This window comes from Taudactylus pleione, unplaced genomic scaffold, assembly GCF_031769625.1.
Source record: "Taudactylus pleione unplaced genomic scaffold, aTauple2 ptg000305l, whole genome shotgun sequence".
NCBI lineage: Eukaryota > Metazoa > Chordata > Amphibia > Anura > Myobatrachidae > Taudactylus > Taudactylus pleione.
Window position 1 is genome coordinate 10,329,390 of NW_028284706.1, and position 288,358 is coordinate 10,617,747.

General features: G+C 44.1%; 1 protein-coding gene and 2 pseudogenes across 1 annotated transcript; 1 reads left to right on the forward strand and 2 right to left on the reverse strand.

The window, feature by feature from the left end:
- Positions 1-98,111: 98,111 nt before the first annotated feature.
- Positions 98,112-218,376, reverse strand: NECTIN3 (nectin cell adhesion molecule 3). Its single transcript, XM_088442156.1, has 6 exons — positions 218,053-218,376; positions 133,917-134,258; positions 131,070-131,366; positions 119,490-119,607; positions 115,628-115,779; positions 98,112-99,442 (listed from the first exon to the last, which is right to left on the reverse strand). Exons 1-6 carry the CDS (start codon positions 218,156-218,158, stop codon positions 98,862-98,864), a joined length of 1,596 nt encoding a protein of 531 aa, XP_088298282.1. The 5' UTR covers positions 218,159-218,376; the 3' UTR covers positions 98,112-98,861.
- LOC148511573 (uncharacterized) lies at positions 153,727-157,942 on the forward strand (annotated as a pseudogene).
- LOC148511574 (uncharacterized) lies at positions 158,170-158,781 on the reverse strand (annotated as a pseudogene).
- Positions 218,377-288,358: the final 69,982 nt, after the last annotated feature.

Genomic DNA, 288,358 nt, shown 5'->3' on the forward strand with positions numbered 1-288,358 from the left:
TCTTAACTTAGTGAGTGCCTCCTAAAACTAAGTCTTACCTTTAGGTGAAACGCAAGTCTCTCTATCTCCTATATAGTTTTTGCTTTATTACTGTGGTAATACTGGCACTGTAGATTGCTACCTTAAGGGCGAGTTTCCTTTCATAAACTCTCTCTCTCCATGGGCCCCATTTATTAATGATGGCAATTGCAATGCGATCTGGGCATGACATTCCCGCCCATAATCGCATTTCAATATGTGATCCTATCGCTGGAATGCATCATCCGGCACACGCAGGGACAGGGGCGATGTACCCGGAGATCTGCCGGGGCTACTGCGCATGTCCACTCCCACTGACTGCACATTCACGGCTGCCATTGCTGGCTAGAGTTCTGGAGGAACCCTCTCCTGGCTAATAATGTCAGTATAGCCCATAGGCTACAGCGGCTAATGCCATTTTCAGATGTCACATTCCGGATATTGGTAAATTTGGCAGCATCGCATCCCCCATAGAAAGCTATGGGGGAAGCGGCTGCCTGCGGGAATGGAGGGATAGCAGCAGGTATCGGAGATATCTGCTGGGGTCCCTCCTTCATACATCTGGGGAAAACGTAATATTTGTGGTTAACCCCGTTTTCAGGGATATAGCCGCATATATACAATGATAAATGGGCCCCTATGTCACTTATTGTGTGTTCATTAACAGTCATCTAGGGCTAAGCCTGAATACTACCTAGGTGGGGTGCCGGAATTGCCTTATTTGCCAGGAGCGTTATAATCTGTACTGTCTCTGGGGTTACTGGCAAACATTCAGGGTTTGGTCATTTTGGCAGCATTTTTTGTATAAGAAATAGTTATGTTTCCAACCAGAAATTGAACTTTATAGTTGAATTGTCAGAATACTGTATCCTAGAACCTTGATGTGTTGAGTGATGATTACTGTAGCTCAAATGTTACCATTTCTGTTTTGCCTACAGCTTGGCACATCATGATTTTGGGGGTATTCCAATTGGAAAAGATATGCAGAAATCAGTCCATACGAATGCCTCCCCTCCTGCAATGTCAGAGATCGTAATATTTGTGTTTCCAAATGATGTTAAAATTCAGTTTTGTGTGAAATATTATAAGCAAGACCCTGTCCCAAAAATGATTTACCTCGAGTCAATAATTCATTTGAACCTACATACCATCTTGCATGTGCTCATGTTGGTGGTCAACACACTGCCTGTCTGAAAAAAGACCAGGTCAGCAGGAACAACGAAAGTCTTGCAATGTCTGCTACACTCCCCTGGCTCCGACATAGTCATTTTTTCAGACAGCATTTTGGCCAATAAAAACTTGCTGCCAGTAGAAGTGAGCAGGAGTATCAGTCACTGGTAAACCTTTCTTGCCCATTACAAAATATCTCTGTGCCTTTGTAGAAAATAAAACCTAATGCACAAAGTTACCATAGCACAGGTAAGAAATATTGTGAGACAGACTTTTGCCTATAATAAGTACTAATTCAAAAGGTTGTTGGGTAGTTGTATTTCTTTATGGACCTTGGCTCATTCAGAATGTTCTGTATTCACATGTTTATGTGATCTTAGTTTAAAGATGGTGAAATTTGGGCCTCATTTATCAACAAGTGATATTCTTTCTATCACTCGTTTCTAACCTTAAACGGTGCTCCAACCAATCAGCTCCAAACTGTCATGTGTTTGAAAAATGACAGGAGCTGATTGGTTGGAGCACCATTTAAGATTAGTAACGAGTGATAACAAGAATATCACTCATTGATAAATGAGGCCCAAATTTCTCCAGAATCAATGTTATGAGCGGTGTTAGATGTCTTGTGTAATTTCAGAAGATTCACCGTTCAGTAGACTGTGCTACGTTATGTCTATTTTGTTCCAATAAACGGTATTAGGTTAAAGTCTAACAGTCACTATAAATGTATTATTGTCTAACAGTCACTATAAATGTATCATTATATGGTTTTTGAAGAAAAAATAGGATTATTATTTATAAATGTTTCCATAGTAAACAAACAGTACTATTCTATGTGCATATTTAATATATTTTATTTATCTTTGTACACGTATTTATGATGTTAATAAATACATTTTATTTATCTTATTGTGTTTACTTATTTGTACACACAATGGCTGTAATAGACAAAGATTTTACCAAGTAATATTTCTTTGGGAAAGTTTTTTTCAGTAAACCTCTGCAGCTATGATATAAATATATAATTATTATTATAATTTCTATTTGCTTTTCTGTATAAACTAGCATTGGAGTATACTTTCATTGTTTTTTTTTACAAATGTATGCAGTTGTCTTCTAGTGGCAGGACTGTTGTAGATAATAGCATACGTTATTACACCATAGGAAAACAAGCCAAATGTGCTTAAACTTTCTCAATCAGCTCCGATAGAATAGGTCGCACAAGTGGGAAATGTTGCAGCTGTTGAGGATTCTAATTTTCCTGAAAATGATTGGTAAACAGCTTTTAAGTTTGAAGTCAGTTTAGTGAGTCAGTTAGCAGAAGGCCAAACTTGAAAAGTTCCTCTGCATTTAACTTATATTGCATGCTGACCTCTGACAATACATACATAGCTTATTGGAAATGTCCAATATAAGGAAACTATAATATAGTCATTTCAGTGTAGTCTCTTATTAAAATATAGGGGCATATTTATTATCATATTTTAGACCTGATTTTTAATTTCTTTTTGCTGCTTATCGCAGCAAATAGAAATAAAGTATTGCCTGCGTTTATGAAGACTTACAGGTTAATGTGATTACTATACTTTCTTCTTTGGGGCCCCGGCACATTACTGCACATGCATAGTCATCAGACCACGTATGTGCGAGCAGCCACCATTAAAGTCATAGGTGTATTTATATTGGGTGCAGGGTATCTGGTGAACATGGTCTTCTGCGTCCAGGGGGGCCCCACACTGCACTCCCTGCTCCCTGAGTATACCTACCTGGTGCCAGCAGTACCATCTCCCAAGTGACATCTTCGGAAAGATGGCATCAGCAAAGCCTTTGCTATCTTGTTTGCATGTGCCATCTTCCCAAATATCACTGGAAACATGGTGCCACATAGGAGGGGTTGTTGGTACCAGATAGGATGAGGAGGAGTATGGGGGCCTGCTGCACATGGACCCCCTCTGGAGTTAATATGCCCCTGATTCAAACCACTGAATTTGTAAAGACTTTACAACCTGATATGTATCTGATGAAGTGGCTAAAAACAATTGTAGTGACCTTTAAAAAATGAATTGAGATCTGGTCAGCATAGACTACTTCTGCAGCTGGAAAGCTATTTAAAGGGTTGTTGGGCGATCACATTCAAGAATTATTATTATTTTTGTCTATTTATATGGTGCTGTACAGAGAATATTTCACATCAGTCCCTGTCCCTTGAATTTTACAGTCTACATGAGGATTGTCTTGAATATGTGATTTTATAAAATGCAACTTATTTAAGTGTTTTTAAGACTAAACCTATGCTATCTCATGTAAAGAAAACTGTTTTTATACACCTGAGAACAAGATTTAGAACTTTTAAGATATAAACAAATGCACTTCAACTGTACTTAATTCATTGAAGCAGGGTTGGACTGGTGAGGCATGGCTCCGGGGAATTTCCCAGTGGGCCACCTGGCTTGTGGCTCTGCTCTCCATCACAGGGGGCGGGGCCATGCACTCCATCTGCAACCTGGCTGGGAAGTACTAACTTTAAACACTAACAGCAGGAGGCTGCCGGCCAGTGACCTCTGCATGATGGTGCCTGGACCCAGAGTGACCTGGTGACTGGCCTGAGTGATGTGTTTAATGACGCGGCATTTGCATCAACAGGGGGCAATGTGACTGACCACACAGGGGAACAGCATGGCAAGGAGGAGGGACGTGACCGACCCAGCCCTGCCTAGCATTACATTAAGCAGCCAGTCACCAGAACACAGATGGCTTGGTAAAATCTTAAGGTAAGTAATAGTAAATAAAGTTTGACAAAAGAAATGTAAGAAACCAGTCCAGCACTGGTTTAAAGTATTATACAAGTTGGCTACAAAAGTGCTTTATATCATATATAAGTGTGTTAAGCTGCATACACACTAGACGATTACTATGAACGATATGGACGATAACGATATTGTTCAACGATATATCGTTCAGTGTGTATGCAGTGAACAATCAACGATGCGCGCTCCCGTGGGTCATTAACGATGTCTTTTGTTATCCGTACATGCAGGCCAATCTGACGATATAATCAAGAATTGCCTGTTCAGAGATATGAAAGATATCTTTCACTGTGTACATCCAAGATCATTTGTCCTGCACTACAGAAAGTTTAAGGGATATCTTTCACCAATATCGTTCATACAGCACATCGTCCCGTGTGTATGAACATTTAGATATATGTAAAAGATATACCACTCTTGGGTGTGCAGTCGCGCTCTGATATATATAGACATCTTGCTGTGCATCTAATCACCCAAGGCTTGCATATATCAGAGCACGACCACACACCCAAAAGTGGTATATCAATCTTATAAAATGGTCCCTGCTATAGTTTTATGTGGAGAATGAGAGAATGATGTAGGGTCAAACAGATACAGAATTGGAGATATAAATAGTTTGGAATAGGCTGTTTAATTTGAATTATTGTTAATGAATAAACATTTACTGGATAACAGTGTAAGTGAATAAAACAGATGAACATTCAGAATAGGCTGTTTAAACAGCTAAACATTAATGACAAATGTAATTTTGGAAAGAAAACTTGTTGAGTAGTGCATTGTACTGCCAGGAATTGCTTATTGCTTCTTCAGGGTCAAGGCTGGCATGTCTACTCACTGTTTGCTGTGCTGGATTCTAAAGTGGCTACTCAGGTAATTCCTTGTTCAAGTACTAGTCAATCTTTGGTGAGGACTGTAGCAGTCGGTGACATTTTTGTCATTTTTTTGTCAGAAATGTGTTAGGAAGAGATGTGCTGCTTTTCTGTGAGCAGTGTCTCTGTGAGATAAGTTATTGTTTACACTCGTGTAGTGATACAGCTTTGGCTTTGTGATGAGGTTTTGATAACAGTTGAAAGTAGACCAGGCCTGAGGTGTGCAGTAATTGAGAAATATATATATATATACTGTATACACACACACACACACATATATATATACACACACATACATATGTATATATATATTATGGCTGAATAAAAAATAAAACAGAATTCTCCCATAGAAAACTCCTGAGGGGGAAGCATGGTGTTTAAGGGGCTACACTTCAAAAACTCTTGGAGGTACCGAGCTGAAATTTGGCATGGGGGGGGGGGGGGAGTAGAACTGTCGCTTGGTGCTGCATGCCAAATTTCAGGGCAAAAACATAAAAAAATTGGGTTTTGGGAGTAATCTAAAGTTCCAACTGTCAGTTTTTTCTGACACACTCAATTAGGACCACTTTTCTGCTGCCTCTGTGGGGGATTTTGGGAAGGCATAAGTCAGGGTACAGGGTGAATTTAGACTTGGGGTTTCTTTTATTAGGTAGCTCTTGTTCCAGGGTAGGTGCTTTTGGGATTCAGGTAAATTAGAAAGTTACCGTTTTTAAACTATTACCTCACTAATGCCCCATTATACAGATAGGAAGCTTCAACTGTTTGCGCAGCCTCAGTTGGTGCCTTCAGCAGGTGTACTCACTGTTGCTTCACATGGGTGCACCAAGATGGCTGGCCAGTGCAGGCGGTGGGACTTGGGGGAAGGAAACGGGCGTTAGCTGCAGCCGGGAGCCGGGGAAGAGGTGGTAGCGGGCGTTAGCTGTGACCGGGACCCGGGAAAGGTAGCGGGCGTTAGCGCGGGTGGCGGTAGCAGCACACAGATGCAGGCTCAGATCAGGAAGATCCGTGATGCCTATATCTGTCTATATATAAAAAAACACAGAAGCACGGACAGGATCAGTGAGATCCATCTGTGCTTCTGTGTTTAAAAAAAATTTAAACTTGTGAAATTAAAAAAAACGGCATGCCCCCCCCCCCAAACAACAACCAGCACTAGGCTTTGGACCCCAGTACTGGTTGTGCTAAATACAGGGGACAAACAACATAGGGGTCCCCTGTATTAAGCACAACAAGCACTGGGCTGTAAGCTGGTCCTATTTCTGGAAATACAGGGGAAAAAGTGCATAGGGTTCCCCTGTATTTATTTACCAGAACCAGCACCGGACCCTTTCTAGCAGAGGAGTAATGCCACAGCCAGGGGAGCCCTTTCACTGGTTTCCCCAGCTGAAGCATCACCCCTGACCGCTGGTCAGCCCAGGCCGGGGATCGATGGGGACCCCCCAATTAAGGGGTCCACCTCTCCAGGGCACCCCAGGCTCATAGCCCAGGGTTATCCCCGGCACCACTGGCCCTCCAGGTGAAGTCGCCGTGAAAGTCCTAGAGGAGGCGGCAGCCATGTAAAATAGTTAAAGGCTGCCGCCACCCAAGTGAAGGTGCAGGACAATAAAATATTAAAACAAATGGTATTCTGTTTTTATTTTAATATTTCTTTTACAGGGTTACTATAGGTACCAGCGGGCCCTTATACCTCACTTCCTGGTACTTGTGGTTGTCCAAGTACCAGCATGTGGGGGAGGCTTGCTGGGAAATGTAGTCCTACTGCAAAATACAATATTAGCCTAGGCCTGGAGTGCCCTGGAGGGGGGGGGACACCTTTATTGGGGGGGTCCCCAGCTCCCCAGGGATCCCCGGCCTGGGCTGACTAGCGGTCAGGGTTGATGCTTTGGCCAGGAGATCCGGTGAAAGGGCTCCCACAGCAGTGGCATTAGCCCCCCCCCCGCTAGAAAAAGTCTGGTGCTGTTTCTGGATAATAACAAAAGATTACCCAATGAAGGGAATTCAGGCGCTATTGGGTGTTGTTCTTAAGCAGCTACTAAAGAAACTGAAGTAGTCACCTCCAGTAAACAACATATAAAATGACTAACCAAAAATTAGCAGCGCTATGTTACAATTGATAGTACATCAATCTAAGTGCAAACAGATATAAATTGATTCAAACAGAATTTTATTATGAAAAATAAATAATAATTAATACCAATAACATAAAAGTAATATACATACAGTCTAGACTGTTGGCAATTAAAATGGTATGCACTATACACTTTCAGAACCCTAGAAGGAAGAGCAGTTGTGAAATGGATTGAAAGGTTGCGTATGCTTGTTCCAAATTGTAACACTGGACTTGGAAAGCAAGATAAATGAGTGTCTATGACTCCTTTTATCGTGGGGGCATAATCCAATTGAGCTGAGGCACCGCTGGAGGAAATTGTACCATAGATAAATGAAGACTGGAGATACTTCAAGTAAAAATGAAAAGTCCTCACCAGTATTACCGTGTGCCTGTGGTAAAACCTCCTCCACTTGTTCCGGAGATCAGTTCCAATGTATGGGAAAAGTTCGAATCAGGTAATGCTGAAAGCGGGTCCAGTGCTGGCTCAAGCAGTTCCATGTATAAAAAAAGGGTTCTTTGGGGTGGATAGGGGTGAGTTTCTGATGCGTTTCGCTGCTGTACACGGCTTTATCAAAGCTGGTTCTGGATACTTAAGGGAAATCCTAGGCATTTTTCCCCCTGTATTTCCAGAACCAGGACTGGCTTAGAGCCCTACATCATTGTCCCCCATATTTTGGCAACCAGGACTGGTTCTGAAAAGCCCGGTGCTCGTTGTGTTTCATACAGGGCATCCCTACGTCATTTGTCTCCTGTATTTAGCACAACCAGGACTGGGTATCCAAAGCGCAGTGCTGGTTTTTCATGGGGGGGGGCACGCCATTTTTTTTTTTTAATTGTAACGCTTTTAGAATTTTTTTTTAACAGATTCACGGACGGTTCTCACTGATCTGTCCCTGCATCTGTGTTTATTTTATTAAAGACAGATGCATGTATCACGGATCTCCCTGATCCGTGCGTGCATCTGTCTTTATTTTTTTACAGACAGAAGCATGTGTGGCTTCTATATCGTTGATCATTCAACTCGTACACACCAAACAATACCGTCAACGACATTGGGCTGCAGGTACGGACGACAAAAGATATCGTCAACGACCCGCCGGCGCATGCGTCTTTGGTCGTTCACCGCATACACACTGGACGATATCGGCCGTGATGAACGATAACGATATTATTGTTCATATCAGCTGACAAATGGTCTAGTGTGTATGCGGCTTAAGTTCGTTGGCTCGTGTACAACGTTTGTTTTTTTTGCCAAGACCAGGCATGCCTACTTTGGACCGAAGAGGACACGATCCACGCATAGGAGAAAGTGAGTTTGAATATTTTTTTTACATGTACACCTGGATTCTATTGGAGAAGAAGACCGATGGGCTACAGGGATACATAGGTGAGTATGTGAGATAGCGTGTGTGCATGTGTGCCTGCTTTTATGTGTTAATAAAGTTTTACTTTCTACTGTGTTCTGTAGATTTTTAATATTGCTGTGGAACTACAGGTACCAAATGGCCCATAATGCCCTGCATGCCAAGTACCAGCATGCGGGGGAGGCTTGCTGGGATCATTAGTTCCACAGCAAAATACATTATTTCTAACTCTGTACTTGCACCACACCTTACATAATCAACCTGGCACCCACCGCTCCCGGGGTGCCGGGGATATCCCCAGGCTATCAGCCTAGGCCTGAGGTGCCCTGAAGAGAGGGAACCCTTTATTGGGGGGGGTGCCCAGCTCCACAGGGATCCAGGGGTCAGGCTTAATGTTTCGGCCGGGGAGCCCAGTGAAAAAAAAGGCTCCCCAGGCTGTGGCATCACACCCCCGCTAGAAAAAAATTTGGGCTGGTTCTGGATAATACTGGGGAACCCTAAATTTTTTCCCCCTGTATTTCCAGGACCAGCTCAGAGCCCAGTGCTTGATGCGCTAAATACAGAGGACCCCTACGTCATTCGTCACCTGTTTTTTGGCAACCAGGCCTGGTTCTGAAAAGCCTGGTGCTGGCTGTGCTTAATATGGGGGCCCCCTACATCGTATGTCCCTTGTATTTTGTTCAACCAGCACTGGGGCTCAAAAGCCTGGTGCTGGTTGCTATTTTTTGGGGGGGGCACCCCATTTTTCTTTTTACGTTTTCATTTTTTTTAAACACAGCAGCACAGATGGATCTCACTGATCCATCTGTGCATCTGTGTTTATTATTAGAACACATAGATGCAGGCATCACAGATATTCCTGATCCGAGCCTGCATGATGTAATGGGCTATGGGGATACATAGAAACATAGAATTTGACGGCAGATAAGAACCACTTGGCCCATCTTGTCTGCCCCATTTTTAAACATATTGTTACCTCAACCCTTATTGATCCTTACTTCTTCTGAAGGATATCCTTATGTCTATCCCATGCATGTTTAAATTGCTCTACTGTCTTAGCCTCTACCACCTCTGATGGGAGGCTACTCCACTTGTCCACAACACTTTCTGTGACATAATTTTTTCTCAAATTTCCCCTGAACCTACCTCCCTCCAGTTTCAGAACATGTCCTCTTGTTCTAATACTTCTCTTTCTTTGAAGAATGTCTCCTTCCTTTACCTTGTTAAAACCCTTTATATATTTGAATGTTTCTTTCATGTCCCCTTTTTTGTGTGTTGTTGTTCTTTCATGTCCCCCCTTTCCCTTCTCTGCTCCAAACTATACATATTAAGATATTTTAGTCTTTCCTGGTACGTTTTGTGGTGTAGACCTTGCACCATTTTAGTTGCCGTTCTTTGTACAGTTTCTTATGTATTAATATCCTTCTGGAGATATGGCCTCCAGAACTGAACACAGTATTCGAGATGAGGACGTAGCAATGACCTATACAGTGGTATTATCACTTCTTTCTTTCTACTACTGATTCATCTCCCTATGCAACCAAGCATCTGACTTGCCTTCCTCATTGCTTTGTTACACTGTTTGCTTGCCTTTAAGTCACCTGAAATAGTGACTCCTAGATCCCTTTCCTCTTCAGTAGTTTCCAGTATAGTGCCATTAATACTATATTTAGCCTTTGGATTTTTGAGACCCAAGTGCATGATCTTGCATTTTTTTGGCAATAAACTGTAGTTGCCACATTCCTGACCATTCCTCTAATCTACCTGGATCATCAATCATTTGTTTTACCCCTCCTGGTGTGTCTACCCTGTTGCATACCTTTGTGTAATCTGCAAAAAGGCATAGTTTCCCTTCAATACCATTTGCAATGTCACAAATAAAGATATTAGAAAGTACTGGTCCAAGTACAGATCCCTGAGGGACTCCACTGGTAACATTTGCCTCTTGAGACTGCACTCCGTTTACTACAACTCTCTGTTTCCTATCCTGCAGCCATGATCTTATCCATTCAACTATCTTTGTATCCAATCCCATACTTTCCAGTTTATTTAACAGTCTGCGATGTGGAGCAGTGTCAAAAGCCTTACTAAAGTCTAGATAAGCTATATTTATGGCCCCCCTTTATCTATTTCTTTAGTCACCCAGTCAAAAAAGTCAATAAGATTTGTTTGACATGATCTCCTCCCAGTAAATCCATGCTGTTTGGGATCCTGCAAATTGAGATAATCTACGACTCTTTTAAGAGTGTTTCCATCAATTTCCCTACTACTGATGTAAGACTTACTGGTCAGTAGTTGCTTGCCTCTTCCTTGCTTCCACTTTTGTGCAGTGGGACAACGTATGCTTTTTTCCAGTCCTCTGGAATTACTCCAGTAGCTAGTGACTGGTTGAATAATTCTGATAATGGTGTTACCAGCACCCCTTTAAGCTCATTTAGTATCCTTGGATGTTTCCTATCTGGCCCCATTAATTTATAAACTTTCAGTTTTGAGAGTTCTGTTAGTATCTTCTCCTTTGTAAATGTGCTTGTTCCTACCTCATTTTTCTGATCACACCTGCAACTTAACTGTGGCCCCTTGCCCTCTCTCTCAGTAGTGAATACTGAACAAAAATAAATATTAAGATGATCAGCTATTACATTGTCTCCCTCAACAAGACTCCCTCTTTCTGTCTTTAGTCTTTTTATTCCACCTTTTTTTTTTCTCCTTTCGCTTATATACTTAAAAAAAGTTTTGCCACCTTTACCCACTGACTGTGCCATTTTCTCCTCAGCTTTTGCCTTTGCACAACTGATTACTTTCTTAGCCTCCTTCTGTTTTACAAGATACACTTCTTTGTCTTCATTATCTTGCGTCTGCTTGTATTTCCTAAAGGCCATCTTTTTTGCATTCACAATACTTGCTACCTCTTTCCCAAACCACACTGGCCTCCTTTTCCTTGTGGTTTTCCTAACCCTTTTGATACAAAGGTCTGTTGCCTTTAATATTGCACTTTTTACATTTTCCCAATTCTCCTGCACTCCTTTCAAGTTACTCCACTCTGCCAGAGATTCACTTCCCTGCAAAATCAGCCTTCCTCAAATGTAACACCTTTGTTTTTGTATGGGGTGAGTCAGTATCTGTCTTTATTCTGAACCATACTGCTTGATGATCTGGTTTTCACCCACTTTTACATCGGATACTCTGTCTCTATTTGTAAGTATCAAGTCTAATATTGCGTTTTTCCGAGTGGGCTCCCTCACCAATTGCTGGAGGGAGTCTCCCTGCAATGAATTCAGGATGTCCCTACTTCTAGTGGAACTTGCCACAGACACCTCCCAGTTTATATAGGGTAGATTAAAATCTCCCATGATTATAACCTCTCATTTTAATGCCATTTTAGTGATGTCCTGCAACAGTTTATTGTCCAGTTCCTCTTCCTGACTTGGTGGTCTATAGATCACCCCAATACGAAAAATAACTTTCTCCCCTGTTTCTATAGTCACCCAAAGGGACTCGTTTTTTTTCTTCAATACTATGTATTAACATAGAATGTATGCTTTCCTTGACATACATTGCTACTTCTCCTCCTATTCTTCCCATTCTGTCCATCCTAAATAAAGCATGTCCCGGTATAGCTATGTCCCAGTTTATTGTCCAGTTCCTCTTCCTGACTTGGTGGTCTATAGATCACCCCAATATGAAAAATAACTTTCTCCCCTGTTTCTATAGTCACCCAAAGGGACTCGGTTTTTTTCTTCAATACTATGTATTAACATAGAATGTATGCTTTCCTTGACATACATTGCTACTTCTCCTCCTATTCTTCCCATTCTGTCCTTCCTAAATAAAGTATGTCCCGGTATAGCTATGTCCCAGTCATGATTTTCATTTCACCATGACTCTGTAATAACCACAATATAGGTGAGTATGTGTGAGTGTGCATGTATGTTTCAATAAACTTTTAATGTCACGGTGTGTGTGTTTTGTGGTTTTATAAATATTTATTTTGCTGTGGAACTACAGATAACAGCAAACCCGTAATGCCCCGCATGCTGGTACTTTGTTTCTCCAAGTACCAGCATGTGGGGGAGGCTTACAGAGACCTGTTGTTCCACAGCAAAACACAATAGTTTTACTACTTTTTACTACTATCAATTGCACCACACTACTTAATTTTCCTGGCACCCACTTCTCCAGGGGTGCCGGGGATAGCCCCTGGTTATCAGCCTAGGCCTGGGGTGCCCTGGAGAGGGGGGCCCCTTTATTAGGGGACTCCACCTCCCCAGGGATCCCTGGCCTGGGCTAACTAGCGGACAGAGGTAATGCTTTGGCCGGGGACCCGGTGAAAGGGCTCCCCTGGCTGTGGCATGACTCCTGAAATTACAGGGGAACCGTATTCAATTTTTTCCCCTGTATTTCCAGAACCAGGACCGGCTCAGAGCCCAGTGCTGGTTGTGCTAAATACAAAGAACCCCTATGTCGTTTGTCCCCTGTATTTTCACAAACAGGACCGGCTGTGAAAATCCCAGGGCTGGTTGTGCTTTAGGGAGAAGGGACACACCATTATTTCTTTTAAAAAATTCACTTTTTTTTTTTAACACAGATGCATGGACGGATCTCACCGACTCATCCATGTATCTGTGTCTTATTGATTTTTTTATTTCAAATGTATGCCACGTGGATTGCACTGATCCGTGTGTTCATCTCTGAATAATTTTTTTTACAAAGATGATCTCACTGATCCGTGCATGCAATCAGCTATCCTTAGATCTTGTATGATAGTTCGTATGTCAAAATGTACTGTTTAAGCACCATATCGTGTCGTGGATTGCCAAGGAGAGTTCAAGGGAAATTGTTCATGATATCGATATTGCATCGTGAGCACATCGTTCAATGTGTAGGGGCCTTAAGAAGAAGCTCAGGGCTGGGACCATTAGCGCCAGGGAGCCCCGCTGCTGCCCCTGTGCACTGCTCCACACCTCCGCTGCTACCCCTGTGCACTGCCCCACTACTGCCACTGCCCTGCACACCTGCAGCTCGTCCCCTCAGTTGTTTCTCCCTCTGCATCCCCGAAACACCTCCTGTGTGCCGTCTCCACCACCATCAGCTTTAGTTGACCATTTTGTTGCCCTTCTACCCTACAGGTGGCCCGGTTTGCTGCTCCCGTCCCTGATGGTTAATAAAAATGAAAAAGAAATGAAATTCCATAGACAAAAAACCTTACGGTGTCACATGTCCCATTAAAGCTTCTTAGACATGATCTGAAATTTCACAAAACCTACTGAATGTCTGCTACCCAAACTAAAAAAGCAATGAAATTATGATCATTAATGCTGACGCCTTAATGGATGTGTTCTTTGTGCAATACAGATATGGTATGCCATCACACCCTGTGGTTAACTGCAGAGTGATATTGCTGTCACTCACAAAATGGTGGAGCTGCTAATTCACAGAATTGTGTGCTCATTGGAATACACACATGCAGTCTATGCAACTGAGGTCTGAGCAGAAAATAGAGCCACGCAGATGAGATTAGAGTGGTGTGGATGGGAGGAGAAGACAGAGCAGTGTGAATGGGGGAGACAAGACAGAAAGGCGTGGAGGAAGATTAAGCAGCACAGATGGGGGGAGCCAAAGTGATGTAGATGGGTGGTTGTGCTGATGGGGGGGAAGACAGCAGCGTGGATGAAGGGGAGACAGAATGACAGTTTGGGGGGACAGAGCAACATGGACGGGGGTACAGAGTGGCATGGACGTGGGAAGACAGAGCAGCGCAGATGGGTAAAGACAGATTTGTGCGTATAAGGGAATACAGACTATCACAAATGGAAGAACACACAACAGTAGGGATTGGTGACGGATGGGGGAAGACAAAGTGGTTTGACTGAATGGCTGAGGGAGACAAAGTGGTGCAGATGGAGGAAGAAAGAGTGGCACAGATGGGAAGAAGACAGAGCGGTGTGGCTGGGGATGGCAGTGGTGCAGATGGAAAGAAACAGTGGCACGGATGCTGGAAAAAGGGAGGTGCAGGTGGGGAAAGACAGAATGGTGTGGATGAGGGAATAAAGAAATAGCACAGTTGGGAGACCACACAGCAGTAGGGATTGGGGAAAATAGAGCATCATGGAGACACTGATAGTGTACAGTTAACCACAGGGTGTGATGGCATACCATATCTGTATTGCACAAGGAACATGTCCATTAAGGTCTCAGCCTTAATAATAGGAATTTCATTGTTTTTTAAGTTTGATTGGCAGAAATTCTATAGGTTTTGTGAAATTTCAGTTCATGTCTAAGAAGCCTTAATGGGACATGTGAAACCGTAAGGTTTTTTGACTATGGAAATTCATTGCTTTTTTAACATTTATTAACTATCAGGGTTTGGAGGAGCAAACCGGACAACCTGCATGGGAGAAGGGAAACAAAATAATACATTAGCGCAGGTGTAGGAAGGCCGGCACACAGGAGTTGTTTTGGGGATGCACAGAGAGAGATGGCTGTAGGGGCGGGCTGCAGGAGTGCGGGGCAGCGGCAGCAATGGGGTGCTGACCAGTGGCAGCAGTGTAGCAGTGTACAGGGACATCAGCGGGTGACAGAGGTGCTCACTGGCCATGGCATGCATCTGAGAGAATAAGACACAGATGCATGGATGAGATCCATCTATGCATCTGTGTTCAAATTTTAGTTTGTTTAAAAAAAGGAACATCCTCCCCACCCAAGCACAACCAGCCCTGGGCTTTTCACCACCAGTCTTAGTTGTGAAAATATGGAGGACAAAAGACATAGGGGTCCCCCGTATTAAGCACAACCAGCACTGGGCTAATCAGAACCAGCCCTGGTTGCCAAAATACAGGGGACAAATGACATAGGGGTCCCCCATAGTCAGCGCAACCAGCACTGGGCTCTGAGTTGGTTCTGGAAATACAGGAGGGAAAATGCGTAGGGTCCCTCTGTATTGTCCAGAACCAGCACCGGACTTTTTCCAGCCCATGGAGCCCTTTCACAGGGCCCCCCCAGCCAAAGCATTAACTCTGGCCACTAGTCAGCCCAGCCCGGGGATCCCTGGGGACCCCCCCAATAAAGGGGAGGGTCCCCTCTCCAGGGTACATGAGGCTGATAGCCCAGGGCTATCCCCGGCACCCCTGGGCGGTGGGTGCCTAGTTGATTGTGTAATGTGGTGCATTTTAACAATATTGTCTTTTGCAGGTAAACTATAGGTCCCAGCAAGCCTCCCCCACATGCTGGTACTTGCAAGACCACAAGTACCAGCAAGTGGGGCATTTAGGGCCCACTGGTACCTGTAGTACACTTGTAAAAGAAATATTAAAATGAACAGACTACACCGAAATGTTTAAAACAACATTTATTTTGTCTGCACCTTCACCTGGGGGGTGTTGGCCTTTAAGCTCTTTTTCATGGCCTCTTCCACCCCAGGACTTTGTCGTCTTTGCCTGGCGGGCACCAACCCAGGCGACAACCTGCCAGGGCTTCGGCATCTTTGCCTGGTGGGCGCAAACCCAACAGGGCTTTGGCATCTTCACCTATTGGACGGCAGCCAGTGTCAGCTCTTTTTCATGGCCGCCGCCCACTAGGACTTTCGGCATCTTTGCCTGGTGGGCGCAAACCCAACAGGGCTTTGGCATCTTCACCTATTGGACGGCAGCCAGTGTCAGCTCTTTTTCATGGCCGCCGCCCACTAGGACTTTCGGCATCTTCGCCTGGTGGGCGGCAACCCGGCAGGGCTTTGGCATCTTCGCCTGGCGGGCGCCAACCCAGGCTTCAGCGTCTATGCCTCATGGACGGCAGCTTGTGTCAGCTCTTTTGCAAGACCGCTGCCTACTAGGACTTCTGGCATCATTGCCTGGCGGGCCCCAACCCGCCAGGGCATTGGCATCTTTGCCTGGCAGATGCCAACCCGCCAGGGCTCGGGCGTCTTCGCCTGGCGGTGCCAACCCACCAGGGCTTATGGTGTCTTTGCCTGGGGGTGGCAGCCAATTAGCTCTTTTGCATGGCTGCCACCTCCCCAGGGCTTCTGTTGTCCTCTTCACCAAGTGAACGGCAGCTTGTGTCAGCTCTTTTGCATGGCCACCGCCAACTAGGACTTCTGGCATCTTCCTTATTCAGGAGCTCTTCTTTGCTCCCTCCCGGCCATCGGACTGCCATGCCACCTCCTCGCGCTGGCTTATATAAGCCAGCCAAGGGGGCTGGGTGATTGGCTCGCAGAGGCCATCTTGCATTTCAAAAATGGCGCTCAAGCTCCATTTTTGAAATGGGCTCCGCTGCCGAACTCTGCAGAATGTCAGACAAGGACTGGATCCTCTTGGATCCAAGCCCGCTGCCAATGCACACACTGCCACCACTGGGTCCTGCTGATACCCGCATCGCTGCCGCTCTTACCCGCACCACCTCCGCGCTGACACCAGTGCCACTGCTGATGTCCACACTGCCACCGCCGGGTTCCCTGCTGCTGCTACTCCCCGCTGCCATTGCCGGGTCGCTCCACCACTAACGCCCGCTAAAGGCAGCCATCTTGGTGCACCCAGGTGAAGCCTGGAGGCTCCTACTGAAGCTGCACAAGAAATTAAATTTTCCTATCTCTATAATGGCGCAATTGTGAGGTAATAGTTTCAAAACTGTAACTTTCTCAATTACCTGAACCCCAAAAGGCACTACCCTGGAACAATAGCTACCTAATAAAACAAACCCGAAGTCTAAATTCTCCCCCTACCCTGAGTTATGCCTTCCCAAAAATCACCCATCGAGAACAGCAGATAAGTGGTCCTAACTGAGTGTCAGAAAAACTGCCAGTTGGAACTGTAGATTACTCCCAAATCCTCATTTTTTTTATTATTTTGCCCTGAAATTTGACATGCAGCACCAAGACACAGTTCTACCCATTCATGCCAATTTCAGCTCAGTACTTCATACAGCTTTTGAGGTGTAGCCCCTTAAACACCATGCCCCCCCCACCTCCAGAATTCTCTATGGAGATTTCCATTTTTTTTTTCAATTCAGCCTTAATATAAGGGCACGACTGTGCCCTTATAATATATATACATAGTCCATGGAGGATTGGCACTCCCACTCCTGTTCACAGCAGCTGCCTGGAGTGCAGACCTCAGTGCATTCGACAAATCGAACCACATATGTAAAATTAATGGAATAAAGAGTGCACTCCCCAGGGACTTTTCAATCAAGAATACTGTATCAAATATGTCACATAATAAAATGCAACGTTTCATCCATATACTGGCCTAGTTCAAGACTGGACCACCACCACAAAGAGAGATGAACTGCATACTGTAAACCACAGTGCACCAGGGAAAAGCTTTATATCGGAGTATGATCACATTATGTCCCAGCATGCTTTGCGTGCTGGGTCCAAACAAAAAATGGCCACAACCAGCTGAGATATCATCCCACACCACCCAATAACTGTGAGGCAGCAGATAACCATTGGGGGAGCAGAACCACCAAATATAGTACAAATTACAACTGAAAAAAAAGTAAACCAGTAAAAACACTCAAACTTTGCCCCACTTCCGGTCAGTGGCAGCATGACACATCCAAAACAAATCAAAAAATTGTTCCCACTGATCATGGGACAACGGGACCACAGGGGTAACGAAAAACACAATAAGACAGACCTTCAGATCCACAAAATAAAAAGAAACAAATTAAACGAAAAACACATCCTGCCACACTTCCGGTCCATGGCGGAAGTGGCGCAACGTTACACACCACCAGCAGTACTACCGCTGAACCTCACCGCACATGGCACAAGTCAACAGCACTGCATCACTTCAGGTCCGCAACACCTGTGGACGAGGGTGACATGCTATAAAACACATAATGACAAAGATAAAACTCCTAGAATGCAATTATTGTTATTACATGTCCCAATGTTAATAGCTACCTGTCCGTGTGCAACGGGTGCCGGGAATAGCCCTAGGCTATCAGCCCAGGCCTAGGGTGCCCTGGAGAGAGGTAGCCCCTTTATTGGGGGGCTCCCCATCTCCCCAGGGATCACTGGCCTGGGTTGACTAGCACAGGTTGATAATACTTTGACCGGGGAACCCGGTGATGCTCTTCCTACAGGTGTGGCATTACACCCCCGCTAGAAAAAGTTGTTCGGTGCTGGTTGTGGATAATACGGGGACTGCTACTCATTTTGTCCCACGTATTTCACAACCTGGGCTGGCTCTGTTAAGCCGGGTGCTGATTGTGCTGTTAGGAGGGAGGACCCCACATTGCTTTTAAAAAATATATATTTTAACAGTTTTATAGCTTTTTTTAACAGAAACATGCATGAATCTGTGGATCTGGATGATCTGTGCATGCCTCTTTGTAACTAGCACCTTGTAATGAATGTTGCATTACAAAGGAGCAAGTTTACCCTTAGTTTTAACTCGCATGCGCTAGTCAAAGTGGGACCCTAAAACTCGCACTCTATTACATTTGCGAGTTGTTGGACAAACTCGCACGAAAAACTCAGACCTTATTACATTTAGCCCCAAATATTTATATTTTATATGTAGGTTTTTCTCTTTCATTCAGACATGTACAAAGTTGTTTGTACCCTTCCACAAAAAAATAAGAACTTATATGTTTCTCTTAAAATGACAAACAGAATTGACCTACATCATTGTTTATTCCATATTTTGAATTTGCTTTTGCATATGATTTTTAATTCAACAGAGTTTGCATTTGATTTTTAATTCACCAGAATATTTTAAATAATAAAATAAATGAAAATGGCATGGTCAAAAATGTTTAATTTAAAATTAAAAAAGGCTTAATTTAATATTTTGTTGCACAACTTCAACAGGCAATCACTGCAATCAAGAAATATCTGTAGCTCTCAATAGGACTTCTGCACCTGTCAACAGGTAGTTTGATGGTTCCCTTCTCCAGCCTGCATGTTTTAGCTCTTTCCTAAGATGTTTGATAGGACTCAGATCAGGGCTCTTAGAAGGACACTTCAGAATAGTCGAATGTTTCATTTTTTCCTGTTCATGCACAGATTGAAAGTGCCCTGTGCCAGACGCAGTAAAGCAGCCCCAAAACATAACTGAGCCTCCTCTATGTACCACAGTGGGTATAGTGTTCTTTTCTTTGAAGCTTTATTTTGTAATTTGTGAACAGGGGTGGATTGGGATGGAAAACCAGCCCGGGAAATTTCTGGAAACAGCCCTTGAGGGGGTGGGTCTGTTGTGGGGACGGGGTCTGTGGCGGGGGGGAGGCAGGAAACTCCCTCCTCCTAGGGCCTGGAGGGGCTTTTGCAAGCCACTGAGGGGAGCAGGGTTGGCAACAGAAATATTGGTGAATGATACTCTCTTATTGGGGACCCCCATCCCTCTGGACTAGGTACAGGCCAGTCAGTTTGGAAGTGTTTTTGCTTACCTATATGGCAGTTTCTCTGCAACAGGGATCCACTGAAGAATATGAGCCTCACTGGGCAGTGTCTTCAGCCGGTATTCACTATTCATGTAGAGCACACAGTCTGGAAGATGCCCGTTTACGTAGAACTATAACCAATGTCATCATCATAACCAGATAATGTAGAGTAACAGAAGTTTTGTGCAGGGAAAAATGTGAATTTCCCTGGTCAAACAAATTCTGTGTCTCTCCAAGCCCCTGTGCTACTCCAGACCTTCTTACGTCTCTCCATCCCCAGGCCCCTTGTAGTTCTCCAGGCTCCCTGTGTCTCTATCTCCAGGCCTCCATGTCCCAGTCCAGGACCCCCTCCGTCTCTCCATACCCAGGCCAACCTGTAGCTCTGAGCCCCATTCCACCTGCCCCAGTGTGTCTCTCAGACCCATTTCCCCCAGCCCCAGTGTGTGTTTCAACCCCAGTCCCCAGCCCCAGTGTGTGTCTCAACCCCAGTGTGCATCTGCTTCATTTCCCCCAGCCCCAGTGTGTGTCTCAAACCCATTCATCCCAGCCCCAGTGTGTGTCAGGCTCATTCCCCCAGCCACAGTGTGTGTCTGAATCCCATTCCCCAGCCCCAGTGTGTATCTGAATCCCATTCCTCAGCCCCAGTGTGTCAGCCTTATTCCCTCCAGCCCCGTGTGTTTTTCTCAGTCCCAGTGTGTGTCAGCCTCATTTCCCCTAGCCCTAGTACGTGTCTCAGCCCCAGTGTATGTCAGCCTCATTTCCCCTAGCCCTAGTACGTGTATCAGCCTCAGTGTATGTCAGCCTCATTCCCCCCAACCCCAGTGTGTGTCTCAGTCCCAGTGTGTGTCAGCCTCATTTCCCCCAACCCCAGTGTGTGTCTCAACCCCATTCCTAAGCCCATGTGTGCCTCAGCCCCATTCCCCCCAGCCCCTGTGTGTCTCAGCAGCCCCTGTGTGCCCTTGCCCCAATGTGTGTCAGCCTCATTCCCCCTAGCCCCTAGGTGTCTCAGCCGAGCTCCAATGTGTGAGTGTCAGCCTCATTCCCCCCTAGACACCTAGAGACTGGGGGGAATGAGGCTGACACTTACATATTGGGGCTGGGGCATATGGGCTGAGACACCTAGAGACTGGGGGGAATGAGGCTGACACTTACATATTGGGGCTGGGGCATATGGGCTGAGACACCTAGGGGCTGGGGGAATGAGGCTGACACTTATATATTGGGGCTGGGGCATATGGGCTGAGACACCTAGGGGCTGGGGGGAATGAGGCTGACACTTACATATTGGGGCTGGGGCATATGGGCTGAGACACCTAGGGGCTGGGGGAAATTAGGCTGACACTTACACATTGGGGCTGGGGCATATGGGCTGAGACACCTAGGGGCTGGGGGAAATGAGGCTGACACTTACACATTGAGTAAAGAAAGAGAGAAAAAAGAGCAAACTCTTATAGGCCTATTCAACTTACACATTGGGGGCTGAGGCACATGGGCTGAGACTCTCAGCCCATGTGCCCCAGCCCCAATGTGTGTCAGCCTCATTCCCACCAGCCCCTGTGTTTGTCTCAACCTTGCCCCCCCATCCCCCCCATGCAACCGCCGCCACCACTTACTTGCAGATCCTCATTTTGTCTACCCGCTGCTTGTCTATCAAGGCCGCTGCGTCGCTGTGCAGGCTGGCTTCTGTCCTGGAGGTGGGGAGTCGGGCTGGGCTGCCGAGGGGCTGGACAGAGGCGGAGCTGTCAGTGGTGACTGACTGGCTCCGCAAAGGCTTGAGGGAGAGCTGCTCCCCTGTCAGCCTTTTTTTTTATATTAGTAGCGTTTGCGCATGCGCATCTGAAGTTGTACAGTTACCTGATCAGTACTGAGCTCCGATCGCGGCAGCGAGGCTGGGAAAGTGCTGGGCGGCCGCCGGCCACTGAGGGGACCAGCCCAGCGGGAAACGGCCCGGTGTCCCAGCGGCCCAATCCGCCCCTGTTTGTGAACATAGGGGGTGATTCAGCTGTGGACACAGGAGCTATTGCAGCTGGTAACATGTTAGTAGCTGCAAAAGCTGTAGTATGGCAATGTAGCTCCCCTCCTGCATGCATTACTGATCCAAGCTTTTTTTTCTACCACTTTCAGTATCGTCCTGTTTAATCTGGGACCCATTTTCCTCATGCGGCCTCGTCCAGGTAGGATGGCTACAGTCCCATGGACTTTAAACTTCTTAACAATATTTGCAATTTTAGTCAGAGGAACATCAAGCTGCATGGAGATGGTCTTCTAGCCTTTACCATTTAACATGCTTGCTATAATTTTCATTCTGATCTCCTCAGACAACTCTCTCCATTGCAGGTTCAGTGTGGTCCAATCAGCAGAGTGACTATTTTTCTTCTTTTAAATAGGCTGAATGACTGATTTGAAAAATCAGTTATGGTAGACCTATCTAGATAACTCCTTTTCTTCGAGGTCCATAGTGTCTACAGGATACCATGGGGATATTGTGGTTGGAGAGATCTAGGCATCAAACAGTTAAAGCTTCAGCTTCCAGGATGCCTCGGGTCCTCCTCCATAACAAGCCTCAAGGCAGGAGAAGGAAAGAGGAGAAGGAAAAGCAATCGTACACCAGAAACACTCTTACACAAGATGAGGGAATCTGTGACCGAAAGAAAAAAATTACCCATGCAGCCAGGTGCATCAGGGTGGGTGCCTTGTGGACCTCGAAGAAAAGTTATATAGGTAAGTCTACCATAACTGTAATTTTCTTCTTCAGGGTCCATAGGTATGCACAGGGATACCATGGGGATGTCCTAAAGCAGCTCCCCTAGGGTGGGGGACACTCCTGGGCAGAAAGGAGAACTTGTCGCCCAAAGGAAGCATCCTGAGAGGCAAAAAGCACAAAGGCATAGAACCTTAGAAAAGTGTGGACAGAAGACCACGTGACTGCCTTACACTACTGTTCAGAAGAGGCACCACGACTAAATGCCCATGATGGCCCTACAGACAGAGTAGAAAGTGCCGTCTTCGCGCTTGGGACAGGGAGATCAGCCTGTGTGTACCTGAGAGATAGTCATGCGTAGCCAGGGCCGGACTGGCCATCTGGCAATTCTGGCAATTGCCAGAGGGGCCGATGGCAGATGGGCTGGTCTGGATGTCCGCAGGCCGGCCTGGCAGCACTGCCTCCTGGGTGGCACTGCACTATGCTGCTCAGTCAGATGGCAGCATCATTGAAAAATTATGTAATTACGCAGCCACGTCGTGAAGTAATTCCACTGCAGCTGGGCATGAAAAGTGCGATGGTTGGGGGGGAAGGCCGGAGTCCAGGCACCTCCTGTGACCCAGCAGCACTGAACTCAGCACCGCTGGTCCAGACGCAAGCCTTCCTATAAGCACTGCCTCCCATGCCTTCAGAGCAATGGTAAATCGGCCCATGTACAAGCACGACGTGACGTCATGATGAGGCATGTGGTTGGCGTGACAGGGGGCTGGAGGGGACACAGAATGTTGCTAAAGTGACAGAGGAGGCTGGAGGAGACACAGGGCATGTAACTGGAGGGAACACACAGGGCATGTGGCTGTATTGGAGTGACAAGTGGGCTGGAGGGGGCACGGAGCATGTGCCTAAAGTGACAGAGTGTGCTGGAAGGGAGACACAGGGCATGTGGCTAGAGTGACAGAGGGGGCTGGTGCGGAGACATGGGGCATGTGGCTAAAGTGACAGAGGGGGCTGGAGGGGACAAGCGGGGCATGTGGCTGGAGTGACAAAGGTCGCTTGATGGGGCACGGGGCATGTGGCTAGAGTGACAGTGGGGGCTGGAGGGGAGACATGAGGCAAGTGTCTGCACTGCAGTGACAGATGGGGCTGGATGGGACACCTAGGGCAGGTGGCTGGAATTAAACAGCTGGAGAGGACACAAGGCATGTGGCTGGAGTGACAAAGGGGGCTGTAGAGGACACATGGGGCATGTGGCTTGGGTGACAGAGGGGGCTAGAGGGGACACTTGTGGGCTATGGCATGTGGCTAGAGTGAAAGAGGGGGGCTGGAGGGGGACATGGGACATGTGGCTGGAGTGATGTAGGGGGCTGGAGGGGACACGTGACTGGAAAGACATATGGAGCTGGAGTGACACAGTAAGGAAGGAGGCTCTGTTGTATGATGATGAGAGTGGTTACACAAACACAAACAGTCTGAACTCGCAGAACTCCCTGAAAAAAAACATTTCTAATATCTGGTAATGAGACAATCTTCCTCTGGAACTAGACTGACAGTGCAGATATCTGCACTTTCAAAGTGGCCAGGCGGAGACCACGGTTTAAACCCACCGGGAGAAAAGCCAGTACTCTGGGAATCCTAAACACCTTAGGATCATACTTTCTGTGGGCACACCACTGACCAAAAGAATGCCAAATCCTGTAATAGATGCGGCCAGAGGTAGACTTTCGTGCCCTAAGCATCGTCTGAATTACAGAACTGGAAAATCCTTTTGCTCTTAAGATGGAAGATGCATTAGCAGATCCTGCCATAGAGGAAGTGGATACGGACTGTCTATGGATAGATTCTGTATGTCGTTGGACCAGTGAGATCTGGGCCAAGCCGGAGCCACCAGTATTACTGTTCCGCCTTCCTGCTTGAAATTCCTGAGAGCTCTCGGGAGGAGGGAAATCAGAGGAAAGAGATATACGCCAGCTTGAAGTCCCACCTTACTGCTGGTGCGTCCACAAAGGCTGCTGATGGGTCTCTGGACCTGGACCCGTACCTGGGGACCTTGTGGTTGTGACATGATGCCATGAGATCTACTTCTGGTAGACCCCATTTGCTTACCAGAAGCTGAAACACTCCCGAATGGAGAGAACACTCTCCGGCGTGTATGTCCTGGCGACTTAGGAAGTTTGCTTCCCAATTGAGTATTCCTGGTATGAATATTGACGAGATGGGCGGAAGATGATGTTCTGTCCAAATCAGAATCCTAGTCACTTCCTTCTTGGCTGCATATCTTCTCATGCCTCCCTGATGATTGAGGTAGGCCACAGTAGTCATGTTGTCGGACTGTATCTGGACCGGCCTGTCCTGGAGAAGGTCCTGTGCCCTAACAAGTGCTTTGTATACTGCTCGCAGTTCCAGAATGTTTGTGGGCAGATGACTTTCTTGATTTATCCACCTTCCCTGAAAGGTGTGATGATCTGTCTCTGCCCCCCATCCGCAAAGACTGGTGTCTGTGGTGAGAAACACCCAATTTGAAATCCAGAATGGACGCCATTTGTTCAGATGATCCTTTCTTAGCCACCACAGGAGGGAGTGACGAACCTCTGGAGTGAGAATAATCCTCTAGGACCTTATTAGATGACACTGTACTTTCCACCTGGAGAGAATCAATTTTTGCAGAGGCCTGGAATGGAACTGAGCATACCCCACCATGTCGAAGGTGGATACCATTGATCCCAGAACATGCATCGCTAACAGAATACTTGTGTAGCAGCTTGGGTATTTGCAATTATAGAAAAGCAATCTTGTTCTCTGGCAGAAACACCCTTTGTGCCCGAGAATCCAGAAGAGCTACCAGATGTACCATCTACTGCGTTGGAGAAAGCAATGATTTCTTCCATTTGATGATCCAGCCGTGCTTTTGTAGGCAGGCTATGGTCAGTTGAAGATGATTTTGTAAAACCACCGAAGTCTGTGCCAATATCAGAAGGTCTTCCAGATATGGTAATAAACTGACTCCCTGACGCCTGAGATAGGCCATCATGACCGCCATTATTTTGGTAAATACCCTGGGGACTGTAGATAAACCAAATGGTAGAGCCTGTAATTGGTAATGTTGATGAAGGACAGCAAACCGTAAGAATTGTTGGTGGGATGGCATAATAGGTACATGCAGATATGCATCCTGAATGTCCAGGGAAAATATATAATCTCCAGGTTCCATTGCCAAAATAACTGACCGGAGAGTTTCCATACGAAACCTGGGTACATGGATAAACCTGTTGAGGGTTTTTAGATTCAGAATAGGGCAATGAGCCCCATTCTGTTTCTGAACCAAGAATAGATTGGAATAATAACCCCTTCCTGAAGGGCCACAGCTTTGACTGCATCTGATGGAGGATCTGTGCAAAAAAACTTCTGGGGAGGATGCCTCCTGAAAGTGAGGGCACACCCCTGAGAGACCACTTCTTGGACCCAGGCATCTGTTGTTGTCTGATGACAGTACTCCACAAACTATTCATAATCATCAATGGTTTATGGCCAATGTCGAATGCTTTTACTATAGATGGGGGAGAACCAGATGTTCCCCTCCATTAATGGTAAGGCATAACCAAATGTTTTTGTTATTTTTTGCAAGATGCCAGGACACAGAATATAGCTCTGCCCCCGACACCCATGAAGACCCGCCCCCAGGTTCTGATTAGCCCATGGGCCAGTCAGTTAAAGAACAGGAATGACCATCGGTTGGTGAAACCATCGATTGGTCATCCACTATATAGTTGATCACCATGGATGGCCACTTGTTAAATAGCCACTGATGGAAACCATCGATGGTAAGACCACCAATGGCCATTCCGACCGACAACCATACGATGCCGGGCTTCCGATGTCATCCCTAATACAAATCACTGTTTATAGATTTCTGTATGTCAACTACATAGGAAAAGAGTGCAAACACTGCATTAAATACAAACAAGCGGCATTGTGGGTATAATAATTTATATATAAGCAAATTATGTTACGTATAATGCATTGTGACTGTTGCCATTTTCTGCACACTCCACCACATGACACACAGTCACCTCCCATTCACCCAAAAATTAGAAAGTGCCTAGCTTACACCTGGGGAACAGATTTTTCTACTAACCCCAAAAAAAGGAAGTTTTCTTACAGAAAGCATCCCATATCAGTCTTAACCTAAAGTCATCCCCTTTTAAATTTTTACCCTGAAAAAGAGATTTTTAACACTACCCATGTGGTGGGTATTGTGAATGGAGATATATTACAAAAAATAAAATAGAAATAATATCAACCCCCTAATTTTAATGATTATGATATAAAGTGACATATAAGAAGACTAATATTCACTAAAACAATACTGGAGGAGAGCAGACTGATAGAGCAATACAGGCAGTGAAGTAGATCCATGATACCGGTCATGATAGGAGTGACAGTGCAGATTACAGTTGATAGCTGGTTGCTAGCTGTCACGACCAGAGTTTCTTGGCATAAGGGATGACGGGTATTACCTGTAAGGGTGCTGTGGCGTGATCCTTCTGCCAGAGGGGGTGGTGTCTGGTGGAGGGTGTTGGCTATGCGAGGTGTTCCACAAGCACTGTGTCATTCTTGCTGGGGTATGCCTGGTGGTGTTTCCATTCCGCTCTGGTATGGGCACTGCCATCTTGCCTCTAGTCATGTGACTTAGTTGCTCCAGTCCTGGTGTGTCACATGCTCTCACTGACCTATCACGATTCTGCACTGGGTACTTAAGGGAGTATGCTGTGAGAGAGTTCCTGTGCTCCTGTAAACCTGCCTGTTTGAGTGCTCGCCTGTGCTCCTGTTGGATTCCAGCTTCCAAGCTCTGCCTGCACCGCTCTGCCTGCTCCCAGTCTCCTGCTGGAACCATCCTGCACCTTCTACTTACCCTTTCCGTGCCAAAGGACCTGTGTGTACAATTAGCCCTGAACCTACACTGCCTCCATTTACCTAGCTCTCTGTTTCTACTCTGAGCCATCTCAGTACAACTCTCTACTTAATTCATCAGCTGCTGTTATTCTAATTACTCCATTACCTCTCCGGATTTCACCTCATCAGTTTCAATCAGTAGTGTTATCCTGTCTGCAGCCTTGCAGAGACCGTTTGGATTACAAAGACTTTTATTAGTTCTGTACATGTCTGCAAATTCACCCATTAAAAAACCCACTTTTCAATTTAAATCTGTTCATGTGTCTGCTCCTATTTCCACCCCGGGTCCACAACAAACTCAGGCCCTGATTCAGAGCCAGACGCTCTGACAGAGTGCTCGCTCTGAATCAGGGCCGTCCCTCCTACTTTTTGGAGCGGCCTCCTGGCCGCCCGCATACCTGTGGGCGGCCAAAATGATGGTCGCGATGGTCAAGACCATCAATCACCACCGACAGCACGCCCCCTTTGGTGCGAGACCCATAACGACGGCTTGGCCGGAGCCGCCTCCGTCGTGCGCATGTGCACTTGGGTAACATCGACCTGCTTGTGAGCGCTCAGTGCTCGCGTGCGGGTCTGAATCAGGCCCTCAGATCCTAACACTAGCAGAGCGGGAAAGGTGCCTCTCCAGCACTGCATAGTACATACCTTGCTTACTGCATCTCGAGCCCCCAAGGGGGGTGTTGCAACGCCACTGGTGCTGCCTATGGTTTTTGTCTCTTTAGCTTTATATTAAATACACAGCTCTGCAATAACAATTATTGAAAAGCCTATGGAAGAATTAACCGGTGTAAATGTAAATATGTCAATCTGACTCATGCTACCAATTAATAGTAATTAGCAAAGACGTCTACACTATGATGTTCTATGAAAGAATGTTATGTCAAAATATTTTGACAGCTTGTCACATATAAGCATTAACCATTAAAAGAATGTCAGCGGTGAGTAAATGTCTGCACATGAATTAATTGTATATAAGCTGATGATTAGACGTATTGCAAGTAGAATCATGACTAGTTCTAACAAAGACTGCATTCTTCATTTGCGCAGCTGAAATCAATATTAATACTGATTGTATCACTTATATTGAATATGGATTTTACATAGTGAGCATGGTTGAAAAGAAAGTCATCAGGCTCAACCTGTTCTTACATGGACTAGAGGTGCTGATCTGGCAGCAAAAGAAATCTCCAGTTAGATAGACAACAATTTAGCCTCAATTATGGGAAAATAAATCATACCTAAACACCCTCATTGGCAACCAAAATAATGCTTTGGCTTAACCAGCCCAATAATGCATTCAAATAATAACTGAAGATAAAATTAATTAGTTGCTTTTCTTAAAATAAATGGTTAAGTTCATGTAATGACTTTGCCATCACTACTGCCTTAGTCAAAGAGTTCAGAGATCAAACTACTCTTAGGGGCATATTTAATTGGTGTGGGGGTTTTCTTATTCAATTGCCTGCGAGAAAAACAGTAATTGTTATAGAAATGAACGTAGCTTTTTTCTTGTAGCTTCAGAGGCAAGTTAAATGTTTTCTAAAATAACTCTTTTAATGAAAAATTGTTTTGGATTTGCTTCAGAACCCCTTGGACGGGATACGTTCGGCATCCCGGCAGTCAGGATGCCGACGGTTACATTACCAGCACCAGAATCCCGACGCCGGCATCCCGATCGCCAAGATACTGAAGGTAAGTAGCGGGGTTGGGGGAGGGTTAGGCATTAGGGGGAGGGTTAGGGTGCGGGGAGGGGGAGGTTAGGTTTAGGCACTGGGGGGGTTAGGGTCAGGCACCTCAGAGGGAGGGTTAGGGTAGGGAGAGGGGGACGGTTAGCATACCGACCAACAGGATAGATAGAGATAGATAGATAGATAGATAGATAGATAGATAGATAGATAGATAGATAGATAGATAGATACTGTACATACTCTGGTGCAATATTGCGCCTGACTGCTTGATTAAATGGCTTCAACCTGTATCAGATACTGTTCTGGGTCAAAGTGCTAGCAACCTGATTAGCGATGGGGAGGTCCAAGTTCAGTTCCCCATGCAGCTTTCTTTTTAGTACCTTCAATGTTGTTTCAGAGGAATTGATTAAACTGACCATAGTCAACTGGGTTGTTAGCAGGCAAGATGGCTCAGTGTACTGGTATCCAAACTATCTGTATATGGTGGTGGAGGAGTCTCAGGTTTGATTCTCCAAACAGGTTTCTTTTTATTATTTTGGTTGCTGTACTAGACTGAATAATGTAATTAAGAAAATTAGTTTAGGTATGCTAGAGAGTTAGCTAGCTCAGTGTACAAGTTATGTCGTTCAGCGCTTACACATACTGGGGCCTATTTACTAAGCAGTATTAGGAGACAGAGTGAAAAGAGATAAGGTACCAGCCAATCAGCTCCCAACTGTCATTTTTCAAACACAGCCTGTGACATGGCAGTTGGGAGCTGATTGGCTGGTACCTTATCTCATTTCACTCTGTCTCCTAACACTGCTTAGTAAATAGACCCCATTAATACATAATTCAACACTTACACAGTAGGTCCCTGTTCAAATTCCCAAGTGGCAGTAATTTTACATCTTTGGATTCTATACCAGGCTTGCTATTGATATTGAGGATTGTCTCACAGCTTGTTGCTAGGTATCTGTTGCCTCAGTGGACTAGTAGCTATGCCTTCCACTGCTAGTTCATGGTGGAGGTCCTAGTTCAGTTCCCCATGCCGACTCTTTGAGTACCTTGTCTGCATGCTGACTTATGACATTGAGAAACATCATCCCAAATGCTTAGGAGCCAAACTAGCTTAGTACCCTAATACTAGAGACCCATACGAGTTTCGGGGATCCGAGACACAGCTCAGATTTCCCTGCCTGTCCTGGATCCCTTATCAAGGCAAAACCTTGCGATCCCGCTGTTGGATCGCGCGGTTTTGCCTCGAGCGGGCTCAACGCTTATTGGCTGAGAGAGCCGTCTGTCATGGCTCTCAGCCAATCAGCGTTAATCCCATTGAATATGGGCACAGGAGGAAGTTAGGAAGATGCTGCCCACCCATCCCCCGCTGCCTGACACCGCCGGCAATCCTCATAACCAACACCGCTGGCACCCCCTGCTGCCGACCCCAATGGGTAGCATCCTACGCTGCAGACACCACCAGCACCCATGCACTGTCCACACCATCAGGACCCCTACACTGAGGACACCGCCGGCACCCTGCACTGAGGACACTGCCAGCACCCCTGCACTGCTGCCCCATGTACTGAGGACACCGTCAGCGACCCGACACTGCCGGCAATCCCACGTACTGAGGACACCACCAGCACCCCTGCACTGCCGACACTGTCAGCACACGTGCAGTGACACCGCTGGCGCCTACTGCCCCACATATTAAGGATGCAGTCAGAGACCCCGCACTGCCACTATTCCCACACTGAGGGCATCCCCGCACAGCCGACATGGTCAGCACTCCTGCACTGAGGACACAGCTGGCAACCCCGCTCTGCCGACACTGCCGGCACTATGCACTCAGGACACTGCCAGGTCCCCAACTCTGCCAACACCGCCAGCACTTCCGCATTGAGGACACTGCTGGCACCCCGCACTACCTGTCACAGTAAGTGCACTATTGGTGTATCCACCCCACACTGTATAACACACTGTATCCGTGGTGGAAGCTGAACTGCCACATGTTAGTGCCACCCACTGCTGTCGCTTAGCTTAGTCAGCCAGCTAGCTGGATGCAACCTTTTGGCCCTAAACTAGATGAAAAAATCAATATTGTGAGGTGGTAACATTTTTTGGAAATGACTGGAAATAAATGTTAATAATACTGTAGGAACAAAAACAGGCCCAATTTATGTGATTTTAGATTTTTTTAAAAAATATAGATCCAAAACCAAAAAACAAAACACGCATGGGCGGTTTTGGCAAAACCAATCCAGATCCAAAACACAAGGAGATACCAATCCAAAACACAGCGGTAGGCGCATATCTCTACCTAATACCCATGAGCATTATCCCCTGCAATTGAGGAGTCTGGGGTTTGCATCCCCAAACAGACTTATTGGTTATTACTGTTACATTAGACTAAATGATGACATTGAGAAAAATAGCTGAGTTGAGCAAAAGTAGTTTTATTCTGTGATGATGGAGGTAATGATCCAAATCCCCAAACAGCCATAATTCTAGTATTTTGGTACTCACCTCTCACGCCCACCGATAAAACTTAGACCATGCCGCTAACCACCTTTGCAGTTTTTTTTTAAACACCTGCTTTGTATCTCCTCCATTCATCAAATCTTTGCTGCAAACCAATTTCTTTATTAAAGTTTTCCCTTCCTCCCACCTCTGCCACTGACACAAGAACATCGCTGCCATCCCAGTCTACGCTCTGAACCACACTCCTCTAGTCTTAGCGTTTCCCTTTTCCCACTATAAGATCTCTCTTGAACAGGTCCCTCTCTACACTTAGTTTTATGCCTGACTACATTGTATGGCCCTGTTTATGTACTGTTTGTTCTCTATCTTTTCCCCACTATCTGGTGGTGCAGAGTTCTGCTGAACTTTACAAACCAGCAAGAGTTCTAATGATATTTATACTACTTGATTCCATTTTAACCACCAGCGCTATCCACGGGCAGTGAAAGTGGGCGTTTCAGGGCTTGCAACAGTCTGGCAAATGCTAGTACGGCCATGGCCAAAAGTTTTGAGAATGACACAAGTATTGGTTTTCAAAGTGATAACTAAGTATACCTGATACAATTATAATCAAATCTAGTTTCAAATCTCATTTTTAGAAATGACTGCTACTGGCATCAAGTATACAAAGTTCTTCATATTAAAGCGTGATGCAATTCCAAAGCAGGTACAAAGTTGCTATAATTCCTTTTCTACATTCAATTGCACATAACTGAATAAATGCCTTATGAACAGTCAGACAAGTAATTAAAATAACATTATAGTACTTTGATCATATAATTAACCTAGCCGGTTTCATCGCAGCAAACACTATGACCATGCCTAAGTGAATGCTGCTAATCCATATTTAAGGGTTGTTTGCAAGATTATTGGTTACCTAACCTGTTTTACCACATTCTGCAGCTTCTTTAAACTTATATCACACAACAGTTAAATAAAAACATATCCTCCCACAGTAAATATTTCACAAGCAGGCACGAAATCACTTACATTCCAGCTATGTGGGCTGGAAAAAAGGATTGCAGTTTACTTCTAGTTAAAACAGCAAAAGCATTAATAAAAAAACAACCCACTACATTTTTTATATAAATCACAGTGGCAGACTATAACAAAATAAATTAATTTTATTCTTGGATTGTTTCTTCAAGCTGCTATTAGTTATGCACATTCATACACAGTGTCATGTCACTACAATAGACACCACAGTCACATGAGCATATTATGACGTAGTGAGCAGAGAGGCTTTGGAATGCCTGTCTGAGCTCTGTCTGTAACATCCTCTCCCAACTACTCTTACCTCTGCCTACACATGCCATGTTGAGAGCTGTATTAGTGTGTGTGTGTGTGTTTTTTGTGTGTTTTGGTTTTCCTTTAAGTTTTTGAACAGGAAAAATATTGTATTAACACTGCTAAGATTAAAGGACTATCAAATGCATGCTTACAATATGCGTAGCTTGCTATTCAAATAAAACATACACTTTGTGTGTGAGATTTCTGCTTGATATTGCTTAAAAATGTGTATGGATAACATATGTAGAAATTACAGCAGGAGAAGAAGGACCTCTTTGCAATTATAATATATTTTTTTAACAGTGAAAATCTATGGTGACAGGAGCATAGCTGCCATGCAAGGCACGAATGTGCCACTGGAGGGTGTATTGGACACTGCTCACCTCTATAACACATTAGACTGAAGTGCCAAACGTCATGGGATAGACGCAGTGGCGGTTCCAGGGGCAGGCTAGCAGGACCCTAGAGGGCGCCACTGAGTCCCCAGAAGGAATAAAAAAACCCACAAGAAAAAAAAAAAAACAGCGCTGGTTCAACCCCCCCCCACCCCCTTGATAGCCGCCGCAGGGAGGCTCCATTTGCCGGGCGCCCACTGAGATTTGTTAACAGCGGGCACTTTGCTCCCTCCTTGCAGCAGCAGTCGAAAGCCGGAGCTCACTCCTGAGCTCTGGCTTCCGACTCCCACAGAGAGCACTATGGGAGGGATGTCATGACGTCTCTCCCATAGCTCCGAGGAGCAGGAGCTCATGCCTGAGCTCTGCCTCCCGCAGACAGCACTATGGGAGTGGTGTCATGACGTCTTTCCCATAGATCCGTGGAGCCGCGGTCAGAACGGACGGCAGCGGACGCAGGAGCAGGGCTTAAGGTATTGTGTTTGTATTTTAAGTAATAACAGCACTGGGGACACGACTATAGGGGGCATTACTACTGGGGGGATTACTATAGGGGGGGCATTACTATGGGAGCACGACTATAGGTGGGGCATTACAACTGGGGGCACTACTAATGGTAGTATTACAACTGTGGGCACTACTAATGGGGGCACTACTTTAGGGGGCATCACTATTATAGGGGGCACTACTAATGGGGGAATTACAACTGTGGGCATTACTATAGGGTGCATTACTACTGGGGGATTACTATAGGGGGCATTACTGGGGGCACGACTATAGGGGGGCATTACTACTGGGGGGACTACTTATGGGGGCATCACACTGTGGGCACTACTAATGGGGCATTGCTAATGGGGGCACTACTATAGAGGGAATTACTACTGGACGCACTACTATAGGGGGCATTACTACTGTGGGCACTGCTATAGGGGGCATTACTACTGTGGGCACTACTAAAGGGGGCATTCCAATGGGGGCACTACTATAGGGGGCATTACTACTGTGGGCATTACCAATGGGGGCATTACCACTGCGGGCACTACTAATGAGGACACTGCATGGGGGGTACCACTACCGGGGCCATTGTGTAAGGGGCACCACTGCTGTGGGCATTGTATAAGGGGTCCTACTACTGTGGGCCTTGTGTAAAAGGGGCACCACTATGTGTCATAACATGAATTAGGGACTACTGTGTGGCGTAATTTGAATTGGGGATAATGTATTATACAGGCCATTACATGTGGCGTAATGTGTCATACAGGTTATTACTGCGTATAGCATAATGTGTTATACAGGGCATTAATGCATGTGTCATAACGTGTTATAAAGGCCATTACTGTGTGTCGCACTATGTGTTATAAAGGGCAATACTGCGTATGGCATAATGTGTTATAAGGGGCATTACTGCATGTGGCATAATGTGTTATAAAGACATTACTGCATGTGGCATAATGTTAAACAGGGCATACTGAATATGGCATAATGTGTTATAAAGGGCATTAATGTGTGTCGCATAATGTGTTATAAAGGGCATTACTGCATGTGGCATAATGTGTTAAAAAGGGCATTACTGCATGTGGCATAATGTGTTATAAAGGGCATTACTGCGTGTGGCATAATGTGTTATACAGGTTATTACTGCGTATGGCATAATGTGCTATACAGGGCATTACTGCATGTGGCATAATGTGTTATAAAGGGCATTACTGTGTAAGACATACTGTGTAAGGTGCATTACTGCACATGGCAATTATTCGCCATGAGGGGAGAGCTTGGGGGAAGTCCAGCACCTTCGTAAGTGCTGGGCACGCCCCACAGTGTGATGAATTGGGGGTGTTTCGCAAGGGCACGCCCCCTTTCCGGAAGCACGCGCGCAGAGGAACGCCATCTAAGAAAAGTTATTTCTTTTTTTTTTTTTGGGGGGGGGGGGGGCGCAACTGGGAACATTCGCCCTGAGCTCCACAATGTCTAGAGCCAGCCCTGGATAGAGGCCTAGCATCGTGTAGGACCTCTTCTAGCCCTGGCAAAATGCAGCAATTTGACGTGGCATGGATTCCACATGTGGTCGGAAGAACTCTGGAGAAATGTTGATTCATGCCATCTGCATAGCTTTCTCCACAACTCTCTGATATTTGTAGGTGCAGGATCTTGGGTGCAAATGTACTTTTCCACCATAAATGCTCATTTGGGTTCATGTTGGGTGAACGTGGTAGCCCACCATTCGTAAGAAATCTCCAGAATGCTTCTGAAACCAATTCTGGACAACTTGGGACCAATGACACTGTGCATTATCCTGCTGGAATATTCCATCATTGTGGGGGTTGATGAATTCCATGAAGGGCTGCATAAAGTCATCAAGCAATGCAAAGTAGCAGTTACCAGTCAATGACCTGTTCAGGTGCAGCAGCGGACCCAACCCATGCTACGTGAACACACCCCACACCATTATGAAACCACCCCAAGCCTGCACGGTGCCTTGTTGTCAACTGGGGCCGATGGCCTCATAGAGTCTGCACAACATCTGAACCCTACCATCAGCCTGAAACAACTGGAACTGTGACTCATCTGACCATGCTACATGTTGCCAGTCCTCCAGGGTCCAATTAGTGACATCACAAGCACAATTTTGGCCAGATGCCGCTGGTCATGATCATTAAGCAACCGTGGTCGGCCACTGTGCTGTCTATGGTGGGTGGTAATGCCTTCCATGAGGTATTCCCAGTACACACGTGACACCATAGATCAAGGAATGTTGAGATGGCATGTTCCATCCGTTGGACACCCATGGTCATGCCTTGTTCGAACTCCGATAATTCACTTCTCCTTTCCATGAGCAGCCTAGCCGGTGTTCAAACTGACTCAGGAAATGCCCAGACCTACATCTGTTGTAATCTGACATATCCTACCATTACATTTACATACTGCTATCTCATGACTTTTGCTACTTCAGTGTATATCCCCCACTACTGCCAAGTAACACATCTTTACCTCTGTAATAATTTCTTCCACTACCCCTCACATTTCACATACCTGCCATCAGCCCTTCCCTGCAGCACATTTCCCCCTGAGGTTTGCATTATTATTATCACTCTGTTTACTTGTCCCAAGGTGAGTACTAGGTGGCTCCTACTCACTGCCAGTAAAACTTAAGCCAGGTACACACTAGACGATGTGTGTACCCAGCCGACGGCAGATGCAACGGATGGCATATTGTGTGGTCCGCACACACCACACAATTTGGTGAACGACCGAACGATATGTTGTTCCCCCGCCACATCCAAATGCATGAGATCGTCAGTCACAACTTCAGATTGAGCAGAATGTACGGCAAATATGAAGATGTGATGGACGACGCAGCGGGAGTGCGCATAGTGTGTACATGCTAGACAATTTCAATGATTTGACGTTCCGATCCATTAAAAACTTGTCTAGTGTGTACCCAGCTTTAGTCTCACAAACCAAGACTTTGATCAGGTCTCACTCTGTTTCACTGCCTATTCCAGTGGTTTTTACAAACTTTGTATCACGGCGCCCTAGAGTATCAGCATTGTTTTCAAGGCACCCCTAGGCCAAAAGTGTCTTATTGAGAGTTTCAGCAAAGATTATTAAATGAAGTAAATTGTGCTTACCTGTAATGCAGTTTGATGGTGGTGGACAGGCATGTTGCACTTCTATTTGTCCACATATTTTATGATACGTAAAAGTAGTGCTGTTGGCTGCCAATCAAATTGACCATACATTTGATTTGGTCCTGGACCACCAACCCGAACCACCCAACCCGAACCACCCCTGACAAGTTATTAACAGCAGTTAAAGATTGCGATCTCTTAGAACCGGGTCCATAACAGGCAGGGCTGCCATCAGAAATTGCGGGGCCCGGGACTGACAAAACAGGCGGTCCCCACTCCCCTGCTAACTTATTCATACCCCCATCACTCCTCAAGGTTGGCTAGGAAATCCAGTCTACACCCAGCTTTTTATTTTAACACCTCACTCCCCCCACATCCTGTTAAATCCAGTCTCTGCCGAGTCTTATTTTGTTTTTACCACCTCACTGACCCCCCCCACCTCCGGTCCGGTTAACTGGACAGCTTTTTTTTTTTAACACCTCACTCCCGACCAGCCCTCTTCCACCGTTTATAAAGTCCGGTCTCTGCCCAGGCTTTTTTTTTACCAGCTCACTCCCCCCCCCACCTCCGTTTTTTTCCCCACTTACCTTATTTTCGTGAGGAACGAAGGATCAGGCTTCTTCTGCCAGCACTGCAGACGCTGCTCCTCTTGTTCCGCGGCTCCTCCGACATTGACGATCTCTCCCTCCAGCGGCGCGTCATGACGTCACGCGCGCGCCGACTGTCAGGTAAACTAATGGAGGAGCAGCCCGAGCTGCTTCCTCCTCCAGCTCCATCCATGGGGACCGGGTCAACAGGCGATAGCAGCGGCGCCGGCGGTCAGGCCCCCTTCTTCTTTTCAAGGGGGTAGTTCGGGCTGCAGGCTCTGCAGTGGCAGCAGAAATGGCCGGGCCCCCGACCGTTCAGCCAGGGCCCGGGCCCGGGACTCCAGTCCCGGCAGTCCCCCCCTGATGGCGGCCCTGATAACAGGATAAAAGGATAAAATTGCACCCAGATATCGTGTACTCCTCTAAGTTATTTGGAGTCTCCTACTACATTAATCAGGAGGGACTTCAGTCAGGAAAACACAGTTGAACACTTCACATCTCATTAAGTTGAAATCCTGCAAGAAGTGTAAGTAAAGATATGTTTTATATAGTTAAAAAAATTTTTTTTAAACTGTATATACCTATTTTTTTTCCAGAAAATGTCCCCAAACTTTTAGATTTTTTTAAATGATCAAAATAAGTAAATAACTATTTAACCCTTATTCAGTATATTTTATTAGCAAATCTGCATATTTGTAAATAGAATTAAACTGAATAGGGTTTAAATAACTATTATTTACATAACTTAACAGAAAATATATCTAAAAGGTCCACCTTTTTCATAGAGCGGCCAATCTGCCTACACCTCAATTGTATTATGGAATAGTCTAATGCCGCAAAACTTTAAAAGCTAAGGGTTAGCATCACATACATCTGAGTAATGTCTATAGATTGCATGTGTTGTATGTTATGTGATGCTGGTGTACATAGAGACCCTGAGGGTTTGCCCTCTGTATTACATGCCAAACATGCAAATAAGAAGTATTATATAATCATTTAGTGTTAAAAATAGAATCATTATTGTGTAATGTAAAATTGGGGCACTCATATACCTCATAGGTACACATTTTACACCTTTGGCATGAGGGAAATTTATTGGAACCAATTTCAGAATTTATTCCTGGAGAGGAAGGGGCAAGTTTACGTTTAAATTTAGGAGCTCATCTATTTCAGATATTCAAAGTAAGACCCCCGACCACTAGGAATCCATGAACATTCCTCCTGGGGCATGCTATTGAATGTCTGGGCAAACAGACAGATAAATTGTGACCAAAATGATCAACACTGCTAGTTGGCATGTGACTTCACACAGGAAGAAACCTAACTCTCTCTACTTGCAAACTGGTCAACAACAACATGTGTAACATAGTGAATTGTATCTGAATAATAAACTCAGAAATTCTCCCAGTCATCTAGCAGAGGCTCTCAAATCAGTCCTCAGGACTCCAAACAGTTCATGTTGTCCAGGCCACCTGTGGATCTTTAAAACGTGACAGAATCATTTTTGCCAATTTATTATGACCGTTGTGTAATGTGTTACCAAATAAGTTACACTTGTAATACTTTTATGATAAAAATATACAGCTGTGTTTGTTTTTAATTATTGCTATACTTAGGCTTGTACAATATGCTAAAACAATTCGTGATACAAGAGAAGACATCTTTTCTTAATGTATAAGTGGACAACTATTTGTGACATTATTTTGCATGTAGAAAACATGCACTGTGGAATTAGACAGTCATTCAGAATCAGTTCAGAGAAAAAAATTATGAACAAGAAAGGCTTAAATTAAATCTTAAAAATTGCAACTTATTTAATACAAATTTGCTTATCACTTCTGAATGAGTGCAGGATGTGTTTTTATCAAAACTATTTTTATTGAAAAATAATTGGTACATAATCATAAAAAGTAGGCAATGAAGAAGAAAGGTGAGAGAAGGGGTAGGAATGTGAGAGGGAGGGAAGGTAGAGGAGGTTAGAGAATGGAAAAATAGCATCACAATTATCTCTAGGAGACTGGGCACATTAATCCAAGTTTGACCTCTATTTGGCGTGGTAAGGGAACTAAGGAGGAGGTGGGGCAGGGGTTGCTATTAAACTCAAATGAGTTGAGTACATGGAGGATTCTTTAAATTCCAACCATGGAAACCAGGTGGTGGTAAAATCCGTAAGCTTGCCCACTGAAAAGGAGATTATATATTCCATGTCCATGTAAAGTCAATCTTCCTGTACCAATCTCTAATGGAGTGAGTGGAAGTTGATTTCCAACAGACCCGTATTACAGCCTTAGCCGCGTTATTAAGATGCCTTAATAGAGATTTTTTTATAGGTAGCCAAAGAGGCTGACGTGATATTTAAAAGAAGAAAAAGAAAGAGAAAGATACTCTCTTTTTGTGGGGCACTCAAACTACTATAATATATAAATCTTAGCTTTTAATATGTATGCTATTAAGCACCCATTGAGAAAGCCCCCTCCGGCGAAACACGTGTTTGGGCACTTCATTGAACCCCTTACAACCACCAGGGGCACTCCCTGTCAGCAGACTACCACGAGCAGCAACCACAACAGGTATCTCTTTCTGGGAACAGAGTGCAGAGCGCACCCTGTCTCCTGCCATGCACTGTTCATTACATCAGGGCACAGCAGGGCTAGCTCTCTGCATGGATGTCCCTCTCTCCTGTACTCTTTCTGATGACTAGGGAATCCCCAGAACCGCTCACCTATGGTTCACTGTGTATCACACACATACCATAGGAAGCAGCATTCTGAGGAATATTAACCCTTCTCACATTTTTTCTTTTTATTTCTTCTACACTATTGTGTACTATTCCTCACACTGCTATCTGCTATAGGTACTCTCATTGTGCAGGGCGCAAGAGAGCGAGACTGCACTGCATTGTCATCAGATTCGCTAACACTCTAAACACCCTGTCCAACAGCAGATGCCTGTCTCCTATTATTTCTATTCCCATGTATAGGGTGGAATCCGCTCACACAGTGGACCTCATTCAGAGTCGGTCGAAGCGGCCGCACGGTCGTACGGGAAAAGGGGCCGGATATGTAAATGATTCCCTCGCAAGTTGCGTCCCTAAGTTCGGATTGGCTGCTGGCCGACCAAGGGGAGGAAGTGGCCGGAATACAAAAAAATACGCCCCCTTCTCGTACGCATTACACGTCATCTCCGGCCATATAAGGATTAATCGAGACCAGCGAGAACCATCGTGGAGAACTGGTCGTGGAGCTTAAGGTTGACCATACCCTCTCTTAAGCTCTACGATCATGTCAGTGTAAAAACCTCCCATGTCACATGTGCCATGACGCTACTTTGCTAATTATGCACTCCCATAAACCGTATGCACTCCCATAAAACGCTGTTCGCATAATTAGGCACGCCTGCGTCCAGATCTCCACTGCCCCGTTTTCAAGCATCTTCCCCTGTTACCACCCACAAACGCCTCAATCTGTCACTCAAACTACCGACCTGGCTGTGCTCAAGGAGAGAGAAATTTCTGATCGTAGCTGCTAGTTTGCGCATGCGCATTGCGAACTTTACGCATGCGCAGTATAGCGAACATCGGTGGCATACGACCGTGCAGCCGCTTCGACCGACTCTGAATGAGGTCCCGTGTCCTATGCTTATGCAAGACACTCTGCAGCAGCCATTTTTCCCATACAATAGTGGAGAGCCTTTCCTCCTTTAAACTATCCTGCTTTCTATCACACTTGGAATGAAATTGTCCTAAGATCACGGATATTATATATCAGAAAGTACTATCTATATACACATGTGTATATATGTGTGTGTAGTTTTTTTATATGTATATACATACACTGTGCCCAGGAGAATAACTACAATTCATGTGGTAAATTTTTTTATTTTTCTGCTCGCACATTATATTTCATTTATTGTGGTATTATACACTTGTTCCCATATGATGATGCTCCATGTATGAAATTTATCAATTTAGATAGCAATTTGGAGAACAACTGTAATTTATGTGATCTATGTATTTTTCTGCTCGCATGTTATTTTGATAAATCATTTATTGTGGTATTATACATTTGTTCCCATATACTGATGCTTCATGTATGAAATTTATCAGTATAGACAGCAATTTTGGAACTACCCCTATTTACAGGGAGTTAGCTAGGTAGTCACTGACTATTACATTGAAGGGCAGATATCCTTTATATTTCCTTATATAAATCCCCTTCAATATATACATATTTTCGCCTTTTTGACCACAGTGTCATAATTTTTGTGTCTGACCCATATTGGGATTTAGAGATCGGATATACTGTATATAAAACTTTTTTTTCCCTATCTCTTATCAGTCACTCATAACTGGACCTACTGTGGCCCAGATTACATGTTGTGTTTGTTTTGTTTTTTCAGTGTTCACGTATAGATGTTTGTCACATTATTTCATTATTTTAATAGCATACATATTAAAAGCTAAGTTTTATATATTATAGTAGTTTGAGTGCCCCACAAAAAGAGAGTATCTTTCACTTTCTTCTCATATAATACAACTCTCAAGGGTGCACCTCCATAGAGAGACTTCTTGGGATTTTGACCCACATAGTATACTTATTTTGGAATACATCTACTATACAAGTGATTCTGTCAGTAGTCCCACCAGTGCTTAGGATATCCTCATCCCCTTTTCCCTATACAAAGGTGATATTTAAAAGCCAAAACCCTGGGTCCTTAGGAACTCCCCCTTCCCTCCTAGAATTGCGTCAGAGACTCAGAATATTTAAAGACAATCGTCCAGAAAGGAGAGAGGGACAGGGAATCCCACCATAGATGAAGGAGACTTCCGGGAAGCAGCTTTACATCTCCAGCACTCCTTCATAGCTCAATATGCTAATAGCAAACAATCTAAGTTGAATAACAAAATGTTTTGAGAAGGTACAAATTAGACATAATGTTGCCTCCTTGTAAAGTAAACTTGTCTTGATCTTGGATCTTCTTCATAAGGCTCATTTATTTGATGTGCTGCATTGTATGATGAACACATACTGCAAGCGATATTACCTGTGTTCTGCATATCACCTTCGTAATTCACATTGTTGTGGCTTTTCATCTAAAAGAAAAATATATATATATATTTTTTAATTTTTATTGCTGAAAAATCTGGTAATCAGAAAAACAACCAATATGAAACCAGGAGCTCAGCAGGGTAAACAAATAACAAATCCTATGTAAAGTAGAAAAAGGAGATCTAGTTTTGATGGATAGTCTGGCAGGGTATAAATATATTAGTAAGAATATTTTGAATGCCCACTAAAATGTTATACAAATTTTCCTTCACTTCAAATTTCCGTATGATTTAGGGCCTGATTCAGAGTTGTACGCTAACGCTGCCGCAGCTGCTGTATCTGTGTACACAGTGGAAGTGCGAAAATATGTAAATGTCGCAGATGCCGAGGAATGTATTGAGATGCCCACCTGCGACTTTGCAAATCCAAGCATCTGCGTACATCGGTCACAGATAATTTATCTCAGTTCTGAGTAACCCTATAGTCGCATAAAATGGGCGTGGAAACTGAGATGCCGAAGACATTTATCTTGCGTTCGGTATCGCAAACATAGGGTGTGATACAACTCCGAAGCGGTCACGACACGCCTGCATTCTTTGCCGCCACTCCCTGTTACCTCCCACAAAGCTCCCTGTCTGTCAATCACACTGTGAGTAAATGCAATGTACCTTGACAAATACCTCGAGTAACTCAGAAACATGCACACAGGGGCGTATCTATATTGTATGCGGAGTGTGCTGGGCACATGGGCCCCTGGGTCACACTACACACCTTGCACCCATATTTTTTATACTTATCTCTCCGGAGTCCCACGTCAGCGCTATCAGCGCTGCAAAAAGCACCAGGAAATTGCCCGCTGCAGCCTTTTTCCTGATGTTTTGGGCATGTGCAGTACTGAAATCACCCGCGCCATAGACTCTGGCCACTAACTAGCGCCCGGAGTCTACTGCTGCAGCTCTGTGCGCTTCCAACCGCTGGAGAGAGAGGAGGGGGCCCCGGACAGAGACTGCACACACCCTGCATGCACAGATTATCACTCAAGTGAGAAAACATAGCGTACAATTCTGAGTCGGCCCTTAATCAGATAACATTCAGCAGAAACAAGGGAAAGTATACTATGAAGGCTCTGAGCTTCTACATGTTTTGCAGTAGTTTTCTATGCCACTTTGTCAGTGCCTAAAATAGTTGACAACTCAACCAAAAATTGGAACTATCTTTGCAATATTGGCAGTAATTTTCTCGCCTTTGGCAGTGAAGTTTTTAATTTCTGTGAGCCTGACTTTTACTGTCATTTTTATACAGTGCTGAAATTTTATCGGAAATCATCATTTTATGGTGCAATCTGCTCAGGGGTTCAGATATAAACAACACATTAATAGGGATGGATGGCACTGACCCCACGCTGTGCCCCCCCTTAGTACTGGTAATCAAAATTTTGAGGGATCTTTGTCCTCCTGATTATTTCAATAGCAGCCGAGGCTGTAGCACCAGTGCTGGGATAACATTATTTATTTATTCAGGATATTGTTTCGCTTCCAGCTCTAATATATGATACTCTACTCTCCTGTCCAAACTATCCTGTACCAATTCTGCTGCCATGAACCCTGACTTTGGTCCTGTACTGTACTCTCACTAATATCCCTTTCACATCGCAATGCCAGGTGGCACCCAGGATTTTGTACATGGTTCCATTCCGGGTGCGACCCGGCTAAAACCACTTTCAGACTGCCCGTCCGACACGGCTTATTGCCGAGTTGATGACATCTCCGCTATCAAGTGCTGAGCTGGCTCTTCCTATGCTGTGAACGGGACCCAACTCGCATCGACCCGAGTTACCCGTTCACACTGCATTGCAAGCCGAGTTGAGCCCATGTTCAACCTTTCTCACTACCAGAGTTGAAATGCCAACCCTGGTTATTCCAACCTGGCCATTTCAACTGCACAGTAACCCGGGTTGCTGCGCGTTCACATGCAATATCCCGTGTTATTGTTGGCAGTGTGAAAGGGGTATTAGATTCCCCACAAGTGTATCATACTCCAGACCTGAATCAGACTACATTTGTGCACACACGTATTATACCTTCTTGTGTCCACAAATATGTTATTATTATTTATCCTGTTGTTCCAACTGCCTGTCTATTAATTAAGGGCCTGATTCAGAGGTGGACGCAATACTGATGTTTGTAGAGATGATTATTTTTGTATTGCGCATGCATCTGAATCACATAGCGTATGCATCTTGATGGATTACAGAGGATTTGGACACAGAGTGATTGGCAATCAGTGAGCATTTGTGGGACGTTAGGGAGGTTGGCGATTAAAATGTAGGCGTGACGCAACCGTTTCAGGGGCGTGTCTCAGCCTGTGACTGCGTCTGTGTGCAGAGTTACAATGGCTCTCGTGGCTGACTTCCGACAGACTTTCTGAGCAGCCATGGTGTGTGTCCGGTAGTGTGTACAAATTCCAGCAACTGCAGCATTTCCATATTTTTGCAGAACTGCTGCTTATGGATTTGCATACACCTCTGATTTAGGCCCTAAATGTGTTCTGCAAGAGTACCTGTCTGTTCATAATGAACTTGCTATTCAAAATACCAATTAATGCTGTCTCCACCCATCAATAGGTATTTCATTATGCATGTGCTTTGAGTTATACAAACCTTCTGCAGTGCCCTTAACAGTGGAGTCTTCCCTGTGAACACAATATTAACATGACAGAATATAAGGCTGATACCATCTCCAACTCTCACCTATTTGAGCAATTGTTGATTGAGTCATAGTGTGGTCTATTGTACCGATGCTGGCAGCCCGCATGGAGAACAGTCCAACAGGGCAGGTAAGTACTCTATCCCTACACCTCTCCCCCTCCCTAACCCTAACCCTCCCTTAGTGGTGCCTAACCCTAACCTCCCCCCTGGGTTGAATAACCCTAACCGCCCCTTACCGCACCCTAAACCTAACCCTCCTGGGGGGAGCCTAACCCTAACCTCCTCCTGGGGGTGCCTAACCCTCCCCCCTAGGGATGTCTAACCCTAACCTCACCCCCAAAACCTAACCCCGCTATGCTCCCTAACCTAACCTCCCCCCCCTGCGGTTAACTAGTTGGCTGGTTGGAAAGATAATCTTTTAGATGTGTGGCCAGCTTAAGAGTTTAGGACTTTGTTTACCAACTCCAGTCTCCAGGGATCCCTAACAGTGCATGTTTTGCAGATCTCCTAGTTGGTGCACAGGTGTATCCTGGCTGACACAGGTGGAGCTAATTATTTCAGTTGTGATACTGAGGATATCTGTAAAACATGCACTGTTGAGGGTTCCTGAGGACTGGAGTTGGGAAACACTATTTTAGGAAAATACAAGTTGACCATCACCACCTGGGGAAAATGGGGGTTATATTAATAATGGAAAATAAAATGCAATTTTTCGGATGTTAATAAGAGAAAATCAAGTGGTGCCCAGCAGTAACACGTTTATCAATTCATAACAGCCATGTAAATTTAGTATAGGTTGTATGCAAATAGTAATTGATTAACTAAAAGTAAAATGATAGGTAATCAACTTTATTTGAAGGCAACATTTCAGAATATATTGCAAAATCTAACATTAGTAACTTCTAAAAATACAGAAAATCTAGCATTGTATAATACAGGGTTTCATGGACAGAGGATGTGTAGCCTACCTTGTAAAGGTAATCTCTACCAACAACAGAAACGGAGTGACCTACGATAGCCGGACTGGGTTTAGGTGGAAAGTCAATTCTGTGAAAACATAAGTAAAATAATCCATTAAGGCAATAAGAAATTCAATCAACAACACAGTATTTACGTTTAATAATGCTCTTTTGGTGTCTATAAAATAAATTGTTCTGTAATATTGTCAAGATTATCATACAATCTGAATTTGTTCATTACAGGCTTGGACTATAAAGCTACGACTGCAAGAATGCAGAGCAAGTAAAGCTCCACAAAATGTTTCAAGGAGACTGACGAATCATAGAGCAAGTCTTAATTTATTACATTGACTGGAGTCCTACTCAATGCCTGACACATGCAAGCATGCCATGAGCCCATGGGTGACATGCAGATATCATTGATCTGACACAACAGATTACAATACATATGTGCTCACTGTGACATTCATAAAAACTGCAAAAAGGCGCTGTTTGTATTAAATATGTGACTTGTTTTACTAAATTTTAAATTTTAATGAATTTAGTAATTGTATACAATTGTGTTAGAATGTGAATGTATTCAATGTTTAATTGAAACCCCATTTAAATATATATATTTTATTATGACCACCTCCTACATTTGACGTCGGCAGCGCGTAGCCCATGATGTACGTTACGTGCTGTGCGTTGGCTCGGTGGGTATATAAGGTGTGCGATACCCCGTCTGCACATATATCACTCGTTGCTGTCATGGGTAAAAGGGGCGACTTATCCGAGTTGCAAAAAGGGATGATTATTGGCTTTTGGGCCAAGGGTGGCAGTATTTCTGAAGTGAAGGTGTATCGTGACTGGACAAATAGCACCATTGTGAATAACCAACGTGGAAACTGCGGAGCACCACGTGCTGTGATGTGAGAGGTAAACGTTTGTTACAAAGGTGCATGAGGGCCAACCAACACGCTACAGTGGAGCAGCTCACCGTCAAAATGAACCCAGGGACTGCCAGATGTGTGTCTAAAACAGTGAACCCTGCTGCGTGTGGGGCTCCGAAGTAAACGGATGGTCACTGCACCTATCCTAACGAAGGTGCATCGGAGGAAAAGGCTTCACTTTCACGCCTGTATCGGAATTGAAGCTGCGCTGATTGGCAAAGGGTTGCCTTCTCTGCTGAGTCATGTTTTCTGCTTCATCGAACTGATGGACGTCGGCGTGTCAGGCGAGAAACAACGAAGAGCACACAACCTGCAACCATTGCTGAAAGAACACAAGCTGGTAGTGTCAGCGTTATGATGTGGGGAATGTTTTCATGGCATTCCCTGGGCCCATTCATCCATGTGGAAGGCACCCACAACCAATTTGGTTATGAATCCATCCTTGCAGAGCACATACATTTTATATATATATATATATATATATACATATATATATATATATATATATATAGTAAATTACAAAGATATTAAAAAGGGTGAAAGGGGCCATCTGCCATCTGTCATGTGACTATTGCATCATGCAAAAGTGGGAAGAGGTGGATATTGTTGCGGTTTATATCCAGTTTTACAATTTAAGATAATTATCTGCTTCTAATTCAGTAGAAAATAATGCTATAAAATGGAAAACAGAGAACAGGGTCAGCTATATAGTTACTATGATAATTTGCAGAATGACTTTAGTCATCCATGTGCATCGGTCCTTAATTTAAGGGAATAGATTAGCAAATTTGTGGAATTTCGCACAAATCCAATTTTGCAACATAATAGACTGTTTCACAGAGGTACAAAGTTTCTGAGATACAGCCTAAGTTCCATCTTTGTTTTACCATTTCACACTGTATTTGTAAATGTAGCAGCATTTACAGTCTATAAATAGAGTGAGGATCAGAACAATTCATAGGACTTTGTGATGTGGTTGGAGCACTTCGGGCAGAACAAGACCAGGGGGAATTTTGGGCAGACCACTTAAGCAAAATTCCACTGAAGAAATGTGGGATCCAAAATTGATTAGTTCTCCTTTATTGTTTTTTAGCTTTCTTTGAATTTAATTTACATATAAGTCTATGTACTACTCTAGTTGGGAGTATATGGCACTAACCTATACTGAAGCATCTGCCATCTAGTGTAAGCCAACCTCTTCCAATCATCCAGGACAGATTACACCAATATTACTTTGTTATAGTGCTGCAAGCTATACAACCAGAATTACCATAGACTCCCCTTTATTCACTACAAATATTAGGTCACTATGTCTGGTTATTGCATATTTTCATTGCTTCACAATGATTTACGTTCAGTAAAATTATGTGAGTAATCTTATTGGGTCCTATTTGCTAGTTCTATTATGTTTTGTCCCTGCAAATGCATGATGGGATTGATTAATACATCCATTTTGCTAGCCTGGTCACTAGTCATCAGTATATTGGGAGTTTTTACATTGTAAACAGGAAATTTAAGAATCCAATTATATTAGTAAAATGTGTAAAAACGACTGTAATAAACACTCACATTGTATTGCGGTATGAAGCTCTTTTCTTTCCAGGGATTAGGAGCACTGTTATGAACATTGTTATGAGAAAAAAAGCCAGGGCCGTGCCGATTATTGCTCCAGCTACAGCCAATGATGACGTGTCCGGTAATGGGTAATCTGTAAAATAACATATTTATGTGCTGTCAGACAGTCACTAATTTTATCTATATAGCGTAATGATTATCTGATTATGGGGTCTATTGATTATCCCTTAATTTCTAGAAAAGCAGGTGAAAATGAACATTATCACCTGCTTTTGTAGAAATTAAGTTTTGGGGCCATTCATCAAAAAGGTAAAGCAGGAGGTATCACAGATTTCTCCTGCTCACCTTTGTCTCCCGGATTGGCCCCCTGTCCCCATACACTACTCCCCGTACACTACTTATCGGGGTCAGAAGGACCCCGATAATTAACATAGTAAATAGACCCCTATGTGTTTGACTATTAAAATTAATTAGCAATTGGTTCCACTGGAAGCCTTTATCTAAAGCCATCTGCTGTTGACCTGATAGGGGTGGTTGAAGAGAGGAGGCGGCCGGTGTGTATTCTCCATGTGCCCCCTCCCCCTAGGTTTGCCAGTGCATGCACCTAGTTGAACCTTGCACTGTGCTGGGCTGCACATCCGAATCTTAAACATAATAATAAGTTCTACCATGCTGAGGCCTGTAGTATTACAGCAGAAAAGAAGGGGGAGAAGCAGGTGCAAACTATAAGCACTAAGAATTCTAATTATCAAAATATTTATTATAAACTGTTTTTTAAAGTACTCCTACCTGCCCCAGGTAATTTTAATTGGTATGGGTCCTTTGCATTGCAGTACACACATTTAATAGGCTCTATCAAATGTCAGAATGTCTGTCTAAATATGGATACCGAATTCAGTGCAATTGCAGCACAAGCCACAGTCGCTGACCGGGACACGCTGGTGACATGCCCGCATCTGGCTAGCCACCCCTCTATGTTACCACCCAGGAAAACCAATTGAAATTGCCTCTCTGCATCTAAATTCATTCTGCGGCTTTCTGCAGTAAACATCAGGAGGGATGCGCAACCTGAGAACATCAGGAGGCATGCGCAGGCTGAGAACATCAGGAGGGATGCGCAGGCTGAGAACATCAGGAGGGATGAGCAGGCTGAGAACATCAGGAGGCATGCGCAGGCTGAGAATATCAGAGGGATGCGCAGGCTGAGAACATCAGGAGGCATGCGCAGGCTGAGAACATCAGAGGGATGCGCAGGCTGAGAACATCAGAGGGATGCGCAGGCTGAGAATATCAGAGGGATGCGCAGGCTGAGAACATCAGAGGGATGCGCAGGCTGAGAATATCAGAGGGATGCGCAGGCTGAGAACATCAGGAGGCATGCGCAGGCTGAGAACATCAGAGGGATGCGCAGGCTGAGAATATCAGAGGCATGCGCAGGCTGAGAACATCAGAGGGATGCGCAGGCTGAGAATATCAGAGGGATGCGCAGGCTGAGAACATCAGGAGGCATGCGCAGGCTGAGAACATCAGGAGGGATGCGCAGGCTGAGAACATCAGGAGGGATGCGCAGGCTGAGAACATCAGGAGGCATGCGCAGGCTGAGAACATCAGGAGGCATGCGCAGGCTGAGAACATCAGGAGGCATGCGCAGGCTGAGAACATCAGGACGGATGCGCAGGCTGAGAACATCAGGAGGGATGCGCAGGCGGAGAACATCAGGAGGCATGCGCAGGCTGAGAACATCAGGAGGCATGCGCAGGCTGAGAACATCAGGAGGGATGCGCAGGCTGAGAACATCAGGAGGCATGCGCAGGCTGAGAACATCAGGAGGAATGCGCAGGCTGAGAACATCAGGAGGGATGCGCAGGCTGAGAACATCAGGAGGCATGCGCAGGCTGAGAATATCAGAGGGATGCGCAGGCTGAGAATATCAGAGGGATGCGCAGGCTGAGAACATCAGGAGGGATGCGCAGGCTGAGAATATCAGAGGGATGCGCAGGCTGAGAACATCAGGACGGATGCGCAGGCTGAGAACATCAGGAGGGATGCGCAGGCTGAAGACATCAGGAGGGATGCGCAGGCTGAGAACATCAGGAGGGATGCGCAGGCTGAGAATATCAGAGGGATGCGCAGGCTGAAAACATCAGGAGGCATGCGCAGGCTGAGAACATCAGGAGGCATGCGCAGGCTGAGAATATCAGAGGGATGCGCAGGCTGAGAACATTAGGAGGGATGCGCAGGCTGAGAATATCAGAGGGATGCGCAGGCTGAGAACATCAGGAGGGATGCGCAGGCTGAGAACATCAGGAGGCATGCGCAGGCTGAGAATATCAGAGGGATGCGCAGGCTGAGAACATCAGGAGGGATGCGCAGGCTGAGAATATCAGAGGGATGCGCAGGCTGAGAACATCAGGACGGATGCGCAGGCTGAGAACATCAGGAGGGATGTGCAGGCTGAAGACATCAGGAGGGATGCACAGGCTGAGAACATCAGGAGGGATGCGCAGGCTGAGAATATCAGAGGGATGCGCAGGCTGAAAACATCAGGAGGCATGCGCAGGCTGAGAACATCAGGAGGCATGCGCAGGCTGAGAACATCAGGAGGGATGCGCAGGCTGAGAACATCAGGAGGGATGCGCAGGCTGAGAATATCAGAGGGATGCGCAGGCTGAGAACATCAGGAGGGATGCGCAGGCTGAGAACATCAGGACGGATGCGCAGGCTGAGAACACCAGGAGGGATGCGCAGGCTGAGAATATCAGGAGGGATGCGCAGGCTGAGAACATCAGGACGGATGCGCAGGCTGAGAACACCAGGAGGCATGCGCAGGCTGAGAATATCAGAGGGATGCGCAGACTGAAAACATCAGGAGGGATGCGCAGGCTGAGAACATCAGGAGGCATGCGTAAGCTGAGAACATCAGGACGGATGCGCAGGCTGAGAACATCAGGAGGCATGCGCAGGCTGAGAACATCAGGAGGCATGCGTAAGCTGAGAACATCAGGAGGGATGCGCAGGCTGAGAATATCAGAGGGATGCGCAGGCTGAAAACATCAGGAGGCATGCGCAGGCTGAGAACATCAGGAGGCATGCGCAGGCTGAGAACATCAGGAGGGATGCGCAGGCTGAGAATATCAGAGGGATGCGCAGGCTGAAAACATCAGGAGGCATGCGCAGGCTGAGAACATCAGGAGGCATGCGCAGGCTGAGAATATCAGAGGGATGCGCAGGCTGAGAACATCAGGAGGGATGCGCAGGCTGAGAATATCAGAGGGATGCGCAGGCTGAGAACATCAGGAGGGATGCGCAGGCTGAGAACATCAGGAGGCATGCGCAGGCTGAGAACATCAGGACGGATGCGCAGGCTGAGAACATCAGGAGGCATGCGCAGGCTGAGAACATCAGGAGGCATGCGCAGGCTGAGAATATCAGAGGGATGCGCAGGCTGAGAACATCAGGAGGGATGCGCAGGCTGAGAATATCAGAGGGATGCGCAGGCTGAGAACATCAGGAGGCATGCGCAGGCTGAGAACATCAGGAGGCATGCGCAGGCTGAGAACATCAGGACGGATGCGCAGGCTGAGAACATCAGGAGGGATGCGCAGGCGGAGAACATCAGGAGGCATGCGCAGGCTGAGAACATCAGGAGGCATGCGCAGGCTGAGAACATCAGGAGGGATGCGCAGGCTGAGAATATCAGAGGGATGCGCAGGCTGAGAACATCAGGACGGATGCGCAGGCTGAGAACATCAGGAGGGATGTGCAGGCTGAAGACATCAGGAGGGATGCACAGGCTGAGAACATCAGGAGGGATGCGCAGGCTGAGAATATCAGAGGGATGCGCAGGCTGAAAACATCAGGAGGCATGCGCAGGCTGAGAACATCAGGAGGCATGCGCAGGCTGAGAATATCAGAGGGATGCGCAGGCTGAGAACATCAGGAGGGATGCGCAGGCTGAGAATATCAGAGGGATGCGCAGGCTGAGAACATCAGGAGGGATGCGCAGGCTGAGAACATCAGGACGGATGCGCAGGCTGAGAACACCAGGAGGGATGCGCAGGCTGAGAACATCAGGAGGGATGCGCAGGCTGAGAACATCAGGACGGATGCGCAGGCTGAGAACACCAGGAGGCATGCGCAGGCTGAGAATATCAGAGGGATGCGCAGGCTGAGAATATCAGAGGGATGCGCAGACTGAAAACATCAGGAGGGATGCGCAGGCTGAGAACATCAGGAGGCATGCGTAAGCTGAGAACATCAGGACGGATGCGCAGGCTGAGAACATCAGGAGGCATGCGCAGGCTGAGAACATCAGGAGGCATGCGTAAGCTGAGAACATCAGGACGGATGCCCAGGCTGAGATCATCAGGAGGCAGGCGCGGGCTGAGAACATCCGGAGGCAGGCGCAGGCTGAGAACATCTAGGAGGCAGGCGTAGGATGAGAACATCAGGAGACATGCGCAGGATGAGAACATCAGGAGGTATGCGCAGGCTGAGAACATCAGGAGGTATGTGCAGACTGAGAAAGTATTTCAAAGTATTTCTTTCTCAACTTAAACATGTTTCTCAGGTTATTGTGCCACTCTTTGCGTTGTGTAAAATATATGTGGATTTCTTAATCCAGAGAATGTGTATTTTAAAAAAAAAAAAGACACATACATAGCAAAATAATAGCTTGTTTTTTGTAGCTTATGAAGCTAGAATTTTTGCTATATATACCTAAATATCTGTATAATAGTAATAACATATTTTCAGCAGTGCAATATCTTACACTTAAATAAACACACTTAATAGTTTGAGGAATAAGAGCTCAATAAACTGTTACTTTTTATTGGAACTGATGGCTTTTGACGTGCTCAAATATATTGTCTATGAAAACGTCATACATACTCCAAAATGTGTAAACTGCACAGGAAGGCATTATTCATGCACATATGTGAAAAAGCCTCCATTTGACATGAGTGCAATAAAAAAAGTGCGTAAAGCCGTTTGCATACCCAGTAGTGTAGCAAACACATACTGAGGAAAACAGCAGTGATGTCATGCTATGGCCTAACTGTGTGTACTGTGATGCCTGCTATACATATAGGGCCAGACAGGGAAGGACTGGGGCTGCACATGAGCCCTGGCAATCTGCCCTGTGCGCACGCACTCACAAAGGGGGCGTGGTTTAATTTCAAGGGGGCACGGCGTGAGTCATGGGGGCCTGGCCTCTCGGCATCCCTTTTTTCCCTGTCCACTGCTGCCACCCCTTTCCACCCCCGATCTAATAGCCTTTATCCGGCCACTTCCACCCTCCTCCAACCGGTCCAGAGACCATCGGCCCTTCTGGCAAATGCCAGAAGTGCCAGATGGGTGGCCAGATGTAATAGGGTACGAGTGTTCAGGCAAAAACTAACTAGAACCTTCTCACTTTTTTAAAGGTGCGAGCTTGTGCTGCGACTCGCAAATGTAATAGCCTGCGAACTTTTGAGTTCTAGGCTACTACACTATGCAAATGTGTGCAAGAATTTAGAATGTAAACACACACCTTTTAATGCAACTAGCATTAAAAAGTGCGAGTCATACAGCAGCCAACACAGATCAGTGAGATCCGTGACGGGTTCTGTGTGTTAAAAAAAAAAAGAAGTTACACTAACATTTTAAAAAAAAAAGCATAACCAGAAGCATAACCAGCCCCGGGCTCTGTACAGCCTCTGTACAGCCTGTCATGGTTCTTAAAATACAGGGGAAAAAGAACCAGCAGAGGGCTTTGCAGAGCCGGTCCTGGCTGTGGAAATACAGGGGATAAAATGAGTAGGGGTCCTGTGCATTTTCCATAACTAGCACCGCGCTCTTTCTAACTGGGGGGTAATGCCACAGAAAACTTGCGATTTGGACGGTATCCACACCATTAGATTTGCGAGTTGTTCTGACCGTGAAAATTTACCATAAAAATCACTTTTTTAAAAAAATCGCACCCTATTACATCTGGCCCATAGAATCTTGCAAGTTAGTATGTGGCCGACTGAATACACTACTTTAATCTAGAGATGGGCAGTGAATGATGTTTTATAACCATCAATGTTTTGTTGTGATGGTAGTGGTTTTTCTGTATAATGTCAGCTTTCAGTTGTTAGTCACCATCAAATGGTGCAAAAGCAATGTTCTTACGTTGTAAAAATGCAGCTGAATACAGGTTTCTTTGTATGCGCAAACCATCGATACTTACATCGATTGGTTCTGATGTAATGTCGGAAGCATGTCCACCATTTGATGACATGCTTCCTATATCCATCACTACTTTATCTTCTTGTCATGCTGCTGAAGAGTCCACATAAGTCTACTTTGTCAAGTGAGAAATGATCGAAAAAATTTGTTATAACAAAATTTTCTGCTCGGTACAGTTCACACTGCTGTAATAGTTTGTATAATAGCATCATCTAGTGGTAGAAAAAGATATAATTTTTCTCCCCCACCTATTTATTTATTAATAGTTTCTTATATAGCGCAACATATTCCATTGCGTTTCACAATTGGAAACATTAATAGAAAAAAACTAGGTAATAACAGACAGACATAGAAGTAGGAAGACCCTGCTCGCAAGCTTACAATCTATACACCTGAAAAAAGCTTATTTATATGCCAGGTCTTTTTGTTAAATTTTTTGGCTTTAAAAATAAAAACAGATGCTAAACTGCCTTAAATCATATAGGAGGAACAACTATTACATAGTCCTACAAGGTAATAGATGGTCCTAACTGTGCTGCCTTGCATGACATTGTCCTATGTTGGCTTTTGTGATTACTACACATATATTATTGATATATTAGGGGGTAATTTAACCACTTAACTGATTATTTTTTCCGGCAAAACTGGTCAGAAATTGCCGGATCTGCACAGTAGGCCGGTGCGGCTGCACCTTGTCAGCTGAAGCACAGTTGGCTGCATTCAGATCCCATGCGACCATGTCAGTTAGGTGGTTAAGAACTACTGTGTGAGTGAACTAGTGTAACATGTACAGCTGTGTGCTGTCTGACAAAAAGTTTCCTGTTTATTTGGAACCAAATATAATTTTAGTGAAGTTCGGTTTTCCTTGCTGTTCCCCAGCTATCAGAAGATATAACCATAGTGTAGTTTACCTATTTATCTGCAATACAGCATGTATTGTTATTGCAACCTGTTTATTTTTCCATTTTGTGATTAAGCATTGTACTCCTTGTTGTATATAAAGTATTTATTTTATTAGTTTTTTTATATACTCTAGAACCTTGGTCTTTGAAGAAGCTTTGGTCGCTTAGGCTACACTATGCTATTCTTGATATTGCTAGAAGTATTGTGAGACAAATTACCTGAGAGCTAAAGAGATTTTTTTGGAACAGTGGGCCTGATTCAGAGCCGCTCGCAAAAAGCGAGCACTCGCTCTGAATCAGGGCGGGCACTTGTTTTTTAAGTTGCGACCTCCTAGCCGCCCGCATTGCTGTGGGTGACCACCCACAGCTTATGCAAGTGGCCAGGTGATGGTCGCGATGATCATCGCGACCATCGGGCTTGCGATGAGACCCTTATGGGAGGGTCTCATGGCCGCAAGCCGCAGGGAACTTCCTGCTCTAATAGAGCAGGAAGTCCACCTACTGACATCACGAGTGATGTCAGTAGGGCCGCCCACAAATGGCAGGTGTTCCTGCTGGAATGCCTCCATTTGCCCAGCCACCCCCCTCCCCGCCTTCCAAACGGATGCGAGCGCCGGAGCGAGTGCTTTTTGCGATCGCTCCAGGATTCACGTGTGCACACTGGCCCACCATCGACCCGCTTGGAGCGCTATGCGCTTGCGAGCGGGTCTGAATCAGGCCTAGTGGCCCCTTTAACCACAGGTGATAGCAGACCAGATAGATAGATGTAGTTAGAGCAGTGTATTATGTAATTGGTGGAGTAATACAATCCTTCACAGAAAATCTTGCATTTGCCCCTGGGAAGGGTAATGACAGAGGCCCTGATTCAGAGCCGCTCGTAAGCGGCCGCTCGTTCGTTCTGAACGATATTCGCACATCTGCGCATGCGTACGGATTTTAATACGCATGCGCGAACCAGTCAGTGCGGCCGAAAATCGTTTGTTCGCTGTATAGCGAATGCCTGCTATTTTGAGTGACAGAGGGAGGCGTATGTGGGTGGTAACAGGGGAAGGTGCTTGAAAACGGGGGTGTGGAATTAGATCGCAGGCATGCTTAAAGGTCAAAATGGGCGTTTTAAGGGAGTGCATAATTAACACAGCAGCGTCATTGACCACGTCACTTGTTTTTTTTTTACTCCGAACTGCTCGCAAAATAGCGGGTGAAAAAACCAGCCACAAGAATAGCGAGCAGTTCATACGCTGTTCGATGTACTCGATTAATCTAATAAATAGCGGACATGACGTAGGATGCGAGCGGCCAGGGGGCGTATTTTTCAAAATTACAACTGCAAGTTTTGCTCGATCGTTCAGACTTAGAGGCGTGAACAGACCGCAATTAGCGAACGGTTCATTTGAATAGCCACCCCTTGTTTTAGAACGAACGACTGCAAATAGCGAGCAGCTCTGAATGAGGGCCAGAATGAGATGTTTTAAGGTATGTTGTATTTTATTGTTTTTAAATATGAAATATTGAAGAGTTACACTACATACTTTTTAATTGTAAATGTAAAGAGTATAATAAATTATAATAAGAAACATCTGTAAAAAGCAGTACATTCATAGACAGGACCGAAACTAGGATTTTTGTCACCTGGGGCAAGACAGTAATTTGGCGCCCCCTCTTGTAGTTCCCCCATAGCAATGCCCCCCTGCAGCAGTGCACCTATAGTAATGCTCCTGTAGTAATGCCCCTGTAGTAGTGTCCATATAGTAATGCCACTGTAGTAGTGCCCATATGGTAATGCCTCCATAGTAATGCCCCTGTAGTAGTGGCCATATAGTAATGCCCCTGTAGTAGTGTCCATATAGTAATGCCCCTGCAGTGCTGCTTACACACAAAAAAAACCATTACTTACCTTAAACCCCGCTCCTATGTCCGCCGCCGTCCGGTCCACCCAGCTGCTCCTCAAAACAATAGGAGAGACATCATGACGTTCAGGAGAGAACTCCAGCCTCCGGCTACCGCGGCGCTGCAGGGAAGGAGCCGGGCACCTGCTGGTAATAAAATCTCAGCGGGTGCCAGGCTGGAAGACACTGGCGAAGGTTACAGATGCGCACCTGGTGCACGTGCACCTCCAACCCCCCCTAGTTGCGGCCCTGTCATAGGTGACTGAAAATCTTTAGAGTCCAGTAAGAATACAGACTTTCACAGATCGCCAAAACCTGGTGGGTGCTTAGTGGATTTGACATTGCTGCTACCTGTCTTGTCAGGCTGCTTTTGTCCTGCTCGCAGTGATGCTGATCTTTCTCCAGAGGCTGGTGTTCTCATCATGATCAAAATCTCCTCCTGCATTAGTCCTTGACATCTGTCATTATTTGTATGGATCACTAGATATTAGTCAAAATGTAACCCTCTATGTTTATTAAGTAAATTTATTTTAATTACCAGCATGGTGACCTACAAATGACCCTGGAATGTGTCCAGCTGCAGGGTTAATTATTTGTCTGAGAAGGTGCCATGTGAGGGGACGGCTGGCAGATTTATGATAACCCATTAGGACTGCCAGCAAATGATCCAACAGACAGACAATAGTAAAATTATGGGTTCGTACAGTCTGGATTTTCCCATCTCAACAGCATGAGGTTGCCCTGGGTAGTGTCATCCCTTCATACCTGAGTGACAGTATGCTCTGGACAAAGGGCTGTAAAACCTACTTAGCTTCTGCACAAGCAAATGAGGCAGCAGAGAGGGGGGGGGGCTGTGAGACAGCATAGGCAGGCAGCAGTACCATGTACAACTTTAGAACTTTGTACAAATCTTGGGATCCAATCTGACATTGAGAATTACTCCATCTTGTTTCATTTCCTCACAAACAGATTCATGTTAGACTGTTCTGTTAGGCTTCTTCTAAATAAAAAGCAAATATTATTTGCCTAAGACTATCTTTGTATGACATTCTTGTTTTTGTATATACTTTAAGTTTTGTGAGTATCTTTCTCATATTAATCATCATTTAATAGGATTGATTTCTGTGATTCTTATCGGATGCATTTTGCCTGTGGAGTCATTCTGTGTTGGTGGTTCCCCAAGTATCAGCATGTGGGGGAGGCTTACTGGGACCTGAGTTCTACTGTAAAGATAATCTTTTTAATCGTCTTTTTTTACACTACACCTACACTATCAACCCGAAATCCAGGGGTGGCGGGGATAGCCCTGGGCTATCAGCCTAGGCTAGGTGTGCCCTGGAGAGGGGGATCCTTTTATTGGGGGGGTACCCAACTCCCCAGGGATCCCTGGCCTGGGCTGACCAGTGGTCAGGGCTGATGCTTCAGCTGGGGGGCTGGGTGAAAGGGCTCCCCTGGCTGTGGCATCAGCACCCCACTAGAAAAGGGTCCGGTGCTGGTTCTGCAGCTTACAGGGGAAGCCTTCACAATTTTTTCCCCTGCAATTCCAGAACCAGGACTGGTTCCTAGAGCCCAGTGCTGGTTGTACTAAGTACAGTGGAAACCTACATATTATTTCCTCTGTACTTAGACAACCAGGACTGGCTCTGAAAAGTCCGGGGCTGGTACTGTTTTGGGGGGGACCCCATGTAATTATTTTTCTAAATGTAACTCTTTCTTAGCTTTTTACAGTAAGATACTTGCATGCATCTCACTGCTGTATGCATATACCTGTGTCAATCCGACCTGCTCATGCTCAAATCGAAAGCATGAAGCAGGTCTATTCATATGGGGATTTGAAGTTCGATTTCAAATCAAATGATAGTAAATAAGGGATTTGTGTGTAGTTCTATGTAAAAGTACTGATGTTGTTCCGATGTTCAATTTGAGTAAAAATCGGTTATAAATTCGATTTTACCTTTAGTAAATACCAAAATGCAAAATCGAATATTAGTAAATATACTCCTTAGTTGTTGTAGGAAGGACCTATTAGACTATCTCCTAAAATAAACTTTAAAAGGTAGCAGACAACTTAATAGTGAGTGGAAGAGATACTGAGTGTAATCATTTCTGTAGTCAAACCAGGTGGTTGTTCTTTTTTATTAGCTCAGACCCACATCATGCAGGCAAGGGGCGTCAGAATGCTTTAAGCTTGGGGAGGAAAGATGTATTTTAATTTTGGTGCCCCTAACTCACAATGTCACCCGGCCAGGATTCAGCCTGGGATCGGCCGTTACTCACTGCAACGTCTGCTTCCCCTGACTAGCTTTGCAGGTTACACGCCAAGTATTATTCTTGGGGTCCTGTTGACTTTCACTCAATCCTCCATATTGGAGTTCACGCAGCAGCGGTCATGGGTGCAGCCATATAGTCTGTCTCACCTGACCAGACCCTCTACCAATGGTAGCCTGGTCACCTCTCCGCTGACTCTCTCCTGCAATGGACAGCTACCTAAGGATATAAAGCAGGACTCCAGGAACAGGAAGTCATCTGAACAATTTCTCTTCTCCAGTAGCGGTTAGCTTCGGATCGCTGTTCCAGGCTCCATGCTGTTGTATCCTCAGTACACTTCACTAGTCTATATTATATTTTCCAGTGCTATTCAATATTAGTCACTACAAATACTCTTCAGGAATATTTAACATGGTCACTACTGATACACTTCAGTGATATTCAACATCAGTCGCTACCAATATTCTTCAGGAATATTCAACATCGGTCACTAGCGATACTCTTCAGTGATATTCAATGTCAGTCACTACCAATACTCTTCAGTGATATTCACCATCAGTCACTACCAATATTCTTCAGTGATATTCAGCATCAGTCACTACCTATACTCTCCAGTGATATTCTACATCGGTCACTACTGTTATTTTTCAGTATTATTCTACATCAGTGATTATAGATATTTTCCATTTATAATCTCTCAGACACTCAGTTGTCTTTTGGGGTGCCCAGCATCCCCGGTTATGCTGGGCTACCACTGGAGACTGTGCCTATACTGTCAGTTCCTTCTCTGTGACAGGGGCAAAGTGCTGCAGGAGAATGTCAAACTGCAGCACCCGGCTCCTGTCACTGAGATGGAGACAGGTGCGGCCTGCACCCCCCACACTGTCATTGCGATGCCACTGCCTCAGAGGCAACTGGAGTAACCTGCCATACTACTAACTGGTGACAGAGATAAATAAGCCTGAGGGGTTTTTGCTTTTGCTGATTTGGCCTCTGTATGTGGACACCACTGCTCTCTCCAAGTCTTCTCACTCACAGACACAACACTGACATCGCTACCACATAACCCCGGGAACACGTGCAGCCAATAGCAAGTCTCTGTACAGACAAGTCATCCAACCAGCACTGGGAGAGGACGACAGTTGAAGTTTGGCGTAGACTTAGAAAGTTATTGCTATGGTGCACTGTGTTTTGCTCTAGGACTACAGAAACCATCATACAAAGTGAAGACTGCTGCTTTCCTGACTATCAAATTGAAAGGCAGCCTAATAATCAATAATCAGGGCCAGCCCCAGGTCTACTAGCACCCTCCTAATCCAACTACATCCCCCTCCCAAACACAAATTGATCCCACAGAAATGATGCCACACAGTGCTCCATTTTATGCCGCATAGTGCCCCATTAGTCTCACCTCTGTTGTGTGGGCTCCAACCTGTTGATGACAGACAGACTGCTGTACATGCATGCAGCAGTGGTGCAAACAGCGACTACCTTAAGTGAAGTCACACTTAAGGGCCTTGGAAGCTGAAATGTGAAGCTCTGGCACTCCACTTCCTAGAACAGGTACCTCTGGGCACCTATTCTCGGAAAGTGTAGGATAGTTTGGGGTCACAAGGACTATCGCATTTCCCCTTCCTTCTATTTCTCCAGCACTGTTCTACATTTACTGGCACCTCTCAAATAATTTTTGGGGGTAGGGGTGAGTTGCCCTCCCTCCCATTCCAGAGCCTATGCCGCAGGTTAAAGTGATGATCTTGATAAATTATAAATGGGTTATTTAGAACCTGCGCGCAGTTGATTGGTTGTGTCAGCTGCTGGTACTCAGGGGTCTATCCCAAATCCCCTATTTTGTAATATGGAGTTAATATGATTTACGAGTACCTGTGCTTGACCTGCTTGTGTGTGGTGATAAATAAGTATACAGTATATACCCCTACTTCCTATGAGAATGAAGTTAGTAGCAGAGTACTTGTCAAAAAATCTATGTTTATTGTAACAATTGTTATCAGAATGATCTTGTTAAAGTTATGTAGAATTTTCACAGACTGAAACAGAGCTTGCATCAGGGAGTGAAATGACACTCATCTTAAAAAAGGTGCAGCAGCATGCCGAAACGCGTTGAAGAGTGCCGCTTCACCCATTGTATGCAGTATCCCATCCAATCTATATGCTACCCATTTGCCCTTACTGGTCCAGGTCCATCTTCTGCAGGGCAATAGGAATCTGCATAATATTACCATCTGATGGTATGGGCTTACTGCTGCAATTTTTATACATGTTTTTATTTATAATAAATAGCTGTCTTTCATGGTACTGGATGATGGTCTTTTCTTTTACCTTGTCCTATCACGACTTGAAAGTCCCCACATTTCGTTAAGGACCACAGGTCGAGGATTCTGAAAATAAAGATACCTTTATATGTCCATACATCGCCCTTACAAGTAAGCATACATGTAAGGAACTCCACACGAGACATCCTCATTCACATCTGGGTGATTCTTACGGGAGTTGGGACCATACTAAGCCAGGAGAAGAAATTCATAGTCCACCATATTCTCCTCATATTCACATCCCCGGTTGGCTATATCGTACAGTGACGTATAAACACTATATTGTGTTTTCCATTTCTTCTTTTTTATACCGGAGAATTACCTATACCGGAGGACGTGGGACAATTCCTTTGATGGACTTATTGTTGACTTGTTGAAACAATAGAGAGCGCAAGTGAGGTTGATTTGTTTTGTTATATGCTATTAGATATAAGGTGGTGACTTATTAACCTCTGCAGCACTGGAATGCAGCGCCATAGGGTTTGTACATTTTTTTGTTCACAGTTTGAAACCGGGTCCGTGACAGCATCCTTTAGTCCAGTATTTTCCAAACTCTGCTAGTCACGGATTTAGTAGTCAGGACTTGTGTTCTGGGCTGACGAGGTAGACAGGAATAGAGGCATAGGCGAAACAAAGGAGTTGTCCGGGGGTGCACCGGACCATCCATTAGCCTTGTTTGCTGTTCCGGCGCCGATCCACCATTTTTAGTAATGTAATTAATGGCCGCCCGATCAGGAAGGCGTTAACTGGACTGCATTGTCTGTACCTACCTGACCGGAGGGATCTTTTGCTCCCCAGCTCCACCTCCCCTGCATTAGACCAATGGGATCCAGCAGATGTAAAAGCATACACGATGTGACGTCATTATGGCAGGGCATGCAAATTCTCGCTAGCTCTGCTGCTGTGAAGAGGCGCTATACAGGATCGCCCAGAGGAGGATGCCTCACCCAGCCCCCACGCCACAGTGTTAGACTGTGCCAGTGACAGTCTGACAGCTGTCTGTAGAAGAAGAGGAGATGAGGTCATAAGTCAGAGAGCTTGATTAAAGCTATATTGCTTTGCTTTCCCTAGGTAAGGCAATTTTTCTAGCTGCAGCTTGCAGGGGAGGGGGTGCTTTGCATGTAGTCTGTAATGGAAAAAAAACCCTATGTTTAATCATTATTTTTTCTTTATTACTAATTTTTCTCACTATCATAAAAGGATCAACTTGCGTTAATTAAAAAAATATATTTTTAAAGGCTGCATCATCCATCACCAATGCATATTATTACTTTTTTTGTCTACTCCTTAGAGGCTGCTGGAGGGACAGAAGGGTGGGGGGCATAATATGTGTAACAATGTTATAAGGGGCATTACTGTGTGGCATAATGATATGAAGGGCTTTACTTCATGGCATAATGTTATGACGGGCATTACTGCGTATCATAATGTGTAAAGTGCATTACTGCATGGCATAATGTGTAAAAGGCATTACTGTGTGGCAATGTGTTACAAGGGGCATTCCTGTGTGGAATAATGTATAAGGGGCACTACTACTGCATGGCATAATGTGTTATAAGGCTCACTACTACTGTGTGGCATAATGTACTACTGTGTGACATACCGTGAATAAGGGACATTACTGTGTGGCATAATTTGAATTGGTGATGCTATTGTGTGGTCATACCCCTTCCCAGTGAGACCACACCTGTTTTTTTTTCTGTGCATGCTCTCCCTGGTTCAATTGTGGATAGGGGAACAAATGCTTTTTATGTTCTCATATCCCATGTAGGATTCCCTCAGGGCTCCTGCCCTCAACCACCCTGTAACCCCCCCCTCAATGTCTCTGCCCTCGCCCTACCTGTAACTCTCCCTCAATGCCCCTGCCCTCACCCTCCCTCCCTCCCTCTAACTTCACCTCAGTGTTCCTGCCCTCATCTTCCTTGTAATTTCACCTCAGTTTCCCTACCCTAGTGATGCATTGGGGACACGAGAACACACCCCTCTCCAGACTGTCACACCCATTTCCAGAGCGGGCGCAAGAAAGCCCTTTCTGCATCTCTTTGCTGCCTAAATAATGACCACAAAACACAGTGGCAAACTTCCAAGGTAATATAAGTTCTGGCAATGAGTTGGAACTAGGACCACCCTTTACTAAATGTCTAGTTTCGTCTATGAATAGAGGTGACTGGATTCATGAGGTGACACTTGGTTACATGCTTATATAGCATGTAACCATGTGTCATAAAAGAGGTCAGAGATCACTGAAAGGCTCAACCCATATTCCTGAACCCAGGAGTAAAAGGTTGGAGCCAGTGTTTGACACAGGGAGCAGAACAGTGAGTAATATAGATCATTAACCCGCCTGGAATCCACTAAAAGATAGGAAAAACAGATTACCAGAGTCAGGCGCCTGGAGCCTACCCCCTCAGAAGTAAATAGATTCAGTTCTCAGTCCCCAGCACCAGAGTGACCATTCCAGTGGAAACAACAACCACCATCGATGGTGATACGGTTGGTATGAGGAGGAAAGAGTCCCAGAAACAGACTTGGACTGTGATGCTGAAAAGAATAGTGAAACTTAATGAGCAGCAATAGAGTCTGAATTGCAATACAGGAATAGTCCACTTGAGCCCGCAATGAGCAGGTGTGTTGTAAATAAAAAGACCTGCTTAAGGTCAAGATAACAGCAGACTTAGGGCCTGATTCAGCATGGATCGCAACTGCTAAAGCGTACGCAGATGGGCGATGCATCGTAGTGCATGAAGACATAACTGCGATTACATTGCGATCACTCAGACCACGGAGAGCCATGGCAGAATGATTGACATGCCATGAGCATTTGGGGTTGGTGACAAGGGAGGGAGGGATGGTGACGGGGGGGGGGGGCGGCAAAAAGCAGGCATTGCCTGGCCATTTGAAGGTCGTTGCATGGGCATGCATAAATTATTCACTGCAACAGCATACGCAGCTTGAGTGCTCATTGCGTACAACAAGCTTAGTAATTTCTGAGTAAAGTCGGACCTACTGTAATTCTGCATAAGGGGCCGATGTTGCTTGATGTATATGCAAGACTGCAAGGTATTATGAATGCGAGATAGCGTGGGCAGCAGTAGGCGTCTCTATTCTGGCTGCGTGATGCATTTGCGATAGCGTACATTAGCATATTTTTGCAGCAGGGCTGCGTGCGTAGACGCAGCTGCGATCGCAATCCATAGTAAATTAGGCCCTTAGATTTGACACTTGAAAGCACTATTCCAGTCTATAGGATAAACAGGCTACTGCACAGGCTGGAATCAGAATGTAGGAAGCAGGCTGAGCCGGATTGGATCCAGCATGGAAGACACAGACTGAAGGTATGCAGGCAGAACTGGACTGGGACCCGAATGAAGGATGCAGGCTGAAGATATGCAAGCTGAACTGGACTGGATCCAGAGCTTGAGCTGAACTGGGGCCTGAACTGGACCGGACCTGGAGGTAAACAGCGACTTGACCTGGACTGGAAACGGAGGAGATAAGCAGCTTGAACCAGACTAGGAGCGGTTAAGGTAACTCCTATTCTTTGAGTCCATGGAGCCCACAGGGATACCATGGGGTAAAGTGGTTGGAGAGATCCAGACACCAAACAGTTAAAGCTTTCAGCTCCCAGGATGCCTCGGGTTCTTCTCCATATATACCCCACCCCCAGCCCTTTAGTTTTGTAAACAATCCTCAAGGCAGGAGAAGGAAAGATGAGAAGGAAGACCAATCGTACACCAGAAACACTCTCACAGAACATGAGGGAATCTGTGACAGAAAGAAAAGAAAAAATGTACCCAATGCAGCCAGGTGTGTCAGGGTGGGTACCCTGTGGACCTCGAAGAAAAGGAGCTATCAAGGTAAGTCTACCATAACTCTAAATTTTCTTCTTCAGGGTCCATAGGGATCCACAGGGATACCATAGGGATGTCCTAAAGCAGTTCCATTAGAGTGGGGAACGCTCCTGAGTAGAAAGGAGAACTCTTCGTCCAAAGGAAGCATCCTGAGAGGCAAAAGTATCAAAGTCACAGAACCTAAGAAAAGTGTGGACAGACGACCACGTGGCTGCCTTGCACAATTGTTCAGCAGAGGCACCACAATTAAAAGCCCATGATGGCCCTACAGATCAAGTAGAATGCACTGTCCCCTTGTTTGGTACAGGGAAATCAGCCTGTGTATACACCTGAGAGATAGTCATACGTAACCATCGAGCCAGAGTCCGTTTGTTAGCTGGCCATCCTCGTTTGTGAAAACCATATAGCACAAAAAGAGCATCTGATTTTCTAACAGAGTTTGTAGGATCCACATATATACGGAGAGCACAAACCACATCCAGGGAGGCTTCACCTACAGAAAGGTCTGAAGCCTGAAGAGCTGGAACCACAATCTCTTCATTAACATGAAAACGGGACACTACCTTAGGAAGGTAACCTTCCCTAGTAAGATGAATAGCTATATCCCGATGAAAAATAAAAAATGGGGAGCGACAAGAGAGCGCTGTCAAATCAGAGACCATGAATGCAGAAGAGATAGCGAGGAGAAAAACAGTCTTTGCTGTCAACCATTTCAAATCCCCAGGTGATTTTAATTAGTATGGGACCTGTACACTGCAGTACACAAATGTAATGGGCACTATTACAGGTAAGTCCTGGGTAAATTTATACAATGTGTCAGTATTAGGGATGTTAGGGACCCACCTGAGGTTAACCTTGATGTGGTAGGTGGGCAAACATCTTTGGCCAAATATATACCAAGAACCTCAATTTAAAACCATGTTTATTGATAGTTTATTATATATATTGTGATATTCAGTGCTCTTAGTGCTTAGAGTGTGCATCTGCTTTTCCCCCCTTCTATTCTGCTGTAGAACTGCAGATGTCAGCAAGGTAGCACCTCTTATTGTGTTTAAATTAGGATGTGCAGCCCAACACCCCCCCACTTTAGCCATTTCAAATCTACAGAGTCCAAAGGTTCAAATGGGGAAGCTTGTAGCCCCTTAAAAACCAAAGACAAATCCCACAGTGCTGCCGCTGAGAAAAAAGGAGGCTGAACTCGCAGAACTCCCTGAAAATTTTTTTTAACATCTGGTAATGAAGCAATCTTTCTCTGAAACCAGACTGACAGTGCAGAAACCTGCACTCTCAAAGTGGCCAGGTGGAGACAAAGGTTTAAAGTTTAAACCAGCCTGGAGAAAAGCCAGCACCCAGGAAAACCTAAACACCTTAGGCATATTTCCTGTGGGAACATCATTTACCAAAAGAATGCCAAAGCCTGTAATAAATGTGGGCAGAAGCAGGCTTTTCTTGCCCTAAGCATTGTTTGAAGCACAGACCTGGAGAAACCTTTGGCTTTTAAGATGGAAAATTCAAGAGCCACGCCGTCAAAGCCAGACGAGGTAAGTCTGGTTGCCGACAGTGACTCTGCGTTAACAGATCCTGCCATAGAGGAAGAGGATATGGACGGTCTATGGATACATTCTGTATTTCGGTGAACAAATGACGTCTGGGCCAAGCCGGAGCCACTAGTATTACCGTTCCACCTTCCTGCTCAAATTTCCTGAGGTCTCTTGGAATGAAGAAAATTGAAGGAAAGAGATACACCAGCTTTAAGTCCCTTCTTACTGCTAGTGCACCCACGAGTGCTGTTGATGGGTCTCTGGACCTGGACTCATACCTGGAGACCTTGTGGTTGTGACGTGATGCGATGAGGTCTTTGTCTGGTAGACCCCATTTATTCACCAAGAGCTGAAACATTTCCAGGTGGAGAAACCACTGTCCGGTGTGTATGTCCTGATGACTTAGGAAATCTACTTCCAAATTGAGGACTTATGGAACGAATATTGCCGAGATGGCCGGACGAAGATGTTCCGCCTAAATCAGAACCTTTGTCACTTCCTTCATGGCCACATGACTTTGCATGCCTCCCTGATGATTGAGATGGGCCACTGTGGTCGCGTTGTAGGACTGGATCTGGACCAGCCTGCCCTGGAGCAGGTCCTGTGCCATGATGAGTGCTTTGTATTCTGCTCGCAGCTCCAGAATGTTTATTGGCAGATGACTTTCCAGATTTGTCCATCTTCCCTGAAAGGTGTGATGACCTGTCACCGCCCCCCCATCCGCAAAGACTGGCATCCGTCAGGAAAAGCACCCAATTTAGAATCCAGAATGGTCGCACTTTGTCCAGATGATTCTTTTTCAGCCACCACAGGAGAGAGAGATGAACCTATGGAGTGAGAAGGATCCTCTGGGACTTTATTAGATTATATTGTCCAATCCACCTGGAGAGAATAAATTTTTGTAGAGGCCTGGAGTGAAAGTGAGCAGAGTGGATACCATTGATCCCAGAACCTGCATCACTGATAGAATGGATAACCTTCGCTTAAGTAGCAGTTTGCATACTCTCAACGATAGGACAGCAATCTTGTCCTCTGGTAGAAAGACCCTTTGTGCCTGAGAGTACAGAAGTGCTCCCAGATGTACCATCTGCTGTGTTGGAGAAAGAGAGGATTTCTTCCAATTGATGATCCAGCCATGGGAAGGCTATGGTTAGCTGAAGATGGTGTTGTAAACAACTGGAGTTTGTGCCAATATCAGAAGGTTGTTTAGATATAGTAGTATTCTGACTCCCTGACACCTGAGATAGGCTGTCACGACTTCCATTATCTTGGTAAATACTGAAGGGGCTGTTGATAGGCCAAAGGGCAGCTCCTGGAAGTGGTAAGGTTGCTGTAGGACAGCAAACCGTAGAAATTGTTGGTGGGATGGCGTAATAGGAACATGCAGATATGCATCCTGAATGTCCAGGGAAGCCACAAAATCCCCAGGTTCCATTGTCAAAATAATTGACCGGAGAGTTTCCATATGGAACTTGGGTACAAGGATAAATTTGTTGAGGGTTTTTAGATTTAGAATAGGACGATGAGACCCTTTCGGTTTCTGAACCAAAAATAGATTGGAATAATAACCCCCTCTAACATAGGAACTGGTATTATTACCCCTGCCTGCAGCAGGGAATGAATGGCCTCCTGAAGGGCCACTTTTACCACACTTGATTGAGGAATTGTACAAAAAAAAACTTTGGGGAGGATGCCTCTGGAAAGTGAGAGCATAACCCTGACAGACTACTTCTCGGACCCAGGCATCTGTTGTTGTTTGATGCCAGCAATCCACAAACTGAAGAAGTCAACCCCCACCCCAACCTTGGATCCCCCAGGAGGAGGCCTGCTCCATCAGGCCGAGGGACTGTTGTCCGGCTTAGAAGCTGGACGTCTGGCCGGCCCAGACCTCTTAGTTTGTCGCCTGGTTGTCCTGCGAAAACTAGACTGCCTGGAGGAAGATTGTTCCTTTGCTCATCCTTGAAGATGAAAAGACCAAAAACTGCCTAGAGTTCAATGTACCTGCAAATTTTTAAGCTGTCAAGAGTAGCTATTATCTGATCTCTCTCTGCTCCAAAAAGTATATTTCCATAAAAAGGTAAAGTTTCCAGAGCCTTCTTTGATCCTGTATCAGCTTTCCAGGATCATAACCAAAGGACCCTGCATGCCACTACTGATGCTTTAGAAGCTAAAATTCCAACATCTATTGCAACTCCTCCCAAATAGGAGGCCACTTCACGTTTTTGGGAGATGTACTTCATCTGTTCTCTGGCAACATCTGGTAGAAAGTCTTCCAATGCTCCCGTCCATTTTTCAACAGCTTTGGCTACCCAGGCTCCAGCCATAGCTGGACGAGTAGCAGCCCCCAGTGATGAAAATTTTGCCTTAAGACATGTTTCAATTTTCCAATCTGTAGAATCCTTAAGAGAATATGCAGATGGAATAGGCAATGTAACATTTCTGACTCAGTGTATCACGTGAGCATCCACAGTAGGAGGTACCTCCCACTTAGTACATTCAGAAGCTGGAAAAGGATACAACGATGTTAATCTTTTCTGCACATTAAACCATTTATCCAGGTCACCCCATGCCTCTTCCATAAGCTCAGGTGAGCTGCTCAGATTTAGGAAACTACATTTTGACCACCTTCTGGTCTTTAAACACTGAAGCCTTCTTACTAGGAGCTGGTTCATCATCCTGAATATCTAGGATTGATTTAACCGCCCTCACCAAAGAAAGAACATCCACTGAGGACGGGTGGTCCTCCTCTCCCGAGCTAGACCCTGGAGAAGAACCCTGCGCATCATCTGATGATGCGTTTGAATCCATATGCTGAGCAGGCTGATAAAACGATAACTTGCGTTTAAGCGCCTTAGTAACTACCGATCTGCTTGCAACAGCTGACTGAGCCATACTCTGACTTGAGTGGGCATAAACATCCATCCAGGAAGGATGTATAGGAGGTATAAACATAACAGTCCAGATTTTAAGGATATGCATGCTTGAATCCAGATGGTTAAATCAAATTGACTGACTGGCGGAGTTTGCAAAACTCTACTTTAGTCATATACAATTGTAATTGCTTGTGACCTGAACATTTTTCTGCATTCATTCCTAATCCATTTCCAGACACAGCTTGTTGACTGCTCTTATCTATCACACTAGAAACCACTGTTTGTAGAGCAAATACCATCTGGTGGGCTGAATTAGTGGATATTTACTACAGTGCAGGTTTTTAGAAGTGGAGATGTTGTCCATAGCAACCAGATTCTTCTAATGATTTATCTAAAGCTGGGTACACACTGACAGATATGCCGATCAATTGATCGGCCAATGTATCTGCTGCCCGTCGGCCAGTGTGTACACACAATATATGTCTGTCATTCACAGACATATCGCATTGACTGCACTGCACAGCCGATGGACAGATATGTCTGCAGACCGCCCGTACACACACAGCGGCAGCCACGGGGAGGAGGGGGGGCGATCTGCAGATCTATCTGTCAGGTGTGTACCCACCATAACACAGTCTAGAAGATAAACTCTAGAATCTGAATCTCCACTTTTAAAAACCTGAACTTTAGTAAATATACCCCTTAGAATTGTGACAACAACCAGAAGGCGCTTGCTGGTGTTGGATACTTTATACATGTCCAACATTTCTTATTATAAAAACATGAGAGTATTTTCTTCCATAACACCCAACCAAGTATACTATATTTGGTATTTTGTTTTTTTTTACAATTCTTCAGTAAAACACTGGAATCACAGCACAACAGCTCTAAGTCATATAATGGGGTAGAAAACTGCGCTCACAAAGTTTAAAAGTGCTGCTGCTATTTAAAATTACAAAAAATAAGAACAAAATCTGAGCACAATAGCACTGTATAATATGTCAATAGACTGGTGTTAAATCTGGTATCTGATGTGTAAATACAAACGTATTATCTATTACATCTCTGATATTTTGCATTACATATTATATATTGTGATATTGCCACCCGGCAAATGACACCAACATCATCTTGCTGGAAAAACTGCTGTTTATTGTTCACATCTCAAATCGCAGAGAAGACATTTGTCAGGATGACACCAGATGACCCGTGCTCTAGCTAGACACAATTCAGCTGTCTAGTCACCGGCCAGCTAGCTGGCGTCGGTCGTCCAGCCCACATGAACAAAGTACTTTATCCCTCACCCAAGCACTACAAACCATTCACAGAAAATATAAAAATCAATGGTGAACCTGTTTGTGTGCTGCTGCAAGGTACCATTAAGAAATTAGTAGCCAGTACGCTGTACCACCTACCTGCCGATGGGACACAGTTTGTTCTGTTTTCATGTCTGACATGAAAACGGGACAACCTGCAACGTACAAGCACTGCAGATAAAGAGCCAGGATATGCGCTAACTGCACAACAACGTTTATTTTTGTGCAGACAAGGTGGCATGATGTCATGATGTCACTACTGAACATTGAAGAGGAGCAGCAAGCAGCATCCTCCTCATGCAGCAGGAGATAAGATGTGCTGGGCTGGGAGACAAGTCCGTTTGGCTGGAGACTGGAGATGATGTAGATGGGTCTTCAACCTTTGGCCCTCCAGCTGCTGTGAAACGACAGATCCCGGGATGCCCTGCCACAGTTTTAGCATGCTTTTATATATATATATGTGTAGTTCCACAGCAGCTGGAAGGCCAAAGATTGAAGAATTTTACTGTCACAGCTGAGAGGGCAATGATGCTGAGACACACAGAAGTGGAGGCTGAGACACACATAGGGGTCAGATGGGAGACAGAGGAGTCGGCTGATACACAGAGTGAGGTGAAGACTGAGAGACACAGGGTGAGGGGAAGAGGCAGGGTGAGGGGAAGAGACAAGGTGAGGGGGAGAGACAAGGTGAGGGGGAGAGACAAGGTGAGGGGGAGAGACAAGGTGAGGGGTAGAGACAGGGTGAGGGGGAGAGACAAGGTGAGGGGGAGAGACAAGGTGAGGGGGAGAGACAAGGTGAGGGGGAGAGACAGGGTGAGGGGGAGAGACAGGGTGAGGGGGAGAGACAAGGTGAGGGGGAGAGACAAGGTGAGGGGGAGGCTAAGAGACACAGGGTAAGACTAAGAGACACAGGGTGAGAGGGACACAGGATGAGGGGGAACCCGGGGGAAACTGGGCGAGGGGGAAGCTGAGAGACACAAGGAAGTGGGTTGAGACAGACATACAGAAGACAGGAGGTTGGAGTGACGGGGCAGGAAGCTGAGGAGACAGGTGGCTGCAAAGATAGAAGGCTTGAGAGACACAAAGGGCAGGAGGCTGGAAGGGACACAGGGTGCAGGAGGTAACACAGGGGCATGAGTCTGGTTGAACCTCTGTCATATGATGATAACATTGGTTATATTACTACACAAACCGGTATCTTCCGGATTATGTGATCTCTTACATGAATACTAACTAAAGACAGTCTGCCCAGGGAGGATCAGTTTATTCAGCGGTTCCTCATTGCAGACTCTTTGGGTTTTACATATATACTCCTGTAGGGGAGGTGTGGCAATAAGCCTTTTTGTCACAATACACTATGGGCCCTATTTTGAGTAACACGCAAGTCTCACAATTTCTTAGAAAACTGCACATGGGTCGCACGCATCTCAATTGTTTCTCATGGAAGGCTGAATGGGCATTACTGAGACGCAACAAAGAGTAGTTCCCGTGGGCATGGAGTAGGTGCAAGTGCCGTTACTAGAGATGATGGCTGCTCTTGCAGCTGGAAGGAAAGGTGGGATCACATAGGAGCATGTAACTAAGGGCCTGATTCAGAGATGGATGGAATTGCACAGCTGTACACAAGCAGCCCGGCCGGGTCCTGGCAGCTTGCGCGGCCAGGAAGTCTGCGTGCACCCACGCAGAGCCTGGCGTCGTCCCTCCTGGAAAACGGGGCGAAAGGCCCCCATTTCCAGGAACGACGCCAGGGAACGCCCCCGCTCCGCCACCCAAATGCTGCAGTCTGTCAATCAGGCTTCGGCTGGGACACACCTGCTGCACATGCGCAGTCCTCCAAACATCGGAGATGTGCACCAACCATCGGGTTAACTTACATCTCTGAATTAGATCCTAAGTGTGGAAGCATCAGTATAGAGGGCGGTAGTGAGCCATGGATACTGTGTGGAGCTGGAGTGTTCCGCCCACACAGGGAAGAAAAAGGAGGTGTGACCACACCTAAGGGTCGCCGAGTAGAGTCAGTCCAAAGGGGACTGGAGCAGACCAGTCAGGCTGCCTGTGGAGACAGTCCAAGTGGTACTGTGGAAACCATAGAACTCAGTGTGCCTGAAGGCCAGGAGGCAGTGTCCAGACTTGTGAGCCAGGATGGACCACAAAAGACTTTGTGGCAGACAAGCCAGACAAGGAGGCTGTGACTATACCTGTGAGACAGGACTATAAGAAACTAACGTTTGCAGACTAGCTACCCTGTTAGTCAGGGATCAAACAGTGAAGTAGTGCCCTGAATGGGGGCTAGATTTTTCTTATTTTTGTTCCTGAATGACAGTACAGCTCCATTTTATTTATTGAACATTTAAGCTGTGTGTGGACATATATTGTGCACATAAACACTGCACCCCTCTGCCAAACTAGTTTATCACAATATGGTGGAGAATGTGGGCATCAGATCTACGCATAAATAATGGTTGTACAGCATTATGTAGACAACAAGACAGGACTCAACTGCATGAAACCCGAGAGGTGGTGAGTGACAACTACAAAAGTTCACTCTCAAGCTAGAATCGCAAGACTAGGACTTGAGTCTATAGTCTGGAAGTAAAGCAAGTAAGTTGCAAGGAGGTGATTTAAAGTTGTATGAAATCCATGGTGATAATTCAGTGTTGCAAAGTGATGCTACAAAAATTTTACTCTGTGTGATGTTTGGCATGAAACACTTTTACGTTATCATGACCAGATAAGTGACTTAGAGGAAAAGTCTACAAAAGAGAAACATTTGAATGTGCAAAAATGTAAAGAAGTTAGAAAGTGAATTATCCTCTTTAAAATGTCCTTTAAACATTAGGAAGAGAAAAAAAGACACAGAATTTAAGGCTCTTAAACAGACAGACCACAAATTAGCAGTTATGTCTGAACACTTTGAGGAGGCTGAAGCACTAAGATCGATGATAAAGTAGGTAAATGTTGTGCATCTTGCAAATAATTAAGTATCACAATACCTGTATCTTTTTTGTTTATACAATAGAGATATATATATATATCAGTGGCGGCTCCAGGCACGGGCAAGCCGGGCCTTCGCCCGGAACGCTATTGAAGCCGTTGGGCGCAGGAAAAGGAGTAATATTAAATAATTATTTCATACTGAACGGTTTGCCAATTATTTAAAGAAAAAAAATTTATATTTAAACTCATTTTGTTGAAAGTTTTTTCCCCGTGAATGGGTGGGTAGGGGCCCCAGTGCATTGCTTTGCCCAGGGCCCACATGCTGTTAAGACAGCTCTGACACTATGGTTGTTTTTATTTTATCTTTTATATATGAGCATCACTGAAGACCACAGTAGACAACCCAGAGAAGGCAAGCGACTCTATTTGAAGTTTGTTTCTTTATTTCACCCTCCTTTTATCTATTATAACAATAGCACACAACATCTCTACACCATATTCCAGTGGTTCCCAAACTGTGCACCGTGGCACCCTGGGGTGCTCAGGACACTTGCAGGGCAGTGGCGTAACTAGGGCAGGGTGAGCGGGGTGCTTTCCCTGGGTGCCGTGGGACCGGGGGCGCGGGGGGGGGGAGGGCGCCGCCGGCCACGGTCCAGCCCGCCCTAGTTAGCCACCAGTGTAGCGCCGATCGCAATGAGTGCGGTCAGCGCTACACATTTACACAGGACCGGCACTAGGCTTCCAGCGCCGGTTCTGTGCTGCGCACCTGAGCCCGTTCCCTCCCCCTGAGCGCTTGCCCAATAGCGCCAGGAGGAGGGCTCAGGCTGTGCATAACACACGCATCGCTGCCAGCGCTGGCGGCGATGCGTGTGTTAAACAGCAGCCAATGAGAGTCAGATAGACTCTCATTGACTGCTGCTGCACCCACTGCAAGAGCCGGACTTCCGTCCGGCTCCTGCAGTGGGTGATGGGACAGACGTCATAACGTCTGTCCCATTATGCTGAGCGCGCCAGCCCGGGAGGACTGGCGGGCGGCGGCGGGAATGGCGTCACGGACTGGAGGAGCAGCAGCGTGGATTCAGGTATGTTTTTATATATATATTTTTAAAAACCCGTCAGCACTACTGGGGGCACAACGGGGGTGGCTATCACTGGGGGGACCTCTACTGGGGTGGGGGCACAACGGGGGGTGGCTAGTACTGGGGGCACCATTTTTAGGAGGACCTCTACAGGGGGGGCTATTACTGGGGGCACCATTATTGGGAGGACCTCAACTGGGGGGGGCTATTACTGGGGGCACCATTATTAGGAGGACCTCTACTGGGGGGGGGGCTATTACTGGGGTCACCATTATTAGGAGGACCTCTACTGGGGGGGTCTATTACTGGGGGCACCATTATTGGGAGGACCTCTACTGGGGGGGGGGGCTATTACAGGGGGCAATAACAGGAAAGACTACTGGATATGGGGGTCACTACTGGGAGCCTGCATCAGGGGGACCACTACTGGGGGCACTGCATGGGAGGGGGCGGGACTACTGCTGGGGGCACTATATAAGGGGCTTACTGCTAGGGTCACTGCGGGGACCACTACAGGGGGCACTAGATAGGGGGAATCACTACTGGGTGCCTGCATAAGGGGGACCACTACTGGGAAACCTGCATGGGGGGGGGGACTACTGCTGGGGGCACTATATAAAGGGCACTGCATAGGGGGGGGCTACTACTGGGGGCACTATATAAAGGGCACTGCATAAGGGGATACCACTACTGGGTGCACTGCATTGTGGGGACTGCTACTGGGGGCACTGCATAAGGGGGAACACTACATAGGGCACAGCATTTGGGGGGACCACTATTGGGGGCACTGAGTAAGGGGAACTAATTGGGGGCTGTATAAGGGGGACCACTACTGGGGATACTGTATAAGGGGCACTACTATGGGCCTGCATAAGAGGGACCACAACTGCATACTGGGGGTACTGTATAAGGGGTACTACTGGGGTTAAGGTGCATATGGATAGGAATGTTCAGCGTCATGTTGACACGCCCCATTTTTAAGTGACCACGCCCATTTTTTCCCGCGCATGCCTTTGGCGCGCGCACATATCGGGGTGTTGGGGGGGGCTCCCTTTTCAAATTTGCCCTGGGCTCCAAATACCCTAGTTACGCCACTGTTGCAGGGGTGCCTCAAGTTGGTGGTCCAGCACCAAATCAAATTCTTTATGTTAATGTAATTTAAATATGTAGACAAACAAAAGCACAAATCTGTCCCCCACCACATAACTAAACCTGAAGAACACAGGTAGCACAATTTACTTCACTACATTTTTTTCTGAATTTCTCAATAACATACCTTTGGTTTAGGGGTGCCGTGAAAACAATGCTGATACTCTAGGGTGCCCTTGTTCAAAATAGTTTGGGAACCTCTGGTCTATGCTAAAGAGAGAGCATTACATTGCTGAATTGCACCAGAAGTGAGTGGTACTTCAGGGAGTGGAAGTGTTATGCAGAGTGATGCAGCATGCACACAAGGAAAAGTGGCTGATTTAACTCTGGTGTTAAAAGGAAAGGACATGGAGATTGTCCGTTTTCAAGTAAGTTTGGAGAAGCAAATACAGACACTCCAATCCCACATGGCTACAGCCAGAGCAGCAAATTCAGAGTATCTAGCTGAAAGAAATGTTTTTTTTTCTTTCTGGAGGAGATTCTGCATGAAACAGCAGAACAAAGTGAAGTTTTGGAAAAAGAAATGTACCAAGTGCTTGTTTCAGCAAAAAATGCAACTGTGAATGCAATAGTGATTACGCACGCAGTTCAACTGCGATAGTATGCTAATTATTTGCGGTTGCAATGCCGCTGCTGCACTACATAAGGATGCCCACTTTACCTTACACACATCCGTAATGTGTAGCAAGACTGCGAAACCATCGGTACAATAGAGTACCATTGCAGCCTCACACACACACTTGCAGAAGCCCTGACCTTACTCAGAAATTGCTATCAGGCCTCAGGCTGCGTAGGGCATCGCAGTGGCTAACTTATGCACGCCCCTGCAACGGCATTCAAACGCACTGGCATGCCTGTGTTCAGCCGACCCCCCCCCCCCCAATTACCCTCCACAAACGCACTTCCTGTCAATCACTCTGCGATGGGTCAGTGAAGTCACTGCTATCGCAGTCCCAATCGCAATGGTTAGTTCGTGAACTATGATGCATATGCAACAATCGGCCGATTGCATGCGTATTAGCAACTGCATTCCTTGCTGATTCAGGCCCCAAGTACATGTTGTGGTTGAGGATTTGCAAGGAGAGAATGTGAACCTTGAGAAGTGTCTGTCAAGTACATAGAAACAGTTGCACAGTCTACAGGTGGGAAGGAGTGTCCGAGAACAAGAGCTTGAATGCAAAAGTTGCAGAATTTGAAATAGCCAAACAAAAGCTGACTCGTTAAATTTAAAGATATGAAGAGCCATCTTCTGCAGACTCCGGGCCTGATTCAGCAAGGATCGCAGTAGCAAAGACGTAAGCAATCGGTCGATTAATTTGCATTGCGCATGCATCGCAGTGCGTGAACTAGCAATTGCAATAGGAAATGCATTTGCAGAGGCTATGCAGACCCCAAGCACATTGACAGGAAGTGCCGTTTGTGGGTGGTGACGGGAGGGTGGTCTGGTGAACGTAGGCATGCCAGTGCGTTGCAGCATGAGGGCTCATAGCGTGTGCTGAAGTTAGCAATTCCTGAGTGAGGTCTGACCTGCCTTAATTGTGCGTATGGGTCCGATGTTACCGATTATTTCGCTATGTTGCCCAAGAATACTGATGTATGTAAGAGGAAGTGGGCGTCCTTATGGTAAGCTGTGATTGCAAACATTTGCATTTCACCGCTAATATTAGCAACGACGGTGCGTGCATTCTAGCAGAATAGCGATCCTTGCTGAATCAGGCCTTCAGAACAAGTTGGAATGCGCAGTGGCAAAAATTACCCAGCTGGAAGCACAGCATTCTACAACTCAGGAAAAGTGCCACGAGGAAGTGGGAAAAGCAGAACAGGAAAAGAAGTTGGGAAACTCCCCAAAAGAACTTGTTGCAGAGGAAGAAATGCCTTGGAGTGGCTATCAGCTCCTGCTATAGCTGAAGGTGTGCAGTCATCCCAAAGGGTTACAGTTCCTGATAATAAAGCCGTGCCTAAAGTTGGTGATATGGAATAAAAAAATACAAATGGTGATTGTTTGTCCCATGAGGCAAAGGTAAAAGACCTACAGATATATTTATGGCTTCCCAGGATGAGACTCTGGTGCTATGTGATCGGAATGATGTCAATGTGGTCAAGTCACTCATTTTTGCAGTGGACAGCAAAATCTCACAGAAAGTGAATACTGACAAGTCTTGTGAAGAGTAATACTCCTGTACATGAAACAGTGCATTTATACATCCTGGATGGGACTTGCAATGCAGCTGAATATGTTTGTGATTAAATGAATTTATCTCACACTAAAAGGCATGCAGCAAGTACAACAGCTAATCAGAAGCTGAAATTAAAGATCTCTGTGTAGGAAGAATCTGAATGTGTGCTGATAGAACATGTTGTTCACCACATTTTCAATGCCCAACGAGCAGATGCCCAAGAAGATCCGAGAGATTATTGAAGTGGCTGATAGCCATCAAACCCATGAGATGAAGTTTGTGGATCACTGGTATAAACATTTGTTACATGGATAAGAGAGTCCAGAGACAAAGTGGCAGTGCTGATATCTGGAGATTATAATGCCGGTGGCTCTCAGGACAAAGTTGGGTATGAGATCCGGGCGGTCGGTATGTCGCTGGTCAGAATACCAACAGCGGCTTCCTAACAGCAGTAGGCAAGTATACTACCACTAACCTTAATCCCTCCCTCCTCGGTGTCTAAACCTAACCTTCCCCTTTCCCCTTAGTGCCTAACCCTAACCCTCCCCCTAGTGAGCAACCTTAACCCCCGATACTTACCTTTGGGATGCGGGAGCAGTGATCCCGATGCTGTTGGGATTCTGGTGCCAGTATTTAGACTGTCGGCATCCCGCATGCCGAGATGCTGACTACATCCCCTCAGGATGATAGTTGCTCTTTGAAAGTGGATGAGTTACCAGTGATGTATGCCAGTAGCCAATACTTCAAGGCCGAAGGTTAAAGAGGTTTCAAGCAGAAGTCGGGCAATGAGTGTGCAGAAAGGTCTAAAGGTCTGCTTCAGACAACAGAAGTGTACAGAATGAAGGTCCTGGTTTGCCGTATGGATGTGAAGAAAATTTGTGACATTCTTAAGTACAGCCAAAAAGACACACACACACTCTCTCTCTCGTGTGCCCCTCCTCTCAGTTTGGCAGCCAGCAGCGCACTGATAGACTCTGGGCACTAGAGTGTGTCCAGTGTCTTTAGCGCATGAGCAGGCCGTGGCGGCTATTTTCCAGGTGTTTTTATAGCGCTGACACCGGCGCCGATGTGGGACTCCGGAGAGGTAAGCATAATATGGGTGCAAGGTGTGCAGTGCACCACACACCCTACACCCATTATAAATACGCCCCTGCACAGTACTGTACAAAAATTTTAGGCAGGTGTGGAAAAAATGCTGCAACATAAGAATGCTTTCAAAAGTAGAAGTGTTAATAGTTTATTTTTAACAATAGGCAAAGTGCACGAACAGAAGAGAAATCTACATTAAATCAATACTTGGTGTGACCACCCTTGCATTCAAAACAGCATCAATTCTTCTAGGTACACTTGCACACAGGGTTTTGAAGGAACTCGGCAGGAAGGTTGTTTCAAACATCTTGGAGAAGTAACCACAGATCTTCTGTGGATGTAGGCTTGCTCAAATCCCTGTCTCTTCATGTAATTCCAAACTCGATGATGTTGAGATCAGGGCTCTGTGGGGGCCATATCATCGCTTCCAGGACTCCTTGTTCTTCTTTACGCTGAAGATAGTTCTTAATGACATTGGCTGTATGTTTGGGGTCATTGTCCTGCTGCAGAATAAATTTGGAGCCAATCAGACGCCCACTGATGGTATTGTATGATGGCTAAGTAGCTGCCTGTGTTTCTAGCTTAGCCTTGTTTCCATGTCGAAGGTATGGCTTTTTGGCCACAATTCTTCCATGAAGACCGCTTCTAGCTAGACTTCTCCGAACAGTAGATGGGTGTGCCTGGGTCCCACTGGTTTCTGCCAGTTCTGAACTGATGGCACCATGGAACATCTTCCGAGTTCAAAGGGAACTAAGCATGATGTGTATTTCATCTGATGCCCAAGGTTCCTTGGCGGACCACTGCGTCTATGGTCCTCCATGTGGCCCGTTTCTTTGTGATTCTTCAAAAGAGCTTGAACGGCACATCTTGAAACCCCAGTCTGCTTTGAAATCATTGCCTGGGAAGAGATCTTGCTGATGCAGTATAACTACTTTCTGTCTTGTTGCTGTGCTCAGTCTTGCAATGGTGTATGACCTGTGACATGAAACTATCTTCCACAACCTCACCTTTGTAGCAGTTTGGCTTGGCTGTTCCTCACCCAGTTTTAAGCCTCCTACACAGCAGTTTGTTTCAGTTAATTACTGTTTCAACCTACATATGAAAATGATGATCATTATCGCCAGTTTGGTACTATTGGTTTATCATACACCCGACTATAATTCTACAAAATCGCTGACTTTGTCCAAGTGTACCTAGGGTGAATTGATGCTGTTTTGAAGGCAAATGGTGGTCGCACTAAATATTGATTTGATTTAATTTCTTTTTTTTTTACTTTGTAGCATTTTTTCCACACCTGCCTAAACAGTTTGCACAGTATTGTATTTATTATTTATTTATTTATTACCAGTTATTTATATAGCGCACACATATTCCGTAGCGCTTTTACAGAGAATATTCGGCCATTCACATCAGTCCCTGCCCCAGTGGAGCTTACAATCTATATTCCCTACCACATGCACACGCACACACTAGGGGGAATTTTTGTTAGGAGCCAATTAACCAACCAGTATATTTTTGGAGTGTGGGAGGAAACCGGAGTACCCGGAGGAAACCCACGCAAGCACAGGGAGAATATACAAACTCCACACAGTTAGGGCCGTAGTGGGTATCGAACCAACGACCTCAGGGCTGTGAGGCAGTAATGCTACCATTATCTGTGCTGCCCGCACACATACACACACATCAGATTGCAGATGTAACAAATACCAAAATATGTTTTAATTTTTTTATATATATTACATTGCTATTGTGCTCAGATTTTTGAGACTTATTGATATCTGGTCAATATTACAAGGAAATCTTTGCAAGATTATAAGATCATTGTTTGTCCATCTCAGAACCAGAATGGATTGTGATCAGGGCTGCCATCAGAATTTATTGGGCCAGGGAATGACAAAATAGGCAAGACCCCACCCTGGGGGGTTGGAGATGTCACATGTAGACAGGGCTGGATTAAAGGGGGGCAACAGGGGCAGTAGCCCCGGTGCCCCCACACAGCGTCAGTGTGACCCTGCCGAAAATAGGAGTCCAGCAGCACCTGTTCCACGATGGGAGCTCAGCTGCTGTGGTTCTGACTTCTTCTAATGCATACAGCAGAGAGCAGCTCCAGAGTCCTCTCACCAGCATCACCTGACACATCACGTCCCGGCCATGACACAAATGAGGGGACTAAGGAGCAGCACTTTCGGCAGCCAGAATCATGGGGTAAGTAATCAGGGGTGGGTATGTAGGCAGTAGGGCTCTGTGTGGCCTTGGAGGGGGCAGAGGTGGTAGGCTCCGTCTGGCTTGGGGGGTGTGTGTGTTTTTTTTGGGTACGTGTGGCTTGGACTGGGCTGTTTGACTTGGGGGGGTGGTAGGCTCCTTGAGACTGGGAGGGGTATGCTCCGTGTGGCGGCTCCAGCGCAGTTTAAAATGTAAATAGGGGAGCCACACCTGCCAGATAGTCTCGGTCGATGATGTTTGACATTTGAGGTGGCTCCCCTATTTGAATTTCAGACTGTCTGGAGCTGCCATTGGTATGAGGCATAAATACCCTGATGGCAGCTCCACCTCACCTTCCAACTAGCGTATGCCTTACCTGCATATACTCTCCCATTGCCTGGGCTCTGCAGAAGAAGAAAGAAGCAGTGGGAAGCATAGCCATACTTCTTTTTTGGTCACAATCCATGTGTTTGCAGTGGCTTTGAAACTGCTAATGGAACAGCCGCGGTCTCTGTCAATCAGACCTTCTACTAGCCCACAGACTCTGGAGTTTCTTCAGGATGTTTTAGACAAAGACCTTGCTCTCTCTATCCTTGAAAGTTCAAATGATTGCGCTTAGTATTTTTCCTGGATCTCTTATAAGAAGCAGCACTGGTGTTTTACTTTAAAACCCAGATGTCAGGCTCTCTCTGGTGGCCACTTGTACATCAGCAACTATGATAAAAATATAATACAAGAGGGGAAACATCAGACACTACGATTTAGGTGGTTCTGTATACTTGTTAAAAAACAAGTTATAGCTAGTTTCGGCAAGCGGACCCACGTAAAGGCCGCTATTAATTGAGCTCCTTGGTCGCTAAGCTTGATATACGAGACAAAGTTGACCCAATATAAGGAAAAGCCCGTTGCCTTAACAAGTGGAAAATCACAAGAGAAGTCTGGGCAAGAGACCGAAACAGGTCCGGCTCTCCAGAGGCAGATAAAGCCGGAAGTTAGAAAACACTATATACCTCAGCACGCTTGGTGTTGCTCACCAAGTGATATCACCATGTACCGCAGGTGCATAGAGACACAGAATTATTTACGCCATACTCATCAACGTAATATCTAGCAAAGTCCCCATATCATAGTTACCCACCAGGTGAACAAACAAAAACGATAACGAGAACTATTGTTAGTGCTTTTCATCCAATACTCGATTTGATAATCAACACTGCTTATACCTATATATTTTAGGAATATACTCGAGATATACTAGGCCAATTGTATGGAAAAGTACATGGCTAAGCAACAGCGGGGCCCAAGAGGGGGCACTGTCCACAAAAACAAAGAGAAAAATATTGTTGCTGATGAACCTCGTCTGTCGCGATCCCCAGTAAAGGATAACACGCCTGACATGTCTGAAGAGAACTCCCAGTATAGTAACACAATCACTTCAGAGGGCTCAAGAAATAGCAGAAATCATATCTCCCTTGCTGGATCAAAAATTGTCAGGTCTGTCCGAACTAAAACAATCTGTAGAATCAGCTCTGAGCCAGCTGTTACAACATTCACAACGCCTCAATGAGGCAGAACAACGAATCTCAGCTTTGGAAGATGAACTCACAGAGTCTAAAGCTCTAGTTCAAAAACATGAATCTGCAATGGCGGCTTTTCATGATAAATTAGAAGATCTGGAGAATAGGAACAGGCGCAATAATCTCCGTATCATCGGTCTACCTGAGTCTGTGAAACCTAGAGAGCTGATGGACTTGGTGTCACGATGGCTACATACAACACTGGGCATAGATATAAAAACTCATCCTATTCTAATTGAACGTGTACACAGAGTAGGTCCGGAAAACCGCCCTGATCAACGCAGGCCAAGATCGGTCATTCTCAGAGTCTTAAATTATGCTGAAAAGGTTAATCTCCTTGAAGCTTACCGAAAACATCTTGATTTGAGATACCAGGGTGAAAAACTGCTAATCTTCCAAGACTTTTCTTACGAGGTAGGTATGCGCAGACGCGTATTTTCCCCAATTTGTAAAGAATTATTTGAAAATGGCTTCAGATTCGCCTTACTATACCCCGCCAAACTACGCATCCTATATAAAGGAAAAACCCTTTTCTTCGACTCCCTGAAAGCCGCGTCCAATTTCCTCAGCTCCGCCAAACAGATACCTTCTCCTACTGGGGCAAGCGGCAATAGATCTCCACACAGCTAATCAATGGACAGTCCTCGAAACTCGCATATCCTTTACTACAGTATAAATGTTTAATCTTGCATTGTATTTGGGTATAAATTTAATACTGGTAGTATGTTGTTCACTTTTTTTTCAGCTAAGCCATTTATCTATATTTTATAGAAATTTATGCAAACAGGTACATGTTCCATGTACATTTTTCTTATAAAATATATTATATTTGTGTCTAATAGGACCGCACTGGTACCTAATTTGGGTTCGTAAAATGACACAGATTGACACAGTTAGACATAGCAAGTATTTGTTAGTTTCCTTAAAGTATAAGGTTGTTGAATTGAAACCAGGTCACTTTTTGTTCCATTTAAAATCATGGTGTGATGGCTGGGACATACCATGGTATGGTAACACATTCAAATATATGCTGTTTTGGATTAAGACAGGAATTCGATAGATTTCACAGCAAATAGATGCAACTTTAACGTCAGTCAGGGTTAAACAATCAGTTAAATCAATACGCCAATAAAAAGAAAAAAAATAGTGCAACAACTGAAAAGGTTTAAACCAGACGTTGTGCTACTTCAAGAGTCACACTGGAAAAACACAGATAATAATGTAATTAGGGCAAATTGGATTAAAAATTTTACTGCAGCCTCATATTCACAAAAACGAGAGGTGTAATTATCCTATTTAGCAAATCTATACAATATGAGATCATTGATACGCTTATAGATTCTCTAGGTCGTTATCTATTGATGAAATGACACATAGATGGTGAAAAAAATTACAATTGCCAACATCTATGGCCCAAATGATTCCCATACTCCCTTTTTTTCAGAAATTTTCACTAGTTTACAGGGATGGATGGATCGTTAATCCTAGGAGGCGATTTTAATACGGTATTATCCCCATCTTTAGACAGATCTGGAGTCTCTGATATGTCAGGGGTAACCATACCCTCCTCTCTGGCATATATGCAGGAATCATTGCAATTAGTAGACCCTTGGAGATACCCAAACCCAACTGCTAAGGAATACACCTTCTATTCCCACCCCCACGACACACTATCTATAATAGATTTCTGGTTGCTATCTCCTTCCTTACTTCACAGAGTGGTAGACACTGGCATATATGACATTATGATCTCAGATCATGCCCCCATTTGGTTCACTCTTAAATTAAATAAACCAGTCTCCAGCTCTTACAACTGGAGATTCCCCGCTTATCTTGCAAATTCTGAAGACTTCAAAAAAATATTAGAACATAATCTTACAAATTATGCTACAGATAATTCACAACACATTCCTGATATTAATCTGTTCTGGAGCGCCTCGAAACCTGTGATGAGAGGCCACATTATTGGATATGTCACTCACCGTCGAAGAAACCTGTCTGCTAAGTTAAGGGAACTCAGCCAGACACTATCAGTAACATACTCCTGCTTCTTACGACACCCCACGGAAGATAACAAAAATAGGTATAAAGAAGCCAAATTGCTCTATGACAATGCATGTGCGGAACAAGCTTTATTAGATGTCACATTCCAAAAACAAAAGGTACTTCAAATGGGGTAATAGATCTGGCAAATTGCTAGCTTGTATGCTTAAACAATGCAAGTCTCCCAAACACATTACTACAATTCACTCTACTACTTCAGAGACCCTTATAGATCCCAATAAAATAGCGGAAGAATTTCTTCAATATTATCAACAACTTTATAAAGCCCCAACAACCGACCAAAACCTGGGTATAGAATTCTTACATCAAGCAGGGTTACCTAGACTCAATGAGGAGGAACGCTCTAGCTTAAATGACCCAATAATCGAAGAGGAAATCAAATCTATTATCAAATCTTTATCAGGAAGTAAAACCCCAGGTCCCGACAGATTGAGTGCAGAATATTACAAGATGCTGCTACCGCACATCAACCCCTATCTTAAAGATTTATTTAATTCCATCTTGAATGGTAACACAGCCCCACCGCAATTTAATGTGGCTCGTATCATTGTCCTCCATAAGCCTAATCGAGATCCTACTCTAACTTCGTCCTACCGCCCCATTTCGTTATTAAATCAAGACCTCAAAATATTCTCTAAATTAATAGCACAAAGATTACAACCCATTCTTTCTAGAATTATCCATCCATCCCAAACGGGCTTTATTAAAGGGGAGACACTCTGCACACAATATAAGAACCCTGATTGCGGCAATGACACATACACATCAGGCTAGAGAATTCTCTAACATCATTGTCAGCTGCGATGCCGATAAGGCATTTGACAAGGTCTACTGGTCTCATTCGACGAGAATTTTCCAATTACAAAAATTTGGCCCATACTTTATACATATTTTTCAAACTCTTTATAACTTCCCCATCGGCTTTATTTAACAATAAACAATTTGAACACTAGATGTTTCCCCTTACACAGAGGTACTCATCAGGGTTGCCCGCTGTCTCCCTTGCTGTTTAACCTAGCAATCGAACCATTAATAAGACACTTTGTACTTCAGACGGGATGGAAAGGTATTAAAATAGCTAATCCAGAGATCAAAGTCTCAGCATTCGCAGATGACTTACTATTGTACATCCAAAACCCCAGACAGGCAAACCCTCTGCTCCAGAATATATTTACTACATTTGAGGACATAGCGGGTTTCCAAATCAACATAGTTAAAACGGAGGCTTTAGGCTTTCAACCACAAGCACGTAGTAACTGGGGTGATACTTTCCCCTTTAAGTGGGCTTCCTCACAGATACGTTATTTAGGTATTAATATACCTACACATCCTTCCCAGTTACATAAAGCTAACTATGGGGGAGCTGTCACTCAAATGCTGAATGACTTCAAGTTATGGTCCAACCTACCTCTATCATACATTGGACGTTGTCAAGTTATTAAAATGGTGAGTTTCCCATGCATTTTATATATAATCCAGATGTTGCCCTTATTAATCAAGAAAAAAGATCTCAATCTTTTGAACAAGGAAATGAAGAAATTTATCTGCCCTGGAAAGAGACCCAGAATCTCTCTTTTTAAACTCCAGCAAACTACTGATCTAGGTGGGGTGAACTTACCATGCATTAAAACCTATTCTCTGGCAGCTAATTATCAGATCGCCATGGACTGGATAGGAGGTCATAGTCATTATAGTAATTATGGCATTGACAAGCATTTAGTCCTGGAACTCATTTGGTAACTTTATTACATATGCCCCCATCCTCTCTCCCGTCACATATCAAAGAGAATATACTTTTATCTACCACATGTGCGGCCTGGAGACAAACTCGCTCAATGTTAAAGATATCTTGGTCTCACACATTTTTTCTCCCACTATCAGTAACCTTCTTTTCCCTGGTGGATGGACATCCCCCTACACAAAAACCTGGTCCCTTCATGGTTACGTTACTTATGTCATATGATAGATGTTGATACTCAACAGCCTTACTCACATGGTCAACTTCAACAGCGATTTCCTAATTCATCTATTCCTATTTTTCCTTATTTACAAGTATCTAGCTATTTACAAAGAACAAAGAGAGGGTTTTTGGAGACAGATAATCAGTTTAAACTAGATGACGCACTTCGTTTAAAACTTGGTGATCCCTTTTCTTGTTCCGATATATACTCATATATAAGACCCACAATAGATTTATCTAAAATAACAGATCTTGCCAAATGGAAAAAGGATTTTCCAGAGCTAGATTTATCCTTCTTAGCTCAAGCCACCAGACGATTAAACAAAGAATTGATATCCATTTCTTACGCAGAAATGAATTATAAAATCCTACACAGGGCATACTATACCCCTAGATTACAATATTTAACCGGGAAATCTGCAAACGCCAATTGTTTTAAGTGTAAAGCTCCAGACGTTGATATATATCACTGTCAGTGGTCATGCACATATGTTCAACAATTTTGGGAAAGGGTTATTGGTATATTAAAAATACATTACATATAGATTTTGTGATGACCCCGGAATGGGCCTTTTGGAATAGATACAAATTATCCTCAACACATACACATACTGACTAAATCAGAGAAATGTCTTGACTAAAATAGCAGCTACACCCAAAAAAACAATTTTATCCTGTTGGGTTGAACCCAATGTACCTTCTATTAACCTGATGTTGCCAAGAATAGTTATCTGTTTAACATGGATTGGTCCTCTACATCTATTGACAAAGAAAAATTGTCAGGGAAATTTTTTTCAATATGGCTTCCTCTCATTCATACATTATCACCTGAACTGAAAGCGGCTCTCAAGCGCAGTTTTCAATGGACAACCTGGTACAGTTTAGCAGTCATGGAAGGTCAAACACCTTTTTAATGTGTAGGACAAGACAAGTGTTAATGTTTTAACAATTTGTATGGTTTTTGTTTTTCTTCTTTTTCTTTTTGGTAGATTTATGAGGAAATTATTTACAAATAAAGCCGATAATTAACATAAAGGTTAAACAACTCCAGATGACAGTTGGAGTAATTTATTCATAATTTAACAGTCAATGTGTCCCAGGATTGTGCAATGGTTTATAAACGTCAGAATGGGAGAGAGAGAAGTGAAAGAAATAGTTTTTGATATGTAATAATGTCATATTGTTCAAAAGGAATTCTGTAACAATGTAATACTGTGAATTTGTGTCAAACAATAATAATAATTAAAAAAAACAAAAAAAACCCCCTAAATGTCAGCTTGTATTTCTTCTGTGTCTTTGGGGGACTCATCAAATCTTGGAGCTCAACTGTGGGGGACATCTACAGGCAGCGATTTTCTGGCGACACAATTGGGGACCGCTAGTGACACACTAGTGTTCCACGGCACAATGGTGGAAAATCGCTGCTTTAGAAAGTGTACTAGAAAAAAAATACCATTTGACCTAAACACAGTATGATACATTATTAAACTTCAGATATTCTAGGTTTTAATCAACCTAACAGTTTCGCAACCCTAAACTTATCGTTATTCTGGTAGTACTAGTATTGGTACTCTCCTGAAACAGCAAAAGATTTTGAGAAAAAAAACCCCCAAAAAACACTGCTATTTTCACTTTCTAGTTCAATTAAAATCAATCCAGGTATTACTTATTCACAATGCTGATTTAATACTTTATGAACTTACACGTATCAATGGAATTTGAATCATATAATAAAAATTTATTTCACAATGTCATTGTAATCAACATTGCTTAACAGAAAACACAGCAAGCACCCACAATTTGCAATAACAAATCATGTGTCAGAAAAACATAGTTCACTATAGCAAAATTATAAAAATTGGAAAACTAAAAAAAATTTGAAAATTACATCCTAACACTTACCAGAAGCGCAAGTATTTTATATATTTATATATGTATAAAAGTTCACATTTTATTATGTTTCTCTAGCCTCCAAATATGTTATTGCAGATAAATCGAATATGTTAAAGATCACTGTTCTGAAACGAATTTTACAATCTAATACTTCTGTCCAAATATTTTTTTTCCTTAACAGAAGATTTTTTTTTTGGTTGATTTACAAATCTTACACATCCCTGAAAAGCAGCATTTAACAAACATTTATGCTTATACATACAATTCAAAGTATAAAATACAGAAAAATAAGCCACATATTACAAATCTATAAGCACGTTATATTTAGCAGAGTACAATAAAAATAAAATGCTTAAAAATAGTACTTAAGTACATATCAAAAGGTCTGAGATGTGAACATATACTGATCAATAATAACAGCTCAGTGTTTTTCTATTTCAAAAAGATGTATTTAAAAAGTCAGTTAATTAATATTTTTGTTGCACGAATATATTTCTTGGTACCTTAAGCATTGTTAGTAATTCATATCCGGAAACTTTTGTGTTTGTCAACATGATATTCAGATAAGTTGTTAGTAATGGTCAAATTGCAGTATCACATTATTAAACAATTTAAGTAGAAAAAAAAATTCTTCATAGCAGCTACAACTTTATAAAGGTTTACAACATGTAAGAACAAATAAATACAAAGTCTGGAAGACTGGAGACAAGAAAATCTCTTTACTCTGTGTCAAGGAACATTTAAAATAAAATGCAAAATCAAATCTTCAAAATTAGTTTAACAATGCGTATTTTTGCAAAACTTAAAAAAAGAATGAGAGACAAGACAATTAGTATTTATTTATTCAACTCTACACCTAAAGTCAAATAAATTCTAATGCTAACAATGATCTCTGTAGGGCTGATCTCAAGTGAAAATGAATATGCTTTCAGAATGCATTATGGGCTGTCTATAACTGGATAAACCAAAGCTGGCCTATGACCACGTATTATGCTGGCAAGCATTGTAGTGTGTATACCTATTCAGATGACCACTGTATCCAATTCAAATCCAAATAGATGTGCTTAGACAGCAAGAAAAACTTGTTTGGCTAATAACACACATTGGTAAGAACATGTGGAATTTCAGATACAGGCATTTGGTGGAATTTTCCAATGACTACATTTGGTTACAGTGTGTCAATCTAAAACATACAGGATGTGGCCAACTGGCAAGTTAACCAAAAAGGCTATATCTGAATATGTGGCACCACCTAATACGGGCTATCATGTTACATTAGCTAAACGTAACCATTATATTAATCACAAGTATTTAGAGAATAACCTAACAGAGTATTATTATTGCTTTTAAAATTGTCAGTAAAAGCGCACATCCACTAGGTGATATCGACATCGTAATCGTGCAATCGCTCATTAATTGTGCACAAATCGTGTACTATAATGTCGGAAACGACCAGCTATGCGTGCTCCTGCTGGTCGTTTCCGACATCAATCATCGCCCGAACATGCCGGTCAATCTGCCGATAATGACAGATTGGCCATGTTCGGGGATGATGGAGGGTGCCTACACTGAATGACTAATCATTCAGTGTAGGCACTGCATAGGATGGGGAACGACGGTACGATTAAAATGTTGTAATCGTACTGTCTTTCCCTAGCCGCCTAGGGGATGTGCGGCTTAACTGTCAGGACCGACACCAAACAAAATCATCACAAGGACACACAAATGACACATACAAGAACTTTTGATTTTGTTTTCCAAGAAATATAAAACCATTAAAGCTGTAGGAAATAATTTTGTAGCAAAACAAAATATGGTCTATTCTGCACACTACACATAACTATCCTTTAATACAAGTCTGTACTGCATTAATACAATATAATAAATTGCATTACAATGTTATTACACAGTCTAAAAGGAAGTAGGGGTTATTTACAACTGGACGATATTATGCTTACAAGTGTTCCTATTCCGCTGAACAATCCTTTATTACAGGCCTATACTGCATTAACCCAATTTAATATATTGCATTACAATTATATCAAAGTGTCTAAAGTTAGTTGTGGTAATTTACAACTGGGCAATATAATTTGTGTTATAATACAAACAGCTAACTGTCTTTTTCGCTTATCTTTAGTAGTTTTTGCACCTTTAGAAAACTGATGTGCATGGCTTTCTGTGGTAATATTGTCAAGACCCTTTATGTCACCGAATAGTGAATAAAGTGTTATGTATTGAGAAGGACCTATGTGGAATTGTACACTGTTCTATGCATCACAATCACTATAGTAACATCCATTAAACAATTGAGAGGTTTATATGAAGTACAATTGCTGGAGAACATTTAAACTGCTCACTACTTTAAGGATGCACTGCTTTTCCAATGTGCATGAAGCCCTGATTCACCTCCACCTATCATTAGGGCGCTTATCACCCATATTAGTCATGGAAGATGGCATAGGCAAATAGTTTAAAGGACATTAACCATTGTATTTAAACTTAAAAATATTAAATCCATAAATATTGCACTTTCATACAATGGGGACGTAATGTGCTAAAGTGGAAAATGCTGTAAAACGCCAGAAAATGCAGTTTTCTGGGGTGTTACCGCATTTCTCAGATGCACTAAGCATACTTAATACGTCCCGTTTGGTACCGCCACCTGAACATGGTATTACCCAATAGAAGCCTATGGACTTCTTTTCAAGGCTCCTCCCCCGAGGGATCCAATCTGATCCCTTCCATCTCCACACTTTATGCATGTGCTGGTCAATTGTGTATTTTATTGTTTACTTATATGTACATGTATTGGTTTTTATTGTCAGTAATAAATTTTACTTCATATTTTTAGAGCACATTACCCTTATGTGGATTATTCATTATTTCCCATCTGTCAATTAGAAGCGCTCTCTATTCCATCATATTTTTCGTATTATGTTCAATGGTTCAGATGTGTAACTAGTACCTCTTGGTGGAAAAGTAAGCTGCACGCTATCATTGTTAACTGCGTATTATTCTTCTCCCTATTCATTTATTCTATTATCCATGTGGGACCAAGACTATATAGCTCTATTTATACAGCAGTGAAAAGTCCTTTATCACTCATCCCCTGTGAGAACAGGGCTTTTTAATGCTTTGGTCAATTCAGAGAAGGGGTTACTGTGGATTCTCGAGCGGTGCCCCTAATTACTGCAAATATCTCTTCCCCATATAGCATTATGGGTAAAGCAGCCTACTGCAATTCAGAGAAGAATGGCAAGCTCAGCTTAGCTATCCATTTCTCCTCTCCAAAAGCTATCGCTACCTTAGAATGGTGTAATGAGCCTTGTTAGGGGAGAAAAGAAGACTGCAGTCCTCCGGCTTCCTACCAGTCACTGCCCAATAGCAGCGCTCCTATGTCTCATCCCCTTCCACTCATTACCCATCTCCTGATACTTACAGCACTTTAAACAGTGATCAGAGTGCCAGCAGTGGCAGGGCTGGATGGTCAAAGGAGAGGGCAGTGACAGGAAAGCAGAATGGGGATATAATGAGCAGTGTTTTCAGTCAATTGACAGCAGCTGGAGGATTCCCAGTATATATTATTGCTGCCAACCCCCAGTGTGAGCTCCAGGCACTTCTACTGTCTGCTCCCTTCCACTCAATTAACAATTTTGCTTCCTGGACTTCAGCTGATGAACCTTAGCCCTTTTTCTCCAAAACTCCCCCATGCAGCCGGGACTCCTTAACCCCTGCACGGCACGGGTCTCTAGGCTAGGCAAGACCCATTTATAGATCCCACCAATAAAATGGCCACCTCCAGTTGCTGCAACATACTTGCTCTGACAAATGCACCATCCCCAAATAATCCCTTTACTTCCAGATAATATTGCATCGATATGATGCAATCTGTTATGATATTCTTTATGAATCGAGCCCATAATAATTTCTGAGCTAATAATGGCTTGCTTACCCTGCCATTCTTCCCAACAGCATGACAGATGCTATTAAACCACACTAAGGTTATGACAAGGATCAACGTGATAATGATTTTATTTTTACCATAGTGACTCTGGGCTTTGATAGGCTGTACAGAGGCCGAGAAAGATCACGCAGTGTAACACAATGTGACTCTGGCCCATTACCACTTCAAGCCTGGGCAAGATATGTCATCAAATCCTTTAGAAGAAAAAAATATATACATGTACAGAAAAAAATATACAAAGGATTATCTGACTTTCAATTTAATCTGTTTATAGTGCCGGCACTATCATACATCATTTTTTTGGACACATGAAAAAAACATAGCACAACTAAAAGCACAGATGTATTTGGCAACAGCCGCCAACTTGATATAATGATCTTTTTGAATTAATGTTGGAAGCTCAACCTAACCACAATCACACTAATGGAGTCCTTTAATGGGGTAGCCCTGACATACGGAAATGAGAGTCTGTTTTTAGGCTACTTACCAGACAAATGCACACTCATTTTTTTGTTGTTGTTGCAGTGAGTTCCAGGAAAAATGTACTTATACATGGATCAATTTCTATCAATTCTATTGTTTGTAACCAAAAAAAAAAAATATATATATATATATTACACACTGCGTGTGTTATGTAGTGTAGCTTCAGTTGAATATATATAGTTCAACAGCAATAATTTGATTAGTCTTCTATATATATATATATATATATATATATATATATATATATATATATATATATATATATATATGGTCAGATCTACGTTTTATAACAAATGTAAGGAACTTTTAGAAAAGCAAACATCATATAGAGACAGCTACCTGTCCTTTATATAAAAGAAATAAAAGTGCACTTAAGTGTTCTCTGCATTAAGAAGAAGCAGCAAAAAAAGAAAGGAGGTGAATCAAACTACAGCAGTTAAGGGGTCAATATGACCTCAACATTGTGGGTTTCAAACTGTAAAAAGCTTTAACATTAAATAATAAAAAACAACAGTTCATACATTCAGAAATGCTTGTGTATTTAAACCCAGTCCTAAAGACACAGTAAACATTTGTTTTGTTTTTAAACATACAAAGTACATACTTTGGCATCACTACGAAGTTTGATTACCTAAACATGTAAATGCAGACCTACTAATGTACTAAGAAAGAAAATGAAACCAGCATGTTCTTTAGAGCTATAAATAAACAAAAATAATCTAAATCAGTAGCTTTGATCCAACTGAAGAACAGTCACAATTAAATCCATATATTAAATCCTTACATATTTGAGACTAATGGTTTCTCTTGGTACATGGCACTGTGGCACCATCATTTATGCAGATAAAGCATATGATAAGACAGAATGGAATAAAGATGAGGGTAAGGCTACAGACGTGAGACCTAATACATAAAGCGTAGTGTACTGTAGGTCAGGACATACAACATAAAAACTGCACAGCCGTCTATGAATACCTCATTGTAGTCATTAACACAATGACTCAACATCATTGGAGAATTTGCTCAGGGTGTCAACAGTACCAAAATTATCAGGCACTTAGTCTGACTGCTGTCACTCAATCACAGCTGCAAGTTCTGTGTCTGAAGTCATACACAAATGCAACAATTAATCGAGATTAAGCAATCAAAAGAGTTTTTATTAAAGAAATAATGGAATTACTTTAATAACCACTAAACATATAGCTAGATTTTTGAGCAAAAGCAAAATCAGCTGCTTTTTATTAGTTTTGCGTTACAAAGACTACACTAAAATACTTATGTGTTTTTGGTGTGCTCGAAATCCTGATTAATGATGTAATCAATGCAACTGGGCAGCATGATGGATAAGAGCACTTACCTACAGAATGGACAGAGCTAGAGCTGGAAGTGATGCAGCACATCCAGTGGATGTAACAACAGAAATATAAGGAAAGGATAGAAACTTTGAAAATGACTTCAGCGGCTTCTGCAGCCCAGCCCAATATTGGGTGCAGGATGTCTATAAGTAACCCTCACATTACAAGATTCCTAACTATTGGAATAGGAGATTATATACATATATTTTTAATGTGAGGGCTTATTTGCCTTTTCAGAATATAAACTGGCAATGTAATATACTACCCATATTGCTGCATGTTTTCAAATTCAGTTAAATAAAATAAGTCCTGTGGAACAACTGGATGAGGCTGTATAACCACAGTAAACAATTGCTGTCTTTGGCCACAACATGTAAGAAGCAGCACACTTTTGTACTCTACTTAAGGACAGAACACTAAATGTGACATTTCTGAGTGTACATCATATTACTATTGTTGCGAATGGAGGATATTAAGTACAATTTATATTTAAATTAGATAAAAGCCCAATCTGTTATGTTACAACATGAGTATTCTCTAGCGGGTGAGAGATGACCTTGACATAGAAGTGAAATAAGGATATAGTATTTTTGTACTATAACGCAATGCTTAGAATGTCTTTACAAGCTCTGAAACTAGATGGAACACTATTACCAACACATAAGCACAAGAATATAAAAAGGTCACGCATCTTTGAATTGACTGCGTGTCATAAGTGAACCCACTGTTTTGTTCATATCATAAGTAGGTAGAATTATAAGAGAATTTGCATTTGTTCTACTGGTCTCTCAGCATCCCTATGGTACAGTCCTCGTGGTTTTGTGAATGCGCTAATGAACTCCATAAGATGTTTTAATAGAAGAGTGAAATCTGGCACATTCAAATTTATATGGGGTTCCCTGCTTTGCTCAGATGATGACATCTAATAAGCTAAATGGGTTAGTTCAAAATGGAATATAATTATTAATAAAAGCAGCTAATGGTTACAAGAAAGAAATACCTCTGATTAACTGTGTTTTCACAGCAGAACATAAATTCTAAGAAATGTAAAATAAGGGCTGTTTTCATGCTCTTGGTTTTATTTAAAGCATTATTGTATTTGATGTTTTTTTTCACATTGTAGTTTTAGTCCGAAGCTCAGAATATTTATGCACTGTAGTAAACAATTGAAAGCTGCAAAGTTAGTTAAAGTCAACTAAAATCTAAAAACGTAGTTTGGGGTTGAACCAAGCAAAAATAAAATAACACACCAAATGTCACCTGGGCCTCATGAATTTAGTAAATCCCCTTAACAGCCCAGGTCATGAGACCCTTCCAGACGAGCCTCCTCACTGGTATTGGTCTAGACCTCTTTCTTGCAAAGGCTTGTGCGTACTTCGGGGAGGCCATATGATTGAGACTACAGAGATGTAAGTTTTTGCCAATTATTTACCTTAATTTCACCCTAAAATATATATTTAGATTTAAAATAAATTAATGGTTAAAGATCATATGTGGACTACACACAGTGGCGTCACAAGGGAGGTACGGGCTGCACCCGGGTGTGACCCGCCGAAGGGTGACACCAAGGTGCAGACTGACACTCCCCCACAGTGACAGGAGTCGGGTGCTGCACTGTTGTATTAAGTGCAGCACCCGGCTCTTGACATTGTGAGGGAGCCGGCACTGCAACACAAGGCAGTCGGCATGCACCCCTCAGTAAAGAACGGGACTACGGGGGATCGGACCGCGAGGCCACGCCCCGTCCTGTGAGGCCACGTCCCTTTTCGGGGCGCACACAGCTTCGCCGCGCTCACAACGTCCCTCCCCGCACCGGGTGACACTGCGGGGAGGGACGCCACCAACTACACATATGGGGACAGGAATTTTGTGAGCTGAACCATCTCAGAATATAGTCTATGAATGTACTAGGAGCCAGGAATAAGAGTGAGGCAAGAGATGACTAATGTACTTCATACACCTGATTCCAGATAATTCATAGACTGTAGTCTCATGATATTCAGTTTAGAAGACAAAATGGCTGCAGGCAATATCATAGGTGCTCTATGATATCTCATTAGGATCAGCGTCATTTTCACAAATGAGTTGAGTTTCCACACTGCAAATGGTTGAGAATGGCTCAGTGCAAAACAAGGACATTATAATCTTTTTTTTCTCTTAAACTGACATGCCAGAATAAAATGCAATTGGTTACTGCAAAAGGAAAATGAAAGTCTCTGTGGCTACAATAAAACAAAATAATTATTTTTAATAAGCTATTTATCAAAAACGTATCAACAAAAATATGAAAAAAAAAAAATTTAATAAAATTACAAATCTGATCTACACCGTGTGGATATTTAAATGCTATAAGCTTTTAAACACTTCTTTTTTGAGTGAAATACTAAACATTCAGCACTTAATATGAACTATAGAAAAAGTAGAAAATTGCTAAAAAATACCTTACAAAAATAAATTGCGTCCTTGACCCTGGTGAAGCAGTTTACAAATAAATGTTTTGGATCGTTCTCTTAAGTGCTCGTCTAAATGTAACGGAACTATTGTACATTAATTGGTAGCAGCAATGTTTCCTTTTGTTTGTTTTTTGCACTTTCTAAGCTCTAGCAGAAACTGCAATGGATATGGATGGGAATTAGTACAATTACCAGTGTTCTATACAATGAATGTTGATCTACTATTGTAATTGCTTGAGCTAATATAGAAGGCTTACTTATACAAAGGTGTAAGCAGCAAAAACGTACTGTTATCTATGGCAACAGGACATTTAAATTCAACTTAAACATGTTTAATCAAGACTAAAAATGGATTTGTTGCTATGTGTTATAGCACATTTTTGCTGGTAACACCATATACTACGTTTATGGGAAATTTGCTATTCTCATAAAACAAATATTGAAAAGCTCTAATGTATTTACAAGATTCAAATTTAAGTGGATAGGAGAAAAGACAAATTTTACAAATCCAATTTTAGGTGGCAATAAAACAAGTATGAAAAGTTGGCAGAAACAAAAAACAGATCAGAAATGTAAATGACATTCGTGTTGCTGAATGGTCATTAAAGTCCTGTTGCAGCAGTCTCTACACATACCACTCCCTTCTGGATATGACAGAACCATCCACATGGGAAACCAAGTCATCTTCGTTGTCAAAGTTCTGATTATACCTTGAAACCACAGGTATGTTTTTGTCAGTATAATTGTTGACTGGTCTATCAAACTGCTCTTGATATCTGTTATAGCCAACATGATTCCAGTCAGAGTTGTCATCATCATGAAGGTACTCGTTATATATATGATCATTGCTTTTACTGTCAACCTCCTTTTTCATGTTTTGAGGATATGGATCAAGGTCTTCAGGCTGAAAAACATCTATTTGGGACTCTTTCTGCATATCAGAAGGAGGAATGTAGCTCTTAGTAAAATAATCACCACGGAACGTCTGTTTCCTTCTATGGTATAGAACTGCAAATAGTACAGTTACAAGGATCAAGAAAAGGCAACCTCCTACTACGCTGCCAATAATGGTGCCAAAATTTCCATCCTGCATGGTTGCCATGGTTGAAGCTGGCACATGGATCTTTCTGGAAGTCGTTGTTAAGACTGCGTCAATAGCTGAATGGGTCTGTGGAATTGTAGGAGGTGGAGTAGTAGCAGGAGGATCTAATGAAAGAATTAAACATGGATAAACAAAGGAAAATAATGTCAATATTTGCTAGAAGCCAAGGTTGATAATGACAATGAACGGAGTTTTCAATTAACATTTTGGCTGCAAATAAATGTCTGCTTTTTTATGCACAGATGTTGTGTGGCATAATTGAGGGGTTCCTTTTTTGTGTGTGAAACCAGCAAAATAATAAAAATGGAAAATAAAAATACACATTTATCAGTTGAAAACACACAATTAGTAGTTATAAAAAAAATTATTCACAAAATATTTTCACATTTATCCCAGACCAAAAATAGCTGTAGGTTAAGGTACACCTACCAACTACACACAACATCAAGATGGCTACCAAAATTGTGTGTGTGATGTCACTAGCTCCTAGTCAAATTGGACCAGCATGCTCAAAAATTCAGAGCACACATCTGTCGCCACTGGGCGTAGGTGACTGATACACTTTAAATATAAAAGGATGTTTTTCATACTTCACAAATATCATGTGAAACCCTATCCTAAATTTAAATGCATACCATTAATAAAAGTGGCGTAACAATAGCTGTGAACCTGCTGATGCAGCGAGAGCACTGTCATGACATGCATATATAGTCTAAATTAAACTTAATTTTACTAGGATCACTTTGACTTTTGTCTCTTCAGTACATTTAGTATGTGGAGCTATGAGCACTGACCCATGCGGCTTGGCTTCTAAACGTTTGCCGTCTAGAGGCGACCGTATATTTTCACAGCATAGCACATTTAATCCAACATAAAAGGACAGGAATCATGTGTGAGTCATGCAAATTATATTTATCTTATGCTGTGAAGGAATAAAAGCTCCCTCACACTGAAATAAAATGTGAAAAAAATAATCACATTATCAGAAAATAAGTTTGTTTCATAGCTGTCGGTCACTTGGATTTTATTTCCTTATATATGAATGCAACCCACTAGAACAGTGGTTTTCTCCCTTGCTAAATACTCTTTGTAATAGAGGTTTTTTCCTGTCCAGTTTAAGGTAAAAATGCCTTATGACTGAGATAAGGTTTAAAATTCGCGGATATGATAAATATTGCCTTTTGTTCCTTAACAGTGCTTTGGTGTGCCACATATATAGTAACCTGCCCAGCCCTACCATTCACAATAATGCATCAGTGTAACTGGCAGGGTCACGTTTCCCTAAATCGGGTGTTCATTGTATTAGGAGCACCTGTGATTGTTACCTTTGAAACCATAACATCTCTATTTAAGTTTGTTCATGTGGAAGGTTTAAAAGTATAAGGGGGGTCACAATTAATAAGCGAATCACAGTTAGGAAACGGTTATGTAAATTGATACCAAATGATTTATTAGCATCATGTAACAGAGTTGGTTACTATACCATTAGTGATTCTTCTATAAATAATGTACTTCTATTGGCTAGATCTGTGCATTTAATACAGGGAAGCATTTTTGTATTTTGCAGTCATCATCATTATCAAACACAATAAAAGGTCAGAGGAAATCGGTAACATTAAAAGACGTTAGTTATTGTATATGCAGCATGATAAAACAGAAGTCAGGTTATTGAGTCAATGTAGTTGTTAGTCACAGCTGTGAGAAAAAGATGTAGTTACGGATGGGGTTTACAAATTGCCATCACAAATGTGGTCATTGTCCTATTTAGCATTAGACAAACTAGTGCATGACAGTAGCAGAAACATAGACATTGGTCCATATGCTGCCAGAGGTGTATGACAATTTGCACATCCGATGGGTCTTCCATTTTTCTCCATTGTTTTGCACGACATCTGGCAATACACTACAGGTTGAGTCTCCCATATCCAAATATTCTGAAATACGGAATATTTCGAATTACGGAATATTTTTAGCATGACTGAGATAATGAAACCTTTGATTTTTGATGGTTCAATGTACACAAACTTTGTTTAAGGCACAAAATAATTAAAAATAAAGTATAAAATTACCTATAGACTGTGTGTATAAGGTGTATATGAAACATAAATAAAATTCATGTATGTACACAAACTTTGTTTGAGCCACAAAATTATTAAAAATATAGTATAAAATTACCTGCAGGCTGTGTGTATAAGGTGTATGTAACACATAAATGCATTCTGTGTTAAGATTTAGGCCCTATTCCTAAGACATTTCAATGTGGTTTGCAAATATTCCAAAATACGGAATATTCCGATATCCAAAATACCCCTGGTCCCAAGCATTTTGGATATGGGAGACTCAACCTGTATACTATAAAAAAAAAAAAAATTATTATGGGGGCATACAGGGTTTGTGGTTGGAGATAAGTATTTTAAAATTTTAGGCCTTTGGAAAAATATGAGATATGGTAAGAATTTACCCTTGTTATCTCTATTTCTACGAAGTCCATAGGGTTCCACAGGATACCTTGGGGTATAGGCGATGGCGGCAGACATCCAGGCACCACAGAGTTAAATTTTCAGCCTCCCAGGATGCACTGGGGTCCCTCTCCTATACCCCGCCCCCGAGCCTCAGGCCACTCAGTTTCGTTACAAGCCATAGGCCGGAGCAGGAGCAAAAAAAGAGAGAGAAGACAGTCTGGAACACACAAGAATCACATTCTCACCAGAAGGAGACGGAGAAACCGGTGACCAGATCAAAGCCCATCTCCAGTACAGGTGCGACAGGGCGGGAGTCCTGTGGAACCCTATGGACTTCGTAGAAATAGAGATAACAAGGGTAAGTTCTTACCATATCTCATATTTTCTACTTCAGGGTCCATAGGGTATCCACAGGATACCTTGGGGATGTCCCAAAGCAGTATCCTTTAAGGGTGGGGACGCTCCTGTGCTGTAAGGAGAATCCGCCGCCGAAAGGAAGCATCCTGAGAGGCGAAGGTATCAAAAGCATAATACCTTACAAAAATATGGACAGATGACCACGTGGCTGCCAATCACCGCTGAGGCGCCACGTCGAGCTGCCCACGAAGGACCCACAGACCTAGTGGAAGAGCTATAATAGAGGATGGAACAGGAAGACCTGTGAATCCATCCTGCCAAAGTTAGCGGAAACCAGAAAGGACAAAACCGAGAGTCTGATTTCCTAAATGGACTGGTACGGTCAACTTAAATTCTTAGCGCCCGTACCACAGCCAAATAGGCCTCACCAGCAGACAGGACTGGGGAAGTAAAGGCAAGCACTGCCCTGTTCCTAGGAAAGATGAGAAAAAGGGAGGTCTACATGACAGAGCCTCCCATTCTGAGATCCTACTGGCCAAATTAAGAGCCAGAAGGAATACAGTCCTAGCAGTAAGCCATTTGAAATCCACTGAGCCCAGTGGATCAAATGGCGGTCCTCAGAGAGCCCTAAGGACCACAGCCAAATCCCAAGGAGCCACAGGTGGAACAAAGGGATGCTGAATATAACGTACACCCTGCACAAAAGTGCGGACATCAGGAAGAGTAGCAATCCTACACTGAAACCGTACTAACAGGGCAGAAACCTGCACCTTCAGATAAGCAAGGCGAAGACCGTTATCTAAGCCCACCTGTAGGAAAGCCAACCTCTGGATATCCGGAATACCCGAGGAGCCTAGCCTCTAGGGCGACACCTGAAAGAAAGTATTCCATACCTAATGGTAAATTCTTGCAGATAAAAACTTCCGAGCTCTTAGCCTGTTAACTATAGAGCTGGAAAAACTCCTAGACCTTAAGAGGGCAGTCTCCACCACCACACCGTCAAGGACAGACAACCCAGGTCTGGGTATCAGCCAGGATCCTGAGACAACAGGTCCGGGCGTAGAGGCAACAGCTTCGGAGTGTTAACTGAGAGGCTCCGAAGATCTGAGTAATAGTGCCATCTGGCCTACACTGGAGCTATCAGCAGGAGCGTGCCTCCTTCTTGCTATTACTGGAGGAAGAAGGGATAACGGAGGGACGAGGTACACAACTTGGAAGGTCCACTGGACCTACCTACGTCTATCAGAAGAGTCTCATCTCTGAAAGGCTCCACTTGTTCACCAGAAGATTGAACACCTCCTGATAAAGAGGACATTTCCCTGAATGCACGTCTTGACGGCTGAGAAAGCCTGCTTTCCATCTGAGGATTCCTGAATGTACACTGCCGATGACGGCAGGGATAGAGCCTTCCACCCAAGCCAGAATTCGGGACACCACTGTTAGTGTCGCCTGACTTCGGGAACCTCCTAGGTGGTTTACATAAGCCATCATGATGGCGTTGCCAGACTGTACCTGCACGGTATTTCCGTGGAGGACCTGTCCTGCATGCTGGAGAACCTTGAATACTGCTCAGAGTTCTCAGATGTTTATGGGAAGCGCAAAAACTACTGGTGTCCACCTGCCCTGGAACAAGTGTGGACCCGTCACTGCTTCCCAGCCACGGATACTGGCGTCCGTCGTCAGAAGGACCCTGTCCGCAATCCCAAAGGGGGTGCCCCTTGTTTAGGTGAGCTTTCGCAGCCACCAGGCCAGAGAGAGACAAACCTCCGGGGAAAGCCTATTGACTTTATCCTATGGGGCAACCCATCCCATCCGGAGAGGATCAAGTTCTTTAGAGTGAAGCTGGGTACTCTCCACCATGTCGAACAGCGACACCCTGGAACTCAGGAACCACATTGCAAAGTGAATAGACACTCGGCGACTCTGCAGGCAACTGCGTACCTTTGCCTGTAATGCAGAGATCTTTTCCTCAATCACAAAGATCCTCAGATGTTGGGATATGGAGCATCCTCTGAAGAATCAGAGAGGACCATTTCCAGTTTATCAGTCAGCCCTAACGTAGCAACACAGATATTGTCCGTTGCATATGGCACTGAAGTATCTCTGGAGACCGTGGTAACAACAGGAGGTCACTCGGATAGGGTAACAAGCGGACCCCCTGCATCCGCAGGTGGGCTGCCATAACTACCATGACCCTGGTAAACCGTGAGGCCAGACCAAGGGGCAATGCCAGAAACTGGAAATGCTTATCGACCACTGCGAACCTGAGGAAAACACTGGTGTGCTAAGAAAAGAGGGATATTCAGGTAGTCACCCTGAATATATCCAACGACACCACAAAATTCCCAGGCTCCATTGAATGATGGAATGCAGGGTCCCCCTCCCGAACCGAGGAACCCTTAAGAATTTGTTGAAGGATTCGAGGTTGAGAATGTCCTGGTAAGACCCATTGGGTGTCTGTACCAGAAAGAGGATGGAGTAATACCTCGTTCCCCTTTGGGGCAACGGAATAGGTACTATAACTCCTGCCTGGAGCATAGAGTGTAACACCCTCAAAAATTACAGGGCCTTGTCCTGAATTGACAGAAGACCTGTAACGAAAAACCGTCTGGGAGGCTTTTACCGGGAGGAGAGGACATACCTTCAAGAAAATACTTCTCTTACCCCAGTGTCCGTGGTGGTCAGACACCAGCACTGGGCGAACTGGAGAAGCCGGCCTCCAACTCTGGGGGCTCCCGAGAGGAGGCCCGTCCCGTGAGGCTGAAGGCTTATAGTCCAACTTGGGAGTAGGACGTCTTGTACTCCAAGCCTGTTCTTATGGCTGAGCAGATTTCCTGGCTACTGACTGTCTTGGAAAGCTGTATTTTAGACTTACCCTGGCCTCACAGGGCCGAAAAGACAAAGCCCCAGACCCTGATGGGACTGTAGCCGATGGCAGACACGCAGACGTAGCTGCTGCCTGCAGGGCCACAATTGCGTCCAGACGAGGGCCAAACAGGACTTGTCCCGTAAAAGGCAAAGCATTCCAAATGGAATCTGCGTCCGCTTTCCAAGAGCGCAACCACAGGGAGCGGCAAGCCGCTACTGCTGCCGAGGAGATTCTGGAAAGGAGTAGGCTATATGTAAGACCGTCTCATTATGAACGTGGCAAAGTCTCTGAGAATTTGCCACTATCCACCTGCTCTGCTGGAGAGTCAGTGTGCAGAGATCCAGTTACCTACTCAGTGTTCCACGGCTCTGGCCCCCCAGCACACGGCCATAGCCGGCCTGGAAGCCCCTCCAGCAAGGGAATATTGGATTTTAGATATATTTGCACCTTGCAATCTGGAACCTCCTTCAAAGAGGACCTGGAGGGCATGGGCAACGTAGCACTCCTCACTAGGCGTGTAACATGAGAATCTACCCGTAAAGGTAACTCCCATTCGGAAATGTAATTATCCGCAAAAGGGGTATGCAAAAGGTCAACCGTTTTTGAGGCTGGAACCGCTTACCCGGATTTTCCACGCCTCCTCTAAATGATCCACCTGACCAGATAGAGGAATTACAGTGGCAACACCCTTATCCTTAAAGAAGGCATATTTGGATTTAGCCACGGGGGATATGTAATAACCAAAGCCGCACGGACTGCCTGTAGAAGGCCAGGTATATAGACTTTAGACCCAGACTACGCCTCCTTTGCACTAAGGGGCTCGTGTCTGAAAAAGTCAATAATGTCACCATCATCAGACGTCATGTCTTTACCCGTCTGAGACCCGAAAGGCCGTTTAGAAGGCCGAAATGGTGACTCCCCCTGTAAAACGTCCATCAGGTGCTATACCATTTGGACAATAAATTCACCCACACAGGCTCCTGCGAGACCTGGAGGGGCAAAAAACAGGATACACTGGGGTACCATCAACTGTCCAGGGACCCCTGCATGTGATGAGACCACCACAGGCTGCGATAACCCCTATGGGGAAACGCAGGGGGCGTTGTCCACAAAAGCTGTAAGCATCTTAGCCAGCCGAGGGCGGTCCCCTTTTTTTTTTTTTTTTTTGTGCAGGCACAGTGACAGAAATGGGGCATGATATATAATACAACATGCCCTCCATAAACCCTCAGCGTCTACATATCCCTCCGCTAACTGCACATGATATCAGTACATTATAGCTGGAAGAGGATATCCTCGTTCACTTTCCGACATGAGGAGTGTGAACGGAGCGTATGTGACCTCCCACACAGAAAAACCACGTTTACTGTGAGATAATAAACACCCTGCAACACCGCACCGCACCGCAAGGGCTGTAGCAGAACAACAGGGAAAGTACAGGCAAACAGCGCTAGCATTTAAGTCACATACAATGCACAGATAACATCCTGCATTACAAGCACTGCGATCAACTACACAGACCAGAGCCTGGTAGGAAACAGTGCTGCATACACTGACCTTAATTGAAGGAGAGGTATGCCGGGGGACCCGGACCGCAATGGCATCTGTATCAGCTTCCAGCAGCGTTTGCCATCCCCAGCACATGTAGTGAGAAAATGGCCACCGAGGAGCAGAGAGAAGGCAGGGCCCGGGGGAGGAGCGCTGACACAGCCTGCTCAGACCGCTGTGGAATGGCACTGTGCAGCGGGGGAGACGCCGGCTGTGAGATAGGGAAGGCGTTCTCCCCTGGCGTGCTATTAACCCCTGGGACGCCGCGCTGTACCGCACATGCTGCGGCCCGCTGTCCCTGGTGGTCTAGTGGAAGGCGCAGGATCAGTACCTGGCCCCACGCGCAGCCGGTCCCCAGGGAGCCCCCTGCCTGGGGACCAAACAGGACTGTGTTACCGGCGGGTGCCCACCGCGGGACCCCGCCGCTTACCTTGTTCCCCGTGCATCCGGCCACAGTCCAGGTAGCCGGGGATCACCGCTAGCTGTGACCCCAGCTACCTACCAGCATCCCCGGATCAGTACCGGCGTTCTGGTACCGGCGGGGTGTAGGAGTGACAGCATGGACGTCAATACTGACTGTCCTATGCTGGAGCACTCTAGTTGTGCAGCCACAGCTGCGAAGAAATATTCAGGGGCCTTAAAAAGACCCCCCTCTGTACGGTGCGACTGGTCCGGCCAGGCACCTACGAAAACTGAGTGGCCTGAGGCTCGGGGGCGGGGTATAGGAGAGGGACCCCAGTGCATCCTGGGAGGCTGAAAATTTAACTCTGTGGTGCCTGGATGTCTGCCGCCATCGCCTATACCCCAAGGTATCCTGTGGATACCCTATGGACCCTGAAGTAGAAAAGTTTTGTGTGAAAAAAAAAAAAAGCAGTTTGGTTCATGGAGATAAATGTGGACGTACTATTAGAGGTTTGGGTTACTTATTATGACGAGTTGTATTTTGTATCTCATGATTAAGACCCATTTTCCCAAATCTACGACATGCTCACCTGCAATAACTTTCATTTGTGACTCTACCCAAGAAAACTATTTCTATAGCAGGAAAATGGGGCTCTCTTTTTTTTCCAATACTCTATTTTAAACCCAAGGATACTTTAAGGAGTCACAAGAGACTTTAGTTGGTCTCCCCTAGTGGCAGAACTAATATATCTACTGTTACTGGATTTCTAATTGAAATGATAAGTAGACTAACATCAGATTGACTTTGCCTGATTCAGGCAGCCTCTGCTATTATTAATGCATTTCATTAAATTAATACTCTTATCAAAAGGGGCCACAAGTATTAATGGATTTATTAAACAGTGGGACCAACACTTGTTAAATCTGCTATTATGGCATACCATGATATTTTGTAGTATGATATGCACCAATCAGCCATAACATGAAAACCACTGACAGATGAAATGAATAACATTGATTATCTCATTACAATGGCACCTGTCAAGGGGTGGGATATAACAGACTGCAAGTGAACATGCAGTTCTTGAAGTTGTTGGAAGCAGGAAAATTTGGCAGGAGTAAGGATTTCAGCAACAAGTACCAAATTGCGATGGCTAGACGACTAGCTCAGAGCATCTACAAAATGGCAGGTCTTGTGGGGTGTTCCGTGTAGGCAGTGTTTAGTACCTACCAAAAACAGTCCAAAGAAGGAAGGACACCAGTGTAACGGCGACAGGGTCATGGAAGCCCAACGCTCATTGGGAGTGAAGGCTAGCCTGTCTGGTCTTATACCACAAAAAAGCTACTGTAGCACAAATTGCAGGAAAAGTTAAAGCTGGCTATGATAGAATAGTGATAGAACACTCAGTGCATCGTAGCTTGCGCTGAAAGCGCCTACAATGGGCACGTGAGTGTCAGAACTAGACCATGGAGCAATGTAAGAAGGTGGCCTGGCCTAATGAACAACATTTTTTTTTACATCACCTGGACAGCCGGGTGTGTGTCGTTTACCTGGGAAAGAGATGGCATCAGAATGCACTATGGGAAGAAGGCAAGCCGGTGGAAGCAGTGTGATGCACTGGGCAATGTTCTGCTGTGAAACTTTGGGTCCTGGCATTCATGTGTATGTTACTTTGACATATAACACCTACCTAAACATTGTTGCAGACAAAGTACACCCCTTCATGGCAACGATATTGCCTGATGGCAGTGGCCCGTTTCAGCAGGATAATGCGCCCTATTAAGACTTCAAAAATTGTTCAGGAATGGTTTGAGGAACATGACAAAGAGTTCAAGGTGTTGACTTGGCCTCCAAATTCCCCAGTTCTCTGAAAAGTCTGACGTACAGTATGGAGGCCCCACCTCACAACATACAGGACTTTAAGGATCTGCTGCTCACCACTTGGTGCCAGATACCACAGGACACCTTCAGAGGTCATGTGGAGTTCATGCCTCGAAGGGACAGTGCTGTTTGGTGACACAATATTCTGCAGTTGATTTTTATTTTTGGCAGATGGGTGTATACATACACCTGGGTGACAGGTACCATGGTATTAATGTTAAAATATAGTGTCTGCTTCTTACTGTTTATGCTCTATTCTGACAGACAAAATATCTGAATATGGTTTGAGCTATCTTGCCAGACAAAAGTAGGACTACAAAGTCTGTCATTTTTTGTGATAAACTACACAGTTTAAATAACTGCTATTTGAAAATATGGAATAGGGGTTTGAAACCATGAGGATTAAAAACGTGATTATTCATGTGAGGTTTTGTCTCTAGTAAATCTTACGTTTTCAAGGGCAGTTCAGTAAATTACTACTATACAATACTTGATAGTGCATAGCTTGTTTATTTACAACTTCAAATAAATACCAGCATTGTCTCTATCTGGATCTGCAGGGTCTTTACATTCAGAGAATAGGCTGAGAAAGTTGGACAGATGTTCTTCGCGTCATACAGTATACAGGAATAGTGTTTGACACCTCAATCTCCCTGCACTAGTTTTATAGGAACCGCTACCAATACTCTCTGCTGTTAATCTATAGATTCGCAGAAAGGTGAGATTTAACACCTAACATGCAAAAGCAGTCAAGCTAGTATATATTAATTTCTGCATTCAAAATACATGCGAACAACATACTGTACGTACAGTGTTAAAATAGAGAGTAGAGAGGATACTGGTATTAAAATTCTAATGCTACTAAAGTTACTAATATAAGGAAGTGTGAGGGATTACTGTACAAGAATGCTATGAATATACTGCTAAATAATTTAGACTCCTAGGAGACAGTGACACGTTCACTTTTATTCTTGGACTAGAGTGCTGCTAATTTTATTGCAGAATAAAATGATCTTTTACATACAACTGGGAATGCACAAAATAGATTCTCATTTTACATCCTTTTCCACATGGAACACTTCCAAACCTCTATGTGATCTAATTTCATAGTGTCTTTGTTTGTCGGGAGGCTTGCCACCTAGCAACAACTGGTGGGTTAGGCAAGCCTCCCGACTTCGTTGAGAAAGAAGACTACTTTCACTTTCCTTGTGGCACAGCCGGAGGAGCGGGGCCATGCACACACCAGCAGGTTGGTCACGTGCATACACAGAAATAAAAGCGTTAGGCACCACCCACTGAGTCACATTTTACCTCAGCGCTGGAAGATGAAGGACACAGTGTCTGTCTCTGCCGCAGACACTTTAGTCTTGTCCCCATCCCATAGTAAAAGACTGAGGCAGCCCTCTCATAGTTTATCTGAGGCTGCTAATGATTCCTCTTCGTATGAGGACATTTTATTTAAAAGAAGGAAATTATTTAACCCTGTCAGGTCGGAGGATAGCAGGGCTACGTCTGAGGAGGAAGGAGCCAGTCAGGTTGTGGAGTCTTTTTCCCTCCCCGCCTCTTCACACAGAGTGTTGACAAAATGCACTTCTAAAAATAAATAAAAAAGGTAGTGTTTATTCCAGAGAGGCCTGTTCAGGACAAAAATCATCGCTTTCCCAGGTATTGCCTGTAGCTGGAATACCTCCAAGGTCTGCAGCAGAACACCTTCTCCTGCCCCTGACTGGCACACTTTTCCTGTCACAGACATTGTGCGCAACAGCGCTCTCATAAAAGGGCTGGTTAGAAGCGTTCACTGCCCCCCAACTCACTCCTATAAGAACAACAGTTATCCCTCTGTGGACTTGGAGTCAGAGGAGGTGACTAGAACTAGCGTGTCCTCTCACAGAGGCCAATATAGTGACCTGCAAATGGCCCAGGTAGCATTAGCAGGCAGAACCCCCCTTATAGGATATACACATCTCACTGGGCTTGGGCGAGCACTTAGGTGAATCACTCTTGTCGGGGATAAGGCCCAGAGTGATATTATAGATAATTTACTTATACACGCTGAGGGCCCACTATTGTTTGTCCTAGACAAAGCAGTGTGCAAAGAGTGTGCATGTGACGAGCGTGAGCATTGCAGTGACGCATATGCACATCCTGTGGCTCCGCCGCGGTATGAGAGAAGGTAAGTGAAGGTTTCTTTCACTTTACCTTCTCAGCGAAGTTGGGATGCTGTACACCTAACCCAGCAGCTGTTGGCAATCCTATTCCCTAGAACAAAGTTTGCAGATCATAAATTCCTGCAAATGGGTTGGCGCTTGGGATCTGGGCAGTCAGAATCTCGACACCGGCATCCCGCAGCCTAAACCTAACCCTCTCCCACCTAGGGGTCTATTTATTAAGACTCCACATACCGTGGAGTTAATGTCACTTCTGCTTCGCCTACTACCGCTGCGAAGCAGGAGCTGGCTACCGCGGATATTAATAATGGAACCACCGAGGAGGGTGAGCGTTAAGTCACCCCCTGGGCGGTGTACGCAGCATAGTAAAGAGACACAGGACTCAACATCACCAGGCTCTCCGGAGTCCTGTGCAGCAGGAAGCAGAGGAGAGTGTTTTTTTTTTTTTTTTTCAACAATCTTTATTAATAAACATCCAAACTGACACAACTCAAGTCCTGCTGCTCCAGTGAGGAGAAGCAGATAACGGCAGCTACAGGAGGCGATATCATCACTGGAGAAGACACCCGACGGTAAGTGCCCTCTCCTCTTAGTAATACCTGGGACACTTAGCGCTGCCATAGCGGTCTATGGCAGCACTAAGTGCCCCAGGTGCAGTGCGATATTGTAGCCTGCACTTAGCGCTGGCAGGCTGCAGGCAGAGAAAATCCCTTTAGTACATACTAAGCAGTACTATGTAAAGGGATTTTCTCTGTCTCTAGCATTTCTAACCCCTTATCTCCCCTTAGTATATAAACCCCCTAGTGCCTAACCCTCCCGCTAGTGATTAAACCCTAACCCTCCCCCTAGTACTTAACACTAACAGTCTCCCTAACCCCACTACTTACCATCGGGGTGCCAGGATTCCGATTGGTGTCGTGATTCCCACGTCAGCATTTTGAGCGCTAGCATCTCGACAGCCGGGTTGGTGACTACATCCCCTGCAAACTAGTATTTTGTATGACTGGTGACTTTTTAAAAACAGTGTTCATATTCGGCTAAACACCCTAAGCATGTAGTAGATGGTGTGGTCTCTGCTACGGGAAAGCTCTCCTGTTATCTGAAGTTCATTCACACCAAGTCTTGTCCTCATCCATAACACAGAATATAGCGTCTCTATTTAATGCTACTGATAAGACAACACTAGCTCAGTTCTACTGCTTTGTCAGCTCACTGAGCAAATCAGCTCCTGGCTTCAGGTAACACAGGGTTTGTCCAAAGGCAAACAACACAGTAAGCTATTATTGAACTACAGTTCCCAACATGCTTGCCAGCTGTATGGCGTTTTTTATAAAAGTCATCAAAATTAGTGTCATGTTAAAAAATCAGCTAATGAGATAATGAAAGGAGTTCCATAGTTTTCAAGATTTAACAAACATTTTCAAGGATGCTTTGCTGCAAGGCAAGATCACAGACACAAAATGCACTGTTTATCTCGTACTTGCTCTATAAAATGTGCCCAGCCAGAGAACAAAGTGCCAGCTCCAGAGCAACATTTAACTGGTCAGTATTCCACAGGTAATAGCTCTGAACTGTTAAATAGGAAATATTTCAAAATATGCACAAATCCTTCATCTAATTCTAGCAAACATAAAACCATTTTCTTCCATATATCTTTATTATTCGACGGAAACTATAATCCAAAAGGTATCCTCCCAATGCCCAAACATTTGCATGTGCTGCAAAACACAACACTGACATAATGTAAAGTAGTCTACAAAAAAGTGTCCATGGAAATTGTTAATGCAGTGTTCTAACATTATTATGGCATTAATCACCTGACAAACATGCTGGAAATTGTAGCTCATCCATGTACATTTGCAGGGGAGCAACTGGAAAATACTGCAGCAAATATATTATGGAGATCTGTTAGTTCACTTGTTGCACCATAACCAGGGCAACTGGGGTGTTTAAAACCTTTCATATATTTGAAAGCACAGGCATGCCATCAGTCACAGGATACAAACAGTAATGAAACCAGCTCCCTAATGGTGCGTACACACGGGACGATCAGTCAGTGAAAACGATATCGCTGACTGATCGTCCTGCACTTTCTCGGTGGGCTGGATGATTGTTATCATTCATCCAGCACACCACCAACGACAGGCCAGCGACCCGCTAGTCGATATCAACCAGGGGCGATGGTCGATATAGTTATTATCCATAAGTGCCCGCGCATCGCTGGTCACCAAAAAATGAACTATCGGAACGATAACGATCTCTTAATCATTCATATCGTGCATTTTTATTGTACAGTGCGTACGCACCATTAGACGAAGACAATAAAAGAATTTTCAAACCCCCTTACCTGGAATACATCACTAGATGGCGATCTTAAGCAGCAAATTAACTAAAACAGACAAGAAATGAAAAGTCCTGGCTACTAGAGGCCACTAGTTGGCAGGAGCTTGTTAGTGAATATGGGGCTAGGACCAGTGGTTCCCAAACTTTTTCAAATCATGGCCCCCCTAGAGTATCAGCATATTTTCCATGGCACCCCTGGGCCAAAAGTTTCTTATTGAGAAATTTGGCAAAAATTAAATGAAGTAAATTGTGTTTATACTGTATGTCACTCTAAAGGGGCATACACACAAGACGATGTCTTTGAACGATATGAATCATAACATTCAACGATACATCGTTCATATCGTTCCGTGTGTATGCAATGAACGACCAAAGATGCGCGCTATCGCTGGAAGTTAACGATATCTTTGGTCGTCCGTATATGCAGGCCAATTTGGACAATACCTTCAAGAATTGCCTGGTCAGAGATGTGGCAGGATATCTTTCACCCAATATCGTTTGTCCTGCACTACAGAAAGTTCAAAGGAAATCTTTCACCAATATCGTTCATACAGCACATGGTCCCGTGTGTAAGCAGCTTTAGGGTCAGTTATGTGGTGACAGGGCTGCGCTTCTTTTTGTCCACATATATTTTGATAGGCAAAACCAGTGCTGGTGGCTGCCAATGAGACTGACTAAAAACCATTTTATTTGGTACTGGACCACCAACTCAAGGCACCCCTGCAAGTGCCCTGAGGCACCCCAGTTTGGGAACCACTGGGCTAGACGTATCAAGCCTTGGAGAGTGATAAAGTACCAACCAATCAGCTCCTTACTGCCATTTTACAGGCTGTATTTTAAAAAATGACAGTTAGGAGCTGATTGGTTGGAACTTTGTATATCACCACATTATCACTCTCCAGGGCTTGATACATCCCCCCCCCCACAGTCATCTCTAAAAATTTTAAGCCTGGCAATGAGAAATTCTGTACAGTAATAATGGTGGTAACTAGCAGAGAAGCAATTAACTCAGTCACTATTCAGAAAGTAGCATGTGCTGACTAGCAACCCCAAACAACAGAAGTCTTCTATACAGCCACAGTTTCTGATAGCTACTCTCCTTCTCTGGGGACCTCCCAGGTAGGGCTGGCCATCAGCCATTGATAGTTAACCACTGATCATCGATTGTTTTGCCATTGATATCAACTCCACTCCCAACGTAACCCTCGAAGCCCCACCCCTCGACTGTGATTAGTCTGCTGCCCCTTGAATCAGAGAGCAGGAATGAAACATTGGTGGGAGAAACTCGTTGGAGAGAGTAAATACTGTGCAGTACAGTATATAAAGGTCTGATTTAATAACCAGTGATTTGCGTGTTATCACTTGTTACTAATCTTAAATGGTGCTCCAACCAATCAGCTCCTAACTGCCATTTTTCAAACTAAGGGATCTATTCATGTATAAAATGAAATGGATACTGGTAATTACCACTATATAATCGCATCATATCAATGCAATATCAATCTGAGATTTCTCCACGTCGGTAACCCCTTCTATGAATAGTTGGAAGCAGAGAAGATTCCTGTTATGACTGATAGAGGGGTTTTTACTGCTATATGAATAGACTCCATAGCCTGTAAAGTGACAGTTAGGAGCAGATTGGTTGGAGCACCATTTAAGATTAGAGTGATAACAAACATTTCACTCGTTATTAAATTAGGCCATAAATACTGTACAGCACAGTATATTTATTCTCTCCAACGAGTCACCCTTTGCAAACGTTTCAGTTTTTTTATTTAATTTTGTATATTTATTAGGTAGAGTCCGATATGTCATAAACTAACTTCTAATCAAATCATCATCTCTAATATAGCCAGTGGTTTTTGGTTACACAGTACCGGCGTCTTTTTTTCTCTTTAAGTCTAAGTTTTAATTCTTTTAATCGGTTACAAAAACAGTAACAAATTCTTGAAATCATTTAAGAAATAATTAAAATACCATCTGCACACTTATCCACAGCATGGAAGCGAATATAATGCTGTATCATCTTTAGGTGAGCACGGGCAGCGTTTTTTCGGAGTAGCAGTAAATTTTTCATAGAGAAAAAAATGAGCACTGAAGATAACCGTCACAATCACTATCAATATCTATGTCCCCTTCTAATAGGCATGCATCAAAAACCCAAAGAAATAGTGACACACACACACACACACACACACACACACACACACACACACACACACACACACACAGGCAGACATTACAAAATACAAACTCACCTAAAATAGTGATGATCTTTTGATCACTTTTCTGACCAAGGGCATTGGCCACTCTGCACATATATGTCCCAGAAACATTGTGAGTTAGAGGGTAGTTGAAATGTAGTGTATTATTGACAGACAATAAATCGTCAGGCCAGTTTCCATCTAACCTGTATTAACAGGAATTAAAAACATGTTAAATCAGGATGTCCAGGGCAACATATACACATTTTAGTAGATGGTTAAAAATAATAATATAGTTTAAACAATCAATCACTTTGGATTATGTGGGACAGAATAAAGTTAAGCCAGTAAAATAAATGTAACATACAATATTATGCTGTAGAGTACCCTTTTAAAAAAAACAACAACAAAAAAACACCTATGGCCCTAACCACTGGCGCTAAAAAAAAAAAAAAAAAAGAATTCAATAAAATTTTAAATACTTGTAAAACCATGTAGGTAGGTATGGGGATTGAACTTGTTGGTTCCAATCAGGGCCGTAACTAAGGCGGTGCAACTGCACAGGGCAACACAGGGCAAGGGGCGCTATTCGAGCCGGTCAATTTAATTATTGTGTATTATCACTGCAGCCATACGGATTCACACTGTATTTCGCAGGGACACCTGGATAACAGCGGTACAACGGGATTGGTACCCCTTCATTTTTGTCAAATCAGATATGTCATACCCCTCACCCATGAGGCCACGCCTCTTTTTCAGGGATGTGTCTTATGTCCCTATTTGAGAAAACGTAGGAAGGGGTGGGGTCAATGCTCTTTTTGGCCCAGGCCACCAAAAAGTCTAGTTAATGCTCTGGTTCCATTCATGTGCTTCTGTGGTAAAGAGTTTGTAGCACAGGCTTTAGGACACAATACATATTTGTTTTCATTAAAGATAATGCCCTGGGGACCTAGGTTGTAGGTAATATTCATGTTTAAATAATTTAAATGGAGAACCTGCTCCACTTTATACCACTACCTCTCACACCAAGAAAGGCTCCTACTGCTGCCTTTATACCGACGCTTCATAGCCCCCACAGCCTCAATGCCCTCAACAGTCATTTGGAGCACATGGCACTTTCAAAATGTATCTTCTAATTATTATGGCCAGCACTTGACTTGATTGGGTGGTTCATGCACATAACTGCCAATGTTTAAGTAGGACTGCAGGAGCTAAACAATATGCAAGATTTTTTTTCGTTAACCAGTGACTAGCTGCCATCTTGTTTTCTGTGAGCCCAGGACTGGTATATTTAAAGACACTTTATTTTGCTGGCAGCTGAGATGATCCAGAGATCATTCGATTTCCTGTATACACCCTACACAATTATCGTTCCTATCAGAATGACACATTTCCTAAAGATCAATTAGGTGATTTTTTTATTACATGCAGTTTGCCAGATGATATCTGTACACATCGCATATGTTGCGTTTGTACCTACGAATGTCACGCAGCACTCCTCATGTCGGGAGTCAATGTGTCTGGTTTATAAACAACAGTCGGTTGCATGTACTGTGTACACACTGTGCAATAATCCGACTGACCAGCCGAGAACTGGCTGATTGGCCCGATAAGTGCACAGTGTGTGCCAAGCATTACAGTTGAATACAAGTGCATTGTGTTGTGTAAATATGCATCTTGCGTAAAGGTGGCCACACTGCCCATAACTTGATGCAGTATTTTGAGCTACAAATATATGACCCTTGTGCCACCTTATGTAAGGAGAGACAGACCAAATGTATTTATCTGCAAGTGCAGTACAAGAGAGTGCAGAGGCAAAAGGAAGCATGCCCCTTTGAGATGCATTCTATACATGTGGTATCCCGCAATTGCGGGGTACCAATTCAATGGTTTGCCGGTCGATGCTCAGGCAGCTGCTGGTATAACACACTACTGCCCCACCAGGCTAATCTAGGGCACATGCACAACCTGAAGTGACCGTTACAGAGAGGACAGTTGGGTGTTACAGGTGGGGCAGGGCTGGATAAGGAGGTGCATCCAGGTGAGAGGGAGGGGGACAGCTCCAGGACTTGGCAGTGGGATTACATACAGCCACTGCATACCTCCCAACATGACCCTCTCCAGGAGAGAACCAATGCTCTGGTCCTGGACTTCCCTGGTAATTTATGATTGGTGGAGGCTCCAGAGGTGGGGCTGCAGCACAGTCCAAAATTCAAATAGGGGAGTCACACCAACTGCCAGTGAGTCCCAGCCAGTGATGTTTGGCAGCGTGTGAAATGACAGTTGGTGAGGCTCCCCATTTGAATTTTGAACTGTGCTGCAGCACCACCTCTTACCAGGGAAGTCCAGGACCAGAGCATTGTGTCCCTCCTGGAGAGGGTCATGTTGGGAGGTATGCCACTGAGAGTAGGAAATAAAGACAACAACATCAGTGAGCAGAGAAAGGAGGAGTTTGAGGAAACCGCATAAATCAAAAACAGATTGGGCTGCATCCAGAGTCCCTTATACTTACCACAGGGAGCCGGCAGCTGTTATCATACTCCACTTTACCCAGGTTAAGAGGGAGAGTTGAGAGCAACGCTAGGTGAGAACGTTCCAATTATTACACCAGACTGTAGATTAAACATTGTTGCTAGGTTGCATCTGAACTGTGTCCCATCATATTACTACCAATGTGCAGAGAACATTAATTACCACAAAGAAAGGGAATGGAAATGTAGGAAGTCCATGGAAATAAGCATCAAGGGTGACAGCAAAAGACTGTAGCATGCATAAGGCTAGCATGCTGGGCACAGAATGTGTACCTATTGCTGTATAAGGTGGTCACAATGAGTTGGGCAGGAAACGTATGCTGGGCACAGGCTCTTCATAGAGGTCATGGGAATATATTAGCATGAGATACACAATCAGATAGCGGCTGGAAGGTGAAAGAAGCACCTTGGGGTCCCAGGAAACAAAACAGCATGTAGCCGGCTCTGGGGAGGGGAAGGACCAAGTAATTCCTAGGTGGTAATGGAGTTACTCTGACAGAACACAGACATAAAAACAGAGGGCAAACACAAGCCGTCTGCAGTGAAGCTCAAATCGCCACACATGGCAGCAGAAATGGCTACAGCTAATGTCATGTATTTTATCGAAGTACAAATTGTTTTTCTTTTAGGTATGTTGAGTAAGTATATATCAGAATAGTCTAAACTCTATAACTTAGCATATTAACAATATATATTTAACCCTTGAACATGAAAGCACTCACAAAACTGGTAATGAAGAGGCCAAACAGGGAGTAATTTAAGAGACTGCCCCAATCTTCCAACCAGCCACATACTCAAAGCCCTCTGCACGGGTACACCTGGAGAGCACTACAAAACAGAGTACCAGGTATACAGAACAGCAGGCTCCAAGCGGTAGGGAGATTAGTGCTTCTACTAAATGAGGGTGGGGAGATCCTGTATAAAATAATTCTTTGTTTTTTTCTGTTAACAGATATATACAACCTTATGATTTTTAAAATGTCCCATACTAAATGTATCAATTCATGGATATGATTTCATATAATTCTGGGTACACACTATACGATCATACAATTTATATCGTTCCGAAGCGGATCGGAATGATATATCGTACACATCGTATAGTGTGTATGCCCAATCTGTCGGTCTTTGCATTGTCCCATCTGCTGTCCTCATTGTCAGATGAGACGATGCAATGAATGATGAAGTAAAGTTACGAGCAGCGTGCAGTGTGTACAACTTGTGCGATGTATCATTACGTTGTTCACCACATTGTTGGGTCATACTATCATATGATGTGTACCCAGCTTCAAAGTCATTACAAAAGCCATCAACTTGCATAAATTCTGTCTGATAAAAAAATAATGTAAGATATATTTTTACCCATATGCAAGAAATGAGCTCACCTGGTCCATTTTATTTCAGTGGGATAGGGATTAGCATCAGCATTACATTTGAGCTGGACATTTTTTCTTCCAACAAACCAATTACCATCGTAGCCAGTTATTGAAACTTCAGGAGCATCTAGACAATAAAGAAAAACTTCAGATTAATGCTCTGCTCAGAACATGCTGAGCTCTTCTGTGTCACAGAGTAGGTTATTTACACACATCCAACAAGATGGCTTCCCTTCTGCATTACGCTAGAGCTATGATGGAAAGGGGAGTGGGCAGTGGTCCAAACACTGCCCAGTTACTTTTTGGCTCTACTATTATTTTAACACCAGTCACAACTTACATTAAAGAAGACATCACTCCAACCAGAAAATGTAGTTTTAGGGGGCAAACGAAGAACTCCATGCAAATGTGTTTTTTTATTTTTTTAAAAGAATGTATTTAGCAGTAAAATGCCTATTGGACAACACAGAACACGCTGACTGTAAGCAAGTTGTGAACACAAAAATGAATTGGGTGGGGACGTGGAGTACAGCTAGGCTTGCTTCAAAACATGCAGAATAGTAATTGTTCATAAATCATCCAGTAAAATGTTGAATATGACCAGTGATGCGCGCTCCCGCTGGTCATTTTTGACATCTATCATCGCCTGAACATGCTGGTCAATCTGCCGATAACAACAGGTTGTGTATGTTCGGGGATGAGAGAGGGTGTCTGCGCTGTACCACATATCGTTCAGTGTAGGCACAAGATGAGGAACGATTACACGATTACAAAGTTGTAATCGTGCAGTCGTTCCACAATCGTCGAGTGTGTACGCACCTTAACTTCACTGCATTTTTATTAAAAAAAAAAAAATCCGGGCCTCGCTTTTACATTAACTCAGACTCTGAATTTGACTATTCCCCATTTTTTGGATTCTCTCGATTATTTGATTTTTCTTTTTTTCTCTTACCTCTCACATTTACAATATTGGTATATGCATACATTCTTTTTTTCAGCATTGAGTATTAGTTCCTTTTTGGACATTGTTTACCATCGGCCATTCATTTCTTGTCACCTATTTCCTGATTGTTTGCACACAGGCAGTGCTCGTATCTTCAGTTATAGTCAATTGTTTCATTATTCTAGCACCCCATTGGACTTTTTTTATTTACTGCTCAATATTAATATCCCTACAGTGTATGATATACACTTCCTATGTTATTGTGTACTATTGCAAATTTCCAGTAAAGCCTTTTATCATCATTACTTGACTTCTCAGTTCAGATACACATCCACACTGTGTACTTAGGGCCTGATTCAGAGCCGGACGCTCTGACTAGAGCGCTCGCTCTGAATCAGGGCCCTCCTACCTAAAAATGGAGCGGCCTCCTGGCCGCTCGCATAGCTGTAGGTGACCACCCACAGCTTATGCGAGCGGCCATAAAGATGGCCTCGATGGTCAAGACCATCGCGACCTTCGGGCTTGCGACGAGACCCTGCGGTAGGCTCTCGCAGCCGCAAGTCCAGGAGTGCTTTTGGATCTATCAGTGGGGCCGGCTCCAGATGGAAGGCGTTCCCATGGGAACGCCTCCGTCTGGGCAGCAACGCCCCTGGCACGCCCACCAAAGGGGGCGTGCTGTCAGTCACCATCGACAGCACGCCCCCTTTGGTGCGAGACCCATAGCCATAGCGACAGCTTGGCTCTCGCTATGTGGGTCTCGCTCATGCGCACGACGGAGCTCCCTCCATACTGCGCATGCGCATTAGGGCACCATCGACCCGCTTGCGAGCGCTTCGCGCTCGCGAGCGGGTCTGAATTAGGCCCTTAGTCCCACACTGACATTGTCATACACTAGTGTGATTAGGAGTTTAGAGGGCTTTTTATCTGTTCCTACAGTTTATCTATTTACTTCTACTCTAGAAGGTCAGACACCCTTCTTTAAGTGCAGCTCACCCCCCGCATTTAGATTTAGTCCAGTGCGCAATATCCCTCCTTCGATTTTTTTAAATTTACTTGTTAAACATATGCAGCAGAGCATATATTTTTTTATTTTATTTAAAATACTATGCCTCTTTTATACAGGTGGGATCAGAAATAAAATTTTGCACAACCACATCTACCTGCATAGTTCTTTATTAACTGTTCGTGTTTGGAGCGATCACAACAAAGCAGCAGCTAGATTCCACAGCAGGTGATTAAACTGCAAAACATGTAACGTTTGGAACTGAGGATTTCCACAGAGGTTATGTGCAATAGAAGATGCATTAAACTGCAAATGATTTAAATTTAGTCCATCACATACTCTAGAATCCGACTGCTTCTTTGTTGCGATACACTTGTATATGTGAGAGTAACGGTGACTGCAGCTTTAATCATGTGGCTCTACTGCTCACGGGTCAGCCATCTCATTTATTGTGCACTCTTATTAAATTACCAACGTCCCATTTTAGCTGTCTGCAGAAGTGTTTTCCAGGACTCCCAGCCAGGGTAGCTTTCCTGCTGGGAACAGATTCTTCCACCTCCGGAAGTGCCAGCTTTGATCACCTACACGGGTGTCCATTCTACCTTTATTTCAGCCCACACATCTGACGTTTGGTGCAAAAGATCACTATACTAAGGAGTACACGGCAAGTCATCTGCATGGATAATTAATAAATAGCTTAACGACTGTAAATTTAACTACCTGGCTGTGTTTTAACTGAATCACAAACTGTAAAAGGTGCCCACACACAGGGATATTTTACCCGATCTAGATCGGGTAAAATATGCCCAAATTGTGAGTCCCCACCAGAGAAATGCGAGATTCAAATCGCAGTCTTGCTGCGACGTTGCGCAAATTTTCTACAAAAAGTGACTTGGGAGAAGAGCATGAAAAAAGTGGTGAGACCATCCTAGATCACAAAAAAGTGACAACTGAGATAGAAGGACCGTATAGAAGGCTGTTAGTGGCCATAAGGAACTGGAGGTTCTTAAAATGTGTCAAATGGCTGATTTTTACACTTTTTATTAATGGTGGAAAAATGATAGGAAGCAAGTGTTTTTCAGCAAATTAAAGTCAATCCAGTATTTTGGGGTACAAAATCTCTATAGTAATTTCTCAGTGTTTTTATACAAGTTTGTAAAAAGTCAGAATAAACGCTTCTAGCTCTCATCTGCAAGTTTAACCACTTAGGGCCTGATTCAGAGATGTACGCTAACCTGATGCGAGCCTGCTGGCAGTGTATCCCAGCCGAAGCCTGATTGACAAGCTGTGGCGTTTGGGAGGCGGATCGGGGGCATTCCCTGGCAGCGTTCCCGGAAACGGGGGCGTGTCGCCCCAGTTTTCCGGGAGGGACGATGCCAGGGTCTGCGTGGGTACACGCAGACTTCTTGGCCTCGCAAGTTGCCAAGACCCGGCCACGCTGCGGGAAGCTTTAGTTCCCACAGCCTGGCCAATGGAACAGCGACAACAATAGCGACCGATGGTCACGATTGTTTCAATGGTGACCACAGGCTGCGACCTGGGTCGCAGCGTGGGATCACGCAAATGCAGCAAGGAGGTGTGTGACACCTTCTGCATTTGCATTTTAAATGGACGGATTGCACAGCCGCTTGTGTGCAGCTGTGCAATTCCGTCCATCTCTGAATCAGGCCCTTAATTGGCTAATATTTTTTCAAAAACCACTCAGAAATTGTTGTTTTTTTTTTTATTATTGAATTAGGTCAAGAACTATTTAAAAAACATATCCAACATGATTTTATAATTATATAAAAATAACATGTAAAAAAAAAACCAACAACACACACTGAGGGGACAGCGGTCACAGCGCCGGAATGATTTCCCAGTTACTGCTTATTTCTGCAGCCGCCGGGGATATACACTGAGGGGACAGCGGTCACAGCGCCGGAATGATTTCCCAGTTACTGCTCATCTCTGCAGCCACCGGGGATATACACTGAGGGGACAGCGGTCACAGCGCCGGAATGATTTCCCAGTTACTGCACATCTCTGCAGCCGCCGGGGATATACACTGAGGGGACAGTGGTCACAGCGCCGGAATGATTTCCCAGTTACTGCTCATCTCTGCAGCTGCCGGGGATATACACTGAGGGGACAGCGGTCACAGTGCCGGAATGATTTCCCAGTTACTGCTCATTTCTGCAGCCGCCGGGGATATACACTGAGGGGACAGTGGTCACAGTGCCGGAATGATTTCCCAGTTACTGCTCATTTCTGCAGCCGCCGGGGATATACACTGAGGGGACAGTGGTCACAGTGCCGGAATGATTTCCCAGTTACTGCTCATCTCTGCAGCCGCCGGGGATACACACTGAGGGGACAGCGGTCACAGTGCCGGAATGATTTCCCAGTTACTGCTCATCTCTGCAGCCGCCGGGGATACACACTGAGGGGACAGCGGTCACAGTGCCGGAATGATTTCCCAGTTACTGCTCATCTCTGCAGCCACCGGGGATACACACTGAGGGGACAGCGGTCACAGCGCCGGAATGATTTCCCAGTTACTGCTTATTTCTGCAGCCGCCGGGGATATACACTGAGGGGACAGCGGTCACACTGCCGAAATGATTTCCCAGTTACTGCTTATTTCTGCAGCCGCCGGGGATATACACTGAGGGGACAGCGGTAACAGTGCCGGAATGATTTCCCAGTTACTGCTCATCTCTGCAGCCGCCGGGGATATACACTGAGGGGACAGTGGTCACAGTACCGGAATGATTTCCCAGTTACTGCTTATTTCTGCAGCCACCGGGGATATACACTGAGGGGACAGTGGTCACAGTGCCGGAATGATTTCCCAGTTACTGCTCATCTCTGCAGCCGCCGGGGATATACACTGAGGGGACAGCGGTCACAGCGCCGGAATGATTTCCCAGTTACTGCTCATCTATGCAGCCGCCGGGGATATACACTGAGGGGACAGTGGTCACAGCGCCGGAATGATTTCTCTGCGCCACTCAGCAGCTGCCGGAACACTGTGATCAGCAGTGATGGGCAAACACTGCTGGAGGATCGCATTAGATGCGACCATATCAGGGTAGTGGTTAAAAACCCCTCTTCCATCAATTCAACAGTTCTACATACCTGAACCACATCATTTAACCCTTTATTGAGCTTTTTAGAGAAAATCACCTGAAAACTGCCCAAATTATGCTTATTAAACCCCTCCAAGTGCTGCACATGTCCTGCCATTTTACCTTAGAATAAAGATTTACCCTACCTTTTCATCTGCTCAGGGGGTGCGCACAAAAAAAAAAAAAAAAGTGAAAAATAAAATTTAAATAAATGCGAGGTTGGAATGGGATGGTTACAGGACCCAACTCGCACCTAAGTGATTTGAGCCTTTAAAATGTCCGATCTGTAAAACTAGCCATTTCTGCATGCTTTTAAACTTTCATAAATAGATCCCAGAATCTGTGCTAAGAAAGAAAATACTTAGATGAGCTTCCCTCACACATGCAGCATCTTGTCCAAAGAAGATGCACTAGCAAAATGTATGTTGACAATGAAGAACATATTAGGTGAAATCACAGGCCAAAACCTTTGTCATCAGCAGCGTTTATCAAAGTGTTCACAGCGAATATAACAATAATACAGACAGTCTCCACCTGAAGCCAATATTTACTGTGCATTTGTCACTCTTCACAAAACTAACATGACAAAACGTTAACAAAATGAGTGGACACGCGACATAATACAGCGACTACAACATTGACAAAATTCTCCATTCTCATATTAATAAACCCAGCCAAGAGGCATATGGAAATAGTGGCCACTGGGACCTAAAGGAAACTACTTAATGGCTGATTATTTCTCATAGCTTATTTTCCCCTATAAGAAAATTAGACTGCAATATTATTAACTTATTATAAATACAAAAGAAACCTTCCTTTTACCACCAAAACTAAGGAAATGGAGAGGTTTAAAACATGACTTATTACTCACGAGCAACTCAGCACCACAGCCTGTACCATAGATGCATCCCTACTGAAAGTATAGTGTACAGTGTGGGCCGCATGTACACTTGGATGCACATGAGTTAGTTTGTGCATTCATGTGTGGCGCGTGCACACCAGAGCCGCATATGCATGTGTCCGTATGCAGACTCGGCCTCATCTAACGTTTTCAGCTCCTTAGGCTTACAGAGGTGAAATGGGCGAGGGAAGAAACAGGCAAGCGTAGGAGGAGTCCAGCAAGCTCTCCTGTCAGGAGCCATCTCTCTCACAGGTGCTAGAACCCTGCACCAATGCTCCATGGTGACGTACATAGCCACACAACAACGTGATATTTGCAGCGCACAGTCACATGTACTTTATGTAGAGCCGGCCCCAGATCTACCTGCACCCTGTGTAAGAAACTGTAGACTCCCTTACCCAAAAGGGTATAAAGCTCATTTCTGCTGTTAGTATCGATTTACTGCTGGTAATCAAAATCACTGCCACCCAAACAAATGTACACACCATGGTCCCAGAGACTTCTCTACTGCACATGTGCAAATCTCTGCTGCTGCTGCAGTGATGACGCAGGACTCCAGAGAGGTATGTAATAAACATGGGTACAGGGTGTGCAGTGTAAGCCCCCAGGGCCAGTGTGCGCCACACACCCTGCGACCATTATAGATACGCTGATGGGTCCAGCCTAATGGACACAAGACATCCAGCTGGAAAGTGTTATTATTATATAACCCTCCCTGGGCTTGCAGCAAATTATGCCTGCTCAAGTAGAGATCGTATCTACTGTATGGCCATACAACAAGGGTGGATGCAGAAAAGGAGGGATAAGATTGGATAAGGATGCGTCTCTCAGATCATTACCCCAGCCCTTGGCAAACAATAGTGTGCAAGGAGAAAGGCCAGCTCACTCACTCTGAATGCATTAGTTCCTGAGGCAGTTAACATAAGCCTCTGTCTCATTAATCAGACACCTCCCCCTCCTGTCTCCTGGAGTCACCAACACCAAAAAAAACTCACCCAGGATATGATGTTGAAGCCAAACAAAAAATATTTTACGCAGCGGCTGACTTCAAGTCCTTTGAAGGGGATTTAGTCAGCATCCCGGCTGATGAGATGCCACCGGCTCCAGAATACCAACTGTTGGCATTCCAAAGGTAAGTATCAGGGGTTAGGGGGGGGGGGAGGGGAAGGATAAGGTTATGGTGCGGGATAAGGGTTATGCACTAGGGGGAGGGTTAGGCGCTAAGGGGGGAGGGATAGGTTTAGGGAGCGGGGGTTAGGTTCAGGCACTGGGGGGAGGTTAGGGTTAGGCACCACAAACGGAGGGTTAGGGTAAGGAGGGGAGGGTTAGCATGCAAACCAACAAGTGTCGATATGTTAACCCTGTCGGGATCCCGGTATCCGAATTCTGATAGTCGGGATCCTGACTGCCGGCAACCCATACCCAACCCCCTTTCACGTGCTGGTGTTTGTCAGACATGGCTTGTGTGCACAGACCACCAGCTGAACAGGATCACTCCAGGTGCAGGCAGCTGCGAGGAAGGTGTGATTCGGCACTGGCATTGGGAGGCTGAGCAGGGCACACAGAGCTCGAGTAGGGCCATTGTTGCAGAGCTTCCTGGGGTACACAGCACGGAATCTCCTCCACATATGCTGTTGCCTGTGTTATCCCAGTGCTGCTGGATGCGGGATTTGGGTGTGGCCCTCAAACCAGACCATACCTTCAGGACACATTGCCTTCCACTCTACTCTACTATTTGGCTTCAGTTATAGTAGGAAGTATATAACCATGGCACATAATGTAATTGAGAAACCAATAGAATTATTATCTTTAGTAGGTTTCAATCAATTAATTATATAAAGAGGTAGAGGCACATGGTGCCTCTACCCATTAGAGAGTGAGTGGGAGGGTAGAGAGGAAGAAAGAAAGGTAACAAGATGCCAAGGCACAGTGGAGAGGTCCCAGGAGTGAGAGGACAGGGGACAATGTGCTAGGGCAGAGAGGAGCGGTTGGGTACAAGATGGCGGTGCTTGGGATCTCGGAAGTCAAAATCCCGACGTCGGCATCACAACAGGGTTAGGATACTGACACGTGTCGGTAGGTATCCTAACCATTCTCCTGCCCCCTACCCCTCTCTCCCCGTTGCCTAAACCTAACCCTCGCCCTAGTGCCTAACCCTAACCCCCACTCCTAGTGCCTAACCATAAACTCCTAAACCTCCCCCTAACCCCTCTACTTAGAATTCCGGCGCCGGCATCCCGAAGGTGACAGTTGTTGGGATATTGACCGCATCCAGAGAGGAGGGGTCCCACCTGTGCTCAAGCATGGATATCCTTAAAACCTGAACTTTTTGTCTTGAGGATAGAGTTTTAGAAGCACTGAGTGTATAGTGTACTGCCAAAGCCCTGCCTCCATGATCTACTATTCTCTTGAGAAAGGGGCATAGACAACACTGTGTGATTAATACAAGCAAGCTACATCTGCTACTACTATTAAACGGTTACAGTTTAGGGCAATATTTTTATTTATTATTATAGCAACTACACATTACGCAGCACTTCAGAGAGACTATTTTATCTATAAAACCTGGAAAGATGAGCAGAATACCAGGGCTTGCAGATATGTATAACTATATATCCCCAGGCACCTCCATTTATATATTTTGCCAGACTAGTAAAACCTTCTTTATCCCTTAACACCAAATAAGGAAGGAATCCAGGCCTATTACTGATTGTAGGTAGTCATTTATCAGACTACACCTGATTACAGAAAAGTACAAAGTGAATATTTAGATTTCACCATCATACTGTTATGGTGTAAGATCTTCTACTTGCTGCATCGTGATCTCCTGTTAACTAAACTTCCAGCAGTCTAACAATTTCATAAATCAAGGGTTGAAATATCCCCATTTTACGCTCAACGCCTTTATCACTTGGCGATTTTTTACACGATCTGGCCGATTCCGATGCTTTGGAACAACAGATCGTGTAAAAAATACTCAAACAGTGACTCCCCACTCACGATGCGATGCGCGTCCCCGCTGGTCGCACATCGCATCGTCAGATCTGCCGTGCTGTAGGGCAGATCTGACAATCTAGGACACAATGCACTGGAAAAAGTCTGGATGCAGGAGAGATCGTTTGAAGATTGGACACCAAATCGTGTGCAGAGCTGCCGATGTCAGATCGCCAGTAAGTCAGTAAGTGTGTAGGCACCTTTAGCACATACTGCTCTGTAGTGTGTACACAATTGGCAGTTGTTTCTAACCTTATTAGATTCAATAATCTAATAAGAGCCAGGACCAGGGCCAGCGCAATGCGGTCAGCCGGCTGTGCACAACAGGGAGGCACCAGGCTGAAGAGGCGCCGCCGTCTTCTCCATTTGCTGGGCGCCCGCTGAGATTTTGTAACTAGTGGGCGCCTGGTGGCTCCTTCATGCACGTAGAGGGTGTAGCTCACTCCTGAGTTCTGCCTCCCGGCTCTCGCAGTGTGTGTAGGGAGAGACGTCATGATGTCACTCCCATAGTGCTGAGCGAGAGGAGCGAGGCTACGTTAAGTACAGTGCTGTGTGTCATGTGTAAGGGGTCCTATTACTGTGGGTATTATGTTGAAGGGGCTCAACTACTGTGGACATTATGTGTAAGGAAGGGGCACTACTACTGTGGGCATTGTGTGTCGTAGCGTGAAGAGACACTACTATGTGCTGTAATGTGAATCAGGGGCACTATGTGCAGTGTAATGTGCATAAGATTGCACTACTGTGTGGTGTCATTTGAATTGGAGGTACTATTATGTGGCCACGCTCCTTCCTTGCGAGACCAGATCCCTTTTTTGCAGAGCTTGCCTTCGCTTTTATAAAAATTTGGGAAGGAGGGCACAAATTTAAAGCTTGCAGGGGGGCTCCAAACACCCCAACACTGGCCCTGTGCAGGACACATGTCCTACAAGAATCTACACTGTGGTATTACTTTTCACATATGTATATATTGCTTTATTCAGTGAACTACAAAATACCACTGTTATACATGTAACAATAACAGAGCTGCACATTGCTCTGCAGCGCAGACACTTGGCACACTCCTGAGACTGAGGAAGAGACACTACAAAGAGAACAACTGCAGGTTCACTATACTGCCCAATAAGAAGCATTCAGTTTTCAGAATATCTCCCTCACTAAAGTTAAAATTGCACTGCAAAAGCTAAAATAAATACATAAATTCTACATTTACCTACCAAGGGCAGAACTGGGCTGTAACAGGCTTCCTCACGTAGGCAAAGTTTAGTGAGGCCGTGATCATGCAAATACAAGCCGGAAGAGAATTCCAAGTGTAACATGCTGGCTGTATATAAATATATGTTAAGAAAAGTAGGCTTGTTTGGTGGTGTATTTTTCGCACTTAGTTTAGGCTAGGTTCAAGACCACACTGATGAGGAAAATGAATAGCAATGTAAGCATTTTTTTTCATGCATGCTTCTTTGGAGCAATATATTTACTTCCCATCAGGCACCATGATGACAATATTACAATCTCTGAGCTTTTCCTGTGAAATTGCAGTCTAACTTGAGCCTTGAGCACATGCCTAAGGAATGGGTATGTAATGCCGCATGTCGGGATGCCTCCTGTCAGAATACAGACTGCGGCATCCCGTTGGTTGGTATCCAGACAGGGGTCGGGTAAGTATACTTACCCTCCTCTCTTCCCCCCCTAACTCTAACTTCTTGTAGCCTAACCCTAACCCTCCCCACCCTAACCCCCTCTTCGCACCTAAACCTAACCCTTTCCCCTTAGTGCCTAATCCTAAACACCCCAGTAGTGCCTAATCCTAACCACCCCAGTGGTGCCCAACCCTAACCCTCCCCCCCTAGGGGTGCCTATACCTACCCCCATCCCCCCCAAACCTAGCTCTGCAACGCTCCCTAAACCTAACCCTCCCCCCGCGGCCAACGCTAAGGGCGTCCCGGACTTACCTCATTCAGTCTGGCGTCGGGATTAGGGTAGGTGACAGTATTTTGATGCCTATCTTAAGTCCCTTGTCAGTGTAGGTACTGAGGCCGGCGGCATCGAGGCCACCGGTCCCATAACTACATCCCCATTCCTAAATCTAAACAAAATACTCAGTCTACAATTCATAAAAACTTAACAGATACTGTATCACAAAACCTGTGAAAGACATACCAAGTTACCTTTCCTCTGATCTTAAAATCATAGGAGGCTGGGGTAAGGTGGTGAGGACTGGGATTCTGGCACTGGGCAAAGCAATGGTTCATTTGCATTCTGCTGATATTAAAGTCTATGAAGAGAGCTTAGTTGGGACAGGACTGGGAATATGAAAAAGAAAAACATCTGGCAGTGACACACATTCTGCGAGCAAATACAAAATAAGCTGTACATTTTATAGTAATGGCTTGATATACGTTTTAACTCATCTCTACTTGAAACTTTTAACACTATATGAATGATAAATACATGAATGTCTTGCATGTCAGCATGAACCTTAGCCAACATAGGAAAAAACCTCACACAAAAGGTGACGGGGAACATACACATGTAAAAAAAATATATAATCAAACAGGCAACAAAACAGATAGATGGCAGAAAGTAACTTTTTGCTACATACATAACTATATAGAAAAAAAATATGATTTTTACTTACATTGTATATCCAATGTAAAGGGATACCTAATATCGGTCTCCCAAGCAGGGTGCTTTACAACACAAGTTATGTTTCTTCTTCTTGCAAATCTGGTTGGGATCAGTCTGTATTGGCTTACGACGGTCACAGTTTTGTTTGCAAAAGATGTGGACGTCATCTTTGCTTTCCCAAGTGCCTCCTCCCAGGACACTTCTGCAGCAGGCTTTCCTGTAGCCGCAGTACAGTAGGCCGCCACGGTTTCATTTGCACCATCCATTAAAGGCTCGGGTCCTTTTGTTATACTCACAGTAGGTTCAACTGACAAACAAACAAAAAAAAAGTTATACACAAATTTAATGTGCTAAGTGAAGGTGTCCATATATTTACGGCCGCGATTCCCTGTTCTGCCGATCTGGACAGTGGATTGGCGGCCTTCAATGATCAGTGATCCATCAACGGATTGGGGAAATTCAACATGTAAAAAATCCCCGGAAAAAAAAAATTTTGGGGTCAGGATCGGGGAAGCGTGATTTTTCAACATGTTAAATAACCATAATTCCCCAACGCTGCCATCGTCAGAACGGGTAATTGCGGATGTGTGGGCCCCATAAGACATTTTTCCCCACAAAAGATATAAAATACTTTACCGAACAATGTTACAATGTTGTCAGAGTGCCTACAGTAGAACTTAACACCACATGAAAATGAAATTATATGACACCAGGCTTCAGATCCTATGAAGGTGACTTTATATATATATATAAAAAAAAAACAACAACTGACCAAGCTTATAATAGGAACATCAAAATCAGTGAGGCAGTGAAATTCCTCCTGTAACCATAAGCATGTAATGCACAGGTAACGGTAAAATGCATTGAAAGTAGATTAAATGAGCATTTAATACAGTCCTAGTGCAGTTTTTTTTTTTTTTTTGATCCACAGGAAGGAAAAAGGAAACTATTTAAAAATTCCTTCCTGGTTCCATAGCAATCGGATTTCCCATTGGAATAACAAAACTAAGTGCTTTTGTGCCATCCCCGTTTAATAGTGTTAAACCTAACATTACCTTTTGAAATTATTTATTGAACCTGCCAAAACAAAACGTCTGCTTTCTGCATGGAAAGCAGGAGGGGAGTTATTTCTGTAACGTAGTATTATCAAACAGGATCGCTCAATCTGATGAGGCATGAACAAGAGACTACTGAAATTATTATTTTGAATATTGTAGTAGACATTTACAATACATGTCTAGTAGACTTAAAAACACAATTTAAATACAAGCCTATTAAAAACACAGTAGTTTCAAATCATTTATTATAATGTATTATTTATCATGATTTGTGATTATTGTTTTCCAAAGTGATCTTATTTTCCCCATAGTGATCGTTTTTTTATGTTGTTGCCACATGTGGATATATGCTTTCATATGTCCTCACATTTGGGTCATTCCATGGTAACTCACGTTACAAAGTTACATAACGAGTATATGTATGGCTATCAACAGCAAAAGGAATTTGTGAAATTAATTTTATTTAATGAGAAAATAATAATACAGGTCGTGCTTTAAAAAAACTCTATACAGGAATTGGTAATTGTTTGCTATGTCACTTTGTAACTTGTGTTACCATTGAACAGACAGAATCGGGATATAGGTCATAGTTACATCATGGAGAGGATGTGGCCATACCAAAGGGGGAGCGTTTACTGCTGAAAAGTAAAGAGCTGCCCCTTAAACCGCTTCAATAATACTTCCACTGCTGTGCACACCACTGGCACATGCGCAATGCACCCACTCCCTGTGCTCTGCTATGCTGAGCAGCCAGGAATGAGATCTACCTACCACCACCTGCTCAGGTGAATGGGACAATGTAGTCTGTCCTTAAATGTGCTTTGTAGTTTGCTTCAACTAAATGTTTTACATGGATGGCAGCATATGTGGTTTACTCAATAAAAAGAAAATGTAACATTTTCACTTTACTAAGGCTGTAAGTTCCATTTTTCCTTTATACCAATTATTACCTGTAGTTCAAATCCCATAACCTATATGTTGTAGGATAGCTTGCAAATATTATAATACCACTACATGTGAAACAGTGCAGAGATGCTGTGAAACTACACATCCCAACATGCTTTGCCACAGTTTTGCTGTTAGGGCATGCTAAAACTGTGGCAGGACATGCGGGGATGTGTAGTTCCACAGCAGCTGGAGTGCCACAGGTAGCCTACCCATGCTATACAGCAGAGGTCTCCAACCTTAATTTTGGTAGCTCACCTAGCTGCAGTACTGCCAAGTCAAATAGGAGGAAGTGTCCTCTGACGCGTGCTCCCCATTGGCATCAACGCCATGGGTGGAGCCACAGGGAAGCACGTCAGGTGATGCTGCAGTTTCTACAGCAATCACCTGACGTGCTGCCCCATGGTTCAACTCACGGAGTCTACGGTATGGCGGAGCGAGTGACTCCCGCCCAGCCCAGCCGGAAAATCACACAGCAGCCCTGCCTATATCTTTTGCTGCTCTACTGCACGTACCTCCTTGGAGCCGGTAATTAACTTTGAAATGTGCCTGTGCTTAAAATGTATTTACAATCTACAACAATATCACTGTAATAACGAAATGAATTGTTGTTTTTTTATGAAACTTTTTTTTTTTAATTTTCAATAAATTAACTTCAATAATTCGGTTATTAGCCAGATTTTTTTTCTTACAATTTTAGCAGCTCATTAGAAGGTTTAATTTTTCTAAAGTAGCTCACACCTCAGTTAAGGTTGGCAACCACTGCTATACAGTATCCTTGATATATTACACCTAGCGGTCACCGTTCTGTGATGCCATAGAAATGAAATAAAAGTGATATCCCTCACGCTTACCGAGCACAGTCACAGTAGTTGATGATTGCACATTTCCAAGTGGGAATGTCACCGCTTTACAAATGTATTCCCCAGCATCAGGAAAGTCTACATTACTTATAACAATTGTTGCATCGTGGAGTGACGTATTTTTGAATGTGGTTCTATTCTGAAACGATCCTTGAAAGTCCGTCCCATAGATTGGGTGATGAACAGCTATGTTCTGAGTAGTTTTGCCGATGACCTTCTCCCATGAGATTTGTGTTATTGTTTCATTGACCTCAATTAAACACTTCAAAGTGATGTTCTTTCCCCACACTGCAGTCCCCAGTGGATCCACATGTATCTGACCCGCAAATGAACCTGAGGAAAAAAACAAAAGATCTTGAGACTCTTCATTGAATTAATTGCATAACATAGATCAATGATCAAGATCAACCATGTCAATTTAATCTAAATAATTATTCAAAAAGAAAAATCTTTAGGATTTAAATTTGGAGTTACACCCTGTAATGCAAGAGAGCTTTGTATACTGTTTAATGTACATAGGGTCTGATTCATCATGGATCGCAACTGCGTACATACTGCACATGCTCCACAGTGCGCGTGTACGAGTTAGCATTGTGATCGCATAGTGATCGCTCACGCAGAAACAAAGCCATTGCAGACAGAGGGAAGGGACGTAAGCAATTGGGGGTGGTGACGAGGGAGTGGTCAGAGAGACGCAGGCGTGCATGTCTGTTTGAACGCCGTTGCATAGGCGTGCATAAATTAGCCACAGCGACTAAGTACGCACCTTGTGTACTCACTGCGTGCGACGAGGTTAGCAATTTCTGAGTAAGGTCAGACCTTTTGTAATTGTGCATGAGGGGCCGATGTTACTCGATGTTCCCGATGTATACACAGGACTGCAGGGTATTACTGATGTGCGAAAGCGGTAGTGTGCGTCTCTATGCTGGCTTTGGGCATCTCTATAATAGCTTTGCGATTGTAGTCATTAGCATATTTTTGCAACAGACCTGCGTGTGTAATCGCAGCTACGATCGTAATAGCGATCCCTAATGAATCAGGCCCACAAACAGGTAAAATGCTTTCTGTTTACATCTTTGTAGGTACATTTTGTAAACACTCCAAATTTGGATATATTTGTGTTTTAGTTCTACCACCACACAGCATGCAAATGTGCCCGGTGCAACAAAGATTTTCCAGGAGGAACATCATACCAATTTTTTTCTTTCAAATTAGCATATTAGTTGCATCACAGATGCAGTGAAAAGCCGCTCACAGGGTTATCAAGATGCAGGTTTGCAACATTAACTACATAGAAATTGGTTTAAGACATGTACAAAGCTGTAGCTGAAGCACAATGAAACTTTGCGTGAGGAGAGGCTGCAGCCATGGGTGTAACTACCATATATGCAAGGCGTGCAGCTGCTATGGGGCCCAGAGCTAGGAGGGGCCCATCTTCCTTTTCAAAGTTACATATATTATATACATTTTTTTTACCACTGAGTGGTACATAGGAGCCCTTACAAACATTTGTTATGGGGCCTTCAAATACCTAGTTACGCCCCTGGCTGCATCTGCCCGTTCTACACAGATTATGTCACACACCTCAGTGGTGGCACGGACCTGGCACGACGAGAGAGAGGCTGTTTGGCACGACTGAAGCCACAATATAAAAAAGGACACATCTGCAGCTTACTTTCTATAAAGCCATCACGCTGATGAGGTCCCAGTGAATGAATGGAGAATATGGGCTTGGTGATTTCAATCCATTTACGGACATGTGACCACTGGCTGCACCTTGGCACAAGTAGATGAAGACATCCTACACTGTGAAGTAAGCCGCAGACCATTACACTGCCACATTCTGAAGATCTATATGAGGAACAAGTGGCAAGATGCATCAATGCCTTTTTAGTGATCAAACCTCTGCAAATTAAGTTTTTGGAGGTTTGGCCGCTTACCGCATATGCACCAAGCTCCGGAATGCGATACATTCCAATGCTTGAATATGGTGGGCAACGCCATTTAGAGCATTGCCCAATAGAAGCCTATGGGCTTCTATTTGCAAAGTGCTGTGAGAAGGGTCCAATCAGATCCCTCTTAGCATCCCCAGCGGCAGTGGGCATCCCGCCCCATGAGAAACTTACTTCATCTGAATATGCCACTTCATTAAAGGAGTGTTCAAATGTAAAATGTTGGCATGAAAATGGTTACGAAAAACAAAAATGAACAGTTATTGTAGACCTGCAACAAGATGTGTATAAAAGTGATGATGGGACTACTACCAAGCTACTGTAAGACAAATTAACCAGTGGCTTTAACAAAATTTGCCTAAGCAAGCCAAAAGGTGTAACAGCACCTAGTAAGCCTGTGGAAAACCTACACCTGTACCAAAATGAATACCATTGAAAAGGGCAGGTTTACCAATAAACAATAAGACATTATCTAGCACTGACCCAAAGCTTATTCTTTAAAGTGGATATGCATTATAGAACAAAACTCAATCTTCATTAATATTAAATGGAGAGCTTCTATATGTTCTATTACGTCAGCAAATGTTGTGGTGGAGTATTTATATCCTAGGTCACAACCATTAAACACTGTGGCCCTCATTCAGAGCCACTCGCTATCAGCAGTACGCTCGTTCCGAGCGATGTTCGCACATCTGCGCATGTGTATGGTTTTTAGTACGCATGCGCGAACCAGTCAGTGCGGCCGAAAATCATTTGTACGCAATATAGCGAGTGCCTGCTATTTTGAGTGACAGAATGAGGCGTATGTGGGTGGTAACAGGGGAAGGTGCTTGAAAACGGGGAGTGGAGATCCGATCGCAGGCGTGCTTAAAGGTCAAAACGGGTGTTTTATGCATGTGCATAATTAATATAGCAGCGTCAATGACCACGTCACTTGGTTTTTTTAACTCAGAACTGCTCGCAAAATAGCGGTTGCAAAAACCAACCACAAGAATAGCGAGCAGTTCATATCCTGTTCGATGTACTCGATTAATCTAATAAATAGCGGACATGACGTATGGTGCGAGCAGCCAGGGGGCGTTTTTAAGAAATAAAAGAGCGTATGTTTTGCTCGCTCGTTCAGACTTAGAGGTGTGAACAGACTGAAATGTGCGAACGGATCATTTGCATAGCCACCCCTTGTTTTTGAACGAACGGACGCAAATATCGAACGGCTCTGAATGAGGGCCTGTGTTTTCTGCATTTTCACCCACTTATTTTTGTTAAGTCATTTTCTGAAAAATAAATTGTGTCAAAATATCACTTTTAAACCATTACCAATGTTCCTGCTTAGCCAATGGATTACATTTTTTTGTTTAAAAAAAGACATGGCAGATTATAATTTATATAATTAAATTGTCTGAAAGAAATGGCAAAAAGCCTTGGCATGTCATACTGTGACAGTCTAATTTAAGTAAATTGAAGTACCTCAATTTTGAGGCAATAATAGGAAAGATCTGCCAAGGAACAACTTGCTAAAATGTGCCGGCACTATTAACAGGCTTTGTCAGGACACCCAACAGGGAGCAGCTCTAAGCCTCCAATTTCATCAATGTGCCAAAAACCTTCTGGTATCTTTACACAGCGCGATAACTCAGGTGCGAGAGTTTTTCAAATAAATTTAAGACAAACTTTCCTGAACACATGCAAGGTATATAAACCAACACATTCACAGACAAGCATTACATTTATAATGAAGGAAATCAACCATGTGGGTCATAATGCCCTTAAGATAGATTGACCTCAGGGCTTTTAACATATAATTATAATGTACAGAGCTTTCAAAACACAATGCTCTCTTCTTCAATTAGTACTAATTGCATTCTTTTCTTTTCAAGAGATGAATAAATAAAAGCTAGCAACGGTGTCGGCAGAAGCCAGAGAAATTGTTTTAAATTGGCCTTTGAGTATAGAAAATGATTTGTGTTTACAATGATATCCTTCTTATATGATGCATAATGTGACCCAAAGCAAAAAATAAAAATGGATATTGATAGTAGATGCACAACCCTAACATATATAACAAGTACTGTAGCTAATATGGTGAAAGAAGGACCCCTCCTTCTGATAAACCATACATACCAGACATCATAGAATAACAGTGTTCTCCCCAGGCTGTTTTCTGATTGCGCTTCACCCGGCACTTTTCCCCGCCGACCCCCGCTATGGAACGCTGGCCTCTGAAGTGACCGGAGGCTAAAGAAGCCTCCAATCGCTTCAGAGGCCAGCGTTCCCAGTGATGCACTGCGCGGGTGAAGTCATGACGTCACCCACGACATGAGGAGTCTGCCCCGCACGCCTGCTGGATCTAGTTAGATCCAGTCAGCGCGAGGCAGCGGCAGCGTCCAGCAAATAAAGGTAAGTGCTGGGCTGGGGCCAGGACCAGTCTGGGGGCACTGCATAAGGGACACTATTAAACCTGGAGGCACTGCTTAAGGGGCCAGCTTGGGGGCACTGCATAAGGGACACTATTAAACCTGGGGGCACTGCATAAGGGGCCAGCCTGGGGGCACTGCATAAGGGACACTATTAAACCTGGGGCACTGCATAAGGGACCAGTCTGGGGGCATTACTTCAGCCAGGGGGTAATGCATAAGGGCAAAGTTAAACTACAGGGGGCAATGCATAAAGGGGAAAACTACAGGGGGCATTGTATAATGGGCACTTTTGAATTAGAGCCAGTGGGGGAGCAGCCTGAGACCTGTCGGACTGGATTGGTAAGGGAGATACCACTTTTCCCGGCACGCGCATAATTGCGAAGGCCCCCACCCGGCTACTTTTGGATGTTCTGGGGAGAACACTGAATAAGATAGGTATTCAATTAGCTGCGGGGTTTACCCCGTGACTAGTTGTTGATCAAAATCCCCGTGGCACGGGGAAAAACTATTCAATAAGAGAGTCTCTTTCCGGTGCCGAAGAAAAATCGGGTCTCATGCGTGGAAACACGCTGATTCCACGTAAACTGCGGAATCAATGGGTGATTTTCCTCGTGCGCGAGCCTGATTTGTGTTTTTTACGCGGATTTTCACCTCCATGAGCAGCGAGGTAAAGTCCGACTGCGGGGACTTGCGAGCGAGGAATCCCCCGCTATTTGAATAGGTCCAGCGCAGCAAATAGCTGCGAGGTTTAATTGAATATGCCCCATAGCCACACTCACACTATTACATTGAGAGGAGAACACTATGTTTATGATCAGGAATAAAAGGACACCATTAGCTCTACTGGGATAATTACAAATGACCAATTTTCCACTTCACTATTTTTAATATACACTGAATTTCTAAAGCCGTTGAGTTTATAATGTTGTGGAATGAGTTAATGTTATTCTGATAAGTTGTGGAACATGGTAATCACAGCTTGGAATACTATGTGTGGTAGTTTTGTATGGATGCAACAATAGATAAATATATGTAATATTTGTAATAATTCTCTATTACACATCTATAGATACTGTCTCTTGACCTTCCAATAAATTATATATGTAGATGGAAAAATTAGGATGTGAAAACTTACCAATTACAAATGAACCCTTCCACCACTTTCCATAACTACTTTCCCTCCACTCCCGTCAACCACTGTTGTGGCGCTACACTTGTACTTTAACGAAAATGGGCACAATCTGTTTGCCGTACTCTCGAGTCACCTGAACAGCTAGTCATGATATTCCACTTTTTCCAATTAACAAAATTTGTCCTTATGCTCAGATCATGGCCATAGCACTATGTTGCTTCACGGCAGGTTGGAGGCGAAGATTTGAAACAACGCTTGCAGTCAGTGTAAAGGGCGCCGGGCTTTGTACTGACTGCGAGTGCTACTTTAAATTTTCACCTCCAACACGCCAGCTTACAAAAGCCACCATTTCGCAAATATAGCCCAAAGTCTCTGATTATGTCCTCCAAATCCGTCTTCTCCACAATATTTGGCTCAATTGAAAGCATGGCAGGATCCTCTAACCCACAGGTTCTCAAACTTGGTCCTCAGGACCCCAAACAGTACATGTTTCCCAGGTCTCCTCACAGAATCACAAGTGAAATAATTAGCTCCACCTGTGAATCTTTTACGTGTCAGCGAGTAATGAATACACCTGTGCACCTGCTGGGTGACCTGGAAAACGAGAACTGTGTGGGGTCCTGAGGACAGAGTTTGAGAACCACTGCCCTAACCTCTCCCTTCCAAACAAACTGCCAACTGGTGCTGTTGCTCTTAAGCATCACCTGACACTTTCCTACAATTACATAGACCTACACACTGGGGGGAATTCAATTAACAGCGTTAAGTTAAGATTACTACTAATTGACTTAAAGTGCATATTGCAATTGCAACCTATTTTCAGCATAATGAGCTCCTGTGACCCTTGCTATTCAAATATGAAATGCTTAACATGGCAACTACACAGTAATTGTACAGTGCGTGACTTTGGGGAACTGCAAGATAAAGTGGAGAAATCAGCCTGAACCCCAGAAAGGTGGCAAATAATTGTGGATGACAATATATTTCCCATCTGTTCAACACCCCAAAATACATGGCCTATAGAATAATAAATCACCTGAAAAACTGACATTTATCTTTATTGGCCAAATTGTGATAAGTAAATGCCTTGAAGTGCATGATTATTCATTGTGCGTGGTGTACCAGAGGGTCTGCACTGTGGGCCAGATTCAGAAATGGACGCAGCAAGAAGCGCATGGGAAGAAAATACGCCTTTTCACAGCATCGCAGATCCGAGTGCTGTGTCCGAAAATGCAGCATTGTATCACCGTTGATTGCAGGACCCAACTCACAATTGAAACCAGTAGAAGCGGCTCTGAGATGGTATGTAAGTGATGCTGGGGTCTTCTTTTCTCAGATGCTCTGCATGCGTCTGATGACACAGCATCGGATATCACCATCAGGCACAACAGCAGACCATCTGAAATCTGAGTAACCCTAAGGTTACTCAGCATGTTCACCGCAAGTAAAAGGCTGAGGCCAGTGACTCCGCATTGGAAGACGTAGTCCCTGGCATCGGCATGTATCTAAAACATTCACAACGTGCCTGCATTTTAGATGCCCCTCCCCATTGGTGTCAAACAGCCGCAATCACGCCCCCACGACTGTAGCCACTGCAGCATCATGGCACATGCACACTGTGGTTCCAGTGTTGTAACCAAAGCATCGGTCAATAGCGACCGAATCTCCACTTGTGTCCGGGTCTGAATCAGGCCCTAAGCACCCAGAAGATTTAGTGACTTTGATATTGCAAAATTAATTTTAGATGCTTATTTAATACTCCTGTCACAGGCTGAGACTTAAATGTTGGACCACTTAACGTTGACATTATATGCCACGCAGTGTATTCCCCCAATTTACATTATTTCACACTGTGTCCCCTATTCAAATCATATGCCATTTTGCACCCCCCCCTCAATATTATATGTTACTAACTTGCTGATATCAGATTCTATAAAAGGCTGCAGCAGCTCCTGTCCTGTCACTTTTTCCAAGTGACGTCTTGTTATCGACATGCAGGCTGGTGAAGGAGGAAGAGGTGATCCAAAAGACGGGAGCACTACCTGCATCATTTATAATGCTGGGCAAGGCATGGCTGGCCTGGTATTGTGACTCCTGTGACAGGCGTCCTGTTGGTTGTCAGGCCCAGAGGACTGATGTAGCTTTACCTATAGCCAGGATGGAGCCCGCCACCCTCGCCACGCCACATGGTGACTGGAGATTGGTGGTATCAATAATTTGCTTTAGCTTACATTGCAACTTAAAATAGATTTGAACTTTTTTCAGTTTTGTTCCTGGAATATACATAGGCAGTTTCCACCTCTATTTGCTTTTAGAGGATGCAGTCATAAGATTAACAATCATAATGTCAACACCACAATGTCAACAGTTATGTCGACAACCTCTGCACAATGTCAACATCTGAAGTGTCAACATGGGAAATCCCAACATTCTCAGAATGCTGACATTAAAGTAAAGCTATGGGACGGGAAAGTTATGGTTAGGCACTAGGTACAGGTTAGAGTTAGGCTCCGGTGGGGTAGTAGAAGTTTAGTAGGGGGAGGATTAGGGTTGGGTATACCTGGAGAATACTCACTGGAACTGCCACTCCATCAGATGTGTGAGTGGGACCTGGAAGCCACCTCTGTCGTTGGGGGGCAGACAAGTCCCCACTAGACCATCAGGGACGGTCTTTCAACATTTTATCATGTTGGCATTTCAGCTGTGTTTACTTGAATGTCGACATATTAAGCATGTTGACCATATAGACCACACTATTCTGTAACAAATATATTTAGGGACAGATTCAATTCAATGCTAGCGTGTTGTGCATTTCTCAGCCCATTACGGGAAGCAAATTCTGCTCGCACCATCATAGGCCTCTACTCTTACTTCTATCTGCCCCTTAGATAGGAATCCACTTGGCAACATGTGTGAACACTTGTTTCTTAAGAGAAACAATTACTTTACCAGTATGGGGCTGATGCAGAGCATATATTGCATGCTTTCTCGCTGCGCCTGCTCCAATACTGTATGCGTGCAAGTATGGTTGATGCAAAGTTGAAATTATTTCACTTACATCTCCACTTAGGACTGAAGAGGTGTAACTAGGCTGTAACAGGGCATTTCATCAGGGCAGGGTAGTCGAGATAAGGAAGTGCTGACACATGGGTGTGGTATAAGAGATAGACAGTAATTAGATAGACAATGTCTAGATAGACACCAGAGTTCATGCTGGCCACACACACAGCGATTTTGTACCCGATCTGGCCGATTCCGACACATTGGAACGACAGATCGTGTAAAAAATGGCCAAATCGTGAGGAAATCGTGAGTCCCTGCTCACGATCACGATGCGCGTCCCCGCTGGTCGCACATCGCATCTTCAGATCTGCCGTGCTGTAGGGCAAATCTGCCAATCTGGGATACAAATGCACTGGACAAGTGTCTGGCTGCACGATAGATCGTTTGAAGATTGGACACTGCAAACACCAAATCATGTGCAGAGCTGCAGAGGAGAGTTTTCAAGGGAAATCGTGCACGATGTCGGATCGTGAACACATCGCTATGTCTGTGGCCAGCTTAAGACAGTCAATATTTCGACAGGGGCAAAAGGTCGACAGGGGCAAAAGTTAGGAATGAAAATTGTCGACACAAAAAATGGTCAACTTTTTTATTAGCCCTAATCTTCACCCTAACCCTCCCCTTGGTGCCTAACCCCAACCATCTGGGTAAGCGCCTAACCATAACCGTGGGGATAAGTGCCTACCCCTAACCCTCCAGTTAGTGCCTAACCCTAAACCTAACAAATAAAAAAATTGTGTCGACCATTTTCATGTCTAACTTTTGACCCTGTCGAACCCTTGACACATCTGCAGGCTTAGCAGAGATGGATGTAAATACGCTGGTTACCAAGAACAAATTTTAGGTTGGTGCAAGTGCACCATGATTTTGAGGATGATAATAGAAACTACCAAGCCAAGCATTCGGATAGGGTTGAGCGCACCACAAAATGCACATGGATGAATATATGCATTTATTTGCGTGCACGCAAGGCAGGAGCACATATGCATTCAATTCTTCAATTTGCTTTCAATCAGGCATCACGTGTTTAAGTGCTTTTAGTTCACAGTTCTCAACTAAAAGGGCTAATCTGAACAAAGGTTTACATTAACTAGGTACCTGCATTTATACAAAAATGGAGTGTGAATATTTGGTACAATGGCTGTCTTACAGGATAATGATATTCATAAATTAAATAGCAAAAATAAAACTTACAATAGCAGCTACTTTTTGTATTGAGTAGTATTGATGGCTCCAGGAAAGCACAGATATAAGCTATTTGTTATTACATGTTAGTGTGCTCTATATTAGTGTGCGGATAACCACAACAGGACAAACAAAGCTGATATCAGATAAAAACTGCAAACAGAATGACAATTCTGTGTAACAATCATAACATTGTGGTACACATGCAGTTTTGGCTTGAAGACCATATAATATTTATTATGTTGTACAGGTTTATTTGAAATTCTGTGCTAATTTTATCATCCTAGTACTAGTGTGCATTTCAAACAGTAACTTATGCCTTCACTGATACTTCTACTCCTATACAAAGCATCATTCCCATGGGAAACGTCTGCTGCTGAATCTACAAAGAAACTATTAAACAGAAACATGGCAGACACTGATTTTACTGTTGTGAGCGTTATTATTGTTCTGAATGCTATGAAAAGAGCTGCTCTAAGAGCTTGCTCATTCATGCCAACATATAGCCACAAGATGGCAACATACCTCTTTTTTTAAATGTATTGGTCCTGAGAAGTAGTGTCATTTCTCTGAACCCTACAGTAAGCAAATGCATTAATAGACATGCAGCACTTTATATGAACATAAAGGAGCAGCAGCCAGGGAAAATATGTTTAACATTTCCGGTCATCAATACAATGAGGATCAATGATGTTCCTACAGCTGACACTAATGGCTGACGTTACAAGGATTGCAAACCAGTTTGAATAACTTAGAAACATGATTTACTTGTTTCAGTATTTTCTGAATTTTGCTACACCGTGACTTAGACCATCACAATTTGGAAGCTGTTCTGCAACTAATTTCAAGTCTGACAGTTATATGGGCAGAATTAAAATTCTATCAAATTCCAGATTTCTTTAGAAAACAAAACAAATCAAAAACTAGGAGTATAAGTATTCTCTTCTGCTATGCAACACTAACCATGTGATCCTTCAAATATTCAATTTCCCAAATGGCATTTTGCAAGAGAAACATTTTACCAAAACATGCAGTACGTATTTGTCCTGGAGAAAAGCACACAGGACACAGGTAAAGACTGAAAGACTGGCTGGCTTAAGGTGGGTACACACTAGATCAATAGGTCATTCCAATTTGCCAGAAAATGACATATCATGCGGATCGCTTAGTGTGTAAGCCCAACTGCACGCTCCCGCGGGTAGGATTCGACATCTTCTGATCTGCCGTGCTGCACAGCAGATCACATTATATCGTGTATGAGGTGGTGCCGTTAATAAAGGATGGAACGAGATAACATTCATTAAATTGCACAGTGTGTACGGGCAATCACGGATGGTGTGGGATGAAGGGAATTTGTCCCGATTGCCAGTCATTCTGATAAGTTGTACAAATACATTTTATTTAAAGGTTCTGCCTTGTATCATATGCTGCATAAGTAAACACCTGCAAAGGAGTTATTAAAGTTCTGCTAGGAAGCTTCATAATTCTAACAACATGGTTTGCTAATCATTATTAAAGAAGAAATAATATATAGTTTTCTTTTAAATAGCCAGCTAAGCACCTTTTGAGCATGCTTCTTTTCTTAGCCGTCCTTCTACTAATCTCCTTTCCAAAATATTTCTGGAGGCTCCAAATTATTATGGCTGCCAGTTACACAGACTGGTGGGGCAAAGACCCTCTGCTCACTGTACCCATAGAGTCAAAAATAATTGAAGTAATTTTTTTTCCCAGTACAATCATGGATGTGGATGGAACCCACTGATCCCAGTTACACCATACCCACTTGCACCCGGGATTAGAGTTGATGTTTTTCAGATGCTGCATGATCTCTAAGTTCTCCGCTAACCACCACAGCCATGAGTGCTTGTTACCACAACATGTGAAATGCGCCTGACATTTTTGTTTAATTAAACTTTACAGAATAATAGAGGTGTCAGAACTGAATCAGAACACATTTACATTACAAAGATTGGATAATAACCATATCTGCTACTGAAGTGAATGAAATAAAGAAGTTATTTTCACTATATACATCAGGGTAGATGGATGCTTTTTTTGTACCACCACCTTTTCTCTTTTGTAAAAGGGCATTAAAAACAAACATCAGTCAAACGCGACAACATTCAACATGCACGGATAACCAGCAGTTAAGTCTTGATTAAATGGAGGACTCAGTTAATAGAATAAATAATAAAACATGAGATATGGTAAGAACTTACCCTTGTTATCTCTATTTCTACGAAGTCCATAGGGTTCCACAGGATACCTTGGGTATAGGTGTGACGTCAGTCATCGAGCACCATAGAGTTAAGCTTTTCAGCCTCCCAGGATGCACTAGGGTCCCCCTCCTATACCCCGCCCCCGAGCCAAGGGACCTCAGTTAGTTACCAAGCCATAGGCCGGAGGAGGAGAAGGAAGAGAGAGAAAAAAGATCTGGACACACACAAGAATCACATTCTCACCAGAGGGAGACGGAAAAACCGGTGACCAGAGCAAAGCCCATCTGCAGCACAGGTGCGACAGGGCGGGAGTCCTGTGGAACCCTATGGACTTCGTAGAAATAGAGATAACAAGGGTAAGTTCTTACCATATCTCATATTTTCTACTTCAGGGTCCATAGGGTATCCACAGGATACCTTGGGGATGTCCCAAAGCAGTATCCTTTAAGGGTGGGGACGCTCCTGTGCAGAAAGGAGAATCCACCGCCCGAAGGAAGCATCCTGAGAGGCGAAGGTGTCAAACCTGTAATACCTCACGAAGGTATGGACAGAGGGCCACGTAGCAGCCTTGCAGATCTGGACTGCAGAGGCACCACGTCGAGCTGCCCACGAAGGACCCACAGACCTAGTGGAATGAGCCTTCACAGAAGGAGGAACCGGCAGGCCTTCATGAAGATAAGCTTCAGAAATAGCCATACGGATCCAGGCTGCCAAAGTTTGCTTTGAAGCAGGCCAACCCTTTTTACGGAAGCCATAGAGGACCAACAAGGCGTCCGACTTCCTAAACGAAGAAGTGCGGTCAACATAAGTCCTTAAGGCCCGCACGACATCCAAAGAGGCCTCACCCACTGACAGACCAGGTGAGTTAAAGGCCGGAACAACGATTTCCTCGTTAACATGAAACTGGGAAACAACTTTGGGAAGAAACTCGGGCCGAGTGCGGAGCACTGCCCTGTTCCCATGAAAAACCACGAAAGGGGGTTTACAAGAAAGAGCCCCTAAATCAGAAACACGTCTGGCCGAAGCAATAGCCAGAAGGAAAACAGTCTTAGCTGTTAGCCATTTAAGATCCACTGAGCCCAGTGGTTCAAACGGCGGTCCCTGGAGAGCCCTCAGGACCACAGCCAAATCCCAAGGCGCCACAGGTGGAACAAAGGGCGGCTGAATGCGGAGAACACCTTGCATAAAGGTGCGCACATCCGGGATTGTAGCAATCCTACGGTGAAACCAGACAGACAGGGCCGAAACCTGTACCTTCAAAGAAGCAAGGCGAAGCCCATGATCTAGTCCCGCTTGTAGGAAGGCGAGTATCCGAGACAGACAAAATTCCCGCGGTGCACAACCTCTCGGTCGACACCACTGGAAGAACGTATGCCACACGCGATGGTATATCCTCGCGGAAGACGGCTTCCGAGCTCGTAACATGGTACGCACCACAGAGCTGGAAAACCCCCTGGACCTCAGCATGGCTGTCTCAACAGCCACGCCGTCAAAGACAGCCGAGTCAGGTCCGGGTGAAGACAAGGACCCTGTGACAGAAGGTCCGGTCGTAGCGGCAACCGCAGAGGACTGTCCACGGATAGACCCTGAAGGTCTGAGAACCAGTGCCGTCTGGGCCACGCGGGAGCTATCAACAGGAGCGTCCCTCCTTCCTGTTTGAATTTCCGGATTACCCGTGGAAGAAGGGAGACCGGAGGGAACAGGTATGCGAACCGGAACATCCACCGGACGGACAGAGCATCCACCAGAGACGCCCCTTCGTCTCTTGTGCGAGACCCGTACACCGGCAACTTGTTGTTGTGCCGGGACGCCATGAGGTCGATCTCTGGAAGACCCCATCTGTCCACCAGCAGTTGAAAAACATCCGGGTGCAGGGACCATTCCCCCGGATGAACGTCCTGGCGACTTAGAAAGTCCGCCTCCCAATTTAGCACTCCCGGGATGAAGACCGCTGATATGGCCGGAAGATTGCGCTCCGCCCATACCAGGATCCGACAGACCTCCACGAGAGCCGCCCGACTTCGGGTTCCTCCTTGCCTGTTTATGTAGGCCACGGTGGTAGCTTTGTCCGACTGGACCTGTACCGGACGACCCTGGAAAACCCGATGTGCCTGCTGGAGAGCATTGAAGACCGCACGGAGTTCCAAGATATTGATTGGAAGCTCCGCTTCTGTCGGCGTCCACCTGCCCTGAAACAAGTGTGGACCCGAAACCGCTCCCCAGCCCCGAAGACTGGCATCCGTTGTCAACAGGACCCAATTTGGAACCCAGAACGGACGTCCCTTGCTGAGATGGATAGTCTGTAACCACCAGGCAAGGGACAGGCGAACCTCCGGGGTGAGCACAATCGTCTGGGACTTCAGTGACTGAGGCAGCCCGTTCCACTTGGACAGGATCAGGTGCTGCAGAGGTCTGGAGTGAAACTGGGCATATTCCACCATGTTGAATACCGACACCATGGAGCCCAGTAACCTCATCGCCGAGTGTAGAGACACCCGGTGGCTGTGCAGACAACTGCGCACCCTCGACTGTAAAGCAGAGATCTTTTCCCCCGTCACGAAGATCCTTTGCTGTTCCGAGTCCAATAAGGCTCCGAGGTGCAGAATCCGCCGAGACGGGATTAGAGTGGACTTCTGCCAGTTGATTAGCCAGCCGTGCCGTTGCAGTAGCGCAATGGTCAGGTCCAAGTGGTGTAGAAGGAGCTCTGGAGATCCTGCCACCAATAAAAGGTCGTCCAAGTACGGCAACATGCGGACTCCCTGCAGCCGCAGAGAAGCCCCCATGACCGCCATCACCTTGGTGAACACACGTGGTGCTGTCGCCAGGCCAAAAGGTAACGCCCGAAACTGGAAGTGGTCGCTGTGGATCGCAAACCTGAGGAACTGTTGATGGCGCAAAAGAATAGGGACATGCAGGTAAGCGTCCTGTATGTCCAATGACACCATGTAGTCCCCCGGTTCCAGCGCCAGAATGATGGACCGTAGGGTCTCCATCCGAAACTTCGGAACCCGCAAAGACTTGTTGAGAGCCTTGAGGTTGAGAATCGGACGATACGACCCATTGGGTTTCTGTACCAAAAAAAAATTTGAATAGAAACCCTGGCCCCTCTGGGAGAATGGAACAGGCACTATAACTCCAGCCTGGAGCATAGTGTGCAATACCTTCCGCAGCTCCATAGCCTTGTTCCGGTCTGATGGTAGACCCGTGGTGAAGAATCGAGCCGGGGGTCTGTGCCGGAAAGAGAGGGCGTACCCGTGGGAGACCACCTCGAGAACCCAAGTGTCTGTCGTAGTAACCGACCAACACTGGGCGAACTGCAGCAGGCGGCCTCCCACTTTGGGATCCCCCAAAGGGAGGCCCGGACCGTCAGGCTGCAGGCTTGTCATCTGGCTTAGGGGCCGGACGTCTGGTACTCCAAGCCTGCTTCCGGGGCTTGGCCGATTTCTTAGGGCCAGCCTGTCGAGGAAAAGACTGTGGTTTGGGCCTGCCCTGGGCCCTATAAGACCGAAAGGACGATGGTCCAGAACCAGAAGGAGCAGCGGCCGACGGGAGACAAGCCGATTTGGCTGCCGCCTGCGTGGCCACAATCTTGTCCAGATCCGGACCGAAGAGAACTTCTCCAGTAAATGGCAACGCCTCCAAACCCTTTTTGGAATCTGCGTCCGCCTTCCAGGATCGCAGCCACAAGGTGCGACGAGCAGCTACCGTTGCTGAAGAAATTCTAGACACCAGAGTACTAATGTCTAAGGCCGCCTCATTGATATAAGTGGCCGAATCCCGGAGATTACCAATCAACTCCGCCTGTTCGGCCGGACAGTCAGAATCAAAAGACGCCTCTAATGAATCCGCCCAGCGCTCCACAGCTCTGGCAACCCAGCAAATGGCCATAGCCGGCCGTGCTGCCCCCCCCCACAAGGGAATAAGCGGACTTCAGGCAGATCTCCACCTTGCGGTCCGTAGCATCCTTAAGGGAGGACATGGATGGCATCGGCAATGTGGCACTATGGACAAGACGGGTCACATGAGAATCCACCTGTGGAGGGGATTCCCACTTTGCAAAATAATTATCCGCGAACGGATAAGCCACCTCCAGGCGTCTCTGCGGCTGGTATCTTTTGCCAGGCTGTTTCCACGCCTCCTCTAAATGGTCCACTAACTGACCCGAAAGAGGAAAGACTGTGGCATCGCCCTTCACATCTTTAAAAAAGGCATACTTTGATTTAGCCGCTGGGGGAACTTCGTCCTCGATCACCAAGGCTGTGCGGACTGCCCGAATAAGTCCAGGAATATATACCTTGGACTTAGCGTCAGCGTCCTTAGTATGGAGAGGTTCCTGATCGTAAGGATCCAGAATCTCCCCATCATCAGGCGTCCCCTCGTGATCCTCATAAGGAGCCGACAGAGACGCCACCGGCCGTTTATGTGGCCGCATCACAGACTCCCCTTGCAACACATCCGACAAGTGCTGTACCTAACTCGTCAGGGAGTTAACCCACGCCGGCTCCTGAGAAACCGGGAGCGGGGAAATAGGGAGACTGTGGGGTAGCACCAATTGTCGTGGGAAACCCTGCATGGGTGACGACACCACTGACTGCTGGGACAAACCCATCCGCGTAAACGCGGAGCTAACTGGCCCACTAGGGTTGTAAGCGCCTGAGCGAAACAAGCCCAGGGCGGCTCCTGTACCGGTGCTGTAACCGTAATAGGCCGCGCCATAGACAAACACTGCCGGCAGAGGCCCTCCGCGCTACCCTCCCCCTCCGCTAACGGTACTTTACACGTAGCACACTGTAGTCGGAGAGGAAAATCACTTTCAGACATGATGGCACCAAGTATGTGACCCCTCTCACCAATTATATATTAAATAGGCGAGAGACCACCCTGCAGCACCGCACCGCAAGGGCTTAGCAGAAAGGACAGTGACAGTAATAAAGCTGACAGTTAGAAGAAAAGTTACAGGCAGCAGCGCCAGCACAGTCACATACAATGCAAAGAAAAATCAATTCCTGCACTAACAGCGCTGATCACTCAACTACGCAGACACAGGGCCTGGTAGGACACAGCGCAGCATACACAGACCTGACCCAAATCGGAGGAGAGGTATGCGGGGGGACCCAGACCACGATGCTTCCGTCCAGCGCTTCCAGCAGCGTTCACCATGCGTTGGAAAGATGGCCGCCGAGGAGCAGAGAGGAGGCTGGCCTGGGGGAGGAGCGCTGCTACAGGACCAGTCGGCAGTGTGCAGAGAGGGCTGTGTGCAGCGGGGGAGGCGCCGGCTGCGAGACAGGGAAGGCGCGCTCCCCTGGCATGCATTTAACCCCCGGGACGCCGCAGCGCTACCGCTCTGCTGCGGTCCGCTGTCCCAGGGGGTAGTGGAAGCGCAGGTTCAGTACCTGGCTCCACGCTGCAGCCAGTCCCCAGGGAGCCCCCTGCCTGGGGACTCTGGACCATGTGACAGCGGGGACCCACCGCGGGACCCCGCTGCTTATCTGCTGTCCCCCTTGAATCCGGCCATGGTCCGGAACATCTGGGGTCACCGCTAGCTGGCCATGGTCCGGCGTTCTGGTACCGGCGGGGGTGTAGGGAAGACAGCATGGACGTCAGTACTGACTGTCCATGCTGTTCATCCAGAAGTGCAGCCACAGCTGCATGAAGAAAAAGCTTCAGGGGCTCTTCTAGCCCCCACTCCAACAGGTGCACCCGACTCCGGCCGGGCACCAAACTAAACTGTGGTGCCTTGACTCGGGGGCGGGGTATAGGAGGGGGACCCTAGTGCATCCTGGGAGGCTGAAAAGCTTAACTCTATGGTGCCCGATGACTGACGTCACACCTATACCCAAGGTATCCTGTGGATACCCTATGGACCCTGAAGTAGAAAAACACATACACATCATGCCGCTCCTGACTGCAAATGGGTATGAGGCTATTTGAACCAAAAGGTTCCATGCACATACCCTTTTACATGCTTTGCCTTGTGATAACACTAGTGAAAGCATGATTATTGATGCTGGTAAAGTAGAAACAGAACAAGGAAATGCTTCTGGTGGGGGGCAGGGATGGTCGCTACTCACAGATCTCCCCACCCATGGCTCCATAATCACACTACGACCACCGTGCATTCATCCACCTGGACACATCATAACACTGCGGGAAGTTCCAGCTCTTTGCTTGTCGGCCTGGCACTGCCCCTGTTCTGCTATCCATCAAGGTCCTCTGGCACTGCAATGCCCAGAATGCATGGTCTGCCCCTCCAGGTGAGCGCGGAGCTGAAGGGGAACAACACACCATTACTAGCCTGAACAAGGTGGGAGAATGCAGAGACCAGTCTCAGCAGGGACATTTCTTCTGCATACTAGTGGGCTCCCCCATATTCTCATAACACCCGGACGGCTCCAACGAAGGCAGGACATTTATATATTCCGGACACTCATTATGCATTTCATTAACATACTGTAGTTCATGTAATCCCAGTTTTCTTCAATGTGTCTGTTACGTGCTCATGTGCCAATATCATTGCTCTGCCTCTCCTTACTGCCGCATCTCTGATCTTTTTCCTCTCTAATTCCCCAGCCCACTGCATGTTACAATTCCATGAGTTGCTCATCCTGCCCATTGTAACCTATGTAGTTGCGCCCTAGATGGCTGCCTCGCCTGGTACTCTCCAGGGCAGGATAAGCAACCCATTGAAGTGGTGATGCAAGGGATATCCAGTTAGCTCACTATTTATTTTATCCTTGCACATCTTAACTCCATGTAAGTCTTATTCGCACACTGTAACCAATGTAGTGCGCCCTACATGGCTGCCTCGCCTCTTGCTCTGTGTGGGATGAAAAATGCATGGGCTTGATGAACTCGCAAGGATATCACATAATAATAGTCTCTCTCCCATTATGTGTCATCAAATCCAGGCATTGCCTATTCTGCCCAGTGTGATCCTATGCAGTGCGCCTGAAATGGCTGCCTCACCTGGATCTTTCTTGAAAATGTAAACCTCTGTATCATGTTATTACTACCTGTTAAGCGCCTTTTGTCCTTTTTGGAGAAAGAGCTGTATAATAATAATAATAATAATAATAATAATAATAATAATAATAATAATAATAAATAATCTGCTACATTAAAATCTGTCAGTCACACTATTTATTCTAACAAGAATTTTAAATGCTGTTTCAAAGAGCTATAACAAAAATAAAATTCAAAATATAAGATAACCAAGACTTCATTATCTAGTTGTTTTATCTGCAAGCAATTCAGGCAGCTGCTTAAGGCCTGCAAACATTTGTTAAGGGGACAGTTTGGAAACTGCATGAGAAAGTCACTAATACACCTTTTACACCAACCGAATAATCCAGGTCGAGCCACAGTGTGAACGGCTCCCAAAAAAATAACCCGGGACAATTTACCTGGCAATCTTACTCGGATTGAGAGCAGGGATGAAAACGGGTTGGTCATGCGGCAGTGTAAACGGGTGCTAGCCGGATTATTTGAACCAGCTAGCTCCGAAAGATGCTGATTGGAGCTTCTGGGGCGCTGGCAGATGATGTCATTTGTCAGTGCTCTGCAGAGAGAGACATACAGATGCAGCCATCGCTTGCCTGCCTAACCTCCTGCACCACAACAGCCTGACCAGCAGCCACAAACGCAGGCTGACACACAGCCTCATCCACAGCCAGAACAGAAACCTGCACCACAGCCTGACTTTCAGCTTGAGCCTCACCCTCAGTCTGACCCACAGCCTGTTCCTGCAGCAGCATGTGTGCTCCCACGAACTGGACCGTTGTCGAGATCCGAGAGCTACTGCTCATCAGGGCGGAGGAAGAAATTAAACGCCAGATGACCAGCACAGTTAAAGATATGGCAGTGTATCGCAATATAGCCCAAATGCTGGAGTCCCGAGGGATAAACACACGCAGCAGCAAGTGGTAAATAAATTGAAGGTCTTGCACAAGCAGTTCACTAAAGTGTACGATCAGAACCGCAGAAAAAGTGGTGCAGCACGCCAGGAATCGGTGCATTACGAATTGTGCTACAGCGCTTTTGGAAATAGAGCACTTACAAACCCCATAGCACTGTCTCAATCACGCCATCCTGCTCTAGACAGCGGGAGGATAGTCAAGAGATACCGGCTACACAGGTTACCCTGTCGTCCTCGCAATGCAGCCCAACATCACTGCTCCTTCTGATCGATGAGCCTGGAGAAGGTAGTGGGATGGATTCATCTGTGAATGCTGACAGTATCAATACCACCATAAATTATGTAGTTCAGACAAGCTCGGAGAAAGCACACCCCAATAAGACCCCTCCGCTATGCTCTAATAGTAAGTATAACAAAAACCACACACATTACACACACAACTACATTCACTTAAATCCATATAGTAACTGTTACAAAGTGCTGCTAGCGTGCAGGTGGATAGTGGGCCACAAGCACATGAACACAAACACCACTGCTATCTTTATATCGCCTCAGTGCATATAATAATAATTTCTTTCTCCCCTTTGCAGTCTACAATGTGCCGCCCAGAAAGAAGCTAAACAGGTGGAGCAAGCTGCTCGAGTGATGACTTCTGTGATTGTGGAGCATCTCCGTGAATTGGACGCCGACATACAGAGGCAGGAGGGTGCTAGAACGGAGAGGTTTCTAGAGTCAGAAAGGCAAATGCAGCAGTCATTTATCACGCAGTTAGTGGATATGCAGGACAGACCAATGTCTTTTCTTGAGCGCACGTTTGCTTGTGGTTTTGCAAATCAAACATACCAAATACCACAGGCTCCAGTGTACCGAGAACACACACATGGGCAGTACAATAGGGGGCCCAATTATTACAACCCTAGCACTAATACAACACAAACACACCTAGGGGTAAATTTACTAAAGTGAGAGTTTTTAGAAGTGAGTTTTAAAAGTGATGTTGCCCATAGCAACCTATCAGATTCTACTTAACATTTAACTAGCACGTTCTATAAGATAATAGCTAGAATCTGACTGGTTGCTATGGGCAACATCACTTTTAAAACTCACTTCTAAAAACTCTCACTTTAGTAAATTTACCCCCTAGAGTCACCAGAGTAAACAGTGTATAGGCAATTGCCTTAAACTTGCCTATTTTTAAAATTCTGTCATAGTAAAAGTGCCAGTTGGTACAATTTTATTATTGTTTTTCTATTGTGTCGGTAAATTTAAAATGTTTATTGTGTAAAAGGCACTTTTTGAATATTATCATACTTTACAAAGCTAAATTTATAGTGTGGCCCAGGATGTCCTCCTTGTCTGGCTACGTTACTTGACACTTGTTTAATACTATTTTTATACTGTATTTTTGTACTCTTGTATTGTGTCTAGTTTTGTCTGCAGGTATTTGAAAGGCACTTTTTTTTATATAATAATACAGTGCGTAACCAAGCACCATTTCATACCGTGGCCCAGGATTCTCCACCTTGTGTGGCCAAACGATACTGGACACTTGTTTAATACTGTTTTTATATTGTGTTTTCGTACTTTTGTATAGTATATACTATACATTAAAGTGTATATTTAAATATGTGCATATAATGATGTTTTATGTAAAAAAAAAAAAAAAAAAACTTTTGAACCAAATAAACAAAAGACTTGTTTTTAACATTATTAGGTCTTTTATTAATAAAAAAAATAAAAATGTAATGACATCTACAGGGAAAAGTAGGGATTACCCAGGTTCAATTCCTTTACATATATACAGATTAAGTGTGTAAACAAAATGATTGTGAAAATAGCTGCTCTCAGTGCCTGGCACGCAGTAGAGCACAGGTGATCACATTTTGAAATCTTTTATATTTATTTTTAAAAATAGAAGCATTGAATATTAATATTTATACAGAAAAAATCCCTATAATACAGGCAGCATTAGTAGGTGGGTTGCTAGGAAATGTGAATGACCTTGAACTTCAAGTTTTAAGTAATAATATGAAAAGCTGTACACAAAGAAAGGAACCACTTTTCCTTTCTACATCAAGGTCAAAGAAATCGTTGGGAAAACAAAACATTCTGATAGTCTTACAAGTTAGAGGCATTGTTCCCTTTATTACAGTGTCCTTTCAAAGCAACCATTCACACTCCTATCTGAACAGCAACCTTAAGCTTATTCAATGTAGCAAAATATAAGCAAATATAATGCGTCCTTGGATTGTGAAGACAAATAAATGAATTGGCTGGGTGTGAGCCCTACTGAGCAGACCTCGCAATGATCATGTCACTTGGTAAGTCCCGATACTCGGAAATGGAGGTGATGGAAAGGAATTTTAATGCATAAGCATTTCAGACTGCAGGACTTGATTCTCTGATGAGATGAAGATACCTCTGCAGTCTGTAACGCTGATACAGCTGCTTACACATGACCTTGATTGTTTCAGACTCCATATGTAAATTGAGAGAGGATAAAGGTCTGCCACTATTACTCATGTACTACTTGTAGGTCATCATTTGGTTTGTTGAAAAACCTTTCATGGAGTCATTGTGTTAAAACACAAAAATGAAGATTAGTCATTGCATTATATTATATGCATTTGCTGACATAATTTGCAATTTACTATTTAACACACAGATTTGCATCCTTAATGTTTTTTAATTGATCAAGAGCTGAATTACAGAATAGGTAAATATATAATACATTCATGTAATGGAACAAAAACTAAACTTGCCTACACATTCAGCACCCCATAATTATCAGAACAGTAGGAGTCTGGTGCTCTCCACACAGAGAGCCTGATTCAGCTTTGGGAATAGAGTAAGAAACAGCAAGTTAACTGATCATCTTGGTAAGACCATGCTGCACTGCAGGTGGGGCAGATGCAAAATGTGCAGAGAGATTTAGATTTGGGAGGGAGGTGTCCAAACGGACATCTAAATTGTAGTGTAAAAATAAAGCTGTGCAGTATTTGTGGGCTACATGCATAATCAGCCAGCATTTACCCTACATGCAAAAAAAGTTTGTATTTACATCTCTTACGTTGCAGCATGGTTTGTCCAGGTCGACAGTTAAGGTGCCTACACACTAGGCGATGTTTTACACGATCAGCCCGATTCCGACACATTGGAACGACAGATCGTGTAAAATATGTCCTAATCGTGAGTCTCTACTCACGATTACGATGCGCGTCCCCGCTGGTTATACATCGCATCTTCAGATCTTACCTGCTGCAAGCAAGATTTGCCAATCTCGGACCCGATGTGGTGCGGATTGTTAGTTTGTACTAACAATCCAATGCATGATCTATCGTCCCTTCCGTCACTTGACTGACATACCCCTGTACACCCCCCAGTCTCCATTTTGTGCAGCATCGTGACTTAAGGAAGACGGACGCGATTACCTTGTTCAGCACACCTGATCGTGGAATCTGGTGAGTATATTTGTACTTAGCATCAATGTATATGCAGACCCTGTCCACCAATGAATATGCCTGACCCACTGGCCACCAATGTGTCCCAACCACTGACCACCTAAATGTGTTTAATGCATCGCCCACCCACCCACTGAGCACCTATGTGTTTAATGCATCGCCCACCCACCCACTCAGCACCTGTGTTTAGCCCACCCACCCACTGACCACCTATATGTGTATAATGCATCGCCCACCCATCCACTGACTCAAGTTAATTACTGAATATTTTAAAATGCAATCAGGATTTAAAACCAAAAACAGAACCAAATTAAAAACAACTTAAAATGTGTAAACAGTCACTCTCATATATATATATTATATATATATTTTTCCAAAGTATTACAAATTAGAACAATATTGTATACTTCCATATTTTATTTTTTTCCTAACAGAAGTGTCTATGATTAAGGAACGCGAGTTCATCACAGGCTTCCTGGAGCGTTGGGAGGCAAAGGAGTGCCTATGGAGGATTAATAGTCGCGACTACTCCAATAAGGCGAAGAAACTTATTGTGTTGGAGGAATTGGTTGAATACAGCGGCCAATTCTACCACGATGTAACACTGAAGTCAGTGCGCCTCAAAAATCCAAAACCTCCGCACTGTGTTTATAAAAGAACGGAAAAAGGTTGAGGATGCCAAGCGATCCGGAGCATCTGCTGATGATGTTTATCTCCCCACCCTATGGTATTATCCTTTGATATAATTTTTAAAGGAGTAGGAACACAGCAACAGTCCACGGTACTGATGGCTGAGGGAGAGAGAGAAGAGGCGGCGGGTGAAGTTCAGAGTGGTTCGTCCCAGGCTGGTTTGGTAAGTAGAGTGCATACACCCCATGTTTTTTTTTTAAATTTTAATATTTATCTGAGACAGTCCTCCTGCCATGGCACTGCTCCCGGGCCATTAAAATAGGCCATATACTCCTCTCTCACCTGTTTGGCCCGTGCCATGCCTGTTGATTGCATTGTTGGTGCTGCCAACAATGAAATCTGGCCAATCACCTCTGGAAGGTCTGGGTCTTCTCGCATAGCTGTGCCTGATGCCCTTTGTAGGGTGGTTTTGTGGCGTAAAAAGTTATGGAAAACACAGCACTCCATCACAACCTAGTCTATCTTCTCCACACGCAGGTTTATGCTGGTGTGAAAAATGCGGATCCGGTTATTGAGTATCCCAAAGGCATTTTCCACAATCCTGCGTGCCCGAGAAAGCAGATAGTTGTAGATTCTCTTGTCAGATGTAAAGCCCCTTTGTGCATATGGCTTCATCACATTTTCATGTAATGCAAATGCTTCGTCAGCCACAAAAACAAAGTTTAGGCCGTGCTTAGTCTCCTCCACTGATGGCAAGTTGGGAGTTTTGCAGGTGAGAATCTCGTAGGATGCCGTCTGCTTGAACGACCCACCATCCAAAGCACGCCCATTCTTGCCAACATCTACAAACACAAACTCTTAGTTGGCATTCACCACCGCCATGAGAACGATGCTGAAGTACCCCTTGTAGTTGAAATAGTATGATTCGCTGTTGACAGGTGGGTTGATGCGGATGTGTTTGCCATCGATTGCTTCACCGGAGTTAGGGAAATTCCAACGCCGTTCGAAGTCTTCAGCAATGCTTTTCCACTCTTCAACTGTATTAGGAGACTAGGGAAAAATTAAAACAAATGTTAAAACATTAACAATTTTTTTCTTAGATTTGGGGTCTATGCAAGATTTAAACTGCATTGCGACAGTGAGGGGGATGTGTGCTTATCCCAATGCACACCACCAACCACAACACCCCCAGCACCTACCCAGCAAGAAAGAAAACGTCCTGGGAAAAAGACCCAAAGCAAAGATCCTGCGGACACACTTCTGCAACAAGCAGAAGAGCTGTTAAGAAGGCCCCCAGATCATCTGGATAATTTTACCACTCATTTTAACAGCGCCATGTGGAAGATGAGTGATGAAAAGCAAAATAATTTCCAACGGTTTGTGTATGAGTTGCTCATCAGGGCAATGGGTAACAACCTATACCCAGCTACCTATATTGGCGACCCTGTACCCTTCCCACCTACCCCAACTGCCCCTGAGATGCCTCCATCCCAGGCGCAACCTACTCCACCATCCGCTAACCCTCCCACCACAAGACAGGCTATATATAGTGCCCTTTTAGAGGCGGATGATGACAATACAGGGTTTTACCAAATGTAAATTTAGATTTTTGTTGTTGTTGTTGAGTACATTATCCCCAAATTTTAACACTCCCAATACCTGCCGCCCTATGGTATACGGTGGTGATGATGCTGATTGGACGCAGTCAATACCCACATGGCGCAAGGACAGATTGTTGGAAGCCGGGGCCATAATCTGTCCTTGCGCCATGTGGGTATTGGCCTATTCAATCTGGCAAACCTACCCACCGTATATCATAGAACAAGCTAGGTATTGGGACTGTTAAAATTTGGGGATAATGCAGTTTTTACATTATAAATGCATATAGCAGCTTTCTTCAAAAGCACAATTGCTAAGTTATGTATTCCATGTTTGGAATGCCAATGTTTTTACTGCTGTCATAAAGACAATTTTATCGCTTGCAGCCATATTGGCTGAAATTTTGACCCAGTTTTAAACTGTTTATACAGTCCTTTCCTACATTTGCAAAAAAAAAAAGTAACCTTTATTTTTTTCCTCTTTCACAAGAAACAAATGTATAGTGTTCTTTTTCCTTACCTTGAAAAACTGGTACTGCAGCACTTTCACAACAGCCTTGCAGGTCTCCGGAATGATGATGCCCAAAGCCTGAGGGGAAATGATGGTCCCAAACTTCAGATCTTCCAGTGACTGTCCTGTAGCCATGTAAATCAGGGTAGCCACCAGCCTCTCCTCAGCAGGGATAACCCTCCGCAGCTTTGTGTCCTGCTTCTGGATAAACTGGGTCACCAGATGCAGCAACTCCTGGATGAAGGCGTCATCCATGCGCAGGTAGTTGCAATAGTCATCTGGAATGTTCTCCCGAATCTCCATCAGCAGGGACATGTGAGAGCGACTCTCCCTCTGCAGCAGCCACTCCTCGGTCCAGCATGCTCTCCTCCTATGCTGGGCCCTCTCCTTCATCACCTTCACCCCAGCATAAGCAACCTTCACTCTATACCGATAGGGATCCATCAGCACAGAATACAGGATAGAACAGAAAGAATGCAGCAAAAAAACACTTTGTTGAGCAAAGCAAAACAAAGTATAGCACAATAGCAATGTACAGCATTCAGCATGTATACACCAAGCCTCACTAGTCACAGAGCAGAAGTGCACAGACCTAAAATGGCACCTGCTTTATATACCCGACTTAAGCCCACCCATTATTACATTTTTTGTGCAATCTGACCATTCATCGTGTTGTGCAAACGATTTATCGTGTACGATCTCACAATTTCGTCATCGGACATGATGCACGATAGATCGTGTGACAATTTGGGCAGTTTTTGCTCAAAATCGGGTCCACGACTGCCAGGGAGAATTCAAGGAAAATTGGACACGTTATTGGACCGTGACCAGATCGCCTAGTGTGTGGGCACCTTTACTTGCTATATCTTACTCTCTATACCCAAAGCTGAATCAGGCCCAGAGACAACACTCTGGCTCCTCTACATGAACTGATCCTCCTGCCAGCAAGTGTAATGAAGTTATCTGTAAGCAGGTAATGACTGAATGTTGGCTTTTTTAGAATCTTTATATAGCTTAACAATGGAGCAACACTTAAGGAATTTAATATTGATCCACCGAACAAACGATGATTATTTATAGCGCAATTCAATCCAGGGCGCTGTTAACGCAGGGAAGGAGTTTCCGAAGCTATTCAATTTACCACGCTGTTAAGTCCAACTACAGACACTTAAGTCAGAGAATGCGGGCAAGCACGACTAAAGCTGAGTGTTTAGTCCCGCTAACCGGCTTCCTCCAACTAAAGTGCCGGCTGCAAAGGTGTTAGCACCGCGCTGATCCACAAACGAGCCTTGAGGCTGGCACTTTAGTCGGATTTCTGCTCGCACCCACAAGAGAGTGCGAGAATAAATTCTTTAGTCGGGTTTGTTTTCTTTAATTTCATCTCTTTTCACCCTCCTTTTATCTATTATAACAATAGCACACAACACCTCTACACCATATTCCAGTGGTTCCTAAACTGTGCGCCATGGTACCCTGGGGTGCCTCAGGACACTTGCAGGGGTGCATCACGTTGGTGGTTCACCACCAAATCAAATTGATTGTCAATGTAATGTAAATATGTGCACAAACAGAAGCGCAAACCTGCCCACAACCACCACCACCACATAAATGAACCTAAGGATGACAGATGAGCACAATTTACTTCACTTTACTAAATTTTTTTCTGATTTTCTCAATAACAAACTTTTGGCTTAGGGGTGCCGTGAAAACAATGCTGATACTCTAGGGCAACGTGATTCAGAGAAGTTTGGGAACCACTACCATATTTCCATACTATCCCAAATATACTCAATGCAACATTAGTTATCAAACACAGCAAAGGAACTGGAATGTGTAAAAAGAAGAATATTTTTAGACTTCAACAATATTTGAAAAATAAACAGTATGCATGTGCAACAATAAAGTTAGGATTATAGGTAAATAATTATTATATCAATTATAATTGAATAATAGTTCCATGTGACAACATAATAGAACTCCTTCAGGTAAAAAGTGGTCTTAAATAAATAATAAGATAAATAAAAAACAATGGAAAGTCTGTAAGAAGGGCCCGGCAAATAAGTATTGGGTACAAGAGGGAAAAGTGGTGGACCCTTTCTTTACACAGAGCAGGAAGGTAGCCTAGAATACATCAAGGACATAAACAATGTCATAGTTTGCTAGGAATAAAAAGTTAAATTAAAGGAGGGTACATCAAGTCCAATATATCAGGAATGTATAATATATCAGGCTACAGAATGCTGCATAACATCTTAAGTACAAGCCACTGAATTCAGAATCAGTCATGAGGTGTTACCTACTGTAATCAATAGTTCCCACCAACCAGACATGGGAGAAAGCCCAGGCAGCATTTTCCTATACTGTAGCATGTATATCATGCTATTGGATAGTTTAAGTACGAGGCTTTAACCTTTCATAGTAAATAGAATGAACATGTGTAAGTAATGACTCAATAGGAGCAATATATAGGACATGTTTTATGCACATACACTTTTATTATTACTACTATTATTTCACTAGGTAAGAGCAGAAGATGATGCATGCTCAGAGATTCATAAGCTTAATGTACTAACTTTTAGCCATCTCTGAGCTGCCAAAAAACCTGTGTCAAACATATATAAAGTAGCCCCCTCCTCTGGCTTCATAGTGCACTTGGGTAAAGGGAATCCTAAAATATGAACAGCTAATGGAACCCAGGCAAAGAACATGTGGTGCTATGAGCAAGAGGCACAGACTCTATACACACGTTTTGCTTGTCGTAGAGTGATGGGACGCTTTAGGTTTCCATCCAGAGACATATAACTTGGGGAAGAGGCAGTGCCAGGTGTATATCACATGCAGTCTAATTCAATTACAACATCTTGCTGTATACATCACATTTTCTCTGTGACAGCAATGAACCAACAGATGCAGTCGTCCAGAAGTCTGGGGGTGACACTGACATTGAGAATTTTCCTTGTAAGAGCCATTTGCAGACTCTTCTCATTTATACTTTTCTTTCCCTCACATACTATAAAAGCACAGCATAATACTACATTTTACAGTACAGATTTGATTAAATTAGCTTATGGGTTATCCAAGAACAGACCGTTCAAGTTATAAACTGAAATAACAGAAAGATGTACAGATGGCAAAAGAATAATCAATACAGGAAACACATTTATTTAAACCATAATTCATTGATTATTCTTCACAAGCTGTTTTAAAACAGCAAAGTATCTGCTGAATTCTGCAGCTCTACATTAACATATCTCAAAGTTAATGATGTTTTTAGCTCTCCGAGATGATGGTTCATTTAATTTCTAGAAAGGTGCATATATATTCCTAACACACACTAGAAGTCAATTATCTTTTCCATAATTGGTGGAATTAAATGTTCATTTAGTACATCATTAGTGGTTAAAACTTCTATTGTAGTTACACTGGAAAGGAGTATTCATTTATGCACTAACTAGAACAACGTCTCAAACGAACTAAGAGCATAAAAGTATTTGCCAAGTTCTAGAATCTAAACTGGAGACCATTATTCCAGAATTAGTTCATGCTGATCAAGCAGTATTCATTAAAAAGGAGTTCACATAACACTTACAGATTCTGCAATCTAATGCACAACACTAAAAATATTTCAACCCTGTAGACATGAATAGCTCTTCAGGCAGACAAAAAAAAGGGTATACGAAGGAAACAACATTTTATTTCTTAATTAGGAGTGCTCATAATAAACATATACAACCAGCTGGAAATAGCCGTCAATACAAAATAGACCCCACTAAAGATTGGGGAACAAAGTCGCCCCCCCCCAAAAAAAAACACATGGGAAAAATGTGTCTTTAAATATAATCTTAAAGCCAGATGCGAGATTCCATAGGGCTAATGCGAGAATCCGTGCAAGCAGAATGTCACGTCATCACTGTTTTTACACCAGCCTTCTAGGTCCATTGTCATTATTATCAGCAATTGCACCAGCCCCATGCTGCACGACCGATGGAGCTTTGGAAACTCCCATGATATCCCCTGTCAGTAGGGCCGGCCCGAGCCCAATTTTATTTGACAAGCGAATATTTTTTTGGGCGCACCAAGGAGTCCTGTTGTGCACGCCAAAGGCACGAGAAACAAAAAAGATTAAGGGGGGCGTGGTCTAGTGTGAAAAGCCATACACATACCTAAACCATGTTCACATATGCAACTTCATATCTACACAAATGTATAAATAATTACTCTATGTCTAATATGTAAATACACACACAGACACTAATCTAACAGTCTGTTATAGGATTCTTATGGGAAAGAGAGGGACAAGTATAGATTACAAGAGCCCAGGAGAGCAGTGAAGGCATTAGGGACAGGGTTCACACGAAACCACATTCAACTGGTTCCGTGACAGCACAGTTTGACAGCACAACTCGGCTTTTGATATAAACGGTCAGCCTGCACTCTACTGCTGTGCTAGCTTCCGATATATCTTACAGCTCTCCAGGCTGGTAGAAGCCAGCATGGGTGTCAGTATACCCCGCCGAAAATTCACTCTCCCACAAGGCACTAAACTATGTCACCCCCAGTGATTGCACAGAGTAAAAAAATTGTGGGTCTTAGGGACCCCTCACTTTAACAAATCGGGGGCCTACTACACGGTTTCTGGGTCCCGTCACATATAGGGGGGAGGGCTGGCATCAGTTGGGACAGTGCTGGGGGCAGGTAGCAGCTGGGGTAATGGGGGTTAAGGTCAAGCAGCAGTTGGGGTAAAGCTGGAGGTAAAGGCAGGAATAAGTTGGAGTAGAGCTAGGGTTAGAGGGGAGTAAGGGCAGGCACTAGTGCTGGATATGTTCAGACAGCAGTTGCAACAGTACTGGGTGTAGAGAGAGGGCAAGTGTGGATGGTAGTTTGTGTGCAGTGGTTGTGTGTGCAGTATGTATGTGTACAATGGATGTGTGTACAGTATGTATCTGTATAATAGATGTGTGTGCAATATGTATGTGTGCAGTGGTTGTGTGTGCAGTATGTATGTGTACAATGGGTGTGTGTGCAGTATGTATGTGTACAATGGATGTGTGTGCAGTATGTATGTGTACAATGGATGTGTGTGCAGTATGTATGTGTACAATGGATGTGTGTGCAGTATGTATGTGTGCAGTGGTTGTGTGTGCAGTATGTATGTGTACAATGGATGTGTGTGCAGTATGTATGTGTACAATGGATGTGTGTGCAGTATGTATGTGTACAATGGATGTGTGTGCAGTATGTATGTGTGCAGTGGTTGTGTGTGCAGTATGTATGTGTGCAGTGGTTGTGTGTGCAGTATGTATGTGTGCAGTGGTTTTGTGTGCAGTATGTATGTGTGCAGTGGTTGTGTGTGCAGTATGTATGTCTGCAGCTGACCTGAGGCCTACTAGGGCACTTTCCACTCCACATCCCCTGACAGGGTCCCTGTAACCGACATTCACAATGCTCCTACACCCAGGGCCTGCACAATGCTCCCAACCTCACACAGAAACACTCCCCCCCCCCCCCCCCTCCTCTCTGTCACACTGCCACGGTGGAAGTGTGGGAGAGAGAGGAAGGGGCAGTCTCTGCAGGCTTTGGGATAAATGGCAGCCCCTCCTCCCTCATGGCAGTGGTGGCCGACCAGAGATCTGTGAGGCGACAGGAAAGTTAGCACGGCAACATCACAGCAGTCACATGACCAGGAGGCAGAAGTCTCAGGCGGCCAGTGGATAAGGAGATGCTGTCGGCCTTAGTGATTGGCTGGGGATGCGAGGAATGGAGCCGCTGTTGTTAAAGAACGGCTGCAACATCCCCTCCCCGCATAGCGCCTGCTGCTGGCCCAAAGCACCCCACCAAACGCCACAAACACCTCCCACCCCCACCGCACACACACCAGCTGCCGTCACGCTAAAATCAATGTTCTAGCATTAATTATATATGACGTAAACTTTTAAGGAAGGAACAATCCAATCTAAGATACCTTTTGTCATTTCGACCAGTTTTTTAATTATTTTAAACATTTGTGAAAGCTGCACTAGCACATAGGTGACATTTCTCCCTGTATAGTATGGCTACATGCAGTCACTTTGCCAGAGGCACTGCTGTTTCTGTAATACAGAACTGGGAAGTGCATTTTTCAGCCAGCTCGGTAAAGATCTTTAACTAGGTGTTAGTGTGAACACCATTTTTGTGAATTCTACCTTAGATCTAGAACATCACATACATATATCTTTGAGCAATTCGCATACTCTTCAGTTATAGTATAGTTGCTGGGGTGCAGCATCAATTTTCAGTCTGGGCAGATTTCCACAGACAAAAATGTATAACATAGTATAGGGGTGCACTCACCAGACTTCAGCCGATTCATAAATAGGTAACTTTATTCCATCATAATAACAATCCGACGTTTCGGTCCTCTTTGGACCTTTGTCAAGGTACAATAATCAGATATACGCATCACCTAAAAATACCCATACCCTCCTCCCCCTAGTTTTAAGAAACAAAGAAAAACAGATATGGACAAACATACTATAGTGCATCCCAACATACATAAAACCACCTTGTATATCCTGGAATCCCAGTTCCAGGTATTACATAGAGCCAGCACCTCCACATGAGGCTTTGAAAATAATCAGCACATGGTAGAGTATCTCCAGCTGGTATATATCATGTTAACCTTTATTCAATAGTAATAGATCTCACTAACCTCATTCTCAAGGCGCACACTCTAGCTGGCCATACTCTCGTGGCAACCTCATCTTACCTTTCCCCCAGCCGGATGAGCACGCATTGCGTCCCATCACCTGGCGACCAGCGCTGCTGTACACATACAGGTTCCGGCTCTCAGACGGAAGTGTGTCAGCGGCATTATTTTGCCTAGCAACCAGCGTCTCAAATGAGTGCACACTGGTCATCGGTGCCGTGTATTACAAGAATACATATGTCACATGTGTCTATAAAATACAGGTCATGTATCTATAAATTAGGGTATATATCCAGCACAATTGCGCTGGGCATAAATCTAAGAAGCATATTATCACAGCCAATCACATACGGATATATAAATAAACTCACATTATAGAAAGTTAATATCAACATTTAACCTACTGGACACCGATTGTTATTTCAAACCACAGACAAAAAACAAAATAAAGTATAAAAAATAAAAATACAAAAAAAATATATGATATCACAAAAAATCCAAAAAATATAAAAAAAAAATCCTTGTTAAACATCTCCAATCTCAAGGGGCTATTTATCCAGTGTCCCAGAGCCATAAGTCAGTCCATGATAGTATATGAAGCTCTCATAGAGCAGGGGTGGGGAACCTTTTTGCTGCCGAGGGCCATTTTGATATATATAACATTATTTGTGGGCCTGGTGCAGGCCACGCCCCCTCTGTGTGATGTCACACAGGGGCGGGGCCACAATCGACGGTGATTACAGCAATGCCTGGAGCATCCTGAGGATGCTTCGGGGAGCTCTAAGGGCAGCTGTGTGACCATCTGAAGTGTCCTAAGGACGCTCCAGTCGGCACTGCTGCATAGATTCTGGCTGCAGGGTGCCATTCTAGGCACATTGCTAGCCAGATGAGGCTAGCAGAAAAAAGCTCAGAGGGCCAGACCAAACGATTGGGGGCCTTATACGGACCCTGGGCCTGAGGTTCCCCATCTCTGTCATAGACAGTATTCAAATTAGTTAAGCTTCAGTGTGCACCCCTCATAAAAAGATGTTATAGTGTATTGACTCATTAAGTCCTTTAGGCCAGATAGTATCAAGCTTGTGTATCCACATAGCTTCCCTGCGCAATAGGGCTTTTGCCCTATCCCCTCCCCTCTGTCTCTGTAGGTGGTATTCTATCAATCACCATACATCGTAGGGAGGAAAGCTGATGTTTATAGCATGCAAAGTGCCGGGCAACAGGTTTCTCTGAATCTTCCGTTTTCAGGGCCAACCTTATGGTTGAACGGTGGTTGGCTATCCGTTCTCTGAATAGGCGTATAGTTCACACACACACACACACACACACACACACACACAGATGGGTGATACTCATGGCAGGCAGGAATAAACAACAGGTGCTTTTGTTTATTCCTGCTTTCCATGAGTGCCGCACCTCTGAGTCTAAGTGTGCGTTAAAGCGATGTAAGGGCACTTGGCTAATTTGATGGATCTGCACAAAATAGTCTCATTTGGTGAAGTGAAATGAGAAAAAAAATATATAAAAAAGAATCTTTATAAATAAAATTCTGAAAATTTACATGTGCATATGTAATCACCCCCTTTGCTATGAAGCCCCTCAAAAGTTCTGGAGCAACCAATTACCTTCAGAAGTCACATAATTAGTGAAATGAAGTCCACCTGTGTGAAATCTAAGCGTCACACGATCTGTCAGTATAAACGCACCTTTTCTGAAAGGCCCCAGAGGCTGCAACACCACTAAGCAAGAGGCATCACACCATGAAGACCAAGGAGCTCTCCAAACATGTCAGGCACACAGTTGTTGAGAAGTACAATTCTGTGTTGGGTTCTAAAAAAATATCCAAATCTTTGATGATCCCCCGAAGCACCATCAAATCCATCATCATCAAATAGAAAGAACATGGTACCACAACAAACCTGCCAAGAGAGGGCCGCCCACCAAAACTCACAGACCGGGCAAGGAGGGCATTAATCAGAGAGGCAGCAAAGGAGCTGCAGAGTTCCACAGCAGAGACTGGTGTATCTGTGATTGTGACCACAATAAGCCGTAAACTCCATAGAGCTGGGCTTTATGGAAGAGTGGCCAGAAAAAAGCCATTACTTATTTTTATCACTAAGACGACGCAATTTGAGTTTGCCAAAAAGGCATGTGGTCAACTCCCCAAATGTATGGAGGAAGGTGCTCTGATCAGATGAGACTAAAATTTTACTTTTCAGCCAAGGGAAACGCTAATGTCTGTCGCATACCCAACACATCCCATCACCCCAAGAACACCATGTTTTTCAGCAGCAGGGACTGGGAAACTGTTTTGAGTTGAGGGAACGATGGATGGTGCTAAATACAGGGATATTCTTGAGCAAAACCTGTTTCAGCCTGCCTGCGATTTGAGACTTTCCAGCAAGCAACACTCGAGTGGTTTAAGGGGAAACATTTAAATGTGTTGGAATGGCCTAGTCAAAGCCCAGATCTCAATCCAATTGAGAATCTGTGGTCAGACTTGAAGATTGCTGTTGGATGGTTTCCACTTGTGAACATGAAGGAGCTGGAGCAGTTTTGCCTTGAGGAATGGGCAAAAATCCCAGGGGCAAGATGTGGCAAGCTCATAGAGACTTATCCAAAGCGACTTGCAGCTGTAATTGCGGCAAAATGTGGCTCGACAAAGTACTGACTTAAGGGGGGTGAATAGTTATGCACGCTGAAGTTTTCTGTTATGTTGTCCTACATGTTGTTTGGTTCACAATATAAAAAAAAACACAACTTCACAGTTGTAGGCATGTTCTGTGAATGAAATGATGCACACCTTCAAACAATCCATTTTAATTCCAGGGTGTGAGGCAACAAAACATGAAAAATGCAAAGGGGTGTGAATACATTAGCAAGGCACTGTGATATAGAATATATATATATCTCTATATCTATATATCTATCTCTATCTATCTGTCTCTATATATCTATCTATCTATCTATCTATCTATCTATCTATCTATCTATCTATCTATAGAGCAATACAGGCAGCACTCCCGGGACTCTCAAAAAAAGGTGTAAACAACCCTGGAGTGCCGCCTGTATTGCTTTTTGCTTACAGTTTGGCATCGTCCTACATGGAAGGCACCCTGGGCATGGTACTGGCCCACTGTGACCAGCACAGTGCCGGTCAAATATTGCATTAATATATATATATATATATATATATATATATATATATATATATATATATACACACACACACACACACACACACATATATATATACACACACATATATAATGCAATATTGAATGGCAAATAAAATAATAAAAAAAATATATATATATATATATATATATATATATATATATATATATAGCGCGAGAGACCACTGTACATAAAGATAAAATTTTTAAAAACTGAAACCGCTGTCAGTGAAGTTTCATATACACAGACTTTTTACTTTGTTTGAAATTACTAATCAAATGCATTTAATGGGTTTAAGCAGTTGACAAATGCATTTAAGATCATCACACTATATAAAAACCATTGTTTTCAACGTCACCATACTCACTAGCTGTATTTAATAGCATTGGATTTCTGCTCTAGGTTTCAAAGCACACATTTACCCATACATATTTGGTGTGAGTAAATGTATTTGGGAGGCTTACAGAGGCTGCCAATTGTCAATAAAGATGCTAGTAACAAACATTTAACAAACATGCTGGCATGCGACATGCAGCCTCAGGTACATTTTGTGTAGCATTGCATGATGGTAAAAAAAAAAAAAAAATTAGCTGGTATGTGGACAGGAACATTTAGTCAGCACGTAAGTATTATTCACTACGTCCTTGCACATAGTTTCCGGTAACTGAGCCCTCACAGTGATTTCCTAGCAACAATGATCCATCTGATTTTCTGACAATCCTACTGCAGCTATTCCTGCCCAATGATTTCTACCAATTGTACAATAGCTTATGTAGTTGATATAGTCAATGATCCCACCTGTTAAAATAAACTTATGAGGAAATATTTTTTACTTAGAATCGTGTGGGGGAAAAAATTTCTACAGAAAGAATTATTGCCCCTGGGGGGATTTTGTTAACATGTTTGTGTCACTGTCAGGGGGATATGCTTATTCTTTAAATGGGCTATCTATGGAAACATGGGTGGTGGGTATTCCTCCTGGGGATATAGTACCACCAGGTAATGCCACTGGTGATCATTTGGTACTTAGGGAAATCAAAAGCTAGTAGGAGATACTACAATGGGGACCTACGGACAACCGTAGAGGTTTTTTCCACTAAAATATTTAAATATGTTTTTAAATAGATTTTTTAAAAATTGTGCATTTTTTAGGTTACTTTTAAAAACATAATCATCAGTTAAGAGTATGGAGGCCAATTGCAGCTAATTTTTTTCAAACCTGGGATTAAGGATTGAAAAAAATCTTTATGATGTCACACGCAGCCACATAGGCATAAGAGGCCTGGAGGCAGCGTCTGAGCCGACAGAACTAGTGCTCAGCGCTGCCCCCGGGCTGAAGACAAGCCACGTATTTTAAATCGAGAAAATCCTGGAATTTGAGGATTCCGCCGATCCAGGGAGTGGCTTTCCTAGTTAAGAGGTTAAGCAAGAAACATTTCCAGCATTGTTATGGTCAGGTAATGCAGAAAGATTATGTACTTCACTGGCTGCCTAGAATTATGGTAAGCATGACAGCAACAGGAGACCTCAGCGATTGTGGAAGTATTTTTGGCAAGACTGTCAGTAGCATAAACACCTTAACTTTTTAGCATTTTACTAGCAATGGAGTCAGCTTGGAGCTGGGTACACACTAAATGATGTGTGTGCCCAGCGATGTGACTAACGATCCCGAGCTGACGGGCCGACATAACGAGCGGCCGGTACACATACAGCCGCAGCCGGAGGCAGAGCAGTCAGTGGTGACTGAGCTCCAATCGCGACAGCAGGCAAGTGCTGGGCGGTCGCCGTCCACTGTAGGGACCAGCCCAGTGGGAACTGGTCAGGTGTCCCGGCAGCTCAATCCACCCCTTACTGTGAGCCTCTGTCATGGGCGTCGCCATTTTGAAACACTCATTGTGTGCTGACGGTCATGCGAGTCAAGGAATGAGCCAGGTGATTAAATCAAGGACTTTATAGCCGGTTTTCACTAAAGCTGGGTACACCCTCAACGATGGGTGTACTAAGTAATCCAGCAGGCGACCTCCCCGCCCATGTGCCAACATATCGGGTGGCCGGTACACATTAGACGACCTGGTGCCCGACCTCCAGATATGTCGCCCCCTGCCGCATTCCGCTGCATGGGGTCGTCAGTCGCATCATCATGTTGAGCTGCGTGTAGGGCAAACCTAACGATGTGGCTGATGACCCTGCTGGAGAGCACTCCGCCCGAAATACTGGATACACACCTAACTATTTGAACGATTATTTGTTCCGATAAGTCGGAATCCGGCAAGTCGCTTAAACTATCACTAGGTGTGTACAAAGCTTTAGTTAAAATTTCACAAGTAAAAGGACAATATGGGTAAAAGAGCAAAGTAAGCAAATGGACAAGATGCTCATTACACCTGGCAATGCATGTCTGCAACTTGACTTGTGAACTACCAAGCAGCACAGAAAGGTAACAAAGAATAAATAGCCCTTCAACCATGTACTCCCCAACAGACAAGAAAACACACGGTGCCAACTTCAAAAGACCTATAGCCCAGAGTCTTGTTCCAACAATAAGGGGTTCTATTGTAATTTCATAATATCTAGAATGGTCTGGGCGCAGTTATCCTTCTAGAAGGCAGTATTAATGCAAATTACTAACTAATGGAAAGTGATAATCTTCACTCCATGTGGAAGCATTTCTTTCTATACATAAGGGTGTTTTTCAGGTAAACAATATTACCATTCAAATTAAGCATGTGTGGTCGCCCAACAGTTTGATGAGCACCTATGACGTCTATATGTCATGGCCTTCTCAGACACCAAAAGGTGAATTTATTAACAATCAGTTTTAGTTTTTTGGGCGATTTTCCATCAGTTTTGCAATCCGTACATTTACTAAAGTCAAAACTGAAAGAATACCAATAGACAAGTGTATAAACCACAGATTTACTGAGCGTCTGTTTTACAACACGACCAAAAACCAATGGCCAACCCGTCCAAATAGTAGCCTACCACCTGATGGGCGTGTTTAAGTTCTAAAACACATTTTATTGGAAAATCTTCATCTTGATGCCTATAAGAAAGAAAAAAAAAAAAAGACACAAACATGTGGTGCACTTTGCCTCTAGGAATTAAGTAGCACACCACCACCTGACAGAAGCAGGCGCCCGCTCGGAAAGGCATAGGCACGCCCAGTTTGAGTTGGCGAGCGATCACTTTGTGTCTGCAGACACCCATTAGCGTTTGTAGAGATGCCCACTAGCGCACGTCATCTCCAGGAGGTGTATTAAAACATTGGTACATCGAGGTACCACAGAGCCTACGCAATAGTGTTCATTCTAGAGGGGCACAGTGGCAGGGTGACTGGCCGGCAAAAGGGCACTTTCGCACACAGCCGAATAGGGGGCGTGGTTACTTGAAAAGTGTCCTGTGGGGGCATTCCCAGCACTCACAGGGATGCTGGGCAGCCTTCAAGCTCTTCCTACAGTGTAAACAGATGCCATGCACAAGCGCATGCCATCAATTCACCCGGCAGTGATTGTTGCACCACAACTTTTCCCCCTCACAGGACACTGCGGCCCACAGGTGGGTACGGCACCCAGTAGGCTAATTCAGCAGAGTGCCGCCATAAGGGCAGTGTGTATTTTATAGATTGTAAGCTCCACTGGGGCAGGGACTGATGTGAATGGACAAATATTCTCCGTAAATGCGCTGCGGAATGTGTGCACGGAAATATAAAGAACTTGTAATAAATAAATAATAAATTGGACAGGGAGCGGCGCCCTGCTAAAACAGCCTAGCGGGAACACAAAAGCAGGCCTAGGTTGTTCTGTGGGCACATAGGTGTCTTTATAATGGGTGCAACGTGTGCGGTGCACACAGGCCTCTGGGTCCAGGGGGGCCACACCACACACCCTGCACCCATTGTTAATAATACTTATCTGTACGCAGATTCCGGTGTGCTGCTCCGCAGCGCCGGACCAGCGCTGCAGAGCAGCAAGAAATCACTGGCGGGCTTCGTTTTCCCGGAGACCAATGCATGCGCAATAGATTCTGGCAGAGAGGAGGGGGCCCAAACGGAGGCTGCACATGGGCCCCCTCCTCTCTTAAAATGTCCCTGCGTGGGCAGTTAAATCTCAATGCAGTGTCTGATGAAGAGGTCATACAGATGTTCCGCCTCAATTGTAACAACTTAATAAACCTGTATGACCTTGCCAAGGATCAGCTTGAGCCAGACACTATGTGGACCCATGACGTAACAGGCCTGCACAAGCTGCTGTATGCGCTGATATTTTTTTGCCATTGGCTCCTTCCAGGCACTCACCTCTACAGTGATGTGCATATCACAGCAAAATAGGGAGTGTTCATTGGTTTTTGGTCGGTTTACCATCTCTATTTACCAGACAAAACTTATAGACTTAAAGTCAGCAAAAACTTACCAACATTGCCGTCAGTTTACAAGTGACACTGAAAACCAATGGATAGTAAATACACATTTTTCTTTAGACAAACACGCCGTCAATATCAGTCAATTTTCAAACCGACAGTTAGTAAATTTGCCCCCAAATCTTAAGCCAATCATACACTTATGGGAAACTCTGGAAGCAGCCTGAGACAGTGTTGCAACATATTTTCAGACATTGGTAGGCTCCGTGCAACATCATGTTACCATATTTTATATTTGCATTTAAAGGTTACTGCTTATATTCTGTACTTACCCTAAAATTATATATATACATGGTTTAAAATAAAAACAATCAATCACAATAGCTGCAATATAAATTACTCTTTAAAAATAAGTTCTATTCTTATCTTGGATACAGATGAAGGTACAAGCTGTCGTATCATGTGCAATATTTGTTTTTGCCTGTTGATGAGGAGAACGAGAAGAGTAATGACAAGATGAAAATAGAAACTCATTGCAGTAAACACAAGGATACTTTTATGAGGTGCACCCACTCTGACAACATTTAAAATCAGCTTTAATACATTACCTCTATAGATATCTAAAGTTTAAGTGGAAAACTTTCAATGAGAAAAGGAGAGTTATGGTAAAAAAAAAAAAAAAAAAAAGAAAACCTTTGTTAACTCTCTTTCTTCGAAGTCCATAGGGTCCAGAGGGAGACCTTGGGGTGCAGGTGGTGGTTGAGGACCGGGCACCACACAGTTAAAGCTTTCAGCTCCCAGGATGCACTGGTCCAACCCCCTATAACCTGCCCTCGAGCCAGAGGAACCTCAGTTTGTAACAAGCCAGAGGAGGAGAAGAGAGAAGGAAGACTAATACAAACAAGAATCACACTCTCACGTAGAAGGAGACAGGAAACAGGTGACCAGAAACATAGCCCATATGAAGCCAGGTGCGTCTGTGGACCCTATAGACTTCGAAGAAAGAGTTAACAAAAGGTAAGTTTTACCATAACTCATTTTCTTCTTCAGGGTCCATAGGGCTCCACAGGGAGATCTTGGGCATGTCTCAAAGCAGTAATTTAAGATAGGGGACGTTCCTGTGCTGAGAGGAGAATCCGGCGCCCAAATGAAGCATCCTGAGAGGCAAATGTATCAAAGGCATAAAACCTCAGAAATGTATTGACAGAGGACCACGTGGCCGCCTTACAAAGCTGTTTACCTGAGGCGCCACGGCAAGCTGCCCATGAAGGACCCACAGTAGCCGGTACGGGAAGGCCTGCCTACGTGAAAACCTGTGAGGCAGTCATGCAAAGCTATCTAGCCAATGTCGAGATGTTGGCTGGCCATCCCTTCTTGTGAAATCCATAGAGCACAAATAAGGAGTCTGATCTCCGAAGGGAACTGGTACAGTCCACATATATATGCTGAGGGCACGAACCACATCCAAGGAGGACTCACCTGCCGACAGGTCTGGTTATTGAAAGGCCGGGACTACAATTTCCTCATTAATGTGGAAACTAGTAACTACTTTAGTAAGGAAACCAGAGCGAGTCCGAAGCACAGACCTGTCATGATGGAATATCAGAAATGGGGAGCGACAGGAGAGCGCCTCTAAATATGACACCCTTCTGGCGGATGCCATAGCCAGAGGAAAGTCTTCGCTGTGAGCCACTTGAGTTCCACGGAATCCAGGAGTTCAAGCGCAGGACCCTGGAGGGCACGAAGCACTACTGTCAAATCCCATGGAGCCACTGGAGGGACAAAGGAAGGTTGTATACGGAGGACACCCTGGAGGAAAGGTGTAGACATCCGGAAGTGGAGCAAGTCTACGCTGGAACCAAATGGATAGAACAGAGACATGCACTTTCAGTGAGGCCAGGCAAAGTCCAAGGTCCAATCCAGCTTGAAGAAAGGCCAGGACTAGCTTCTGGTACAACACCATTGGAAATAGGTATGCCACACTTTGTGGTAGATCCGAGCAGAGGCTGGCATACGTGCTTTGAGCATAGTTTTGGCTACAGAGCTAGAGAATCCTTTGGACCTCAGGAGAGATGTCTCAAGAGCCACGCTGTCAAAGACAAACGACCCAGGTCCGGGTAAAGGCAAGGCCCCTGAGACAACAGGTCCGGTCATTGAGGCAGCAGGAACGGAGTGTCGATGGAGAGACTCCGAAAAGCTGAGTACCAATGGGCCAAGCTGGAGCCACCAGCAGGACAGTGCCTCCGCAAACTGGAAGGTCCACTTCACTGATAATGCATCTACAAAGGTTGCTTCGGCATCTCTTGTTCTGGAACCATACACTGGCAGTTTGTGATTGTGTCGGAAGGCCATGAGGTCCACCTCTGGGAGGACCCATCTGCTCACTAGGAGTTGAAAAACATCGTAGTGAAGAGACCATTCCCCAGGATGCACATCGTGACGGCTGAGGAAGTCTGCTTCCCAATTGAAAACTCCCGAAATGAACCACGCAGAAATGGCCGGGAGGTGACCTTCGGCCCATGTCAGAATGAGTGACAGTTCTGTCATTGCTGCCTGACTTCGAGTGCCTCCTTGATGGTTCATGTAAGCCACTCACTTTTGTGGCATTGTCAGACTGTACCTGTACAGGTTTTCCATGAAGTATGTTCTGGGTCAGTATGAGACAGCTCGAAGTTCCAATATGTTGATTGGCAGGGTTGATTCGACCGATGTCCAGCGACCCTGAAAGGAGTGTGGACCGGTCACTGCACCCCAGACCCAGAGACCGGATTCTGTTGTTAGGAGTACCCAAGTCTGGGATCCAAAAGGGGCAACCTTGGTTAGATGAGATGTCAAGAGAGTGACAGACGCACCTCCGGAGAGTATTATTGTCTGAGCTTTGATCCGATGGGGTAACCAGTTCCACCTGGAGATGATCAGCCTTTGCAAAGGCCTGGAATGGAACGGGGCATACTCCACCATGGATCCCAGAACCTGCACTGCTGAGTGAATCGACACCCGGTGACTGTGGAGACATCTGTGCACTCGTAGTTGAAGTGTGGAGATCCTGTCTGAAATATTCTCTCATCTGGGAGCCCTGCTGGATTCTCAGGATCAATCACTCTCTGTGAGTCATTCAGGGAGGACTTTTTCCAGTTGATTAACCATCCATGCTTGTGAAGGAAAGCAATGGTTAGCCGCAGATGGAGGTGAAGCACTTGTGGGGATCCTGATAAGAGCAGGAGGCCATCCAGATATGGAAACAGTCGGACACCCTGACCACGCAGGTGGGCCACCATGACAGCCATCATTTTGGTAAACACTGGTGGAGCTGTGGATAGTCCAAAGGGCAGAGCTTGAAATTGGAAGTGTTGCTGTAGTATAGCAAACCGGAGAGATCGCTGATGTAAGGGCGCTATAGGTACAAGTAGGTACACGTCCTGAATATACAGAGATACTATAAAGTCCCCAGGCTCCATAGTTAGGATGATAGAGCGTAGGGTGTCCATCCTGAACCTGGGTACCCTGAGGAATTTGTTCAGGGATTTGAGGTTGAAGACAGGCCGATGAGACCCATTTGGCTTTTGAACCAGAAAGAGTATAGTAAGCGGACCCCCGCTGAGATAGCGGAACTGGCACAATTACCTTTGCTTGCAGCAAGGACTGCATGATTTTTCTGGATTTGTAAGGCCTTGCTTGGGTCTGAAGAAGGACCTGTGTAGAAAAACTGGTGGGGTGGCCGTCAAAGAAATGAGAGACTTCTTTTACCAAGCATCCGTGGTGGTTTGACACCAGTACTGGGCAAACTGAAGAAGTCGGCCTCCTGCTCTGGGATCCCCCAGATGGAGACCCGTCCCATCAGGGCGAGGGCTTAACCTTGGATTTTGAAGCATCTTTGAGGATGAAAGGACCTAAAAGATGTAGTCCGAGGCTTTGCAGTAGTATTGCAGAAATGCAGTTTTTGATGCCGCCAATGTCGTTACCAATTTGTCAAGTCTGGGCCAAACAAGATCCCCCCACTGTAGGGTAACACTTCTAGGCATTTCTTGGAGACCGCGTCCGCCTTCCATGAGCGTAGCTACAGGGTACGGCAGGCAGACCATGCCGTGGCCGAGACTCTGGAGGTTAGGAAACTAACATCCAATGTCGCTTCTCCAATATAACAAGCTGCATCTCGTATGTGAGCAACGAAAGACATCTGATCCCTATAAGCAGCTGAGGGAAAAAGTCTTCAAGTGCGTTAGCCCAGCTCTCTATAGCTTTAGCCGCCCATGCAATAGCTATAGTCCGACTGGCAACAGTCCCTGAAAGTGAGTATATCGATTTAAGGCAACATTCAACCTTTCTATCCATAGGGTCCTTCAAAGAGGATACTGTAGGGATAGGCAACGTAGCGCTTTTAATTAAACGCGCAACATGTGAATTCACTGCAGGGGGAGTATCCCATTTTGAACAGTGAGCCGCAGGAAATGGATAACAGAAGGTCAGATGTTTTTGGGGCTGAAACCTCTTACCAGGCGACTGCCAGGCTGCCGCCATGTGTTCAGCTAATTGATCCGATAGAGGGAATTCTGCTGAAGCCACTTTCTGTCGTTTAAACAATGGTTGCTTTGAATTAGGGGCTGGCCTGTCATCTTCTATTAGTAAGATGGATCTAATAGCTCGCACCAAGGCAGGAATATTAATTTTAGACTGCCTCTCGTCCTCCCCATGAGGGGAGTCAGTGTTAGAGAGAACAGCATCTTCTGCCTCCTCAGATGACACTTCAGAAACTGAGAGCTGCGTGGAACGTGAAGATAACACAGGACGCTTAGAAGGCTTACTGGGTAGGGGCTTCTCGCCTTGCAACATAGTTTGAAAGCCTGTAGAGGTAGTCACCAGACTCTGTACCGAGCTAGAAAATATGTCTACCAATGGAGGGCACAGGAGGTACCTGTATTGCCTGAACCTGCTGTGGCAGCCCCAGAGGGGGAATTATGGCCTGCTGTGGATGGGCTCTTGTGCAGGAACTGGGGGGTCTGTTGGGCCTGGTGGAGCATAAAATTTAACACATAACCCATCTTGTAATCAAATCCTCCTCACTTAAGCCTGCAGCACATAATTTGCATGATGGCAGTATGGGTGCAGATGCTTGCTTGCTAGTCTTGCCTTTGCTAGACATACAGTACCTTGCAAAAGTATTCACCCCCTTTGCATTTCTCATGTTTTGTTGCCTCACAACCTGGAATTAAAATGGATTGTTTGAAGGTGTGCATCATTTCATTCACAGAACATGCCTACAACTGTGAAGTTTCGCTTTTTTTTTTTATATTGTGAATCAAACAACATTTAGGACAACATAACAGAAAACTTCAGCGTGCATAACTATTCAGCCCCCTAAAGTCAGTACTTTGTCGAGCCACCTTTTGCGCCATTTACAGCTGCAAGTCCCTTTGGATAAGTCTCTACGAGCTTGCCACATCTTGTGCATGGGATTTTTGCCCATTCCTCAAGGCAAAACTGCTCCAGCTCCTTCATGTTGGATGGTTTCTGCTTGTGAACAGCAATTTTCAAGTCTGGCCACAGATTCTCAATTGGATTGAGATCTGGGCTTTGACTAGGCCATTCCAACACATTTAAATGTTTCCCCTTAACCCACTCGAGTGTTGCTTTAGCAGTATGCTTCGGGTCATTGTCCTTCTGGAAAGTGAACCTCCGTCCCAGTATCAAGTCACAGGCAAACTGAAACAGGTATTGCTCAAGAATATCCCTGTATTTAGCACCATCCATCTTTCCCTCGACTCGAATCAGTTTCACAGTCCCTTCTGCTGAAAAACTTCCCCACAGCATGATGCTGCCACCACGTTTCACTGTGGGGATGGTGTTCTTGGGGTGATGGGATGTGTTGGGTTTGCGCTAGACATAGCATTTTCCTTGATGGCCGAAAAGTTGAATTTTAGTCTCATCTGACCAAAGCACCTTCCTCCATACATTTGGGAAGTTGCCCACATGCCTTTTGGCAAACTCAAATCGTGTCTTCTTATTTTTATCACTAAGTAATGGATTTTTTCTGGCCACTCTTCCATAAAGCCCAGGTCTATGGAGTGTACAGCTTATTGTGGTCACATGCACAGATACACCAGTCTCTGCTGTGGAACTCTGCAGCTCCTTCAGGGTTACCTTTGGTCTCTGTGCTGCCTCTATGATTAATGCCCGGTCTGTGAGTTTTGGTGGGCGGCCCTCTCTTGGCAGGTTTGTTATAGCGCTACATAACCTGACTCCAGGGAGAGGTATGTAGGAGGACCGGACACTGCGTTTCCCTGAGAGACCCGTCGCTGAGCCTGGAGAAAATGGCCACCGGAGACCTCTGAGGGGGCGTGGTTGGAGGAAGATAGCAGTTCAGGGAAGCGAGACCTCAGAGCAATGGCGTCGTGAGCTGAGGGGAGGGGTCGCTTTAATGGGGAAAGTGGACCACCCCATGCTGATTTTGACGCTGGATCCCACTCCATATGTAACCTGGTGGTCTAGTGGATCACTGTGGACCAAGCCTGTGTTCACTCTCAGCTTCTCCGGTCTGTCCCCTGAGCCCGGAGGTATGACTGCCAATCCCTTGGTCATCCCTCGCGATGACCCCCACTTACCTGGCACCTTGTGTCCGGGCTGCAGTCTGGCTCCGTCCGCAGGGCCAGCTAGTGAGGACCCCGGGATGTCCGGCGAAATCCCCAGCCGAAGATGTCCTGCGGACAGCTTGCTGCTGCTCGCTCAACAGGAAAATGTATTTAAAATAAAGAAATCATAGAATAAAAGCTTCTTGGGCTGCCTAAGCAGTCCACTGCATAATGGTGACACGACTCCAGCCGAGCACCAACGAAACTGAGGTGCCGCTGGCTCGGGGGCAGGGTATAGGGGGTTGGACCAGTGCATCCTGGGAGCTGAAAGCTTTAACTGTGTAGTGCCTGATCCTCAACCACCACCTACACCCCAAGGTCTCCCTGTGGAGCCCTATGGACCCTGAAGAAGAAAACAAATATTCCATTTGCCATTGTACTTCTATTTACACTATAGTATATGGGAAATGTAAGTTACAAAGTGTTTTCTTTCCATGCAAGTTTATTTCTTTAAACGTAAATAGGTCAGACATCAAATAAGTGTTTAAATGCATTTAAGTTTAAATCAGTTTGGCCAGCTCAACCTCATCAGTGCACCACACAAAAAATTAGGCGTTTGTTAATTATCCCCAGATTTTCTAACAATTCCCCCACCATGCATGTCAGCACAAAAAGGAAAAAAGTTTTATGCCCCATTGTACAACCCTATTGGTTTCTACTCTATTTAGCTACAACGTCTTAGACATGCCAAGACCTGCATCAGTGCTATCTGGCATCTCGCAAGTCAGTTTGAACACAGGCTAGGCTGCTCATGGCAAGGTGACATGAATTATCAGAGAAATCAAATGGGGCACGATAGTGGGTGTCCGACAGATGGGACATTCCATTTCCGAAGTAGTGCGGAAATTCAGCATTCCTCAATCTACGGTGTCACATGTGTACCAAGAATACCTCATGAAAGGCATTACCATCCACCGTGGACAGCGCAGTGGCCGACCACGGGTGCTTAATGATCGTGACCAACGGCGTCTGGCCAGAATATCAACACTGGCTCAAATCACATCCACATTTAATGCAGGAGGTACCAGACGCATATTCAGCAGGTCAGTGTATAGCTCTTTAGCTGGGAGTAGAAGACCCACATTATGACACCAGACACATCGCCTCACTTGGGCTTGGGTTGTTGCAAATTGGTCCCTAGAGAATTGGCAACATGCAGCATGGTCTGATAAGTCATGGTTCCAGTTGTTTTGGGTTGATGGTAATGTTAGAGTGTGGTGCAGACCCCATAAGTCCATGGACCCCAGTTTCCAACTAGGCACTTTGCAGGCTGCTGGTGGTTCCATAATGGTGTGGGGGTGTTCACGTGGCATTGATTGGGTCTGCTGGTGTGCCTGAACAGGTCACTTTACGCAACTAAACCTGGTAAATTTGGTTGTGACATGCACGATAAGTAATGGGCGCCCATAGCTCCATTGGGCACCTATATTTATGGGCACGCAAAAAAACCAATTGAATTCCCTCCTTAGGGGTCGATCCCATTAGTCGCGATGATCTCGTCGGCGTGAGTCATTGCGGCAATGGCCACACTTTACTGCAACCTGGTCTTGCGGAATCTTGTTCGCAGCCTCGCAGGGCTGCGAGCAAAATTCTGCGAATTCGGGCTCAGAGTGGCCCGCGAAGGGTGCTAGGTGCCAGTCAGTTGCCGGTGTTTTAACGCTGTTGCAATGGCAACTCGCATACTTCGCAGCTGGATCGACCCCTTAGTGTCAAAAAAATTATAAGCACTCTGCTAACTTTTTTTTTAAATTAAACAATTACACTTCTATTTCTTTATTAAATGAAGCATACCGGGGGCATGGCCTGATTGGCAATCAGAGAAGACGTGCTTCCCTTCAGCTCCCTAAAACACCCCGTGAATCACCCTGTTTCAGCTGCCCCTTGCTGATATAAATGGTCCTTTCCTTGCATTTACCCGCACGGGGCCCCGCTGATCCCCTGGCTGGAACCCAAGAAGGAATTATACCTCCGGGGCCTTTGCGGCCTACCCCGCCTCCAGAGACCCCGGCCTCGATTTTAGTGCCGGGCCAGTCAGTGTCGTGCTCACCGCCGATTGCTGCCACAACCATTAAACCCTATCAGGATCCACACTACCTGGTTGGAGTCGTGGGTTAGATAGTCTACACCATCGGGAGATCCCAGGAAAGGACCATGAACGGAGCCGCGAATCGCGGGAGGACGCCATTTTGGCTCCTCTTTCATCACTCCAACACCTTCTGACGCTTAGGAAAGCCTGACCCCAGGGGTAACGAGGACACCTCACCAGGGCCCCACCGAGCAGCCACCTCTACTAGCAGGTACATGATTGATGCTGCCATAACCGCGATCTCCATCTTAGACTGTGGTTCCTGACTCCCGGCTTCCCAAAACATGTTCCCTGTGCACATACCGAGAAACCACAGCTGTAGGTGGCCGTAACGAGTGACCTGTCGGCTGGTCAGGGGTTGCTAATCTGCCTCTGGTCTCCTTACTATTGCGGTGGGTTTTCCAGTGAGTAACAGAGTTCTAACAAGTGCCATTTTGGATCATCTGTGCAAACATATAATCATACAAAACAGTTGCCTCTATGCCCAATTGTTCTCCAGGGGTTCTGCCAGGCTAATGATGAGTCCCTGTAAGCTGTAGCTCACTAGGTCTCTGTGATAAAGCTTTTTGTGATGACCCCAATGCCCCCCTGAAATTTCTTAACATGCAGATCTAATCTTTCCTTCTCAATGTAACCACTAACCACAAATTTAAACTTCACCAGTATCTGTATCTACTCAACAGGCGCCACTTCATTGAATCACATCACTATGGCTCTGAAAAGAGTAAAAGCGGCCAAATCGGCTCCACCCCACCACTTTTTTTGGATCCTCCTCTACGAAAAGTCGTCCTCAACAATCAACACCTGAGTCTGCTACTTCTGCAAAGTCCCTATCTAAACTAGTGAGTAGCCCTCCTGTGCCTTCCCAGGAGGATGTGAACACTTTGGATGGTCCGGTTACCCTGTGATCTAACGTCATTTAAGGTGGACATAACTTCGGAATTAAAATCTACCATTCAAACATTAAGAGCAGATATATAAGGGAAATTGCAGACCGTATTGACCATTTGGAATCTAAAATGGAAGAACTGGTAGCTTCACATAACGACCTAATTTCAGCACACAACAACCTGCAGGAAGAATTGGCTTCTGTGCGAGATAAGGTAACCGATCTGGAAGACCGTTCCAGACGCAACAACATTAAGATAAGAGGCATTCCGGATTCAGTTACAAATGCTGACCTATATGAATATGCCACGGACCTTTTCCAGACACTTCTTCCTAACGCCTCGCCCTTGTATCTTCTGATTGACATAATCCATAGATTACCAAAATCCAAACAAGCTCCAGCCCAATCACCTAAAGACACCCTCCTTAGAGTCCACTTCTTCCATATTAAGGAACATATACTTAAGGCTGCTCTTCCTTCCTCCTCCACAGTCGATTGTCTGGACAATCTCCAACTCTTCCCCAACATTTCTCTAGCGACTCTCGCAAAAAGACGGATTTTCCTCCCAATTACACTGGCCTTGCGTAAAAAAAATATTCAGTATAGATGGGGATTCCCGACTAAGCTGATTGTAACAAGAAATAGCTCACATACAGTCATACAGTCCCCAGAAGATGGGCCAGCTATACTTCAAAATTGGGGTGTTACTATTAATAACTCTACCAATATACCTCCCAAGCCTATACCCCAAGAATGGTCCACAGTGCCGAGGTGATCCCTTGAGGTGTAGTATCTCTACAGTTACTGGATGTCGTATATCATATCTTTGTGTTTACTTCGCAGATTAGGCAGATGAAGCAAATATACAATGTCATCGGTAGACCGATAAATAGTTAAATGGATAAATGGTAGATTGTGCCCAGATAGGTTTCCCTTTATTTTGGGAACTGCTCACTACTGTTCTTTGTCATTTTAGTGGTTACATCACACTGAATTTTTTTTTCTTATATTATTTGATATGTGGTATTAAACATTGCTATGTTTGAATGCTAACCATTCTATTAATATTACAATTGAAGGAATTATTTGTAATGAGGGGTATTAGGTGGTCCTCTCTTTGAGCCCTCCCCCCCATACCTCCAACTTTTCTGTCATGTTCTGTTTCAATGACAGAAACTCTAGCTCCTTTATGGATGCTATTTCGATTTGTTATTCCCTTTTGTTTTTTTGTGATTATTTAATTTTTTTTATGCATACAATTTATGTACTTTCTATTGTTGCGTAGGTCTATCTGTAGACAATTCACACCACACCTATCCGATTCCTCCCCATGGTCAATATTTTAAGCATCAATGTTTAAGGTCTTAATTCACCTCATAAAAGACGCCTTGCATTAAAATATTTCTCATATCAGAGGCCTGATATAGTGGCAATTCAAGAATCGCATTTCCCATAACAGTCCACCCCCCAGTTTATTAATAAAGCTTATCCGATCTGTTATACTTCTTGTGGTCCGTTTAAGAGAAATGGGGTAGCCATACTTTTGAGCAGATCTTGTCCTTTTAAACTAGAAAGTAAATGGTTGGATTGCAGTGGTAGATATATTATCTTGGTGGGGAAGATAGGTACTAAATACATCACTCTAGTGTCGATATATGCTCCTAATACAAGACAACCTAGCTTTCTTAAAAAGTTTTTACTTAAATTACAGGAGACTAAAAAAGGAGCTCTATTTATTATGGACGACTTTAATCTTGAACCTGATACTAAATTGGATAATTCCTCTTCTCTAGATAAACATCACTTAACGTGGCTTGCTCTCTAGCTCATTCTTTTTCGCACTTATTGGCCGAATTTGACCTCTATGATGTTTGGTGAATCAAACACCAAGCAGCACGTGATTATACCTTTTACTCTGCAGTCCACAAATCATACTCTAGAATAGATCTGCTCTTGACTGACAAATGGTCTCTTCAGTTCATTTCCCCAGATCGATATATTACCAATTACTTGGTCCGACCATGCTCCCCTGCTATGGGTCTTGGACCCCCTTTCCCACATCTCCCACCTTTAGATCTTGGCGTTTACAAGAGTATATTTTATTAGATGATGTTGGGTCGCATGTTATGACTGATGCATTGACCTAATATGTAGAATTAAATTCTCCCAAAGATACTTCGACCACGAACCATTGGTGTGCACTCAAGGCGGTTATGAGGGGGGGCTGCTATACAAGCCGCAGATAAGATTCGGAAAACTAATGAAGAAGTGCATCTCGCATATCAATCTGATCTTTTAAAATTAGAAACACAACATAAACAAAACCCAAAGAATTATCTTGTTGTCTCTGCCCTATTAGAGGCCAGGAAGAAATTAAATAATTTACACCTCCCAAATTCAACGTGCTATCACTAAATTAAAATCAGAAGTTTTACTCTCTTGGAAATAGAGCTAATAGACTGCTTGCTCGCAAACTTAGAGATAAAAACGCCATTAATAGAATTAAAAGTCTTTCTAACACCAATGGAACCCCAATATCAAACACTAAAGATATTGCTCAACAATTCGCTTTACATTATGAAAAGCTCTATAATCTTTCTCAAGATTCCCATATACCACAGCCCCTTGATCTGTGATCAATTCGTTTTTAGATTCTGTTAATCTTCCATGTCTTTCCTCTCTGGAAGCAGAAGCTTTATGTGCCCCCTTGGAGTGAAAGCAAAGTATTAAGAGCGGTTAAATCCCTTAAAAAAGATAAAGCACCTGGCCCAGACGGGTTCATTAACAGTTTCTATAAAATATTTTGAAAATGTGTAACTCCTATTTTGGTAAATCTATACAAAGATGTCTCTACTAATCCATTTCCTACAGAAATGTTAGAAGCCCAAATCATCACTATTTTGAAGCCTGGCAAGTACCCGACACTATGCCCAAATTACAGACCAATAGCTTTATTAAATTCAGATATTAAATTATATGCGAAAATAATCGCTAATAGATTGAATCCTATTCTTCCTAACTTAGTTTCTCTAGATCAGGTGGGCTTTATCTTAGGGAGACAAGCACCAGATAATACCAGAAGAGTTTTTTTCCCTTCTGGAAACCCATGCAGCTTGTTCCGTGCCTATGGTATTATCATCTCTAGTCGCGGAAAAAGCTTTTGACAGGCTACACTGGCTTTTCATGTCTCGGGTCCTGGCCAAGTTTGGCTTTTCCGGCTTGTTTTTGAAAGCTATCCTGAATCTTTACACTGTCCCCTCGGCTCGAGTATACAGTAATGGGTTTCTTTCCAACAGCTTTAATATCTCTAATGGGACTAGACAGGGGTGTCCCCTTTTGCTTTTAATATTTGCATTAGCTATGGAACCCCTCGCAGAAAAAAATAGATCCTCCCTCTCCTTTGTATGTTTCACTACTGGCCATAAGCAGCATAGGATATATGTCTTTTTGCTGACGTCCTTTTATTCATCACAAAACCAGACATTTCCTTACCTGCTCTCCATAATATTCTTCAAGAATATACTGCATCTTCATACTATACACTAAATACCTCAAAGTCAGAAGCACTAATCTTGATCAAACTTCCCAAAATAGACTTCAAAACCAATACCCCGTATGCCTGGCAGACATCATCTATTAAATATTTGAGGATCAATATCCCTTTAAAGCTTCAGAATGTTATAGTGTGTAACTATCAGCGTTTGCTAGAACAATTCTCCGTACTTAGCAAAGTGTGGGTTAATTATGAAATCTCTTGGATGGGCTGTCTCTTATCTGCAAAATGATGCTCCTTCCAATAATTCTGTACTTATTTAGAGCCATTCCATATTTAGTTCCATTGAGCCTATTAAACAAATTCTATGCAGTTCTGTCTCTGTTTATCTGGAAGGGTAAACGCCCTCGTATAGCTAGGACCCGTCTATTCAGGTCCAAATCTAGAAGGGGACTAGCGGCTCCTAACCTTGAATACTATCAACACGCCTGTCTCTTCGATCAGATGAAAGACTGGTTAGACTCTCCACCGATTAAACCATGGGTGTTTATTGAAGTTTCTGCATGTCAAACTTTCCCCTTACGGGACATCATGTGGATTAAGACTGCTGATAGACCCCCTATTTGACACCCTTATAGTCAGGGACAAACTGATTTCCTCACAAGGGGAATTCTCTCTTCCCTCATCTTTACAAGATCAATATGACATTCCTAAGAATGACTTTTTAAAATTTTTGCAGGTGAGACACTGGGTATTCTCTAACTCTAGCCTGAATCATCTGCTTCCCACCCCACCTCCTTATATACTTTCTAAACTATCTACCGGCCATAAGAGTGGCATCTCTATGTGGTATAATATGCTTCAGACTCCGCTAGAAGATTCAAAACTATCTATACAATCCAAATGGGAATCAGACCTTAATCTATCCCTGAGAAAGATTTCTGGATTGCACAACCGGACTATATATATGATGGGAGGTGCTACCTGATGAGACTAATTGCAGGCACAGAAGCAGACAAATCTCAGGTGCACAACTCCAAATTATTAATATATATTTTGCAATCAATAGACTGAAGAAGACGGGTCTATTTTATTCATGAACATTTTCAAAATGTCCAAATGTTTGAACCATTCTGAAATGCTCTATAAAATTAATACAGGGTTTATATTACACCCCAACCAAATTACATAGAATCTGTCCTGATTCCTCTAAATTATGTTGGAGGAAATGCGGATTGGATGGTACTCTGCTACATATCTTTTGGACTTGTCCTAATATACTTTCCCTATGGTCAGAAGTATTCCAGTTAATTACCCAGGTCACTATGGAGACTCTTCCTCAGTCGCCAGAAATCACACTCCTACATTATTTTCCTCCCACAATACAATCACACAATAAGTACGTTGTCGGACACATTCCGATAGCTACGAGAGAGGCTCTGGAACAGTTTTGGAAAAGACCTGACCCCCCCCCATCTTTCTCGATAATAATATCTAAAATTCAGAGAAGTTTTGAAATGGAAACCTCTGGATTTAAATATTCTACATCATCCTAGTCCCCACTGATAAAATGGCGACCTTGGTCTGACTTTATTGACTCATCTTCCCACACGACGTCCATAGTCGGCTAGCTTTAAAATTGTTCCAATATGACACGAGAGAAGTTAATATGTCTGACCACACATTTATTTCCATAAATAATGGTTGTATGTATCTTTTTGTTTTGCTTTTTTTTAAACCTAAAGTTTTTATTGTTTCAAAATTATAAGGGTAGGGTCTGGGATACAGAAATAAAAAGGGAGGGGATCAGGGAAACAGAAATAAAAAATAGGTACAATAATTGCATAGAAACTAACAAATATAACCAGGTACTATCAATACCGTCCGGAACAAACAACTGTTTTCATCAGTTAACATGTAATCACATTATTTTGCTCTAGTAATCACCAATTTCAAACAACTAAACTGACTAGATATAGATTACTAGCAATAGTAATATCATCAAGCCACAGAAGGGATAAGACAGGTCTCCCCGAAACCTCCAATGATCCACTCAAGCTCGGTTGTTTATCTAAAATTTTATGTTTTGGGTCACTGGAATTGGTTTTTGAGGACCAGTATTCCGACCAATTCAACCACTGAATTAACGGATTGGATGGTGTTGTGGAATAGCTTACTCCAGCCGTTTCAAACTCAAAGTGAGTTTGGACCTTTTGTTCTATATCTTCCAAAGTCCGGATTATAGTAGATCTCCAATTTTGGGCCGACATTATTTTAGTGGCCATCAGGATATGTCCCATTAAATAACGGTCGTTAGATGTCATGTCGTCTTTGTACAAATGAAAGATAGCTATAACCGGATGTGGGGGAATAGTAATCTTTACAACTTTTGATATTAAAGTAAACACTTCCTTCCATAGCGGGGTGATAAAATGGCAAGTCCAAAATATGTGCAGTAAAGAGCCGACATGGCCACAGTTCCGCCAACATAGATTGGAGTGGGATGAAGAAATAGTATGCATTAGTTTAGGCGTAAAATATTGTCGTTGGAGCAACAGATAGTATTGTTCCATATGCGATATACATTTTGAAACTTTATGATTAGCTTTATAGATTAAACGGCAGTCCTCTTCAGGGAAGACACAAGAGAGATCTGTTTCCCATTTCACAATTGTTACAGGTTTGTTGAATTCGGTGGGGGTCGTTAATTGAGAGTACCACCATGTGATGGCTCCTTTGTTATTAACTTTATTTAGTTGATTTGCCAAGAGTTTAGGGATATCTTTGATAATGTATGGGGGTGGTGTTATACTTTGTAACCAGTGTCTTATTTGTAAATATTTATAAAACTCTCTAAAAAAGAGGTGTGGAATTGTGCGTTAATTTGAGAAAATGGTTGAAGAGTGCCAAGTGTGGTTATTTCTTTAAGGGAAAAAATACCCTGGGATTTCCAAGTCTCAAAGCTTAAATTTGGTATTAAAGCGGCCAGTCCCTCCAGTGAAAAACCCGTGGAAGGAAGACCAACCTCTGATGACGCATGAACCATTTCTAACCAGGTTTTCCTGGTAGTGGATATCGTCATATATTTTTCGATCCATGGGATCTTAACGTGAGATGGTAACCAGAGACAATCTGTGAGTGGGAATGGGGTGGCCATATCCCATTCCAACTGGACTCATGGCATCAATATCCCCTTTGAAAACCAAGGATTTATTTGTGCTAGTAGGGATGCTATTTGGTACTTGCGAAGATCCGGGAGTCCCATGCCTCCCTCCGTCTTAGGTAAAGACAGTATTTTCCTAGCTTGCCTAGGTTTCCTATCCTTCCAGATGTAGGAAGTAAAAAGTTTTTGGATTTTAATAAGTATATATAGAGGGATTAATATGGGCACTGTTCGAAAAAAATATAATAACTTTTGTAGTACCACCATTTTTAAGGCCGAAAGTCTGCCCATCCATGATATTTCGAACATCGTCCAGTCCTTAAATAATAACGACAATTGTCGTATCAATGGTAAATAGTTAGCAGCTATTAAACTATTAGTAGTAGCCGTTAAATGGATTCCTAAATATTTAATAGAGTAATCCTGCCATGCATATGCGTAATCCGCTTTTAGGGATGCCAATAAAGGTTGTGGGAAATTAATCGGGAGAGCCTCCGTTTTAGAACAGTTTAGCTTATAGTCAGTGATCCCAGAGAATTCTCCCAGCAGACTATGTAGAGCTGCTAAGGAGGTAATCGGGTCTGTTAGTGTCAGCAGAATGTCGTCAGCAAACAGGCTTGTTTTGTACATTTTGCCGAAGAGGATTGGGCCTGCGATTTTATGGTCGTCTGATGGCTTCTGCCAATGGTTCGATCGCCAGTGCGAACACCAGTGGAGACAAGGGACATCCCTGTCTCGTACCATTTGTAATCAAAAATGGGGAGGACAGTATGCCATTAACGAAGACTCTGGCCGAGGGGGAAGAATATAATGCAAGTATTGACGTAAGAAACCTGCCCTTTATTCCAAATTTAACCAGTACTGCTTTTAAATATTGCCAATTCAGTCTGTCAAATGCTTTTTCTGCGTCTAATGATAGTAATAAGAGAGGTTGGTCAAGACAGGAGAAAGATTCAATGATATTGATCACCTTTCTCGTATTATCAGGTCCCTGCCTCCCTGTCACAAATCCTACCTGATCTTGATGTATTAAAGTCGGCAGCAATGACTTAAGTCTGTTTGCTAAAAGTTTGGCGAATATTTTAATATCTGTATTGAGCAGTGCAATTGGCCTATAATTAGTCATGGAGGACAAATTTTTACCTGGGGAATGCTACTATTCTCGCTTCTAGCATTTCTCTCGGAAAAGAGCCCCCTGATGAAACATCATTAAACATATGTGCTAAGATGGGAGACAAAGTTTCCTGAAAGCATTTAAAAAATTTATTTATATAGCCGTCTGGTCCCGGAGCCTTATCCAGAGGAAGGGACCTGATAACTGATGCGATTTCTTCCTCGGACCACGGGTCAGCTAGGGCAGTCAGAGCGTCCGCATCCAGGGATGGCAGGTCTACTGTACTAAGGAAGTCATCTATCTGGGTTAGTGAGGGCTGGGGCGTCATAGGGTCGTCTTTCAAATTGTAAAGGGAGGAATAGTACTGCGCAAAGGATTCCGCTATTGCATAGGGATCTGTAAGTTTGGTACCTTTGATATTGGTAATCAGTCTTAACTTTCGTGCTAGCATTCGGCCTGCCCTGTCCCCCTGAATATAGAACTTTTGACGTAGCTTAAACATTGTCTGATGAACTTTTTTAAGGGCCAGAGTATTCCATTCCGATCTGGCAGTAAGTAGTTCCCTATAAATTGCGTCGTCCTTCGGATTAAGTTTATGTTTAGCATCTAAGTCTGCTATTTGACATTCGATATTGACTTGTTGGAGAATAGATGCCTTATGTATACGAGCCGCTACCTGAATAGCTGAACCCCTAAGCACTGCTTTAAGCGAACACCAAAAGGTAAATGAGGAAGTGTCCTCTGGTTTGTTGGTTTCAAGAAACAAGGATAGGGCATCGGATATTAATTGTTTAGAATCCGTATGGGTCAGAAGATATTCTCCCAAGCGCCAGGGACCCGGGGGGGACCTCAATCTATTGACATCCCAATCTATGGACATTGCCGCATGATCCGACCAGGCAACTGGTAGGATTGAGGATTGTTTAATATACGGTAAGGACCATTTACTTGCCAAGGCCAGATCAATGCGGGAATAGGATTTGTGCACCTGAGAATAATAGGTGTAGTCTCTCTCACCTGGATGCCCTGCCCTCCATACGTCATACAACTCGTACTCACTAAGGATTCGTCTGAAGCTCTGAGAATGATTTAGAGAAGGTTGCGGCTTAATTTTTGATTTGGATGAGGATTTATCCCACAACGGATCCGGAGCAATATTAAAATCTCCCAATACTAGTAAAATCCCTTTTTTACATGTTTGGAGTGCCATGCAAAATTTCCTAATAAAGGATATTTGTTTCGTGTTTGGAGCATATATTGATGCAAGGGTCACTGGGACATTATCTAATTTACCTACAAGTATAAGATATCTGCCCTCCTTATCCTTTATTTGTTTATCTAAGATAAAATAACTTGTTTTAGAAAATAGAATTGCCACTCCAGCTTTTTTGCAAGGGCCATTGGAGGTATAGCAAATAGGAAATTTCAAATCCGAAAATTGAGGGGGGGCGGATTGTTGGAAATGGGTCTCTTGCAAAGCGATGACTTGAGCCTTACATTTAGCAAAGTATCGCAGAGCTAGTCGTCTTTTACTGGGAGAGTAGAGTCCCTTAAGGTTAATAGACATAACCTTAACCATCTGGAAACACTATAACATTGCTTAGCATTAATTGCACTGATCCTAGGTGTACCAAGGTTAAGAACAGATTGCTGGTTATGTGAAGTACCTGAAAACTAAATAATATTAAAAAATAAGAAAACAGATTGATAATAAGAAAAAAAAATGAATAGTTCCATAAGGAAACTATTAGGGACCACCTTCTTAGGTGGTACATTGGGGTGAGTGGCCAAGAGAACGTTGAACCCCCGTCGCCCGGGGTCAGAACACTTTGCATTAAACTTGAGTATTCTATAGAACAAAACTAGAAAACACATACAACGATCTACATCTAGCACTTAGACAGAGAACACAGAAAAAGGTCTCAGACGTATGCAATGATAATAAAAAAAAAAACAATAGAAAAATGAGCAATAGGCACACACCCAGTGTTCCAAATTGTGAAATAAATTATATATGAACAGGACGCTCCATTTTACAGCCTAATCTGAAAAGGCAGCACTATACTAAAATTTGTTACCTCTATACAAGTCGCCTTAATTATAAAGTCTCATAGAGTAAAACAAAAGACAAGGAGCATCATACTACGAAAAGTCAGATAGATATAGCCACACTAGGTGGGTACACCGCTATAAGAAGGATACAGATATTCTGAAGACAATTAAGACCATTCCCGGTTTATATGCAGGTTGCTTGGTAAATTCTGTAAAATGTCTACTAGATTCCAAGACACTAGAAGCTGGATACCGGCCGCTGGATCCGTTACGACTGTGGTAGAACCATTCCTGTTGATTATCAATTTAGTGGGGAAGCCCCACCTTTAATTGATGGAAGCCTTTTGTAAGGCTCTGGTGACAGGTAGAAATGATCTTCTTGATGCTAGCGTTGCCGCAGAGAGGTCACCAAAGATTTGGATTTTTCCCATAGTGGAAGCATCTGCTGACCTTGCTGCACGAAGGATTGCCTCTTTAGTGTGAAAGAAATGTACCCGCGTCAGCACATCCCTAGGAGCATTGGTAGGAGCATTACGGGCTTTAGGCAGTCTATGTATACGGTCCAGTAAAAAGTCTGATATCTGTGTAGTTGGTAGGAGTTTTGTAAATAGATCCGTCACATGCTCTGACAACTCTGAATTTGGAATTGTCTCCGGAATCCCACGAAGTTTAAGATTATTTCACCGAGACCTATCTTCCAGATCTGCGGTCTTAATCCTCAGGGAAGTAACCTCAGACTGTAACTCCTCATGAAGGTTGATCAGTTCATTATGTGATTTAACGACCTTCTCCAGCTTGTTCTCCAAATGGTCTGTGCGGGACCCCAACTCATCCACCGAGCGTTGACAGGAATGCAAAGCTGATTTAAATTCAGAAGTAATATCGTCCTTAAAGGAAGCCAAGAGCATCCTCATGGAGCCCATTGTGAGTGGTGCATCATCTGTAACTTCCAGTTGTTTGGAGGAAGCTCGTGGGGGGTCGTCAGATGGGGTTCCCGAGGCAGATGGGGGTTTATTGCTTTTATTAGATGGGCCTGCTTTATCGATTTGTGAGGAGGGAGATGCTTTGAAGAATGACACTTGTGAAACCGTCGAGGGCTTTGAACGTTTAGGTGCCATCATAAAAGAGCCGGTGGACCACCGATAGGTGTCAGAGATCAGGTATGGAAGCTTATACTATTACTCAATATATAGACGGGCGACGGAGGGTCCAGTTGGGCTTAGCAGGGCTGGGCCAACATTTTGGTATGGTGGTATTTATTACTTGAAAAGAAGTCTATCAGTTTCATAGACGCTGTTCCGGTAGAAATGCGTTATCTTTAACAATATGTCAGGGTTCCTGAGCTTGAGTCCCGTCTAACGGTGAGGGTCTGAGAGGTGCTGATGGGTCGCAGGTTCGTCTCGCTGCGTCACAGCAATGTGTAACATGAATAAAGTGGCGGCCTCCCGTGGTTTCGCGGGTGTCCGGCGACCCCCAGGGGGTGAAACTGGTCTCTCCCTATGTCCGGTCAGTCCGCGCAGTGCCTGGGAGTGTAACGGGTTCGCGGCTCCGTCCAGCGGCCGCCACTACTACCCCGCTCCGCGGCACTTGTAAATTGAGGTCGGGGCCTCTGGATGTGCACTAGGCCTCAGTCGCTCCGGGGCCGCAGGACATCCCAAAAATCCGAGCGGATATTCAGCTGGCTACTGTGGCACAAATCCCACTACCACAAAGCGCTATGACTAGCAGCGTCAAGGGGGGTATAATATGCAATCTCAAACCTGCAAGGGGACCTCAGTGTCGCGCGCCGGGTCTCAAGATGGCGGCCTCCCGCGATTCGCGGCTCCAGCCGCGGGTGTCTTCAGGAGTCTTCCACGGGTGTATGCAGACACCAGGGTCCCCAGCCAGTCAGTGAACTCCCGGAGAAGGTAAGGATATGCGGCGCCAGGCCTCAACGGCTCCGGGGCTGTTAATTTCTCCTCGAGTCTGGTGAAAGCATCGGTGGGTCAGTGGGTGACTGTATAAGAGGGTAAGACCCTCAAAGAGTCGCTGGTGTCCACAAATTTGTCTTTTTTGGTGGAAAGACTAGGGAGCTGCAAGAAGCACATCCACCCAGTTCAGCAGCCAGGCCACGCCCCCCTTTGTTTTGCTTTTTATTATATATTGCTTTGTATTGCTCTGTTTTTCTATGTAATATCTGCTTTATTTTTGTTTATTTTAATTTCATATTTTCTATTTTATTTTATAAAATTTCAAAATATATATTGTTTTTACTATGATGATTGTAAACTACTGTTTATTAATGTTTTATCTGATGTATATTGGATTCTTGTTCTACTAATAAAAAATATTTGAGTCAAAAATGAAACATACTGGGCCTCTATCCCCTTTCTAATTCCTCTATATTCAGTGAATGTTCTACAAACAACATTTGGGCAAGCATCTGTTGAAATTTTAGAACCATTTAGAAGATGTACAGCCACACGTTAGGTCATGACTTTTAGCAAAATGATAGTGTGTTATTGCTTTGCATGCGTACAGCCAGCATCTAAGAGCAACTGTTTCAACACAGTTAAAAGATACAATTCCCTCTCTAAAAAAACAGAACAGGTGTATTTGTCCTTGATCCTAAATGAAGACTGCATACTGTAGTTGGAATTGTGTGGTGGTGCTAAAAAAATAAAAAATAAAAATTTAAAAAAATGCTTCCATCTTTCCAATTTAAATTTTTTTAAAATTATATACATTTTGTAAAAAATAGATACTCCTATACAACAAAACAATCAAATATCTAGGTTTATTTGGCTTAGCCAATTTTACATAGGTTTATTACACTTTTACTTATTAAACTGAAGTCTCAATGGCCCGTCCTTTGGCAGAAAATGAAAGAAAAAACATTTATAAAACACATACACATCAACACAAATACAACTAATTGTACAGTAACATGCAAGAATATATTTAACATGTTTGCAAGTACATTATCTATAGTTCCATTAAAAAATAAAAATAAAAAATAAAGCGTAAAAAAAGTACAAAGAAACAAATAAAGTCTAAACACAAAAGTCAGAATAAATTAGGCTTGTGGGAGTTTAAGCCTGTCTGACCAGACCTATTGCATAAAATGTGACAATTCTAAAAAATTGTAATATGGGGAAACCACTAGTTGCAAAAATTAGAGCTAGTAAGGACTTAATATTAGTTTCTTCCAAGAGCTTTCATGTTAGTCAGCTCCTAGCCATATCAATAATAGGCCATGTTACATCCAACAGATTTGAGAGAGCTAAAAGGCCTGATTCAGAGGTGAATGATATGACTGACGTAGTGGAGCGATATTTTTGCTACTGCACATGCGTGGTAATGGATAATCGACAGCGGACGCAGTGAGGATTTTTTCACAGAGTGAGTGACAGGTAGCCAGTGTTTGGGGGAGGTAACAGGGCGACTACAAAAACACAGGCAGATCGGGATCGATTTTGGGCATCTCCTAGTGAGCCTCTGCAAATTCATACGGAGATGCAGAGGCCTCAGAGTCTTAGGTGAGACGGACATTCAGAGAGAGAGTAGGATTGCTCAGAATAGGATGTGTGACCGATGTTGCCTCTTTTGCACACAAGAGACGGATGCAAGATGCTGGAGTTGGGCGTCTCTGTGAACAAGACATCAGCCATTAGCATATTTTCGCAAAATCGCAGCTGCAAATGCAACAGTGTCCACCTCTGAAGCAGGCCCTATGTCACAGGAATTAGGCCAGTCTTATGTGTATCTAAACTGGTCTATGAATTATTTTAAGTAATAAAGGGGACATTTACTGAAAAGTGCTCTTCAAATTTGTACGAGGTTTATTAAGCCATATGGTTCTGCTGTACATAGAGAAAATTTTTACAGTGCACACGAAAATTGGTAAGTTTAACATTTGCACACTAACAGCCCTACTTCAGTATGTGCAGTTCCCCCACTGGCATCTAAGCAATGTTTTATTTATTACACTACCTATTAACAGTCAAATGCTTTTAGCTTTTGAACTAACCCTTATGCAACATATACACTAAAATTTAGGTACACTATTCAATAAGTCATGATTTTGCTGCTGGCATACACATTTGATTTTTCTTAAGACTTTTGTAATCTAATTGCGTTATGTTATGTAATGTTTCTTAGGCATCACATTTGTGTACATTTTATGTCCTTAACACCCAATTCCACCAAACCTACAAATCAAGAATTGAATATTTCAATGTATCAAATGGTCTTGAGATGGAATCCACTCTCCTTCAGGATTGTCTATGCCCTCAATTAGTGATCTTCTTGTGCACAGTAGGATTCCCAGGGGATGTGTTCTGATTGGCCTTGCTTACACTCCTGCTCTGAGCTGTGAGACTCCGGTATGACAAATAATACTCAGTTACATGCATTCTTTCACACCCAATTGAGCATAAGACTACATTTTTACCTCTGTGTGGAATTAGCTTTAAATTAGTAACATTCATAAAAATATAAAAAATATATCACTTAGGGCCATATTCAATTAGATGCGAAAAGTCAGTTGCCGGACTTTGCCAACATCAGAGGTTTTGGGTGCGAAAAAGTATCGCGCTCGTCCCCGCATATCCCAGTATTCAATTCCAAATTGGCGAAACCGTGACCCAGCGAAAACGAAGTGAGCGAAAAGTGCTTTCATTTTTGGCGAAATCAGGCTGACACCCCCCTAAAGATGCTGTGACATGGGAGTTCACTGTGGGTACCCCCGAATAGCCGTGCTGAAGATATTTTGGGTCTTTACATGGTCTCAATAGGTGCTGTTTAGCATCTTTGAAAAAGTGATGAAGAATAGCATTTAGCAAGTTTTTTGGGGAAAAATGAATAGTTCCAGCAAATTTGGGTTACATGAAAATGGGTGCAAGCATATTTTAAAGTGGCTAATGTGAACTTTTAAAATCATGAAAAATCCACCTACCGCAATCACCTTCAATAAAAAAAAAAAAAAAAAAAAACCACCTGCGGCACATCATTTAACAATAATAATCACAATAAAGTCCCAGCACACGCAATGTTTAAGGGAATTAGCAGTAAACCACCTCTGACGGCTTATCGTAGAGGGCCAAGCCTTCGCCAGTTACTGTTAAGCCCGACTAGGCAACCAAGCGGACAACAGCCACATTGGCTACATGGTAACAAGTTGGGTTGTTTCAAATGCCCAAATTGTATAACCTGTAGATCGATGATGGTGGGCACGCACTTCCCACATCCAATTAGTGGCAGGAGGATCACCATCCGACACAAGATGTTGTGTACCACGGACTATGTGATTAACTTTTTAACATGCCCATGTGGGTTGGACTATATTGGGATGACGACGTGACCTTTCCGAGAAAGAATGGCGAACCATCGCTCATCAATTTGTTCCGCATTACAGACACTTAGTTCCGATCAACCGGTTGCAAAGCATTTTTTGGATTGCAAACATCCTCTCTCTTCACTGCGATGTATGTTGATTGATACTGTACCTAAACCTATGCGCGGTGGAGATCGTGAGTTGTTGTTAAGAAAATGTGAGGCTCGCTGGATGTTTCAGCTTGACACTGTTGCTCCCCGTGGATTAAATGGATATCTGCCGTTTAACATCTTTCTTAAATAACTCCAGATCAAGGGACAGTGCATATTCCTTATTTGTATTTTTTCTTAAAAAAAATGTAAGAAAAAAAGTTTATTTTTTATTTTTACTTTTTCTCGAGTCTGGGTTTGTGAATCTTGGTACTGGTGCTATAATTATATGATGGTGGTTGGCACACATGCATTAAAATTTATATGTAGAGGTATTTTTTTCAGCATTTGGTCTATTGATTATGTACTGCCTTTTTTTTTTTATATATATATGAGCTAGAGAATTCTGTGTTCATTCGGGTCTTTGATTTTTCAATGTTATGTATTGTTGTCAATTGTATATGAATACTATGATATACAATTGTTTGAGGTGCTATGCATTTTTATTTGTGTTAGTATATTATGTTTTAATGTAGTTGTACAGTCATCTTTGGTCAGCCTGTTTATGCCCACCCACAGCATGCGTTCCAAGCCTGTGGAACGCAAGCCTCCCTTGTCTCATAGCGCTATGACATTCTATTTACTGCAGGTCACGTGGGGTGTGACGTAAGTTCGGGTCCCGCGTGACACACTGTGTCGCAGCTTACACACGCTGGGGTGGTGAGTCACACTAGTGAGCCGGACACTGTATGCTGTTTCCTATCTACAGTGCGTTCCAGGCTGTGGAACGCAGGATGTTAGTGTTCCACTAATTAAAGTATCACTTATTGATGCGCTTCATGTTAATAGCCGTTTTGGGACAGATCTATTTGATTTATAGGGACAGTGTAGTGTTTGCTATGACACAGGTGTTTGTTATTGTTACTGGGGAGGGGTATATAGGCTGATCTAGGGTGATTGTGGGGTTATCTGTCTTTGGTGGTGGCTGTGCTGTTTGGATGTTCTGTGTCTTGATAAAGGTCCTGGAGGACCGAAACGTCGACTACCGATTGATGAATATGTGAGCTGTAATACATTTTTCTCATTTTTCTATACTGAGTGCGCCCATATTTATGCATTTAGTTGGCCCTCAAAGGAGCACCTCACCACTACCTAATATCTGCTGGATGTGCAGTTTTTTATTCTGAGAGAATATATAATATAGAGAGAGATTATATATATATATATATATATATATATATGCAAAAAAGTATTTGGACAGCCACCGATTGTGCAAGTTGTTGCACTTTAAAAGATGAGAGAGGTCTGTAATTTCCATCACAGGTACACTTCAACTGTGGGAGACAGAATCAGAACAAAAAAAATCCCGGAAATCGCATTGTATGATTTGAAAACAAATTATTTGTATAGTCTTGCAGAAAATAAATATTTGGACAATCAAAAAGTTTAACTCAATACATTGTAAAGTAACCTCGGTTGGCAATTACAGAGGTCAAACGTTTCCTGTAGTTCTTGACCAGGTTTGCACACACTGCAGCGGGTATTTTCGCCCACTCTTCAATGCAGATCTTCTTTAGATGTATCATGTTTTGGGGCTGTCGCCGGGCAACACGGACTTTCAACTCCCTCCACAGATTTTCTATTGGGTTGAGGTCTAGAGACTGGCTAGGCCAATCCAGGACCTTGAAATGCTTCTTACGGACCACTCCTTAGTTGCCCGGGTGGTGTGTTTGGGGTCATTGTCATGCTGGAAGACCCAGCCACGTTGCATCTTCAATGCTCTTACTGAGGGAAGGAGGTTTTCCCCCAAAATGTTACGATACATGGCCCCATTCATCCTCTCCGTAATACGGATCAGTTGTCCTGTCCCCTTTGCAGAAAAGCATCCCCAAAGCATGATGTTTCCACCCCCCATGCTTCACAGTGGGTATGGTGTTTTTGGGATGCCACTCATTACTCTTCTCCCTCCAAACACGGCGTGTGGAGTTTATCCCAAAAAGTTATATTTTGGTCTCATCTGACCACATGACATTCTCCCAATCCTCCTCTGGATCATCCAGATGGTCACGGGCAAACTTTAGACGAGCCTGGACATGTGCTGGCTTAAGCAGGGGGACCTTTCGGGTGCTGCAGGATTTGAATCCATAACGACATAGTGTGTTACTAATGGTAACCTTTGTGACTGAGGTCCAGCTCTCTTGAGGTCATTGATCAGGTCCCCCCGTGTAGTTCTGGGCTGATCCCTCACCGTGCTCAAGATCATTGATACCCCACAAGGTGAGATCTTGAATGGAGCCCCTGGTCGAGGGAGATTGTCAGTGATCTTGAATTTCTTCCATTTTTTAATAATTGCCGCCCCCCGCAGATTACACGAGGAGCTTCTGCTGGAAGAAGCCCGGTAGGTTTTCTCTGTAATGGAGAAAGGATTGGGGGGGGGGGGGGTGTGTGTGTGTATAGCTATGTTACTCGGAAAAAAGGAACATCTCTGTGAAAACCTGATCAAAATCAGGTTCAGTAGATCTAAGTTTATCGTGAACATACATACAAACAGGGGCGTATCTATAATGGCTGCAGGGTGTGTGGTGCACACGGACCCCCGGGTCCAGATGGGCCCCACACCCTGCACCCACATTATCTAAAACACACCTGTCCGTGGTCCCGCGTCTGTTGTCAGCGCTGCACAGAACACTGTAAAATGGCCGCCGCAGCCATTTTTCCGGCGTTCTGTGCATGCGCAGTAAACTCTGGGCATACTCTAGTGCCCAGAGTCTACAGACTCTGCGTTGGCTGGCCAGCCGCTTCAGCCAGCTGCCAGAGAGAGAGGAGGGGGCCCGCACGGGGAATGCACAAGGGTCCCCTCCTCTCTTAAGACGCCCCTGCATACAAACTAACGATATAGAGATAGATACTAGATTATAATAATATATACACACACAAGACATATACACCCGCTAGCTGCAGTACCCAGCTCCGCTCATGTGGAAGTCGCTGATCAGGCTCCCTCCCTGGGCTGCACTCAGGTGATCTCTGCCACTTGGACACCAGCTCCCTTGGGAACCACCTCTAGGGACTTGCACTGAGCTGGCCAAACTGTTCTCTTCAGTGCCTGCTCTCCGGTATTCTCATCACTGAGGACAGTGCTGCAGCCTCCCCAGATGACAGGGAGCTCCACCGATCACGGCACATAACGGGTCCCTGAGCAGTAGGTACACCAGTAATAGGTCTCCACTGGTGGCAGCTGCTCTCTTTACTGCAGGCTCTGGACTCCTCTCACTGCACATAGCAAAAGCTTCTCTTTGGAGAATAGGGCTGAAAATAATGTAGACGTTCAGATCTGCCGTGCAGTAGGGCAGATCTGACAATCTAGGAGGCGATGCACTGTGAAAGTCTGGATGCAGGAGAGATCGTATGAAGATTGGACACCAAATTGTGTCCAGATCATGTGGAGATCGTGTGCAGAGCTGCCGGCGAGAGTTTCAAGGGAAATCGTACACACCGGCTGATTGTGCGCACATCGCAATGTGTGTGGCCAGCATCAGAAACATGACGAAGTCATAGCAAGTGCCGAAGTGTTCGCCATTAGCTTCCAGGCCAGCATGTGTGAAGTGAAGGCCAGCTGTTCCCCACCCTAGTCAGCAGCGCAGTCCAAAATTCAAATAGGGGGGGTCACACCAACTGCCAGTGAGGATGGAAGTGAGGATGCCAGTTAGTGTGGTTCCCTTATTTCAATTCTGGACTGTGCTGCAGCCCCACCTCTGGTCCCTGCTGCCGACAGTTAAGTTGTGTACTTAGGTGTTCACATCTGAGTCTGCAGTGTGGAGGGCCGAAATCACCAGCAAAATTCAGTATCTGGTAAAAAAATTGGAAACCAATGGAACATTATTGGATGTCCAAATTTCACCAATTACTTTAAAAGTTACAAGAAAAACTTTGGGGCTAAAATCGAGTGAAGCACCATGTATTATAGATTTTATAATATATATATATATATATATATTTTAATATATATTGTGCATACAAATTGTTCAAGATCATTTACACTAGTTGCTGTGGTTTCATTTCCATAGTGCCTACATGTTGAATTTCACATCCACCTGTGTATGTCTGAGGCAATAATGTCTGCAAGTATGCATAGGATAAAATACCAGCTTCAACATTATAATATCTTCAAAAATAAAAGAGGCATACATTATTATATAATTTCAGGAAATACAAATGTAATAAATGTGGGTAAGTATATAGAATCTGAAGTCTGGCATAGTGAGGAGTTACAGTCTGCCTGTACTCATTAGAACAGTTGGGTTGCTAAGCAGTAGCTTGCATAGTGCATATGTCAGAATGCTAGTGTTAGCCAAGTGCACTGCAATAAAATGACATTAAAGGTTGCAATCAAAGCCCCTGCATAGTAACCTGTTATAGTGAATAATAGCTGGGGCTAGCACACCGTACCCCTCACCAAGTTAGTTTAGCAGAAGGTTTAACAGTAATTGAGAAATCCTGTAATAATATAAATAAAAACTCAATAAAACATGACAATTAAAATATGGCAATTAGGTCCACAAATCTGTGTTAAGACAATAGATGCATTAATTTATCAGAAAACTTTCAAATATACAAAATGTTTTGTTTCTGAATACAGCAATGTAATTGTATACATTTACTATAATTCAGTCCAATCTTTTTTAAATGTTTCCAGACAGTGGCAGATATGGAACTACACAATACAGAGGGCCTGATTCAGCGCATATAGCAAATGCGATCGCAGCTGCGAAAATATGCTAATGTCCGCCACCGCTCAGCCAGCATAGAGAATCCCACTGCTGCTTTCTCACATTCATAACATCTCGCAGTCCTGCGTATAAATCGGTAACATCGGCCCGTCACGCACAATTACAGCCGGTCTGACCGGTCTCAAAAATTGCAAGTCTCGTTGCACGCAGTGAGTACACAAACTGCGTAGGCAACCACAGTAGCTAATTTATGCACGCCCATGCAATAGCGTTCAAACAGACAGACACGCCTGGGTTTCTCCAACCACTCCTCCATCACCAAACGCTCACGGCCCGTCATTCACTCTGCGATAGTTTACAGTCTGCATCCGCAATCACGGCGCACATGAAATGCAATGTTTACGCATGCACAGTACGCGATCTGCGTATGAGCTTGCAATTGCGATCCGTGCTGAATCAGGCCCAGAGTTCAAAAATGTTTTCAATATAAATATGTCTTTAAAATAATCAACTACAATTGTAAGATCTGTGAATGCTTTGTATCTCTAGTAGCGCTTTACCTGTATACGGAATTACGAATGGTAAACGCAAAACAATGGAATAAGTAGCATCTTGAAAAAGTGCAATTGGTATGGTAAGAGTAGACCCAATGGTTTCTCATGTCAGACCCATTTACAAGTATTGTACATTTGTGTGAAGGACACTGGTGAGTACTTAGCAATATGATACCTACATTAGTACATATTGTTTGCTTGAGCACAGAGACAACAGGTGTTTCCATCCTAGCTTTTAAGTAAGAAAACAGCCAATATGGAAGTAGTAACAGCAGCGAGCAACATTAAGAACTAGAGAATGAGTGACAACTCCTCCCCACGTTCTGTAAATCGATACATGTCTCCAAATAATCTCCAGAATCCAAATCAAGCTACTCAGCCTCACCAAAACCTCCCCTCATAGACCTCTAACCTTATGGGGGGCATCCACTAGACGATTTTATTCCTGTCCAACATCTTAACGATTTTCCCTTGAAGTTTCCCTTGAAATATGATCTTCCACTCTGAACAATTTGCAAAAGATTTGCAAAAGATATGCAAACGATTTGCAAAAGATATAACAATAAATGTGATTGAGAGTTTTCAGCAATAGTGGGCAGATAGTGGTTCATCGTTTGATCGTTCAGCGTGAACGATGTGTAAACGATGTGTAAACGATGTGTAAACGATGTGTAAACGATGTGTAAACGATGTGTAAACGATCAAGTGAAATTGACCTGCATGTTCAGTCGATGGAGGAGACGATCAAACGACCAGCGGGAGCGCGCATCGTACATCGTTAGAAACAATTACTGCACGATTTGCAAACGATGTTCAAACGATGTTCAGACGATTATCGAACGATTTTATCATTATCGTTCAATCGTTCAACTTTATCGTCTAGTGGATACCCCCCTTTACTCTCCCATCCTCTCAGATAACTTGTCACTGATGCATATGAGACTTCTCTGAAGCAGCTCCCAACTTATGGAACACATTGCCCACCTGACAAGACTCTTACAGCCTTCAATGAAGCATTATCTCTTACTATAGGTTGCAAGCTTTCAGGAGCAGTATTCGTTCTATCCTGTCTCATGTCTGCATCTCCTTAATCAACAATGTATTTATTTTAATATATGTTAGATTTTCATTATATTATGCTAGTTTTGACTGTCCAGCACTGCAAAGTGCTGAGGCACCTTACAAAGTCTATAACATTCACCTGAAAGGTTAAAGGTTCAGCGATAGCCCGATAGTTCTCAGGTAAAGTAATTCAATTGTCTGTGGCGGCCGTAGCATTGTTTAAAGCAGGGGTGGGCAATAAGCGGCCATATACATCCCAGCATGCCTTGCAACAGATTTAGCATGGTCAAATAGGAAAAACTGTGGCAGGGCATTTTGGGATGTGTACCCTTACAACAGCTGGGGCCGCTTATTGCCCACCCCTAGTTTAAAGTGACTGGGATCTATTCAAATGTTTTCGCTTACCGTGGATTTCTGCTCACCCCTCCTGAGGTGCGAGCAGAAATCTGCAATAAGTAGGGCTTTTAGGCGCTTTGACTGCAGCACACGCGGCTTTTGGGTACCTTAACTGTCATTTTAGACAGGAGAAGCCGCTTTACCCGTCTAATCCCCTGCATTCTGGGTGCGACATCTGCAATAAGTTTTTATACCTTTTTTACCTACTGAAGAAACCATTACCCTTAAGAGCGGAGAAACGCGTAAAGAAACGGGGATATTCCCCCTACCTACAGCCGTCTGCAAGGACCTTTTATTTGCCTAACCTGTCTATCTTGTAACAAGATTGGGAGGTTGGAGATGAGTGATAATACCTGGCTATATACCTTGGAGACAAAGGCATATCTTGAACTTTAGAGTGAATTCTTTAAGGACAAGAATGCAAATCGGCTGTTCCTAATCAGGTCTAAGGAAGGTGGACTTGTTTTCTGCATTTCAATTATATTTGGAAACTAATGGAAATACATTTATGGTATTATATACACACTTGGATTGTTAATACATTTTAAGCGTATGTATGTACATTTTTATTAAATATTAGACCATATGAATATCTGCGCTCCTAGTTATTATAAAATCATTAATTTTGGATCTGCGATAAGTGATGGGCATACAAAAACAATTAAATACCTCCTGCCACTATAGACAGGAGCTGCGGCTGCAATAAGTCAATTGAATTTCCCCTTAGGAGAGTTGTGTGGGCAGATCGGGTGTAGCTCATGCTCGCGATGCCAACAATGATGAGGGGTACTGACCGCAGAAGATTAGCAATTAACCAGCACAGTTATTAAAAGATTTAATGATGAAATGAAGTGATGGGACACTCTCAACCAGAACGTACAGCTAGCTACATGCAGCTATTATTTCCAGAGGGAGCGCAGTACTTCCTGTACACAAGATGTGCCCCCTGACCACTGCTCCTCCCCTCCCACACTTCCAGTTGCACCTCCTCTGGTGGATGCTCAGTTCTTGAGCCCATCTGCCCCCCCCTCCTGCTTCAATCACTCATTAGCAAAGTCCACTCCCCCCCCCCACGCCATATGCATGTTTATATAACTCCGCTGTCTTTTTTTCCCTCCACCCTATCACAACACATTATTATCACTTGCATTGTTCCGCCACCCCCTTCTGTCACTTTTTCCCACTTTGCTCCTCTCCTCCATCTTCTGCTGGAGTTCTGTTGGCTGTCAATCAGAGCCCCTGTGGATGAACCTGGGGAAGGTCAGGTAAGTGCAATATTCTGATTTTAATCATTTTTACTAAAGCTAGCAAAAACCCTAACTATGGTAAGGTTAGATGGCTTCCACACTACCTATTCCAGTTAATAGATTAAATCTGTTTTTTTTTTTTTTTTTAATTGTACCTTGAATAAAGCATTTTTTTATCTATTTAAAGTCTAAATATATTTTACAACATTTTTTTAAAATAAATTCTAATTTTAAACATTATATAAAAAAACATTTTCCACTGAAGTGGAAATGAAAGGGCAAATGTGGCAAGTTGGCTCAAAGAAACACATGATGTGGTAGTTTAGGGGTTTATGTATCAAGCAGTGAATAGCGTGGAGAAGTGGACCAGTGGAGAAGTCGCCCATAGCCAGTGGCGTAACTTCATCCCAGGTGCCCGGAGGCAAGATAAATGTTGGTGCCCCCCCCAAACTATAATGTACCAACCCCCAGCACCTATGCCAGCCCCAGCTGCCGCCGCCCCCCTTATGCAGTTCCTTTTCTATAATGCCCCCAGTAGTGGTCCCCCTATGCAGTGCCCGCCTATGTATTGCTCCCCAGCAGTGAGCCCCCCGGTAGTTGCCCCCTGCAACTAGTACATTTATATTTTATATATACACATGTAGTGCTCCTGAGCTCCGTCCCCGGCGTCCGCTCCTCGGCACTATGGGAGTGACGTTATGATGTCACTCCCATAGTACACTGTGGGACCCGGAAGACGGAGGGAGCTCCGTCCTCTGGCTGCCGCCGGGGTTTGAATAGGAGCCGGGTGCCTGCTGGTAACACACTCAGCGGGCGCCCGGCAAATGGAGGGTGCAGGGGGTGCGACCGCACCCCTTGCACCGCCCGTAGTTACGCCAATGGAGGTGGAGCGCCGAGCAGCGGCGCTCCTTCTCCATGCAGCTCCCGGGGACAATGGAGCCAGGTGCCCCCTTCAGGGCTGACGCCTGGCGGCAAATAACTCCATTGTCTCCGGGAGTTCCGCCACTGCCCATAGCAACTAATGCCCATAGCAACTAATCAGCTCTTGCCTATTATTTTACAGACTGTACTTGATAAATGCTATTTCAAGCAGATTGGTTGCCATCGGCAACTTCTCCACTGGTCCACCCCTCAACGCTTTTCATTGCTTGATACCTAAGCCCCTATATCCTCAACACTTCGGGCAGTTGAATAATCGTTGAGCAGCCCCAGTAATATTTTAAAATTAATTAATTGTGGCAATAAAAGTTTTTTTTTTTTTTTGTGTATAACGCAAGACCTTAAAATATCAGACTTTGTATAGCAATACATGCTTCCACATGGATGGAATCAGCTATCCTGCATTGCTCCAGAGAAGCTAGAGGTGAAGCAGTTCAGCCAGAATACAAGGCAAGTGGCCTTCAATCAATTACACTTTTATTGTATCAGTGTCTTTTGCTCTTCTGTGATGTGGAATTACAAAGCACAGCATGTCCTGCCGAGGGCAAGATGGAACTTCCAAAATAACTGGAAAGCCATAGGTTGCACTGGTAAGCAGCGTGCCATATGATACAATTAATGTGGAATTTCTACCATATCCATGGTACCTAAAACCACTTTAAGAAATGGGCGACTGCTCTTATACTATGGGCCGGTGCTTGCCCCTAAACTAATATTTGACAGTCAGTCACAGGAGGATAAGCCCAGACCATGGGCCAAATTTAATAGGGTGAGAGTTTTCTCACACTTTTTAAACTCGGCCAATGTAAAGAGTCTTTTTTTTTTTTTTTTTGTCTGAAAAACATGCAAACTCCCATGGTTTTCACGCCCAAAAAACTCAACGCTCATGCAAACTCAAGATGTTTTCCCATATTGAAGATACAACTCGACCAATGTAATAGTGTGAGAAATTACTGCTAAACTCTTACATTGTCTAAATCAGTGGTTCCCAAACTGTGCGCCGCGGCACCCTGAGGTGCCTCGGGACTCTTGCAGGGGTGCCTCAAGTTGGTGGTCCAGCACCAAATCAAATTAATTATGGTCAATGTAATGTAAACAAACAGAAGCACAAACCTGTCACCCATTACATACAGTAAATGAACCTAAGGATGACAGGTCAGCACAATTCACTTAACTTTACTACTGCACTACATTTTTTTCTGAATTTCTCAATAACAAACTTTTGGCTTAGGGGCGCCGTGAAAACAATTCTGATGCACTAGGGCACCGCAAGTCCAAAAAGTTTGGGAATCACTGGTCTAAACTGTAATCCTACTACATTTGGCCCCATGCATTGTAGTTGCAAAAATGCTGGCTAGCCTTTCTGGGCTGGACACACTGACTCTGGTGGCTAGTCATGTCTCTTTATGGACCCTAACCATTGCATTTCCCCTACTAGCCCATTTATGCCCTTATCCACCGTGGGTTTTTTTCTATTTACTGACCTGACTTGCTAGCTATGTCCTCTCCTTCTAATGCTGGGTATACACGGCAAGATAAAATGTCTGTCAGACCGACAGACATTTTATCTGGCCGGCTGCCAGCCGCAGATGTCCGCGGCATACACTGTGAGAGAAATCTCACAGTGTATAGCCCGACATCTGCGCTCCGCCCCCGGGGGAGGAGACATTTCCCTGTTCCTTCCGTAGGAAGGAACACAGGAAATGTCTATCTGTCGGCCGCGCTGGGCATACACTGCCTGATGCGGCCGACAGTTACCGGGTAAATATTGCATCGGACGGGCATGCTGGACAATCCAGCATGCCCGACCGAGCAATATTTAACCCTCGGTCGCCCCCCCCACGCTACAATTATCGCGGTGATCTGGCGATATCGGGCGGATCGTCCCGATAATTGCAACGTGTATGGCCAGCATAAGAGGTGCAAGCAAAAACAATTGTTATGTTTCCTGATAATCCGCATTATAGTTGTGTTTATTAAATCTGCCTCAAAATGCGCAATATAATAATAAATACTTTGGTGGTGGTGGGTTTCTAGATCACATTAATTTGTAGGTGTTCCTAACTAATGTTCAGGCACTGCAAGGACAGTATTATGCGAAAATATTATCTATGGAAGCCTAATGTGCACCATCATTTCTGGACCATATAATGTGTCCATTAGAACAGGGATGGGGAACCTTTTTACTGCCGAGGGCCATTTTGAGATTGTATATATATATATATATATATATATATATATATATATATATATACACACAATATTATTTGTGGGCCTGGCTACGCCCACTCCATGTGACGTCACACTGGGCGGGGCCACAATAGCCGGTGATTACAGCAATGCCCGGAGCATCCTGAGGATGCTCCAGGGAGCTAGAAGGGCAGCGGTGTGACCATCTGAAGCATCCTAAGAACGCTCCAGGCTGCACTGCTGCATAGATTCTGGCTGCAGGGTGCCATTCTAGACACCCTTCTAGCCAGATGAGGTTAGCAGAAAACAGCTCCGAGGGCCAGACCAAATGCTTCCGCGGGCCTTATACGGCCACCGGGTCTGAGATTCCCCATCCCTGATTTAGAGGGTTAAGTGCACATAGGAGATGTAGTAAAAAACTTATTTTGGGGTGTGTGTCATTTGTGTATTTATCATGACAACAAAATATTGCAATGGGAACAGGTTTTTTTATATAAGAAAAAAGACGGAGCAATAAAAAAAAAAAAAATGAGCCGTTTTAAATGTCCATATAGTATTGCAGTAGGGTGTGTATTTTAGGGGTTCTGTCAAAACCCTTTGTGGTCACATCATACAGTAATTCAACTTTGAAAGCTAATATATACTCCTTTGTTTGTAGAACATATAATGTGGTCAGTTATTGAAGCACACAGATTTGGCATTTCTAACCAAGATAAATAGGAAAGAATTTGTTATTTTGTGTGTGCAACTGATTAAAAAAAAATTAGACTATAGTAATTTATATGCTGCCAAATGAAAGCTCTCTCCATCCCACAATAATAAGTACACCATGAAAGACTAAAGCCGGGTACACATGGAACAATATGCTCCGTGAGCTATATCGTTCAGTGTTGTCCCTCACCTGCTGGGCTCAATGTCGTTAACGATATCCTTCACTGACGTCACTGGCTGCATCCCCGGACTTGCAGGATCTGACAAAATCGTCAGATTGGCCAGCATCGTTAACGATGTCTTGCATACACACGGAACGATATTAAACGGTATGAACGATAACGTTATCGTTCATATCATTCACAATATCGTTCCGTGTGTATGCAGCTTAAGAAAAAGTGACCCCTTGTCCAAAGGAATACAAAAATGTGGGCTGATTATGAGGTGGTTAAATAAAAATCAGCACACAAGCTACAGTATACGCTCTACAATCTCTAAGAGTTTTACTGCATAGTTAGGGAAAACTAAATCCTTAGCATACAAAGACCAGCTATAGAGAGTAACACCAAATTAGGCAAGGAAAATACTTAATTAGATGATGTTGATGACTTGTGGATAAAAGACAAAAGCCATTAGGAAAAAGAAAAACACTACTGTAATAGGTTTCTCTCTACAGAAGCAATGCAGTGGACAGTGTGTAACCGTTTTCTAAAAACCAAGAACTACTTTAACCCCTCTACCTTGTTCCATGGCTACACCTACTCTAAACTTTTCAAAGATCATATAAGCGACACAATGCATGCAACAGAAACATACACTCTTTCCAGAGATATTCTCAGAAGCCAATTGTCTATCATTATTCCTGACTGAAGAAAAAAAGAAAGAGAAAAGAATGTACAAATGAAAGTAAAAGTTGGTAAAATATTCCAGGTATACAACTACGTCTTGGGAGTTGCTGTCACAAAGGGGGTCCACCCTCTGGAATTTGTGTATAGAGATAGGGGTGTTATGGCGCTAACCTGATGCGGTTCAGTATGTGGTGTTATGACTATAAACAGGTAAGTGTTGGAATGATTTGTTTACTAGCCATACAAGTAAAGAAGAGAATTATAGAAAATAAAAAGTAGAAACATAGGGTAGGATGCACTATAATAAAAAATGCGGTCAAATCTCCGAAAATGTTTTCAGGGATTTGCCCGCATATGCACCAAACTCCAGAAAGCTAAACTTTCCAGAGCTTGGTCCAGTTAGGCAACGCCATCTTTAAACCCAGAAGTCCCTCACGCCGCAAAGGATAGCTCTCATCAGGAGAGCAATCCTTTGCTTCAATCACCATGCAACGGCGTTACTAAACGCTGGCATGCATGTGATGATTGGCCGGATGCATCACATCAAAAAATGCGATGCTTGATGCATCCCACCCATAATCCTTCAGAGAGCACCCAAGTATAACAGTAGGGGCCTGCAGGACACCCACTAATACTGGTGACACCAATATGGATATCATGTAACTCTTTGGGGGGAATCCTATTAACTACACCGACATATTCAATTCGCAAGAGATTCAATTAGCTTCGTGAGCTGCAAGAAAGAGTCAGCAAGATAAGGTACCCTCTGGGCTTAAAGCGTAGGGAAGACCCATTGACTCTGCCGTTTACGTGGAATCATCGGATTAGCGCACGTTAACCCCTGCTTTGCTGTGCAGGTAAAATGCTATTTAATTGAATAACATTTCCCCACAGAGTTTACCCCTCGGGTAGCCGAGGGGTAAACTCTGCAGCTACTTGAATTCCCCCCTTTGATGGAACAGCTGTCAGGCAATGTGCCGTATGCATCCTCCAGCAGGAGGGGGCAGAAGAGAGCTATAATCTTGGCAATAGGCGTTTCTTTTTCACCGTGTGGATGGTAGTAGTGTTGTGGATGGTCTCCAATAAGTTTGGGAGCCTTTTAAAAACACAAAATATTTATTACTTTTTACAGTTTAAAAAAAAAAAAAAAAACACTAAATATAGTGCATAGCACAAACTTATGTGATTTAAAGGTGCTCCCTCAAAGAGTTACCCGATATCAGTACAGTAATCTATATTATTGAGTAGTATACCAGTCACCTACTGGTATATTTAGAAAAGGTGCTCCCTAAAGGATTGCAGCTGACAGATAGCCAATCAATTTTCAGCACATAGTTATAGAGCAAGTTTTCTAAACAGAAAAACACCAACAAGTAGGGGGAGATTCAATTTGAAAAACCTCATGAGCAAGCAGCATGATGACAAACTCAATTAGTACTATTATTATTACGCTTTATTTATATAGCAGCTTTATAGAGAATAACTGTTTACTAGTGTTCATTCTAGCATCCTGCATCTGTCACAACCCATGCAGTTCCTCTTTCCTGCCTGGGCTGTCGTTCTCTACTCTGGTGCTTCTACCACACACAGCTGATGCAACAAACTGCTGATACAGACCAGAGTGTGCTAGAACCACCAGCGCAGAGAGTGACACCCCAGACAGGAAAGAGGAACTGCACGGGTTGTGACAGATGCAGGGTGCTAGAGTGAACACTACATTTAAAACAGTTCCTCAGCGGAAGTTACAGTCTAATGAGTTTTATAATTCACAACTAATTATAAAACTGGTTGCGTATGATAAATGGTGCTCAAGCCAATCAGCTCTCAACAACTGTCACTTTTCAAATAGATGATAGTTAGAAGCTGATTGGCTGGAGCACCATTATCATACGCAACGAGTTATATCACTCGCTGTGAATGATAAAACTCATTGATAAATTAGGCCATTAAATTCTCTACCACACAAACATGCACACTAACATTAACTAACCAATATACTTTAGGACGGTAGGAAGAAACACACATATATAGGAGGAGAACATACAAACACCATACAAATAGTACAGTGCTCAGAATAGAAACCATAGATCCAGTGACTCAGCATTACTACCCGCAGTGCTGCTTATGGAGTATATATAGTCTCAATATGTACTTAAGAGTAATATTAGTAATTGTTTCTAGGACTCCTGGATACAAAAACACAAGTTTTAAAATGACTTGTATTGCAATCCAGAGCACAGATTTGCTACAATGGCTAATCTCAGTTCAAACACACTAATGTTTATGATTAACCAGGCTAACAAGATCTGTCCTACTGGCACACCCGCATAGACCTATAAAGAAAATATTGTTGTGTTTCAATGGTAGTGGTTTGTAAAAATGTTAAAAGAAATGATGGTAAAACGTAACTTGTCCGATCAGTTCCACATCACTATCCAGTATGACACATAGTACAAAATGCTCTGCTTCTGACTCTCCCATTACCTTACTAATCGCAAGGTCAGACAGCAATTTATAGCGCCGCGGTTTTCTGAATAGGAAAGTGTAGTATTGTAAGTGAGATGCAATCAGAATATCTCAAAACGTAATAAGACACCATGTTCGTTTGTGATACCACAGCATTCCACCTTCAAAATGCTGCAAGCAGCTCTTGGGATGTTGGGGAGCACAGCATTATATTCAGTTACAATGGATTATATTGGCGGGTGTTGTTCAACACTTTCTACCAGAGTCACCAGCTTTAAACAAGCACAAAAACACACTTTTTCACTAAAGCCTAAAAACCCTCCTCTTAACACCTCACTCTCTCTCCCTCCACCTTGTCTCCTTCCATTGTCACTCTCTCCAATGTCCATTCCCACCATTTTCAATGTAAGCTCTTGGACAGAGCCCTCTTCCCTTTCGCACTATCCTTGCTCCTTGTCTTTTATCTCCTCATCCCCTTCAGCAACTTTGATACTGTTTGTTCACCCATATGAAGGGATCATTGAGAGCTGTTATGCCTTCCCCTGTGACTCAGCACTGCCTGCACCAATCAGCTACAGTGAGCTGCACTACCTCTACCTTGTACTCAACAACACTACCTGTACGTGATTTTACTATACGGTTTTGTATTCATGCAATGTTCTTACATGTGTGTCCTCATACACTAAAGGTGCCTATACACTTGCCAATTTTTTACACGATCTGGCCGATTCCGACGCATCGGAACGGCAGATCGTATAAAAAAATGCCCAAATCGTGAGTTCCCACTCACGATCACGATGCGCGTCCCCGCTGGTCGCACATGGCATCGTCAGGTGTGCCGTGCTGTAGGGCAGATTTGCCAATCTGGGACACAATGCACTGGATGCACGAGAGATCAAGTCAGATTGGAAATTTTTTACTCCAAATAGTGTGCAGGACCGCCGGGAAGCTGCCGGGGTAGAGTTCAAGGGAAATCCTACATCTTGAGCACATCGCCAAGTGTGTAGGCACCTTAACTCAAGTATGTGATGGTTCAATGTCATTTATGTTGTTTATTTTGTTAGCTTTTTTAGATCTAACCCACAGCACTGTGTACACTAAATGGTACATAAAAGATAAAACATAATAATAGACATCTCATTGTTCAAATTGAAACTAAACTACAGCAAATTATTCCAACATGCTGTAATTTGGAGAAATGTTTATTGTTATTAAATGTCATAACATCTTTGTTTTCTCTGAACAGTAATGGTGCATACACACGGTCAGATCTGTCAGAGGAACGATGAACGATTTTTACCAACGATTTTACAAACGATTTGAACGATTTCAGACAGTAGTATTAAAATGAATGAAATCATCCAAATCTGACTCCAAAACACATCAGATGTCAGATATCGTTATCTGACATCAGATATAAACGACTGAACAAATTTTTAAATCGTTATCGTTCAGATCTGACACAAAATCTGGCCATGTGTATGCACCATTAGTGTGACGATGTATACATCATACATTCATGACTGCTTTTGTGCCAGTCACACAAGATTTTATAGCACAGCAGATTAATTTGTATAAAATGACAACCTTCTTTTGTGAAAGGTAATTTAGATACTTGTTAATTGTACAGGCTCCAAGTTAGATATGCCTTGTGTCCCCTGCTGCTTTCGGTGTTTTTAGTTTTTTCCCCCCACAGCCAAATTAAGTCTGCCAACTCGCCCATAAAGCGGATAACTGAATCCCTGCACTGACAGGTTGGAATGGGTCCAGGTCTGAGCAGTTCCTCAATTTCGAGTGCACCACCCATATAATTAACAAGTATTGCAATTTGTTTATACTGGAATACGGGAAGATTTGGGCAGATAGGGGTGTCCCTTATATGTGAACTCTTACAATTTTAAGCTTCACTGATTTCGGAAAAACAATTATTTTGTTATTAACAGATATTACAAATCATGTAACAAATATGGAGATTGCACAAGCGTGTGTGTCCATGTGGTAGGGAATATAAACTGCACTGATGCAGGTACTGATGTGAATAATTAAATATGCCTTGAAAAGTCCTGCATAATACGTAGGACATATACACATAACTATTAACAATAGTACTGTTATTGATATTTCAATATTTGCAAAGACATCAATGTTAACACTTCTTAACATGACATGTTTAATATGTTACTGAGGGTCAAACATAAGGCACAATTTATACTGCAGATCCAAATGCAAAGGGTGAACAAGGTTAGGATATATGAGAGTGTCCAATGCACCCCTCCACACAGCTACCTGGGTTGATTTTATTCAGTGAACGGGTATGTTTAAACATCAATTCAATACAGATTATTGCCCTAGGTACAGAAGGACGATGTTTGGAGGCGGAAGAAAACACCTGACAAGCATTACTGCAAAAGAGCTAGTAGTTTGTACTTTGGACATGACACTAAAGATATCAGATATAGTTAAAATGTAAAAAGTATACAATTCTGATAGAATTATCATTATCTGCTTATCTATTTATATATAAAGTAAGAATATTATGTACACTGTACACACAGCATTAAAACAAGTAATAATATGTAGGGTTCGTTGTCTGCCTTTATACATTTAGGATTCAAACTGTCACTTTTCAGGGACAACTGAGGAGTTTTTTTATGCATGTATCGTACCACAAATAGATAATGATTAGGAATAATAAGGAGAGAGCAGAATTTTGGTCCAATAAAGGAAAGTTTGAGGGGTAGGACTATATACCTCATTAAATAAGCCTGATTGTGCACAATGCCTTCCTGTCACATACTTGAAGGAAATACCAGCCCAGCTGGTTAATCTACTGAGTACTAACAATATAAAATATTTATTTTGAAACACTTTAGTAGGTTTTATATTACAGGCATTGTAATCCTGACCATATCTCTAGTCCACACAGTGACCAAAAGAAAATAGAAAGCCTTGACAATACTTCTGCAAGCACAGGTGGTAACCAAAGCGAAGGTTAATCCCTATTGTCACACAACATGACACTCCACTGTGACTCCATACAAGTGAGACGCCTCCTCCAGCTCCCAGTGACATCAGCACAAGCTGTGGTCTCCCAGGTCACAAACAGTGAGTAGCCAGTCCCCACCACAGAGCAGCAGCACCAATACATACACACTAGTCCCAGGCAATGAGGACTTGTAGAAGAGACTACAGGCCCACATAACATGGCTTTTTAAAGGAGGTTCAGCCCATACCGAACTCAGACAATTGACTGCAAGGGGGGGAGGGGTAGAAGAAGGGGGCTCTACACAAGAACCCGGTCAGACTACAAAGTTCAAAAGCCAGAATGAAATGAATTTATGAAATTAAACATGGAGAGAAAGAGGTGCTCAGGGGACACTGCTATATTGATGGGAAGGGGCTTTATTAAACCAGCCTGCAGCCGAGAGTAGCAGTGACTATTTGCAAAGGAATGTTTACAGTGGGCTATGTACTAAAGACATGTACTTCCTGCACACAGGAGGGTAACACACATACATACTCATACACAGCACCAGGCTACAAGTAACCAGCAAGTAACGGTTTTAACACAGCGACAAGTGAGAACCAGAATAGCAGCGAGGAACAGCAGCACCTATTGCTTTCTCAGCCCGGGGAGATGGCACAGGGTGGGGTTGGGGTACAAACTGTGGTTAATATGACTGTGCAACAAAAAGTTGTGGAAGATAATAACTGGCAGCAAAACCTAGCAGTTATTAAAGATCAGAGATTCCCCTCCTCACACACAGCAACAGCAACCCCGCCCCCTCCCCAACACTCACCGCACACCCTGCACAGCAGCAGCAGCACGGCGAGGGCACAGGGGGATCGCAGGACCGGATCCTGGTCGCAGGCAAGGGACCTTCTCCACCTCCTCCTCCACGCCATGCCTGTGTGTGCAAGGACCGCTACTGCCTCCTCTCCCCGGCTCACAGGAGCAGCTGCCGTAATGTAACACAAGGCGGCTCACACTGCTCGGAGGGAGCATGGAAGGGGGTGGTGGCTGGGATGCGCCGCAGCAGAACCCGAGCCGACTGGGAGGGGCCAGGCCAGACAGATCTACTCAGAGGTCACCGGAGAGCCTGGTACTGGTAGTGGCGGAGGCAGGTCCCCAATCCCAGCAAGGACCATGTGTCATCCCCTGACCTGCCACACCAACTGGTCGCATCCCGGGGATGTGCGAGGACGCTCAGGATCAACGAGAGACCCTTCCCCTCCAAGCCCTGTGCAGCAGCCAGGAGGCGGCGTGTAATCACTGCGATCAGAGTCCAAAGTGACTGAGAGGAGCTGAGAGATGTATCCTCCAGTACAGCCAGCGCTGGTTACGTATTCCCAACACGTCTCTGTGCCAGCATGGACTTCCCCACCATAGCCCGTGCCTTCATTTCCCATAAGAAGCAAAATATTTGTGGTTGTTGTGTGACTATGAAGTCACCCCCTCCCCTCCGGTCGCCGCTGCTGCTCAGAATAGTTGCAGTTGTCTGGGTTCTAATTTCTCACACCGTCCTGTAGATTAAGATGGCCCCTGATCAATTGCCACAGAGGTTATTATTATATTCATATCATTTATTATGTAACCGAAGCACTGATCGTCCATAGGTTGTTCTGCATGAAGAAGCTCCTCACCTCACATGCTTTGGTACCAGGCAGAATAACTGCTAATGTTCATCCAAACTTTTATCATGCTTTTGTTTGAACACACATAAGCCTATATACAGCTGTAGAATATCCTTTTTACTACACGTGAAAATAGAAATAATAACTAAAGCATTGCTGCTAGATTTGTATGAAAACAAGGTTACATTGGTAGTACTTGAACAAAGTATACACAAAGCATTACCTGTGGGTTTTCAACATCTCAGCAATTTTACTAGCACTGCAATCCTATGAAAATTGCAAGAAAGCTAGAGCTCGGGCTAAATTTACTTGGTCGGGTTCTAAATCCCGGCCGCTTTGTGGTGATTTTACTAAGGCCAAAACCGCAGAGAAAGTGTGCTTTACAATACAATTGAATATTAAAGCACCATCAATGCTACAGACCATAGAGTAGAATAGAATCTCCTGATTTATGAAGACGGGGTATTGAAAACTTCCAGCAAACCCACCCAAACAATAGACCTGCCTGTGGCAGACGACTTTGAGTGAGGCACTGCAAGCTTTGTTATGTTTAAAAGTATAGAAATAGTTAATTAAAAAAAAAAAAAGTGAGCCCCCACACATACACACACAAATAAATCGGTTACCAGCGCCAGACCTTTGAGCCTATGCTGGCATTGGAAAATAGGGGAGGAAATGGCATGGGGTTCCCCATATTTTACAATAACTGGCACCAGGAAGCCAAACAGCGGAGGGTCCCCCTGCAATAATGTTAATCAGCCCCAAACTGGACAGCCCAGGGCTGGAATCCCTCAGAATGTTGTGACCCCCAAAATATAAAATGTCCCCCCTCATGAGGGACAACCAGCCTAGCCAATCGGCGCAAAGACCATGGGGTAGATGTACCAAGCCTTCGAGAGAGATATAGTTGATGGAGGTAAAGTATCAACCAATCTCTCTCCAAGCCTAGTACTAGAGATGTGCACCGACTCCCCTGTTTTGGCTTTGGATCCGGATTCGTCTTCGTGTTTTGGATTTGCAAAAGCACCCTCACGTGTTTTGGTTTTGGATCTGTATTTTTAAAATAAAAAAACAGCTAAAGTGATGTAGTTTTGAGCTGCGGGAAGATCAGAATCAGGACTCTGTTCGACTCGGTAGCCCAAAGTGAGTCCGAACTCGGACTACGTTCGACTCAAAACTCCTAAATTCGGTTGTTGTCAGTTCTCAGGGAACCGAACCCTCACATCTCTACTTAGTACATAGACCCCCATGGATCAAAGAGGACCTCATCACAGGATATGGTGAGCAGTACATTGGAGAAAGAGTAATGTGTGGATGAGTGTTTTTTTTTAATTACAACAATCGGTGTGTGTATCTTGTCTTTATTTTAATATTTGTTTTACAGATGGACTACGAGCGCCAGCAGGCCCTTAATGTCCGGGAATGCTGGCACGTCTGCTTCTAAAAGTGCCATCATGCCAGGGCTGGCTTTCAGCCCAAGGCCAGTTGTCCCTCGGGAGGGCGGACCCCATTTTTTGTGGGCCGAAATTCAGAGGTATTCCAACCCTGGGCTGACCAGTTTGGGGCTGGTTAGCATTATGGCAGGGGGACCCTACTCTGTGTGACTCTCTGCTATAGCGTTATCCCCCTGGCTGGTGCTGGTTATTGGAAGATACGGTAATCTCCACGCTGTTTTTCACCTATTTTTCAATACCAGCCTAGGCTAAGAGGGCTGGACTGGTTATTTACTTGGGTGTGGGGGGACGCCACATATTTTATTTTTAAATTGACTATTTCTATACTTTTAAAATATCGAAGCCTGCACAGATCATAGTGATCACACCAAACCTGCCACTTAGTAAATTTTGTCTCTCGTGTTCATACCCAAGCAAATAGCTATGTTTTAGTGCACTTTTCTGAAAGTGATTTTGGTGCAAGGCTGCACATTTTTCTCTTTAATGGAAATAGAAAATGGATGGAAATTGCTTGCGATTTTAATACGATTTCAATATAAAAAGTATAAAATGAAAAACAGACCTTAAGGTAGACGAATGCTTATTGATATCTGTGCTGTAAGCTTGTAGGCGAAGAAATAATGCAAATGCTACCTATAAGTATTGTTTATATAGAATGATTTTTACAATTTCTTCATACATATATACAGAGTATGCTTGTCTCAGTGTTACAGCTGGTTTGATACTGTTAAGTTTATAATTACTATCTACTCAGGGGATGTAGTTAACATACCTACAACCGGCATGCCGGCTGACGAAACCACGGCGCCGGAATGCCACTAACCAGCTAAAAGACTGGCGCCGGAATACCAACAGTAGTGGACATCCCAATGCTGGAATCCCAACAGCCGGGATGCCGATTGTAATTATAGCCAGACTTGTTAGGTCTTATCTGCGGTGGGGTGGGGGGGGGTTAGGTTTAGGCATCACGGGGGGTTAGGTACCCCCGGGGGTGGTTTAGGGTTAGGCAACATTGGGGGGAGTAAGGGGGGTTAGGGTTAGGCACTAAGTGGGGAGGGTTAGGTTTAGGCACCAAGGGGGGAGGATAAGGTTTAGGCACTAACAGGGAGGGTTTGTGTTAGAATACAGAAAAGGAGGCTTAGGGGGAGAAGGGGGGACGGTTAACATACTTACCGGACCCTTGTCGGGATCCTGAACATCGGGATGCAGCTGTTGGTATATTGACAGCAGGCATCCCGAGTGCCGGGATTTCATACCGATTCCTTACTCAGGTAAGATTATCTCTTTTTTTTTATAAAATGATAGTTTTGCTCTTTTCTTTAATTTTTTACTTTCAGTTTGAACATTGAAAAACCATTTTGGAAATCTGAATACTAGCGTTGGTAAGGTGAATACATCTAACCAAACAAAGTGTGGCCTACAATGATAAGAGAAATTCAACCATGGAACAGATTGAATTGCTCTTTTTTTTTTACCACGGTTTATGTTTAGTTGCCTTTAATACATAGACATTCACCCAAATCCTTGTTTAATTTCATCAAGCTTTCTCAGATTTGCTGTAGGAAGACCAGAAAGCTGTGTTGAAGTTAGGGTTAGATCCAACAAACTTCTGGAGTCTTTGTGCAAGTTATGCTGCATGCACACGGGACGATTTTCATGAACGATAACGATAAATCGTTCATTTTTATACAGTGAACGATCGACCAACGATGCACGTTCCCACATGAACGATAACGATAGCTATGGTCGACCGTACATGCGGGCCAACTTTGACGATTTTCTCAAGATTTGCCTGGAAAGACATGACTTCACAGAAATATCTATCATAGATATCTAGTCTACCCAAAATCGTTTGCCCTTCACTACAGAAAGTTGGAGGGAAATCTATCAGCGATATCATTGGTTGTGCAGGTTGTACCTTGTGTATGCACCATTATTAGCCCTTGCTAGGAGTTTTTAACAATACCATCAGTGTGTCACGCTTGAGGTGCTGAAAGTTGTGATCCTGGGCTGAGGGAGAAATCGGAGGCGAGGGGCCTGGATGTATGTTTTCCTCATCCACAAGTATCGGACGTTGACGAGATCTGACCAAGGGTGCGGAATCTAACCTGCCGGGAGGTGTTCACCAGTGACCCCTCCAAGCAGGATATTGATTTCAGCTGCTCCCGACAAGCAGGTCGCAGTCCTTTGGTCAGGTATCCGATGCGAGCGGGAAATGGAGAAAAGTATACCGCTACGGCCCACTGGGAGTACGGTTTCTTTACCTACAAGTACAGAGTAGGCACAAAGGGAAATTGATTCCTGAAGTGGTACAATGGGAGACCAGAGGAAAGATCCACAGAGGAGTAGGACGTTCTGCCGGCACTGGAGGAGGGTGGTGATTGAGCTGACTGGGAAAGCGTGGCTGCACGGAGTGCGGATACAGGAGCACCATTGATACAGGAGGTGAACTCAAAAGATATTGCTAGAATGGAGATGTACAGAAAACACGGTGTGTGAATCCAGACCCCCCGGAGAGTGGTTCAGCAATTGGATTCAATAGTGTGTACTGAGTACACAACGTGCAAATTCAGGCGCACTGGAGAGTGGTCCAGCAATTGTATTCAATAGTGTGTACTGAGTACACAACGTGCGAATCCAGACGCACCGGAGAGTGGTCCAGCAGTTGATGTGTACTGAGTGCATGGCGTGAATCCCAATGCACCGGAGAGTGGTACCGAGATGGTAAAAGAAACAACGTGAGAGCAAAGAACTGGAACGGAATGACAACTAGCATACACTGGAAGTGACGACGTTGCACAGGCAACTTCCTGGTGTCCAGAGCCTACTTATATACCCTAAGGTAGCAGTTCATAGGAGTTCAGTGTCAGCTGACCAAGACAATGCTACCATTGTCAGGTGATGAAGAGTATCATGGCTGCGCCCATGATGGCAACCTCAGTAACCAAGTTACAGAGCCGCACATGGAAGTTCAGGGGCACTTAAGGCAAAATCCTCAAGCTTCACCCGACGCACCTGATGTCTGACCGCACGAGAAGACAGGGGAAGCCGGTGCTGGGGTGAGTAATGTCCAATCCTAGGTCGAATCCTGACACAGTGTTTTCAAACACCAATTTAAATATACATCCAGTTCACTGCATGCTAAAATAAAAAACTAGAAATTAATTTTTGTAGTTGCTATTTACTTACAAATTACTTTTATTGCTCTTTACTGTAACTTTATTATGGCTTTTACACCATTAGACCTAGAGAATCTGTCTCCTCTTATATTTACCTTAATTGTCAGGAGAATTGGACAGGCAAGAAGATGAATGACTGAAACGTTATGATATAAGTAATAATCATATAAATGGAACTTCTAAATCACTCAGTGCACCTATTACATTTTTATATTCTTTATTTTACAGATCAACTTCTATCGCCATAGCAACAACACATTTCCTGTGGATATATTCATCCCCATGACAACAATGGATCTTACCGATTTAAATTGCGCTTTCCTGTATTTCTGTAGTGTATTTTCTATTATGGGATTAATATACTGGATAAACAGTTTTGCACTTTAATATATATAAAACAAACAGGGAAGTTAGTTGGAATGTTCTCATGTTGCTACCATGGTGATTGCACACGTCCTACCATTTGTCACTGCTCTAGTGCCACATCACTGTAACAAAGTGGCATCAGACGCGCTTTGCGAAAAGGTTAGTAAGAACGGTGCTATAAACCACTAAACTAGGAATCACATTCCCCTGCGTATGGTGCATTATAGTTTATTCAATATTTCTTACTGGTTTTTTGATAAATCACTTACACTTATTATGTCGTCTGTCCCACTACTTCTACTTCATGATTTATATTATGAGTGCAGATGTTAAGAAGAGATATGGCTATATGCTAATCACACAATAGTCATGTTGACTAGAGCAGTGGTCGCCAACCTTAATTGAGGTGTGAGCTACTTTATAAAAGTGAAACCTCCTGAAGAGCTCTCCTAACATTGTAGAAAAAAAATCTGGCTAATAACTGAACAACTGAAGGTCATTTAATGAAAATACTAAAAAAAAAAGTTTTATAGAAAATAACAATGCATTTAATTAATACAGTGATATTGTTGTCGTTTGTAAATAAAATGTAAGAACAGGCACCACATTACTGGCTCCAAGGAGGTACGTGCAGTAGAGGAGCAAAAGATATAGGTAGGGCTGCTGTGTGATTTTCTGGCAGGGCTGTGCGGGAGTCACTTGCTCCGCCGTAGCATAGACGCCATGGGTGGAACCACGGGGAAGCACATCAGGTGATTGCTGTAGAGGCAGCAGCAATCACCTGACGTACTTCCCTGTGACTCAGACCATGGCGTCTCTGCCATGGGGGAGCACACATCCGAGGTCACTTCCTCCTAGTTGACTCGGCAGTACTGCAGCTAGATGAGCTATCAAAATTAAGACCGCGAGCTACAGGTTGTAGACCACTAGACTAGAGCCTTAAGGTGGGTACACACCTGACAGATATATCTGCAGATCAAATGTTCTGAACATATATGTGCAGATGATGGTTGTTTATACTCACTGAACAACCATCATCTGCTGTCCAGGGGTCGCGTCATGACCCCCTTATCGTCGGCCTCTGCAGTAAGTGTACGGGCGGTCGACTGACTGCCCGTACACACAGCACGATGAGCAGATATATTTATTGGCCATGCTGCACAGCCGACTCGATATGTCTGTGAACGACGTCGTTCACAGACATTTCGTCTGTACACACTGGTTGATGGGCACACAATATATTGGCCGTTCATTTGAATGGCCGATATGTCAGCCAGTGTGTACCCAGCACTATGTGAACACACTTCCATTAGATCAGTGCTCCCAGAACACCACAATGGCCCTAGAGCATAGAGCACTGATGTGGAGGAGTGTGGCTGGGCAGAGTGTTTGTAAGCATAATTATTTTTGCCTACTTGATTTCAACCAATATAGATATATTACTTTATGCTTTGCCACTTCAGTTTTACGTATTCAATGAGAAATTTCAGCCACTGGTTTAGTTTAAAGGGTAGAATGTATCCAGTATTTGGTTGTTCTCCCTCTATGTGCATAAGTCTTCTCTGGACACTTCTCCGTTTCTACAGACAGAAACAAACTGGTGGGGTAATTGGCTTCTGACAAAATGACCATGTGTGTGCAGTTAGACTGTAAGCTCCAATAGATAAGAGGCTGATGTGAATGATTTACTCTTCTCTGGGAAGTGCTGTGGAATATGGCAGTGGTGTCCAAATTAACAATAATAATAATTTATATATTCATCTTCTCATGGATCCAGAGTAGATTACCAGCCCTTCCTGCTGCTAAAAAGTATAACTGTAAAATGATGTTACGATGTGCATATTACACCTTAATCATTTCATTACGCCTGTCATGAATTTCCACTTTAAGCTGGGTACACACTAGGTCAACCCGCCGACCTATCTGACACTTACCAATTTGTCTGCCCGATGTGCTGGGCTTGACAGCTCAAATGGGCGGGCATTTAAATCGCCCACCCAGTTAAGCTGTCAATCACCGCTGGTGCTGCAGCATGTGTACGGGCGATCGGCAGGTCGCCAGTACACACCAGCAGATGGACGATATTTTCAGATATGTCGGCCATTTGCTGTGTAACACAGCAGATCAGATATGTCTGTTAACAACATCATTCACAGACATATCTGCTGTACACACCCAGCGATGCAGTATACACACCCTTTTGTTCTGACAAAGCTAAAAAATTTGAAAAACCTCTAAAGTTTAACTTCATGAAAGGGGTGGTTCTGAAGTGGTAGAGGATTGCATTTTGTGATGCTTTAACATTTTAACACAGTGCTCCTAATCTAGACAGAGTTCTAGTTTGTGTAGGCATCTCCAGAGACTAAAGTTGGGAACACAGTGGACAATATATCGGCCATTCAATCGAACGGCCAATATATCGCAAGCACGTCGGCGGGTGTGTACCCGCGATATGTCTGTGAACGACGTCGCAGACACAGCAGATGGTCGATATATCCGCAGATATAAAAATCAACAAAGTTCATAACTTGCACGAAGAACAGCCGCCCAGTCCTTTCCTGAGTCACACTATTACACAGTACCAAATGTAAAAAATGGAAAGGCTAAAAGGCGTTGCCCCCCTTATGTTTGTCCTTTTACTGATGTAAGGGACCAAAAATGTCTTCTTTTTTTTTCTGGCTTTGTCCTTCCCTGTGTTTCCAATGTACAAGGAAATAAGAAAACCTTCAGATGGTGAGATCTCTAGATCAAGTTTCTTCAAAGCACCACAACCAAGTGTCACTTTGAGAAAGGATTTCAATCCGAAACATGTCACGGAACTGTGGAGAGCTGATTGGAGACCCCCCTATTGCCAAGCTGGGATGAATTACATCTAGCAGTCCGGTGGATACCCTGTTGCTCTATGGGACATGCTTGAACCACTTTTCTGTTTGTGTCCCTATAACATTTTTGGTGTGGGTCCCTTAGTCGGGGGTGTCATTGCCCTTGTTTTTTTCTTTGTTTTACTATGCCTTATGGAATGTGTTTATATGTGGATTGCTGCTGTATTTAATCATTTATTATTGGTGGTTGTCCCTATAACATTTTTGGTGTGGGTCCCTCAGTCGGGGGTGTCATTGCCCTTGTTTTTTTCTTTGTTTTACTATGCCTTATGGAATGTGTTTATATGTGGATTGCTGCTGTATTTAATCATTTATTATTGGTGGTTGTCCCTATAATATTTTTGGTGTGGGTCCCTCAGTCAGGGGTTTCATTGCCCTCGTATTTTTCTTTGTTTTTACTATTTTTAGGCCTTATGGAATGTTTTTATATGTGGATTGCTGCTGCATTTAATCAGTATGGTTTTTGGTTGTTGTCTAGCTAATAAACTTTATTTTTGTATCATTTGAATACCTCTTTTTTTATGATGCATTCAACCGGATAGACTTACTTTGGGAATAAAGGTGGATTTAAAGGTTCTGTGTGAGATCACCAGATGTATGCGTTGACTGATGAATAGAGGCATGACAATGAAGGCCATTTGATCGAGCCACCCTGCCCAATGAAACCTTTATGTTTCCGTTGAGTGCCATAGAGGTTCCCTATTTTGTTGCCTTGATCTAGAGATTTCACCATCTGAATGTTATCTAATTTTCTTATGCAATAGAAATTTATGGTCACTTGCATACTAAATGGACAAACGTCTGTAGATGGTATGCAGTCGGGAAGCCGGCGGACCTAATCCCGAAAGCCGGCTTCCCGACTGTCATATCCCGGCATGGGTCTAAAGACAGGCGTCGATATGCCGACGCCTGTCATTACATATAAGCTGGGAGCCTGACGACCGGCATCCCGATCGAAGGGGCGCCGAGCGCGGATAGCCGCGCAGGGGGGGAGGGTTAGGTTTTGGGTTCCCAGGGGGGACATAGGGTTCGGCACCCCCCCAGAAGGTTAGGTTTAGGCTGGAGGAAGGTGGGTAGACGGCGGGGAAGGGGGGTAAAGTTTAGGCACTTAGGTTGGGGGGGTTAGGGTTAGGCACCCCTAAACGAGGGTTAGGGGGTAGAAATAGGTTAGTATATACTTACCTTTGATGACCGGGATTTCCTTTGCCGGGATGCCGCTGTCTGCATTCCAACCGACGGGCATGGGTCCGGTGGTAAATCATACCGATTCCCTGCAGGTATATCTGCACATCTGGATGTCTGTAAGGGTGGTCAGCCAACAGTCCGTACAATTGCTGCAGGGACCTCCGGTGATGGACAGCTCAACTGGGTGGGCAAATTCAAATGCCCTGCGGCCAATCGGTAAGTCTGTATAGTTTACCTGATCAGCCGCTGTGACGGTGGATCCGCCCATCGGCACAGTGTGTACCCAGCTTTAGTGTGCATCTTCAAATTTGCTGGATAATTCAATTACCCTCGAGTACAGCTGGAAAGTGTTCCGTCTTTGCAGGATATCTCATCAGTGGCTGATTTGAGCTTGAAACCTATGAAGGTGAGCCTACCATACCGTACTTAGGGCCTTATTCAGACCCGTTCGCAAATTGCGGCAGCTCGCTGGCAAAAAGGAGCCGGATATTTAAATTAAGCACTCGCACTGCATCTCGTAAGGACGCCCTCTATGTCTTAGCGAGTCCCGGCAATAAGCGCTCGGTAGTGTATAAAGAAGCCCCCTTACCACTCGCAACACATGTCATCTCCGGTATTTGAAGGATTAATCGGTAACATCGAGAGCCATCGGAGCTGCTCGCAGCGCTTCAGGTAGACCTTACCCTCCCGCAAGCACCTCAGGGTAAAAAACAACCAAGTGACTTGTTCAATGACACTACTTTGCTAATTATGCACACCCATTAAACTCCGTTCTGACGGTTAGACACGCCTGCGTTCGCAGCACCACTCAAGCACCTTCCCCTGTTACCACCCACAAATGGCGCCATCTGTTACTCATTCCACTGGGCAGTCTTTTCAGGTCGAGCGAGCAAAATCGGATCGCTCGTACTAGTTTGCGCACTGCAACTTATACGCATGCGCAGACTGGCGACCATCGCTCAGAGCGAGCGCAACTTAGCATCCGGGCCTGACTCAGGCCCTTAGAAGCATAATGCAAGTTTCCGGCGGTAGCTTGCATGTATTGCGTCTACCCCTAGGTGCAAAGCCTTGGTGTTTGCATAGCTCTGGCTAATTGAGTTATACTGAACATTTCCACAATAGTTATAATCCAGAATATCAATACCATCTGGTGGAGTTGAGATATGTACTGGTTAATAGGTTGCTTTTGAGCACTGCTTTCATGAGAACAATACAGTACTCCCACTGAAGGTCGCCGCGTGCATTGAATAGACCAATGTAACAGTTCAGCAGCAAAAATAAATATATTTTAACCAGGTATTGCCATTTAAGGGAAAATATATCCTGCTTATAAAGACATTATTTGCAGTTACTTTCTATAAATAAACTAACCTCTTTCTCTGCATATTGTTCTAGTTATCACCCAAAAACTGTACAGCACTATACAAGACAAATGTTAGAATATGACATACATATAAGCGGAAAGTGGAAGTCAGATTGAAACAGCAGGATTGAGGCTGGCAAATATTTATTTTCAATATGTAGCATATTGTAATAGATTTATTTTATTTTACAAATATCATTTAACCACTTTACTGACGATTTGTGCCGGCAAAACCGGTCAAAAATTGTCTAGTTTTTTAAAAATGTAATACAGTTTAAATATAATTTTAAAAAATATATTTAAATATTTTATTGAAAACAAATATGCGTAGGGGTGTCTCACAGGGTATACAATTGGGAAGCCAGCTGCCTTAATACCGGCTGCCGGCTTCCTGACTGTCATATCCCGGCGAGGGTGAAATGCCGGGCGTCTAGATGTAGACGCGTGACATTTCCCCGACGCCGGCGGACAGCCGCTGGGGGGAGGGTTCGGTTTAGGGCACCCAGGAGGACTTAGGGTTAGGCATCCCCAGGGAGGGTTAGGCTAGTGGGAGGGTTAGGCACCCCTGGGGGGGACTTAGGTTTATGCAGCGGGAAAGGGGGGGTTAGGGTTAGGCACTTAGAGGGGGGATTAGGGTTAGGCACTTGGGGGGAGGTTAGGGTTAGGCACCCCTAAGGAGGGTTAGGGGGTTAGGTTAGCAAATACCTATCAACGATTGGGATTTCCAGCACTGTCGGGCTTCCACTGCCGGGAACTCTGATGTGGCCGGCGGTATTTCATACCGATTCCTCTCACACCACTCAAAATCACATCCCACTCCCCCTGTCTTTTACACCTTCCCCTCCTCCTCCTGTGAACAATGTATTTTTTAAATTGTTATCCCACCCAGCATCATATTTATTTCACCCCCCGCACCTTGCCCATAGACATTATGCCAGCCACGCACATGCAGAGCACAGCGGAACGTGTGTCAGGGGAGACTGTTGATCCGTCTCCGCATCAGATGCGACCATGTCAGGGAAAGCCCAGCCTGGTGTGGTCAAGGAGTATAGGCTAAACTTCGGGCCTGATTCAGAGCCGGACGCTCTGACCAGAGCGCTCGCTCTGAATCAGGGCCCTCCTACATGAAAATGGAGCGGCCTTATGGACGCTTGCATAGCTGTGGGTTACCACCCACAGCTTATGCAAGCGTCCATGATGATGGTCGCGATGGTCAAGACCATCTCGACCATCGGGCTTGCGACGGAGACCCTGTGGTAGGGTCTCGCTGCTGCAAGCCCAGGAGTGATTTTGAGCCAAAATCACTCCCACTGTGATGTCAGTGGGGCCGGCTTCAGACGGTAGGCGTTCCCATGGGAACACCTCCGTCTGGCAGCCATGCCCCCAGCACGCCCATCAAAGGGGGCATGCTGTCAATCAACATCGATAGCACGCCCCCTTTGTTGCGAGACCCGGAGCGACGGAGAGCCCGTCGCTAGCCGGGTCTCGCACATGCGCATGACGGAGCTCCCTCCGTCATGCGCAGTAGGGCACCATCGACCCACTTGCGAGCGTCCTGCGCTCGCGAGCGGGTCTGAATGACCCCCTCAGTCCTCCCATAATTAACTTTACCTAGTTCATCAAACAATGTGTGGAGCTGTACCAAAGAAACTATTTTTTCGAAGCCTGATGCCAATGTTTGCATTTTTTATTTGGGGATGGGGTTCCAGTAGATACTTTTTTTTTTTTTAAAGCATAAATGTTTTTCTTACAGTGAGTACTTACTGCTTGTGTATATTATTAACATTTATATAGCGCCAGCTTCACAATTGGGGATCATTCTATTCACCAAAATCTGTTTTCAGGCAGCATAACTTTCCTATGGGAATGGGTATGATATACCGCCGGGATTCCCGTCAGCGGCAGCCCGACAGGAGCAGAGTTCGAAGCAGCGGAAGCCCGACAGTGCTGGAAATCCCGATCTTGGATAGGTAAGTATAGACTAACCTAACCCTCCTTAGGGGTGGCGAACCCTAACTTCCCCCCCAAGTGCCTAACCCTTATCCCCCCTCTAAGTGCCTAACCACCCCCTTCCCCGCTGCCTAAACCCCGGGGGGGTGCCTAACCCTAAGTTCCCCCCGGGGGTGCCTAACCCTCCCTCCCCCTAGCCTAACCCTCCCGTGAGCCCTAAACCTAACCCTCCCCCCCACGGCTGTCCGCTCACGGTGCCCGGCTTAACTACGAACGTGATGCCGGTCTCCCGGGGTCGGGGAAATGCGGGCGTCTACATCTAGACGCCCGGCATTTCACCCATGCCGGGATAAGACAGTCGGGAAGCCGGCTACCGATATTTAGGCAGTCGGCTTCCTGATTGCTTCCCTTCCTATGTTAGGGCCATATAGTAAAATTATAATTTGTCACTCACCAATTTAATACCACTGTATCCATACAGTTTTATCTAAAAGATAACATGGTAATCATAATATAAAATATGCCATACATTTCAGGCCTACAGTTTTATAGATCACTAGAAGTTGTGCCCAGCATTGCCTGGAGTTTTTATTTTCTTTGTCTCTCATCACTCATCCTGAGAGCTCAGTCTGTTCGGCTAGCAACAGCTGGTGGGTGGATGAGCAAGCCTCCCCATTAAAGTGAAGGTAACGATAAAAATATAAACTGTCTTGTGCTTCTGAACCTATACTCATGTAGCCAGCAGTGCCTCCTGTGCCAGCACTGCCCCCTAAACCAATGATGTCATGCATAGGGCGCGGGCTGCCAGCTCTGGGAAGTAGACCACTGCCCGGAGCATTCTAAAGACTCTTCGGGCGGCTTTAAGGTACCAACACACATACCGATCTGCACACGATCCCACAATGTGTGCGATTTCCTCTGAACTCTCCCCCGGCAGCTCCTACACACGATTTGGAGTAAAAAGCATTAAGAGCTATCGTGCATCTTAACTTTTTTTTTTCCCAGTGCATTTTGTCCCAGATTGTCAGATCTGCCCTACTGCACGGCAGATCTGACGATGCGATGTGCGACCAGCGGGGACGCGCATCGTGATCGTGAGTTAGGACTCACGATTTGGCCATATTTTACACGATCTGTCGTCACGATTCGTCGGAATCGGCCAAATTGTGTAAAATATCGCTATGTGTGTGGGCACCTTTACAGGCTGCAGGGTCCCTTGGATGCTTCGGGCGGCACTGCATTGGCACTACTTGCTGCAGGGTGCTGTTCTAGGCCCCTGCAAGCCATAAGCAGTTGCAGTGGTCGCACACCCGTAGATATGGCCCTGCTGCCTGCTCAAGCTGTCAGCCAGACTTTTCTACAGTGCAGACATGGGAGGAACCTGAGTTTATTTCTCTGACAGAATACTTACAGCTGTCCTCCATTGCCTTGCAATAATGTGACAGGAGAACCACTAGACAGTGCATAATAATTTTTTTATTATTAATTGGGGGGAGGTGTATCAAACCTTTGAGAGAGATCAAATGGAGAAGTTGCCCTTAGCAACCAATCAGCTTCTAACTGCCATTTAAACTGCTATATAAATGACAGAAGCTGATTGGTGGCTTTGAACAACTCCATTTTATCTCTCTCCAAGGCTTGATACATATTCCCTTTAGTATCCGATTTATGATTTTTTTAAAAATCAAGTAAATGTAATGAATGTATTTTTGCTTTTTATCTCAGAGTCAGAGGTAAAAGTCACTGCCAAAAGACACCGCTGTCCTCTGTTCAAGATATAGAAATAAAGTGGTCTCTACCTGCTGGTAGTGATTTTTTTTATACTTAGAGGGGGGATTAGGGTTAGGCACTTGGGGGGGAGGTTAGGGTTAGGCACCCCTAAGGAGGGTTAGGGGGTTAGATTAGGTTAGTCAGTACCTACCTATCGACGATCGGGATTTCCAGCGCTGTCGGGCTTCCGCTGCCGGGAACTCTGCTTCATAGTTGCCGACTTTCTGGCTGCTTCTTCCGGGAGGGAGCAGCCAGATCGGCAGGGCAGCGGGGGGTGTGGCCAAAAAAGGGGGCGTGTCTGGACGGGTGCCTGGCATTTGTAAGCGTCACGGGGGCGGGGTCACGCGATCGCGTCATTTTGGCCCCGCCCCCGCTACACAATGCCGATAATCAGGCATTGTGAGGCAGAGGGTGGGGCCAAAATTATGCGAATCGCGTCACTGGCTGCCCTCGCAGCGGGGGTTAGGTGTAAATTGCGGGGGGATGTCGGGGGATCGGCGGCCGCCGGGAGGCTTGCCTGCCTTTCCAGGGGGCGGGAGCTGCACCCGATTATCAGGAGGCTCCCGCCCAAATCGGGAGGGTAGGCAACCCTGCTCTGCTTTGGTCGGCCAGGCGGTGCTGGGAATCGAACCGCCGGCCATGCGGCCGCCGGTATTTCATACCGATTCCCTTCAAAGCAACCCTAGTCAAAGAAGACAAATGGGTTTTAAGGAGTCATACAGGGCTTACAGACATCACCGCAGGGCTGGATTAAGCAATTGGGGGGCCTGGGGCACTTAAGACAGGATGGACTTGTCCCCACTCCTCCAACCCCCCCCCTCCCACTCCCACTTGTCGGATGGTCCTTATAAAATACACGGCACTGCACAGTGCTGCAATTTGCTCCGGGTGGTGGGGACTGAGAGATGGGGGCCCAAATCTGGCTCTATGTACCAGCACTATTTTCCCCCAGTTAACTCGTATTTATGTTCACATGTGGGTAAAAAGTCTCAGGCCAGGCCCATGTGTGGCACCCCACCAATACCCTGTATTCCTACCCACGCTGATGTGCCCTTATGAAAATGTAAAGTATTAATGTAACTCCTGCCATTGTCTAATATAGGGCATGATTTAACTGGTTTCATTAAGGTTCAGGGACTTTTTGCACTGCCCCTTCAGTGGTGGTGGACGTTAGGGGACCAGTGAGTACTGTGGCTGGCTCAAGGATTTGAACTAGAGAAAAACGGCAGTTGGTGGCTGCACTGTGGTGAAGTAACTGCCAGTGATGGCAAAGCTGCACGTTGTGTTTGATTCACATGATTCCCAGTGGTATTTCCCAGTGACCGGAGGGCTTCTTCCTTGACAGGCACTCGGTGGGCTGCAGAAGAAGGTATCCAATCAGTTGGGGAGAGCAATGGCTACAGATAAAGAGGACATCTTGTCAGCCCTCAGTTATCAGCTGGAGCCAGCGTTAGTGTATGGGACAGGTCGGTAGTCCTGCATTACTATCCACACACAGCCCAAGTCCATATTAGAGAGGGACAACGCCAGAGACAGTATAACCCTTTAGCTGAACAAAGCATAGTCCCAACTATTTGCCACTTCCCATAACAGTGCTGTTAATACCACAGAGTGAGGAGTTACTGCCATAATGTAACAGACACTTCCTCTGAGAGTGCCAGAAAAGACCATAGAGAGTCAGCTGATCGCACAGAGCTAATAGCTCCGCCTTATAGGAGGAGCCAGGACCGGGCAGTGTAATGAAAGTACCCAGTCAGTACAGAGAGGATATAGGCCCTCATTCAGAGCCGTACGCTCTGAGCAGAGCGCACGCTCTGAATGAGGGCCGCCCTCCATGAAAATGGAGCGTCCTCCTGGACGCTCGTATAGCTGTGGGTCACCACCCACAGCCTATACGAGCATGCATTTTGATGGCCGCGATGGTCGTGACCATCGCGACCATCGAAGCTGCGAGCCGGAGCCTGCGGTTGAGGTTTTCAACCGCAAGCTCCGGAGTGATTTTGGCTCTATCAGAGCCAAAATCACTCCCACTGACATCACTAGTGATGTCAGTGGGCCGGCTTCTGACGGGAGGCGTTCCCGTGGGAACGCCCCCGTCAGGGAGGCACGCCCACCAAAGGGGGCGTGCTGTCAATCAACATCGACAGCACGCCCCCTTTGATCAGACACAACGAGCGAAGGACTTTCCTTCGCTCGTCGCGTCTGGCGCATGCGCACGACGGAGCTCCCTCCGTCGTGCGCATGCTCAATGCATAACATCGACCCACTTGCGAGCGGACAGCCGCTCGCTAGTGGGTCTGAATCAGGCCCATAGTGTTCAGCCCTGACCAAGGAACAGCACCAGAATCTTATTAACATATTTTGAGCCATCAAACTTTCCAGTAATAATATTCTCAGAGACTTTCTGGAGCACAGTACTAATGAAACTATGTTGCTAATGCTGGGATGTTTACAAAGTAACAACTGAGATCACATCAGTGTGTTGCAACTATTTCTATGCAAAACGAAGACACTTTAGTCCTTACTTCAGTACAGTTTAGCAAACACAGTATGTGCTGTTAACATATATAAATCGCAGGCTCCATAACTCTGATAAAGAGTCCAGAAGGAGGAAATACGTTCTGGCGAGTGCACCACCGAGCTCCATCATACTGAACTGATTTATCTCACTTTATGGGGCCCCAAGGTTAAAGTTAATATATTAACTGCCTTATTCTAAATAAAATATTGTTGACACTGTGATCTGTTATTGAGTAATGCTTTAAATTGGTTGTAAGTATAAGAAGTTTATTTTGCTATAGAAGTGTTTTATTATAGGGATTTAACAACCGCATAAGTGTAATATTAAAAAGCAAAACAAGTCTACCCAGTAAAATTTCCAGTTAAATAAATTGTATAAAACATTATTGTGGTGAAGGTTATTAGATATTGTAATATTTTCTGTGTGCGACGATCCTGCTTACTTAAGTATTACACATGGACCAAGTGTTAAGGCAAATTCAGTCTACAAATAACTGATACTTCTAGTCCTTTACTTTTTGTTCTGCATAAATCAGAAAACTGATGGTTAGCGCACATCTCCGATGTTTGGGTGTCTGCACTTGCACAAGACATTTTCTGCGCATGTGCAGAACAGGTCTTGTGATCTTGCACACAGTTCCCCCAAGCCTCTGCCTGATTGACAGGTAAGAGCATTTGGGGGCGGGGACGCCCTGCCTTCCTGAAAGCAAGGGTGTGTCGTCCTGTTTTTCTGGGAGTGCTAAGGCCAGGGTCTGCATCCATGGATGCAGACTTCCTGGCCTTGCAAGCAGCCAGCCTATGGTCGTGATGGTGATGCCAGGCTGCGACCTCGGTCGCAGCGCTGGGATTGCAAATGCTGACAGGAGGCGTCTCCTCTTCAGACGCCTCCTGTAGCATTAGCATTTTAGATAGATGGTATTGCACAGCCGCCTGTGTGTGGCTGTGCAATACCATCCATCTCTGAATTAGGCCCATAGCCCAAGGACACTTGACATATCCAATCTGGTAAATATCACCAGATTTCATATACATGAATACGATGGCTTCTGAGAGTGTTACCCTATAGAAGCCTATGTGCTCCTCTTCGCAGATCCTTCCCAGCACAGCACCCCCCCTGGTGTCATTCACAGAATGACACCAGAGTGACTTTTGGGTCATAGACCTGGAAGTCCCTCACTCTGAAAGGACAGCTCTTACCAAGAGAGCTTTCCTTTGCCTTTTTGCTCTTGTATATCGGGGTATAACGGTGGGATGCATGCAAAGAGTGCCGGGATGCATATCTGCCACCAAGGTTTAACTCTTTACTCTGGACAAGCTTGGCTTATCCAAAAATGAGCTCAAATCTGCCCTGGCTAGCTGACAGAACATAACTTTTTTGGGGAAGGGATTCACGAGATGTCCCTTCTTTCTCTCTGATAAATCCTCCAGAGGAGTTGTCAGAATTACATTTCACTCATAGATCAACTTCATGTCCTCCTACACTACAGACAATTATAGAACCTATTAAGACATACTTTTCTGAAAGGATGGGAAGCATTTACTCATTACTAGGCAGTGAAAGACAGAAGCTACACAATGGAGTCAATCTTCTCACGGTAAGGCCGGCTGTGTTAGCCCTCACAGCTTTAGTTTCCAGCCATCTTCAGGAATTTGCAGATCTAATTTGTCTGGACAAAACCTACCTGAACATTTGTTCTCTGTCAATGTGCACAGAAGCGATAGGGATTTGGAAACAGGCTATTAATCTAACAGCAGTATACAGTCTAGGAGAACTAAAAAAATTGGACAATTCTCCATAAACAACATTTGACTGTGGTTCAAACCTTGAGGATTCCTAGAATAGATCTTTCTGCACTTTCTTTCCAAAGCTCACATTCCCACCTTTGTGTCCAGAGTGTGGAAAAAGGGAGCATAATGTATTTCCCATGGTCAGACCTTATTTTCCCATATGCCATTTCACCACCTGCTTGTCTGGTGAAGATATTGCACCAAATAAAAGCAGACCAGGGGTAGATTTATACCCCTTTCACACTGCCATCAAATAACCCGGGTTACTGCACATGAATGCACAGCAACCCGGGTTACTGTGCAGTGTGAAAGGGACCAGTTGAAATAACCCGGGTCGAGTTACATAGGGAGAGCTGGTGCTTGGAGATGATCTCATCTCCAAGCGCTGGCTCAGCAGCAATGGCGATGATGTACTCGACTTGGCATTATTGCTGTTAGGCCGCCAGTCTAAAAGGGGTCTCAGGCAGGTCGCACCCGGGATCAATGCGTGTACAAAATCCCAGGTGCAACCTGCCAATTAGGATGTGAAAGTGGTATTACTAAATCTCTAAAGCAGACAAGTGGTGATGTTGCCCATAGCAACCAATCAGATTCTAGCTATAATTTCTCTATTGCATTCTAGAAAATGATACACATAATCTGGTTGCTATGGGCAACATCACCACTTATCTATTTTAGAATCTTTAGTAAATATACCCCCAGATATCCCAGTTAATCCTCGTTGATCTTCTCTGGCCATGTTATGGAAGATTTTGCACAAAATAAAAGCAGACCTGGGGGTATATTTATCAAAGTTCGATTTTCATTCAATTTTATGTTCGATTTAGCTCACCTGAATTCGAATCTAATCGAATGTAGAAATCCCTGTCAAAATCCCTCATTTACTAAAATTCGATTTTAGAAGCCTTTTCTAAATAGAATTACATTTTGTTCGATTTTGAATTGTGATTTCTTGTCCAAATCGAACTGCAAATCCCCAAAATAATAGACCTGCTTCATGCTGTAACTTTTAGCATGAGCAGGTGTGAATTACAAAGATGCATGCACAGATCAGTGAGATCCGTGTATGCTTGTGTGTAATAAGGTTGTAAAGTGTTAACAGACATAGGGGTCCCTCGTATTTTCCAAAACCAGCACCGGACTCTTTCTAGCAGGGGTGTAATGCCACAGCAAGGGGTACCATTTCACCTGGTCCCCTGGCCAAAGCATTATAGCTGACCGATAGGAAAACCCCACCCAAAAAATGGGCTTCCACTCTTCAGGGCACCCCAGGCCTGGCCTGATAGCCCAGGGCTAACCCCTAACCTGTGGGTGCTGAGTTGATTGTGTATAAAATTAGAACACATAACATTGTCTTTTACAGGAGAACTAGAGGTCCCACAAAGTCTCCCCCACATGCTGGTATTTGGAGAACCACAAGTATCAGCATGTGGGGCATTAAAAGTCCGCTGGTACCTTTAGTTCACCTGCAAAAGAAATATTAAAAGACACAAGACACACACTGTGAAAGTACAACTTTATTAAACTCACAAATACTCACCTACAATTCCTGTATACCAATATATGTCTAACCATATACAATTCAGGTGCATAAGACAAATTAATAACACAATCACATTTAATATTTCATAAAAGCAGCTCCCAACAGCAGTAAGATCTATATATCCCACTAAGCATAGAACCTTGAATTGTTTGGAAATGCTTCACTATCATATAGTAATATAATACATGATCAAATAAGAAGCATAGAATAGTGGAGCAAGTGAAGGCAAAACAAGGAGCACTTAATGTAAAACATTTAAAAATCTAATTTTGATACAGATAAAACATAATAATAATACACATTACACATAATGAACATCAAACTGATGAAAAATAAATATAGTTGATTCCAAAAGTGTCTTTTTCCCTAGAGGAGATCACCTCTGCAGTAGGTTTCTCCGATATTGTGGTCTGAGTCGGGGTTTAGTAAGTGCTGGATCAAATTTGGAGAAATATTCACTGTAAGTCACTCCTTGTCTGCTGTTTAATGCCACAAAGCACAATATCTATAGTCCTCACAGTCCAAACATAAGGTCTAATAGAGCATAAATCAGTTGCATAACACTCCAGATCTCTATGAGCTGATTCCATGTATGTGTGTGGAACAGTAGACCTAATAATAACAAGTTCGAACTAAGCAGTGAGCACCTTATCGCCGGCCAGCTAGAAGGAAATTAACAACAGTCTGTAAGTTCCAAAGAACACAGCTTGCCAGCATTATGAGGTAAAAGCTGGATACTTAACGTTGCTGATGTTCTAGACAACACCCGCTTCGGAAGGAATAAACCGGCACTGTCCACCGCACTCCAGACTCCTGTAATATGTCATCAGTTTAACAGGTATAGAGACCCTTACGTGTTTCTCTGCTCCATGAACCAGCAGTTTCGTCAGAGGGTATGTCTCAGTGTACTCCTTTTAAACCTGGATCCACCAATCCCCCATTGGTGGATCCAGGGGGACTTAGCTTATTTCTTTGGTAATAAGCTAAATGTGAATCACCTGTGTTTGTGTGCATGGAGGTGTATAAATGTATCCACAAACCATTAAGATTCAAATAACAGTTAGTTATAAACAAAACTAACATAATACATAAACCTTTCCCATTATCTTAAAGGAAATCACTATATATTGGCTTCATTCAGGAAATAATGCAGTATAGATTGACACACTATTTCATGAAATTCTAATTGTTACTATAAGTAACATCACTCACTATTCCAGTGTCTCATGTTAAACTAAGAAATAGCTTGGTGGTAGAGCTCCCACCTGGCAATCTGCAGATGTAGGTTTGAATCCCAGTGGCTCATTAACAGAAAAAAATTTTATGTTACTATTATTGCTAAAAATACCATCACTCTCTATTCCCACATTAGTCAAAGAGCTAAAAGATAGCTCAGTGACAGAGCTCCTACCTGGCAACCTACAGAACTAGGTTCAAATCCAGAATGCTCCTTAGTGGATGACTCATTTCAGTTGTTTTAGAATTCTAATGTAGCTACTAAAATAAATAGAAAAATATATAAACAAGAGGAATAAGAAGTAATTATATGTTTGTAGCCACCTAATATATACAAACTAAAAAATAAATAAATAAGGCCCACTTTAAACCTTCCACCTTGGAGCCTAAGAACAACTGAAAAAATCCAGAAAACAAAAATCCAGGACAAAAAAAAGAATCGAGGAAAGAGAAAATGGGGGGGGGGGGGAGGGTTCCTAGAGCAAAGATCCAGTATACAGAGTGTTGGGTTCCTAGAACAAAGCCTCACATTTACAGTGTTGCATACAGTACCTGTCACCTCTATCTGTAACTGTAATATGTTCAATTCCAATGATCTCAAGGACACTATCATCCCCTTTGAGTTCATTTCACATGTTTCTAGAAAGGCTATGTGTCAACAGGCCTTTCTTAACATTCCTCCTGTGTTCCAGGAAATGAATGTTAAGACTCAATGTGGTACGACCCACATATTGGATTCCACAAATACACAATATCACATATACCACATAAGTGGAAAAACAATTAAAATGTTCGATGCTAAGCTCCTGATTTAAAGTATGTGATATAAAGGTCTGTTGTTTGTGACTAATGTAATTACATGTGATACAGTTACTCCTACCACATTTGTAACAACCTTTTAGTCTTATAGGTAGCCACATATCACTCGACTTACTACTCACAATTGCTTTTTTCCAAACACTTTTGTTCTCGTGATGGAAGAAGCTTGGGGCCAATTTATTCTTCAGATTTTTGGTTTTTCTGAAGACCACCCTAGCCTGTAGTTCCAAACAAGGTGCTAGTATTTTATCAAAATTCAAGAGAGAGGTTTTTTTGTGTATCTTATCACTACAGACATTAAATTCCGTCACGAAGGGCAGAATAGGACTTTCCATAGTCATAGTCCTTGCTTGACCAATACTTTTATTAGTTGTTAGTAGTATCTCTGTACATTGCATTCATTTCCTCTCTACGTTTATTCAGAAGATAGGATAACCCTGATCCAAAAATGCTAGTGTAAGTTCATCTGCCTGTTTATAGTAAGTATTGACCTCTGAACAATTCCTTTTAATTCTGATGTATTGGCCCTTTGGTATATTCTGCTTCCATCTCATATGGTGACACCTAGAGAAATTAAAAAAATTGTTTGTGTCTACTTCCTTTTGATATATGTACCAGTCCTAATGAAACCATCCTTCACAGAGAGAGCGATATACAAAAAATCTATACTATGCTGAAAGTACTGGTGAAACTAAGACCAAAAGAGTTGGAATTAAGATGATTGACAAACTTGTTAATTGAATCCCCATCCCAAATAATAAATAAATCGTCTATATATCTGCCATAGAGCACCAAGTTTGCCCCAAAAAGGCCATTCCAAAAGTGGAGATCTTCAAAACGTCCCATATAAAGGTTTGCCCAACTTGGGGCAAACTTGGTGCCCATGGCAGTCCCGTGCAGTTGTAAATAATACTTCAAACAGAAAATAATTACGAGACAGAATAAAACACATAGATTCCAAAATAAAGTCACGTCTCCTCTCTTCAAGGTTGCTATCTCTGGATAAATAATTTCCTGCTGCTTCAATACCACCTGAATGCAGGATATTAGTATATAGTGATTCTACATTACAGGTGACTAGATGGTAATTATCACTCCATTGAATATCTTTAATCATATTGAGAAAATATTTAGTATCCCTAATGTATGCAGGAAGAAAGGTTACGTGAACCTGTAAATGTGCATCCACAAATTCGGACATACTTGTGGTCAGAGATCCAACGCCAGCTATGATTGGACGCCCTGGTGGTAAAATAAGGGACTTATGTATCTTAGGTAATAAGTAGGGATAATTGGATACATATTAAGTAAAAAAACAAATTCCTTCTTGGATATCGCTCCCTCTCTAACTGCTAGATTCACCTAGATATTGTTGAGTGGGGTTATTTTGTAGTTGTGTGTAGAATTTAGAATTGGACAATCATCTACATCCCTCAGCAAGATAGTCCACTTTGTTTTGTATTACTGTGCCACCCCCTTTATCTGCACTTTTGATGATAATTGTTTCATCCTCCATTAAATTGCACAAAGCTTGTTTTTCCTGTCTCCCCAGGTTCTGTTTGTATTTATTAGCCTTATTTTCCCTCACACAGAGACTCCTAAAGTCCTTCAAAGTAGTGTTGTAAAAAGCTTCAATGAAGGGGCTTTTATGCTGGAGGGATAGAAATGCGATTTTCTAGAGAGTCTTTTATTACCTGTGGAGCTATTTACATTGAAGACAACCTGAGCTTCTTCATACTCTGTCCCATTTTCTCTGAGTAAATCAGTCAACATATCTAGGCCTTTTTTTATCCAAATCATTAAGAATGATAGAACTCCCTTTGATATTATTCTTTTTCAAACTTTTATTAGCAAAATAAAGTTTTCTGCATAAATCCCTTGTATATTTATTAAGGTCAACAAACAGAGCAAAAAGGTCAGGTTTGGAGGAGGGGGCAAACTTAAGTGCTTTACTTAGGGCTGATTTTTCATGTTCTGTAAGAACTCTTGAGGATAAGTTGAATATACCCTTATTCCTCAATTGTGCCTTATATTTTTGGCAGAATATTTTGTGCCCTCCTCTTCTTCCCCTGTATCTTCCTCTCTGTCTCTTATCCCTATGCAGGGGTCCAGTACACTGTAACGATTCCAATTTCTCACAGTTAGTGAATGTTGTTTCCCTAAAAATTATGCTCATGTGGAGCTGATGTACTGGGTCTATGATTAAAGGAAAAACTTTGTTTAGGTCTTGCTCCTCTAATTATATGATCCCTGTCCCCATTGAGGTATATTTCAGTAGACGGACATCTATCCGAATAGTCCCTACGTGGAGAGGATATATGTCTGTTTTCTTTAGATTTAGATTTCTTTTAGATGCATTATTTTGGATAAGACTATTTCTTCCCCCAATATGTTGTGATGGGAAATGTGATCTTGGGGCATAATTTTGAATTGGCCTAAGGTCCTTGTTATACGTAGTTATGGGGTAAATCCTGGAGTAACTCCGGTCACCTCTATTGTAGGTCCTCACCAAATTGATCATAATCATATTGATCCCTTTTAAACTTTTTGTTCTTATTAGAGACAAGAGAGATTTCATATTCCTCAATTTTCTTATTAACCATCAAGTCTTTATCTTTAAAATCTTTGTCTTTCTCAAAGTGTTTTAGTTGTTCCTGTATTTTTTCAATTTCCCCTGCTATTTTGTCAATTTTAGATTCCCTATATGTAAAAAGTAACTTAATTTGTGATTTGGAACAACCATCCTATATGTCATTCCACCTTTTGGTTAACTCTACATGATTTTAGAATCCTAAGGTCTCTCGGTATCATGTCATTATCCAGATACTTTTGTAGAGTAACCTGGTTCCACCAATGTTGTGTTTCCACTTTAATAAGGGTTTCCAATCTATAAAACAATTTAGACATATCAAGGCTTGTAGAGGCCTCTGCTCTAGTGTTGTCCTCATTATCCTGTCTAATTAAATGATTTCTTCTAGACATCCTATCTTCTGCATTCCTGAATGAAGTCATAATTGATTGCAGTCCAAATCAACAATAGATCAAAAAGGATAAATTAAATAAACCAATATATATATATAACCATATACAATTCAGGCGCATAAGACAAATTAATAATACAATCACATTTAATATTTCGTAAAAGCAGCTCCTAACAGCAGTAAGATCTATATATCCCACTAAGCATAAAACATTGAATTGTTTGGGAATGCTTCACTATCATATAGTAATATAATACATGCTCAATGTCACGGCCAGGGTTTCTTGGCATGGTAGTCACTGGGTATTACCTGTGAGGTCGTTATGGCGGGGGGGTTTCTGGCAGCGGTGCTGGTGTTTGGCGAGGGGTTTTTTCTGCGTGTGGTTCTGTGCGGGCACATTGTCACTAGGCCTGGTGAGGTCTGGCGGTGCCTGCGGCCATGTGATTCCGGCTGTCCAATCCTGGTAGGTCATGTGCTCATTCCAGCCAGTCACAGCGTGGCACTGAGTATTTAGGAAGGTCCAGAGCCTTCCTTCCTTGGCCAGTGCAACGTGTTTCTTAGCTGCGGCTGAGAGAGAGTACCTGTGCCTTACCTGCCTGCCTGTCTGTTTCGCTACTAGCCTGAACCTTGCCTGCTCCAACCTGCTGGATTTACCCTGCACCCTCCATATACCTTTCACCTGCCTGAGTACCTGAACCTGCTGTTCCCTGCACCTTGCTTCTCTTCACTCCCAGCTGGACTGAATTACCTCAGCCTGTATTTGTTACAGCTCACCATACCTGCATTCGTTACAGCTCATCATTCCTGCATTCAGTTACAGCTCATCATATCTGCATTCTGTTTCAGCTCACCATACTTGTTTACTGGACTGTTCCTGCCTGTCACTATCTGGACATTTCCCATTAACCCCCACTACAGTTATCAAGAGCACTTTAGTGCTATACCTGGACTTTTCATTTGCCATTCCCATGTCTTCTAAGTCACCTATTAAAAACCTCATTTAAGTCTGCTTTTGTGTCTGCTATCACCACCCTGGGTCCACAACAAATTCAGAACCTCACACTCAAGTAAGAAGCATAGAATAGAGAAGCAAGTGAAAGTCCAAACAAGGAACGCGTAATGTAAAAAATTTAGATGACATATTACAGGAGTCGAGAGAGCGGTGGACAGTGAATACCCGCCACAGCGGGTGACCCACAGCTACACGAGCGTCCAGGAGGACGCTCCATAGTTATGGAGGACGGCCCTCATTCAGAGTGTGCGCTCTACTCAGAGCGTACGGCTCTGAATGAGGGCCATTATTCCAAATAGTTCCTTTGTACAATAATTCCAAGAGGTGTTCTTTTTCTTTTTTCCTTGAATAAAAGAGAAAAAAATATACTGTAGACTCCTAAATATGTTGATAGAAATCCTTTTACTTGGTCCTACTCACATATAGGATAATGCTGCAAGGATGCTGTGAGCAGAGCCACTTTGGAAATGACGACTACAGATTCTGGCCCTGATTCAGAGCCGGACGCTCTGAAAGAGCACTCACTCTGAATCTGGGTGTTTTTTTTTTTTATTGCGCAGCTTCCTGGCCGCTCGCATAGCTGTGGGTGACCGCCCACAGCTATTGCGAGTGGCCAGGATGATGGTCGCGATGGTCAAGACCATCGCAGCCATCGGGCTTGCGACGAGACCCTTGTGGTAGAGCCGGAAGCTCTCCCCCTGACATCACGGGGCCGCCCACAAACGGCAGGTGTTCGCTCGGGAGCGCCTCCGTTTGTGAAGCCACCCCCCGGCCACACCTACCAAACCGGGCGATCTGTCAATCACCATCGACAGCTCGCCTCCTTTGGTGCAAGACCCAGAGCGACGGAGCAGCCTGGCTCCGTTGTGCGCATGCCCAGTGGGCAAACATCGACCCGGTTGCGAGGGCTCAGCACATGCGACCGGGTCTGAATCAGGCCCACTGTGAGCAGGATCAGAGGCCCTTAGGAATAGCTGCAAGGATACTGTGAGCTGAAGGTACTGACAAGAGTGGGTCAGACTATCACCCACACTAGGAGATCAATCTGGGTACACACTTAAGTTGCATACACACACAACGATTTTTTGAACGATTATCATTAACAATATCGTTTATCGTTCAATCGTTGAAAATCATTCACTTTCTGAGTTAAAACGATGAACGATTATCGTTCATGCGCGTTCACGTTTGTAGTTCAGTCAGACTGACAAATTCAATGATTTTCAGTAAGGGAATATGCAAAAATTGTTTGTAGTTCAAAACATCGTTCATTACATTTAGTATATGAACGATTTTAGTAAAAGATTTTCGTTCATTTTTCCCTTGAAAAAATGAATGAAAATCGTTTACTAAAATCGTTCATTTACTATAATCGTTGTGTGTGTGTGCAGCTTCAGAGATATTTTGAACGATTTGCCCAATTCCGACGGATCAGAAGGAGAAATCATTTAAATCGTGCAGTGTGTACCCACTATCGGGTTGGCCCTACATGCAGCCCAACCTGACGATGCCGCTGATGACCCCATGCAGTGTGATGCGGCAGGGGCTCACATATTGGGCGGTCAGGCGCCGGATCGTCTAATGTGTACCGGCTGCCCGATAAGTAGGCCCACTGGCGGGGGGGTCGCCCATTGGATCGCAGGGGTCACCCATCGTTTAGTGTGTACACCTGTGCCATATACCCTAACCATATATATGTGACCCAATCAATATTACTGTGTGGTAGGGAATATAGATTGTAAACCACACTGGGACAGGGACTGACCTGAATGACTGAAATATTCTCTGTAAAACCCTGTGTAATATATGTGCATTATATAAATAAAACAATAATACATTAGGTTAGAGAGAGAAACAGGTTTTTTAATACATGCATTTTTTTGTGGAAAACACCTTTTTGTTATCTATCCATCAAACCTGAGCAGGGTCCTGCTTATCCAGAAAGCCATTCAGTCCTTGCTGCAAGCAAGATAAATAGACACTTAGGAGTCTATTTACTAAGCCTTGGATGGAGATAAAGTGAACAGAGATAAGGTACCAGCCAATCAGCTCCTAACTGCCATGTCATAGGCTGTGTTTGAAAAATGACAGGAGCTGATTGGCTAGCACCTTATCTCCGTCGACTTTGTCTCCATCCAAGGCTTAATAAATAGACCCCTTATTATTTTATTGCTTATACACATGTGCTTGCAACCAGCCTTAAGAGGTGGTGTAGAGCTACTTTGCCTCAAAGATTTATAGGAGGTAATTGCCTATATGTGCAGATATTTGAGATTGGTCACATGTTTATTCTATCATTTTTGGATGCGATTTACCTGATTCTCACTGGTACCAGCTGCTTTAAATAGCCACCTGTTTAACAGAGCTGGTCAGCCATAGCGTTCACATGGTAGCATTCTGTGCTCCTGCCTTGGGCTGCTTTTTATCTTGTCTGCTACCTGGTATCTAATGCTGGGTACACACTGGCCGATATATTGGCCGATCAATTGATCGGACAATATATCGTGCCCCCGTCGGCCAGTGTGTACAGATGATATGTCTGTGAACAACGTCGTTCACAGACATATCGCATTGGCTGTGCTGCACAGCCAATGAACAGATATGTCTGCAGACATATCTGTCCATCGGCAAGTGTAAACGGGCGATCAACTGATCACCCATACACAGGGGTGCAGAGAGGGGGGGGGGAGCCGCGAGCGGGTACTACTTACCCGGCTCATGCACAGTTCCCCAACCACAGCAGCCCTGCACACGCTGCTGTGTGCTGGGCTGCACTGGGAGACTGTCCGAGTCTGCTGAAGCAGCAGCCCGAGCAGTCTCCTATGCCAAAGGGGGGAGCGATTGGCTGTGCGTTTGGCTGAGGGGCACACAGCTCCCCCATCCCCAGCGACGCAAATTTTTTTTTTTAAGGGGGCGTGGCCACGTCCTCTACCAGGCCGCCCGGACCCGCTGTAGCATGCAGATGATGGTCGCTCAGTGTGTATGAACGACCATCATCTGCAGATATATCTGTCAGGTGTGTATCCACCTTAACTCCTGCTTGTATCTCAACCATCCTGTTTGCTACTTGTACCAGATATTTGCTTGTGATCCTGACTATTCTGTTTATTGTCAGAACCAGACCTTTGCCTGTAGCCCCAACTTATTTTCTGTCTGGACCAATTTATGCTTGTAACCTACAAGTTTGTTGCACTGCCATTTGTTCCATTCATAGGATTGCGTAGTTCAATATATTGTATACATCTTAGATTACCGCTTAGCAATTACCATGCATGGTATTGTTCTGAAATGCCATCTGGCCTAATAGTGCTGCTTTTCCTGATCCTTTTTTTGCCTATTTCTAGTTTCCTACCAGTTGTTCAATTATCACAAATAATTCTCTATACTGGCACAGCATTACTTACTGGTACTAAATTCTGCATTCCATTAACTTGACATATTTACACTGTCGCTTACTTAGCTACTCATTACTATCTACTGCCAGAGGAGTACTGGTTGGACCTGGTTACTGCATCCAGCTTACAGTATATGCACATCTTTTTACATCGCAGGTCTTTTTGCAATTATGCTTGTATCCAATAATGATTAAGGCCCTTAGGGGTTGATTTTGAGTCGGATGCGATGTTAATGTCGGACACAGTTGAGTGATATTTCTCTTCTGCACATGCATGTAAGTTGTACTGCATATGTGTCCAGAGTCAGGGCGCACAGAGTCACAGTTGCGATTGAAAAGCACGGTCTCAGAAACGTCTTGAAAATATACTGGGCGTTCCTGGGCGGTGACAGGGAAGTGGCTATGTGGACGCATAGAGATGGTCCATATTATGGGAGTGTTATAGCAGTGTTACAGGCATGTGGTTGTAAACTCAGGCGCATAATCTTTCACATCACATTGGAGGCTATACTAGGATGGACAATCTGCACTTAGCATGGGGTCACACCATTCTTCATGGTGTGACCAATGGTTGCATCTAAAGATACACGAGGTGGTATTTTAACGTCTAAAGTGAGTGACTCAGTCCTTGCTCATGCAGATGCACGGATTAAGAAGATCATGGAAATACATGTCACAGTATTTGCATAGAGTCACAGGAGCAATAGCAGCAAAAGACACACACACAGACCCTGCAGTCCCTGACTCAGAATCAGGCTCTTAAGCCGGCTTCAAATCAGACCGATGTGTAACCGTCTGATCCGGCATGCGACAGGACCCTGCATCAGCAAGTGCTTACACATTTGTACATTGCAGGGAGCGAAGGCATGATGTAGAATGCCATGCTGCATTTGGCAACATGGCATCATACACAATATCTTCTGCAATATCTTCTGATTGACCATGCAGCACGGCCAACTAGAAGATATTGCTTACGACCACGGGAGCGCACAAATCGGGGATACAGACTTAACGATATGTCTGATTAGTCATTCCATTTTGCCCGGAAATGACAAATGGGACAGATATCGTTTGAGTGTGTACCCTGCTTTAGTGAGGATCTCCCTGGTGACATCATTATGATGCTAACAATTTTTTCCTTGTAGTTATTTGAAAAGCAAGCAGATCTTCTGCATTTAGGACCTCATTCAGACCCGCTCGCTAGATGTGTTCGCTCGCTCTATGTGTAAGCAAATTTGGGAAGGCAGGCAATCGCACAGCAAGGCATTAGCATGCCCACTATGTCTTGGCGTGCGATCACTTTCTGTATGCAGACGCCCACCACCCTGTCTTAAGACGCCCACTTGCGCACGTAATCTCCAGGAAGTGTATGCAACCATCGGTACCATCTGATGCGATCGCATCGCTTGTGGCTGACCATACCCCACCACAAGCACTGCGAGCACTTCAGTGTTTAAACCAGCCAGGTGACATGTACTATGTACTGTCTCTAAATTATGTACGCCTCTGAAATGGCGTTGAGACGCTCAGCCATGCCTGCGTTCGCACCTCCACTCCCCCATTTTTTAATGCCCAGCCCCTGTCACCACCCACAAACGGCTTCTCCTGTCACTCACTCTGTTGGGCTGTCTATGCGCAGCGAGTGAAAGCTTACCGATCTCTCACACTGGTTCGCCCACGCGCACTGCAATGCGTACGCATGCACACAATGTGAAAATCGGCTGACTACGAGTGAACGCATCCTAGCGAGCGGGTCTGAATCAGGTCCTTAGTGTGCTGTGGCCAGTGATTAGGAATCAGGGGACTGAGGGCCTGCTTCAGTTTGAATCGCAGTTGCAGTTGCTAATACGCACGCAATCGGCCAATTGTTGCGTTCTGCACATGCGCACATATCGCAGTGCACGAACCGGACACTGCGATCGGGACTGCGATCGCAGCGGCTACGCAGATCCATCACAGAGTGATTGACAGGAAGTGCCATTTGTGGGTGGTGATGGGGGGGTGGTGGGCCAAACGCAGGCGTGCCAGTGCGTTCGCACGCAGTTTCAGGGGCGTACATAAACTATCCACTGCAAAGCCCTATGCAGTGTGAGGTCTCATAGCGTGCGTGGCTGTTAGCAATTTCTGAGTAAGATCAGGATTTGTGCAAGTGTGCGTATGGATCCGATGGTACATGATTGTATCGCTATTCTGCTAAGTATTACGGATGGTAAAGTGGGTGTCCTTATGTGGTGCTGAGTTTGCATTGCGATTGCAGTGGTTTGGCTTGCTATCGCAGTTGAACTCTGTGTATACACATTATTGCGATGTAGTGAATCAGGCACTGGATCAAGTCCTACCCATCTTAGAATACATATACACTTGACTTCAGAGCCGTAACTAGACTTTTTGGTGCCCTGTGCCATAAAGAGCATTGGCGCCCCCCTCATTTTTCAAAGGGACATGATGCACCCAAAAAAGGGGAATTGCCTCATGGGGAAGGGCCAGGGAATAGATAGGGGAGGCCAGGAGATGCTGGGGATGAAATAAGAGGAAGTTATGTGAGAATGATAATAAACAGAAATTTGACAGGCCCAAACAGCACCCACTGCCCTGTGGTGCCCTGTGCGATGGCACCGGCCGCACTACCCTAGCTACGGCCCTGCTTGACTTATTCACTTGCATTTATTCTCCAATGCATTAATCACACCATGAGTGCAGCTTAAATAGATGTAATCATAGAGATCATTGATTTCTCTATGGTCAGCACATCTTCAGTCTACACATTAGGTAATTTATGAACCGTGAAAAATGTTGATGTGCATTTCAAGCCATACATTCACTTCTTGATCCTTGGACAGGTCTTACTTGGCCTCAAAATCAAGTCCTGTGTGCTGGGATTTGTGGAAAGGGTTAATATAAGTATATCTTGATTTTTTTTCTCAAATGTTTTTAATAAAATTGGGAATGAATTATGTTCTATAGATACAATTATATATGAGCAAACATGCAATTATTAAAGAGTGGAATTGCTATTCTAATCCCGGTTTTGTCTTGGTAAAAATTAAGCATTATCCACTGACAAAAATAGATCGATGTGTCGCCTTATGTTTCTACTAGTAATATGGACCTGGCATATGTGGGGAGAACGCAGCCCCACCTGGACTGCTGTAATATTCTAGTGCAGAAGTTCCCAAACTGCAAGCCATGGCACCCTGGGGTACCGCGGGGCACTTACAGAGGTGCCACGGGTTGGTGGGCCAGGACCAAATCAAATTATTTATGGTAAATGTTATAGGCAAAACCAGTGCTGGTGGCTACCATAAAATATGTGGACAAACAGAAGCACCACGCATGTCCACCACATAACTGAACCTAAGGATGTCAGGTAAGCGCTATTTACTTTAATTTTCTTTGCTGAATTTCTTAATAAGCTTCTGGCTGTGATAAAAATGCTGATATTCACGGGCACCGTGATTCAAGAAAGCTTGGGAACCACTGCTCTAGTGTATCTCGTCTCTGCAATGGGAGCCAACAGAGGGTGGGTGCCCTCTATGTTCCACTGCATATGATTCGGGACAGGCCTTTTAGAATTATTATCTAGATTGAGGCAAAAAATAATGATTAAAAAATAGTTTTAGTATGATAATATTAGGCAGGTGACACTCAATTAGTGCTGCTGGGATTGCTAAACTTGTGGATATTCGCCGGGCAATTTACAAAATGATTCCAGATATCAGAATATTACATTACTGATCTATTTACCCAGTTGGGGAAAATTCCTAAATGCACCTTTTCCCATTTATTTCCCCAGGGTGGAACATCACTGAATTAATGGGAAAAGCGCAGATTTTTATTTCTTTTTAAATATCACTGTTGAAATCACCTTTTTATTATGGAACTGAGTTGTGACAATTCCTGTTTTTAATTTGATGATTTATAGCAACTTGACTCAATTGAAAAATGGACTTTTAATCAACCTTTAGCATATTTTGTCAGTCAGGTATCTGTTCGACATACATAATGATGTTTTTAATATATGTTCTTTAATGTCATATCATTTGCACCTAATTTACTGTTCATAGTAACAGCTGGATTGTCTTTTTATGCTCAGTACACCCACTGTAGCATCACCAAAACAATAGTATATGAACCAGACATACGTCAGACGGGAAGCAGTCGGGAAGCCGACGGACAGAATCCCGACCACTGGCTTCCCGACTGTCTAATCCCGGCAAGGGTTAAATGTCATGCGTCGAAATCCAGACGCCTATCATTTTACCTATGCCGGGAGCCCTAAGCCCAGCACCCTGATCGAAGGTAAGCCGGGTGCCGGCACCCCCCCCGGAAGGGTTAGGTTTAGGCTATGGGAAGGGGGGGTTAGGGTTAGGCACTGGGGGGCGAAGTTAGGGTTAGGCACCCCTAAGGAAGGGTTAGGTTAGGGGGAGGAATGATTAGGGTTACTTACCTTAGTCATCATTCAGGAATTTCACCCATGTCGGGCTGCCGCTGTCGGGGTTTGAACCGCCGGCCATACATCTACGGACCGATTCCCTGTTCTGCCAACGCCGATCTGCCGGTTGTTGTACAAAAACGACGATCTCTCTTTTTTATTTTTTTGCTATGCCCCTTACTGTGCTTTCACTTAATGTAAAAGCTATGTAAGCGGTCGCTCATGTATAATACAATTAATGCCCTTATCTTTTTACAGGAGACCCATTTTAAAAAAGGTTCTCACCTTTTATTGGCAGATTCCCTATTGCAGAATACTTCTCCCACTCCTCTAAAAAAATGGAATGGCTATATTGGTCCATTCCTCTGTACCCTTTCCTATTCTCTCAAACTAAAATTGGAACTGAAAGGAAATATATTATATTGGTCAACAAATTATGACCTTAGTTAATTTCTACACCCATAATACAGGTCAGGCAGGGTTCTTCTGCTCACTTGTTACTGATTTACTAAAGTTGCGTAAGGGTATGGTGGTGTTGAAGGAATATTTTTATAATATTTTAACCCCTTATCTTGATAGATCTGGTCCCAGACACACCCAGGGGCTCCGAGAGGGGGGAGGAAGCGGTTACTAATTATCCAGGCTTGCTGGAGGGGCCCGGCAACACTCACCCCCTGCTAAGAAGCAGCCACAGCAGTCTCCTATGCCTGTGGGTAGAGTGATCAAGCTGTACGCACCCCCCACTGTTCATGCGCCAGGCTGAGGGGGCTCACTGCGCACTCCTTGCCAGCGTGCAGCAAAACTTTTATCTCTTTTTTTTTACTTAAGGGGGTGTGGCCACGCTTCCGGTAATTAGGTCACACCCCCTTTTTTTACCGGGACCCGGCACGGCTTTTGGCGGGCCTGGACACACCTTCCCTCTGGGAAACCACTCAGGGTCTCTTTGTAGGCACTTGGCCTAGACTGGTCTCTTTGACACATGGTGGGCTTGTCACCTGACCTCCCGGGATTACACCTTCTATTTGCACCCCATTGGTTCGTATTCCTGCTTATGGGTTGTATCGCGGTATTGAATGACAAAAGTAGATATAGTTTCTACTATTTGTTCAGATCATTCTATTGTGATGGTAATGTTTGACCCCCATACACACACCTCGAGATCGACCTTCCTGGAGACTAAACAAAGTTCTTCTTTGAATTCCTAACTATAAGAATATCTCCGATCTCAGATCGAGGATTATTTTCATTTTAAGGTTTCTTGTGATGTCCAATTTCCCATGATCTGGGAAGCATATAAGGCGGTGGTGCAGGGCTAGCTTGAGCACACCCATAAAACTACACAATCTCCATCAATCTATAAACAGATCCATGGGAGCTCTAATCTCTGCTAGCTGAATGAACAGAAAAATCTCTTTGGTGGTTACACCAGAGATTTTATGAAAAAGTCTGACACTCTTGGCCACTTGGCTGAGGACTACACAAGCTTCCAAAACCATTCTGGCCCTTCGGAATAAACAAGGCATTCTAAACTATGACCCTGTAGTTAATAACTCTTTTTACACAGTTTACAAATCGTTGTACAATCTTCAGGAGGGTGGTTCAGCACCAGTGCCACAACCTTTGGCTATTTTCAGCTATACAAGCAACCTCTCTAAATTGAGTCGCTCCTTCATCTCTAAACTTCATCACCAATTATGATTAAAGAGATGGACGCAGCTTTAAAATCACAAAAACCCTTTAAGGCCCCAGGTCCATAAGGCCTCCCTGCATTTTTTTCAGGTGTTCTGTTGTCTTAAATAGTTTTAACAAAGTCATGCAGTGGGAACTATTCCACATTGATATACTGAGACCAGTTGTTACTGTGATACCCCAGGCACCGAAAGAGCCTACCTGCTGTACCAATTACAGACCGATATCTTTGATCAATGCGGATATTTAGCTATTTGCAAAAATATTGGCCAATAGTAGAGATGTGTGCTGACCCACATGCTTTGGTTTTGGTTTTGGTTCTAAAATCACAAACATGTTTTGGTTTTGCCAAAACCACCCTCACGTGTTTTGGATCTGTATTTACAAAGAAAAAAATAGATAAAAACAGCTAAAATTATTTTATTTGGTCCTGTTTCCTACAGTATTATTAACCTCAATAACATTAATAGCTCACAATATTGTTTTCACCAATATTGGCCAAAGGCTGCAGCGAGCTGACTGACTAAACTAAGTGACAGAGCAGTGGTAGTACAAACACATGGCAGTTTAAAAGAAAATAGCACATCTATGAAGCATTGAGGCACAGCAGTGGCAGACAGGATGGCAATTTAATAAAGACAAACACGGGAGTAGAATCACAATTTTGAACCAGGCATTAAGAAAATCACTCTTTTGGGAAATCAGGGCCTGATTCAGACCCACTTGCTAGGATGCGTTTGCATGTAACCTGCCGATTTTTGCAATCTGCGCATGTGTATAAGATGCAGTGCGCATGCGCGAACCAGTCACTGAGATCGCGAAGCGATCGCCCCTTGTACACAGACGCCTCACTAGAATGAGTGACAGGACGAGCCGTTTGTGGGTGGTGACAGGGGATGGTCGATGGAAACGGGGGTGTGGTGGTGCGAACGCAGGTGTGTCTGTGAGTCTGAATGCTGTTTCAGGGGCGTACATAATTAAGACGCAGCGTCAGCATACATGTCACATGGCTAAATTACACACAGCAGCACTTGCAGTGCTTGCGGTAGGGTATGGTCAGCCACAACTGCTGCATATGGGTCCAGTGTTACTCAATGTTACCGATTGTTTCATACACTTCCTGGAGATGACGTGTTACTAAGGGAAAGTGGGCGTCTTGTGTCAGGCTGGTGGCCGTCTAAATACATACCGCGATCGGACACCAAGACATAGTGCATGCCGTGTGATCGCAGGATTTGCATACTTTGGCAGCTGACGGCTGCATGCGAACGCATCTAGTGAGCGGGTCTGAATCAGGCCCTCAATGATATTCAACCATAGGATAATATGTGCATGCCTTAATGGTGAGATGGATGACCAAGCATGATTCTGGCCACAGATGCTTACATATACAAAATGGAACAATAACAAAGAAGACTGGAAAATGGTACTTAAGATAACTCTCACCAAAAATAACAATATTTGTAATAGCAAGCAAGAGAGGAGGCTTCAAAGGTCCAGACATTGCAGCCAGGCTTGTGGAGGACAGCAAATGGCTACAGGTCGCTATGTTATAGTGTAGAATAGACACACAGGACCTGTACACTCTGCTATAATCAATAGGGTAAAGAGTAGGCACCAGTCTCCCATATATCTACTCGATGACAACAAACCCCTGCTGTCTCCTCTTCGGCAGGAAGCAGCTGGAGTAGACCTAGACCCTTACAGCAGTGGCCCGTTACACCCCGGCCATGTACCAGAGACTCCATAGCATGGGAATAGCTCTGTGATCACTCACTGCTGCTGCTGAACCTTGAAAGCCTTTACCAGACTCCTCCAATCAGGTAATACGTATTCCAAACAAGGCCCGCACCACTGAGAGGATCATCATTGTGGGCTACCGGTACCTTCAACCACCGATCACCCTGAGGCTGCAGATTCCCCGCAGGGTCGTATCTAGGATTTTGGTCACCCAGGGCAAGGCAGTAATTTGGCGCCCACCCACCCCTAAAAAAATAAACAAAGAGGGCATTTTTCTGAACAGGTGGTGTGGTTTCATGACAGTAATGCCCCTTTCTCATTATGCCACACTACGTAATGCCCCTTATAACACTTTATGACACACAGTAGTACCTCTTAAAAATGTTACGCCACACAGTAGAGCCCCTTAAACACATTATGCCACAGTAGAGCTGCTTATACATGTAACACCACAGTAGAGCCCTTTTACACATGCCATTGTAGAGCCCCTTATACATGTTACACCACAGTAGAGATCCCTTATACACGATACACCACAGTAGAGCCACTTATACATATTACGCCACAGTAGAGACCCTTATACACAAAAGACATTATGCCATGTTAGTGCCCCTTATACACTTATGCCATGGTATAGCCCCTTATAAACATATACCATGGTAGAGCCCCTCCACCTCATTCCTCCTTCTCATTCCTCCTTCTCATCATTCCTATCTGCAATACAACCACTGTATTGCAACCCTACGGCAACTGTGTCAACTAACAGGCTTTCTTCACTACCATTTAGTCTGAGCAACGGGACTAGACAAGGCTAGCCGCTTTCACCTTTACTTTACACACTAAGTATTGAGCCCCTGATGGCTAAGATACAGGATAACCCTGATAGTAAGGGTATCTTTGTTTTTAGGTCAGAATACAAATTGTCACCGTTTGCAGATGATGTGTTGTTAACTGTCCTCTCCTTTGTCCTCACTCCCCAATTTAGAGGCTGAGCTGGCCTTCTATAGTAGGTATTTTGGGTATAAGGTTAATGGGGCAAAGTCTGAGGTATTGGCGTTCCACCTCTCTCCTTACGTCTTGAAACTTTTGGAACTTCATATCTCTGGCGCCCATAATCCCTCAAATGCCTTGGTATTCAAATTAAGAAAGATTATGACCAATTGTATGCTGCCAATTTTATTCCTCTCCTGCAGACTATTAAAATGGATCTGACTAGATAGACTCCCCTCTGTATTTCCTGTACTCGAAGTTTTAATTCTGTTAAAATAAATATTTTGCCCAGGTTGCTCTATCTGTTCCAAACAATTCCAATTAGTGTGCCTACATCTTTCCTTCGCACAATTCAATTGCTATGTAGTACTTTAATATGGCAATGTAAAAAGTCTTGTACTCATAAAACCTGTCTGGCTATGTCTACAATTAATGGGGCTAAGGTGTTTCTTTTTTTGAACGATATTATCACGCCACGCAGTTGAGCCATATTATGTCACGGCACACAGACCCGGGAGGTAAGAAATGGGTGGATATTGAGAGTGCCCTGATTGGGAACCAAAGGGTGGGATTTCTCCCTTGGCTCTTCCCACACATGAGACCAGCCTTGGTGAATACAGTTCCCTGTGTTAGGGCTACTTTGGAGGTGTGAGACAGATTGAACAAACATTCCCTTTAGATTGTGCAGGGTCATATATGCGCCCCTGGGCTACAGTGGCGACCACCAGACTTTTGCATATTTCCGGAGATTTTGCTCCTTGGACCTTTGGTGAACTGTGTGAAAAATATGAGTTGCAGACTAAACACGACTTTGAATATCTACAGGTTACCAGTTTTATTCACTCCCTCAGTAAGTCACCTAGAGCACTTTACTAGTTTGAGCGATTTTATGCTTATGACCCGGGCCAGAGGAGCCATCTCTATCTTGTATTCTATGTTAGCAGATCCATCTACTGAGGACAATGAACCTTTTGAATTGACATGGGAAAAAGATTTAGGGAGGAGTTTAAATGATGAGAAATGGTCAGATATCTGTCAATGGGTGGCTATGACTGGGTACACATCAGATTGACGGGCAATCATGCAATGGTCGTCGTGATTTCCCATTGCCCATTAATATCCAAATACTGGAGTGAAGTTCTGTTTTTGGTGGGTGGTTTGATACCCTATATGTATTGATATGTACACCAATTCACAGCGTTCTAAAACAATCTAACAAACAGTGTGGACACATCCTCATTGCTTTACATTGGAAGCAGTTTGCTGCGCCCTCCATTAACTCTTTATTGAGTAGGGTATGGTACCAGTGGCGTAACTAGGATATTTGGAGCCCAGGGCAAATTTGAAAAGGGAGCCCCCCCCAACATCCCGATATGTGCGTGCGCCTTAGGTGCGCGCAGAAAAAATGGGCGTGGTCACTTAAAAATGGGGCGTGTCAACATGACACACCCCTGTATTTTCAAGCTGAACATTCCTATCCATATGCACCTTAACCCCAGTAGTACCTCTTATACAGTACCCCCAGTATGCAGTTGTGGTCCCTCTTATGCAGGCCCATAGTAGTGCCCCTTATACAGTATCCCCAGTAGTGGTCCCCCTTATACAGCCCCCAATTAGTTCCCCTTACTCAGTGCCCCCAGTAGTGGTCCCCCCAACTGCAGTGCCCTATGTAGTGTTCTCCCTTATGCAGTGCCCCCAGTAGCAGTCCCCACATTGCAGTGCACCCAGTAGTGGTATCCCCTTATGCAGTGCTCTCTATATAGTGCCCCCAGTAGTAGTCCCCCCCTATGCAGTGCCTTTTATATAGTGCCCCCAGCAGTAGTCCCCCCCATGCAGGTTTCCCAGTAGTGGTCCCCCTTATGCAGGCACCCAGTAGTGATCCCCCCTATCTAGTGCCCCCTGTAGTGGTTCCCGCAGTGCCCCTAGCAGTAAGCCCCTTGTATAGTGCCCCCAGCAGTAGTCCACCCCCTCCCATGCAGTGCCCCCAGTAGTGGTCCCCCTGATGCAGGCTCCCAATAGTGACCCCCCCTATCCAGTGGTCCCTGTAGTGGTCCTTCCTGTTATTGCCCCCAGTTGTGGTCCCCCCAGTGCAGTTCCCCTAGTAGTAGGCCCCTTTTATAATGCCCCCAGTAGTAGTCCCCCCACCAAGTAGTGATCCCCAGTTGAGGTTCCCCCTCCCGATTAAGTGCCCCCTGTAATAGCCCCACCCCAGTAGAGGTCCTCCTAATAATGGTGCCCCTAGTAATAGCCCCCCCAGTAGAGGTCCTCCTAATAATGGTGCCCCCAGTAATTGCCCCCCCAGTAGAGGTCCTCCCAATAATGGTGCCCCCAGTAATAGCCCCCCCAGTAGAGGTCCTCCTAGTAATGGTGCCTCCAGTAGTAGCCACCCCCTCCGTTGTGCCCCCACCCCAGTAGAGGTCCCCCCAGTGGTAGCCACCCCCGTTGTGGCCCCAGTAGTGCTGACAGGTTTTTAAAATTATATATATAAAAACATACTTACTTGAATCCACGCTGCTGCTGCTCCTCCAGTCCGCGATGCCGCTCCCGCCGCTGCCCGCCAGTCCTCCCGGGCTGGCGCGCTCAGCATAATGGGACAGACGTCATGACATCATGACGTCTGTCCCATTACCCACTGCAGGAGCCGGACAGAAGTCCGGCTCTTACAGTGGGTGCTGCAGCAGTCAATGAGAGTCTATCTGACTCTCATTGGCTGCTGTTTAACACACCCATCGCCGCCAGCGCTGGCGGCGATGCGTGTGTTGTGCACAGCCTGAGCCCGCCTCCTGGCGCTATTGGGCAAGCGCTCAGGGGGAGGGAACGGGCTCAGGTGTGCAGCACAGGACCGGCGCTGGAAGCCTAGCGCCGGTCCTGTGTAAATGTGTAGCACTGACTGCACTCATTGCGGTCGGCGCTACACTGGTGGCTAACTAGGGCGGGCCGGCCGCCGGTCCCACGGCGCCCAGGGCACGCACCCTGCCCAACCCCCCCTAGTTACGCCACTGTTTGGTACACTGCTTCCATTAAAGACATTACTGCTCTTCTTCATGAGAAGTTACCCAAGTTTCACGAAATTTAGGCTCCTAAAGGTGCGTACACATGTAACGATTTTTTGAATGATTTAACTATAACGACGTCGTTATCATTCAAAAAATCGTTCCGTTTCTGAGTTATAACAATGAACGAAAATTGTTCAAGCGCGCTCCCGTTTGTAGTTCATTTCAGACTGTCCAACATAACGATTTTCATTAAGGGAAGGAACATTTTTCGTTCATAGTTGTAAAAATCGTTAATCACACTTCAAAAAATCTTTCACTTTTCAAGGGAAAATCTGACAGATAATCTGACAGGTAATCATTGGTTACAAAATCGTGTGTATGCACCTTAAGTTTTCACATTATAACCAAGATCTGCCAGGCCTGGCTTGAACCTCTTCTTAGGCCACGTACTGTATGTAGATGGGTTTTTTCTGCATTTTTATTTCTCTTTTTTCTCTTCTTTTATGCATAAAACATTTGTGATTGGCTGTTGCCTAGTATCTCCCTCCCCTTCCCTCTTACTTTGTTCCCACCCACCTGTGTCATATTGCACATTTTTTATTTGTATACATATAGAATTATATATAACAATGGTAGTTTGACAAATTTTATTTTGATTGACAGAACTATTTGTTTTGATATCGTTCGCATTATTCTATGTCGCCTTTGGTAATTCTATTTTTGTGCCAATTGCTACATGCTTTTGTTTCTTACTGTTTTCTTTTACTGTTTTTTTATGTATTGTTTTGAATTTTCTTTGAAAAGGCTTTATGTCTGTTTACTATCTTTATAAATAAAGAGATTTAAAAAAAACAAAATGCAGACTTCCATGATCAGCAATCTGATAGCATATCAGGGAAAAACTACATGTTAAAAATCTCTGACTCACCAATCACGGGATTGGTGAATTGAGGATTTCCAACATGTTGGATTTCCCCGATTTCCCGACTCCGGCATCAGCAGAACGGAGAATTGGGGCAATACATTGTAGATGTATGGGCCCCTTAACAAATGTGTTTACTTAAGCCTGACAGTGGAGTGGAGAAAGCACAGCGATGTGGCTTGACACTGTTAGTATAAATTAGACAATTGGATTACCTTAGTTGTGTCAGACTAGTATTTGTTTGTGAACCCGATGTCTGATATTCGTCTGTGTTCGTGTCTGGAAATGTGTACAGAAAGCTGGCAGGCCTAAGGAAACCTCGTGGCATGTAGTGAAGAACACTTCCCTGACCAGGAATCGAACCCGGGTCTCGGCGGAGAGACGCCAGATCGTGCCCACTAGACCACCAGGGTGTCACGGCCAGGGTATTTCAGCATGTCGCTAGGCGAGTGTTACCTGTGAGGTCATTGTGGCGTGGGCTGTCTGGTGGCGGAGCTGGTGTCTGGCGGGGGGCTTTGGCTGCGCGCATTGTTGTGCGGGCCTGTTGTCACTCTGCGCTGGTAAGGCCTGGCGGCGTCTCCATTCCGTTTTGCATGGGCGCCGCAATCTTGCCTTCTGGCCATGTGATGCGGCTGGCCAATCCTGGTGAGTCACATGTTCCCTCCGGCCAGTAACAGCACGGCATGGGGTATTTAGGAAGGGTCAGTGCCTTCCTTCTTTGCCAGTGCAACGTGTATCTCAGCCTAGCTGAGAGGGAGTTCTCTGTGCTTACCTGTTCCTGTGAATTCGCTGTCTGCCAGTCTGCCTGTCAGCTCCTAGCTCCCACTGGACTACCCCGCTTCCTCCATCACCCTTGCCCATACCTGAGTGCCTGAGCCTGCTGACATCCTGCGCTTCAGTTCACTACTTGTATACCTGGCTTGTTTATTTTCAGCTCACTACAAACCTGGCTTGATTATTTTCAGTTTCACTACCTGCACACCTGGACAGCTTTAATTGTATCTACTTGGACATTAACCCTTTTACTCCCACCACAGAACTCTTGTGCACATTATATATTCCTGGACTTTTATTTATTGCCATTATCTGTCTACTCAAGCACTTATTAAAAATTCTAGTTTTATTTTTAAATCTGCTTCTGTGATCACTCCTGCTACCACCCCGGGTCCACAAACAACCCAGAACATCACACAGGGATGTCGGTGTTGAAGACAAGTTGTTATGTCCAATGAGAGGAGAGTGTGGCAGTAGATTGACCAGGCTGATACTGGATTAGTACTGTAGATATATAATAAAAACACTCTTCTTACTGTAACCAGAATGCTGGAGTGGTAGTTCTTGGCAACGTATTCACCAGGCTGAAACTGGGTTGTCGCTGTAGTCCAAGATCCAGGAGCACTCAGATGGTAGCAGGACCGGATGCAGACAAAACACCGGAATGGGTAGTAGGTGGTGATATCAGGAAGGGCATCAAATGGAGCAGGAACCAGGAACACTTACCATGTAGTGAGAATGGTATACACAGGTGAGTTGTAGGTTCGGATAACAGGATCAGGTAGGTATTCACTGTGCAACTAGTGGGATAGCTGCCTCAAGCATAGACAGAACCAGATTCAGACCGGACATCGGAATGGATAGTGGATGATGATACCAGGGACGGAATCAATGGTGCAGGAACCAGGAACACTGTATCGATACCTCGTAAAAACCTCTGTATGATCCTGCCTATACCTTCTACACCTTTATACGATCCTGCCTATACCTTCTAAAATTATCGCTATTAGCGTAATGAGTCATACAGTAAATAAATGCCTTCAGACTTTGAATGTGTTGCCAACGCACAAAAGGTTATTATTCAACATAAAAACAGTAGGTTACATGCTGTGATCTAAAGACAATTAGCGCAAATATATCATACAGACCCAAGGTACAGTTGTTACATACGCACGCGCTCTGGGACCAGATACCAGCATCAGCAAGAAACCTCCGTCAACAGCATCAGCAAGAAGACTCTCGATTGGGGTCAGAGAGCGCACATATATACTCTTACAGGGATAGGCAATACAATAGGCAAGTTTGGCCTGATTCCATTGGTTCTCCGTTACGATGCTTCTGTTACAGGACAGTTAACAGGTCAATTCAAATGGACACAGGTCAGCCTCCGACCGCCTTTTGTCTCCTTTTTCCCACTGCATGCAAATCTAGGCTGCTAATATTACATAATACATTTTAGAGTTTTAACTCTCTACAGTCCAAAAGTTGCAGACGCATGTTGCGATCTTCTCACCGATGACACCAGGAAGCTGTTGAGACAGAGTAGATCAGTACAACACCAAACATGGTCTGCTTATCATGTACTAAACTTTAGATATCAAATAATCTTTATTTCACAACATTAGTAATAAATGAATAAACCTTGAATATTTCACTTTTAAGCTATGGAACCTTTTATGTAAGTGTGCAGTGTGTAAGTATTAAGGGTTTGGGAAAAGACGCTAGTTAGAGTTCGTGTTTTGCAGGGTTGATCTCTTTGTATGTTTTAGTGACTGTCTGTATTTATGTAGTGAGGACTTTTAACTTGGGGCTGTTGCGTATGCATGTAACTAATAAACAGCATTCGTACGCGGGGTATTATGCAGTCGCTAATGTGCGTATGATGTTAACAGCGCAACTGTGCGTATTTAATGTGTATATGGGGTATGATGAGATATGCGGTCGCACGATGCTAATAATAGCATTGCCGTATGTACTTAAGTGTGAGTTTCGCTAAAATGGCGCTGGGCGGCCATTCGCAAAATGGCGTCGTGCAGATCTAATTTTTAAGATGGAGTCTTGTCGCCATTCGCAAGATAGCATTGCTCCGATCTAATTTTTAACTGATCCTGTCTCAGCCAATTATCCAGCTTCGACAGTCCATCCTTTGATAGCAACCAACATGCTATCATACACTGATCTTAAAATTAATTATTTTTTTTAGGCTTACATTATGACATATTATTTAATGTTATTATGAGATGGCACAAGATGCTTCTTAATCCATCAATAATGGGTCTCTAGGAGGGGACATAAAACTACCCTTATACGCACACCGCGGATCCTGGAAGATCATGGGAAAGATGTGGGGATGCACCTATCCTATAAAGGAAGTCTTGAGGGGGAGATAGGGACTTACATTATTTGAGGTGTTTTAAAATAACATTTTAATAATTCATTTTGTGCATGTCTAAATATAATACATTATATGATGGTATTTACTAGTTCAGGGTTGTAATGCAGTTCTACTTTTACCTCAGTATTCATATTGGGCCTGATTCAGAGCCGCTCGCTATTTGCGGTCGTTCGTTTTATAAAAAGGGGTGGCTATTCAAATGAACCGTTCGCACTTTGCGGTCTGTTCACGCCTCTAAGTCTGAACGAGCGAGCAAAACTTGTGGTTGTAATTTTGAAAAATACGCCCCCTGGCCGCTCGCACCATATGTCATGTCCGCTATTTATTAGATTAATCGAGTACATCGAACAGCATATGAACTGCTCGCTATTCTTGTGGTTGGTTTTTTCAACCGCTATTTTGCGAGCAGTTCTGAGTTAAACAAAAACAAGTGACGTGGTCAATGACGCTGCTGGATTAATTATGCACTCCCTTAAAATGCCCGTTTTGACCTTTAAGCACGCCTGCATTCTGAATTCCACTCCCCGTTTTCAAGCACCTTCCCGTTACCACCCACATACGCCTCCTCCTGTCACTCAAAGTAGCAGGCATTCGCTATTTTGAGAGCACACGATTTTTGGCCGCACTGACTGGTTCGCGCATGCGTATTAAAATCCATACGCATGCGCAGTTGTGCGAACATCGCTCATAACGAACGAGCGGCCGCTTACGAGCGGCTCTGAATGAGGGCCATTGTCATTACTGACCACCATCATAATTTGTTCTTCCGATTTACCTTATCTTTACATTTTCCACACTTCAACACAGTAGGAACACATTTGACACATATGCCGATTACTATGATGACAACCAGTATGAGGATCAGGAGTTTACCTATGCTTGCGATCATTTCCTGGACTCACTCTCATGGGCCTGAGAACCATTTCACTGGGTTCAAACATGAAACCCATTCCTCTACCTTCTCCTCTACTTCAGCCACTGAAGCTTTATGGTTCTTTCGGGAATTCCCATTTTAGCTGCAGAATTTCATCCATCTTCCGGTCTATCACCTCCTTGGGGTCACTGGTATCATTTGTGACATAAGTGCAACACTTTATTCCAAATTGGGTGGCCAAAGTTACGCAGTACCCTTCAGTGACAGCTGTTAAATAATTTAACACTAGTCTGTGTTGCACCAATTCTTTCTTCTGCGCTTGCAACTCTCTACCTGTATACCTGAATGTGTCATCATACATCTCGGTGATATTATCTATCAATTTATCAAGGTCTTGGATATATCTAAAATTTAATGTACCCCAAGCGATCCTAGTGGGATCCAGTGCTACTAAAACTTGAAAGCCAGTTGTCTCACTAATTAACTGTGTGGCTTTATACACATCACCAGGTATCATATTTCTTTTGCCTCTGTGTTCATACTGTGTGTGAAGATATGGTGATGGTGGTCACCCACAGCTATGCGAGCGGCCAGGAGGCCGCTCTAAAAAAAGTGAGTGAGGGCACTGATTAAGAGCGAGCGCTCTGAAAGAGCATCCGGCTCTGAATCAGGCCCTAAGTCCTGTAATGGCAAGGCCAAAATAGAAAAACCTGGGATCCACATTCTGCAGTATCCACACATTCCCAAGAAAGTACAAATTTGCTGTTGGTTCTGCGGCAGTGTCATGTTTTGTATGGCCTGGATTCTGTCATTTGTGAGATGTCATAACCCCTGAGTTAGGCAGTGTCCCAAATATTTAACCCTGGACAGGCATGGCTGTAGTTTGTCCTTGGCAACCTTGTGTCCTGTTTGCGAGAGATGAAGAAACAAAAGTTTAGTATCATTTAAACATGACATAAACGAATCAGTACCAAACAATAAATAGTCCACATATTGTATTAGAACAGATCCATTGGCAGGTTGAAAAGATTGTAAACAGTCGTGTAAGGCCTGGGAAAAGTTAATGGGGCTGTCTATGAAACCCTGGGGCAATCGTGTCCATGTATATTGTACACCCCTGTATGTGAAAGCGAATAGGTACTGACAGTCAGGATGAAGAGGCACAGAGAAGAAAGCAGAACAGAGGTCAATGACAGTGAAATGTTTGGCATTTGGTGGGATCTGCATGAGAATGACAGACCTATGGCACTAGGGGAAATTGGCTCTCTACCACCTTATTAACACCTCTAAGGTCTTTTACCAGCCTATAACCCCTCCCACCACTCTTCTTTACCGGAAAGATGGGACTGTTGGCTACACTAGCTGTACGAACTAAAATTCCCTGCTGTAACAATTTCTCAATTATACCCCTAATTCTACCTCCTGTTTTAATGGATATTGGGGAATTTTTGGAGCTTGCCTACCGCTTTTTTAATTTACCATTACGGTACTTACGTTTGCCATTAATCCAGTGTCCTGTCCATCCTTGGTCCAAAGTGAATCTGGAATTTGGGATAACATTTGATCTACCTGAGATGGATTTTCACTTAAACCAGTAGAGTGATACATTATCCTTTGGGGAGTGTCCAATATATCCCTGACCTCATACGCAACTCTCTCTGGGATATCTAAAAATACACCATCAGGGGTACAGTATAAGACACATCTCATTTTACATAACAAATCCGTTCCCAGTAGGTTAGTAGGGGCAGCTGCTGCCAGGAGAAATTAATGCCTGGTATGCAATGGCCCGATAGTGACCTCTGTGGATTTTCTTAAAGGATACTGTTGCACTTTACCCGTTATGCCCATTGATGGTACTGTCTCGTTGGTTACCTGTAAATTAACGGGAGATTTTATCACTGACCTGGTCACCCCTGTGTCTACAAGAAAAGGCTATTTAGTACCAGCTACATCAACCATCATTACCGGTTCTTCCCTAGTACTTCCCGTTAACCTGACTATCTGTAGACTACAGGTATGACCTGACCCCTAGTGTTGGCTCCCACTCTCCAATAAAGCATTAACAGCCACAATTGGAGCTGGTGCCTGCTGGACATTTGCTGGTCTCTGTGTATATCCTTTATGGGGATATCCAGGTGTTCCCTGGTTCGGGGGTCCTACCCTCTTTGCTGTACAGTTCTTACTTACATGTCCTGGCTAGTTGCAATTAAAACACTTTTGTGGGTGGGGTGGATGAAAGGATGGTTGTGTGGGTTGAGCAGGAGGGAAAGGTGGTGGGTATGGGTAAGGATATTGAGGGAGAGGATACTGAGTAAGATATGGGGTTTGTGGATAGTACGGGAATTGTGGTTGTGTGTGATAAGTGGGGTAGGGCTGTGTTTGTGGTGGTGTAGGATTAGTGAGGACGTGTAACTGTTCAGGTGCAGGTGCAGGTGTGTCTGCTGGCTGTGATGTTACAGTCATTCCTTCTAGAGCTTGGATACTAACAGCCATTAGTTTCTCGCTATGGGTCTCTCTTTTTTTTGAGATGCTCTTGTCATGTTCAATTGTGGATTCTATGAGGGTGTCTACAGTGACTCCCCTCCAGCCAGGCTGTGAGGTCTGAACCCGGGTCTTTAGGTTCTCTTTAAGATCATCCATGAGAACAGTGACAATCATTCCCCTGTGGTGAGTGCTATCTTGAATATCTTCTAACCCAGTGTACTGGGTGATAGCCTGCAGAGCCCGGTTACAATAATCTTCTGCAGATTCACTCTCTTTTTGTTTTATGGTGAAAATTTTGCTCCAGTTAACTACTACTGGAAAATATACACCTAATTGAGTTACAATGCGGGAAATGTTATCTTGGGTAATTTCGTCTGTTAAGGGAACATCTCCATCCAATACACAATCCGTGATAAATTTTGTCACATCGGTATTGCATGGAAGACCAGCCCTTAACACCAATTGTCAATCTTTATTGGTTGGCTCGTGAGAACTACCCAAATTTTTCAAAAATCTTTGACATTTGGCTAATTCCTTTTTGGGTTTGGGGAAATCATTCATTATGGAATTTAGCTGCACTCTTGTCCAAGGACAATGCATTGCTACTTCCCTTGTGAGCACTACACCGTTCGCATCCACATTCCCATTCGGAACAGTTATTGCCCAGATGGGATGCAGACTGGCCGCACTGCTGCAATTGACCTTATTACCTGGCTGGAGGTTTAGTCTATTACTGCTACGTATAAGGTTAACAACTTCCTCTATGGGTGCAGTGGATGTTAACACTTCCTGTACTATCACTGATGGAGATGGCGGCACCACTTGTGATTGCCGTGGTGGAGCATCTGACATGTCTACAGCATGGGAAATGGCAGACATAAAAATAGGCTCACCATCCACATCATAAACATTTTCCTTATGGTTACTTAAGAGAGGGTACAAATTACTTGTTACATTTTTATGGGCTTTTTCAACAACTGTACCTGCACCTCCATCAGCATAGGGCGGTGGTGGTGCGCGTGAACCACTGGCAGTACCTTCCACAATGCTACCTTACTGCATGTGCGCGCCATTTCGTGGCTCGCACGCATTGCAATTTAGCGCTGCGGGTGTACTTTCTGGTAACGTGCTTGCGACGCTAGTTTGCGTTGCTTGGACACCTTTAAGCCACACATCCTCTTCATGCTGCCATAATTTTAAACATTTGTTATATTTTACCTTTTTCACTCTAGAACGAACCAGACTGATGTGATCTCGGACATTGTTCAATACATCCTTATCAAAGCTACCAATTCTGGGAAACGTTCTAACACTCTTTATCGTCATCTTAAACCATACATCACAGTACCTAATTGCATAAGCACCGTACTTAGTATGCATAATATGGCGTGCCGATCCAAGCGGCGCTTCCATTAGCAGCACATCATTGTCTAACATCTCTACTGTTTACGTGGCTCCCATCCTGGGACAACCCCAACGTTTTTCAATAAAGATTTAAACTGATGAAAGACAGTCAAGATACTTTCACTTACCTGTGGACGTTTTTGAAAAATGGTGAATCCACAAACCCTATGGAAGACCTCTAGATGCCTCCACTCACCTATGGAAGAAAAGCTGCTCCCACGCAGAAATCCCTTTTTGACTACCTTTCAACCGCTAGGGGGCAATAAATACCCTTTGTTTTCCAGTTGATTTCGTCCACCCTCTCATCAGTTCACAATCACAGTTTACCCAAAAACTATGAGGTTCAATTACAGTGCTCAAATAAGCCTAACCGATTACTGAATACTGTAATCACACTGAGAGCTGAACCCTAACAAAAATAACAACCCATACACCTGCCTTGTGTAAAGTAAATGGTAAGCTGCTACCGAGTCAAAAGGCCGCTCATTACGCCTAGCACTTAAGGGTCCTACGATACCCTTAACATTTAGGAACCATGTTAAACCCTAAACAAATACTCACTGTTACACACTTTTTTTCTGCGCAAAAAAATACACGTTAACCCAGTTATTAGCAACAATTGATAATGTAATCTCAATGGCTTTGTTTAAAACACTTGGCAGCAAGACCGGAAATATGTATACGCTATTGTGCGACTAGTCGCATACACAATAATGTGACTACTACACAACACGTATTATGACTCTTACACTATACTGCGATTTAGCTGCGTATGCAATAATGCGACTTAGCTGTGTACGCAATAATGCGATTTCCCCTTTTTTTTTAACACACAAAACAAAAACGTAAATAAACCTATCGACGAAGGAAAACAAATTTTTCAACCCCGTCCCTGGATCCTCAATCAACGCTCCTAAAGTCACAGTAACAGGTAGCGTACTCTCAGCAACAACGGTGGCAACAGATTCCGAATGCACTATGCGTTCTCCTGCCAGGCGCCTCCACCCTTTTGCTGAGAGTTCAATGCCGAGTGTTACCGACTGGTTGCGTGATTAACACTGCGAGCCCCCAACTATCAATACCTGGTAAAATCCTCTGTACGATCCTGCCTATACCTTCTACACCTTTATACGATCCTGCCTATACTTTCTAAAATTATCGCTATTAGTGTAATGAGTCATACAGTAAATAAATGCCTTCAGACTTTGAATGTGTTTCCAACGCACAAAAGGTTATTATTCAGCATAAAAACAGTAGGTTACACGCTGTGATCTAAAGACAATTAGCGCAAATATATCATACAGACCCAAGGTACAGTTATTACATATGCACGCGCTCTGGGACCAGATACCGGCATCAGCAAGAAACCTCTGTCAACAGCATCAGCAAGAAGACTCCCGATTGGGGTCAGAGAGCGCACATATATACTCTTACAGGGATAGGCAATACATTAGGCAAGTTTGGCATGATTCCATTGGTTCTCCGTCACGATGCTTCTGTTACAGGACAGTTAACAGGTCAATTCAAATGGACACAGGTCAGCCTCCGACAGCCTTTTGTCTCCTTTCTCCCACTGCATGCAAATCTAAGCTGCTAACATTACATAGTACATTTTAGTGTTTTAACTCTCTACAGTCCATAAGTTGCCGACGCATGTTGCGATCTTCTCACCGATAACACCAGGAAGCTGTTGAGACAGAGTAGATCAGTACAACACCAAACATAGTCTGCTTATCATGTACTAAACTTTAGATATCAAATAATCTTTATTTCACAACATTAGTAATAAATGAATAAACCTTGAATATTTCACTTTTAAGCTATGGAACCTTTTATGTAAGTGTGCAGTGTGTAAGTATTAAGGGTTTGGGAAAAGACGCTAGTTAGAGTTCGTGTTTTGCAGGGTTGATCCCTTTGTATGTTTTAGTGACTGTCTGTATGTATGTAGTGAGGACTTTTAACTTGGGGCCGCTGCGTACGCATTTAACTAATAAACAGCATTCATACACGGGGTATTATGCAGTCGCTAATGTGCATATGGTGTTAACAGTGCAACTGTGCATATTTAATGTGTATATGGGGCATGATGAGATATGCGGTTGCACGATGCTAATAATAGCATTGCCGTATGTATTTAAGTGTGAGTTTCGCTAAAATGGCGCTGGGCAGCCATTCGCAAAATGGCATCGTGCAGATCTAATTTTTAAGATGGAGTCTTGTCGCCATTCGCAAGATGGCATCGCTCCGATCTAATTTTTAACTGATCCTGTCTCAGCCAATTATCCGGCTTCGACAGCTGGTATACAATGCAATGAGAATGGTATACACAGGCGAGTGGCAGGTTCAGATATCAGGAACAGGCTGAGATTCTCTGTGCAGCCAGTGGAATAGCTGCACCAGGTGTAGATCACTTGCCGGAGTCTGTGTAGCAGAAGGAAGCAAAACTGCACAAACAGGGTACAAGTAAGCAACAGGAGCTCAGTATAGCTCACTCAGTAGGCACTGAGATTAAACATTGTACTGGCAATTAGGTAGAGTCAGCAGCTGGGATATATACCCTTGGGTTACCTGGGATAGGCTGAGCAGAGACAGGTGGTACGGTGAGGCTCAGGCTATCACTTGATTGGCTGTTGCAAACAGGTGATCGGGACTTATCACTGCAGTACTCTGTAGCAGGCTTAGATCTTGCTTGAGGCCTAGCAGGCCGAAAAACACTGAAGCCTGTGCGTCTGGGATGTGATAGAGAATGCTGGCAGAATCGGTAAGTGACTTGGTGGCAGGGGAAACAGACCCAGGTTGTGACAAATTGTAGGCAATATAATACTGCTCTGTCGGGATCAGGCAAGTGACTGCTGAGCCACCAAGGATGATATGTCGACATTCTAACATGTCAACATTTCATTAGTGCCTCCACGATGAATGTCGACATGGTCATTGTCGACGTTATTACCATGTTGACATTATGAATGTAAACATATCAAACCATACCCATAAAAATCACATCTTCTACATGGCATATATTAGCACACAAACACAAAATACAAATTAATCTAAATAGTAACACTCAAATGTGATTCAGTTCTGCAATAATCTTAAAGTAAGTAATGTAAAAAGGTGGCCACAATGCTAATGTTTTAAGTACTATCATAAGTAAAACATTTGTATTTGACAATAAAATAGTGTGTGCGCGAGCCAGCAGGGTTTGGTATAAATGATCTACAAGAAAAAGATAGACAATGTCTAGATAGACAACAGATATTAGACTGGCAATAGGTCGACATGGACAAAAGGTCAACACAGTAAATGTCGACAAGTACAAAAGGTTGACATGGTCAAAGGGTCAACAAAAACATGGTCAACACATGTTTTTTTGTTTTCTAACCCTAATCTTCACCCTACCAGTGACCCTCCCCTTGGTGCCTAACCCTAACCCTTCCTCCTGGTGCCTAACCCTAACCATCAGGGTAAGTGCCTTACCCTAACTGTCCCTCCTGGTGCCTAACCCTAACCCTCCGGTAAGTGCTTTACACTAACCATCCCTCCTTGTGCCTAACCCTAACTATCAAGGTATGTGCCTAACCCTAACCATCCCTTCTAATGGGAGGCAATCGGGAAGCCGACTGCCTAAATATCGGCAGCCGGCTTCCCGACTGTCTTATCCCGGCAAGGGTGAAATGCCGGGCATCTAGATGTAGACGCCCGCATTTCCCCGACGCCGGGAGACCGGCGCCTGGCATCACGATCGTAGTGATGCCGGGCGCCGCGAGCGGACAGCTGTGAGGGGGAGGGTTAGGTTCAGGGCTCCCGGGGGGGACTTTGGGATAGGCAGCCCCCCGGGAGGGTTAGGGTTAGGCTAGGGGGAGCGAGGGTTAGGGTTAGGCACCCCCGGGGGGGACTTAGGGTTTGGCACCCCCCCGGGGGACTTAGGTTTAGGCAGCGGGGAAGGGGGTAGTTAGGGTTAGGCACTTAGAGGGGGGATTAGGGTTAGGCACTTGGGGGGGAAGTTAGGGTTAGGCACCCCTAAGGAGGGTTAGGGTTATGGGGGTTAGGTTAGGTTAGTGGATACTTACCTATCCACGATCGGGATTTCCAGCGCTGTCGGGCTTCCGCTGCGTCGCACTGTGCTCCTGTCGGGCTGCCGCTGACGGAAATCGAACCGCCGGCCATGCGGCCGGCGGTATTTCATACCAATTCCCTTCTAATGCCTAGCCCTAACTATCAAGGTATGTGCCTAACCCTAACTGTCCCTCCTAGAACCTAACACTAACAAAAAAGTGTCAAACTTTTGAACCTGTTAACCTACTGTACATTGGGCCTGATTCAGAGCCGTTCGCTATTTGCGGTCGTTCGTTCAAAAACAAGGGGTGGCTATTCAAATGATCCGTACGCACATTGCAGTCTGTTCACACCTCTAAGTCTGAACGAGCGAGCAAAACATACGCTCGTTTATTTGCTAAAAACGCCCCCTGGCCGCTCGCACCATACGTCTTGTCCGCTATTTATTAGATTAATCGAGTACATCGACCAGCGTATGAACTGCTCGCTATTCTTGTGGTTGGTTTTTGCTACCACAAATTTGCGAGCAGTTCTGGCTATAAAATAACCCAGTGACGTGGTCAATGACGCTGCTGTATTAATTATGCACACCCATAATACGCCCGTTTTGACCTTTAAGCACGCCTGCGTTCGGATCTCCACTCCCCATTTTCAAGCACCTACCCCTGTTACCACCCACATACGCCTCATTCTGTCACTCAAAATAGCAGGCCCTCGCTATATTGCGTACCAACGATTTTCGGCCGCACTGACTGGTTCGCGCATGCGTACTAAAATCCGTACGCATGCGCAGATGTGCAAACATCGCTCGGAACGAGCGTACTGCCGCTAACGAGCGGCTCTGAATGAGGGCCATTGTCGTTAACCTACTGTACATAGAGAGGAAATTTTTGATTGCTGACACTCACATGATGTGTTTCTGTTGCTAAATCACACATTTACTACATGTACATTTATATTGATTAAAATGTCTCTCTCTCTCTCTCCCCTCCCCCACCCCCCTCGGTATTAGTTAGAAACTGTCTAAACAAAATGACCTTGAAATAACTTTACTGTATAACATAAATCTTATATAACAATATAAATGTCAGTATTAAGAGAAAATTCTGCATATTTTAAAACCAATGGTGTATAATTGCTCTTATTGCATGATACTCTAGAATCACACATATATAAGAATAATGGGTGAAGGAAACAAGTGTGAAAATACAGAAATGTTTTAACAGATGACAGTAATTGTAAAACACCTAATAAGTGACCCCAAACACCAAAAGTCGCTGAAAAGCAAGGTGTAAAGAATGCTGGGCTGAGTGATACAGAGATTTTGCAAGGTAGATAAGAAATTGACAGACTAGATAGAGGTCAGTAGAGGTAAAAGTGAAGGTACCATTTAATGATGAAAGCTACCAAGCATAATAATTAAAGTTAGAGATTTGTGCTGACCCCGTGTTTTGGTTTTGGGTCTGGATCTCCCCTGGTTTTGGATCTGGATTGGTTTTGCCAAAACCTCACCTCCATGTTTTGTTTTAGTGTTTTGGTTTTGGATCTGGATTTTTTCTTAAAAAATAAAAAAAACAGCTAAACTCACATAAAAGGGGCCTTTTCTTGTTCCTACAGTATTAATTACCTCAATAACATTTATTTCCACTTGTTTCCAGTGAATTTTGACCACCTCACAATATTTATTTGTTCAGATTGTTTAGGCCCAAAATTTGCACCAAGATAGCTTGCCGACTAAGCTAAGCTGCAGCAGTGGGTGGCACAAACACATGGCAGTTCAACTTCAAACATGGCACATCAGTAAACACTTTTATTATTCAAGAGAGGCCTGAGGGAGTTGGAGTATGTATGTAGTTGAAGGTAGGGATATGAAGGGTTGATTGGTAGTAAATTTAATTTAATTTTTTTATTCAAAAGAAAATTTATGAGGGAGAAGGGGAGGGGAGGGGAGGGGAGGGGAGGAGGCATTTATGAAAAAAATGTGATACAGTACATTTACATCAGTCCTTGCCACAGAAGAATCCTTGAGCATGGCTGCTGCTGCTGGGAGTTGATTTTCTCATCCCAGAATGGGACCAGGAAGAGTGCTTTCCAAAAAAAATAAACAAATGACTTTAATAATGCTTTGCAAACCTTCTATAAAGGCATTTCCCAACCTGAACAGGGACATAATAAAAAACATAGGTAGTTAGTGGCCTCAAAGTGCCACTTAACCAGCACAGATATGTGGACATGTGTAAGATCTATGATTTAAGGGCAGGGGTAGCCAACCCTGGTCCTCGAGAGATACCAACAGTGTATGTTTTCCAGGTCTCCTCACAGAATCAAAACTATAATAATTAACTCCACCTGTGGATCTTTCTAAATGTTTTGGTGAGTAATGAATACACCTGTGTATCAGCTAGGTTGTCTGGAAAATGTGAGCTCTCGAGGACCAAGGTTGGCTGCCCCTGATTTAAGGCCTTACATTGTGTCTTTCTTGAGAATCCTGTGCCTGCTTCTGCGGCTTGGAGTGGATTTTCATCCCAGAAGGGGACCATGAAGAATGCTCCCAAAAAACAATTGACTTTAATAATCCTTTGCAAACCTTCTGTTCTGTAAAGGAATTTCCCAACCTGTACAGGGACATTAAAAAAAACAGATAGTTAGTGGCCTTCAAATTGCCATTGTTCCCACTGTCCACTTCTTAGATATGTGAATATGTTAGAATGTAGAAGGCCAAAAATTGGGTGGACCACACATGGCTGATTGATCAAACATGGCAACTGGATTAGTGTCATAAGGAAGAGGAGGCTGCAAACTGGGTGTCATGTTATGAGTTGGCCATATGGGGTATGTTGCTGTTAAGGGATCAGGCTGGTTATCATTATCAGTGGACACATTATTATTATTATTATTATAGTTGTTGTTATTTTGGGTTGCCATCTCCTGAAGGGTGTTTACCAACATACAGAGTCTACCTATCAGCTCAGGCATAGACACTTCCTGAGGAACAGAGCTCTATTCTCTGGAGGGAAGCCAAATAGGTGTGAGCCCCTGTTCCAACATCTGAAGCTCTTATCTCTCCACATCATCTATTATAGATGAAAAAAAATGTCATTGGGGACATCTAGCTCCTCTTACTGTACACTGCTCACCCTTTTTGGACAGGAAGTCCAGGATGGATGGTTTGGAAGATGAAGGCCTAGCAACAGATCAAGACCTGGTCCCCCCAGTGGGTGTAGTCTTGGAGGTATTGGTTGGCATGCAGGCAGCTGAATAACAAAGGCCTCCATGTTGTCTGTGCTTACTATTCCGTATTTCAGTTTGCGATTCAGGTAGGAATAAAGTCGGCTACAGAACACAGTGACAGAATCACTGGATGTCTTAGTGCATTCAGGCCAAATATGATCCATGAATTCCCAGACAGATCCCGGACAGATGAATCCTTTGCTGGTAATAATCTTTAGTAATTCCTGGCAAAGGTGGGTGTTATAGCCAGACACTTTGAAGGCTGTAACTTTGAACTGCTTTATAGAAAACATGTGAATGAAACATTTCCACACTGCAGAACATGATGGAGAAATCAGCACCTAGAGTATCTTTTTTCATGTTCTCTGAGGCCTCTCCTTACTGTGAAGAAAGATTATCCACACTGTAGTCTTCCATTGTGACTTTTTAATGGTGATTTCAATGTTGTCCACTGGCTGAGATCCATCTCATCTGAGGGTTGGGTTTTCCCCATGCAAATGAGACAATTCACATCCAGAAGGTGACTCTTATGTTTAGCCATTGTGTCAGTCTCTCTTTTGGCAGAATTTGCACAATCTTGGTCTTGGGGGCACCATGATGAATCAGACAGATCCTGCAGGGTAAACATCTGATCTGGTGTTGTATCTATTTCTATTGAACCTTTGTGTGTGAGTTTAGTCATCTGCCATTTGTGGTGGAGCTCTTTTTCTGCTTTCTAAATGATCTCCAGACACAACGTAAAACTTAAACCTTAAAATGAAATGTTGGATTTAATGCTCTGTTCCGCTTGTTCTAATAACACACTATAACACACTAGACTTATAATCTTTGCTTTTGTTTACGTTTTTGAATAACACAGTTTTAGAATTTAGGCTGTCTATTCTATATAGGTTTGTAAATAAATATAGGCTTTAGTTTTTTTTAGAGCATATAACTTTATAAGCTGTTAGGGTAACATTTCTGCTATGTTTAAGATTAAAGAAAACAACTTTTTGTAACCCAATAATTTTTTAAAAAAAGTTTTCATTGCAATATTCATGCAGCCCCTTGACAGACAGCAGCACAGCACCCCTGTGCAGCTATGCCAATGACAGGTGTGGCTGACACACACACAATTTATTATTTTGGGCAGCAGCCCCTCAACAGACAGGAGCACAGCACCACTGCGCACCTACACCGATGACAGTGACAGCCAGGTGTGGCTGACATGCACACAATAAACATTGTTTATTATTTTGGGCAGCAGACCTTTGACAGACAGGGGCACAGCACTCCTGCGCACCTATGCCGATGACAGTGACAGCCAGGTGTGGCTGAAATGCACACAAAAAAAAATTGACAAAAAAAAGACTATCTTTTTTTTTTAAGCTCCAGAACTTGGGCCCAGAGCACAGATTGATCATGACTGGAGTTGGGCAGCACTAGGTTGCAACTTGCTTTGCTGACTGGATCTTGTGCGGTTGAGCCTAACACGCATGCACACTCAAAATATTACACAAAAAGACACTTTTATTGTTTTTTTTTTTGACTATTTTTTTATTTGAGTCCAGAACTTGGGCCCAGATGGACGCAGCAGAGCCCAGATGTATTCTGCACCAACCCAGATGGACACAGTAGACAGCACAGCCCAGAATGGATCAGCAGCACCAGCCCAGGACACAGCAGACAACACAGCACCAACAGCCCAGGACCCAGCAGACAGCACCAGCCCAGAATGGATCAGCAGCACCAGCCCAGGACACAGCAGACAGCACAGCACCACCAGCCCAGGATACAGCAGACAGCACCAGCCCAGAATGGATCAGCAGTGCACCAGCCCAGTACACAACAGACAGCAGACAGCACAACACCAAACAACACCAGCAACTCTCCCAACCCTAGACTACCCACCCTCCCTGTTCAGTCTCCACAGCAGGAGTGAAATGGCATTCGCCGCGTGGTCCCTATATACTACATTGATCATAGAGATGTAAGTTCGCGAACCGCGAGATTTCCGACTCTATGGTTTTGCCTCGGTTTTGAGATCTGAGTCAGGCGGGAAACCCCGAGCCTGCTTGGATCCGACTTGGATCTGCTAAATTCGGGTGGGTTCGGATCTCTGAAATCCGAACCCGCTCATCTCTAATTAAAGTGTATTTAGCAAAATTAATGCAAATATAGCATAGCACCTACAGTATGTTTTCGTGACTTTTGTATAGGAAGGTATGCTAATAAAAAAAATGGCGATAAAAATCGAGAGCAAACACTATAAAATCGATTTTGAATAGAATTTTAGTTTAACTTTGCAGGTACTATGAACACTACAATAAAGGCTAACATCACTCTATAGATAGAATGTAGTTTTATGGAAAGATTATTAACATACATGATAAAAATACAGTTTTATTTACTTTTGATGCCACTTTCCCATCTAGAATGTCTCTTAGAGGGGATCAGCAATCTGGGATTGGTGTTGTTAACCAGGGAACCAACAGATTGGAGTAACAGCAAAGGTAGTAGATATCTATTTTTATCATATCCTAGTGAGCTGTTTGCAAAATAATGTATGTTGTGTTGGAATGGGAGGAATTTCCTTAATGATTTTTATACTGCTTTAAAAAATACTTTCTTAAATTAGTGATATATTTGACCATTTAAATATAGACTGCAATAGATCACAGTGCCAAAGTTTGGCTTCTCAATGCATAACTCCAGGGTTATCATTAAATGTTCCATCTCTGTAATGGCATACAACTACATCTTTGGTAACTATGGATACTAACTGTGCCAGCTACTGTATTGTTCAGTTACCTAGTACAGTCAGAGTACATTGAGTACTGTCCAATATTAATTGTAGTACTAATTAAATATTAGTGATGATTCTTGATGTATAAGGAGACAACTCCATCTGCACTTTTAGGGGTCTATTCATCATGACTTAAATGATACAAAAACAGGTGAAGAGTAACATTTTCACCTACTTTTGTATTAAGTATTGGGCCATTCATCATAAAGGTAACGCAAGAGATATTACTAGATATCACTGATATCTCCTGCATACCTTTCAGCCCAATCTTGTCCACTATCCCCAAACACTAGTATGTGGAACTAAATTCATCAAGCTCCGAAGCTGCTATATTTACGGACAGGGGCGTAACTAGGTATTTGAATGCCCCATAGTAAAAGTTTGTAAAGGCCCCTATGAACCACCCAATGGTGAAAAAATTTATCTAACAAATGTAATTTGAAAAGGGAAGATGGGCCCCCTTCAGCTCTAGGCCCCATAGCAGCTGCACCTGTTGCACCTATTGTAGTTACGCCCATGTTTTCCGAGCTTGACTTGGGGAACATTCACCATCTTCAGATGGCATTTGTCCCCACACCCTGCTCCTTCCCTATATGAACGAGTCTTGGGTTGCAGGATTATTCCTCCGCCACTGTCCAGCTCCTTCCGCTGGATGTCAGGACTTTGTGCGCCTGCAGGAACCCTAATTCATGCAGGCACACTAGCACTCGGCAATGCTAATTGCACTGCTATTATCGTAGCAGTGAAAGGATTTGTGGAGACTGCTGATTTTCAGATCACCTGTCTTGGCACCGGAGCAATGATTTATTGCTCGAGTGCTCACGGTAAGAGAGAACGTTCTTTATCGGGGTCCAGGTGGCCCCTAAGTCACAGCTCATGAATATAAGCCATACTTTGTGATATAATTAGTTCTTAGGGGGCTTGGCAGCAGAGAAGCTGCAAGACCAGTTTAATCCTTTCACACATTTTATAAATGCCTGCCAATATAGACAAATAATGATAATTGCAGAGTACAATATTAGATACTTTGCTCAAATGATATAGCAAAATGCTACCAAATTTATCCAGACCATTGAGTCGTTTGTCCAAAAGTATGTTCTATCACTGATCTAGTGAATTCATATGCCTCATTATACTTATGTTCAGCAGGAATCTGCAGAAGTGACAGTAGAGTCAGTAGCTAGGAACAGCAGTCATAGCCAAAATATCCAGCAACCACTGCTCAGGCATTGAATGTCTAAGGATAAAATTATTGTAGCCCTAACCAGGATAACCAGCTTCAATACTCATAATTTTTTGCATCACACATTTATGGAATAGGGGTGATGCCTACTGATGAAAATCTCTGCCCTATTTTTTCAACTATTCCAATGTGTGTGCAGCCTATATCTCCCAGGACATTAGGCATGTCTAAGAGACTATAGAAAGCTACCTTTAGTTTATGTTGGGAGAGGGTCTTCAGGGCTGCCATGACCTGGGTGAGATAGTGACTGAAAGTTGGCTGTTATATGCCCAGCAATTTAGAGATGACTGACTAGAAGGAGTCAGTGGCAAATAAATGCAAAGCACACAGCAACTTTTACAGGCCTGATACGACACATGACCGTGCAGTGTCTGGCTCAAGCTTATCTTTGACTGTGGTACCTGTTTGTCCTTTGTTTCTGCATCCTGGGTCCTCTCAGTGAGGTGATTTTGTGCTGCATATCTCAAGTAAATGCTGAGCATACGCAGTACTCTTGAAAGGCCATAACTCCTATAGGCAGAGTACGCCACATGGTTGTGTCTCTTTTTATAGGCATCATGATAAAGGTTTGTCTAATTGAATGTTTTTTATAACTCAAAAACACCTGTCAGTAAGTAGTCTATTTTTTGGTTGGTTTGCAAACCAACAATTATTAAATCTGGTGTTTAGTGATAGCCCTGCACAGATCATTAACTTAAAATGTGTGTAAATGGTTAAAATAAAAAAAGTGTGCCCCTTTAAATACATGACTAGCCCCAGGTGGCTGAGGCTAGACTGGTATTGGAAAATAGTGGAATTAAATGGAGTGGGGTTCACCCTATTTTCACAATAACCAGCACCAAGCTGAACCAGTCTGACAATATAGTAGGGACACACACATCGAACTGGTTATCCCAGGGCTGAATTCCCTATGGAAATGTGGATCCTCTAAAAAGATCAACCAGTCCTGGGCTGAAAGCCTAAAGTTCTTCTGGGCTTTGGGTGTGGAGGTAATAGTAATGAATTAGTTAAATGATGTTGTTTTCTTACAGGTGATCTACAGGTTCCAGCACCCCTGCCCTGGCATGATGGCACTTGTTGAACCACAAGTGCCAGCATGGGACATTAAGCTGGTATCTGTGGTCTACCTGTAAAAAAATATTACACAAAAGATAGGACACGGAAACTAAATGGGTATGTATTTTATTAAATAAACTCACACAGCCTTCACTCACCAATTTAATAGTCACAATGTGAAGGGGTCACATTCTCTTTTGACCATGTAGGCATCCCGACACAAAAAAATTGCTACTGCTCTTAACAGAGCCCTGTCACATATGACAGGCCGCTTCCACTCGTACCTGGGACCACGTCCTGTCAGTTGCACCTGGGACTTCCCTCTCCTGGAAGGAAGTACCACAAAGTCAGCAGCTAGTTCCTAAGGATGGTGTCTATGATTCACTGGTGTTTTGGAATGCCGCATTAAGGCCCTCATTCAGAGCCACTCGCTAGCGGCAGTACGCTCGTTCCGAGCGATGTTCGCACATCTGCGCATGCGTACGGTTTTTAGTACGCATGAGCGAACCAGTCAGTGCGGCCGAAAATCATTTGTACGCAATATAGCGAGTGCCTGCTATTTTGAGTGACAGAATGAGGCGTATGTGGGTGGTAACAGGGGAAGGTGCTTGAAAACGGGGAGTGGAGATCTGATCGCAGGTGTGCTTAAAGGTCAAAACGGGCGTTTTATGGGTGTGTATAATTAATACAGCAGCGTCAATGACCACGTCACTTGGTTTTTTTTAACTCAGAACTGCTCGCAAAATAGCGGTTGAAAAAACCAACCACAAGAATAGCGAGCAGTTCATATCCTGTTCGATGTACTCGATTAATCTAATAAATAGCGGACATGACGTATGGTGCGAGCGGCCAGGGGGCGTTTTTATCAAATAAACGAGCGTATGTTTTGCTCGCTCGTTCAGACTTAGAGGTGTGAACAGACTGCAATGTGCGAACGGATCATTTGCATAGCCACCCCTTGTTTTTGAACGAACGCAAATAGCGAACGGCTCTGAATGAGGGCCTAAGTACTCTGTGAAACCTAACTCTCTGTAACACAAGTTGCAGAGTATTTAGTGTAACTGTGATAGCCAAAAGCAGGGGCGGGAAACCTTTTTTCTGCTGAGGGTCTTTTTTTTATATATAACATTATTCACAGGCCCGGTGCAAGCCACGCTCCCTCCAGCCATGTTACACAGGGCGGGGCCACAATCGCCGGTGATTACAGCAATGGGGGAGCTGTAAGGGCAGCGGCGTGACCGTCTGCAGCGTCCGAAGGACACTCCTGGCGAGTCAGCGACCATGGCCAGGTCCTCACACCGGCGCTGGAGACCGCCGGTGGTTTGCAGCCACAGCGGGCCGCCCGCACTCCCGCTGGACCACCAGGGTAGATAGGAGTTATTATATTATAGATAAGAGTTATTTTATTAACTATTTAATAGAGGCTGCACTTTGGATGGCTGCCTGCTGCATGATGATGACATCATCATCATCAGCCGGAGAGGGGATAGGTTAGGAAGAGCAGAGGAGAGGCAGGTAATATTTAAAACTAAAAAACCTGGCTTATGTCTGAAAGGGGTCTACCTGGGAATTTCCCAGGTAGATACTGCAGTGTGAAAGGGGGGTCTCGACCAAATACCCGGGAATTTGCACAGGAGAAATTCCCGGGTCTGAGCAGGAAATTTCCCGGGTTGTATGTCTGAAAGGGGTATTATTTGCATTTTATCCCTAGGAAGCAGTGCTTGTAAAGCTCCCTAACTCTTCTAATTGTGATAGCTTGTTAAATAACAGCTTCATCATATCTGTGAGATCTGTCAGATGTTTTGTTAAAAAATGGTTTATAAATCTGTGCAAGCTGTTCTATATGACTACATTTAAAGGCCTCCAGATTTGCCAGATTTCCAATGTAATACAAAAAATAATCGCAATATTAACATTATTTTTCTCTGCAACATTTGTTAACCACCTAACTGACGATTTTATTCTGGCAAAACCGGTCACAAATAGTTTTTTTTTAAATTTAATATAGTTTATAGAGTATTTTTAAAAATATATTTCAATATTTAATTAAAAAATAAATATATATATATATGCCTTTGGGGTTGCCTTCCACCACCTGTGTCCATAGACCCCATTATAAAATCACTTCCCACCACCCATTGCAAAAGACCACCAGTGGTCATAAATCTTAATTACAGTACTCCCCCACACACCCTTTGTAGTGAAAGAATCCCTATATTATAAACTAACCCCTCCCCTCCTCTGTAAAGAGCCCCCTTTTTTCCACCCCCCATCTCATCCTCCCCTGTGTCTAATGTCATTTTTTAAAATGATTATTCCCCCCTGCATCATTATATTACTTAATTTTGCCCACCCTCACTGATAGCAGATCCCTCTCAGGGGTTACGCCCCCCCCACCCCCATGGGCATTACCCCTCCTCCTCCACATGCAGAGTGCAGCGGAGCATGTGTCAGGGGAGACTAATGATCTTTCCTCCCTGCTGCAGCCGATCTCTGCGCTTGCAAAGATCAGTCCAATACTGCTCAGGGGGGAACCAGAGGCATCACTTACCTGGGTGGGTACTCCCCTGATCTGCTCTTCACTCACCATTGTCATATATCTGAATTTACTGATTCCTCATTCCCTCTCTCAGATCATCATCTTCTTTTCTTTAACCTATCCCTCACCTCTTCTCCACCTTTCCTTTCCAAGACTACTATAATTGAGACAATTGCCCCAATTTCCTTCTCCTCCCTGCTCAACTCACTTATCTCATATTTTGTCAAACTCTCCTGCACTGAACAAGCTGTTTCCCTCTTTAATAGCACACTTACTTCTTCTCAGGACTCTGTTACTCCAGCTGTCACTACTCACCTTTGCAGATCCATGCCTCAATCACGGCATTTCAAATGCGTTAGATACCTGAAAAAGCGTTCTCAAACAACCACAGAGTAACACTGGACGAAATTGAGCTGCCCTACGGACTTACTTTATTTAAAATTTATGCTCTTCCTGCAGTGCTGCCCTCTCGCCTCTTAAAACAGTATAATTTCAAAGTTGCCTCTTTGCTATCTTCAACTCTCTCATCTGCCACCTTCAAGCCTCCCCTCCTCATTTTCTGCCCTTAATTCTCCAACCAATTCTCATCCAAAGTTGAATCCATCCAATCACTATGCCCTACATTGCCCCACCCTCTCCCTTCCCATCCACCCTCATCCACTCCTTTTTCCTCCAGCCTACCAACTCTGAATGCTTTCTCCCTAGTTTCTGGAGAAGAAGTCATGACGCTTATCCAATCCTCCTTTCCTTCTACCTCCCACCCTGATCCTATCCCCTCCTGCTCTCCCATCTGTTCAAACTGTCTCTCTAATCAGAGACCGTGCATTCAAGCATACCCTTGTCTTTCCCATTCTTAAAAAACCCACCCTTGACCTTTACACTCTCTCTAATAACCACCCAAATTATTTTTGCCCCTTTGTCTCCAAACTCCTTGAAAGGATTGTCTACAACTGCCTTACTGCCTTTCTACTACAGTGCGGCTTTTGTCCTCTTCTCTATACAGAAACTCTCCTCAATAAAGACAGTAATAACCTTTTTGCTGCCAAATCCAAGGGCCATTACTTTCTGCTCATTCCTCTTGAGCACTTCTTTGCTTTTGACACAGAGGACCACACTCTTCTCCTGCAACTGTGTGACACTGACCTCTCATGGCTGTCCTCCTATCTCCCTAAACACTCTCTTTCTCTCTGTTCATAATTAAATTTCTCCCACTTTAACAGTTGTGTCTTCTAAGGTTCTGTTCTTGGTCCCTTTCTATTCTCCCTTTATACTTTCTCCTTAGGTGAGCTCCTCAGCTCTTTTGGCCCTCAATATCATCTCTATGTTGATGATACCCAGAGCTACCACTCCTCCCCTGTCCCTTCCCCATCTCTCCTCACATATGTCTCCAGATGTCTCTCTACTACTTCTTTCGGCATGTCCCAGCACTTTCTTAAACTTAACATGGCTAAGTCTGGTTATCTCTAGACTGGGCTACTGTATCCTCTCATCTGGCCTCCCTGACTCCGCCTTTCTCCACTCCAATCTATCCACAATGCTGATGGTTGACTCATATCCTCTCCAAATGAACTGCTTCTGCCTCTACCAGCCCTACACTGGCTCCCAATTAACTTCAGGACTCAATTTAAACTCCTCACCTGTAAAGTCCTCAACCATTCCTCTCCCCCATATATCTCCAGCCTTATCTCCCTCCACACTCCCACCTGCGCACATTGCCCTGCCAAAGGCTGCCACCTCTCCTCTCAACTGATTACTTCCTTCTACTTCTGCCTAAAAGTTTTTCCCAGGACCCTACCCACCTAGAAATCTCTTCCTCTCCTTATCAGACTCTCCGCCTCTTTCTAAAGTTTTATTCAGGCTCTCAATACCAACTTCTTTAGTAAAGCCTACCAGTTTTTATCCTGACCCCGACTGTCTCTACCCTCTGTGTCACTCCTTTCTCTCTGACCTTCCACTGTAGATTTAAAGCTTTCTTGAGCAGGACCATGTTCACTCATGAGCTTTTCAGTCCCTCACTTTTACCATCATCTCCTCCCTATTGCCAACAGTTTCCATGACCCTTTGTGTTCATCCAGTTCTGCTTTGGTGAGTATTATGACTGCATATGCAGCAATGGTTATATAGCTTATATATCATATCCCATGTTTTGCAATGTTTTGTACTGTAAATATCTCTCTAGTCATGTTTGAACGGTTGCTGATTATGTACTTTTTAAGTAATTGCAGACCTCTTATGGCTCTGTATAACTGAAGGATAGTTATAATAATATTGTGGTGTCTTAAGCTCATTTGCTGCTTTGTCGAATCCTGGAATGATGGGGCCCTTTTTGGAAAAGGGATATATATTAGTCCCACCTGGAAAGCCAAACAATAAGTGAACACTCTAGGCCTCCTTTCCCCCAACCAGCACTGATATTAAATGAATTACATTATTTAATAAATAGATCTATTTCAACTCAACAAGCCCAACTTGTTTAATTAAAGTAAAATAATAGCACTCACATTAAATACATAGGGTTCCTTCTACAAGCTCAGCCACTTACTGAATTAATAATTGTCTCCAACTCAGCACCACATTCAATTAACGGCCACCCCAAATTATAGTCTTATAACCACAACTTAATTCAACAGGCCATCCAATAAATAGCCCTCAACATTAAATTAGCTTCTACCATCATCCTAGCAATAACTAGCCACCACCCTCATCCCATCTTTACTTTAATAGCTCTGACTATCACCCCAACGGAAATGAATAGCCCCCAACCACCCCCCCCACACACACACAGAGGGAAAATATAACCCACATTACCCCCTACAGGAAAAATATTAAACACATTGATCCCATACAGGAAAAAAACACACACATTGGCCCCCAAAGGGAAGAAAACACACACATTGGCCCTTACAGGAAAAAAAAAAACACAATGGCCCCCACAGATAAAAAAACAAAGCTACTGGCCCCCACATAAATAAAACAAACACATTTTCCCCTTCTGAAAAAAACAAACAAACAAACAAACACATTGTCCACGCCCCCCACAAAAAACAAAACACATTGACCCCCACCCAACAAAAAAAAAGAACACATTAATTATTGCCCCAGCCCCCCACAGAAGACTTACCTGACATGATGTTAGCAAAGGAGAGAGAGGATCTCCCAGTGCCTACCTGTACATCAGCCGTGGGTGTCACCGACACCCAGTAGTGACTGCAGCCTCCGTGGCTAAGTCACTGATTAGAGACAGAGCACTGTGCATGCGGGATGGTGACAGGGCATGTGGCTGTATAACCTATGTCATGCCACCCCATCTCCATAGGTCATGGCCAGGGCCGCATCTGAGCCACCTGGAAGAGCCCAGTACTGCCCGGGCCGAAATTTGAACTGGTGGTCCGGCTGGTGCTGTGGTTGCAGGCAAGATCACCAGTCTTGATCGGTCCAGCTCCCTCACTGGAATGGCCCCCGAGCCGGCCCTGGGATCAGTGACTCAGCCCCCAGCAGCTGGCTCCCCTAGGCATATAGACACATGCGTTACATGCCTATTGAGAAATTCACCACTGCTTACAGGTCCAGCGCTCCAGGGATCTATAATATAATTACCTGTCTTATGAACCTAGAACTTTAAGTTTGTAGGCAACAGCATCCACAGAATTATGAAAACCCAAATGCCTATTCTTCCATTTTCCTGGAATATGTTTTTTATTTAGTAGAGATGAGTTTGGTTTTGACTCGGTTCTTTTCGACAAATTAGCATAATTTCAGATTAGTTCGGCTATCCAAAATATGTGAGAGCCGGATAGCCAATGTGATGCAATTTTTGAGATCCGAACATAACCGAGTAAAACCGAATCGCTCATCTCTACTATTTAGTGTAGCATTTGTCTGAACACTGTTATCACACTGTTAAAATGATACTTGGCTTGTTTTACCTGTCTTCAGAGTGTTTTACCTGTCTTCAAGTTCCAGAGACTTTGTGCTTAGTAGTGCATCAGTGTACTGAAAGCCTTTGACCTTGAGAACAAAAGATCAGCATAATTTGAAACAGAAGGTGAGATAGCCCTTTTGGATGCTTATAGAAACTCCAGTTTCAGGGCTCAACAAAGTTACCATGATAGGTGAAAAGTACAGGGCTTCTCAACATATGGTTTATCATGCCAATGGTTTTCTATTATCTTTTCTTTTATGCAAATCGATTGTATAATGCAAACTAATAAAATCAGTGTAATTCATTTTTAATTAGCATTGTTTTGCATGACACTCATTCTTGAGTTAATTCTTATTGCTAAGGAAAACAAATTTTTAATTATAGAATTTTGTTGTCCAAAATAAAAATAATTCAAATAAAATAAAAATTTTAAAGAAAATTGAACCATATACAGTTCAACAGTGACAGATGGTATGCTAGAATGTAGGTCAAAT

Coding starts and splice junctions, on each gene's coding strand:
- NECTIN3 (XM_088442156.1), bottom strand. CDS start 218,158: ATGGCGTGGAGGAGGAGGTGGAGAAGGTCCCTTGCCTGCGACCAGGAT. Junction 131,367..133,916: donor AACTACTGTGACTGTGCTCG/GTAAGCGTGAGG, acceptor TTTGTTTGTCAG/TTGAACCTACTGTGAGTATA. Junction 99,443..115,627: donor AAAGATCATCACTATTTTAG/GTGAGTTTGTAT, acceptor TTCTTTCATTAG/ATCCTCCTGCTACTACTCCA.